This window comes from Brienomyrus brachyistius, chromosome 17 (genome assembly GCF_023856365.1).
Source record: "Brienomyrus brachyistius isolate T26 chromosome 17, BBRACH_0.4, whole genome shotgun sequence".
Lineage (NCBI taxonomy): Eukaryota > Metazoa > Chordata > Actinopteri > Osteoglossiformes > Mormyridae > Brienomyrus > Brienomyrus brachyistius.
In genome coordinates, this window is record NC_064549.1 from 11,904,536 (window position 1) to 12,158,632 (window position 254,097).

A 254,097-nucleotide genomic window follows, 5' to 3' on the forward strand; every position below is an offset into this window, starting at 1 on the left:
CCTCAGCTCACTGGATGTTTTTTCTTTCTCGGCCCATTCTCTGTAAACCCTAAAGATGGTGAAAACACCAGTCGATCAGCATCTTCTGAAATACTCATACCAGTCCACCTAGCAGCAACAACAATGTGACCTTCAGAGTCACTTAAATCACCTTTCTTCCCCATTCTGGTGTTTGATATGAGCATGAATTTGATCTGCATGATTTTATACATTGTGCTGCTGACATACAAACAAGTGAACAGGTATACCTAATAAAGTGGCCAGTGAGTGTATTTCAAGTCTGTGGTTTGTGGCACAGTCTGCCATGCTGCTTAATAATCAACCCAGTAACAGCACTTAGATCAACAGAGGAAGGTGCATGACACTTTGAGCCAGTGCTCCGTGGCCTGGGAGCACCAGCCTGTATCAAGGACATGGACAAGAAGCATGAAGCTGAAGTCCAAAGATGGACAGAGTTTATATAAAACATGGAAAGAGTAAGAAAGACGTGGAATACAACAGACAAGCCTTTATCTGTGCTCTTCCCCAATGCAGGGGCTCGATAGCGCCCCCCCCCCCCCGTCTGATCAGCAGGGACTGGCTGGGCGTCCAGGCCCCAGTGGATGCTGTTTTGGTAGGATGACTCTACGTCAGCCGTGGCCACAGAGGCGAAAGCAGAAGGCAACAGAACACCAACCACAAACAGGACTGGGATCAGCAGGACATCCGTCACAGGGACTGGGGGCAACAGGGCTGGGGGCAGAGAAGCCGGCAGAAACGGTCACCGCAATGGAGCATGGATGTCGTCAGTGTGGGCCAGGGCTTCATGGAGAGGTTCTACAGAGAGGAGACCCACAAGCAAGACTGGGATAGGGGCCGGGCCCTCGACTGGGACCAGCACCGCCGCATCAGTGGGCACCACCGGCAGCAGGAAGACTACGATTCCAGAAACAGCATAAATAACCGACTGGGGCAGAAGGTCTATTTCTTCAAGAAAGGTGCTGAGAGAATATGGTCCCCTGAAAGAAACATGTAGAGACAGAAGCAACTTACCGATGGAAAACAAATTTCTAGTTCTTTCATTACTTCTATTAACAAATAACATGGATAACAAGACGGGCAGAAGAAGCAGTGAATATTAGCTACTCGTATTCATCAGGGTAACAACAGAATCTTTACAGCAAGTATAATAATTGGTGATTATTATAATGGATCAATCAATAAAAAATGTTTGGCTACATTTCTGAAAATGTCATAACTGCACCATAAAACTAACTGAAGTGGCCACTGCAGCCAGTCGCTCCTCTACATGTATTTATACCTCAGTGTAACAAAACAGCAAGGTGAGGTAATGACAGTGCAGCGGAGACCTCAGCACTTTGCAGCCCAACGCTCGTCTGTTTCACTAACACTACCTTCTCTTTTTGGCAGATCGATATTACAGAGTGGATTTACGGTCAATGATGGTTGACCTTGTATATCCCCCGTACCCAAGATCCACAGCGAAACACTGGCCGAGCTGTCAAAATGGACCAAGGGCAGAGAAAAGGTGAAGACAGAAGGACTGATTTCATTCAGATCTGAGAGAGAAAGCAGACAATCTGACCCCAACCATCAATGAATCAAAAGTGTAAAAAGTGATGTAACCAAATGTTTTAATATTTCATAGCTAAATGTACAAATGAATGAAATCATTTTGGAAAATGAACTACAGAGAATAAAAAGGTATTATCTGCATTTTACTGTGGTGGCTAGTGAACATGCGCTCATAGTCATGTGATGGAAGCTGCTGCTCTTTTTCCAGTCAATCAGATCTGAATCTGCTGCTCTGGATGATAACAGGCCAGAGGTTCTTTAGCCAGAGTCATTTTGCATTTATGGTTGATCTATGCAGGGACCAAGTGAGTTCAACGCGATGCAAAAACACGAACATTACATTTTAAAAGCAATATTTCATGAGCTCTTCTGCATGGCCGAGACATTCAAAATGATGATCTTTTAGGCTGCAAGCTGTTATGACTGAAACATCACTGCACTTTTCAGCGAGTTGTGGCTCCTTTGCTCAGTGCCGAGATGGGGGGGGCACTCGGGAGCACCTCGATGGGAGACCTGCAGGACTGGGGCTCCACAGGCTGACCCCAGAGGGCCCTGCTGTCCCTCAGAGCCGGGAAATGCTGAACGTGGCCCCTGCTCTCTGTCCCTGAGCTGGGCACACACAGCACACGTTGCGTGAAACATACATGTGCATAAACACACACGTCACATTAAGCATACGTGTGCATAAATGCACATGTGGTGTTAAACACACATAATGTTAAACATACATATAACCTCCTAAATATTCTGATAGCCTCTCCAAATATCAGCAATCTCACCTCCTCCGTCCATGAAGTCCTGCGCTCTGACTGGGAGGCTCACTCTGGATTTCAGTTTGGGCTGGATATTTCTCCCCACAGGCAACAGCCTGCAGGGCCCGGAGAGGAGGCAGTGCCACCAACTGGCAAAACAGAGGTATGGCAGAGATGAAAGGTGCATCAAATCTTACAGCAGTCCTGACCAGTCGTGTAGGTCAGTAAAAATTAATTGTGTATTTCTCAGCCACTGGGAGGGAAATTTCACTTGAATTGCTTAATTACACAGGTATCACACAGGTTGGGAAGTTGTTGTAAATGATAAGGACATAGAAGGGCATGGCACAGGCTGGGGAGTGTTATAAATGTTAGGGGCACAGGAGTGCATCGCAAAGGCTGGGGAGTGTTATAAATGTTAGGGGCACATGAGGGCATCGCTCAGGCTGGGGAGTGTTATAAATGTTAGGGGCACAGGAGGGCATCGCTCAGGCTGGGGAGTGTTATAAATGTTAGGGGCACAGGAGGGCATCGCTCAGGCTGGGGAGTGTTATAAATGTTACGGGCACAGGAGGGCATCGCTCAGGCTGGGGAGTGTTATAAATGTTACGGGCACAGGGGGGCATCGCACAGGCTGGGGAGTGTTATAAATGTTAGGGGCACAGGAGGGCATCGCTCAGGCTGGGGAGTGTTATAAATGTTAGGGGCACAGGAGGGCATCGCACAGGCTGGGGAGTGTTATAAATGTTACGGGCACAGGAGGGCATCGCTCAGGCTGGGGAGTGTTATAAATGTTAGGGGCACAGGAGGGCATCGCACAGGCTGGGGAGTGTTATAAATGTTAGGGGCACAGGAGGGCATCGCACAGGCTGGGGAGTGTTATAAATGTTAGGGGCACAGGAGGGCATCGCACAGGCTGGGGAGTGTTATAAATGTTAGGGGCACAGGAGGGCATCGCACAGGCTGGGGAGTGTTATAAATGTTACGGGCACAGGAGGGCATCGCACAGGCTGGGGAGTGTTATAAATGTTAGGGGCACAGGAGGGCATCGCTCAGGCTGGGGAGTGTTATAAATGTTAGGGGCACAGGAGGGCATCGCTCAGGCTGGGGAGTGTGTTATAAATGTTAGGGGCACAGGAGGGCATCGCACAGGCTGGGGAGTGTTATAAATGTTAGGGGCACAGGAGGGCATCGCACAGGCTGGGGAGTGTTATAAATGTTAGGGGCACAGGAGGGCATCGCTCAGGCTGGGGAGTGTTATAAATGTTAGGGGCACAGGAGGGCATCGCTCAGGCTGGGGAGTGTTATAAATGTTAGGGGCACAGGAGGGCATCGCACAGGCTGGGGAGTGTTATAAATGTTAGGGGCACAGGAGGGCATCGCACAGGCTGGGGAGTGTTATAAATGTTAGGGGCACAGGAGGGCATCGCTCAGACTGGGGAGTGTTATAAATGTTAGGGGCACAGGAGGGCATCGCACAGGCTGGGGAGTGTTATAAATGTTAGGGGCACAGGAGGGCATGGCACAGGCTGGGGAGTGTTATAAATGTTAGGGGCACAGGAGGGCATGGCACAGGCTGGGGAGTGTTATAAATGTTAGGGGCACAGGAGGGCATCGCACAGGCTGGGGAGTGTTATAAATGTTAGGGGCACAGGAGGGCATCGCACAGGCTGGGGAGTGTTAAAAATGTTAGGGGCACAGGAGGGCATCGCTCAGGCTGGGGAGTGTTATAAATGTTAGGGGCACAGGAGGGCATCGCACAGGCTGGGGAGTGTTATAAATGTTACGGGCACAGGAGGGCATCGCACAGGCTGGGGAGTGTTATAAATGTTACGGGCACAGGACGGCATCGCTCAGGCTGGGGAGTGTTATAAATGTTAGGGGCACAGGAGGGCATCGCACAGGCTGGGGAGTGTTATAAATGTTAGGGGCACAGGAGGGCATCGCACAGGCTGGGGAGTGTTATAAATGTTAGGGAAACACACACAGACACACATAGATATCAATGTATTTGTATTCATATCTTTGTGGGGACTCTCCATTCATTTATATTGTCAAAACCCTAATCCTCACTATGACAACCTTAACCCCTACCCAGCCCTAACCTGAACCATAAGTAATACGGGACTTTTGGTACTTTAGTTCATCAATTGCATTAACAGATTTTTTATAACATTGAGTTTTCCATTGAAAACTGAACTTACCTGTTAAATTACATTGGGATAACAGGCAGAATATTGATACTCTCAGAAACAGCACCTTAATCATTCTAGTAAAATGTCAAACAGTTTGGTGTCTAGGTGCCATGTGACCCAGATCATAACTGTAATACTCCTGTGTCCTGACATGCAGACACTCACAGCACGGCGTCTGTGCAGGGGGCTGATGACAGCCATTGGCAGCTGATGATGGAGACACTGCAGGCTGCAGCGAGCAACCTGCCCACACAGCGATGGACCCGAGCAGCAGCAGGTGGCGTGTGCGGTGCCCGATATCACCCTGCACATGCAGCAGACACTTTTACAACATGTGGTTAGAGGTGAGACAACACAGATCACAGGCGTATCAAACCTTTGCAGTTCATCCAGTTTGTGCAGCAACTGAGCTTTCTCAAGTGACAAGAGCGCCCCCTGTTGCTTGGAGGACTGGATGTGGTTGAGTAATGCTCCCTTTTCCACTCTGTGGTGCATATGTTAAGTATTGGTTAGGGGTCTGGTCGCAGTAACACAAGTAGGAAACTGCATCAACTTTTTTTTTTTATTTGTACTAATGGGTGTTAGTGAAACGCATGACGTAATATGCTACTGGAAAAACACTGAAAAGCACAGCGGCAAATGGACACACTCACTGCAGTTTTCTGTTTTCTTGCATGACCTCCTGCAGCAGGTCTTTAAGACACGCACTCGAGCAAGAGGACCCCTCTGCCAGATGGTCAGTTTCAACCTTCCCTAGCGGATCACTACTGCCATCTAAAGGTGAGTGGAGTCTTTAATGAATTAATTTATGTAACAATCAATTCAGCTGCACAATTTCACAAAAAAAAGATTAAAAAAAAACATACAGCGGACAGCAACGGGTACAGAAGATCTTCTGGCCGATTCTTCCACTGAGGAAAGATGTTGTCGAAGCAGCATGTTCTCCCTGCGCAGCAAACGGATCTCTCCCTGTAAGCCGACCACCAGCTTCTCATGTAGGACCTGGGAGAGTACAGATGCACGCAAAGCACAGGGGAGGCACACAGCCACGTGTGACTCTATGCACTTTGCATGCCCACGGAAGGAAAACGCCGGCCCTCTCTCACTTGTTTGGCTATCGGTCTGTTCTTGATTCTCTTGGCTCGGCTGGAATAACGCAAAGTATTCAGGGTCTCCTGAAGGTTGGCTGTAGCGGGGGACACACAGGCGATCTGTGGGGAAGAAACTGGCTCATCAAGCAAACAGCAAGGGTTCTGTGAAGCGTGTCCTCTTGGTAAGCTTGCCAACCATGAGTGTGATGCCTGCTCCACCCAGGGAATCAGAGAGAAGCTTGGTGAGCTTGCTGTCGCGGTACGGAATGTGCCCGCTCTTCTTCTTAGGGTCCACTAGTGCGGATATGCACTTGCCTGCACAGAGAGAGAAAGCAGACACAGGGGAGATCATGAAGCACCTCGAAGATCCTGTTTTGCTGTCGGAGACAGATACTGTACAGCTGACACCTACCCAAAGACAAGAGACTTCGGTTGATGTTGGCAGCCTCTTCCAGGAGATCTTCTGAGGAACTGGGCCCCCTCAACCGTTCACTTCCGGCTAGATCCACTAGGCACAGTTTCCCCATGGTGGCTGTGCCTTCATCCCCATTAGCCTAAGAAAGAAAATGTAGGTTTCGGAGGATGTTCACTCTACCCACGATCAGCACCCATCAAAGCAGAGATGGATTCTTAAAGAGTGCAGCAGGAGAAGCACAGGAATGTGCAGAGGGTAGAAAGACAGGCGTCTCACTGCTTTAGCTCCAATGGAGACTGTCAGGATGGAGTGGCTGCGGCTGGAGTGCTCATTCTGGGCCTGCGAGGATGTGCGTCTGCTCCTCAAGCCTGGAACAATGTGTGCGGAGGCAAGGCAGTCAGCAAACCAGAAAAACCCACAGAGACACGTTCAGATAATTTGCTCGCACCTGCCTCCAGGAGTTTCATAAAGTCCTCCAGAGAGCCAAACTCAACGGTGGACAAGTTCTCCACATAAAAGCCGTGAGTTTGGTTTCCGCGTACAGACAAGGAGGACGTCAACCAGGGAGTGAGGAGATCCCAGACCTGCAGGGGCATGAACTAGACTGGAGAACATAATCACCATGCATGAAAGCCTAAAGAATCATACACTTCAGTTGTTCCCGAGGATGTTTTTTAAGGACCAAGTATATAAATTACTGCTGAACTTATTCCCATATAGAGTAAAGTACTGTCATATGGCGCAAGAATCAGGCCAGATGACCACCTGCTCATTATAGATCTCCAGGTAAGAGGCACTCAAGGAGACGTCGCCATCCATCGATTGGGTTTGGTCGAGAAGATAAGACACCGACCTCTGCATCAAGCCATACATTTGAGGTTCCTGTGAGCTTCCTAGGAACTAGGGGAAGAACATTGGTTGAAGGTTCAAGTTAAAAATGGACAGTTTTCCATTTCAAACCAAGGAGATACATTCACACCCAGATGAGGAATATGCTGTGGGTTCAGGTCTCAGACATGAAACGTCATCTCGGGTTGCCTCAGGCACTCCTGCGTCCCATAAACGCAGAACCTGTCAGGCTCCATCATATGTCCAGTGATATCTCAAATATCTGCACTAAATGTGCAATTGAAAAATGGAACCCTTCTTCACTGTCTATGGGAATGTCCTTCCCATAGGTAAGCCAGAGAATAGCTTACCTTCACACTGTATACAGCTGTCACTTTGGGTGTTTTTCCACTGCACCAGGTACCAAACGTTTGGTAGTTTGAAATAGTACTGAAAGTTTGGTACTTCAAGGTGTTGGTTTTCCAGTGGCGTAAAAACTGGCACCAGCGACGAATGACATCACAGCACGAGGCGGTATATTTTGTACTGAATTCAAAAAATGGCTGTAGTATAGGGCTTGGCAACATCACATGTAATGTACATTCAATTCCTACATTGCTAGTTAGCTATATTAAAATAAGGTATTTTCTTACTTTCAAATTCCACGAAATTATTTTCACTCCGTTACTCTGTCATAGGAAAAAAAACTTGGCAAGCTTTGTAATTTTAATTATTATTCCTTTTATAGATTCTTATATGTTTAAAATCAGTTTAAAGTTTACGTTCTGAGACAATCGTAATCGTTTTCATCCATCAACCCTTTAAATCACTTGAAGACGGGTTTGTGAGAAATTCATAAACTCCTTTGTTTTATAAACACCCTAATATTCATTACAACTAAATTACATCACTATATTTATAACAAAATCAAATATCTGCTGTATTAGTATATTCATCAAAATACTTTTTAATTTCTTGTCATGCCATCCAGATCTTTCGTAGATATCCAGACATCCAGATATCTGTTCTTTCAACCAAATCACACTTTTTGTGTTTCAGAGGCAGGCTATTTGCATAAGCAACCATAAGCGTTTGAAGTCCCACTCAAAGTACTGAAGTACCAAAGAAGTGCCCCAGATTGGTGCTTTTGGTACTGATACTCAAATTGAAGTCAATAGAAAAGTGAAAGTTCCGAAAGTACCATACCAAAAGTATTGTACTTGCTGCGGTGGAAAAGCACCCTTAAATTGATTAAAAATATAAAATTGTTTCAAATATAAACTTTCTAAGGCTGAAACCAGCTGATAAGCAGATGAACAGGGTCTTACCCGTGAATGCGGTCCTGTGATTGTGTAGGTCTTCCCGGAGCCTGTCTGTCCGAAAGCAAACACCGTACATGAGAACCTGTCAGAAACCAATGAACATCAGGGTGGAGACCAACGACATCATGGGACACCACCCAATGTGCTGCAGTGTTCGTGTGAACCATCTTCACCCCACAATGGCCATGTCAATCAGCTTCTTTATGCCACATTCCTCAAACACGTCCTGCTGGGAGCTCTGTGGCCCCAGGACCACGTCAAATGAGAAGGCCTTCTCACGGCCTCCATGGCAAACCTAGGAGAAGAGCGAGGACAAGATCAGCAGACAGGAGCCCCCCGGCACACTCACAGCCACAGCTACTACGGTGATGCTGTATTACGGGGCGTATCTGGGTTGTACTCACTAGTCAGTGCCAAGCAAAGCTATTGAACCAGATTTGCCTCTGTTACAATTGATGCATACATATATCAGAGTTGTCAACTTTGGTCAGCTGGCTGGCATGAGATTTTCAATTCAAGACAAGTCTGCACACGCATTATTACCTTGTTAATAATCTGTACACTTTTGACATAGCTAATTTTAGGTTTATAATGGAATTATATGGATTTGCCATAAGATATCTTGCGTGAGCATGAGATTCTGTCAAGTGTCATGCCAGGTGCATGAGAGCTGGCCAGCCCTGCATATTCCTCCTGTCAGTATTTTTATTGCAAACTCAATCTCTCACCGTAAATCAATTATTTGCTTCCTGTTTTGCTGTATGACTGTGAGACTTGGACGCTATCCAGTGACCTGAGAGGAAGACTGAACTCCTTTCATACCGTGTCTCTTCAGAGTACTTGGGTTCGATTTTGTCTTGAACAAGCTGTTGCTGAGAGAGTCCCAAAAGAGGTGTAATATCTGCATTGTGAGGCAGCACCAGTTACGGCACTACAGCCATGTGGCGCGTTTCCCTGAGGGGGATCCGGCTCACAGGATCATTTCAGTGGAGGTTCAATACAAAGCACTGTATGTATAGGCAGCACAGGGCTAAGGCTGGTAGACCATGGACAGGGTGCCAGTCCATCTCACAGCATATACACGCATTCACCCACACACTCACAATGGACAATCTACACCTCACTGGCCACTGCACCACAGCAGAGTACTCAAAGGAAGCCCTCACAACACGCAGAGAACATGCACATGGTATATAGATAAAGACTCAAACGGCTAATCCTGGACGCAGGAACAAGCCAAGCCACAAGGCCTCCTGGACGCCCCTGGCAAAAAAAAAAATACAATTTGTACCAGTAGGTGGCGCTGGTCTGGACAGTACATGGTTCCCTGCTCTCCTCTGGCATCTTCTTGCTCACTCATAGGTCTCACCCTGGGTTATGGGGGGGGGGGGGGGGGGGGCAGAGAATGGCTTACACATTTTATGCAGGTTATCTGTCAAATTCCTGGGACTTCTTCTATTCACATAACATTTTATATTATATTTGGACAACCAACACTGGCGGTAGGAAAAAAAAAAAAGTAAAATGGCATTGGAAGAAAAAAATAGATTTCTAATTCTGTTGGTTTTGTGATTTTGTGCAATATGGTAAAAATGAGATGTATAATTATGGCAGAGTACATAGTGAAAATTACCTGGCTGCCACAATCACTCTGGCCTCATCCTGTGGTCCCATCTGGGCCAGTTCCCACTGGAAAACAGAAAACGGGAGATTTAGCTCATTCATAGCCCAAGTAAAGAAAGTTTATATCGTCGGCAAAGATTATTCCCTATTCAAAGCTCTGCTCAGTGTTACCATGCAGAGATTCTCATGCTGTGGAGTCAAATATCATTCAGTAAACGTAGGACCTGAATAAACTCTAACGGAGAGGCAGAACGGAGTACGACTGAACGTGCACAAGCCCCAAAAACGCAAGAAAATAACGTCACAGGCACTTACAGTGCTCACAGAAAGACTAGAGATGCTGTCTTAATTCTGTAAAATGTTGCAAATCTATTGATTTCATAACACAAGTCCATTGACAAGCCATGTTTAACATATCAGCACATCCCTTCTGCACAGACATGTTTTTAAGTGTCATATTTATTTTTGATTTTTGTTTGATCGAGTCAGTTTTATTCCTGGCATTTTGCTCTTAATTGTAATTATTCATTGCAATCCAAAGTGATACTAAACACAAATGTTTGGCATTCCATGTTATTTTCAAAAGTGTTACTAATTAAAAAGCACCCAATGAGACCATTTGTCAGCACATTTTTTAACTCCAAACAGCTCTTTAAGAACTATAATAGTGGTTTCAGTTTATTGCTACATGCAATTATTTTTTTTCCATAAAATTACTGGTTGTTTCTAATGTGATACATGTGTATATATATATATTTATATATTTGTAAACAAATGAATAATTTTCAATAAAACTAATAAGTTTGCAATGCATTTTACAGAATTATGGAAGTGTCCCAAGACATTATGTACACTGCATATTCAGCAGACAAAGTCTCTAGGAGGGAACCAGTGTGTGCAGTGAGTTCTGAGGGCATCGCGGTAAATTTCTGGCATATTTACAACCATGGGTGTAAATTACGGGTGGGGTGGAGGGGTTTTAACCTCCAATGATCAAAACCAGCTAATACAACCCCCCCCCCCCCCCCCCCACAATAATCATATCTAAGGGGTGGAGACCGACACCTCCAATGTTTGAACAAAAGTAAAACAACCGACCGAAGATCGTATACCTGCCAAACAATGGCTGGGGTGAGTGGAATGCAGAAGATGACCAAGTCTTACCAGTCGGTGCTGTGGTCAAAGACCAGGCATGAAATGATACTGGAGATACTGGTCTGTTCCTCCCTCTCTCCAGACCTGGTAAAACTTCCTTCTGCAATGTTCTTAACCCTTAAAGCTTATATCAGGTCAAACCAGGCAGCACAGAGAAAAGGGCCCATTCCGTCACTGTGTCTGAAGAGCTTCCTCTAGTAGCAGAACTCAGGACCACGTTCAGGGCTCCTATACAAATGGGCTGCACGACAGAGTAACGACGGCTGCTTAGCCTTGACATGGAAGGGGTTAACAGGAACCTGCCCCCTGCCTCTTCCAGGGGCAACAACAGGGTATTTCACCTTGGCGAGAGCTTACTACATCACTTATTAATGATACAGGTGCAGAAGCACATTCCAAAGAACTGACTGCAACAGCAGATACCAAACACACCTATTTATTTACATATACAGAATATAAAAATGGTAAGTCTAAAGGTAAGACCAAAAATTTCTAAAATAGTTACTCACTGTTGTCTACGAAATGCCTGACTTTCTGCCTGTGGGTACGTGATCCACCTTTTACATCTTATTGTTGTAGATTGTTAAAGCACACAATTTCACTGTACCTGGTTACAGAGAATACAGGCTTCACCTGCCTCAAAGCCTACAGGAGAGTTACTGCCTTCAATGGAGGAAACACAGGACTGCAACCTCGCTTTCATTCTTAATTAAGCATGTTGTGGTCAAACTTAAAGCAAATCCATGGCATAGCAACAACATTCTTAACTCATAGTGTATTTAAAATTACACAAAATAAAGCCTAACTTGTCTAACAAATGTTCACTAGCTATCATATAATAAGCAAATTCATCCCCACAGCAGGAAATGTAGCTGCATTTGCCATTGCAGAGGACTCCTCCCTGAAAGAAAACAAAGCGCTAACAGTCTGGCCCTCGGGGACCCATAGACAGTGCACATTTTTGCACCACGTTTTGAGCATGCAAAAATGTGGACTGTCTGGCAGGGAACTCGGGGGGAGCAAAAATGTGGACCAAAAGTGGGTCCCCGAGGACCGGATTGGGAAACACCGATTCAGAGTTTAACAAGCCAGACAGAAAATGGGAAGGGGGCCTAGATGTAGGCACCCACATGATGGAGACTAGCAAGGATTCTCAGAGCGTCAGTGTCAGTCCAACCTCATCACATGGCTTTAACGAATGTAGACATAGTCTGTGTGTTCAAAGCAAACGCTGGCACGCATGCGGCCTCATGAGGACCTCGGCGCCACGTTCTCGTAGTGCGGGCCCTCGCTGGCGTCCGTGTCCTCATCCTGGGCGGTAGCAGGCTCCGCCGCAGCCCCGATGGTGAGGTAGCCAGTGTCGCTGGTGTCGGCCGCTGCGGGGCTTTCCCGCATGCTCACCAGGATGGAGGACGCGGGCCTCTCGGCCGGGCCGTCCTCCCGGCAGATGGCACCGGAGCCCATGGCCGCGGGCGAGCTGAGGGGAGCGTGCCTCCGCCTGCTTGGCTTCCGTACAGCTGCCTCTCGGCTGGCCCCCCTCTCGGCAGCCTCTTCCCACATGGTCACCCGGGCGCCCAGCTTTCGGCGTGGAGGCTTATAGACGGCCTCCCTCGGCTTCTGAAGGCTTCCAAGGCGCCGCAGCACGGCCTGGACCGGGCCCTCCACTTCTGGCGCCAGCTCCACCTTCCCCGGTTGGCCAGCCGCACCCGCCATCACGTACACGGTGCTGATCCGGTCTGGGTCCGAGGCCGTGGGCTCCGTGGAGCCCTGTGCTTGGACACGTTGCCGCGTGCTGGACCCGGTTCGCCGCCTACTGCTGCGGGGGGGGGCACTATCCAGGTCTCTCACCTCGTTGTCCACAGACGTCTCATCCGAGGGGACGGACTGCATATCCTCGCTGTCCCTGGCCACCCCCTCTCCCCCCCGTGCACCTGAAGGCTGCAGGACAGACAGCATAAGGACCCCCCAGGGAGACTTAGACTTGCGGGGAGCGCCGGTGCCCTCCTGTGATGAGCCGCGACGCTCCTTTGGTGTGAACTTGGTGCCCTCGGCAAAGGAGACAGACGGGCGCTTGGCTTTGGCGATGCTGGAAGTGCGAGGGATGGAGAAGGCCACGTCCTCCCCGCTGAACCCCGACGGGTCCAGGAACATGTTGCACTTGGAGCTCATCTCCTGGAACTCGCCCCCCCCAACTGGAGAGACGTCTAAGCGGAAGACAGAGAGACATGGTTTGTCAACGCGGAGGAAGACGTGGGGACGCAGTTGCATGGGAAGTGGAGCAAGCCAAGTATAAAAGGGGAGACTGAGGACAGGGAGGGAAAGAGAGGGAGCAGAAAAAGAGGAATCAAGAGGAAAGAGGGAGCAGGAGGAGAGAGGGAGCAGAGAGAGAGAAGAAGGAGAGATGGAGGAGAGAAAATAAAGCAGCACCCAGAAGCAATAAACCTCCAGGAAAAACTAAACACCTGCAGCAGAAGCAAGAAAAGCTGAGGTGCCCCTTACCCTCCCGGGGGGGCAGGCAGTAAACAGCCTCGGCGTCGTCACTCTCAAAGGACGAGGAGCTGCCCGACACCCAGCCGGAGGACGGCGGCTCGATGAAGCTGTGGTTGAAGGTCAGCTCGGGGTCGTGGTGGGACACTACAGGGAGAGAGAGAGCTGAAGCCTCCCACAGCCCCCAGTCGCACTCCAGCCGGCATCTCACCTGTGACCCGCGGCAGCCCAGACGACCAAAGGGTCAGGCCGGGTACGGCGGAGCCCATGTTGGCCAAGACGCTGTACACGTGGTGCTTCATTCGGACCGCTGGGCCCCCATCGCGGACCGCCACCCTAGAGAAGCACCAGGACAGACAGTGAGGCGGGGGGGGGGAGGGGGGGGGGGCAGCCTAGAGGGGGTAAGAAAGACGTACCTTTCCTTGGGGTCGACTGGTTGCCCCCAGCAGCAGCAGCAACAGCAGCAGCAGCCAATGAGAAACACCAGCAGCAGCAGTACAGTGATGCCTGCGATCAGGGCCCCCCGATGCCCTGCGAGATGCAAAGAGACCCAGGTGAGCATGGGGCACCGTGATGCACGATTAACAGAGGCTGACGGGGTCATGCTCACCATAGAGGCACTGCCCCGTCGCTGGGTGACAACCACCATCCCCGCAGTCGCAGGTGGACGAGCAGTTTATGCCATAATGGTGAGTCGGACACGAGCTGTTGCAGCTTCAACAAGAAACAGGCAACAGAGTGTTGGTTCAAACAAAAGAAACGTCCACCGCCGAACCTGGGGCCCATCTGGTAGCGCCCTCACCTCTCCCCCCAGAAGCCGGGCTGGCACACGCAGATCCCCATCAGGTGATGACAGCGGCCACCGACGCAGGGAGGGCAGAAGAAGCGGCAGGCGTCCCCGAAGGTGCCTTCGGCGCAGGGTGCATCGCATCTGAGGAGTGCAGGCGGTAAAGCCATACATGAGCTTTTACACACTCAGTGATTCACAGCGCATATGAGCTTTGAGGTAGGAATCCAAAATGACACTCAGGATGAACAGTTTCTGGACCAGCAGAGAGTTCTATGCCATCTATGCAGTCACGCTCACCTGGGTCCGGTCCAGCCGGGTTCACAGCGCGCACACTCGCCGCTCTCAGGGTCACATGGCTCCCTGCCACGGCATCGCGGACACGTCTCCTGGCAGAGGTGACCATGGTAACCAGGTGGGCAGGGCAGGTCACAGCGCGTCCCATTCCAGCCCGGCTCGCAGGAGGAACAGAAGCCATCCACTGCAGAACAGGGCTGCCCCTCGCGGCAGTGACCACACCTACGCAGGAGACAGGGAGAGAGACAGAGATGGAGAGAGAGAGAAAGTGAGAGAACACACAGAGACAAAGGGGGGGGGATAGAGAGAGAAAGAGGGAGACAGAAAGGGAGATGGAGAAAAAGGGGGAGAGAGATGGGGAGAAAAAGGGGGAGAGAGAAAGCAAATGGGAGAGAATAAGGGAGAGAAAGAGAGAGAGAGAAAGGGAGAGAGAGTGGGAGCGAGAATGGGAGAGAGAGACAGAGAGGGAAAGAGAGAGAGATAGTAAGAGAGAAAAAGAGAGAAAGGGAGATCGAGGCAGAGAGCAACACAAACTAAGTGTGGTGAGCCTAAGGCAGGGGTGTCCAATCTTATCCGCCGGTGTGTCTGCAGGTTTTTGGGGTAACCTGTAGGTCAGCTGTTCAAACCCAGGTGACTCTTCAGCCAATCAGTCCTCTAATCAGTAATCCAATTAGGGAGTTGCAGCGAAAACCCAAATACACTGCGGCCCTTTCTGGATAAGACTGCCCGCCCCTGGCCTAAGGGGAAGGGCCCTCAGGCCTGACCCACCCGGCCCACCAGCTTACCGTTTCTTGCAGTCATTCCCGTAGGACCCGGCGCTGCAGGGCTCATCACAGGACGGCTTCCTGTACCCCGGCTCGCACACGCAGTCCCCATCATCTCCACACCGGCCATGTTGCAAATTGCAGACGCAGGGATGCTCGCAGGAAGGCCCCGCCCACCCACGCAGGCACATGCAGGTGCCCGTCTGCTGCAGGCAGGGAGACCCCGAGCAGCGGCAGCGTTGGGAGCAACGTGCCCCCCAGTAACCATCCTTGCAGATGCAGCGACCCGAGACAGGATCACAGCGCGCCTGCCCCAGCGCACACTGGCACGGCTTGCTGCACGTGGCCGTCCACCAGCCATCGTCACACGTGCAGTTGCCGTACGTGGGGTTGCACTGGCCATGGCGGCCGCACCTGCATACGTTCTGGCAGTGCGCCCCCCAGCGCCCAGGGTCGCAGGTGCACTGGCCCGTCTCTGGGTGGCAGCGGCCATGGGGGTGGCATAGGCAGAGCTTACTGCAGTCGGGACCCCAGAACTCAGGAGGGCACTCTATCAATGGGAGGAGATGTGTGTAGACATGGGGAAATACAGGGAGGCATAAGACGACACAGGGAGATACAGTGAGACAAGGGAAGATGTGGGGAGAAAGGGCCAGATACAGGGAGACACAGTGAGATACAGGAAGACACAGGGAGACACAGGGAAGATGTGGGGAGAAAGGGCCAGATACCGGGAGACACAGTGAGATACAGGAAGACACAGGGAGACACAGGGAAGATGTGGGGAGAAAGGGCCAGATACAGGGAGACACAGTGAGATACAGGAAGACACAGGGAAGATGTGGGGAGAAAGGGCCAGATACAGGGAGACACAGTGAGATACAGGAAGACACAGGGAAGATGTGGGGAGAAAGGGCCAGATACCGGGAGACAAGGGAGAGAGAGCCAGATACAGGGAGACACAGTGAGACAAGGGAGAGAGAGCCAGATACAGGGAGACACAGTGAGATACAGGAAGACACAGGGAGACACAGGGAAGATGTGGGGAGAAAGGGCCAGATACAGGGAGACACAGTGAGATACAGGAAGACACAGGGAGACACAGGGAAGATGTGGGGAGAAAGGGCCAGATACCGGGAGACACAGTGAGATACAGGAAGACACAGGGAGACACAGGGAAGATGTGGGGAGAAAGGGCCAGATACCGGGAGACAAGGGAGAGAGAGCCAGATACAGGGAGACACAGTGAGACAAGGGAGAGAGAGCCAGATACAGGGAGACACAGTGAGATACAGGAAGACACAGGGAGACACAGGGAAGATGTGGGGAGAAAGGGCCAGACACAGGGAGAGAGAGCCAGACACAGGGAGACACAGGGAGAGAGATCCAGATACAGGGAGACACAGGGACAGAGCACCAGATATGGGGAGACATGGGAAAACACAGAGAGATACAAGACACGGTGAGACACAGGAAGACAAGGGGGTACAGGACAATACAGTGAGACAGACAAATACGGGGGGACAATGAAAGACGCGGGGAGACACGGGACAAGGAGAGCTAGCTGAAAATACAGGAGGCGACTGCAAACACACAAACCATTCCATGCAGTCAGCTTTACGCTCTCATTTCCTTTTCAGCAACAGGATCTTGGCCAAAAGGGCGTCAATAAAATCTCCAGCAAGAACTTAGGTGACACCAGTGAGCGATTTGATATGTGTATGCATGTATAACCAAGTCATAACGAGCTTAAAAATAAGGGCATCATATTCACAGGGTCGACCGTGATCACTTACGGGTCATGCAGCTGGCCCCGTAGAAGCCGGCCTTACAGCGACAGAACCCGGGGTACACACAGATCTCACTGGGCTGACAGGCACTCTCACCCTCGCACAGAGCTGTGGGTGGGGGGCAGCGGGAAGGTGGGGAAACTCACAGAACGGCATGGGCAAAAACGTGGTGAGAAATGGGTGGCGGGAGGCGAGTGGGACTCACGTGTCAGGCATTCGCTGCCTTCCTGCTTCCAGCCAGAGCAGCAGACAGGCGACGTGGGGTCACTGCTCACCGGAGAGGAAAAGCAGAAGCAGGCCGTTTACCGAAAAGGCAGGGAACAGGCCAGTGTGTACGCATCAGCAGAAGACAAGAAGGTGAGAAGGAAACAGAATAAAAGAGCACCTCCGATACAGGCAGACATTCCTTCCATCTGGGTCCAGCTTCTGGGACCGACAAGACAGAACACATAGGAGTAAACCCAAGCCTGCAGCACGAAGGCCCATATCGCCAGGACAGCAGAACCAGTCCAAACCGGTTGCTCAGGAGCCCCTTCCCAGGATGGGCACCGGTCTCCAGCTGCGGGACAAAAAGCAGGCAGATCCCCTCGCTTCCCCTGGCTGCGTCTCCTCTGCATCTGTCCGTCAGGAGCTGTGCCTCCAAGCTGCAGGGCTTCCCCTGGACGCTTCCTGGGGAAGTGAGGTCCGCTTCCTCCAATTCAATCAGCCGCTCGCTCACCGAGAGGCACAGTCACTGAGCGCAGCTTCTGGGAAGAGCCGACATTAAAAAAAAAAAAATGCAAACTTCCCAAGCTGACGGTGAGCGTGGAGCTCCTCTGTGCGAAGGCTGCCCCGGGAACGAGCGGGAGGAGCCGAGAAATGCGAGAATTACCAACACGGCCGGCATTTAACGTGAAAACGAGAAGCACCAATAAGAAACCTTAAGACAAGCTGATAGTCCAGTCCCCTTGTTTATTTTGGTCTTACAACATACAAGGTTTCCAATTTAAAAGAACATGAAAGTAAAAATTAAAAATATACACAAAATACTGCACAATTATATAAAAATAGTCTGAAGTACCAACAGTATTTATGGAGGTCAAGGCTCATCAGCAGTTGATCTCTTGCTAAAAGTAGGTAGTAAGTGCTATCAGAATCCAACCCCCCCCACCCCACCTACAAGGAAAATTCCAAAAAAGTAGGTGATATGTGACATAAAACATCCATCACTGTAGAGGGCGACATTTCACATGGTCAAAGGGCAGCTTTTGAAATTCAAACAAATGTACTGTGGACCTCAAATGCCTTTAAAAGTAACAGTGAAGGGACCAAAGCCAAAAGCAAACAGCGAAACCATTCAGAAAGACAGCTTAAGGTACACAGGAAGTTCTCACTTTATGAGTTTATATCTCTACAAGAGTTTTCTGTGGAAAAAATAAGAATATCATTAAAAAAATATATATATATATATTTTAAATTTGCTCCAACTCAAAAAGCCTAAAAATGCCACTCGTGGCACAACAAAGCAGACACCTTTGCTTTGTGAAAAACCCAACTGTGCCCGATTTACCTCGTCTGCGCACAAGCAGCGTCAAACTAAACGGCATATTTTACGATGGTGCCCAATTTGAATCACTTTCACGACCCAACCTGATCCCGCTAGCAGCAGGTTCGTTTTACTTGCTTTCAGATCGCTGTGAGCGACCCCCCCCAGCTCAGAGTGGGACACTACGAAAGAAACCGCCCCATCTGCTGGAAATCAAGCCGAACAAAACTGACTGTGAATGTTGCATTTTGCCTAAACTTTTGATTAGGATGTTAATTCTAAAAGTTTTTGTTTCCTTTATTTGGCAAAACATTATGATGTAAAAGTCATCCCAAAGCCCCAAAGTCATCATTTTACTAACATTTTCATGGGAAAAATGCCTCCCCCTTTACAAGTTCTCCATTACTGAGTGATAATCTGGAACGAATTACCTTGTAAAGTTGAGAACTACCTGTACACACTTACAGAATTAAACACAGTGAAAGCAAAGGCGATGCCATACAGGAAGATCCCTGTAATAAAACATTCATTTTTCCTGACTACTAACAAGAAATAAGCACTGACAAATCACAACAAATGTACACGGACTGCAGGACATTCATTACGTGTTTGGTATCTCATGGAGAGGCGGAACAAACAATCGTCTGACAAAACACTACATCTGGTACGTCTTTCCCTCTTTGGTACACAAAAATACTACCAAGTAAGGAAAAAGTCTTTGGTTAACTTACAGAACCCTGATAGATGCTTGCCACATGTGTATCAAACTAAACACACGTTTAGCAAACACACACAGCTTATATATAATACAATATATATTTTTATGCCACATGTTTAAAATAATTAAAAAGTTATAAAACCAAATGGGAATTCCTGTTTTAAAAATAAAATTCCAGTGGGATATTAGAGGCAGTGGCGTGAGCCTTCAGAGGGGGGTGACACCTCTGAGGGGGGCCTTTGCTGCCGCTCCGTGAGCTTCTCTCCTCACCGCATGGAGGCGGCTGAAAGGAGGCTCAATGGGTCGGCGGGTCGGGCGGCGTCCCCAGCACCCTGTCCTCGCTGGCCAGTTCCGTCTCCTCCGAACCAATGACCTCCCAGGATGAAGATTTATTCTGTTCATTGGGACTCCGCCCAATACTGGAGCGTGTGAGGAAACCGAATCTGGAGGATAAGCGGAGGGCGCAGGTCAACGACGCGGCAATACCGCAGTAAACCCACAAAAAAGCCAGTCATTACCTGCATGTCAAACAGACCAGGGTAATTTGGTAAGTTGTGCAATAACTCTGCAGCCAAGACCTTGCCGTGACACTGACTGCGCTGTATATTATACTTTGGAAATTACCCTGATAAAGAAGCATTCCTCCACATCACAATCACACAGAATCACAAAGCCAGCACGCACAGGTTCCTGATGCGGGACTCCGGGGGCCGCCCATCCACACAGTCCGTGTCCGTCCGCGCCTCCTTCCCCTTGAACTGGGGCTCCTTGTCCTCCTCATCACTGGGGAGAGACGACACAGGACAGGTTTAACTACCGAAGTTCATCCTGGAATCGACAGTTTATGATGTGCCCCCCATTTGGTGTTGCTCCCCCCTCATCTGATGTGAAGTTCATCTCTCCCCTACCACCCCAACTGCTGTCTGATGTTTATCTCACGCCCCCCCCCCCCCCACCACCATCTGATGGTTCCCCTCCCCCCTCCCATTTACCTGCTGCATTCCTCCGCAGTGATGCCCAGCATCTTGGCCTTGATGACGTTCCTCTGCTTCTTCATGGCGGAGCGCACCGCATGCAGCAGGAAGCCTGGACACCGTTCGTCGTTCAGGATCTCCCTACCGGACAAACAGATGCTGATGATCAGCTGGTCCCCTCCCTTCCAATGGCCCCCCCCCCAACACTGTAGCTCAACCAAGGTCACCTCTGGTAGTAGGACAACTCCTCCTGCACCAGGAAGAGGTTGGCTTTCAGCTCGTTCCTCTCAAAGATCATGTCGCGCACTTCCTGCTTGGTGAAGCAGGGCCGGTTTGGGTCTTTGAGGTCGAAGATGATCTTGTCTGTTAGATCAATCTCTGTTTTTGTTAACCCTATCTGATGGGGGGAGCAAAAAATGTATTTTTTTTTTTTAAATGCTGCCTCCTCCCGGGTTAAAAACACTGTATGCATGTTATTGTCATATGAAAAAAAGTAAATACATTAAAACCAACAAATCAGACCACTGGCTGGCATTTAACCCTTCAGGAAAAAAGCCACTCGATATATTATCTAGTTGCCATTTGTAAGATAAAATGATCCTAAATTCCTATAACCTCATACATCATAAAAACTGATATAAAACGATGGCATTTTAAGGCACTTGCTTTTGGCAGATAAGGAAATAAAAAAAAACTTGAAATGTGATAAAGACATGCGGCAGTGTTGTCAGACGAACTCACGACCCGACACACACACACACACACACACACACACACACACACACACACACACACACACACACACACACACACACACACACACACACACACACACCGACTCCCCACCGGCTGCTCCGCCGCGGCCAGCCGCGCCGCCAGCCGCTCGATCTCCTTCTCCTTCTCGTGCAGGTCGGCCTCCAGGTCAGCGCGTCGCTGCATGGCGCTCTGCACCTGCGCCTGGGCAGCGCTTTGCTTGTGCCGCAGCTCCGCGTTCATCCTCATGAAGCGATCCAGCTGCTCCTGCAACTGCGGGTGACAGCAAGGCACACACAGAGTCACGCCACTAGAAGGCCACATCCCGTACTTTCCATTGGCTAGGGAGATATGCGCAGGGCTCTGCTTAAGCTGGGGGGGGGGGGGGGGGGTACATGATTGTTATTGCAGAGTTGCTGTGGGTGTCATAATGTCCCGGAAAATCTCATAGCAATAAACATGCTGCATCAGCCACTGAAGGGCGGGGCAGAGCGTGTGCCCGCATGCGTGTCTGCGGTTGTGTTGGTGTAAGGAATGCGACGCATCTTCTCACCGCCTCCACCTCCCTAGCCAGCCGGTCCGTCTCCTGCACTTTGGCCCGGATCTCGTCGCGCTGCTTGTCCACCACAACCTTCAGCTTCAGCATCACCTCACGCTCTTGTCGCTGTGTGTGGTCTGTAGGGGGGGGCACGGGGGCATGACAGCCTGCCACATACTCGGTTCAGCTAGTTAGTCAGTCAGTGTAATGACTGTTATGGTGGGGGTCCATAACGAAGTTGGGTGTTATATTAGCGCCTCTGTGGTAAGCATGATTAGCATGTTAGCCTGCCTTCCCTCAACCCTGCCCCAGCCTCCTACCTCCCATGGACTGGCTGCATTTGAGCTGCTCCAGAAGCTCCAGTTTCTCCTCCTGCAGCCGCGACACCTGGGCCTGCAGCTCCTTTGACGTCCGCCGCCACTCCTGCTCCAGGTCCTGCGGAGGAGAGCGACGAGCCTCTGGATCGGATCATGCAGTCAGTCACCCAGTTTCCCCCCACTCCGATTACAGGGCTGAGCTTATATAGCGATTTTCAGTGCTTTCCAGAATAATATCACAACTTAGTCGAATTGATCAAAAACTACTTAACCTAAGCAAATGCTATAAATACTCCACAATGCGTCATAATAAAGTGATTAATTCTTGGAATTATTCCCGTGTTGTTTACAAGTGCAAGTCGCATATAATGGAGTGATTAACATTAAACCAGCGACCTTGCAATTAAAACGTCTTTTCCACTGACATGTGTAGTATTACAAGTAGTTGGATAGAAGTTAATAAGCACATGTAAGTATTTGATACAAGATAAGGGAAACCGGTGGACATATTTGTGGAAAAATACCACAAACAGCCGTGACTGAACACAACGTTTAAGGTCGCTGAAGCGTGATCGTCACCGCTACATGCTTCATATTCTGACAATACAGTGTTTAAAATGTCTTTCGGATCGTATTGTTGCAGTTGTCTTTAAAAGGGGATACGAAACTTTAAACTGGGTCAACCGAGTCACAGAAAAATGCATATGGACTGAGAAATAAAATGTTATATAACCTTATGTTACGCAATAAATTGTAGTTATAAAGAGAGATAGCTACGGTAGTAGGTAGTACGAAGTCAGCTGGATTACTAGAGTATTATGAGAATTACATTATTTAACATCCTCCCATGAAATGTTTCTGTCAGTATACTTCTGTATAAAAATATTAAAACAAAGTGTCAGTATTTCCTAGTTGAATATGGAGTGGAGATTAAACGCACAGCGTAATACCCTGAAGCGCTGGTATTGCTGGACCTGTGGAGTGGGATAGAGGTATAAAGGCAGTGAAACTTCACTCCAGCGTTCCTGCTCGTACCTTCGCCCCCTCGCATGGTTTCGCCGCCCGCTTCTGCTGCTGGAGCTGCAGCGTCTCGTAGGCTTTTAGAAGCTCTTCCTCTTTGCACTTCACCTGGTTCTTGGCCACGGAACTCTCGAGAAACTCCAAGACTTTGACGATCTTGCGCACCAGGCCCTCCACGCTAGCTTTCCCGAAGCTGTCTATGAGCTTCTCCACGTCGGAGCCGATCAGCTTAGCGATGTCGTAGACGTCGTCCACCGTCAAGGCGCTGAAGCTCTTCTCCAGGCTGCCTCCTCCGATCTGCTGCTCCATGTTTCTCTGGCTGCTCACCGCAAGCAGAACAGCAAGTGAAACCAGATGGGCCCCCAGCAATCACCCGGCGGACATGTCAGCCTCACCCTCAATGCGCTTTTATTTTAGGCTCGGAAATAAGACACCCATTCTCTTCGAATTGGGGAGGTGAGACGCCTTCATGCCTACGTCCGTGCCATAATGAACCTGCCCGGGAAAGCTTCAAACCAGGTTTCAGATGCTATGTCAGAGCTTCCTCCACACGTCACGTACAACATACACGTGAAGACAGAGCGCACTTCATAATCTCCGGTTCGCGACCAGCTCCAGCCGAAGTGGGGGGGGGGGTTTTCGCAGAAAACTCCCACGTATTTACTGCCCGATGACTGCCGAGTGCTTTTTGTCATGGAAAATCAGCTTTCTCAAACTGTAAGGCAAAGCATGCAACCAAGTGCGGATATCAAGGTAAAGCGGTATTCGACTAGTCTTCTATCGACGATAAAAAGAAGTTACGTTTCGTGAAACATCAAGCAGTTTAGAGAAATGTGTGTGGTTTTTTCGTTATGGGTTATTCTTGTCTGTCATGCGTATAAAGTTAAACTATGTAAGGTTTTCGAGAAAGGTCACAGCACGTACGATCCCTTGTGTTATGGTATAATGACGAACCAAACTACACTGGAGGCAGAACATTCGGCAAACTTTCTAAATTCGTATTTACTGTTGTATTTAATAAAAGGCACCGCTGGGATTCGAACCCAGGATCTCCTGTTTACTAGACAGGCGCTTTAACCAACTAAGCCACGGCGCCAGGCGGAAGAGCTTTTTGCTCGGAACCCCTATGTTTCCGGCCACTGTATGTATAGTAACTAATTCCAGTTTAATTGGGATGTCCGTTAGTAAATGCATATGCGTAGTATTATTAGATTACTCATGACATTATATACTCTACATTATAGAAAGATAATTCCAGCCTATTTTGGAAATATAACTTAATATCAGAATTGCATGCAATAACAATATTTGTTCGTACACAATATTAAAAATATGTACCCTCTATATTTATGCTCAATAGTCACTTTATTGTACACACCAGCTAATACTGGGTAGGATCCTCTTCACGGAAGTTGTAAGTTCAGAGAAGTATTTCTGCACACCACGTTTGCACTGAACATTCGTTTTTCTACTTGTGACATTCCTGTTAGTTTTAACGAGGCTGGTTATCTTCCACTAACCTCTCCCGTTTTCAGCCACAGTAACACCATCTCTGTCCAGTTTAAATGGCGCTGTATGTGAGAATGCCAGGATGGTGGCTGTTTCTGAGAAACTGCAGGAAACACTTCTGCAACTAATCATACCGTGTTCAAAATCATTTAGATCAGGAATCTTGACTATTACAGTGCCGAGTCTAACCGTAAGTGAACGTCCTGACCTTGGGCAGGAGCAGTTTCACAAAGCAGGATTTCTTACTTAGCCCGATAACTTGTATTTAAGACTGTCTGAGCTACATGAAAACGAAGAAACATGAAGTCCATCTAGCGCAGACTACCTTTAATCTCACAGGTTAAGCAACAAATCCTGTTCCGTGAAAGAGGCTGCTTTGTCTGTACGCTGAATGTTTTATTGCAACCACAGGTTAACAAGCAGCTGTACTTAATAAAATGGAGTAGTTATTCTGTAATACACAGCAGCTAATGATCCTTCATTCTGCATCTTTTAGACCCAGTGTTGCTTGTCTCATCTCCTAATTGCACCGTTTACCTTTTACCCTCAGCACCTTCATTTATGTTCATCTGAAAAATCACGTCTGATGCTTACATAAAAATACGAACTACCTGCCATGCAGTTAAGCAATATCACTTTTTTGTAAACATTTTAGTGAATCATGGAATATAGCTTAAGTTCCTCCAGACTCTTCACCAAAATCCAGGCACTCAACACTGAAGACCTGCCTTTTGTGGAACAACCAAACCAAAAATGTCATATTACACAAAGGTATGCATCTTCCACAAATTTAATCTTGAACTGATCCATTGACCATACACACAAAATATACTTAAAAAATGTCTTTATTGAAACTCAAACCATAGTGTATACCCAACGCTGGATCAAATTGTTCTGTAAAACACAAAATGGCATTTTTACTGTGGGACTTCCACCTGACTAGAGGACTATATTTAAAATCTCCAACCAAAACACAAAGTTGCACTGGCACCAATGAAAAGTACAGTGACTCAATAATGATATACACAAAATATGCTGAAAAGTACAAAGGTATTCCAGAAAACTCAGGGTTCCTGTAAGGGAGAGACACAGGCCACCAAGCTACAAGTCAGGAGCACTACAGACAGTGACACAAAGTTCTGATGGTTCAATTCCCGCAGCAAACTTAAGAGCATCATCGAATTGGTCTGTCAAGGTTTCCAGCTCCTCCAGTCAATCTCGCACCACAGCAGAAGCCGTTTTAAGCGTACATGTCTTCACGGTCCGCGTTGTAGATCTCGCCCTCCTGCAGTGAGGCGAAATTCAGGAAGTGTGAAGGTCGGTGGACCTCATGGTAGAACTCCTTGGGGTTGGAGAGCTGCAGGTCGTACTTCATATTAGGATCATGCCGAACGCCTGTGGAGACAAAAAGAATCAATCACAGTGGAAGCAGGACTACTACACAGAAAAAACAGACCAGAACATGCAGAGCTGTTTGGCTCCCGATACAAGACAACTGTGAACATCACTGATGCTTTTCATGGGAAAGGTTCCTCACCCATGAAGTTGTAGTTCCAGGACACCTGTGCAGGCACCATGAAGAAGCCAAGGAAGCGGTCAGACAGCAGCATCTGCACCCTCTCATAATGTGAGGGCAGGTACCCCTTGGGGTTATTGCCCTTGTCTGTGTTCTGCCTGCCCCACTCGTATCCACTGGGGGTCAGTTTGTAGGCGGTCAGGGTGCAGGAACCAGGAGTGAAACTGGAATGAAAATGAACATAAAGCAGACCGAACAGCCACACATCTGAATGCTGGGCTCAGCAGGAAATGCCATATTATAGAATGTTCTAGTTACTGTAGAAATCATCACTACACAACAGCCATACCTGCAGGTGATAATGATGGTCTTCTCTCCATCCCAGGAGGGATTGTCGGCCATGACCTTGGCATGCGTGGTGACGTCCTGTGGGGACAGCTGCGGGGACTCGTTGGGTTGGGTGTGGATCCAGCCAAGAGGTTCCATTTCCTGGGAAGGCAAGCGTCCGTGAGCCACCAGAAACTACAGCTGATGTAGGCGAGGACCACAGAAGCATCCAGACAAACCACTTTAAATATGCCTGCACCCTACGATTTATACCTAGATACATCCATGCCGGACTATAAGAGCCAGTTCCAGGATACTGGCACCTCACCTTGAGGTACTCATGTTGGGGCAGCTGGTTTGGCAGGTGGACAGTCTGGTGTGTCCCCCACTGAGGCACCATGACGATGCAGCGGATCTCTTTCACCTGGGGGTTATCTGGAGGGCTTGTGCCATACAGATACCCTGCAATCTGCAACCAGATGCACGAACAACAATAAAGCCACCACACAGTACAGGGTGTGTACAGGCGAGATGAAAAGCCAAAATTCTGGAACTCAAAATGGCAGAAGCTTAGGAACGTCAACCAAATGATCTACAGCTCGACGCACAGACCTGAGCACGAAGGTCAGAGATGCAGATGAACTTCTTCAACACATTCTTGGGCAAAATGTACGTGTAGCCGGTCTCCTTGATGTCATCGGACGACACGTAGATGTGGTTTGTCCGCAAATGCAAGTTTGCAGCCGAGATGGCCCTGCGAGAGGAACACGGTCGTGTTTAATGACAAGTGATGGTGCAGAGGACAAGCAGCCATGGCTTAATGTCTGACTCACCGCACTCTCCACTCGGTCTTCGAGGAGAAGGTCTGCGTCTCGTAATTGCTGGTGGTGGAGGTGATGATCTCGTCGCCGTGCTTGTTGACGGTGCGGGTCTGCGTGGCTGTCAGTTGAGACTGCTCTTTGGTCTGCTTCTCGATTTCAGCAATCTGCTGCCGCTGCTGGGATGGAGCTGAGATCTCCATTCCCAGAATGATATCCCTGATCTCTGATTGAGTCAGGGATGCCACATTCACACTGGGGGGTGGGGTGGGGGGGTGAAGGGAGCAGATAAGGCCCAAAGTCATCATCCGTCTTGTTTGTGATGCCATACACAAAACACATGCTTTGTTCCCAAGATAAAAGGTCAGACTTACTTGTTCTTCTTGCCGTAGTCAGCCAAGATGAGATCTTTGAGCTGCACTTCTACCTTGATCCATTCTTCATCAGTTAGAGTGGGCCAGATATGGTGTGGCTCTGTGATGGTGGTCTTGTCGGGCTTCAGGATCACTTTGGCCCGGTCGTTGTTCACGTGGAGGGCCCTCAGGATCAGGATAAGCCGGGAGAATGCCTAAGAGGATCGTCAGCAAACAGTAAGCAAGGCCATTCTGACCAAAAACATGCAAGCATTTCCAACCCACATGTCAACTAACTAAAATAAGTTAGAACATGTCTGATTACAGTATAGGAGGAGATGGTCTTCAGCCAGTCATCGTAGAGATTGAAGAGGACCATCTGAGGCTCAGTAGCTTTCAAGATGAGGTCTCCGAATTTCTCCACCTTCAGACAAGCTTGGAAGGGCAACTGCAGCTCAGAACCCTTGATGACAATGTTGGGGAAATCCAGCAAGTGGACCTGAAAAGCACAAGGCCTTCAAGTCAATGCCAGGAAATTCTCGGCGCCCGTCGACTTCCCAAACTTCATGAAATCACCTTTGAAAAGCAAGGCTGTTACTCTGCACTTTTTAACCATCTACCATACAAGTGGGAAATAACCTTCCTCAGGGATGCTCTGTCAAGGTAAAAGATGCCCTTTAGATTCTGGTAGGGTTTTGTTTAATCTCAGCACAATAACATGATTGCAGCAACACAATAACACTTCCTCATAAATCAACCACTCTTCTCTCCAGCATGGACCTTTGGCCCTCAATAAAACACAGATGCAAATAATCATAAAGTGAGGTCACTTCACCTCCAGAGGGTCCAGCATTCCCTTCCTGGTGACAATGATCTGTTTGGGCTGCTCCTCTACGGGCAGCGAGCGGATGAGAGCTGCCACTTCCTCGGCAGTCTTCCATTTAGCCAGCTGCAGGTGGACATAGAGCAGGAGTGTTAATGCGACCACCAGAGTGCTCCAGCAGGGACAGTAACCCACAGGCCCCCCCCACTTCTACTCCCTCCAGGAGAGAGAGACTCCCACACCTGTCCCAGACGCTTCTGTCCGGCCCAGACAGACGTGTGAATGATCTTCAGGAACAACTGCCCAGTCCTCGGGTTGAAGATGAAAATGGCACCATTGATTGGCTTCGTGGTCAAGTTGCCCTCAAAGGTCTATTAGAGATAAAAACGATATTCCATTGAGGCTTTAGGACAACTCAGGAAATCAATTCATGAGCAGAAAAATCACAAAACAGTACAAAATGCAGAATAAATGCAACAGATACAACCAAGGTTTGGTGGAAGAAGTTATATCTACACTGGAATACTCATGATCCTCTTTTCATTCAGGGACAGTCAGTATTTACCTTGTGGATGGTGACTCTGTAGACATTGGTGTCATCCACAAACCAGATGATCTGGTTGGAGAAAAGCTCTCCATAGTTCTGGGAGGAGAGGTACGGCTCAGTGGGCTCAGAAGAGTAGAGCTGTAGACCCTTCCGGATCCTCTCTCTGAGCACGTACAAGGCGGGGTTGGCCTTCATTATCTTCGCCATCGCTTGCTGAATCAGCGGCTTTGCTCCAGGGAACCAGTTTCCATAGGCGCTGAACCAAAGAGAGAAACCATTTAACTCCTCAAGCCTTTTATTTACAGAGCATTCGGTAAATGTTCCAAATCCAAGGAAGAGCTAAACATCTCGAAGAGGTTGCAGCTGCACTGTACCCATTAGGATTACCAGATTCACGCCACACCTATAGCAAGCAACAGGACAGTAGCTTTTTCCACATACACACAAACCTGGCATAAAAGAACTACATAAATGTGAAAATTAAATGCCTGGACTCAACAGTATATACAGTGCAACAAGTGCTTCAGATTTACACCCTACAACACATTGTATAGAGTACCTCACCTGTGCAAGTTGTAGGCCAGATCAATGGCGATCAGGACCCCGGTGGGTGATGGGTAGATGCTCATGTTGTCGGTGGTGTAGTCTAGAAACTTGGCCCTGGCGTATCTCTCGATGTCATGAGAGTCATAGTCCCCCCATCGCAGCTGGATGTCAATCCAATACTTCTGGGTGGTGGTGCTGTCCATCACATCCCTGCAAAAGAGCAAAGCAGACTCTTGCTGAATGTGTGGGACCTGCAAGCCCGGCAGGCAGGAAGCCAGAGGAGAGCCGGCGATCTGCAGAGCTTCTGCTGACGTACTTCGAGTCCGCAAGCAGAGATGGGCGGGAAACATTCCACTTGTACGAGGCAAAGAGCAGGATATCGGCACAGGAGGAGTTCATCTTGTAGGACTTCCTGGGATGGATGGTCTCCTTCTGCACAGTCTCAATCTCCAGGGCATCTAGCTCTTGGTCAAACACCTGTACAGAACACACACACACACCATTACAACCAGCTAAGCTACTGCTCCAATCGGTCATCCTATCGAAAAGCCCCCCACCCCAAGCATGGATGCCCCTGTACCTGGCAGAGATCCATGACTATGCTCTCGTGAATCTTCTGCCACAAGTGAGCTCTGAAGATCTGGATCAGGGAGATCTTGAGGGTGGGGATTTTGCCATGCATGAAAATGCCGGTAAGATCCAGCTGCACCTGGAAACCCACATACACCTGGAAAGAAGAGAGGGGTCAATGAGCAAGGTCTCTCTCACACACTCACACACTTTATATATTCCTATCATTGTGGGGACTCCATTTCTATGAGCATAACACTAACCCTAACATAATCCTAATCCTTACCCAGTCCTAACCTTAATTGTAAGTAACCAAACAAAATAAAGATTTAACCAAGATATTTACTACTAAGTTTATTTGCACTCAGATGTTTTTTCGTTTAAATATAAAATTGAGGGTTATATTGTGGGGACCTGAAAAATGCCCCCAAAAGCTAAAAACATTCACCACACTGTAGGGACATTTGAGCACCACAATGTGGCAAATATAAACGCACACACACACACACACACACACACACACACACACACACAATACTGGCAATAATACATTGAGATCTGGTTCACTGATGACTTACATTGGCCCTGTTGATCGTAGGCGACCACCAAAGCGTGAATCGTCTGTTGGGAATCTGGTTCAGACCAGATCTCTGTGCATTGGTGAGTTTCTTCCATTTCATAGACTCCTCAAAACCACTGGCCTTTTCCCTGTTAATGGGATGGTGAGTATGACATGAAACATGCCATGACTAAGGTGCACAACAGGGATGCGCTCAGCCGACTCATGGAGCCCTATTCGCATACAGGCAAATTGTGTCATGCTCTGAACAAACAAATCTACTGTCGACACAGTTTCAAAGCAGAATTTGAATATGCATTTGATCACAGGCCAAGGAATATTCTAGAACAAAGTTGCTCACCAGAAGAGACCCTCCCAGGTGGGGAAGTAGGTTCCCTTGAAGAGCGTGTGCTCCAGAATGCCCTCCACCCCTCCCAGGGCCTGGATCATGTCCGTCCGGTAGTTGTTCAGGTTCCAAAGCTTCCCATCATGCCTCTGGTGTGTCCACCAGAAGGGATTTTGTTTCAAAACCTGGGGAGACATCACACCCAGATTAAAATGAGACAGGGGGCTGGTTCAGCTAGTATCAGAACTAGAGGCTCTCTCACGTACCTGATACTGCTTGAAGTCAGTCCGGACCCTCCAGCCTTTGTCATAGGCGAGAGTGTGCCGGTCTTTCTGGAACAGAGTGTTGATACGTGGGATGCCTCTGTCCCACGAATCCTCCAAGTCTTCAAGAGTCAGACGCCTGTACCGCAAAGGATGCACTGTTGACTTTCACCTTAGGACCCATCCGACTTTAAATCTCACAGGCAAGCTCTTTGTTCCTGGAGGTACGAGGAGGGGGGGGGGCAGGTACCTGTTCTGGGCAATGGCCTCCTGCCTCTTCAGCGCATACTCGGCCCAGACCCTCTGCGAGTCGATGAACTCGCTCTCCCAGGGCTGGATGTAGCGATAGAGATTAGGGATCAGCTGGTCCTCCTCATGGCTCATGCCTGAACGGAAGTGGGTGATGCCCACATCCGTCTGCTTGGACCACCTATAGGAGAGCATGCAGGAGTCAGTCAATTCAGAACAATCTGCAGCTTTCAGAGGATCAACCAAACTGCGTTACAGAGGTATCAGTGACAGCGATGAAGGAGAGCAAGCCGCACCTCAGATCCGACTGTGGGATGAGCACATGGCCCATGGACAACATGCCAAGTCCTCCCAGCTCTTTGGGCGTGTAGAAGACCACAGGAGGAAAGCGGCTCGGCATCTTGGAGTTCAGACCGATCTTGATACGCGTCTGAATCTTGTTCTCACATTTGACCAGCAGGTCCAGGAGCTCCTGTGTGTTGACCACAGCCTCACGGAAGTAGGTCATCAGACCAATCAGGGCAGTGTTCCACTTGTTCACAATCTGTTGGATGCAGGGAAGTTCTGTTAACACCAAAACTTTAGAACTCGAACCAATGCACATGCAACGATCCAATTTCAGGAAAGTCCCGAAAGCAGACACCTACCTTGGTGAAGGTGGTGGACCCAGAGGCCATCAGGATCTGTCGAACTCTGTTGTGGAACCTCTGCATGGACTCATCATCCACACGCAGGAAGCACTGAGCTGTTCGCTCTTTGGTGACCTGGGGCACAGTGGTTATAGGGAAACCTACATCAGCAAACTCCAAATAAACCCCATCATTGGCTCAGTGTCACGATGTGCCGGATCTCGATGTGCACAAAGCAAGTTTGGTGGCAAGCCCAGCCCCACCTCATTCTGCAGGTTCCACACCCCGTCCTTGTGGGTGAATTCTTCGTAGCTGGTGCGGCACTTGGGCAAAATGCGGCACTCGAAGCCACACATGTTGAAGAGCAGGTTGGGGTTGTCTTTGCTGTACACTGACACGAAGCTGTTTTCCCACTGCACGGTGGTCACAGAGCGGGGCAGCCGGTTCTTGATGTCCCAAAAGACGGCACGGCCCCTGGAGAAAAAGGCCGCATGCTTAATCTCTCAAGAACATATGCAGCCATTTCTCTGAAGACGGTGAGAGAAGCTGGGAGCACTCACAGGTTGACGTCGTGCTTCATCAGCCTCATCCTGGCATCCCGGGGCCAGCATTTCTTGTTGTTGTAGCCCACAATGTTTTCATTGTTGGGGTCTGGATGCTCAGTGAGGTACCTCTGGATCAAGTCTCTTGCTTCATCTGCAGTAAACCTGAAGAATCGCAAAAACACGCCCGAACAATCAGCAGGTAGAACCAAACAAATGAGCAAAATGAAGTCTGCCTTCTCTAGACTTCACCATGTCATATGGCTGCCCCAAAGGGCCCCCTCTGGGGAGGAAATCTGGTCACCTGAAGAAAATATGGATGCGGTCGATGTAGCGGCAGTACAGGCGGATGGGATGGGCGCTCTCAGTGGCAATATCTTGGAAGCTCAAGAAGTCGTTGGGCATCTGAGGTGGGCCAGCCATTTCACTGGCTCGGTGGAGGCCCAGCACCAGCAGGTCCATCACCAGCCCATAGTACTGCACGATGAAGGAGGCGAACTGCAGTCCCCGGATGATCCCGTACGAGTTGGTGTGGTTCATGTCCTGTGGAAACCAGAAATTTCAGTACAATACCATAACAAACGTCAACCTTACCGTTCACCACAACAGACGGTGGCTGACCTTGTAGTTGATGACCACGTTGTTCTTGGCCGTCATGTAGTCAGCGATGTTGTGATCCACGATGAGACGCAGCAGCCTGTTCAGCAGCGTCAAGTCGATCTTCTCGTACATCTTCTCGTAGCGCGACTCCAGCATCACGTTGCACTCTCCTTCAGCGGTCTCCCACACATCCTGAAGGTTGTTGATTCCTGGAAGAGCAAACAGAGAGGGCCTTCAAACACGGGACATCAGTTGTTAGTTGAGTTTTCATAAACCAGTTATTGATTCCTGCTACAGACAAGCCCATTAGAAAATCTTGCCTTAAAAAAAAAAATTAAAAATCCACGTTCACTGCCGCTGAAACCTCACCTTGACACCACTTGTACACCAGCAGTGGGGGGGGCTCGGTATCTGCTGGCTTGATCCAGGGGGGAAAGAGCCTGCGCTTGTCGGCTTCGTACCACAGGTACTGATCCAGGTACGCATCAGTGATCTTCTCCAGGGGCTCCACATCATATACTGGTACCAGATGACTGTACAGGTCCATGAACTCAATGCCGACCTATGGGATGAGGTGAAATTCAGCGGTGACACATGCACCAGGTGAAGATAAAGCCGTGACGGCCTTCTGAACAGCTTGCTGGGCTCACCTCTTTGAAGGCTCTCTGGGTGAGGAGGTGACGCTTGATTCTGGACAGCGCCTCGTGTGGGTTGTCATAGGCCTGCTCAATCAGACCCAATTCCTCTCTCTGGGACTGGTTCAGCCTGGACTTCACGCTGTAGACGGGGGGGGGGGGGGGGGGGGGGAATTCACATCCAATCCACTGCTGCACAAACGTTATATCTAACCCCTTTGTGTAAACGTACGTCAGCGAATTGCTGCCATTGACTCTATGATATTGGAGGCATATTGGAGCGCCTACAGAAGACAGCAGCCTACCTGTAGGCCTCCTTCAGCCTTTCCAGGGCCAGAATGAGCAGCTTGGTGTCATGCTTGTAGGAGAGCGGAGGGAAGGGGATTGGTGAGAAGCGCCGGCTCTCCAGCCAGTGCACGGTGGTGGTGTAGATAGCCACGGCCTCCTCTGCTGTGATGTAGGGACCATCCTGGAGGAGGGACGCCACAAAGAAATCAAGCATACAACCCCTGCACCCTCAGTGCGCACCATCAAACACACCGTGGATGTAAGGCTCACCTTCAGGTAGTTGTGCTGCCTCTCCTGCTCAGCCTTCAGGTAGAGTCGAGTCAGCCGGCCCAGGTTCTTCTTGCACACCGTCTTGTCAACCGTGGCGCCACGCCTGATTCGCTCCCGGTTGTAATGAGCCGTGTTGGTCCACCAATCAGCTTTCGCTTTGACATAGCGCAGGATCATGTTTTCAATGGGGGTGGGAAGCCCTGGCACCTATAGGATGGTATGAAAAATGAATTTAAAAAAGTCAGATTCTTAAGCTCCACAGTGGTAGTCCGACCTTCCCTTAAAAGGCAGAGATATGCTGGCAGTGTGACTTTCCATGGAAAAGCACGAGCAATGAAAGCTCCTTGTGGACTGACCTTCCATGGAATGTTGGCCTTCCAGCATCTCCAGGATTCACTCAGATGCTGCAGGATTGTCCGGGCCTTGTTCTGCTTGATGCCCTCAGGCATCATGTCCAGGATGTCATGCATGACGGCTGCACGCAGTTCCAGGTCGAAATGAGACTCCACACGCTGCTTTGTGACGGTCTTGGCAACCCCCTTTGAGTGCCGCCCTGTACGAATGACACGATCGTGCTGAGAGACTCCCAAAGACCAGCAGGTCTATGCACACGAACTACAGCTCCAACTCTAAAATGGACTTATGAGTATGAGCAAGTGGATAAACGTCACTTTCGCGGTTTTTGATCAAAGATTAGACCAACAATTAGTCATGTTCCTAGTCTAAGCAAAAACTCTACAAATGTCCAGAGGGTTCTCCAGCATATTCGGTGCTTTACCTTCAAACTGTCTGGCCAGCAGATTTCCCAGCCACCTCTCAAGCAACGGGGTGATACCCCGCATGAAGAAGAGCCAGACTCTCCAGCCTGGAGCCCAGAATCCACATCCCGGACCTTTTCCCACAGGCCCCTGGGGAAATTTTACAGAAGGCTCAAGTATACCATGTAGCAAGCTGGCTAGGACGAAAGCATGCCTGCCGTTTTATAAATAATATGAAAATAATGGCATCAAGAGGCCAGAATCGTCGCGTTGAAGCAGTAAAGTTAGGGTTAACGGTACCAAATAGCCAGACTTACCGTGTTGAAGCGGTAGTAGATGAGATGCTTCAGGTCCTTGCACATGCGGATCTGCCGCATCAGCTTGTATTTGTACCGGTACATTCCAGTCAACTGTCCCACGTGGGCAAAGATGTACTGCAAACCGTCAGCCAGCTACAGCACACGGAGCAGCAAGAGGGGCAGATTAAAACACCCCAAGTCACCGTTCACAGGAAATACGCAGGTCTACCTAGCTGCTCAACCCACCATCGCGGGGTGAGGAAGCTAAAACAGAACACGGCCCACCTGGAAGGCATCGACGTTCCCCAGCCTGTACTGCACATGGCTGTCCACCACCAGCTTGCTGAGACGGAGCACCTCACGACACAAATGGAACGCGTTCCCAAATCTGGACTTCTTACGTTCCTGAAACAAGCACGTCAAAGTAGGCATTGTTAACGGGGCCGTACAACAGCACTGAGCTCAGGCCTTCCTACCCTTAAGCTACAGACCTTTGTTGTGAGGGTCTTCACAGGCTTCAGGTTGAAGTTGTAGTCCAAATGGAGGTAGTTGAGGTTCTTCCTGTGGATGAGCAGGTTGAGCATGTTGTAACCCTGCCGGCACACCTGCAGTCCCACCTCCACCCAGTCCAGCTTTGTTGACTGGAAGAACTTCGTGGCCTTGAAGGAGCGGAACAGGTATCTGGCAAAAGACGAAGCAAGTGCAACTCAAAACAAATTCTTCATTTCACTTCAGAAAAGGTTTTAAATTCACACAAGTTGTCCAAAGGGTACTGCAACTGCGATCTTGTAGCTAAACTAGTCGCAAACCTCTTCTTCTGAGCTTTTGGTGGTCTATGCTTGAGGGCATTGAGCACGTAGTATTTCAGCAGCTTCTGGTAGGAAACCCGCACCTTCACAGGCTGCCCAGCAGGACAGTGCTCACGGTACCTGGCGAACAGAAATAACTACTCATATACTGAAGTCACTGGAAACCTCATACAAAGCGTGTTATTTATTAAAAATAAAAATAAAAAAATACAAAATCGCATAGAGGAGACACTAACCAGTTTTTAATGAGAGGGATGTCAATTGCCCGTCGGGTTCTTCCCGACCTCAGGTTGAAGGGCCGGGGTGCCCAGAGCAGAGCGATGCCATTGGCTGTGTTGTCAGTGTAAAGGGGCGTGTCCTTAAGGAAGGGCTCCACATACTCGGGGAGCTCAAACTCCTCATCATCATCTGGAAGCGGCTCCTGGCTCTGAAAGACAGACAGACATCGTTAGTGGAAACTAGAATTAATTACAGGTTATAGGTACAGAAAATCTAGACAAATTCCTTCTAAGCAAATTACTCTCCAGTCCACACACACACACACATATATATATACACACACACACACACATATATACACACACACACACACACACACACACACATATATATATATATATAAAAACTTACTTTGACTGAGTGTCTGTGGGAGATTGGGTTAATCAGGGGGTCAAAATAGAAGGCTGGCAAATCAGGATCTTCTGTCTTGATGAAGACAACATTAGGAGTGTGATACCTGAAGCAGGAAGCAGAGGAGTGCAGACATGCATCATTGAATTGGTATTTCCCCCTTCAGCAGGCTTAATTCCTTCTGTACGGGCCAATAAGAACGTGCAGTAATGCTGAAGCTGCTCACCATGTGAGATGAACATGGTGCGGCAAGTTGTTGTACAGGTAGGGGAATGCGATCTTGTACTCTGTTCTTATTGGCTGTCGGATGATGATCTTGTTTATGTCATTGAATTCGTTCCAGTCTTCATCCCTGTAAAAAGCCAAACAAGCTAGAGAACAGTGCACACATTTACATCTGACAAAAAATAAATAAATCACAGAACCCAAAAAACTTACTGCAAGTTTATGTCTCTGACAAGAGGCTCAAATTTGGGACCTCCAGGGATGGCCATGTTGAGAGCCTTGGATGTGAAGAAGGCTTTCAGGTCAAACAAGTAGAAATAATTGCGATCAACCAGGTCGGTCAACAGCTGGTTCGCCAGGCGGTAGAGGGTGGACATCATGGGCAGGGAAAACTGCCACCGCCGGTAGGTCGTCCCGTTCACGAACCTGACAGATAGAGAGGCACTTGTGATGCAGGGAGGTAGGCAGAGAGAGAGAGAAGGCATCTCACTCCTGTGCTGTGAACTCACTTTGCATTGTCTTTGAGGGGCTGGTGCTCGTACATCCAGTCCACCACGGACGCATCCTCCTCAGGGTCCAGCTCCATCTGGATGGCCTCTAGAGGCTCCACATCCAGGATGTTGTCGGCATAGTCCAGCGGAGGCTCCTCATCATCAAATGGAGGGAACCTCATTCGCTTGAAGTGTCGCCTATCTCTCTTCTCACGACGCATCATGATCCACATGGACCTAAGGTGAGCCAAAGTCTCGATCAACCAGGACAGAGTTTGTGTTCAGCAATGAACCTTGTGCAACAAAAGATCTGTGCTGAAAAATGAAGGGCCCTACCCCCACTGTGCGATGTAGACCGGCTCAATGACCCATGGGATCTCGTTGACGAAGGAAATTGCTCCGGTGATGTGGTAGAGTACCGGAACATCTCTGATCTGCTCCCAAGGCATCGGCATGTTCTCCAGCAGCTTCAGGACTGCGTGGGGCATGTATTTAAGAGCTCTGGAATAGAAAAAGGAAAACTGCATGAATACAGAATGAATCAATATACCATATATACCTTTACAAGAATTACAGCGCAAAAAGCAACATGCATTAATAAATCATAGAAACTGAGCTGCTTACCCAAGATAAACCCTTTTGTCATGACGGAACTTCCTGTTGGTCATGTCTCCATGGTCCCTGATGATCTTGCGCACATGTTCGGGAGGCATGTCTTCTTTCTGGGCATCCACAAAGCCAAACTTCCGCTTCTCTGAATAGCGCTTTGCCTGCAGCTGCTGCCATTTGCGAGCTAAAGATCAATCAAGCATTAAAGACATTCACTTTAGTAGCAGTAATCCTGTTAAATTATGCTTCATTTTCACCACCCAACTTTTCAAAATTTCTGTCATTAAATTTGCAGGTTACACTCTCCTCCCCAGAACTTATGAAACCCTACCTTTCTCTTGGAGTTTCTCCTCAGACATGTAATCAGGCATCTGGCTTGGGGTGGGAATCCCAGCAGGGATGCCTGGGGGGATTCCCGGAGGCAGCGCTCCAGGTACAGGTCTGTATGGGAATGCAGCTGCCATGGTAGCTGTACCTGCAAGAAGAAATTCTTCACAATCCCAGCAGCAGCACTGTGGGTATCACAGTAAACGTGAACATATACCGCTGGGATTCCTCACGGAAACGCATTTAGATGTTTCCGTACAAAAAAAAAACCAAGAAAATAGATTTTTTTTTTGTAATTCTTCCAAAAGAAAAACGGAAGTTTTCAAAAGGACGAGTCAAATATTTAAAGGTTTTCTTTACTGTCCACAAAAAATACAAATACAGCATTGTCAATAGCAATAAACATCACCCCACTGACCACCTGGACAAAGTTATAACAGCAGAAAAAAAATGCACAGCGTGCAAGACAGAGAAATAACCGAGTATAAAATAGAGGATAGTAAAGTGCAGGGCGTAAAGCGTGATGGACGACAGTGCAATGATTTATAATTCAGCTCAGATGAGACGGAAAGGGTGCTAGAGGACAGTTCATTGTAAAGCCGGACGGCCGCCGAGGGAAATGTGCTGCCGGGGCTAGAGATAAACATCCAAAATTTTGCAAGAAACAGCATACTCCGATAACAAAATTATCAATTTGGCGTTTAACGTACAGATATATAAGCCTGCGTATAAAGAGAAAGTCGGACGGTGTACAGATTCACCCACCGTAATGCGTTTGCCAACTATACGTATTTACAAGGCAATTAAAGTAAACGTAACATCGCAATAACCGATCTCCTAACCCAAAGTGAATTATGTTTGGCTGCCAAACAAAAAACAACAAATCGGTCATTAAGCGATCTGAAGCATAGAAACCATGCTGCTAGTTAGCTAATACAACAGGCCATGTTGTCAGGAAGCACCAATACAGAATTTAGCGCGTTCGTTATCATGTAAACTTCACTGCAGACTCACCTCCTTTACCACAGCAACCGATCTGTATTAAAACTGCCTTTCTCCGTGAAGAATCACAACAGCATTACTTAAACGCACTTGAATCTGGCTCCCTGCTAAAGATGAGCTTTTATCCGAGCTAGCTACTTGCGTAGAATGGCGGACAAAATCGAGCAACGCACGATGTTCGTAGTGATGGCATTCACAAACGAGAGCTGCTACGTTGTAAGCGCTTTCTGCGGATAGGGATACGGGATATTACTACGCAAACGTAAATGGGCGCCTCGATAAAAAGTTCCCGGATGTTAATATGTAACTTTATTTAACAAGTGTGACAGAACGCTAAGCAGCGCTGAGCTTTGCTGCACGATGGTTTGTATGCAGATCTAAATCTTTAACTCGTTTTATTAAGTCCGAACGTTTGTCTAATTTACACGGTTTACAAAACATATCTTAGAAATTTGTAATATGAATGAAAACAATTGTGACACAGAAGTAGCTCAACAAAAGCGTAACACGTTTGTGCGTTGTAATTCTTCATAAACAGGCCTACTTCTAATATATAAATTATCACAAAATGAAATCGTAATGTAAATTTTGATGTAGTTTTGATTGGAGTAGCTAATATTAATATGAGGCCTATTAATGAGGTATGCACAGCAACTTTCTATTATAAAATATTATTTTTCACTTAAGGTTTGTGATTGTTGTACACACACCCAAACATAAACCGTTCCATTCAATCGAGTTTACTACAAATAACCGAAAATTATAGCCATACTGGAAGATTTTTTTATTGAAGTATTTGCATAGAAGTTATGTAGAACATAATACTGACATCTTTACCCCGTCCTGCTAATCACTGATCATACTATACATTAACTCAACATAGTCATGGTCATAAGCATAGAAACCATGCTGCTAGTTAGCTAATACAACAACCATAAACTCCTATATGCCAAAAAATTATAAGATAGGTGAAGAAAATTTAATCTGTTCAAAAGATGTTAGTGTCACATGTATTTCAAGAATTCGGCCTTACAGCTGGTTTTTAAAAGGCCTGCCCAACAGAAACACGCACTCAGCAGCTATAGTACTAATCTATAAAAAGTCAAATAACTATGTACAACACAGTAATACACAGCTCAGCAGAATTCTTCAATTTCTCTGGATTTAGCGGCGACAAAATCCGTAACATTAACCACCACCAGAGGGCGCAAATTTTCCGAATTTAAATTTTGAATAGCTGTGTGTTGTTCGTGGGGTGTTGTAGTGTTTTACTGACGGATTTAATATAAGATTTTTGAACCAGCCAATGTTTTGATAAAAGTTAAGCTCTGAAAAGGTAGCATAGGCTTAAATCTTACTCTCGTTCCCTCGTCAAGGTACTTAACTATTTCAGCAATTATCTATCTGCGCAAAAGGCAAATTAATTTGTTTGATCAAAATTAAAAGTCACAGTCTTTATTTATCATATGCAGTGTATGGAAGCGACATCCGTGCAAGGAAATGCTTGTGGTGAGGTTCAAATAATTGCACATACAATCATAATACAAAACATGGATATGTAATTGGGGAGATGGGGAGAAGAAAAACTAGTAAAAAAAATAAGTAAAATGAGTAAGGGAATAACCCAGGATTAAATAAAGCAGATCTTGTAAAAACAGTAAAAAAAAAAGACCAGCTGGCTATCAATGTAATAAAATGACAAGTGCAATAGTATGTGTTACAGACGCAGTATTTAGTGCAAATATAATAGTGACAAGTAGACTAGCAACAATGACTGGAAATAATATACAGTACTGGGGTGGAGTAGTCTAATGGACTGTGTGTAAAAACCATGCGGAGCCTGGTAGTCCGTGACTCTATGCCTTCTAGACGGTAATCTGATAAAAGCTTGTAGGGTGGATGACTAGAGTCATGTGGTATCTCGAGAGCCTTCTTCAGGCATGGTGAATGGTCTGAATTAAAAAAAAAATGTGTTAGGGTTTGTCACACACTCCAAATTATCCACATCGAGCATAATGTTTTTTTTTTTTTTTTACATTGCGCGTATAATACGAATAAAACGTTCGTTCATATACAATTATATTTTTAAACATGTACATGTGAGGTAGGGTAGTGATCCATTCCTCCATGCCTGGGCTCTGCCTGTGTCGAATACACGTTTTCTCTAGTTATCCTTCTGCCCAGTGCTGACCGTGTCCAAGATAAGATGTTGGTGGCCGAATATTTTAATTGTCACAATGCATTATATTTAATAATTAGCTGCTATTTTGTATAGAAGATTCTGAAGTGAAATTAAATCGCGTGTATGGGTGTAGCCGGGTTTATAAGAGCTCATTAACGTTTTTGAAAGAAAACAGGACATATGGCCTCACTAAAATTACACAAGTTCACGTCAGTAAACAAGACGAAATTACACCGAGTCATTAAACATAAACGTTCACGGAAAAGATACGCAAGTTGTTTTCCGTAACCTCACTCATCTATTAAGGGGTGCTCAGTCAAAAGCCATTACGTAATGTTTCAAGAATACCACTCACTTTCTTTTGTCGTTATTTAAAACCCTGTGCAAAGATAAGTCACCTGAAATTTCAGCGCCGACGTATAACTAAGTAATCTGTTACATCATTCATTCAGCTATTACTGATCTGTGTCGATAAAATAAAAATTATGATATAGTAGTTCATTGGCTACTCGGACTAACTTTTGTGGCGGACGAAGAAACGTGGCGTGCCGCGGCGATATATATTCTACTACGCAGGCTGAACAAGTTGATAGCTATTGTGTGGGCCGGCGAGTGGGTTTGAGTATGTTACTAGGACGGTTTGTACAAACACCGTGACATTTAGCAAAAGGCTATTTGTTGGTGTACTATACCCACAAAGGAGCATACGCCCGTCCCTCCAAAGGAAACCCATGTTACGAGTGTTTCGGTTAGCCGGCTAATCGCCGAGAAGAGCATACATGTCCTATGAGTCTGTGAAGATATGAGCCTGTTCGGAACCGGTGTTGTGTAGTGGTGCTTGTGTGGCGGCGGTCACGAAGAAACCCAGACTATGCGATATAGAAGCCTCGTTGTGGACAGGGATGGTCGGGCTGCTGAATGCGGTCTCTCGTTGTCACGGCGGGTCTGCTCGCTGTCTGTCCTGCAACTGCCCTCAAATGACACAGCTAATTAGGTCGACATTAGTCGCGCACGGCCAGAGGTAGTAGCGAGCGAAGGACACCGTCTCTTTTTAGTTTTTGTATTTTTGGGTCAACTTGTATCTCCTCGGAAGCCTTACGGGTTGAAGTGCCGGGGTAATTATGAGCGCGTTCTTGGTGGCGGACCGCTGTCACCAGGCCGCGGGCACTGATCCGCGCGTCTACTTCGCTGCCGACGGCACCATGTAGCCCCGACGTATCTATTCGAAGTGCCTTTTGCATTTTGGGCTCGACGTGGGCGACTAAGCAGCAAACCAAGTCGCCGATGTGGGTCAGGGGAAAATGACAGCTGGCGCGTCTTTCTCCTGGTGCCAATAGCGGCCATGCGTAGTGGTCGTATGCATCTTGCAGGTCTTAATACGGCTACAGTGACACTCGGATCCAAACAAAAAGGAATAAACTGTTCGGAACCGGCTTCATGGATGTGATGGGATGGCCCCGTCAGCTCCCAGCATGCGAGCAAAGTGAATTCGTATTGAGATTTTTGTGCATTTTTGGCCCGAATAAAACAAGTCTTGACTGATGTCCTCATTTAGCACGGTGGAGTTAAAATGGCACTAACTGAGTTGACGCGTTGCTGAAGGTAGCTGCATCGTAAAGGCATTTCAGCTTTTGTCAGTGATGTTCGCTTCACGGCTACAACACATTCTGGCTACATATTGAAAACATTTCATATCAACACATCGGACTGCGCCGCCGGACATGGAGGCAGTCGGGGACTTTGAATACAGCCGAAAGGACCTGGTTGGTCACGGAGCTTTTGCCGTGGTGTTCAAGGGGCGCCACAGGAAGGTGAGTATCCCCTTTGCATGCTTCATTTAGATCGGACCGGTGTAAGACCAAGCGATCTCTGTCAAGAAACACAGCAGCCCGTGAGATTCATTGATATGACCCCGAACGCCACCCGTTCATTCATAAAGATCTGACCGGGGCCGTTTAGTGGACTCATCGGCATCCTTCATGGCTCCTGTTACAGGGGCCTCTCATCACTGTTTTGCTCTGCACGGTTATTTCATGCTACGCTTTTTATTTTGCCGTCTATTTCATTATGTTGCAATTCGCCGTTTTTCTCGTAGGTGTGTTGGATATTTATAGCACAGGTGCACAGCACCCATAGTGCGGCCCGTCGTGCAAAGCTGTGTACAGATGCATCGCTGTGGATGTGCAGAGAAGCTGACATATTGAAGCTCTACAGGGCTATCTGTAACGTCTGTGCCGTTGGTAGTGAACGTCTGGGTGCCTAATAATAAGGCTCGCCACGAGTGTTTCTATGAATAAGCCGACGGGCGGAAGCGGCTATCGACACTGACGCGTGTGTCATTGGCCTCCTCTCGGAAAAAAACATGGCCAGCATGTGATGCGGGGTATTTATAAACCCCTGCATCTGCGATCCGTTTATTAGCGGGATTATTTCCACCTCGGATGATGGGGCGCGCTCCCTGGTAGCCATAGTCAGAGCTCTCGCGCACCTCTGGAGCAGTGTTGTCTGCCTTTTAATCCTCTCCTTGTCTGTACGTGTCCTTTAAGCCGTAGTGTAGCCTTACGGCGCCATGGCATTGGCGTGTGTTATATGAATGGAGGGCGTGTCGCCCTGCCCCCACCCATCATTCATAACCGCAGCTCTCACCTTTCCCAAGGTGCCAGCCTGCATTTTGCGGAGCATTTCTGCTCATATGTTAAAGCCAAACCGAAGCTTGCTAATGCCCATCTGTCATGTGGGCAAGCGTCAAGCCTCACTGAATGGCGTGATTAGATGGTGTGCAGAATTAGTGTCTATGTGGTATGACGTGATGTTTCTGTTTTGCTGAGTGTGGGATTATAGGTGGCGTGTGTGGTGCGTCTGTCGCTGAATGGGGCGTGTCGACTGGCACAGTCACACTTTGCCAGTGACACAGTGCCCTGTCGCCGTGGGACACTGGTACTTCCATTTCTTCAGTCTTGTACTTTTGTGTATTGTGATGGAAATTGCCCCAAGGTAGAAAGAGATGGGCAGGTCACTGTCTGGTCATTGCTTTGGTGACATTGTGGCTCCTGAGTTTATCCACGTCATAAAGCCAGTGTGCTTCCGTCTTGCTTATCTGCCAGTCCATTAATTATTCTGTCCTGCCTCCCCCCTCCCATCCTCCAATGCAGAAGACTGACTGGGAGGTGGCAATCAAGAGCATTAACAAGAAAAATCTGTCAAAGTCTCAGATCCTGCTGGGCAAGGAGATTAAAATTCTAAAGGTAAATTTAACTGAGCCAGAGAGCTGAATATTTTCATTTTGGACCACAGAAATACTGCATTGGGGGTTTCACTAGTAACATTTGTTTCTCCTTTTAGGAACTTCAGCATGAGAACATCGTCGCTCTCTACGATGTGCAGGTAATCTCCTGAGATTATTGTGTATCTCCTGGAGTAACAGTGTTCCTGTTTTATTTGATGGGTGACCAACAGTGACCCCTTCAACCGTGAACGGAGGCCGAACCTTATTGAGCACCACATGGCATTCTGGGTGATGCAATGAAGCTGACATTGCAGTTGTATAAATGGGGATAATTGTAAATAGCTTTGGGTAACCATTTCACTTATGGTATTTAATGTTGTGCTGCAGATTTTTCTGATAATGCTGGTCCTGCTGTAATTACTGTGCACACTCCAATCTGAAATGGAGTAAATGACGCTGCCCTGTGAGCCCCTTCCCTGCCCCCCCTGTGATTACTGCACCCATACCTGTGCCTCCTTCCAGGGTGGTTCCACCATGTGGGGCAGCAAGGGCAGCTACGCCCTCTGCAGTGCCCAGTGGTGTACAGACCACTAGGACGTGCACCAGCTGCCTGCAGGTGGCCCTTATAGTGCTTGTGTTCCTTTGGGGCACGTTTTCTTGATCTGATTTGGGGGCGGGCGTTGGTGCCTCCCGGTGGAGCAAAGTCGTCTGGCAGCACAGTAGTGGGATGTACACTGTGGCTTTGTGGGTCACAGATGGTACCTGTGTAGTTGCGGGCCCAGCAGGTGTGGAGAGCACCTGCAGCGCCCCCTGTGGACAGCTGACCTTTTTCCCCCCAGTCCTCCCTGTGTCGCACAGATGGTGATGGGGCCCACTCGCTTCATTACACAACCCCGCCCCACGTTCCCGAGCCCAATTAGAGAAAGGAAAGATGGTCTCTGTCAGCTGCTCACTAAAGGACAGGCGGCCTAGGGGGTGCTCTTGAGCCATATGAAAACAAAATCACCAGGATCCATCCATGTTTCAAGCTTTCCTTCTCTGAGGAAGCCATGAGTGTGGTGTGTGAGGAGTGTGGCGGGGTCTTTCTGAAAGCCTGTCGTCGGCCCGTGTCTATTTCGGGCTCTTCCTGCCGCTGAGGCCTAAGCGTGGCCCCGACAGTTTCTTCTTGCAGGCAGGGGCTGGCTGCTTAATGGGACCCATGCAGACAAGGCCTCGTCGACACTGTAATTGCAGCTCCTCATGGAGCTGCTGGCAGTGCGGGGGTTGACTGTAATGACTGGGTGCTCCTGCAGCCTGGAGGAGTGTCAGCGTCATGCAGACCTATTTAAATCCCAGTGCAGTTATCCTGAGAAATAAAACGCCATTAAGATGTCTGAAGCACAGAGCATGCTGGGCCTGTAGGGAGAGGCATGAGCTCCGGTTTGTTTACACCTCGCATGAGCCAATGAGAAGCAGAGGCAGAGTAGGGGGAAGCGAGGCCAGCAGCCAATGGCAGTGAAGGGGTGGGTTAGTCTGCCTGCAGCCATCCACTCGTCTATCAGTTTCAGTAGAACAAAAGCTGAGTTTCCTGCAGTGGAACACGCTGTTCCAGTAGAGGGGCTCTGTTTTTCTCAGAATTTACTTTCATCCCAGGACGAGTGGGGCGAGGTGGAGCCTGAACGAGAGCGCTGAGTGTGGGAGGAGGCGTATTGAGAGGGGGACAGAGGGCCCCTAATGAGGCCTGCCTTTCCTAGAAGCCGGGTCACTCTTGGGTTGCTGAGTTCCAGTGGTTTGATTTCATCACACCCCCTGACATTGTCATAAATCTCCAGAGAGACAGAAGAGAAGATACGTCGAAATTCTCTCCCCCCCCCCTTCCCACAGTGCTCTACTTTATATGTGTGGAAAGGGTTTAACACTAGAACCGCCTGTTTCCCACGCCAGTGAACGTCAGACTCCTTTAACCGCCAAGCAAGACGTACTTCGGTATATGCAGCCCTTTTGTTTGCACTAGTGCACCATTAGTGTTAATAACACCAGCAAATCTAACACCCTCAACCAAAAAGCCCCAATGTTCCTAACAGTCACTACTCCGTCCTGAAATCGTAGAGCTTAAAAGTTTTCAAATGCTGGATAAAAAGACAGTTTATTGACAATTCCATGTTCACCAAAGTTTCTATTTTTTAACAACTGTATGAAGTACTTTTATATCTTGCACAGATCAACTCGGGTGAAACACTTAAATTACGTTTTTGAAATAAGACCACCCACACCCCACTGTAATAGCGATTAAACTGCTCAATACTTTTGGGATTTTATGGTAAGGCGAGACGCTTATTTTATTACATTTGTGGGATCAAGATTAATTTCACAAGATTAATGTATCGAAACCAGTACTTAAATCAGTGAGCACAAAGACATGACATGAACACAACTATTATGGGTTTTACGGCTTTTTTGGGGTGACAGTAACTGCTGCCGTGAGGCTTACTGACTGTCCCATTGTTTTCTTGATGGCTGAGCGGTATGCTACTGTTAGGCCCGTTAGCAAACAACAACAGAAGCTGTGATATGCCGAAGCTCCTCGCTGCTAGTGGTTAAAGGAGGTTAGAAAAGACGCAGGTGGTTTTAGTGTTAGACACACTTCCCTGTTAGTGTTAGACAACCTTCCCTGCTGCACTGATGCATATAAGAACATAAGACATTTACAAACGAAAGGAGGCCATTCAGCCTTTCAAGCTTGTTTGGGGAGAACTTAACTAATAGATGAGTTGTTCAAATCTTATCCAGCTCTGATTTAAAGGAACCCAGGGTTTTAGCTTGCGCTACAATAACAGAGTACAGATAACTGTGATCGTAGAACATATATCTGTGAGCTTGTGACCCTGGGAGACTTTGTGTGATTGGGGGGGGGGGGAGTTTTTTAGACTTTTAGGCTCATTATCCCCATCAGTCATTAACTAAATTCATACTCAATTCTCAACGTAAGCCATTGTTCATGCATGAGATAGGGATTGTTTGGCTGGTGTTGTGCAGAAGGCTGCCGGAAGATGCTCTGCTTGTGATGGGTGACCCTGGGCCTTCCTCAGCTCCCAGTTTCCGGGCCTCTGCGTGCTCTGTCTGTACCTCTCTAAGGAAATCTACAAACACCAGCTAGAGTTACTGACATGGACTGGTGACTCAGGAATTGCGAAATGTTTTCAGTGCCATGAAACGCTGCCTGCCAGTGCATTGCAGTGGGGAAGTAAACAATGCCACGTTCCCATTTACGGTATCGTTCATGTCAGCTGCTTTTGTGGAAAAGTACATGCTGTCTTAATGTCTGCGTCGCTAAATGGACACTATGTACACTGCCAGTTCTGAGACCTTGTGTTAAGGGTGGAAGGTGATTTCATATGGAGTCTCACCTAAGATGGTTAAATGCATTTTAATCGCGATAATGAAAGACTTTGAAGAGCAGGGAACTTCCCCCAGTCCAATGGGGGCAGCATGCACTGTGAGCGTGCTACTGCTGGCATGTGATGGTGCTTTGGCTAAGGAAATTACCACATGTGCCTCATGATGCTCCCTGACCAAGTGAAAGGCTTTCAAACTGCCTGATTTCTTTTCTCCCCCATTACCCTCTTTCCTGTGATACCTCTGTGTGGAGATTTGCGTCTCTGTTTATCTGTGATTCTCTGGACTCGCCGCCGAATCACCCTGATGGGTTTTGAAAGCTGACAGTAACATATACTTCAAAACAATGTGAAGAATTTAAAATGATTCCTTGCCAGCATCTTGTGATCTCTGCCCGGACGGTCAGTGCATCCTGACTGCATCTAAAGGACATCTCGTGCGTCTTTCCGGAAGCTTGTGAACAGTGTGTATACAGTATAGTGTGTGCATATGTGCATCGATGTCATTAACCCTAACAATCTCACTTCTCTTCCAGGAAACGCCAAACTCTGTGTTCCTTGTCATGGAGGTAAGACGACAGGCCTGGGGGGTGGGTGGGTGTGTGTGTGTATTTGTCCCGGCTCCTGTTTTGTACTAGTGTGTGATGACTCTGCCACTGGTGTGTGTTTTCATGTGGTCACCTGACCATGGCGGGCAGCCATATGACACTCAGCTGGGCCCCATGTTGCTCAATGCAGGAATGCCGTCAGGCAGACAAACCTCTCTGAGGGCTGGGCTAAAAATAGCCTTTCGTAGAAGCCGGTTCCCTGGAATAATCTCAAAGCGCTGTTTTTGAACCTATATTTGGGTGACTGACCCTGTCCTCACTCTGAGAGGGGAACCTGTTTTCAAACGGCACCAAAGTGCGTTGTGCCGGTTCAGGGCCCAGTTCCGTGGTGGGGACGGTGAGGGTGGCCTTTTATTCCCACAGGAGGCGGCCTCTCCTGGCACGTCTCTTCTGGCGTAACCGAGCGTGAGAGCTGGGATAAAGGGGACATTGACGTTGCCGCCCACCTGTGTGGGCCTCCTGAGCCTGTGGGGGGGGGGGGGGGGGGTCAACGAGGCCACTGTTTCACCATCCCTCTGTCTGAGCTACCCCAACACCAGTCGTGTGCAACTGCTGTTTGAAACGGGAGATTCCAGTCGTGGGTCACACAGCAGGCAGCCTGTTGGCCTGGAGGCCGGCCTTCCAGTGTCCTGCTGGCTCATCTTTCTGTTTATTATTATATACAGGCGGTGACATTGTCACACCATGCGGCTGGAATACAGACACGTGTCCCAGCGCTACTGTTTTGGAGTGTAATAATGCTGCTGTTGGGTGTCTCAGTGTGTGAGGCGCTGCTACCCCCCAATCTCCATAAAGGCTGATCTCTGCCTTGCAACCACAGCTGCCATATAAATGGATTATTCCTGTTAAGCGTTGCCATTATCCCTATGTTTATGGTCTGAACCCCCGCAGCTGGGGGAGGGATTAGGACACTCGGAGAATGCATGGAGTCCTGCCCCCCATCGATGAGTTTCCTGTGGCCTGTGATTGGCTGTCAGAGTGGGGAGTCATCAGCATACATGGGAGTGTGATTGCCAGGATGACACAACCTGTGCCGCTCCCCCCCCCCGACACACACACAAACACACACCCCTAAACCATAATGGAAGCTAACAGCCGCAACATACCACTGTGACATTAGATTCATTGACAAGCTTCTCGTTATCCCAGCTTTGTTGGGCTTGTGGGGGGGGGGGGGATTGTCTGTAGTGTGACATTGTTATAATCCTCAGCTTATTCTGTGTCCTTCTCCTCCCCACAGTTCTGCAATGGAGGGGACCTGGCAGACTATCTGCAAGGTGAGCGCATGCTGTCAGCCGGCCTCCCCACATGTGGGTGTAATGTGCTATGCAGTGAGCTGATGGAGGACTTGAATTATCCACAGCAAAATTCACATCAGTGAGCGTGTTCCAAATAATGACAAACTAGCCGCAGCCCTGCCTTTTCCCCGGCACTTTCCTGCCTCTAGTCGCTTGGACGACAGATATATTTATGTATGGGTTTCTCATAAATTTAGGCTATTCTTTTGGCTGAGAGGACTTTAGTATGTCCACTATAAGACTAGCACTACACCTTGGGAGTCTTTCATGACATCTCCACTACACTACAAGACCATTTATTTTCCTGGAAGAGAAGTGATGTCTTTAATGACAACTCTTTGTAACGGAGTCATGTTCTTGCAGAAATTTTTGCTTTTGTTTTAGCCTGAGATCTCTGGTCACCCTGTGATTGACGGTTCTGTTACACTGCTGATTTACAGCTGCACCCATAATTCATTTAATTCACACTGTATGTCTTAGTACTTGATCTTAATCATTTATAAATGGTATAAGTGGTTAGAGGATGGATGGGTGGGTGCTGGGAGGGAGTATTTTACTAAAGATAATGGCTTGGGACATATTTGAACAGTCTGACTGATGGTGATATAAGGGATTGAATGGACTGTCCCTGGACTGCATTTCCATGCGGGTATGCAGGTGAGACACCATGTGGGAAGGCTGTGCAGTGCGTCTGTATTCGCATTACGCCACCATAGCAGATGGGAGGGGTGTCCATCTGTCCGGCACGGTACCCCCCCACCCTCCCCCTTCATCTGTCATGGCACTGTTTGGAACAACTCCTGCTATCTGACATGGAACTGCCTGCAAACCCCTATTGGACATGGTATACTCCCAGAACCATAGTTCCATGGCAGATCTGTGAAGCATTGGTGGGTGGTACTGGGGGGGGGGGCTGGGTGGTACCGTGTGCCACACACGCAGAAGCAGGAGGTACTCATCATTCACGACTCTCACCGACACAAGGATCCCCTTATCAGCTCAACGGATTAATCTCTGGTTTAACCACATTGAGGAACCAGAGCTTAGTCTCAGTTTCATCCCTATTTGGCAATTTACTGCATCCATCTGTCCAGCATCCATCCATTTTTTGCCGCTTATCCAGGGCCAGGTAGTAAGGATACCCTGGCCTCCCTCTCCCCAGCCACCTCCTTGTGGGTCTCTGGGGGAATAACAAGGTGTCTTGGGTCTGCCTCTGGCTCTCCTCCGGTTGGACATGTCCAAAACACCTCCCCAGGGAGGCATCTTAGATCTATGCCTACAGCACCTCTACTGGCTCCTTTTGATGCAGAGGAGGAACGGCTCTACTTTTGAAACGTCTGAGCTCCTTACCCTGAGCCCAGAAACTCTCATTTCTACTTCTTGTATCCAATCTCATTCTTTTGGTTACTACTCAAAGCTCATGACCATAGGTGAGGGTAGGAACGTCGAGGTAAGGAGCGCATGCTCATTACGCATTGCAGCACCACACAACAAACCATATCAGGGATGAGAACCTGAGTGCAGCCATGCAGTGGGTGATACCTCAGCAAGTTTTTTTGTGAGGTTTTCTGGTGGCTGGAGTGCCACCAACCCCCCAAATGTTCTCTGTAAGTTGAAGGACCCTCCTTACAGAGCTGGATGTAGAATAACGTCATACCCCGGATGAAGCAATTGCAGGTTAAGGGCCTTGCCCAAGGACCTAATGAAGTACGATCACTCGTGGCATTCATAGGATTCAAACCAGCAACCTTCTGATCCCTAGCCTCAGAGCCACCAATCCGCCCAGAGGTTAGGAACGTAGATTGACCAGTAAATCAATAGTTCATCTTCTGACTCAGCTCTCCCTTCACCATTACAGAACAGTATGACGTCCACATAACTGCTGATGCTGCACTGCCCCCGCCTGTCGAGTTCCCTGCTCCATTCTTCCCTCACTCTCGGCAGTTTACTCTCCTTGTAACAGTGACTGGGATTTCGGGGAAAAACAAAAGGAGTTTTTTGAGGCTGTTGTGAGGTGGCAGATGAAATTTGTCTAATCTGGGATAGCCTGTTGGTATTTGTGTAAAACTCAGACTGACCTGTGAGTTGTTCTGGGTTGCTAATGAATTCTGTCCAGCAGCTTAGGGAGAGAGCAGTGTCTTCTGGGTAGTGAGGATGGTGGGACCTGCTTCTTGAAAGTGCTGATGGCCTCATTGCCTCCACAGCCAAGGGCACCCTGCGGGAAGACACCCTGCGTGTGTTCTTGCAGCAGATCGCTGCCGCCATGAGGGTCCTCAATAGCAAGGGCATCATTCACCGCGACCTCAAGCCACAGAACATCCTGCTGTCCTACGTGGGCCGCAGAAAGTCCAGCCTGAACGGCATCCGCGTAAAGATTGGGTGAGTCTGTCGACTGCAGTGCTGATCTCTCTAGTCAGGCTAACCTCTCCCCTACCTGTCCCCACATTGTGAGTATTGACTTGTCCCCCCCAACCCCCCCAGGCACTGTGTCTGCCCCCTTGCTCCCCTGCCCTCATCACTGACTCTGCCTTTGTCATCCCCCCCACCAGCCGACTTTGGTTTCGCCCGCTACCTGCAGAGCAACATGATGGCAGCTACGCTGTGCGGCTCCCCCATGTACATGGTGAGTGTGGGATCACCAGCACCTCCTGCCCCCCTGCAGGAGGCCCCCACTCTTCTAATATATCTCTTTTCTCCCCCCCCCCCCCCCCAAACAGGCTCCCGAAGTGATCATGTCACAGAATTACGATGCCAAGGCAGACCTGTGGAGCATCGGCACAGTGATATACCAGTGCCTGGTGGGCAAGCCCCCCTTCCAGGTGAGGCGGCCGTACTGAGGACACGACATCATCATTATGTTTCCATCAGTTCCCCTCTCACGCCCACCCCCCCGCCGTTTCTGTGCAGGCCAACAGCCCCCAGGACCTGCGGATGTTCTATGAGAAAAACAAAACCCTGATCCCCAAGTAGGTCACACCCTGGCTCCCGTTAATAGTGACTGCCATCTGTGGTGGCACAGTGAAACTGTAATCTGAATGGGGGGGAACACTGACAGCTGCGGTTTCGATCGCACTCGTCTCAGGCTCACCTCTGTCCTTCCCAGTATCCCGCGGGAGACGTCACCGCACCTGGAGGACCTTCTGCTCGGCCTGCTGCAGAGGAATCAGAAGGATCGCATGGATTTCGGTGGGTCGTGGCTGACGGTTGTTTGTAGTGGAGCCCCGTGCAGCCCCCCCCCCCCCCCCCCGCACTGTCTGCCCCCAGTCATGACGCCACTCCCGTTCCTCTTCCCCAGACACCTTCTTCAGCCACCCTTTCCTGGAACCGACATCCACCATGAAGAAGTGTAAGTATGATGGTAAGGTGCTGATGGCCCGGAGTGTGTGAGCCATGTTCGTCTGACAACGTCCCGGTGCTGACGATCCCCCCCCACCCCACGCATGTGCCCCAGCCTGCCCGGTGCCTGTGCCCAGCTGCCCTGGTTCTGCGTCGGACAGCTCCTATAGCAGCTCCCCGTCCTGCCGCTACGTCTCTCCCCCGGTGAGTCCTGGACCTCCACGGGTTTCCCAACGAGTCCGCCGACCCATCCGGCAACTGTGAAATTCACAGCCTCCGCTTCCGCACCCTAGTCCCTGCCGGACATGCAGACGCTGCCCGAAGACGTTCTGTCCTCGCCCCCCCTCGGCCCCCCCAGCTACCTACACCTATCCAAAGACTCGGGCGGTAGCACCAGTAGCAAGAACTCCAGCGACACCGACGACTTTGTGCTGGTTCCTCACCTCTGCGCCGAGCAGTCCTGTGAGTCGCCCGCCGTGGGGGGGTTTTGGGGGGGGCGTTGAGTCTCTCCCATGTGCCCCACACACCCACAATGATGTGAATCAGTATGCCCCTTTGCCCATCTCTGAACCCTCTGCACTCTGCCCCCCCCACCCAGGTGACATGCCAATGGGGGCAACCGGCCGTCGGCCTTCCAGTGAGTTTCTCCTGTGTGGGGGGTGAGTATCAAAGTCTACGGACAGTCAGGTGTGCTGTCCCGTGCTGGCCATACACACGCCCCTCCCTCTCTGCTATTCATTCTTTTACGGGCCTGACAGGTGCTGCACATTTACATATAGCACAGCCATAGGGTGCCTGTGTTGCTTAGCTGTGAGAGCGCCTGTGCTATAACTGTGGTAGGGAGCTGTCATGTCCTGGTCTCACGGCGTGTTTCCCAGCGCTTTCTGGCTCATTGACCCAACTTCATACGGTCGTCTTTTGTGTATGAACAGCTGGCCCACTGGCTATTCACTATTTAGTCAAGTCAAGTAGGTTTTATTGTCATTTCAACCATACACAAAGTATATAGAGAAATGAGAACGTGCCTCCAGGACCATGGAGCAACACAGAGCAGGACAAAACAGAACGACATCATAAGTGCAGACAGGACAGCATAACAGTACAGATTGACAAGACAAGACAGCATACAGTGCAAATTAACGGTGGTAACATTCTGGATACAATATATTTACTGACTTCCATGCTCCTCCAGAGCAGAGAATATAAAAGCAGAGCCTCAGACCTCGCAGAAGCAGAGCTCCATTACCGCGGTGTTTCCCTGCTGCTCGCGGTGTCCCAGCAGACCAGCAAGCAGCACAGCACAAACAAGCGTGATGGTCAAACAGAAGCACGCTGCTCAGCTTCTGTCACGTGTCCTGTTTGCTTTTTCTCCCCCTTCTGGCCCCAACTTTATTACATAACACTGCTCCCCCACCAGCATCCAGTCATGCCTCAGCTGTCCTATGGATCACCAATGTGACTTTTGCCCTAAAACATCGTGTTCTGGTGAAGGGAGGGGGGATAGAAAACAGGGTGGTAAAAGGAGCAGTGGTGTGTTTTTGTTAGCAGACCTGAATGAGGAAGTAAACGTCATTTGCTGAGCACAGACTGTTGTTCTGTGCTGGTCTTGCCCCCTGATGCCCTCCCACTTTCTGTGATTGGCCAAGCCCTGCTGATTTGCATACAAGCCCCACCTCAGTGCAATGTGACAAGCCAGCCCTCTGGCAGTGTCGGTTTTCAGTTACCGCCTGGAACCAAAACAAAGAAGACGGAGACCGTTGGCTGTTATCTGCTGAGCTGCTCGACTTCATGAGCAGCGTTAGCATTAGCGTTAGTGTCCCTTAAAACGGGCAGCAGGCTTTTCCTGGCTGAGACCTAGCTTCTCCTCAGGTAATGGTTCAGGTCTACCAGCAGGATGTTGACCTCTTGGGCTTCCCCATTCTCCTGTCCAGGCTGCCGCAGCCAGCCCCCGGACAGACGCCCGCTGTGTCCCCCCGTGTGGAGACCACACCCATCCCGGTGCCCACCCAGGTGCGCAACTACCAGCGCATCAAACAGAATCTGTCAAGCAGCCCCACCAGCACCCAGTACGGCTCCCCCAGGTGAGTCTTCTCAATAGCTTTGGCAGGTGGATACTGTGTGTGTGTGTGTGTGTGTGTGTGTGTGTGTGTGTGTGTGTGTGTGTGTGTGTGTGTGTGTGTGTGTGTGTGAGAGAAGAGGTCAGGCCTGCATAGGGTGATCAGAGCTATCTGTGGTCAGCCGGGATTATGCTGATAGCTAAGCACACGTCGCTAACCCTGTAACCACTATCCAGTCAGCGACATTTGCTATAAGAAACCTCTGCCTTTACCTCCAACTTCAACTACTATGTGACACGATACAGTAAACAAGCTGAAATCGCTATAAACAAAACGATCCCATTAACATAGAGAAGCAGACGCGGTTTAAGAATGTATAGTCATTTTGGGTGGACGTTTTGGGTGTGGATTTTAAAAGTCGGATATTTTCCTGAAATTGGGTTCTGCCGTTGGACCGCGGAGTCACACAGCTGGTGCCTCCCTCGCACTCCCAGCACTTACAGAATGTGGCCCAGCCTGAGCAGACGGGCTGCTGCGGCGCCACCTTCTGGCCAGTGCTCAGCGGCACTCTATGGATAGATGGGGTCTCTTGTGAAAATTTGATTTTTTTTTTTTTTTTAAACCACCATTCTTTGAGGAGTTAACCTGGTTTTCACAGGCACAAATAATCCATCCAAACAAACCTAGCATTCAGTCCTCGCCGGCCGTGATTGATAACTGTGTGCGTTTCCATCCACAGGGCCGGTACTGTGCGCCGCTCAAACACCAGCCCCCTGGGCTTCCCCAAGCTGGCTGCAGCTGTGGCCTCTCCCAGCCCCGGCGATGTGGCACAGGCTGTAGGCCGTCGCCTGTCTGTGGGCTGCTCGCGGCCCTATTCACCCTCACCCCTGGGTAAGTGCCCCCAGCCCTCTCAGCAACCCACTGTCGCACACAAGAATTAAATTATAATTTGTCACAATAAAGTGATTTAGATCTGAATTGCTGGGCCTCACGCATGTGGCTGTCCTTACCCCCCACCCCCCCCCCCCCACCCCCGCCCCCCTCCAACAGTTGGCACGATCCCTGAGCAGCTAGGTCAGGCTGATGAGAGCCACAGCCGGAGCACATCAGCAGGTGAGTCCAACTTGGGGGTGACCCCAGGTCCATGACGGGAGTCCGGGCCATCTTTAGTATGATCAAGTATATTTAGTGTATTAAACATGACAAATGGCAGCAGATGTTAAATAAAGTTAAAAACACACACGCAGCAATTAAAGTCAACAGAAGGTGGCCAGTAAACATATGATCACACGCATTGCTCTGGTGTTGAGCTGGCTGGTAACAGCAAGGACTCTCTGGCCTTTCTTGGAAAATGTCAAGATGTTGGTGGTGATGTGTGTAAACTACACCGCCATCTAGTGGCCCATAAAAATCACTGAGATGGGTGGCTGTGTCTCTCAGATTGGGGCTGTCACTGTGGAAGTGGATTGCCTCTGTAATGAAATAAATCATGACAAACATACATGTACAAGCATCCACATATACTTACTAGCAAAAAAATATTGTACAGAAATATAACATAGGAATATGTGGGTATTCTCTGATAGATGTTGTTAAGTAACAGTGTCGCAGGGGGTAGGGGGATGAGGCAATGTGCTGTCAGTAGTAGGTGGGCCTGGTGATGGCATCTGGAGTTCAACCTGGAAACGGCTCCGGGGTAGAAGCGGTTTCAGGGTCTCGCTGAGCCAGCATGTATGCACCTTTATCTTTGGCCTGATGATCAATGAGTGAATTGATCATATCCAAGATGTGTGAGACAGTCCTGCAGGCCCTCTGGAGGTAGCGGCGGTTGTAGATGCTCTTGGTGTCTAGCACCTGTTGACCAGTGATGAGTTTGGAAGTCTTGATTATGCATTGTAGGAGTTTTAGTCAATGGCAAAACAGAATATCAGGCTGTGATGTGAAGAGGCCGGGTTTAGGGAAAAACGTCGCTGTTGTGCCTGGCTGACTGAGCGGAGACGTTCAGACCATTAAACGTCCTCTGCAATGCATTTATCTTCCTGTCTTATGTCTCTCCTCTCCATCTCCCCACACAGGCTCTCCCATGCCACAGGTTCACATGATGGGCCCCCCGTCTCCAGAGTGCCCCCACCCTGACTGATGTCTACCAGAGCAAGCAGAAACTCCACAAGCAGCTCTCAGAGCCCGTGTACCCCACTGCCACTGCCTGCCCCAGCAGCCACTCGACGCAGCTCTGCCGCCCCGGCAGCCTGGGCACCTCCCCCACCAAGCACCTTGGCTCCTCCCCCCCGCTCCTCTGATTGGCTACAGAAATCTCCGCTTCCCACTATCATTGGCTCTCCTACCAAAGTGAGTATTACATGTACCTTAACCCTGCTGTCTTAATGTGAATGTGAGCTTTCTGGTGGAAAATGTTGAAAAAAGCAGTTCAAGGGATTTTAAAAAGTATAAAAATTGAGAAGTGATGCATGCATCTTCCCCTCTGACTCCTCCAGACGTCGGCACCTTTTAAAATCCCCAAAACACAAGCCTCCTGTAACCTGTTGGCCCTGGCCTCTCAGCCGGGCATCGCTGACAGCCCCACGGCCAGCAGAGCGCCACCAGGCCACGCCCACCACTGCTCGCCATGCCCGGGCCCCCGACAGCTGGCCCCAGAGCCCAGCAAGACCACCTTTGGCAGGTAGTCCTCCCACGCCAAGGCATTTCCCTGCCCCCCCCTCATTCCTATAGCCTCTCGATTTTTTTGCCTTGAGCATGACGCATACCTTGCAGGTCTGTCAGCGCTGGCCGTCTCTCAGAGCAGCCTGTCAGGATCACGCTGGACGGGCAGCCATACCAGGGCAGCACAGACAGCCTGAACACAGAGAGGCCAATGGACACGGGTGAGGCCCCCCCACACTCAGGAGCGCCCCTTGTCCTGTTCCTTAAGCAGTGACCTGAGTTTCCATGTTTTTATGATTTGATATCGGAGCCTTATAAATGCAAGCTTGTTGATTTGGCTGAGCTGGTGAGTTGACCCGCCTCCTCCCCCTGCGTGCCTCTCCCAGCCCCTGCCGGAACATGTGGGTTGCCCCCGGGGGGGGCAAGCCCCCGCACAGTACTGTTCACGGTGGGCTCCCCCCCGAACAGCATCACGCCACCCACCTGTAGCCACCTGGGCTCCCGGCCACGCACCACCTCAGGTGAGGATCCTAGTGGCCACATGTGAGATGTGATGCCCCGCCCCCCAGTACAGCCCCACCCATCTGGAAAGCCCCACCCTCAGGCCCCGCCTCTCTCCTTCCCATTCACAGTTGGCTCCAATAGCTCGGCTGGCTCCCTGTGCTCCACCAGTGGCCGTGTCTACATGGGTTCCCCACCCAGCATGGCCTTGGGGGGCTCTCCGCCAGGGGGCGCTGAGGCGGCCCCAAGCAGCCTGCGCTACGTCCCCTACGGCACGTCCCCCCCCAGCTTAGAGGGCTTCATCACCTTCGAGGCCCCTGAACTCCCCGAGGAAACACTTATGGAGGTGGGGTAGTGCAAACACGGCGGTCTGTCTCCTCCCCTTATTTCCACTCACTGTGGGCGTGTGGATGACGCCATGTGGGTGACACGTCGCTGTCCCCATCTGCAGCGTGAGCACACTGACACACTGATGCACCTGCGCATGATGCTGTCGTTCACGGACTGCGTGCTCGAGATCGCGGCAGCGCGGCCCGGTGGGCCGGACACGGGTGCCTGCGGCTCGCTGTTCCCGCCGCAAGACAGCGTGGTGGTGGACCAGATCAGCCAGCTCAGTAAGGAGTGGGGGTGAGTGTGCGAGGCCGGGACACAAGCAGCCACCACCTTCCTCCCACTTCGCTCAAGAGCCCCACCTGAGGTGCTGCTTCCTGCCGCTCCCTGCAGGCAGGTGGAGCAGCTGGTCCTCTACATGAAGGCGGCCCAGCTGTTGGCGTCGTCCCTGCACCTGGCCAAGGCCCAGATCAAGTCGGCGAAGCTGAACCCTTCCAGTGCCGTGAAGCAGGGTGAGCCCTCGTCCCCGCAGTCAGTTTTCCTCCCCCCAGCTAGACATGGCCGCTGATCGCACGTCTCGCGTCTGCAGTTGTGAAGAGCCTGAACGAGCGATACAAAAGCTGCATCGCCTTGTGCCGCCGCCTCACTGAGCGCCTGAACCGCTTCTTCGCCGACAAGCAGCGCTTCGTGGACGAGATCAACAGTGTGACGGCAGAGAAGCTCATCTACAGTCACGCCGTGGACATGGTCAGTTCAATCAGGCTGCCTAGCAGGGCACCTCTTGCATGGCCCCCCCTCTCCATCAGATCGGGCTGACTCTTCTCTCCGTCCGACTCCCCTGTGTGACCCTCCTCCCAGGTGCAATCTGCGGCCCTAGATGAGATGTTCCAGCAGACGGAGGACATAGCATATCGCTACAACAGAGCGGCCATGTTGCTTGAGGGCCTGTCCAAGATCCTACAGAACCCTGCGGACATCGAGAATGTCAACAAATGTGAGTGAACCCCCCCACCTTGGGTCATTTCTGATTGGCTCCATTAGCAGAGCAGTGAGAACCTTATGTGTTTTGTGTTTGACAGATAAGGCCAGTGTGGAGCGTCGGCTGTCAACGCTCTGCTACTGCACCGTGACGCTGTACGAGTAGAGGGGGGCGCCCTCCCAATAGGACCAGCCAGCTCCCCGGACAGGGACCACAGTGTTCTACCTGAAGAACCACAGGAAATCCAAGGACACTTCGCGGGAAGCCCCTGCTTCCTCCTGTAGCAGCTGAAGCACTTTGATGTTTTTTTGAAGTATTATAGACTATTTCATTTTATTTAATGGACTGGGTGAAAGGAGAAGGATGGAAGTCATTACCAAAGATAATGCAGATCGATAAAGACTGACAGAGAGAAGCCTGAACTGGTACCAAGGGTCAGGCTGCTGGACTCACACATGACATCAGAGAGGCGGGAGAAAGTGAGCAGAACAAGCAGGCGATGCAGACATTAACCACACTGACCTGTCAAAGTGTTGCGTGCTTTTTCAAAACGAAACTAAGTAATGCGTGTTCATTACTGTTTTTACTTGTCGCTTTTATTTATTGTTCAGGGTTAGATGCTGTTAGATCTCTCTCCACTGTTCGCCGGGCATCTTACCTCCGTGTGATATGGGCTAATGAGGCCGTTTCGAGATGATACTTATGAACCTGCGATCACATGCCCCAAAGAGGAAACAACGTCTTTGTAGAAGGCATCATTTGTTTGCAAAAACACCTACATAAAGTACTTTATAAATGTTTATTTAAAAGTACGTATATATTTATATGTACGCTCCCCCCAGTATTGGATGGAAGTGAGGAAATGTCCGGAAGAGCTCGAGCAAGCAGGCCTGGAATCCTCCACAACCAATCGGGTGCCCTCAGGAACCCTTTTGCTTAGAGCCACAGCGCCCCCATGTGTACCGTAATGTCTGTGGGCAGCCTGAAAGACTGGCTGTCGCGCCGGATCCTGTGCATTGCCAGTCTTCCTCGGTCTGCAGAGCCGGAAGTTACTGTTGCTCAGTCGGGGCAGCGGACTTTGTGATTAACCTCTACAGCAACGGAAGGCAGCTAACGCCTGTCAAAGACTGACGCTGCTGTCCGGGCTCCAAAGCCCCCACGGCCAATAAGGAAGTCAAATTACTTGAGTAGTTTACCTGAGTTTAATTTTATTTTTATTTTAATAACTGATTTTTTTGAGGAAATTCACAGTCTGCAAATTGTAAATATTTGTATGTCGTGCATGTGATTTATTATTCTTGTCCTCCCAGAATGTGTGAGGGCGGAAACACTGAATGGTGCCATTGGTTGCCCTGCCTGTCAATCAAGGAGCACAAGCCGTTTTATACGTCGATTTCTTACTGCCATATTCTCTCCACTTGTATGCGTTGTCTGCAGACCACGTCTCGGGGTATGCTGTCTTACCCGAGAGGGAGATGACCGGGGATGAAAGCCGAACAATAAAAACTGCTTTTTTCAGTAATGGCAACGCCGAGCAACCAATTAGCCGTCACGTTTCCCACGTCTCTGTGAGCACAGTAGTTTATGAACTATGTGATGCAGAAACAGGCCAGTTCGGAGCTTCATTAAACAGGATAAACTTTTACGAGACTGTTGTGTATATGTAAACCACTGCTTTAATCGCTGCACATGAAAGTAGATGTACGCATCTTCCCACCATGATACCATCCTGAAAATGCCCCAAAGACCTAGTGAATGAAACGCTAATACGGTTTAAAATACATGTGGATCGAGTTCTATATATTTCTATTAAACCTTTTAGTAATAAGTGCGTACGGCTTAGGCATGAGTACCTTTTGTCCAGTAATGAAGTGGTGTTTTGGTAGGTGGGTATACTGTTATACTGCATAATCGCACTTTTCTGACATACGCCATTCTGACCATTTTTGGTGGGTATACAATGAGTTCATAAAAGTATGGACGTTCATCGCGTACACATAAAAAGCAATTATAACAAAAATAATTCAAATAGTACTGTAACAAATAGCTGCATTTACAACTGCTGAAAAACATTTTCCTACACACGGCTTGCATACGTGCAATCCTTAACACTAAATACACAAATAGTAACCTTCAGCTGTCGATTTGTTCCACGATGGTACTCCTAATGTGACACCTGGTTATTTAGACCGTGCATATCTTTTAATACATATCATATTGTCAACTTGTCAACACGTGACTTCAACCATTGGTCACCGCGGCGGACTACAACTCCCAGCATGCAACGCGTCGCCGGAGGCTTATATGAACGTTCTGCTCTTTCCGGTACTGTTCGTTTCGGCGGCCCTGTAGAACAACGTCAGAAATAGGGAGTTTGTGGCCCACCGTCCTTAAGTCAGAGGTAAGAGGTAAGAGGCAGAGCAGCAGCAGAACGTGGATAGGTTGGAGTTACTGTTGGCATAGCTAGAAATTCCTGAACTCGAAGGAATCGACTCAGAATTCAAGATGGCTGCGCCCTTTATCAACAGAAGTTTAAACTGTAGTTTTATGCTGTCTATTAGCACTTACGTCTTATTTGTGGTTCATTAAATCGGTTGTACACACAGTACTGTCCAACCGCTATCTGTGGACGTGTTGCTACGCAAAATACTGCGTAATTTGTTGTTCTCCAGTGATAATGGTTTGGGCATACATATTATTAGCTTATATTTTGGCCTTCCTGTAAAGGGCTGGGTCCACTGAATCTGCCAGGGCATCTATGCCCCTCCGACACCTTTACCCACTTGCTGTCGTTTACAGTTTCTCTTCAACGTTTAACATTTACAGCATGTTTTCTATTACAACATTTATGCGATATTGATATTTAGACCCTGAGCAAAGTACCGGACCCAAGCTCTTCTCCCCGGTCACTGAATTAGCTGGCCTTTGCTATGTCACATATGGATTAATTGCAGAGGACACATTTCATTGTTGTGTGCTGTGGTGTGTCAACAATGACCGACCACTGATCACCAAATTCCAAAAGGTTTCCTGATCTACACTGGCTGAATGATCAGTGGGTCAAAGACGCAACTAATTGGCTCAAGTTACAGTGGCTGGACGTTTTTATCTATCTTCTCGAAAAACCAAGCATGTAAAGAAAAGAAACTGAAGACATATAAATCCTACGAAGCATATAATTTCGTGCTCTCTGGTCAGGTCTAGTACCTTGAATAGAGGTTTGTCCGATGACTTGTGTTGCGTGGCTGTGTAAGTATACGTTTATATATACATTTTTCCATTTATTACTACAACTACTGCTGCTGCTGAAATTTCTAGATATTATTTATCCCAAAAGAAATACTCTTGGTTTACAGTAGGAGCAGTAGCAGACAATTAATATAGAATAAATATTGCAATAAGCTATATAATAAGGATACATAAAAGCTTCTGTGTAAAATGTCACTCCTGTTGGTTAGGTTAAATATTATTTTATGCTCTCGCGCTAATTCGGTGAACCTTCTAAATTATATTAGCGAATATTATCTGGATATATTCCATTTCAAATGTTGTCGTTGATGACGGTATCCTATAAAAATGAGGCTCGTTGCTTTTCGAATTTCTATTTTGGCAACCACCAGCGCAACACGACACAGCATTTAATCTCCGTATTTCTTCCTGTTACATAATCATTGCATCCACTCAAAATTGGTCTTTAGTTCATGTTATAGTTGTAAGTTTATAAAAGTCGTTTTGTAAAAATATGAACTAATTCCAGCAGATGGGGCTGTAATCCGTGCTCCAGTAAGTCAGTGAATTCATTCAATGGACATGTGCCTGCAGTTTGTTTACTTCGTTTGGCGCACAAGTTGATTCTTTCAGGGGAACAAGTTGATTGTACTGTACTGATACCTGCGCGAGTCTCTTATGCGTAGTTCATTCCTTCATTTGGTGAATGATCTTGGCAGTGGTACTTCAGATCAGTAGGGACATACTACTTCGTTAAGCCAGTAAGTGTACTGAGACTCCCATAGTCGCTCAGTCAGAGTGAACTGATCAGTAGAAGGTGCTTGGTGGTGTGGCTTCTACCAATTTAGTTATTTCCTAGATGTTGTCATGACCGGTTTGCTGATACAATTTACTGATAGTCATTGACGTTAAATTAAGAAAATAGTTCCTGACTGTCGCGGAACGCAATCTAGCACATACAGCGCATTGCATTGTGAGAGATTCGTTCTTTAACAGCATTGTATCAATACATTCATTCAGGACCCAAGACAAATACAAAAGAACTGATTTGTTCATTCATCGCACATCACTATCATTTTCGAGCTAGACTCTGCTAGATATAAGATCCCATGCTGGAGGATCAAAAATATTTGGTCACATAATGACAAACTAACATACTGTATCTTTAAGTCTTTGACTGTGTTCAAAACAGATTAAATTAATGTAGAGAGCGCCATATTCAGGGACACCCCCCACACCCCCCCGGCTCTGTACCTCACAGGGCTCCCCTTCTCCATGATTCTGATTTAAACTTTGTGTAACTTTAAGCAACACACTGCTCTACAAATAATAGGGCAGTGTAAGTAAGTGCAGTAAGGTTCTGCAGAATGTCCATCAGCGTTGGTACCATGGTTCAACAGAATGTCCCGGGAGCAGCAGGTGGCGGAGCGGACGCGGCGGGCCTTCCTCACGGGCCGGACGAGGCCCCTCAAGTACAGAGTGAGCCAGCTGAAAGCCCTGCGGTGCTTCATCGTCGAGCAGCAGAAGGACATCGCTGAGGCCCTTCAGAAGGACCTCGGCAAGGTGATGCTCTGTCTGTACTGCTGATCCAGATGTCTCATGATCAAGGATAAACAGTTGAATAATTGTCAATAAAAGTGGCATATAAAGATGATGCTGATAAGAGGGCCTGCCATCTGAGGGGCCGTTAGGGACTTTACTCAGAATTACCATACATATACATATGTGAAAGTCCTTCTCACTGAAAATATATAAACAACTGAAAATGTATTCATTCACACAAACAACTGAAATGCTCTCACACACACTAGTGTAGAATACATTCTCAGTTGTTTACATGAGAGTGTTTCAGTAGTGTATGTGAATGCCTTCACTTGTGTATGCGATTTTCAGTGTACTATGTGAAGGACTTTGGTTTCACATATGTTCATGCATGGTTTCACGTATGTATATGCATGGTAATTCTGAGTAAAGTCCTTAACGGCCCCTCATACTGCCACGTGTGTCCCGCAGACTGAATATGGAACGCAGCTTTACGAGATGCTTGGGTTGGAGGATGAGATCACGGTAGCCCTGGACCACCTGGCTGAGTGGGCGGCACCACGGCCCGTCGGAAAGACGCTGCTGACCGCCATGGATGAGGTCTATATCCAGCCCGAGCCCCTGGGCGTGGTGCTCATCATCGGGGCATGGAACTACCCCTGGGCCCTCACCATGCAGCCGCTGATTGGGGCCATCGCTGCAGGTGTGCTCAGCATGAAATTGGCCACAGGGGAGGGAAGCAGTGGTAAATAGTAGAGGAAGGAGCAGGAAATGAACACCGTATAAATATCATAATGCAGGTATATTATTCACCATTTAATGCTCCTGGTGTAATTCTGATGCTGCCCCCCGGCCAGTTATGGACAGCAGAGGTATAATGCATCACTAGACGTGATGCAAGTCAGGTGCCTGAATGGCATAGCATCAGAACACCTCATTTAAGTGTTGGGAGACACCGCAGGAACCCTAATGAGAGGATCCATAACGTGTCAAACCAGGGATTTAGGGCTGTGAGTGAATGGCTGGTCCATTTGGTCACCCAGGAAACGCGGTGGTGGTGAAGCCCTCAGAGGTGTGCACTCACACGGCCAAGGTCATGGAGGACCTGCTCCCCCGCTACCTGGACAAGGTGAGCACTCCATCCCCCCCCCCCACCCCGCTGGTAAGGCTGGCTACCGTAAATGTGTCTGTATCTGTTTATAAACTTTAATCCCTTTTGTGTTCTTTTCCAGGAGCTGTACCCTGTGGTGACGGGAGGGGCCTTGGAGACCCAGGAGCTGTTGCGGCAGCGGTTTGACCACATCTTCTACACGGGCAGTAGCACGGTGGGAAAGTTGGTGATGGAGGCGGCCGCCCGGCATCTGAGCCCCGTCACACTGGAGCTGGGGGGGAAGAGCCCCTGTTATGTGGACAAGGACTGCGACCTGGCCGTGGCCTGCCGGTACGTCACGGTGGGGGGTGGGGAGGGGCACATCAGGATGTCCTGAGCATGACTTCATGCGCTTTCTGGGTGTGTGTGCTCACAGCCGCATCACCTGGGGCAAGTTTGTCAACTGCGGCCAGACATGCATTGCGCCTGATTATGTGCTTTGCGAGCCTGCCATCCAGGACCGGCTGCTGCAGGAAATGCGGAGATGCATCAAGGTGCTTGCTGATTGGGGGGCTTATATATGACCAGGGGCATGGGGGCTGGGGCTCGCTATCAAGGAACGGGCCAATGGGAATTCCGTGTTCTGCTGACAGGAATTCTACACGGATGATCCAAAGTCGTTCCCGGATTACGGACGCATCATTAATCGGCGCCACTTTCAGAGGGTGAAGGCACTGCTGGAGGGCAGCATGGTGGCCATCGGTGGCGACAGTGACGAATCGCAGTGCTACATCGGTACGTGGCCCGTCCCCTTGATGCCGCCACTCACCGTCACCCAGCTTCCTGCTCTTGGTCACTCTGCTTGGCTTCCACCATGTCAGACACTCATCCTGGACAAAAACTCTTACCGTAGAGGCAAAAAAGTCTTTCTTTCTTCCATCTCTAATGTCGATCTTTCCATCTTTCTTCTATTCGCACCTGAATACAAACCATCTCCATGATGCCCCCCCCCCCCCCACAGCACCTACGGTTCTGAGGGATGTGAAACCAGAAGCCAAAGTCATGCAGGAGGAAATATTTGGCCCGGTTCTGCCGATACTGCCGGTCAGTGGGCCAGACGAGGCCATCCGCTTCATCAACAGCCATGAGAAACCCCTCGTCCTCTACATCTTCTCCTCCAGCAAAAAGGTAACAGGGAAGAGAGGATTGAAAAGATGAGTTTTTCGTGAAGCCTCAGCTTCAGAAATGAGGCCTAGCTTCCTACTCGTATAGTAGAATGGAATGTGTTTCTTTTGACATACCCCCATCATGCTCTCCATTACATATAAGATGTACACATACAGAGGTGAGCCCGAAGACCATGCTCCATCCCCGCTTCCCCCCAGGTCATTAAGCAGATGATTGCAGAGACCTCCAGTGGTGGAGTCTTGGCGAACGACTGCCTGGTGCACTACACTGTCAGCGCATTGCCCTTTGGAGGCGTGGGTGAGTCACCCTCCCTGTTGGCCACAACATGGCCCTTCAGGGCACTAAGATAAAGGCTGTCGTGTTCAGGCCCAGCAAAGACTGAAGGTCCCTCCTCCATTTTTATATGTTTATACACATTCCGTGTGAAAGACCCCAAGTGTCAGTATGCGTATAAATGGATAAAATGACATATTGTAAGCCCCCCTCAAATACAGAATGTTGACCTTCAAGTAATTTGTATTTTTATTCCATTATCTGTATTGTAGTTGGCAATTTAACGGTTCCATTGGAAAAGCATCACCAGCCTTTATCATAAAATCAGAAGGTTAATTATTATATTGCATCGTAAACGATAGCGTACAGCTTGAGGCTGAACCGTGTCCTGACGTGTGACATGTAACCCACGGTGTCCAGGGCACAGTGGGATGGGCCGGTACCATGGCAAGTGCACCTTCGACCAGCTGAGCAACCTCCGCAGCTGCCTCATCAAGACCCTGAGCATAGAGGTGATCAACAGGATGCGGTACCCGCCGCACACGGCCGAGAAGCTGCGCTGGGCCCGCATCCTGCTGCTGACCCGCCTCCGGCTCGGCCGCCTCCGCCAGCTGGCGCTGGTCGCTCTGCTCGGCATGCTGGCCGCCTTCATGTATAAGGTGAGGGGGTGGGGTTGGGGGGTGGCCACCTCTCCCACAGAAACCCAGCCATGAGTGTGATCAGGCTGCCGTCGTCACCTGACGCATGGTCGGGAAAAGGGCCCTTAATCATAGGTATCATCTTCCAGGTGAAGGGATGCAAAATCAGTAGGTAGCTGGCCTGTTGCTCAGTGAAGTGTACTCAGGTGTGCTTCGCTGTCTGCTTCGCTGTCTGCTTCGCTGTCTGCACAAGGCTAATGTTGTTTGCATGAGTGCTCAGATGGGCATTATTACATGTCTCTGTCAGAACCAGGGATCACTCTTGTTTTGCCCCTTAAAATGGTCGATCTCTACCCCTTTCCACCTTTAGCAATCTAATGAAAAAGTTCTTAATTGAAATGCCAAATATACTTGTTTTTCCCCAGGAAGCACTTCTGTTTTATTAGAAATATAAATTGTCACTGAATCTCACTTCCGTTCCTGCCTGAGCTTGGAGGAAATCAGGAGTGTTTCCCATCCAAAGGACAATGCGAGCTTGTCAGAGGGGTCTGACTTTGAAGTTAAACTCCACCGATTACGGACATTAATTTCTCTCTCACAATCAATGCCTTTGTTGAGTGTCATCCTACCTGGGGGTGGGGGCTCCCTGCATGCCCAAAGCCACCTCATGCATTGCCAGGGACACCAGCAGATAGAGATCGTCGACCATCAGCGACCGTCAGCTCCAATAAAACAAATAATAAAACTGCTTGAGATATGCGCTGTCCTTAACTGGAATTGGGTTACACTTTAAATTCATGTTTACTTAGTATTAAGTTGCAAGTTACAATAAGAGTAAAAGAGAGAATAGTTGAAAAGAATTACATCGCATCCAGAAACATTTGCAGTCCGACGAATGTGATTTTACTGCAAATAATATATATATATATATATATATATATATATATATATATATATATATATATATATATATAATTTTTCTTTTTTCTGTGCAGATTCACATTCTGATATTTGGGCTTTTTCTGTTTTTCAGAGGTTCATTATGTGAGAGGCAGTGGACGGGGATCTAACATCTGGATCGGAACCTGGACCCTATGAGTCTAGAAGGAGCTTGGCGCAGTGGAAGATGGACCCAGCACTGCCTTTAAGCAAATCATAAGAGCTGAAAATGTGAGAATAACTCATGCTATATATAGTTAAGTAAGTAGGGGACCTTGTCCTAGGGGCCAACAGTAGCTTTTCAGCCTTCTTAGGAAAAGAAGCTCTTCAGCCTTCTTAGGAAAAACTTCTTGCCCCCACCCCCCCCCCCCACCACCACCACCACCAACTGGGTCGTCATTTAACTTCCACCACAGTTTGGGTAATTCAGTGGCCCTGGGCGACCGTCAGCTCCAATAAAACGAATAATAAAACTGCTTGAGATATGCGCTGTCCTTAACTGGAATTGGGTTACACTTTAAATTCATGTTTACTTAGTATTAAGTTGCAAGTTACAATAAGAGTAAAAGAGAACAGTTGAAACAAATTACATCGCATCCAGAAACATTTGCAGTCCGACGAATGTGATTTTACTGCAAATGATACCGCAACAAAACATAGGCTCGGCAAGTCAAACAAAGAGGCTGAAAAAGGCGTCGGAATTGCGGCCAAGGTTACTAAACCCATTTATTCTTATAATAACAGGACAGTAGAATTCAATTCACGCCTATGCTTTTAAAGTTTCTGTAATATAATTACATATATTATGAAAATGAAAAGTAATGGCTGGCCTTTATACTCTGCTGTTAGATAAGACTAATGGTTGAGTAGATTATGTTATAACTTCAGGGGTATAGAGGTGGGCAATACTTGACAGTACTTTTCCAGAGATAGACTTGCCAGTTTTTTTGTAACTATCGTCATCGTTGTAATGGTTATAATCTGTATCCAAATACATTCTTCAATGCAAAATGCTTTGTTTAATACGAATATTTTTGGTATGACCTGTCCTTTGTGGAAAAATAACTAAATAAAATTCTTATAAAAGATACTTTGTGTTTGTTCTTCCTGTGCTTCGTATGTATTTGGACTCTAAATGCTGCCTCTGCTTTATGAATCTGCCCTATATTTTTACACTAGCGTACGTTCTTGGAAAGAATGATCTGCACTGTTTTTGAGTTAAATATTCCTAATTAAAGGTATTGCCTCCTTATTTAAGAACATTGATTGGAGGTTGTCGTATCTTGTCGCCTCCCATCGCGATTTTAACCTCCCTCTTAGTTATCAGGTACCAGAGAGGCTGCGTGCTGCTGGACGGTGAGTCTCTATGAACTGATAGCTATGGAGGAGTTTGAGTGCGCGCGATGGAAACGGCAAGATATATTCGCTTTCTTCCAAATAATTTCATTTTGCTACTTAATACGGAAACTTTCCCGAAAGCAAGCACGTCGTATTTAATATTCTGTACAATGGGTGCATATTTTAAACTTGGGGTATTAGGAAATGAATCGGAAATTAATTAAAATATATATTGAGTTTCATATGGTCATTTCCCCCAGGCATTTCTGTTTTTACGATTTTGCCTGCAAGTCCAATTCCCTTGTGTCTTTAGGAGGGAAACGTTGCAAATTTAACCAACGCATGCTCTGCTATGTTTAATTTTTTATGGTGTCTACATACTTTTGTGTGTGCATTCCATGTAAATAAATTTTGATCGATTCTGATATTACTACACAAGCTTTGTTACGCTGCTTGGGACTCCTGTAACATTTGCATACCCTTCCGCGGTTAGATGTGTCTGTCCAAATGGTCTTCTTTTTATTTTTACTTGTTTGTTACACCATCACAGATATTTACGTGCTTGCTCAGATAATGAAATCGCATCATGATTTCACGTTAGAATAATTTTGGTTTCTTTAACCTGGAAAAAAGTTATACATGTTTTTGATTAACTTTTTAAAAGACGGAAATAAGCTGTCATCAAGGACAACTTATTAACTAAAACGTTGTAACAAGAGTTAATTTTTTATTCAAACTTTAAACATTAAATGAAAATTTAATCTTCTAATCACTATTCAATGGTTTTTCATGCTCAGATTTACTCAAAAGAGAAAATATAGTTTCAGGAAAACCCTCTTTCCCCTTAAGAGTTAGAGGTGGGGCAGGACAAAGATTACTATTCTTGTTATAGAGTTTATGGAACATTTTATCTTGCTTTTAAAGACCATTTGCCTGTGAAAATTCAATACAATTTTTCGGTGACTGGACGTCATGGCCATCTTGTTCACTGGTACTGTGAGTGCTGTTCAGAATTGAGGCAGAACCTCTGCATTTTTCGCAGTTGACTCTGGGGTTCATCAGGGGTGTCTTCTTGCTCTTACTCTGTTCAATCCTGGGTGTTGTGCAGGGTCGCAAGTTCCAGTGGCTGTGGGGCATCTGTTGGTGAAAAAAGATTCACTGATCTTGACTTGCTGTAATCTTAGCGGAGTCAAGGGGGATTCTGTTCAAGAATCTCAAGAGATTGAGCAAGAAGTCTGAGTGTCTGGGCTTGCAAGTGTCCTGAATAAAAAGCACGATCCAGGCCTTTAATGACCTATTGGGCACAGCTATCAGCAGTGTGTCTGTCTGCAGAGAGAACGTCAACAGAATGGAGAAATTCATTTATCTTGGCAGCAAGATTCATGTCTATGGTGACTGTTAGAGCCATAGTATAGGTAACAGAATATAGTGACTGTTTATTTGTAATGTGGAATTTCACTTTAAGATTGTTTGCCGGATATGAAGAACTGTCTGACGTCACGAGTTAAGTGTCGTAAAGCTCAGTAGTGCTGTATGGGACTGAGGGCGCAACAGTCTTTGACCGTGGCTAAAGGATATTGTGTTAATATTGGAAGAACTTTTAAGTTGTACTGTTACGTTTATATACTAAAGAGTTCAGAAGTTAAACGAAGTCTCGCGTCAATTACTTTATTCTCTCAGAAAGATGTTCACGGAATATTAGAACAGCACTAACAGTGACTATTCCTATTAAGACAGCAGACAGATTGGGAGATCATGGGGGGTCATGAGGTCGCTGGAAAGGGGTGTGTGGCACTCCTGATATCTTTGCAAGAGGAGGATGGTCCATGTCTTTAGAGTTCTGGTTCTCCCTGTTTTGCTGCATGGCTGTAAGATATGGACTCCTTTGGTACCATGTATCTTTAAAGAATCCTTGGGTACTGCTTGTTTGACAGATGACCTTTCGGGAGGGTGGGACTGGAGCGCATGTTGGCCTGTGAGGTCACCAACCAGTAATCCTGAGAGGTTTCATCATGTGGTGGGTGCAGCAACATGCTGTACTACTGCATGCTCTCCAAGCTGACCTGTCCTTGCTTGTAAGGTTTCTCAGTGTCATCCATGGAGACAGAAGTGGTTGATCGCACCAGGGCTGCATACCAGACTGGAAGGTCACGGCCCCTGCAGTTCCGACTCCAGCAGCTGCAGGCTCTGCGTAGACTGATCTCAGAACAGGAGGCAACCATTTCTGCTGCACTTAAACAAGACCTCAATAAGGTGAGGGCTACTGGTTTCTGAAGGATTCATGAGCCAATCAAATTCTCCTGCCTGGAAGGATGGACATTACTGCACAGCCAGTTACGGAGCATGTGTATCTTTGTTCAATTTTTATTTGTCACAGAGCCACTTTGATGCACAGCTCTTTGAGCTGATTGGGGTGGAGACGGAGATCGCTTTGGCTTTGGACAAGCTGTCAGAGTGGGCTGCCCCCAGGCCTGTTCAGAAGAACCTCCAGAGTATGTTGGTAGATGTTTACATCCAACCCGAGCCTCTAGGGGTGGTGCTCATCATTGGGGCCTGGAACTACCCCTGGGCCCTCATCCTGAAGCCCCTTGTGGGTGCCATTGCGGCAGGTACACCTCCTTCTCCATCTTGGCTGTTTTTTAAATCAACAGTTTTCATACTCACTGTCCTGGTGGTCTCTGTTCAACAGGTAATGCAGCTGTGGTGAAGCCATCAGAGATCAGCGAACACTCTGCCAACCTATTGAAGGAGCTCCTGCCTCAATATCTAGACAAGGTCATTTTTTTATCTCCCATCTTAATCCTTGTAATACTAATAATCGTGGTAAAATCAATACTGAATCTTTATCTATCTCTCAGGAGCTGTACCCTGTGGTGACGGGCGGGGTCCCGGAGACCCAGAAGCTGCTGCAACAGCGATTTGACCACATCTTCTACACGGGCAGCAGCGCGGTGGGAAAGTTGGTGATGGAGGCAGCCGCCCGGTATCTGAGCCCCATCACACTGGAACTGGGGGGGAAGAGCCCCTGTTACGTGGACAAGGACTGTGACCTGGCTGTGGCCTGCCGGTGAGTCACTCACTGACAGGGTCGGGGGGGCACACCAGGATGTCCCAAGTCCGACTTCACGCCCTTTCTGGGTATGTGTGCTCGCACCCACAGCCGCATCACCTGGGGCAAGTTTGCCAACTGTGGCCAGACGTGCATAGCGCCTGACTATGTGTTGTGTGAGCCTGCCATCCAGGACCGACTGCTGCAGGGGATTCAACGCACTCTGCAGGTGCCGTACCACACTAATCGCCTCGATTACAAAGTCACATGGCAGCAAATCAGCCATGAGCCAGTAATAATCACAATGATGTTATCTCTGTGCGTTTGCGTGTGAGCAGCGTGGCATGATTTGGCAAACAAGCTCGATTTTACGTTGCACGGAGAACTGCTTCATGTGTCACTCACTGTCATACACGGTCATGCAGGAATTCTATGGTGATGATCCTCGGACTTCCCCGGATTACGGTCGCATTGTCAGTGAGCGCCACTTTGATCGCCTAATATCTTTGATGGACGACTGCAGTATCGCACTGGGGGGACAAAGTGACAGATCGGAGCGCTATATTGGTATGGTTGCCATCGCCATCAACATTATTATGTTACATTTTCAATTTCAAAGCTCTTTTTGTCCATCAAGGACATGAAGCAGACTTCTTTTGCATGTGGTGTGCTGTTAGCTATGTAGGCTAAATCCTTGGCAACCATAAAATCAAGTCCTTGCAACATTCCTCTATATGTGCTGAATTTTCCTGACCTGCAGCAGCCTTGCAGGTGGTAATATTTGCAGTGATGGCGTTATCCTGCTCGGCATCCGCTGCTTTGGAATCACAGCGCTTACAATCTGTGTGCTGTCCAGCTCCCACAATCCTGAGGGACGTGGACCCCAGCTGCCGGCTGATGCAGGAGGAAGTGTTTGGGCCTCTGCTGGCCCTCGTCATCGTCAACGGGGTGGACGACGCCATCCGCTTCATGAACAACCAGGAGAAGCCTCTGGCCATCTATATCTTCTCCTCCAGCAAGAAGGTGAGATTCCAGAAAAAAATTGAAATGGCACCTGGCAGATGAAGGGCCAGATTTACTCCCCAATGTTCTCTTTGTCACCCCCCCACCCCCCACCAGGTGATAAAGAAGATGCTGGCTGAGACATCTAGCGGAGGGGTTACTGTGAATGATGTCATGATGCACTACACTTTGAGCTCCCTGCCTTTTGGGGGTGTCGGTAAGACTGGGGTCATGTTGCTCTGAGTGTGCAATTAATGCAGCTGCAGGGCAGGCAGGCCGAACGGACCAAGCTAAGCTAACAGAACCAGGCTAACCAGGCCGAGCTGACTGGAGTCCCTGTCTCCTGCAGGCCAGAGCGGCATGGGCCGGTACCACGGCAAGCACACTTTCGACCAGCTGAGTAACCCACGTGCCTGCTTTGTAACGTCACCCGCACTGGAGAGCTTCAACAAGGCCCGATACCCACCACTGTCCCACAGCCGTTTGCGCTTGGCCAGGTGCTGCTTACAGTCATGGCTGTGCAGCTGTGCCAGGGCCTCCATTCTGTGGGGGGTGCTATCTTCCATTCTGGCTCTGGGGCTATTAGTCGCCTTGCTGGTCATCCTGTTTAAGGTGAGAAGGTGGTATCATGAAGCTGTGCTGCTGCCATCCTGTCTGATAATGACCTCAGAGCAAGTTGACTGTGTTATGCAGAACACAGACAGCAGGGGGCAGCGGTCATATGCCAGCCATTACATCACATGTTATTTATGTGCAATGACCTCCACTATGTGCTGCTTAACTTGTGAACTATGGCTCTTGTAGATGAAAAAAAAAATCAAACCATTTCAGTTAATAATTCAACATAGTCATACATTTAGGGGTCAAACTACAAGCCCCAGGCTGAGAGATACTGAGCTGACCTTCTCCAAGTGTTCAATGCCAAGCGTGGTTTGGTATCATTTTTCCGTGTTCATGTTGAGCTGAAAAAGCCCATGAGAACACAGGGTTCTTTCTCACTTTGGAATGTTTCTCCCCCCCCCCCTCCCCACCCAGGACACATATAAATGAAGAACAGCTGCTGAACCCAGTCATCGAATTTGTTTAGAAAAAATCCACCATGAGTGTTGTTTTGCAATCCAATAAATAGTATGGATGGTACTCTAAGATGCAAACCACTGTCTGTCCAGTGTTTTTCCGTATACAGGGGGCACTGTAGCATGTACACAGGGAGGGAGGAAGCTAGACAGGATGACTGCATGCTCCCCCAATGAGAATCGGTAGGGAAGTGACCAGCAAAAGGCAGTTAAACCAGTCGGTCACTGTAGTCTCCTCAGTATGGGCTCCAAAGCCCCCCCCCCCCCCCCAACTGTCTGGCTGGGGACCTGTCTTACTGGAAGGGATTTCCCTCTCAAACAGAGAGAGAGAGTCTGTGACAGATGACTGTCTGTTGAATGTCCACCCTGAGGGGTTAGAAACATAAAATAAATTAATTTATTATTGAGAAGGAAAACTTCAGCAGAAGAACGTCTTTTGGCATCAGGGGGGGGCAGAACAACAAGTGATAGAAAAGGCGGCATAGTGGTTTGTGTTTATATTCAGGAGTAACAGGTGTGGAGCTGAGCTTAAATGGCATACGGCAACTCTCCAGCTGTCAAGAGATCTAAAGCCTTAGGGCTGGTACTTCGGTTTAGAATCTACGCCACACCGAGGGCATGGATGCTACGCAGAAATAAAAATCAGCCTTTAAGATGTTAAATTTGATGCTGTTCCCAGCCATGCCAACAGGGGGCAATATACTACATAACTCTACTTGATGTCACTATCAAAATGTGCTCCGAGGACACAGCGGGAAGGCTTTGGTTCTCCTTAACAGTTATCAGCCTTACTAATACCATAGGTAAGCATTGTCATGCCGAACTTATTGGTTACAGCCACGGGTAGGGCTATATCCCCGAGTATTTAAGCCCCGATGCCAATCTTCCTTCAAAAACAAGATAAGTCAAGCGCCAGGTGAACCTGACTTAGCCCCTGATCTTATCAATAACTATAAACTCCCCTGGTTACAGTTGCTTTTCACTGTAAGGCTGCGTGGTGTCCAATCTAAGCTCACTCCCAATCTTTCCTTCAGGTGGCAGCACTACGATGCAATGTGACAAATAAATCAATGGGTGTGTGAATCAGAAGACTGCGCTCTCTAATGGGCAAGGGCAGAGGTCGGCAACCTTTTTAAAGCGAAAAGCCATTTTATCCTTAATGTCTGACAAGATTTACGAAGAGCCGCAATGAATAGAGAAGAGGGTTTGAGATCCGATTTTTTTTATATGCGATATTGGTATATATATATATATATATATATATATATATATATATATATATATATATATATATGCATTCAACGCAAAACAAAACATCAAGTACAAAAAATAAAGAAAAACCATTTTGAGCGGGGGCTCTCAGTTTTAAATCACTCGGACGCGTAACAGTGCAAAGGTGACTGATATCACAATATCGTTCAGTTCTGTAGTGATAGTCTTCACCCTCACTCCTTTCTGAGTAAAGTTCGTTTGGATCTGCAGTCGTCTGCCCTTCACTATCCACCTCACCTCACCACTCCTAATTCAGCTGGCTATAATATGTAAATCGGAGACAATATAATAATTTTACGAAGACCTGGGAAGGCGTGGTGACGATTTACTACAAAACTATAACGAAAGAATTAGGAATCCCAATAAACTTAGAAGTCTACATCGAATCTCGTACACTGAGGAAAACATACCATTTGACCGGTGACGTACTCTCGTGGAGAATGATTTGGAGGAAGATGTAAATGATGCAGTTAAGACATCAGACAAGTGCGCGATTGACCGCCTCATTCACATACAGATAAAGAAATAATATGCCCAAAAAAATAGTAATATTAATCCATAAATAAATTATTTATATTTACGAAAGTATTATCATAATATGTTATCTTAACATTGTTAAGACATGAAAATGTGAATTCGGCTATCGTTCTGAGTAAAGCCTCGTGCCCTGAGCCGCACTTGGCTCGCGAGCCGCAGGTTGCCGGCCCCTGGGCTTCGACACTCAAACTGACAGCAGTGAAAATCAAAGGGGAAAACGGGTAACTCTAAAAGAATGGCAGCAATTCGTGATTTTTATTGATACCAGTAACATGACGGTAGATGTAGCTTATTTACAAAGCTTACAAGAAGCTAAAAGTGGTATCATAGAGATACAAATTCATAACTGTTCCAACTCGAGTAAGACAAACAGCATCTGTGTATTAGCGGAAAGGCTGGGATCACATCCCGCGTAGTTATTGTATCCAGCTAAGTGAGAAAATCAATCCATAGATGGATGCTGTGGTATAAATGCATTTGTAAAGATAGCTGTCTGCATCACTAAAGCGCACGTCCATATACAGACACATACGCTTACATGCTGGAAAATTGATTTGTATAGATCCACTCGTCCATTTTCATTACCTATTTGTTTGTGGTGTAGCCGTGGGAAGGTGGGGTTTCTCTCAGCAACGGCCAATGATGTGGAACACACCCCCGGCAGGGACTGCGTGTGAGGACACCTCGGTTCCTCTACAGTATTTATACAGTCCCAAGTTAGAGACTTTCGGCATACAAATCATCGAATTGGTCTGTATCACATTCCAAAATGAACGTACTATTAGAGGTGCTCACCCCACATCACGATTCCTCTCTGCTCACTGTTTCCCAAGTCAAAAAACGAGAAATACAGAATATCTCCTGGCAACAGACAAGGGGGGGGGGGAGGTGAGGGAGCATCCTTGGAGCCCTAGCTGCTGCCAGCTCCATGGTGTTCGCCCAGGGTAAATGCATACAGAGAGGATACATCAACCACAGCCTCAAAGAGCACAGGGAAGTGTGTACTGTAACCGTCTCCCCTTACGTCTCAAAGCCAAATCAAAGGTAATGGAACTTCAGGAAAATTCATGGCATTAGACAACACAGTCAATTTTGTGTCTCATTGGTGGGCAGTAAAAACATTGTTTAAGGTGTTTATAATAAAGACACGACTAGAGAACATCAGAGGCTCGGTAGAATTATTTGTACTTTCTGCACGTCGATGTATCAAAGGAAGAGGACCGCAGTCTCTCTGCGAGTACCTGTTTATTTCCGCAATGAATCATAATTCAGTATTCAGCGCCACAGCCTTCATTAAAAATAAACGAAATGCTCGAGCCAGATTTCCATGTGACTACTGTGTTAAAGAGACAGTCGTGATAGGTTTACAGAAATTACAATAACTTTGGAAAAGCTTTTATAGTTTTCTGTCCCACGAAGCAGACATTTTTTTTCACCTGGCTAGCATACGTATCGTGGCTCATAAAAGCTGAAGTATGTTACTATAGTTCATTAAACTTATTAAAGAATAAGCGTGTTGAATAAAACGGCACAGTGACGTATGGAATACCGTAGGAACTATAAACTCCTGAGAAGCGCTTACACGCCTCCGGAAGTTAAAGAGTGACGGACCGAGTGGAGTGGAGCGGCTTCCGGATGGAGGTGTAAGTTCGAGCTCCCCGCCAGCGGCTCTGCTGCGCGCTGAAGGCCGCCCCAGGGTACCTGTGCGCTGGCCTTTCTCTGCCGAGCAGCCGCTGTTTGGGAGTAGTGCCCAACTTCATCGCTGACCAGCATTAAGAGTATAGCCAGATTAGCTACTCTGTTGTATTCTGAAAATTATTTAGTTTTAAACATATATCATTTAGTTATTCAGGATTAAGTACGACATTTAAGTGTGATGTGTGAGTTTTATTAGCGGTTGACGTTGCATTATTCGGTAGCCGCAGCTCCCCTCGTTGTACTGTAGCTGGTACCGTTTTATTTATACTTTATTTGGTACTTAGCGCAGAACAAAATCATTTTAATTCTTTTATGCAGTTAGTTGTGAAACATTTTTTGCTAAATGAATCATTCAGTTAAAGAATGGGAATCGTTAATCTCACCAATATTTAGCACGTACTAGAGATGTGCGTGTATTCAATATTTTAATTAGATGCGTTGAGATAGTAACAGTTTTTAGTCTGGGATGTTAAATTAACTAGTTTTATTTTAGTCGTTGTTAGTTTAATATAACACGCAGTACGTGCTTTTGTTTGCTTTGTTTTCTCTCATTTATTTCCGACGCTACTAAAATGAGATGAGGGACATTGACCGCTAGGCGGCGTCGCAACTTTGGTGGCAACCTTTCCTCGATGACGCAATGATTATTTTATAACAATAACGGGTCATTTAGTACATTGATGACAGGCCAAACTATGTATAAACTGTTAAATGGGTCACGTTTTCTATAAATGTTTGTCTTTAGGCAGCAGGGTCTGTGGTGTTTAAAATGCAGCCCAAAATAATCTCAGTGCAAATGAGACCAGAGTGATTTGTCCCTGGCTCCCAGGATTTGGTTCTCTGTATGGCTCAAGTTGCCCATAAAACAGTATTGGTTCAGTTGGGTTTGATGATGAGACCCCAGTAGAATTTTCTCTGAAGCATGAATTGGGAAAATTGTGTAGGCATTTGCAAGGTATCTCATTTGCATAGAATTCAGCTGGCGGGTAATTGTCATGGGAGGTGCTTCCTTAGCATCTTTTGGCACTGAGCTGAGGATACGGCTGCTCAGGCTTTTTCTGGATTCGAAGTTTGTTCCGGGAGCCAGCAGAAAGTTCCCTCTGGGCCCTGATGCTCCATTGCAGCGCAGTTTCATACTGCAACTCCCTCAGAATTATGCAGCCTATGAGTGAAACCAATGCAGAGTCCAAACACGTGTGGATAAAGGGACAGGAACGTTGCAGCATTTCTGTAAGGGCGACACATCTGTGTTGCTCAATGGTCCTGTCCAGGGAAGTGCAGTTTGATCGTAGGCTGCATCTCGTGAGCTATGCCTGCTTGAACAGCACAGTGCCCGCCTGTCCTGATGCCACCCTGATTGTCTTTCAGGAAGGATGCCAATGCTGCTCTGCTCAGCAATTATGAGGTATGTGCCCAGCAAGTTCTTCAGAAACCCAAATGATGATATTACTTGCTTTGCACACTAATGTTCTCCTGCTCACAGGTGTACCAGCTCCTGGCCGACCTGAAGGAGCAGCGGAAAGAGACCGGCAAGAGCAAGCATAGCAGCGGACAGCAGAACCTCAACACCATCATGTATGAGGTGAGCGGGGCCCTGGTGGTGGAGGGGTAAGCCTAACCCTCAGCATCCTTATTGTAGAAGGTGAGCCCGGCACAGCGGCTTCATGGTAGGGAGGTGATGCTCAGGACGATGGCTTCATCCTCCACACCCACACAGCTGCTGGTAGTCAACACGCGTGATGGAAACAGGTTTTGCTTAAGGATACAACAGCCAGCTCACTACTCGGGCTGGAAGCAGACCAGTCTCTGTGTGTTTATTCTTGATTGCAAAGTGTTTGCTTATGCATCATAGCCGCCACGTGTATCCTGGGCGGCATCGCATGTTATGCACATGCAATTCTTACATCGTAAGGACTGCAATAGTCAGCTGGTCTGCAATGTCGTATACATTCATTCTGCACACCATGGTATTCATAAGCAGCGTAATTTTTAAATATAGTCTTGCTGGTGTTTTGCTAAAACATTTATACTTATGTCATAGGAAACAAAACTTCAATTATAATGATTGTTCCTTTTCAGTATTATCTAGTATATGTTAAATCTGTTTAAAGCTTGCCGTCACTACTTCTGCATACGCTCTGCAATCATTTTCATCTTTGCTGTGTTCACCTGTTTTTTATATATATTGCAATATTTAAAAATCACATCATGATATTTGACATTTTTCCAGTATCATGCAGCCGTAATACTAAGTACAAAATATCTAACAACATATAATGGAAAATTCAGCATGATGTAGCAAAGAGATATGTCCACAGTAGCAGTATGAAGTGGTGCAGTGGGTAGAATACAGAGAATGCTGCAGCAGAATTACAAAATTAACAATAAAATGTATATAATTTACATATTCACACACACGTCATTAACGTTTGTCTTTGGTACCTCTTAGGAGTAGCAAGTGTAAAACATTTCAGACCATAACCTCATAAAAACAAGACCAGCAATGAAGGAGCTCACCAAGGCAATTTCTCGCACTGTCCCTGGTGGACGTAACGTTGCTGGCATCCAGTATAATCAACCCTGAGGGTTGTAGCTGTTTGTCCTCCAACCCCAGGCTTCCTGCTGCAGCATGTTTGTGTAATGTGCACTGTTGAACCTTCACTTCAGACCCCCCCTATGCGTCCCACTTCCTTAACAGACCATGAAGTACCTGGCCAAGACCCCCTGCAGCCGTCAAAGCCCTGAAGTAGTGAAGGATTTCCTCAGTGCCATGCTACCACACAAGCTCACAAAGTAAGTCTTGTTGGGGGTGGGCATACGCCTGCTGTTTCTCTTGGGGGGGGTCTGCCACATGGTTCAGGCCCGGAGCCATTTGAAAAATACGTAAAAAATTATAACAATGTTTGGATTTTACAGGGGCTCTGAGCGCCTTGCACAACCGCCTGTGGAATTACTGCCACAGTCTTTCATGTTTGCCCGTCTGCCTTAGTCTCGCTAGGGTTACTCTCCTCAGTCGCATCCGAGAGCAAAATATTAATTTAATTTTTTAATTTGGTGTAGAAATAACAAGAGTTTATCTTCAGTAAGTTGCTGATTGAATGCATTGCTTTATTTTTTTTTCATTTGTTAAACCACATATATTGGCTAAAGACCTTGTTTTCCCAATAGGTGTTAGGAAAAAGTGTAATGTTGTTGTGTATTTGTTGTACTATTTTTATTACAGTTGTAGAACAGTTTCCAATTCTCGTATTTGTGTCTTCAAAGCAATTATAGTGATAAACTGACAGATGCTAGAATGATTAAACCGCAAAAAAAATATGTAAACCTTCTGTTTAAAGTTGGGAAGATTATCAAGCAACTTTTTATTAGCAAAATACGTGTCGTCGTTCTTTTTGGAGGGCCTCCAAGAGTAATGACATTGAGTTTATTTTGAGTTGTATGTCCTCCAATTTGAGATGGGTGTTTGTGTGTAGGCCCTAGGGTGGTACTGGGTGCCCTGACACTAGGGGGCGCCACAAGTGTCTCTCCTTGTCCTCAGGAAGGGCCTGTGGCTCAGGCTTCTCCTAGGTTTCTTATCTATGCTGGGTTGCACTGTGCTCATGTCTGCCTGTGTACATTGGCTGTGATTATAAAAGAATGTGCCTGACTAGAGGGGGCTTGTAATGTTATGACATTAAGCTTGAGTTGGGTTTGCTGTTTATCAGAATCATCACGAGCATTATAATGACAAAAGTCAGATTGTTGGCCTGCTTGCGTGGGGGAGCAGATGCACGCTGCTGTGCCACCGGATTGTGTGCCTTTTCTGGAAGGTTCTCTGGCTTCCCAGTAATGCTGAGTGCTCTGTCTCTCTTCCAGGGCTGAGAAGCTGCAGCTCCTGAACCACCGGCCGCTGACGGCCGTCGAGATCCAGCTGGTGAGCTGCTCGCTTCTGCATTTCCCTCTGGTGGAAAACCCCAGGGGGTGACACACACACACACAATGGCTGGCCTTGTGCAGTCTGGGGGGGGGAGCTCGCGTTCCCATCTGCTCTATATATCTAGGTGTTTCCTAGTAATTGTTTCTTACCTACTGTCCCAGCATCCCCCTGCCCCATCCTGTGTTTAAATCAGAAATCAGCTTAAATTGGAAAAGTTCTCCTGTATGGGTCCTTCATTTTCTGCACCTCTTATCATTTACTCTGTTTTCTCTTGAGTGTCCCTGAACGAGCCCCCGCTTCTGCCTCCCCAACTCCCACTCCCACCTCAGTCTCCCCCACTTCTACCTCCCTGTCTCATTGCCTCTATCTGCCTCCCTGTGCTGTGGACTCTGTGCTTCTTTCCGCAGGGGTGTCCTGTGTTCATGGCCAGTTGAACTTTTTAAAACGAGGCACCGCCTAACTTTTCCCCAAGACCCTTAGCCCATGCCCCCCGAGCGCTGATTGGCTAAGGTTTCCCGATTGGGTCCAGCCTGCAGTGTTTGTCTGACAGTCAGCACCCACGTTCGGCAGATTTTCCATTTAGCTTGTGGTTTTTTTTTTTTATTATTATTTTTGGAGTGCAGTCCAGTTTTTATCCGGAGGAGTCTCTGGCGGAGCTCTGTCCAGGCTAAACACGAGGGATGGGATTCCTCAGTACACGGGGGAGGGGGGGGAGATCAGCGTGCCAAGAGTGTGGGGCCCGTTGGTCCCGAGGGGCAGGGGGAGGGGGGCAGTGGCCCCCAGTCAGCGGCTGTAGGAAGCACTGGAGAGCCTCGCTGCAACCAGGATCCAGTTCCCATCCTCCATGGAGACTTCACAGAGTGGAAAGTGGTGCTGAGGATATGCTTCTTTTTAAATCATGGATATAGTGCAGACCCTTTGAAGAATAGGGATTTAAATTCATTAATTTATGGCCGTAAACTGGCTGTCAAGTTTACTCCCTGATCCTCCCCTGAACGACATGCACTTTCCTCCTCGCTGGCCAGCCGTGTGGCAGGCCGGGCAGCTTCCCTTTGGATTCACTTTCAAGCTGCCAGATTCTAAAAAATATATATATATTTTTCTCCCACCCCATCATACTGGGACACATTCTCCCTTCCCCATCATCCCTCCCCTGCTTTCTGGTACTTGCTGGAACGTTCGCCGGACCGCCGCGTCAATATGTTAATGTACATTAAAGCAAGTCGATGGACAGTGCCGGTTTGGTTTTCGTGACGTGTGGTGAAACACAGGCACCCTTCACACTTTTCCCCCTGCAGTCAATATTGGCTTATATCTCCGTATTTGTTAATGTCCTATACACCATCATTTCTTTATTTGCATACGTCACATGCACCATCGTCTCTCTATTTGCTTATTTTATATTCAGGCGTCTCTGTATTTGCTTATGTCATACATGCCGTCTCCATATTTGTTTATTTTAGGAAGGTGGTACAGCTGTTTGCTGGCCGGGGATTAGCGTTAGGGAAACTGTGCGGCTGGTATCTGCAGGCAATCGATCGTGCTCTCTGGTCCGACTGCCCCTCTGCCGGCGGGGGGCTGTGATGCGAAGCCCCAGCCTGTGGGTCCGCTCATCCACGAGCCTCGCCGCTGTTTGGCTGTCTGTCAGTTTCTCCCGTGTGCTGGGTCCCCTTGCTTGTCTCTCTTAGTGGCTGCTGGCTTCGGGGATTGTGCTGGTGTTGGTGTTGCTCGCTGTAGCGCTGTTCCAAATCCAATTCAATAAAATGCATGTATGTAAACTCGCAGCTTTCTAACCACATATTTTACATGAGTCTGTTTTAAAAATAAGTAACATTGGGCCTGGACGGCATACAGATCTGTCACGTCTGCGTCTGTCTGCCTGCTTGTCTGTGTGAAAGGGTTTTAGTCTGAGGTGCTTTATTGCCCCGCTGTTATTTAACACCACCTGATCCTAGGTATCTGTCATAACTCCCATTGGGGTCAGCGCAGAAATTAACCGCGATCTTAACACCCAACAGGGTTGAGAGCGGCCCCACCCCTTACAGAAGCATTCATCAGCATGACAGTGGGTGCGGGTGGGGGCTGCAAGTTCTCCTTACCCAACAGGGTCAATGCGTTCATGGCAGCCTTTTGCTGTATACTTTCTTCCCATCCCCATGAATCATCCAGAGTTCTGTGGGCTCATAGGTTCTCTGTGGCGTCAGTCGCCGATTTAAGCCAATGGAAAGCCACATGTCAATGGAGTGGGCGGAACCAGAGTGGTAAAGGTGGAGTGTAAGGTGGTCTGACTGGAGGTGCTGCATGTGGTGACAAGCTTCCTGCCGTGCGCAGGCTGGCGTCCCGGAGCTGCTTCCTGTGGAGCGCATGTTTGCCCGTCTGCCTGTACCTGCAGATGCATGTCTGCGACCCCATGACCCGCTGAAACGCTAACGGCACAGTGCCGTCTTTGCTGGGCCATGGGGCTCCCTGCAGATCTGTGCTTTGCATGTGACTGTAAATCTGTTGCTGTATCCTGCTGAGAAGTAAAGGTTCATTGCTGGGGCCCTGGGAAGCGGCGAGCATGAATCGTGTTGTTTCCTGCCGAGTCGCAGCGTTGCCCATGTTTCCCGTGGCGTAAAGCCGGGCAGGGCGGGGACTGCTGGGGTGCTGGCCCTTAACCACCAGAGAATCTGACTTTAGTCAATGACTTCACCTCTGAGAATCTTCTTGCTTAACAGTGCCCAAAATAACTGGCTGGGCTGTAAGAGCCTGACCCTTTTGGGATGAAACCCTTTGTACCTGGTCAGCTATTAGCTACACAGCTGTAGTCTGAGTGGCTATTTTGGGCCTGTTTTTCTGGCTGGTTCTCTGGTACTGATGCAGTAAGTTTTTAAAATGGGAGGAGAGGCAGTTTATGATGTTGTTTTGAAGCACTTGGATGGTGGGGTTAGAGGTGATTTTGGGGCAGCTTGGGTGTGTGTGTGTGTGTGTGTGTGTGTGTGTGTGTGTGTGTGTGTGTGTGTGGTTGCAGCCCGTTGATTCTCCCTGCACTCTCCTTCTTGGTGCAGATGGTGGAGGAGAGCGAGGAGCGGCTTACGGAGGAGCAGATCGAGCAACTGCTTCAAACGGTGATGGAGATCCTCCCCGGGGACCCGCTACAGGACGCCGGCGCTGCCCCAGTGGATGCTGATATGCAGGACACCACAGAGCAGTGACTTGGCCTGGGAGGAGCTTTTCACACGCTGGCTGTGTGAACAGGGTCCGTAGGGATTTGTGGTTTCGCTATAAATACCCCACAGCGTTTGGTGGGTGGGGCAGAGCAGTCACAAGGTGTCAAGTCCGGTTCAGTTTATACCTGCAGTGTTTCTCAAAGGGCTTTGGCTCAGGCATGTGCTTTGCATAATAATGATGATGAGAAATCCTGGTTACCCCCTGATTTCATTGTGTGAAGGATGACACTCTGAGACTGTCCTGTTTGTTCAGCATGTGGCGGCTGCTCTGAAGTCGTCATCATACGTACACAAATGTCATTGTTTGATATGCAGTATTTTGTTGAAATACAATAAATGATGAGTGATGTAAACACATCTCTGTGTGTCTGTCATCCTGCAGATTAAACCCTTCATGTCAGGTTGCGGTCCGGACCGCTGTTTCTGTTTGGGTGTTTGAATCGTTGGCAGGCGGTAATATCGAAGGGCATGAGGTGGTCAATAGTGGTATGAGCTGAATGACTGATGGGGGGGGCTGGGAATTGAGCAAGTGTCACTGCAGGGGTCCTCTCTGTCCCCCCAGACTAGCTGCTCTGCCCACCCGGGTATTAGTGCCAAGCCAATTCCCTTTGCTGCTGCTTTCCGCACTCTCCGTTACCAGGTAAAGGAGGCCGTGTGACCCAAATGAGGTGCGATCATGTGCACAGGATGAGAGGATGCCATTGGTAGTATCATTAACCCTTGTTACTCTGAAGCAATTCCAGGCAGGCTAACAGCAGCAGCACAAAGATCGTGCCTGTCTCTGTGAAAGGTGAACCCTCTCTGGGGAGAAAGTGAGCAGTCCCAGATGGAACACATCACGGAGCTGCCTGCTGGGCGCACTGCTCAAAGACGGGCAACGCAAAGTCTGGGGCTTCGCAAATATCATGCGTCATGGGTGGGGGGGGGAAGCTGATACAGTGGAGTGTATAAAGTTACACCTTTAATAATGCAGAGCTGGGGGGGAGGTCAGTGCCCTCCTGGACTGGTGGTGTTCCTCCGCCCACCCGCATGTGTCCTCACCACAGCTAATGCTAATTCCTGTGGGGCAGGCGTTCATGTGAGAAGGGAAATCCTCACAGCTACCCGGGGCTGCCCCGTCACCCCCAGCCCATCCTGCAGCATGAATAATTAACAAGCGCAGGCCCCGTTTCTCATGTCATAACAGAGCCAGCCGCTCCCTGTAATTACTGTCCACTGTGGACCTGCCTGTTTGGGGGGAGGGGGCTTTAAGTACATGTCGTATATATCGGGCGGCTGATGGAGCTGGGTGGACGCCAAAGTTACTTTCATATGAAGGTTTAAAAATAGTCTATCCTTTAACAGACTCCATGTTTAATAGACCTGCTATGTTGATTGCTGTAACTGCTTGATCTAACCTAATTAAGTAATTGGCTAAATGTCATAAAATCAGTATGGTCAGTGAGTCCTGGGAATTAAGCTCGAGAATACATGGCCTGGTTCAAATTCCACCTGTTATCAGTCATGACCATTGCCAATAGGGTCACAGTGATCTGCAGTCAGTGCTGCACAGAGCACTGGCAAACAGGCCTTCTCTCCATCAGCCACTCAGTCCTAAGCATTCCTAGTGACTTGGTGATAGATCTCCTTCCTCCTTGAACACATCTAAACCTGCCTATACCTCGATCCCACATCTGCTGCACCTTCTTTGTACGTGCCAGGAAAGCTCAAAGCCTCGCCTGATCTGTGTGTTGTGGGGGGCGAGACCTGAAGCATGATGAGCTGTGGATTACAGTGCCAGCTCCAGTGAGGGTGGTGAGCTGCGTTAGGGCAGGAGCCCCACATCAGCCCAGGTTCCTGAGGATTCTTTCCAGTCTCTTCACTCTAAAATGCTACATATCACTGATGCAGCATCTTGCTGAAATATGCAGGGTGTCACCTCGACCGCTCTTCCCAGCCCCTCCCCCCTCCATTCCCACCATCTGCCTATAGCTGCGTCTCCCCAGCCCCCCCACCCTGCCCCTCTCACATCAGCTGTGACTATGAGCAGCCGTCAGCCCCCTTCCAAGTCTGCTTTACACTGGCTAAGCCGTGGGGGTAGCCCATGAATTAAAGACTGTTCTGACTATACTGGGTGCCCATGCTGGGTGGGACTAGCAGAGTGGCTGCAGTAATGATCCGCATCGCGATCCGCTCTCAAGGCCCTTAACAAGCCCATCTGGGCTGGCATTGGTAAATAGGACAAGGTTCACGAAGCATCGGAAACAGCTCGATGCGTGACAGCATCCTGTCACGTGGGGCCTGCTTTCCCCACCCCCCAGCACAGAGAGCGCGCTCCTCTGGGCTCTCCTCCTCCATCGCTGCCACATGAGGCTATGAACAAAACCCTCTCGCTCGGCGGCCACATGTTTTTTGGCGTGAGCCAAGAGCCGTTACCTAATCAGCCCAGACGCTCTCTGGCTTATTAAGAGCGGAAAGGAGGGAGCTGGAGAGGCTGGGGGAGGGGGGGGGGCTTCTGGCCACTAAGCACAGCCCTGACACTTATTTGTCTTTCTGTGGGACCCAGTTCTACAAAGCAGTGAGGAGCTGGCAAATACAGCACCTTCCTGTTCATAAAAAATCTAGGAGCTACAGCATCTCACAGCAACTTAACCTCTAATGTTACATTCAGATTAAGAGACATGAGCAAATATTTCCATCTGCTGTGAATTAAGTATAGTCAGCACATAGATTTTAGTCAAATATTTCTGGTTCAGTGCAAATTCTTCACGATAGCAACCTGTGGTTGGTTTAGATCATTTCAAGACATTCTGTCTAGAAAGGCAAACAGTGAGTAATGCGGAATTTGCAAAGCCATCAGCACGAGCTCTGGCCACGTGCTGGGGCTCTGCAGAACAGCGTGGCCATATCATCAGCCAATCTCCTCCCCCAGGAAGGGAGCATGTGGAAAAGCTGCAGCATGAACCTTGGGAGAAAACCCCAGAGGACTGTGGGAGTGCTGTGCGCATGGGCGGGTAGGGTGGGGGGGACAGGAGGGGGTGAAGAGTTTAACTGGCACTGGCTGAAACACATCTGCACTCTTTGGTTTGTTTCCCAAGCAAATTGAATGAAAAAGCACAAATGAAAAGACGCGTGTGACAGACTCCTAATCGGTTCCATTTGGAAACCTTATTGCTTTTCATGAGAGGCATTGGTACTTATATCTGATTGGCCTTGAGCACAAGAGACGCGCAAGCCCCTCATCCTCATAGCAATACAGTAACTGAAATTAAATAGCCTTCTCTGCCACACAGTCCGCCGTCCTTACCACCTTATTTTTCACAGAGGTGAAGGGATTTTGTATGGATTCATATGTCCAGAATAGCTTTATGTCAAGGAGCAGCTTTTGGCATCTCTGAGTAGCACACTTTATAGCAGACTCACAGCAACCTGCTGTTTGGATGGCTGTACATAGCAATGCAGAAACATGCACCAGGTTACAGCTGTAAACAGTGATGCAGAAACATGCACTGGATTACAACTGCAAACAGTCATGCAGAACCATGCACCAGATTACAGCTGTAAACAGTGATGCAAAAACATGCACTGGATTACAACTGCAAACAGTCATACAGAACCATGCACCAGGTTACAGCTGTAAACAGTGATGCAGAAACATGCACCGGATTACATCTGTAAACAGTGATGGAGAACCATGCACCAGGTTACACCTGTAAACAGTGATGCAGAAACATGCACCGGGTTACAGTTGTAAACAGTGATGCAGAAACATGCATCAGGTTACACCTGTAAACAGTGATGCAGAAACATGCATCGGGTTACAGCTGTAAACAGTGATGCAGAAACATGCACCGGATTACACCTGTAAACAGTGATGGAGAACCATGCACCAGGTTACACCTGTAAACAGTGATGCAGAAACATGCACCGGGTTACAGTTGTAAACAGTGATGCAGAAACATGCACCGGGTTACACCTGTAAACAGTGATGCAGAAACATGCACCGGGTTACACCTGTAAACAGTGATGCAGAAACATGCATCAGGTTACAGCTGTAAACAGTGATGCAGAAACATGCACCGGGTTACACCTGTAAACAGTGATGCAGAAACATGCACCGGGTTACACCTGTAAACAGTGATGCAGAAACATGCATCGGGTTACAGCTGTAAACAGTGATGCAGAAACATGCACCGGGTTACACCTGTAAACAGTGATGCAGAAACATGCATCGGGTTACAGCTGTAAACAGTGATGCAGAAACATGCATCGGGTTACAGCTGTAAACAGTGATGCAGAAACATGCACCGGGTTACAGCTGTAAATGAAGCTGACATGTGGAGTCCACATCCTCCATGTAAATGCAATGGACTGTTTAATCATTTAAGACATTACAAGTGGTGTGCTAGCATATAATAAGTGCCAGTCTTCAGAATGACATTACCCAGCATTGATCTGTCTAAAATACCTTTTTATTAGTTACTCTTCCACAGGCCAACGCTAATACAGTAATACAACACAGATACTGTATGAAACTATTGTGAAATATGAAGCTCTGATACTTGTGGCAGTCTGTATATGACTGCTCCAATCTGCTCCAGATGTTCAAAGTTTGTGTTGTCTGTTGGGTTTAAAAAAGTCATCCTTGACTCACTGGGACCAAACAATAGGCTTTTCTGTGCCTCCTATCGCACATGTGCAGAGTTCAAGCTTGACTGTTTTCAGTTGATATTTGTGTCCTTATTCTTTTTTGTGAGTTCAAGTGTGGAGTCACTATCTCTAAAAATGAACAGATCCCCTCCTAACTCCAAGTTCATGTGAACGTCATGGTCTTGGAATGTTTCTCGCATTTTAACAGTCCTCTTACCAATGAGTAGCTGAATGCTTCCTATATAGACCTCATTTGTCGATATTTTAACACTATCATGGATGTAAGCACTGTGTATTTGACTGTGACTTTTTCAACAACTCTCGCTAAGGCATTGTAGAAGTATAGAAATAGTTTGGCTGGGAGGCTTCAAGAACTGACGGCTAGGGGCAGCCACGTTTCTGAGCTGAGGCTAACAGAGGATGTGGTGGGGCTGCTATTACCGCAGCTCACGTAAATCACGTACACCTCACATTGGCCAAAGATTCTCCTAAGGTTTGTAAGCTATTTTAAAATCTCAGAAGATATTCTATAAACAAAAGGATGTCGGAATAAATTGTGTTTATACTTTGTCGTCAAACGTATGAGGAATCAATCCCATAACTGATACTAAGCAAGTCTGGTGACAGTCAAAGGTGGCGGTGTAAGTGCAATGTTGATCCCACTGCAGTCTTTCTCGCCCGTATTAGACCTTTTAATGAATATTATTTCCTGGACAGCAGCAGAGCAAAGTCATTCTGAATTATTACTTAATAGTTGTTAATACGTTATGTCTTGTGTCTTATACAAACATAAATCCTCTTTTCACAATCTGAGGTTAGGCAACCGTGCATTTCATTGCACATCGTACCGAGTATAATTGTGTAAGCTTATATGACAAATAAAACTTTGAAACCCGAAACGTCTGGTAAACCGCCCCTTTTCACTTTATAAGCTAAATCGTTTTCCCACCAAAGCATTTAAGAGATCCTCGTGGCTGTATCATAAATACGCGCTTAAATACTCACATGTAAATGTTTCTCCTGTTACATTTCGGAAGATCGCTGTGGTGAATTAAAAACTGTATTGAAATAAATCGATTTAGACTTTAGTTGTTCGGTCCATAACTTTTTCGAAATGTTATTGTCTCCAGCGCCTGTGACATCACTATGAGTTCAGAAAAACATGCTGCAGAAAGATTGCTGTTGTTTGCTCAGTTCGCGTGACTATTATTCGCATTGCGTCTGAAAAGAAAAAAACATGTTGTACAGGTTGCGCAAAAAAAAGAAAAATCTTAAAAATGTACTTCTCTTCCACAGCTTGATGTATCTGGTAATCTACCTTCGATTGTCAGTCATGGGCTTTTACGATGCAATAGAAATTATGAGTTGATGGGAACCACGGTCGGGCATCGCGCCGCTCCGTTACTGCAGCCCTGGGCGGGAGGACAACGCGGCCCCTGGATTCGGCATCCCATGGCGGGAGCGCGCACAGCTCTTTTTTTCTCCGTCTAAATGAACTACAGAAATAGGAAATTATTTTTTGCACATTATAAAGAAGTATATCACTCTTCACATCGCGAAATATGCATGTATTTCCCATATGGTAATGCTAAAATATGCCATTATATGTAAACGATGAGCCCCGAACGAGAACATCTTATTTATGTACTAGTCTAAACTAGGGCGAAACTCATTAGTTTGCTAGTCTGTGAACCAGGAGGTGCTTGGCTTTATTCACCATCACAAAGAAAATTACACAATATGATTTCTTATACACATTTAGTAGCCTGATTTATTTTTCTCCATAATTAAGAGAATTTTTTGGGTACAATCATCTGAAACAGTTAAACAAAAAGATGTTTTTTATGTCCCATACCTGCTAGGAGATGTATTTCCCTTTTCTTATTTGATTCTGTCATGAAACGTTGTTCACAATCAACACACTGACCCCCCCACACACACCCGGACTGCGAACAAATTGACTTCTGCACATCTGCACTTTACACACAAACTCTGCTACAAGCATTTTTTGCACTTCTTTGCACATTTTCCATATACAAGTATTGTAACCTCCTCTACCTCTATCTCCAAGTATAGTATATTTTTTGTATACCTTATATTTATTTACTTTGTTTACCACGTGCCTATTTGTTACATGTCTTTCTCTCGTCTGCACTGGAAAAAAAAACTGGAGCCACGTCATCTCGTCTCTCTATGTACCTGTACAGTATATAGCAGAGATGACAACAAAGTTTACTTTGACTTTGAATTTGACTACACAGCTATGATTTAATGCATTTCATAAATACGGTGTCACTGTGCATTTCCCGGCGGGTGCATTTCCCGGCAGCTTACTTGTATAATTTTTAAGAAACTTGCTCAGTAACTGTCCTCTTGGTACCTTTTGGTACCAGAGTTGGCTCTGATGATTGATGTGTTGGTCCACTGTGTGCATTTATGAAAAGCATTTTATGAGAAGATCAACTGACAGTAAAATGCGGCTTCCATTTTATGCATAATGGTACGCATCCCTTTCAAAACTAGTTGCACTGAAATTGAATTTATGAAATTTGCTCGGATAATGATCTTGCTCCACGTGTTTACTATCAAAAACATTTTATGATATGATAACCTGAAAGAAAGATACAGAAAGGGTGCATTTACAACAGCACATCTGCCGGGAAATGCACCTCCTTTAAATTCTGGCTTTTGATACTACATAAATGGCACTTGCTCAGACAGTCTGTTTTGATAAACAGTGTGTACTATCAAAAGCATTTTATGATATAATCATCTGATCCAAAGATGCAAGGGGATGCCTTTAAAGATACTTTATAGAGCGCCATCGTTTTTCTCACCACTGTGAAGACTTAGTATGCTTATTGATCCCTTATAAGGGTCGGTAATAGATACAGCATTTCATTTCCCTATTTGGACTATCCCATATTATAAGAGATGAATGGCAATCATGGAATCTCACTGCTTTAAAATTACGCCGCATAATTTATACTATACCACTACTACAACTAATACTACTACTAATAATAATATAATACACCAAATTTATATCCCGTTTTTCTCATACCCTTAGTCGCTTTACATACATGAACAAGAATAAAAAAAAATAAATGGAAAAAAGAATGAATGAAAAATAATCACAGTTATACAATGATTGAGATAAGGTCACAGGCTATATAAGAACTTGGCCTATGCTAAATTAAATGAAATGTTCTATGGTAAAGAGCTAAGGTAACGTTTTCCTTTAAGCATGATTAAAATATCATCTTTGACATTGATCTCCACTCAAACAGAATACGAGGTGTTTTCCATCCAACCATTTTCTGAAACCACTTGTCCTATTCATGGTCGAGGGAGCCTATCCGGGACACCACGGGCGCGAGGTAGAGAATAACCCAGGATGGGGCACCAACCCACCACAGGGCAAACTCACACACACACACACAAACATGCACACCTATGGGCAATGAGGGAACTCTAATTAGCCTCAGCATGTTTAGGGGGGAACCGGAGTACCAGGAGGAAATCCCAGGACGACACAGGGAGAACATGCAAACTCCACGCACATACAGACATGGTGGAAACTCGAACCCTCGTCCCAAAGGTGTGAGACAACAGTGCCATCTCCTGCACTACCGTGAAAGTCGTTTTCTGACTTCTTTGTCAGACACAACTGAACAAAAAACAAACCGTTTTCCATTTTTCCCTTTACGAAAAGCGTCTTTATGCAGTGCCGGCCTGTGTCTTTAAAAAGCATCGCATCTGCACGGTTTGGCTCCTCCCCACCAACCACTAAGACCCAATCAACTTCTTCGAGGCGACTCTCCCCCCCCCCCCAGAGTTTGTATGCGACGCTTCTTATTTTTTCGCCTCAGCTTAACAGTCCAATAGCAGTCGGTTCCGTTAATGCGCGAGCGAGAGAGCGAGCGGTGACGCGCGCGCTGTGATGTGACCGGACAGCGCTTTCCAAAGCAGCGTCTGTCTCTGCTTCTACGCTTTTCCTTTGCTCTTCTTCGGCTTGTACAGGGACACCGGACTCGGCGCGAACATCACGACGACGGGAATGTGCGGGCAGCAGCGTTCAGGACGCCGGGATCGCCAGCTTGTTCCCTAATACCCGGATCTGCGTTAAGTTGGTGGGTAGTGCGGTTCATGGCTTCCTTTTTTTTTTTTTTTTTTTTTTTTTTTACCCCCGCCCCCCTCCAAAAACGCGCTTTGTTGTTCGTGTCGGGTTGGTGTCGGACGGGCCGGCGGACTGTTACCTTCAGGCAGCTTCTCGCTGCAGGATGATCCGTGGTGCTTCCAGTGTCTGAGGTACTATCTGGCGTTTCGGCTCCCGGTGTCGTTTCCGCAAGGTCGCGACGACGGCATCTCAGTTGGCGGCTCCACATCCACACGTGTCAGCGACGCTGATTCATTCCCCTCTCGCCAGGCTCGGTACACTCTGACGGACGTATGGATGTTGATCGCACGTCGTTAGTCAGTCCATCCAAGCCCTGGCTTCTTGCAGTACTTACAGACTCGCTGTTCCGCACAATTCAGCCTGTGTGTTTCCCCTTGAGCACGGAGATCGCATCTCTGTGGTTTCCTCGATGTCCGCACAAGTCTGTTACATTAAAATGCTTTATACATTAAGATGATAAACCGGAACGTCGCCTGTGCCCGTGTTTGTCCGCAGAGCGACGCCGGGATAGCTGACACCATGCAGGATATCTTTGCAGCGATCTGTTTGATTAATAGTACGGAAGTCACGTCGTATGGATGCATACGTTTGTCACACACCAAGTCGCCTTACTTGCATCAAGGTTTCAGAGTTAATTGGTGCCAGTGCACTGAACACTGTTACCTTAATATCCAGCATATTTATTTCTAGCATGTTTGAGCCATCCCTTGGAGAGCATATTTTTCTTCTCAGTGTATCGGGACATGTTTTTCTCTTTTTGCAAATGCTGGACAGCTGCCCTTGCAGGTGGTCTGCAGGCAGGGTATGATCAGAGTGTGTATTTTGCCCTGGTTGTGTGCGGCTCTGGTTTTGTAGGATGAGATGCAGGAGTTTTTTTCCCCATTTCATATCCATTTTCATGTCCTACTTGAATTGGAGTGGGGTATAAGAAATGCTTTATGTAATTTTCATTTGACTGCTGGTGTCTGTTTACAATGTTTTTGATGGTTCACCAGCAACAAAGAAGTCCTGTAAACGCCCACATTTAGCATGCATGAGTACCTTCACAGGCTACATCTGAAATTCATTAGAAAGTGATCTGATTTTGTTTTTATTGTAAAATCTCTCTGGCATATTAACCTGCTAATATTTAGCTTTTTTGGCAATTTCCTCCTTAGCTTCATAACTGAAGGCATCTTTAGATCATTTCATTTAGTCATTCAGAAAACTACCAATCGCGCTAAGAATTTAATGTGCTTTGTTTCAAGTAGTTTTTGTCTACTTCCATTTGTTCAGACCTGATCCAGACAAAATGTTCTCCTGCTGTTACAAAATCGCAGGTGCCTCTCATCCTGTTCTTTGCGTCGGCCCGGATGGGTGGGTGGTGTTTTTGCTGAGGCCTGATCTTAAAAGAAGAAGCTTCTCAACATGCAGCTGTGGAGCATTTTATCTGCACTCTGTGGCCTATATCTATTTGTAAATAGTGAAGCACTAGTTCCTGTAGTTGTGTATATGTTTGCTAACTGCCAGTGTCACCGGCAGTGAAGGAGCTTCCCGTGTTACTTGAAATATGCTGTGAAATCTCACACATTTTGATGCAATCTTTGGTGCTTCTTCTGTGGTGTTTTGTTATTGGCCATCGTCATGTTGCCTCACTGCAGAACCAAATCCCTTGTGCACGTGGTCCATGGTGCTGGCTGGTGGCTTGCAATGCTGTGTTCAGATTGCAAGAAAATGGTCTCACTTTGGCTCACTCAGAAATCGAGGTGCCACTTGGCATTAGAGAGGTCTTAGCTAATGGGCTACTCAGGGGCTGACCTCTGGTGGCATGTTAAATCGCTCAGCCCACTAAGCTCATTTTTAAGGATGAAATGGCGGGTAACACGATCTTAAAATGCGCCAGATGCATCAGTTCCAGTTGGTCTGGGTGACGCATTCTGCTTGTTTGTAGTGAATATTCGTGAAATTGTTTCGGAGATTGCGGAGTTGGGAACTGAGTCCTGTGAGCCACACACACTGGTGAAATCGGATCACCGACAGTTGAAGCTCTTGCCGCTGTCTCATAGGAGCCTTGACTGCGTCCCATGAAGCTCACATCTCATTTGATGCGTTTCTGCTTCTGTCATGGGACTGCCGCCATCTGCTAGCTATTGTGGTATTACGGACTAACCAATGGGAAGGAACCTCATGAGATGTTAATTTCAGCCTTGAAATTAAGTTGATCTGAAGTTGAAGCTGAAGATTATTCAAAAGTTTGTGATAGGGTGGTGTTTTGATGTTTGAGAGCTCCTGAGTTTTTGAAACAAAAATTGAGAAGGGTGTATAACACATTTCAAGTGACTTTGTTCATTGTTGTTGTTCCTTTGTAATTATATAAATTTGTGATGAATCTTTGAGTAACTTGTTTCAGTCTTTTTTTTTTACCCTGTTCATAACCCTGTGTCAGCTGACCGATAACTCGCTCAAAGCCCCACTGAGTGATCAAAGGTTGTCAGTTGATCCACAGTGTGTACAGAGTCCTCTGACTGGCTGGCTTAACCCCTCCCAGCTCCCCTTGATGGCTGTTTGGCAACCCTTGTGCTGTTCTAGCCACGGCCGGAATGGAAGGACTCGTTGTGGTCAGTCAGACTGCTCTTGCCTCACCATGTCTCCTGGGAATGATGGCTGAGTGTGTGGTGTGGTCTGGAGGCAGTGGTCCACTGGGGGTCATCTTCAGCATTTCACTACGTCTTTTGGACACCTGCTTGACAAATCTCTCTCCATGAGAGAGTATTTTGAACTAATACTTAAAAGAATGTCTCTCGGTCAACAAAACCTCATAAACGCATGTTTTAAAAAATATATGTTCTCCTGTGTTGGCAGTGAAGCTTTCCTCTGCGTACCCCTTCTGTAAATGAGAGTGTTGACATTACGACCCCCCCCCCCCCCCACTCCCATCAGCGGTTAGGTTTCAAGCTGCAGCCCTGAGAGGGATGACAAACGGATCAATGTGATGGTGTTGGGGGAGGTTGGCCTGTAACTGAATATAAGAAGATCTATTAATTTAATGCAAACATTCATTCGAGCGGGGCGAGGTGTAAGCCGACCCTAGAGAGAGGTGGCAGGCGCGCTCTGCATCCAGCCCGATGCTCATGAAACCCTCGACTCTCCGCGGCATGTCCGCACGACATAAGCATCACCTTCAGTTGCTTGGTCACAGCTGTTTCCTGTGAAAGTCAGAAGGCCTCCTTTATCTTTTAGGAATAGCCCTGTTAATAATCACTTTTAATGATTCATTTCAGCAGGAAAATATCCCATAAAAGGTGGTAGAGTGTCAGATGTTCATCCGAAGGGTTTGCATGGACAGGGATACTGAGATGCCAGGCAGTTGCATTTTCTCCATAAGGCTTTCATCTGAACTGATGAATTGCTCTTTATTTAATTCACCTTTGCAACTGGCCCGCCCCCTCTGTTGTATCTGGATGCTTCTTCCTCAAGCCCACGGCCTCGAAGGCCTCGCCAGCTCTTGGCGTTTCTGCCTGACTTGCCAGTCGAGAGACGGGAGCCGCTCGTCTGCCTGTCTCAAGGTGTGTGGGCGTTATCCTCGGCTGCCTCCCACCATCTCCGCCATTGCTGAATAACAATGCATCATGAATGTGGCCTGGCAACCCTCCCCCACCCCCAGCACTCTAGTCTAACGCCCCTTGCTGCCTATTGCAACAAGGTACCACCTGCTTTAAACCTGAGAGGCCTTCCCAGTTTCCTCCTGCGAGAGAGCAAAAATGCAGGGAGGGGGCATAGTGCATACTGTGCTGCCAGTGGCCGCCTCCTGGGGCGTTTTCGTCAAGCAGGCCTCTGTGGGCTGCCCCTGATCTTTTACATATGGGAGTTGCGTAAGCGCTTCATCTCTTGAGTCAGCGGCACGCACAGACATGCTCTTGCGCTTCATCAGCAGAGCAGCCCCGTTACTTGCGCTGCTATTTGTTTTCTGTAATTGTACACGGATAATAATGCTGGTCATTCAGAAGCCTGCGGCTAACCACCTCTCCAGTCCCTCGGCTTACAGGTTCCTGCGTTCCTGTAGTCAGCTTGAGCCTTCACCGCACTGGGGATGTAGTCAGGGAGCAAGGTGGGGGCAGGAGCCGGCCAGTAGCTCTGCAGATGGCTACGGGGTCCTCCTACCGCTATGTAGATTTGCCTGAGCTGAACAAACTGGCTCTCGAAGTGTGAAGGTGGCCTGTCCAAGAGGAGGGTCCTGCTGCGTCCAGGCAGCAGCATGGGTGGGAGGCCTGGGACCCGGTGCCAGGGCCACGCGGTGGGGATTCATTCGGTGTGTTTGCAGGGTTCCGGAGACAGGCTGCCGTTAATGCAGGAGTTGTGCTGCGCCTTGGAAAATGAGACACTGAGAGGTATTCATCCTGTTCCTGCTGTTAGTTGTGTGTGTGCAGATCTCCGTTCTGATCACCACAGTAGAAAAAGACAGATGTTTGTTACGGAAAAGGGTTGCTGTCGCTAGCAGCTCTCCAGGTTAAGACGGCAGCCTTTGTGACTGGGGGTGTCCGTCATATGTCAGCTGAGCCGTGAGTGAGCTGTGTCCTGTCTGTCCTCTGCAGCCTTGGCTTTCTGCAGTGCTGGGCCCGTTTTCTTGAGCCAGGCCCAGCCCAGGCCAGATCCCCTTTTTGGTCAGGCGCAGTGAAATGCAGTGGGAGGATGATGGCTTGGTTTTTTCTTAGTTTTTTTTTGTTTTTGTTGCAGGCCTCATGGAGCTGGGGGCTCAGCGGCGGCTCGACACAGAGGAACACGGCCTTCACTCGGCCCCCGACGGCTGCCCTTGAAGGGGGGGACCCTCTGATTTTCGATTCCTTCCCTCGCCACGACCCCGCCATGATCGGGAAGCTGAAACATAACCTCCTGGTGGCCTGCTTGGTCATCAGCTCCATCACCGTCTTCTACCTGGGGCGGCATGCCATGGAGTGCCACCACCGCATCGAGGAGCGGGCCCGTCCAGGCGGCTCCAGCTTGCTGCACGCCACGCTGCGCTCGGGGCAGAACCTGAGCTCCGGCGCCGGCACCTACAACAAGGACATGCCACTGATCTTCATTGGGGGTGTCCCCCGCAGTGGCACCACGCTGATGCGCGCCATGCTGGACGCCCACCCCGACGTGCGCTGTGGCGAGGAGACGCGCGTCATCCCTCGCATCCTGGCCATGAAGCAGATGTGGAGCCGCTCGGGCCGCGAGAAGATGCGGCTGGACGAGGCCGGCGTCACTGACGAGGTCTTAGACTCGGCCATGCAGGCCTTCCTGCTGGAGATCATCGTCAAGCACGGGGAGCCGGCTACCTACCTGTGCAACAAGGACCCCTTCGCCCTCAAGTCCCTTTCCTACTTGGCCAAGATCTTCCCCCATGCCAAGTTCATCCTCATGATTCGGGACGGCCGGGCCTCCGTCCATTCCATGATCTCACGCAAGGTCACCATCGCCGGTTTTGACCTGGGGAGCTACCGGGACTGCTTGACCAAGTGGAATCGGGCCATTGAGACCATGTACACACAGTGCTTGGAGGCGGCCGACAAATGCCTGCCCATGCATTATGAGCAGCTAGTTCTGCACCCCGAGAAGTGGATGAGGACGCTGCTGCGGTTCCTCGACATCCCCTGGAACGATGCTGTCCTGCATCACGAGGAGCTGATTGGGAAGGCGGGCGGCGTGTCACTCTCCAAGTGAGTACCAATACATCAGGGCCTCTAGGGGCTGCACTCCACTGTACCTGCCTGGGTCGCGTCCTGTAGCTGAGGTTGGTTTTCAGACAGGAGCTCGAGGCCTGAGCACCACAGTGACGGCCCATGCCCTTGTGTTTGAGGCCGCCTCCTTCACCGCTTCCTTCCGCTCTGGTGTGCCGGTGAAGGAGGAACCACTATGTTCCTTGGCTGGTGCTGCTAATGCGCTCCCACAGGCACTCCATGAGCTCAAAGGAAGAGCTCTGTCCTTTGGCTAAAATAGTCTTGTTTACAAGGCGGTATTTTTTTATTTTTCATTTTCCCCTCCCAGCTGGTGACCGGCAGAGGGAATGAGTCTAGTTGGCTGCAGCTCTGTGCAGAAGCTGAGCCGAGCGGCACCGTGCCTGCATTCGTGGCGCAAGGAACGACCCGTCTGTCGCATTCGGGGGTGGGGGAGGGGGTGGTAAATAAACACAGCAGAGGAAACATTGACAGCACAGAACACAGGGGATACTGCAGCCCTTTCCTGTTTTGGTGACTGCTGGGGTGATTAATTGGGCTCCTGTTTCTTGGTTGGGGGTTGAGGGTAAGGTCATCTGGGCCGCCTGGGCTGGGGGTGGTTCATGAAACCTGCTCTCTTCTCACCTCCACTTGTGTTCTGTGAGCATGAAAAGCCCGCAGGCAAGTCCTTTCAAAATCCCAACATTGTCAGCCTTGTATGCCAAGTTGTAATGACCCTGAAATGCGTACGGTCACCTTTTGAAACCCCATTCCAGTCAGCCTTGGGTCCTTATCTACTCCTTGGCAGCTCATTCTCCTGCACTGCTAACGGAAAGCTTTCAGTTCGCCTGAGTATTGGGCTGCCTCCACCCACTTGCTGCCCCTTCCATCATCATTGAAGATTGTGAGGCTCCCCTGTATCTGTTTCTAATAAAATAAGCAGAGAAACAAGTCTTGGTAAAAGGAATAGAGATCAGGGATAGGGATAGGGTTAAGGTTGAGGGGATCTCTCCTAGTCACATGACCACATTCTACTGGAACTGCTATCATGTCACAGGTATCCTGGCTTCTTTTCTTAATTCTCGAAGGTGGGAGCTGCAGATTTTAGGTTTAAATTGTAGAGGAAGAAAATGACAAGAAATTCGTCTTCCAGTTGGAAAGAGGCAGCTCTCACACATTTAATTTAGTGTCACTCACAAGATTTTCTTTTGTCAGGATGATTTATCCAAACAGATCCACACTTTTATGGGTAGGACAATGGGCTTTGGCATCATGGCAGCGTGGGACAATCTGAGAGTGGGAGGGCGGTGGCAGCACGTCACCGAAGACGAGCGCAACACGAGTTTTCCACGTCGCTAGTGTTACACTCTGGGCGATTTTGGGCCCCATGGCCGGCCGTATGTCTCCTGCTGCTCTTGTGAATCTGCGCTGCGCATAAACCCTCCCTCTGCCTGCGCAGATGACGAGGTCAGTAGATAGGATTCAGGGATTTCTGTGAATCAGCTGTGCACCCCCCGCCCCACACACACACAGCCCCTCTCTAGGTGTCATATATAGGAGACACTTGCGTCCTTTGCTCCATTTATTACCCCTAAATACCCGCAGAGGAACATTTTATGGTGCTTCACAGGAAGCATGACGGTATGATTCATGGCCCTGGAATAAATACGAGCGTGCAGATATACATGCAAGCATGCTGACGCTCGCTGGAAATGTCACACATCCTTTTTTCCATCCTAATCTGCTGCTGTGTTATGGACCGATGCATTCTTTGTCAGATGGCCGTAACGGAGCATAGCTGCGGGCCTGCTCATGGCGTCCAGTGACTGTGTCCCTTCTTCACTTGCGTTTACCTGGGAGCCTTGATTGGTGGTTTTCTGAAGCGGTGAGAGTTGTTCCTGTAAAAGTGCCATCCTGTATTTGTCTCTATCGAGCATATTGATCTCAGGGAATGAAGCCAAGCTGCAGACATCCTGTTGGTGACGGTAACTACTGCACCTCACGCTTTACCAAGTTGCCTAAGCTCTTGGCTCCAGCTGTTAAGGAACATGCCCAGCAACCCCGCGGTGGTGTTCAATGTGGCCTGACTTCCTGTCAGGTGTACTGCCTCCTTGCGGGGCTTTAGCAGTGCCTTCTGCTCACTTCTGCTAAGCTGATGGGAAAGTTGAAGGTCTCCCCCCTGCTGGTTAGATATTGCAGTGTTCTTTTTAACACCTTGTTTGTTGGAGAGGCAGTTGCCAGCAGAGGGCTGTAACCCTTTCCCTGTGTGAGTAGCTGCCTGTACCATCTTGGTAGAGATCAGCTGGGCTTCTCCTAATGCATAAATAAGCACCAGTATGGCTTTGGAGGGAGTCTGCTTTCCAGTACCTTCTAATGGTCTCAGAGCCTCACCCATCTTTTTCATTGTGCTTTAGTATTGAGCTTTTGTCCCCCAGAGTGCCAGCTGTACATTATATCTGTCCCCAGGTACCTGGCAGAGCAGTCATTTGTCTACTTAGAGACGTAGCTGATCAGGTCCTTATCCCTGTGGCTCTATCAGCATGTGGTGGGGCAGCCCATTAACATCAATTACATGCCCTGGATTTAGGCGACTGTAACCAGGAGCTGTAAGCATTACTTAGGGAGCCGGTGTGGGGAAGGGGCCTTCTCACGCTTCTCTGCTATGCCTCCCATTGGAAAAGAGAGTGGGCTGCCCATGAATTATTGACAAACGGCCAACAGGGCTTAAGTGCTTCTCCGCGGAAGGCTGTTCTTGTGGCTTTCTGCGTTTCCCCCTCTTTTGTGTTTGTGTGGAACCAAGACGAGGAGGGGGAGTGAAAGAACAAGCCCAGGTTTCTTTGACTAAAGCCCCGTGGAAGCTGGAGGAGGAGCCGCCAACGAGGATGGCTGCTCTCAAACAGGCGTGCTTTTGTTCAGCGAGGTGCCCTAACCCGCTGTCCCCTCCGGTGTTTACTTCACCTGCTGGTAAAGCTCACTGCTCTTTAAACCTGTAAACAGAATTATCATGTGCTCAGTCCTTTAAGCAAGCAAACACTCACCGGCCCTGCGAAGAGAGACCACGTCCTCCTGAATTTACTTTGATGGTTCAGTAGTCAATGGAGAAGGGGGATTGACCCAATAACGAAGCTGTCTGGATTATGGGGATTTAACAGTGGTCAGGGGTACCGGCGTTTGGAGTGGAGAGCTCCTCTTTTCCGCCTTGTACGGATTCTGTCTTGGATGCCCCAGATGGCTGCTTGTTTTTCAAAATTGTTTTATTTAATCTTTTACCCCAGTGGTGATTATGAGTAATCATTGGACAGTTACTGCCTTAAACAAATGACTCCCCTATCCTAGAAAGATGAGATTGCCCTCAGATAATTTTGCAGAGCTCTCTCCTGGTTTATAAAGTATCTTCCAGAATAAGTGAATTGTTAAGGTGCTGCATGGATTGAGTCGGACAAGCTCTGCGACGCAGGAAATTCTTTAGAAGGCTTGGTTCACAAAGGTAGTAGCATGCTGATTCACGTCTGATAGCACTGTTATCTGTCCTGTACAGTTCGAGGTTTGAATCCTTCCTGCTCTTTGTGTGTGTGTGTGTCTGTGGAGTTTGTGGGTTTCCACCAAACCCAAGAACACAGTCAAGTAAACTGGTGGTTCTAAATGCCCCTGCTCTGAACCTGATAGTGTGTATGAACCTTCATTTGGACTGGCATGTGCGCCTGTGAGAGAGAGCGTGCAGTGATTGTGATTTCGGGGTCAGCTCAGGTCAAGAGTGCGACACATGACTGTGGCTTAGAGGCCCTCGTGCTGCACGATGGGGGTTGGGGGGATCCTTCAACAGGCATCAGAAGTGATGCTTCCTGGTTCCTTCGTTTGCTTGCGCCTCTGGTTCAGGCTGCATTTCAGATGTGGGATGCTAAGTATGCTGCTGTTGGGGGTAGACAATGCTCTCTGTCTATGCGTCACCCACGTGTGCCTGTCTTTGCCAGGGTTGAATATCCACTGGCTGCTGCTCTCGTTTTTCTGTAGCCTTGCCACGGTAAGATTGGCTGTTTCCCATCGCTGTTTACCTTTGGAGGGTTTTAGTTTGTATATCCATCCATCCATCCATTTTCCAAACCGCTTATCCTACTGGGTCACGGGGGGTCCGGAGCTATCCCAGAAGCAATGGGCATGAGGCAGGGATTAGTTTGTATAGGTTTTTGTTAGTTGTTTTGACATGTCATCAATATAAACATTTCTTCAGTCGAGTCACTTGACATTTCCTTCTTCACCCTGAGGTTGTTAGATGTTTAAGGAGAGCTGGATGACCTGCAGATCCTATGGGCCGAACCCTAACCTTGTGAGTCTTCACCTCATCAGGGCCTATCTCAGGTGTTCTCTAGCTGCTTTTAAAATACTAATCAAACTACTACTAATCAACCCCAAGCGTTTTGTATGACGGGGATTTCTGTCTGGTGCTTTATGCAGAGCCTGGTTCAGGGGGCCTCTTAGGAAGCCAGCCATAAGTGAGTAATGCCCTCTCCATGCTGAGGGCCTGTTCAGGTTCCTCACAATGTAAATCTTGTATCAGTTGAATGACTTCTTCATCCTTGTCTTTCCCGAAGAGGCCCGCCAGCCTGATGCATTCAGTACTTTCTTTTTTAATATTTTATTTTGGGACATAAATAATTTAATCTGCATGACATAATGCTTCATCCACTTCTAATATCTTCTCAAAACTTCTGCGGCTTACCGTGGAAGTCCTGAATGGTGCCCAAGCGTGTCTGTCCTGCGCTCTGCGTTTTAGGATCGAGCGTACTTGAGTACTTCTGTTATTATTGGTCGGTAGAGCGGCTGCCTCCCACACAGGCACAAGCAAAAGTGCATTTCCAGTGATTTGCTAATTTTGCTTGTGTGCTGGTTTTCATGAGCAGGGATTTAAACATATATTTATTCATAATGTGTTTTATCTCCACACTCACAGGTGCCAGGAAGCTGCCTGGCATGGTGCTGGGGGCGTAAACAAGGGGCAGCTGGGAGGGACTGACTCAACAACCTCATGAACATTGTTGAGGGGCTCTTCATTTGAACTGTTAATGACTGCCCAGACTGCTGGAACTGGGGCTGGGCAATTCATTGAATTTTAAATTCAATTACGATTTTGGTTTCCAATAATTAGTAAAACAAAATAAAGGAGAAAATTATTATTGTGCTGCATTTCATTTTGCTCCCCCTTCCATCCCCTTATTTGTTTCTCTGTTGAATTATATTTACATTTCAAGGAGATCCACTGTTAAAAAGACCATGTTTTTTATTTTTAAGTTCAAAGAGTGCATGATATTTTCAAAGTCAATGACTCATCGTGTTAAATAATCGCGATCTCAGTATTGACCAAAATAATCGTGATTATGATTTTTGCTACACCCAAGCAGCCATAGCTGGAACCGGAGCTTGCCGAGATGGCAGGATGAGTAGTTGGCCATACTCTCTGAGGGACAAAAAGGTGCAGCAGATTCTGAAGAAGCCGCTCCTTCTCTTGCAGGGTGGAGAGGTCCACGGACCAGGTGATTAAGCCCGTCAATGTAGAGGCCCTCTCCAAGTGGGTGGGCAAGATTCCGCCAGACGTGCTGCGGGACATGCCGGTCATAGCCCCCATGCTGTCCCGCCTGGGCTATGACCCACATGCCAATCCTCCCAACTACGGGAGGCCAGACCCCAGAGTCTTGGACAACACAAGAAGGGTGAGTGTGTTCCTTTATTCTGATGAACATGATGTACTTATTCTGATAGTAAAGTACATACCATTCCACCCATTCTTAAAAAGACCACAATCTGCCATGAAGTAAGTCTTTCAGAGAACTCTGAAATTTTAATTTTAAAGGCAATAGAACATTTCCCCCCCCCTTTCTTTCCTGAACTATATCAGAATTTATGGGGACCTTTGAATATAAAATCCTATAGTCAATAGCTGATGCTGCCCTTTTGTATTTTTCTTATTTGAGCACTCTAGGAAACAAGACAGCAGTGTCCTCAGAAATGGTCTTTCTTTTTGTGTGAGAACATGACAGGGTTTTTGGAGTGATTCTCTGAGTAACCTGTGAAATCACTGCTGAGTATCAGCCTGAACATTGCACTGCATGGCTTGGTGGTTATGAGACATGCTTATGCTGTAATACTAACATTTGATCGCTGACCAGGGCTCACAGGCGGTTGTTATGAAATAACACATTATATTAGCTCTAAGATCAAATTGGCTAATGATGCGGAGGTCGTCTCCTAGACTCTAGAATGGGGAAATGCTTCCTACATCCAATACAGTACAATGCAGTAAAGTGGTAAATGGTTAGAGAGCAGTAAATCATCAGCTTACACTGTATGGTCCTACAGGGGACACTTGTATTAATCACACTGTGTTCCAGTGCATTGAGTGGTTGTAGGATATCAGTCTGGCCTTGGATTTCGTGATCTAGTGGCACTTATGTGATGGTTTTAGGTTTTAATTAAAGCCACTTTAAACATGGCGAGGCCACTTACCTTGCACTGTGATGAATATTTATCAGTCATGTTCATCGTCATTATTAATGAAGCAAAATGGTGAAATGAGACGTGGGTGTCAAGGAATGGTGTGGATGAGCAGTGACTCCAGTGCCAAGCATTCCCAAGCTGATGCGCTTCATTTGAGAGATTTGACCATGGACCTAAAAAAAACACTGCAACACGGACCCCCACTGAGTTCTTTCTGCCTGTGGGGAGAAGTCGAGTGGAAACAGTTGGGGGGGGGGGGTGCATTAATAACCACTGGACCACTGGAGATGATGGTCTGAAGAGAAATGCAATTCTCTGGCTGCTGCTAGTTATTGAAACTCTTACTTAGTTCGTGTCTTTGCCAGGGTGGGTGGTATGTGTGAAATTCTTTATCAGGCTACAAACTTTCTGATGGAGATGTTGATTAACCTGTGATATTATCTTCAATTCAAACCTGAACTATGATCCAGAGAAGCTCCTCTCTTTTTTTTCTAGCAGCTGAATTCTGTTGAGGCTGTCTGGCTTATATAGGATTTGTCTGCTGTGTCCAGTTTACCATTTGACCGTTAAGCATTGATGCAGCTCAGCCTCATGAAAACATCCTGGGGCACTTCGCCAAGGATCAGTTTCGCATTGAGGTCATAGAATTCGTGGGTGAATTTGTATGGTCGTGATTTTTCACGGTATCCCTGATCGGCTGTTAGAAAATGGGGGAATGGAAAATCTAGGGTTGGTTCAGCTGCCTGATATTAGTTTAACACTCTGCTTAGCAGAACAAGGACAGACCTCAGCAGAAACTCTGCAAGGTTGATCGAAGTGGTATTTTGACATGAAGGTTGTTGGCCTTGGTCTCCATTATGGCCGACTCCTATTTCACTTCAAGCAGTAGTGGTGCTGTGTGCACATCTGCGGGACGTTAGCCGTCCCCCACCCCATGCTTTGATTGTTTGCAGCTGCCGTGTCCCTCCATTTGTCTCCAGTTCAAACTCCCTCTGCATGCGTAGCAGTGAAGGGCTTCAGTGCAGCCATGTCCTCGGATGATCTACCAGCTTTACAGTTTAAATAGTTGCCCTCAGGAACTGGTGTATGATTGTGTCATACTTTATAAAGAGCTGTCAGAGCACAGAGCAAGTTCACCATATCTGTCTTTCCAGCGTGGTTAAATGAGGGTGAACCAGAGTGAACAAGGCTGGATTAATTTCACTGGGGGGTTTTGGCTCCATGTACATGCGGCAGTTGCTTGCTTTTAATTACTAGTAACTGTAGCTCCAAACTGCAGTCAGTTTTGGATATTGGAAGATTTTCCTTATTAGCTGAAGGTGAGGTGGTAGGGTGTAACGGGACACAAAATTCACAATTCGGTACAAACTTCGGTTTTGAGTTCATGGTTTTGTGCAATTCTGGTACAGCAGGGAAAGCAAAATTTATTTTGAAATAAGTTTTAAAACGGCAAACACTATTAGGAACAGTTGTAAACCAAGGATAATGTCTCTTAAGAATAAGAAGATGGATACAAATTAAAAAATAAGATCATAAAACAATCACAATGAACTCAATCCCATCTAAATCCTGTGTTCTCTATGACTAAGTGGTCGCATATACACTGCTCAAAAAAATTAAAGGAACACATTTTAATGAGAGTATGGCATCAAGTCAATGAAATTCCTGGGATATTGAGCTGGTCAGTTAAGTAGTGGAGGAGGTTGTTAATCAGTTTCAGCTACTTTGGTGTTAATGAAATTAACAGGTGAACTAGAGGGGCAACAAAAAAGAAAATGGGATGGTTTAACAGGTGGAGGCCACTGACATTTTTCCTTCCTCATCTTTTCTGACTCTTTTTTTCACTAGTTTTGTATTTGGCTACAGTCAGTGTCACTACTGGTAGCATGAGGTGATACCTGGACCCTACAGAGGTTGCACAGTCCAACTCCTCCAGGATGGCGCATCAATACGTGCCTTGCACAACAATGCCCGGCCTTATGTGGCGAGAGTATGCAGACAGTTCCTGGATGATGAAGGAATTGATACCATTGACTGGCCTCCATGCTCGCCTGACCTAAATGCAGTAGAACTCCTCTGGGGCATTATGTTTTGGTCCATCTGATGCCGCCAGGTTGCACCTCAGACTGTCGAGGAGCTCAGTGATGCCCTGGTCCAGATTTGGGAGGAGATCCCCCGGGACACCATCCGTCATGTCATTAGGAGCATGCACCAATGTGGAGTTGGTGGACTAGCCTATATATAAACTCCCCTACAGCTGTAGATATTGGTCTGAATTTCCTGGTAAAATCTTACCTGTGGCTTTAACTTGCAGAGGTGGTTTCTGCTTTGCTCTGGTCATAAACACACTTTGGTGATGATATCTCAAATGGGCTGGCATATTGGATGTGCTTCCAGCAACATGTCAGAGTTCGGTGTAATAGAGCCAAGAGGCATTCTTAATCTTATTAACTACTCTCTGTCACGCCAGTGTTAATTAGGAATGTCCTCCAACTGCTGAATATGACTGACTAACTAACCAGCATTAGCAGTAACCAACTCGCAAGCACAATTCGCAGAATGGTTTCCGTGTTGAGCATCTGTTTGTAAATTTAGATTCCGCCTCTGTCAATAAATATATTTGTTTGTTTCCTTGTCTGTACCAAAGCAAAAACGATGTACCTAACTGTTCATGACAGATACATATACTGTTAGTCTGAATGGTGGTTGCTTTCCTGGCTTAACTCAGCCAAAATCTTGGATTTTAAAATCACAAATTATGCAGTATAGGTAATTATGGATCACTGGACATTAAGGATTGTAGCAAGAAACTTCATTTCAGGTAGGAAATTGAGTACTTCTGGAGAAATCTCAGCGAAATGATACTTTGTAAAAGCCAAATTAGATGCACAGTATTTACTCAGAACAGCTGTTCCCAGTAAACCACTGCCGTTTTTTCACGCTTAACAAGGTTACTGTGCAGAGCTTAGAGCATCTTGATGACGGAAAGCACACAGCTTACCACCCTGTGCCACTGAGTCCTCCTCTAACCCTGATTGAACACTGAATAGAGTGTAGTTCGTACTGCACTTGTGGTTTGGAGAAACCGTCATGCCGTCCACTGTCCATCTCTTGAGGAACGAGGTCAAGTGCTTCTTGAAGGTAGGCTGAAATAGACTTTGTTTCCAGGGCAACCCAACTGCAAGGCTTGTCGTTATGAGTATCGCTGGCCCATTTTTGGAGTAGCAGGGATGCAGGATAGATTTGTAAAAGATTTCCAGACCTCAAAACTTAAAGGCTGAATTATCGAAAGCATTATTAATACGTTTACTTAAGTACACAGTGCTGATACTCAAATACTGATTTCACTCTCTTTATTATGAAATTATTTATGCTAAGTATTGAGGTGGAAGGGGTCTTTGCTAGCGTATTTGTGTTCAGAAATGCGTGCAGTTGATTTTGCCAATAGGTCTTTTCGTCATTGAATGGATTGGAGGATTTGCTTTGCTGGTGGAGAGGTTGTCTCGGCCGCACCCATTCCCTCCAGCACATGTGGACTGTAAACAATATTCCCCACATGGTAAGGCGGGGCCTCAAACCCAGGGGCCCCGCCAGGTCATGTCGGTGCTGTCAGTGCTTTGCACATCTCAGCTAACACTAATGCCCTCAGTCTCCATGACGCTGGCAAAACCGCCTCTGGCTCAGCTTGTAAATGAACTGGGTTGGTGTTTATAGCCTTTTGTATCCGTGTATGAAAACAAATCCAGACTGTGGTTATAACTCTTCAGTCATCCCTCTCATTGGTCAGAAATGGAGAGCTTCGGCTGCGGTGTGCTGTAAATGAGGGGTGTCCTGGATGTGCTCCAGACCCCAAAATCGATCCCTATTAAGTGACTTTGCAGTTCTTCTGATTGCCTGTGAGAAATTGATATTTAGATCAATGATTCTTTGGCTGCTGCAGTAATGCCCGTAAGCTCATAAAGGGCTTCGTTTTGGTCTTATTGCATTAACAGAGTGTGGAATGGAGGGTGGAATAAGGCCCGAGCAGGATGCCGAAACAACCGTAATCACGAAGACTCATCATTGTCATCATCGCGTAATATTCCGGAGAACGCTTTAGGTGACGTCAATTGACGAATGAAATTTAGCCTTATGAAATGAACAGCGGTTGCTCGCACATCACAATGATTCATTCTGGTCTCGGCTGAGATGTCCAGCGCTTCTCATCTTCTGAAGGGGCTGTTGCATAACATTTACCCCCCACTGGCTGGACGGTGCTGGTTTGAGCGAGGCAGATGGCGAGCGAGCAACATGGAGCCCATGTGAGCATGCATCCGATTTGCTATCGTGACCGCGCCCATCGCTGTGCTGCTTCCTATTCCTCCTATTGCATTATGCTTTGTTATGATTAGACTGCACGTGTAAGACTGGTATATGATTTATAGCACTGTTGGTCATACAGCAACACTAATGCCTCTGTTTAAATAAGCTAATGCTCCTATATGCTGAGAAGGAAGGGATTCAAATATATTTGCGGAAAGCATTTATTATTGTGCGTCCGGATAGCACCCATGGGGCAGGCCTACTTGAAACGCATGGATGGGTCAAAAATTTTCAGGTGAAGTCAGGACTGGGAGAGGTGGCCCGTGAGAACAACATTTAGGGTTCAGTATGTGTGCATCTGGAGAGCCGGTGCCGAACCTCGGCTTGACCTGCCCCTTCCCTTTAAAATGGGTTCAGTACATCATTATGCAGTTACAGTGGGGTCTGATTTACTCCAACCTTCCATTTCTCTGTCACTGGGAGGCAGATTTGAGGCGGAGTCTTCATCCCGCAGACCATAGGGGGGATACAGGGTGTAAAGTGCTCTGCTGCTAAGTCTGCTTGATGCGTGGGCTCATGCTGTGTGCTTGGACTCCAGCCGATCACCGGAGAGGAAGGTGGGAAAGCTCCCCGACATGTGGTCGACTGGCTAAGATCACTCGAAATCAGAATCGAAAAGATGGCGATCGGCAAAATGTGCTGGCAACTTCCCAGCCAGCAAATGACAGATCCTGAGAAGAGAATAACCTGGGGATCCCACCCCCTCGAACCACCCCCCCTCCCCCAGCCAGGATCCCCGATCTGCAATACATGATGGGGAGCAGAGAGCAGAGTCGGCTGTACTGCAGAAGCATCGAGGGTTTGCTCAGGAAATAAAAGCCATACGCGGCTTGCATGTTGAAATTAATTCCGCTCTGGCTCCCAACCCCCAAATCCTCGAGTCCCCTGTGATTCTCCTCTGAAGCTTTTCCTTTCTTCAGGCCTGGAATCAATCTTTGAGCTCTGAAAACTGAGAGTATGGAACTGAACTCTGGGATTCTGTATTGTGTTGGGTCGTCCCAGGGTGAGCCAGTCGACTTCTGTATGCCTATTGGTTACTATCAGCAGCTGGGCTGTGCAAGTAAACCACACACTAAATGTATGAATGCATTTTTTAATGCGGCCAGGTAATGTAAAATACTGTTTGAATGTGACTGCGCTTTAGTTCTGATGAAGATGTTAAGTGTTCTGGGCACTGAGCAGCCATTACACTCCTATAAGCAGGTATACTGTAAAGGTGAGGCTCTTAAAGTTAAGCAGGTTTCTGCTAAAGAAAAACAAATCGAGTGTTTCTGTGCACCTGGGTGGCCTTTCGGTTCGTGCTCACAGCTGCCGTTTTTCTTCTGCCATAACTGCACAGTGCTAAAAGCTCTGCTTCATTTCCTGTATTGTAAATCCTACCATGAGTTAGCATAGCATTTACCCAGCTAATTGGATGCCTAATAGGTTATTAAGTGATTTAAGATGCTGAACACCTTGGCTGGATTGCCATGACCTCCCCCCTCCCCCTCACAGTTGTCTGGGTTTATACTTTTCTCATTTGTCTGATCCGGCTCTGTTTTGCTTGGTCAGAGTCTGTTTCCTTTCCTTTAAACTTGTTGTCCCTTGTCGTAATTCTTCATGATGAAGTGAGGAGCTTGTGACTCTGACTCTGCTGTACTCAGAGTCCTCCTATTTGGTGTCTCTTGATGAGGTGGAGAGCCTGTGACTCGGTGGCTCTGTACTGTCCTCATAGTCGTCTTGTTTGGGTCTCTTCATGATGAGGTGGAGAGCCTGTGACTCGGTGGCTCTGTGCTGTCCTCATAGTCGTCTTGTTTGGGTCTCTTCATGATGAGGTAGAGAACCTGTGACTTGGTTCTGTCCTCATAGTCGTCTTGTTTGGGTCTCTTCATGATGAGGTAGAGAACCTGTGACTTGGTTCTGTCCTCAGTCGTCTTGTTTGGGTCTCTTCATGATGAGGTAGAGAACCTGTGACTTGGTTCTGTCCTCATAGTCGTCTTGTCTGGGTCTCTTCATGATGAGGTGGAGAGCCTGTGACTTGGTTCTGTCCTCATAGTCGTCTTGTCTGGGTCTCTTCATGATGAGGTGGAGAGCCAGTAACTTGGTGCTGTCCTCATAGTCGTCTTGTCTGGGTCTCTTCATGATGAGGTGGAGAGCCAGTAACTTGGTGCTGTCCTCATAGTCGTCTTGTTTGGGTCTCTTCATGATGAGGAGGAGAGCCAGTAACTTGGTGCTGTCCTCATAGTCGTCTTGTTTGGGTCTCTTCATGATGAGGTGGAGAGCCTGTAACTTGGTGCTGTCCTCATAGTCGTCTTGTTTGGGTCTCTTCATGATGAGGTGGAGAGCCAGTAACTTGGTGCTGTCCTCATAGTCGTCTTGTTTGGGTCTCTTCATGATGAGGTGGAGAGCCTGTAACTTGGTGCTGTCCTCATAGTCGTCTTGTTTGGGTCTCTTCATGATGAGGTGGAGAGCCAGTAACTTGGTGCTGTCCTCATAGTCGTCTTGTTTGGGTCTCTTCATGATGAGGTGGAGAGCCTGTGATTCGGTGGCTCTGTGCTGTTCTCATAGTCGTCTTGTTTGGGTCTCTTCATGATGAGGTGGAGAGCCTGTAACTTGGTGCTGTCCTCATAGTCGTCTTGTTTGGGTCTCTTCATGATGAGGTGGAGAGCCTGTGACTCGGTGCTGTCCTCAGAGTCCTCCTGTTTGGTGCCGCTTCTAAAACCACTGCTTTGTTTTTCAGGTCTTTAAAGGTGAATTTCAGCTACCTGATTTTCTAAAAGAACAACCACAGGTACAGTAGCTGTTCTGCCTGTTGTTCTACACACCCCACCTCCAAATGAATTGCATTTTGTTTCTTTGGTTTTTGGTGGCGTTCGCTGCTGTTCCTACTCATTCCTGCCTTTTTCCGATCCTGTTAGCACTGCTGATGAATGGCTCTTTCCCGGTCCCCTTGTTCTCTGGTATAGCCTGACCCTGCTTGTGTTCATATTTTGGAATGCATCCTATCATGCTAGTGGCTACTTTTGAAGTCTCATTTTTTGTATTCCTTTCCGAAGATGGAAAGCACTCTGTCTCATTGATGGAAGAATATCGCCCTCTATTGACTAATGGCAGCAAGTGGCTGATTTTGCAGTCGTCTTTCCTGTGTTGCCTCGATGCACGATTCTCATGTCTTGAGAGAGACTTTTTGAGAGTGGCTGGCTGCTTTAGAGAGCCTGTCCTTGCTGCCTAAGTCACTGAAGGGCGGCAGTTGGGTGCCCCCCCTTGGGAATGCAGTGACTCATGGGGTGGCACTAGCACTCCCCATCCTCCTCTACCATCATGTGGATGCTGGTTATGCTGGGAACATGGGGTGGGGTGGAGTGCCTATATGTTCTATATCCCCTGACCTGTATTGCACCTATGTGCTGCTCCTATAGGGGGCTCCCCAGGTTTCCGAACCACTGTATTTTACCCAGGAAAACAATCCATTTTTAATATTGCTGTACTTATGCTAATAATATTGGTATTGAAGCGCAGGACAGGTTCATTTTGTCAACATATATATTCAGATGCCAGACATTCTGCACTTTGAGCAGATCTTTCTAGCCCACTATAGGTGGGAGGGGGATGGGGGTTTACCCGCCTGAGCTCAAAGGTTGAAGGATCAGGGATTTGGTCCTGGTTCTGTCCTCCTGCTGTTGCCATGCTTTTTGACCCCATCCTTGTCCTCTGCAGATCCCAAAGTCTCCAGAGAAGACCAATCCCAGTTAAGAGGAAGCAGAGGGTTCTCTGGATGCTGGTGAGACTCATCCTTGGTCATGTCAACATGGGGGGGGGGGTTGTACTAAATTCAGAAAATCTTGGCACGAGAGTCTTGCACAGTGCTTATTATCCCAGAATAAATTAGCTGTAGGCTGATGTGCAGCACGAGAAGATTTGTCAAGTGTTGCTGCATTAAAATGTGGTTGATCCTTCACAAATTTGCATAATAAAGATTTCTTTGTAATGTCTGTGGTGGATTCTGGGGCTTTTCATTCAACATGCACGTCTGTTACTGGCTGGGGCCCCTGGTCCATGTGTAACACCTCTGTCAGCCGACTTGGTGACAAGCTTGTCATTTCCATCTGAGCAGTTATTTCCTTTGGGTAGAATTTTATTTGCTTGTGGAAAAATTAATCTTTCAACCATGTCTAGTACAGGATCCAGGGGGGTGGCCTGGAGTTTGTCTTGCTGGGATGGCTACACCCAGAACCTTCTGAGGGCAGCTCCCTGATCCTTCACGATGCTTTAGTACCGTGTTACAAAAGAATGCATTTATTGTCATTGTGCAAATAACAGGCCAAGGAAACTTGCTCTCCTATGAGAGAGACAAAAACAGAAATGGGATTTGAACCACTGACTTACCAGCTGAGGCCAGCAGAGCCACATGGTGTGGTCACTGGCTCTGCAGCCCTGCTTCCCACGGTGTTACGGGTCACCTTTTGGGTCCTTGTGACCTCTGGAAGCAGGGGTATGCTTTTTGGCCTGGCTAATTTTTTTTCGCTGTGCAAAATGGAGGACAACCAAGAAGCAAGTTCACCTGCTGCCTTGTAGAATCCCTGAAGGATTCTGCAATCTGTCATTAGTGTTCTGTTCTGTTTCAGGCTCCAGTGAGGATTTGGGATGTGCAGCTCTCTCCTTGTGGTAGGTGCCATTCGTGTCTGTCTCTTGTCACGCAGGAATGGGCAGTTAAGGCAAGCAGAAGCTGAGGAGACTGATTGGGCCATAATGATAATGATGATGATGATTATGAGGGGGTGTCCGTTCCTCGTGTTACCTAAGCAGAATCTGAAAAGAGCTATGTGTTGGATGTACTTCACTGTCCGTGTACTGATCCCTGCTTTGTGTGTGTGTGTGTCGCATGCTGTGTTTCAGGGTGGGGAAGAACAGGAAGATCTGGTTAGGAGGGCTCTTGGACACCTCTTGCTCTCCTTTCTACTGGAGACCTGCTCTGGCCTTTGATGTTGTACGTTGTACTGTACTTTCACAACCTGCAGCCTAAGAATGTCATCGCCGTTTTTTCTTTTTGGTCACATCACTCATTTTTTATTTCTCTGTACAAATCAGTGATTGTTATAAGAAGCAGTGACTTTAAATACAAAGAAGGTATTTATGGAAGAAGATTTAGCTTTTTAAAGATTCAGTATCTATTTTAATTTTTCATGCCTTTCTAATAGTGGAATTCCATGGATGCTGATCTCAATTTCGGGGTTTTGGCCATGTAAAAAAATAAACATTTTTGTAACCGCTGTCCACCCTGAAGTGACCTTTTTGTATATGGAGGAACATAATAAATGAATTCATCATTAAAGGTGGTGCTTAATTGCTGTCTCTGAATTGTCCATGGAATAAGCTTGCTAAAAGTTTGCCAATGTTATTTTTAATAAGACATCCTTTTTTAAATATTACATTCATGGTAAACTGTTTCCTTTACAATACATACCTGGTCATTCAAAGTTAGTTTCCTAAAATAAAATTTTTGAAATGGGTAAAATTCAGTGCACAACAATAATGAACACATAACAGTCAAAGTAAACACTTGCCACGCTAAAGCTTACAGATCTGTAGGGTACAGGACCTGGCTGCGTTCCCAAACCAGTAACATTTTACAAAAATCATTCTCCCTTTTAAAAATCTCAGGCATTTGCTGCGTGTAGCAGTTGTAGAGATTAAATAACATTTAGCACAGTATTCATAGAGGCTATGGAATAGAGTAGCCCAGCAAACAGTCGTTATCGGCCGAAACGCTGCACCAGCTCGCCTGGCTGCTGTTGCAGACGGGAGGCTTTGGTACGCGGACCTGGGGCTTCAGCTCTTCAAGGGGGAATGGAAGGGGGGGGGGTTTGCAATTCTGCTTTCTGCACCACGTTCGGCATTTGAAAGCAGGCTGATTTGACCCCCCCCTAAGCAGGAAAGCGACAGACCGTGTCCAGGAACTGGACCGTCTTTCTGGAAGTCCCATCATCCCCACCTAGAACAGCGAACCTCTCCTGGGGGGTCGGGGGGGTTCACCGGCACAGGCTGGTCCAAAGTGCGAGAAGTGGTTTTAAAATAAAAACAAGGATCATAAAACTTGGAATGTTCTGGTGAAGGCGTGGACTACTTTAGCAGTTAGCTTTCAGTCACTCTATGGGGTCAGCTGCGAAACTGAAGCATCCAGAAAGGAGGAAGAGCCCAACACTGTGGGCCTTGAGCAGAAGACTGAAACGTACTGCATGGATCATGAGCACGCGGAGGCTGGCACAGTCCTTTTGGTCACAACACTCAAGTTCTTTTTTTATCAGGTGAAATCTGAAGCGAGGGCAAAGGGAATCTCCTGTAGGGGGCACCATCCGAACAGAAATGGCCAGGTGAGACTGAACTGCACAGGGTGCGGGAATCAAACAGGCGGCAGCTAAAAAGGGCTGTGTTGCCGGCTAATTCCTGTAGATAGCTGAAATCCTCACCATGGTAAGTTCTGGTGCTGCTGCGACAGTCTCTGAAAAGCTAGCGGGCTGGTGGGAAACCCACTGCAAACTGGCTCTGCACCTCATTACACTGTGATATTTAGTACGGCATGGATTTTCCTTGTCTTCCCCAAAACCAACCATATTGATCTATTATTTATAAGCTCCTCTGGAGAGAGTCATTACTGTAAACGGTAATGATCTAAAACGATCTCATAAATATGTCGTTTTTAAGAGTATTTAACTTGTGTCACAGTGTCGTCAAACTCACAGGCATGCAGACAACTCCAAAGATTTTACACAACTCATTCTGTGACAGGCAAATTACTTTAAAAATAATCTTAAAGAGACTCTTTAAAGGCAACACAGGCCTCCTGGGCCAGGCGGCTGCCCTCAGACATGGTTGAAATGTGGGCTGTGCTCGTTTGCATCTTACCCCCCTGCCTGGGCAGCAGGGCAGGCATGGGTGGAGATGGTGGGCTGGGGTGCCCCAGAGTGAGAAGCTGCCCCCAGCCCTAGAGACCCGCGCTCCCGCCTCACTTGTTCTCAATAAGAGACTGGACTTTATACACCAGCTCTCTGGCGATGCGCAGAATCTGCTGGACATCGTGACGCTCAGCCATCTCTGTCAGGGAAACGCCGCAGTGTTAGAAGCAGACACAGCTTACACACTCAACACACGCAGTACACTGCAGGCTTAGAGGCAGACACATACACACTAAATACTAAGTGAACCTTTGCACACTCACTGCATGCCAACACACGGTGTGTATACTCACTACTGAAACACAGACAGACAGACACCCGCGTGCACACACACACACACACACACACACACACACACACAGAGACACACACATACACATTTTATCATGAACATATAACCAAAAGGTAAGCATTTCTCCACGCAAAAGCACCAGAAACTGACCATTGAAGAACTTGATGATGTCCGTGAAGTCCATGTTGTTGTCCCGGATGATCTCTCGATAGAGTTCCACCAGAGCCAGGGCGATGAAGAGGACAAAGTGCTGCGAGGAAATGTGCTGGGCTGACCAGATCACCTCCCACACGGCGAACACATCCTCGTACAGCAGCTCTGTCATGAGAGAGGCGTAAAGCTACCATGGTGGGGAGGGGCAGAGGGCAGGGGGGTGGGACGGGACACAGGGAAGAAATCGCCGGAAAGAAGACGTGAAGAAGCACCTCTTTTGAAGTCCAGCAGAAACCAACGGTAGCAGAAGTAGAAGTGGGTGTAGTCGCCATTTTGGTGCATCAACTCAAACAGCTCAGAGTCGAGGATCTTTTAGGGAAAAACAAGAAGCTTCAGGATCATGAGCCAGATGTTATTGCTGCAAAAAAAACCCCGTCGGGGGGGAGCACCACTCACCTGGATCAAGGACCTCATGTTTGCAAAGTGAGTGTCCATGGCGCCTCCGTTGGGGAAGTTCTGCCCCATTCTCTTCATCAGCTGTGTGAAGCAGCTGTAAGCCAGGCACTCTGATGGGGGCGTGCAAAGAGGCGCGGCTCAGCATCGTGGGAATTCTCACAGTAAGACCGTCGTGGAAAGCCCAGAGTGAGGCTCGCAGACTTACCGTCGTCCAGGATGACCATCAGGGGCGCCAGGAGGTCACACATTCCCTGGACGTAGCCGACCTCCAGGTGCTCCCACACGTAGCTGAGATGAGAGAGACACACACACTTATGTACTTTCTTTTTGAAGGGGGGCAGCATTAAGCTTTTCCCATAGGGGGCGCTCCCACCTGCACATGATGTTGCGCAGCTTCTCCAGGTTGGCAGGAGTGAAGTAGTAGTAGTTGCGGTCACAGCGCTGGACGTCCTTGTCTATCCGGTGCAGGTTCAGCGCCACCGTGTCCAGCAGTTCGATCTGAGGCGGGAGGTGGGATCACATTTCAAGGCCCTCGTCCAAGCAGGTTTGTGTAGCTCCAGCACTCAACATGGAGGCTCCCCCTCCCCCCAACCCACCGTGTAGGAGGACAGGGAGGCGGGGAGGCCCTCGCCGCTCGCTGCCGGCTTGTCCAGCTGGCTGCAGAGCTGCTCCTCGCTCAGTGACTCCTGCTGGCCCCGATCTCCCAGCATGCCCCGGGGCTGCGACTCCTCCAAAAGCTCCTCCTCGAGGCTCTGGCTGTCCTCGATGCTGGACATGAGCTGAGAGTGTCCGGAAGCCACAGAATAGTTTCGCGAGGAAGGGAGTCCAGAGTCTGGAGAGTCAAACTCCACCAGGGCAGCAGGAGGAACAGCGGCAGTGGGGGGTGGGGTGCAGTCACTCCCGCTGGGGGTGTCCTGACCGGCGGCATCCGGTTCGTCAACGGACATAAACACCTAAGGGCGGAAAACGGACTTAGTAAGGAAACCTGCCCCCCATACCATGCATTGGACTAGCTGATGCACAACCCCCTGCCCCCACCTCGTTGCTGATCGTGGAGTCCCGGTGGATGAGCCTCAGCACATGACTGTCGATGCTGCTGCCCGAGGAGAGCTTGGCGAAAATGGCGGACTGCGTCTCCTTCTCGCGCTGTCTGACGATCACCTCGCAGGCCTTCCATTCACGCATCACCTGCTGGTACCGGGTAGCGATCTTCTCGTCGATCTGGAGGAGGCGCATGGCCGGTCGTAAATTAACAGGCAGAGGCAGGTGGGACAGCACGTGGCAGGGCAGGACGGGGTAGGCCAGGACGGGACGGGGCAGGACGGGACGGGGGGTAAGCAAGGATGGGGGGTAGGCAAGGCCGGGGCAGGAAAGGACGGGGCAGGAAAGGCCGGGACGGGGGGCAGGCCGGGACGGGGCAGGCCGGCATCAGAGAACTCCGCTGCACAGGTCACCTGCATTCTTTTCCCGAGAGTCCACCAGAAACTGAAGGACTCTTGATGTCAAAGCTGAGTTTGATTTACCGACAGTATGGTCATCGCTCAGAACAGTGTCATGCAGCAAAATCATAAACAGCAAAACAATCACCTTAACTCTGTTTATTCACTCTGTATTAACAAGCATTGTTATAGCAATTTATAACTCACATAAATAATCGCCTGTGCAGTCCGTTTATTTTGGGATGACTAGCATGTGTCAGAGGCAGAGCCTGCCAAGTTGGAGCACGCCATGCTGGGTAACTGGGAAGGCTCTGTGCTGATCAGCGTTGGTGCTATGGGTCACACTGACTCGTGAAGGTGACTACAAACTGATTCATGGTGTTTTCCAGGGAAGGGCCGTCATGCTTCCAGAAACAGGAAGATCCGATTGTGCCTGCCGCTTAATCATTATAATCAGACATACATGCATCATACAGAGACATACGTTTCCCCTCAGAGTGTGTACAGTGCTCTATCCATACCCGGTTCATGTCTTTTTTCCCCATGCCGAACTTGTAGTGGCCCAGCAGGAAGGGCCAGACCTCCTTGCGGATTTCGTGCTCGACCCCCCCGTAGTAAACCAGCCTCAGCAGCTCCAGCTCCTTGTAGTTCTGCAGGGTGAGCAGGGGCCCCCATTAGCCGAGTTGTCAGAGGAAAGTGTGGGCTTTGCTGCCCTCTCATGGTCGAGCCTGGCACTGCAGAGCCAGCTTCACCTTGCAGTCCTTCTGGTACTTGCTCCACACGTCTCTGCTGAGTCCCCCCGAGGCCTCACATGGTCGGTCTGGTGGGACGATGCTGTGGTTGACCAGTGCTGACAGGTGTGTGCGCACTGTGGACAGGTGCCGGCAGTAAGCCAGCCCTGAGAGTGCAAGGACAGCAAGGACATTCAAATGGGAGCAATTATGAGGTTAACTTTCAACATTAAAGATCAAGACAAGAGTCAAGCCCCATGGCCACCTGGGTTGGCATGTTTTCCCTGGAGCTGCCACCCCCTCCCCCATCCAGGTTGGCAAACTGCCCTGCAGCTAGGTTGACTTGTTCAGATCTAGACTCAAACTTGCAGGATGAGATTGGGGAGGCAGCTGCTCGCTGTACTGCTTTAAAAGCTGTTTTGGCTGCGTGGGTCCCGGCCCGCTCCAGCGCGAGGGGGCGACTTACAGCCATAGAAGGCGCGGGACACGATCTGGCGCTTCATGTTCTGGCACAGCATCTTCAGTGGGATTCTGGCAACGGCAGAGACGACGGAGAGTTAACAGGCAGCATGCCAAGCATTTACACCAAGAAAACAAGTTTTAATCGACGTGCATCTTAGTGCAGTGACAACAGTGCTGGTCCTCCCTCTGTTTCCATACATCTGCGCGGACTGTGAAGGACAAAGCAGCTGGGATTTCACGGATGAAAGACCGGCTGCCATGTCTGCCCTCACCGGTCATGAATGCAGGTGCAGCCAGGGGGTAACTCGAGAGACGCGCTGCTGCCCCCGGTGGAGCAGGAGAGGCAAGACGACAGGTGGCTGCTGCACTCTCCTTGCTGCCATGACGACGGGCTGCCCCCCAAGCCTGGCATTTCCATCGTCTCCCCGTGGTCTGAGAGCAGGAGAGGGAGAGAGAGACAGGGAGGTCAGTGGCTAAAAGGAGCCACAGCTCACCTGCGGCAGCTTCCTCTCGACTCCTTGTCCTGCGGAAGAGGGAGGGGCTCACATTTCAATCACAGGGGGGCTTTCTGTACCTTTAGAAAAGAAAGTTTACCCTGCGTTTTAGTTAGTTATTAAGTGGCCAGTTATGGGGGGGCATCCGTAGGGTCCTCCTCTGCCCCGGCAGAGCATCCACAACACGAGCAGCAAGATGAACGCCACACGGCCGGTCACGTGACACAGTGTTTCCCTTCAGGCATTAAATGCTGGCCCCTCAGCTCAACCACGAGTTCAATTAAGGTAGAGATTGGCACATTCTTAATTTGAGACGCTTTGAAAAAAAAACGTCTCAAAAAGATTAAAACAAATAAAAAAATAATACATCGATGTCAGACGTTCTGCGGCTATAAAATCATACAACACGAGTATTAAGAAAACGGAACAGCCGAGAATCAGAAACGCATGCATCTGCACTTAAAAAAAAATAACTGAAATAATAATCATAATAATAATAATAAGCATAAGGGATGCAGAGGTGCAAAGCCACAAACGAGGACTGAGGCGGCAGAGAGCGGTGCTGAGAGAGGCAGAGGGGAGGGCGGCGCTGGGCCATGCTGGACGCAGCACAGCCACCATGACTACTGAAAAGAAGAAGCGGACTGAAATAAATAATGACCTGCAAGTGGCAAACAAATGAACACTAAACAAAAAACGAATGAACAGCAAGGTGTCAAAAATGCTCTTCACCTTAATTCTTCAGGTTGAAGCTGATGGACTGGCATAAACAGAAGCCTCTTTGATGGTTTTTACACAACAAAAAAAAAAGAACGTAAACAGAAAAAGTCGGAAAAACAAACAAAAGCAGCTGCCCTGCGGGTGTTTCCGGAGCCCTCTGCGCCTACTGGCCATGTGACTTAAAGCCGTTTACGCTACAGCGCCCTGTTCACAGAACGATCCATGTCTCTACTACGCCAGAACCCCACAGGACCCGACATTTGTAATGAAAGGTGACTGGAATTTGTGAAGAATTACAGTGAACAGCATTGCAGAAACAGAAGGGGTTCAACAGAGGAGGGAAAACAAAACACTGTTTGAAGCGAAGGAGCAAGAGAATCTGTGAAAAACCAAAATACACAGGTGTCGATTCCCTCGGAAATATGCAGGAATGCAGACTACAGAAAAACTGAAAGAGGTGCAGGTATCACATGCAAAGGTCAAGCATGTCGCACTAAAAACCAAATGAAGAAATGGAACAAAAACTTTTTCAAGAACAAAAATAACTGCAAAGGGAACCAGAGCAAATTATCGAAGCATATTTTGGCCGCCAGAACCCAAACCCAACAGTGCTGAGAGAGGACAGGAGAGTGAGAGGACGTGGCAGAGACACCGGACTGCTCTACTGGGCTGCCTGGACACCTCGACGCACCACTCTGGGCTTCTGCATCACATCCAGCTCCAAGGAGGAGAAGAACCCCTCCACTCTGCTGACTGGGTGCTTTGTAGGATGTTCTAACACCGGGCGTCAGAAGAATGTATAGAAAATCCCGAATGTATAGATGTGCTGCAGATCCTGAATGTACAGATATTCTGCATGTCCAGAACGTGTACAAAAGTTTTTGGGCCTGAATGTGTAGAAAAGCTACAGGTCCTGAACATACACAAACAATCCAAATCCTCCGTGACTCTTCTACCTGTCCCTCTTTTTGGCCACCATCCCCCTGAACCCTTTATGGTGTGAGGACAAGGGGACCGTTTTAAAAGAGAGTCAGCTATGAACATGGGGGGGGGGGGGGGCAGGGGGGGGCACGAAGTATTAGAAGGCTAGAAACCTCAGATCCACTCCTGCTCTGTATTCCGTAATAAGCGTGGGGGTTTAGGGGGTGGATCTCTACTTCCACTGAGGAGAAGACTGACCCAAGGTCCTTAGGACTGTAGTTCAGCCGATTATAGGATGGTGTCAACCTGCAGAAACCTGAGCAAATCCAATCGCTCTGAAAGCAGAGGTGAAGGGGAAAACAAACATCTGAGATCCCCATACTGCTTCAGCTATGACCCCTGTCAGCCCTGTCTGACTGCCTATCTGACTACCTGTCTATCTTCTTGACTGCCTGTCTACCTATCTGTCCGCTTTTCTTTCTGACTGCCCTATCTTTATGTCTACCTGCCTATCTGCCAATCTTCCTGACTGCCTGCATCTCTGTTTGTTTGCTTGTCTTTCTGTCTGACCGACCAAGGTGGAGCACTTCAGGGTGTCCAGCTTTGCCACCTACATTCCCCTCCATCTCTTGAATTCGACACACTCCCAGTCGTCTTCTCCTGTTGCTCCTCTGCCATTTCTCCATTTGCCCCAGACCCTCCCCACACACCCGCCTCCTTCACCTTTCTCTCGGTCCCATGCCGTGGACGGATACTCTCCGCAACTTGGACAGGGCAGCGATGTCGATCACCCGAACTCCCGTGCTGTTGTCATGGCAACACACAGAGGTTAGGCCCATGAGCGCAGAATCAGTGGATGGGAGGAGGAAAAAAACCCAACACTGAAAAGGACCCTACCTCTGCCACACACTCCCACTTGCCCCCCCCCCCCTCCCACACCCTCGGGAGGGGCCAGCACGGTTGGGCTGAGATCTGAGGACCAGGAGGCAGTGGGGGGTGGAAGAGGGTTAGGGTCTTGTGATAAAAACCTTTCATGACACTAGGATCTGTGAGGTTCCGCGAGCAGATCATTGAGATCATTGTGTGAAGTCTATCCTCTTCCTCCTCATCGTCGTCCAGCGAGGGGGCGCGGCTGCCTGTCGTGTGGTGGTAGTTTATAGTGACTGCTCGGGCAATAAGAAAACACAGTTTAGCACCCCGAATGCCCACCACACACACACATACTCGCATGCATGTTCGCATCCTTCCCAAACTAAATGGAAATTTGGCCCCAAGAATTTCTGTACTTCACAACAGACTTCAACACCACTGGTTGTAAGTAAGCATGTGACCCACAGGCAGGAATCCCAACTGGTTAACACCAACCATGGGGCTGACATGCTGCCATCTTGACTGTGTGTAAAATCACCACTTGAAGGGACTCACTCACTGGAATCATAGCGATGTCCTGGGTAGACGATGCGAAACACGTAATCAGCAGCCACCTCGTCTTCCTGCCCCGTGCCGCCCAGCTCCAGCAGCCGTGCAGTGCTGTTCCTCTTCCTCAGCCGCGGGAAAACCTTGCCCTACCACACACACACACACACACACACACACACACACACACACACACACACACACACACACACACACACACACACACACACACACACACACACACACACACACACACACACACACACACACACACACACACACACACGGGGCATGTGAGAAGCCAGGTAGAAACGCAAGTTTCTCGCGGGTGTTAATGGGACTGTTCTACTGGAGCAGGGCTTGGCAGCTGAGGGATCAACATACACACATGAAAAACAACATAAATAGGGAGGGGCTGCCAAGGAAATGATATCAGGCGTTGAAAAGGGTTCCTTAACAAAACATGTATCCCTAAAGCAGACAGCAGACAGAAAGGACTCATCAGCATCACTAGCCCCCTGTCGGGCTGCTCCTTTACGTACAGCCTGCACTTGGGGTCCCTCAAGTATCTGCTGCTTGTTAATTAACCATCAATCCTAGACAGTGAGCCAGCTGCACCCCCCAATACGCACGCCCAGCACATCCGCAAGCTTGTCGTCAAAACAACACCTAAGTTAACGGCTGGACAGTCACTGCAAGCATGATAATGGGGATGAGCTGTAGCCACGGGGGGCTAATTAAGGCATGCTAATGGGCTGTCTGTCTCGGATGTACCAGCCGCAGCAAGTGATGTCTGTGGGGACCAAAGGGCCGATGGTCGCGCGGAATGCCATTTAATCCTAACAGCTAAGCTCATCACACACGCACAAACAGAAAGCCACGCCCACCCACCGTCCTCACCCAGCCACGCCCACCCACCGTCCTCACCCAGCCACGCCCACCCACCATCCTCACCCAGCCACGCCCACCCACCGTCCTCACCCAGCCACGCCCACCCACCATCCTCACCCAGCCACGCCCACCCACCGTCCTCACACAGTCACGCCCACCCACCGTCCCCACCCAGCCACTCCCACCTACCGTCCCCACCCAGCCACTCCCACCCACTGTCCCCACCCAGCCCCACCCACCCACCCACCGTCCCCACCCAGCCACACCCACCCACTGTCCCTGCCCAGCCGTTTGGGAAGGGGCCTCACCTTGCCACGCTGCGACCACAGTGGGGGCTCCAGTTGGCCTCGGGGGAGCAGCCCATTTTCCAGGCAGGATAGGAATGCTAGCAGGTGCCCTCCAGGAGGGAAATGAAGGGGGGGCCGCTGGATGCCATCCTGGCTCACCAGGACCAGGGTCCCACCGCAGTCCGCTGTGGAGAGGGGGGGTAGGGGTGCACAGAGACAAAATGAACGTGATCAACGTGAGCAGGAATTCAAGGCAGAAAGTGAGCTGGGGACGTAGACATCAGGATCAGGAGGCACTCGTCTTTCATGCAACGTCGTTCACAAGTCTTCTGAACAGTAACAGAAGAACAGTGGGGCAGGGAGATGATTTGAAGGCAGCGGCGGGTCAGTCACTAACACCTGCTGAAGCCTGAAGTTTCATGTGCTAATCTCAGAAAACACACGCAGTACAAAACAAGCAAGGAGGATGAAGTATGGAAACAGGTTTCCATGGAAGCACCTACAAGGCTGATGAAGTGAGACAATCCTAGGTCATGTCTATAGTTTCTGATGCTATGTCTCCTTGACAACATTGACATGGGTCCGACAAGGTTCGGGTCAGATGACAGGAGGTCATCCAACTGAATCCACTGGGAGTTTAGTACCACAGACTGACACTGTCAATTCCTACACCAGAACCATGCAGGAACAAAATTAATTGTGTCTGGCAGTCTATAGACAAACAGGTATTTCACTCCCCTGCAGTCAGCATGTCCCATCAATTGGTGGAGAATAGAAGCTATGCAGGCGGATCGGGAGACAGCATCGATGGCAGAGCTGCTCCATTAAGAGGTCCTTTCAGCGGGACCAGCATCTGGCCGCCCATCTCAAGGCTCTCACTCAGCATTCGACAGGTGCCCCCCTAATCCCCACACTAGCGACTGAGGGTGCTGCCCGTTTTGAAGTTCCTGACTACCCTGCCCTGCCCAGGATGGCCCCCGAGGCCTATGATCCCAAGAAAATTGAGATCCTCGCTTGCTCAGATTGGTCAGCTCTTCAGGACTATACAGCACTGGCTACAGACTAACCCTAACCCTATCCCTAACCCCTGAACAAAGCCAACCCACCCCATCGACCAAGATGATTGAAGTTAATGAGCGGGTCCACATGGCCACTGCCATGGCAAAGGATGCAGGGTCTGCCAAAAGACTGGGGCTGTACCTCACCACCGTTGGGCCTAATGAAGGCTAGTCTGGCCCATGGGGTTACCCAGAAACCAGGCAAGTCGAGGAGGGTCCCCTACATCAGGGACACGTTAGACATGCTTCTCCACAGGAGGAGCCCATGTTTTCTGATTGGATCAGTCACAATGACCTGGATGGCGAGATGCAGAATTCACCAGCCTCTGAGACCTCTTTGATGGCTGCCTGCCATTCATCTGGAAGGTCATCCCATTCCTGCATTCCTAGACACGGCCTGTGCTGATGCCGAAGGTGTGCTACCCACTGCTAACCACCACCTTTTGTCTGATTCCTCCCAGCTTGTACACCAGTGTCACCACTTTCCTGATGGCTGGACTCAGGTTATTTTCAAGGGGGGAAAGAATCTGGCTGGCTTGCCTCTCTGATGCCTACTTCAGGGTCAAAGGGAGCTGTTGGTGGAGTCCCATTACCACATGGGGTCCGGCTGGGTATGACCACCAAAGTAAAGAGCCAGAGGATAATTCAGACAGTAAAAGTCCAGATTAAGATTTTGTTTCAACCAACCAGTTGAGTATAAAGAGTCACAGTCACAAAGTACTCAACTGGACTTTTACTCTCTGGACCAGGCACTGTCCCACCTGTTGGAGGACCGGTCCCGTCAGCTTCACCTAGCACACTAATCCCACTGCCTATCACTGATATCCCCTTTATCCAAAAAGCACGGCATCCGAATCTGATGCATACTGTATCCCAGGTGTCCCACAGAGGACATCTCTTTCCCGGTCTTCATGTGGAAAGCCCGTTCTTGGAGAATGGCACATTTGTGCGTTATTTGCACATATGTCATGTTCCCACACAAGTTCTGCATTCTCACACGTGCCACTCTGCTCACACACATACTACTTACGCCGCTGGTGACAGTGGATGCAGACGATCTGTCTCAAAGGCACAGTAAGAGCGTAGTCCCAGTAAATACTGCAGAGACAGAGAGTGAGAGAAAGCATGCTGAGGACACCAAAGCGACGGCAGAGTGGAGAGCAGCATTGGAGACGGGGCCGGGGTACCTCTTCTCCAGGTCACAGTCTCCCAGAGTGCCATTAATCAGCTGGTTTGGAGTCCACTTCAAGCTGAGGGTGTCTGCAGACTGGTGGAGGGACAGGTAGCCCCGCAACACCTCCATGTCCTTCTTCTGTGGTGGGAAGTGTAGAAGGAGAGAGATTGACCACAGTGCTGAAATATGGTCGTACCTGCACTCAGGCAGGATTTACAGGATTGCACACAGAAATCCAATTGGAGCTAAATCTTCCCCTCTGTCCCGGCTGGCCCCGGTAATTTACAGGATCGATTCATGCGTTTCTGCCCCAATCAAGCATGGTGCAGCACTATCAGCTACCACACTGGCATGGGGGCGGGGGGGCTTATGTCAGAGGCAGTTTGAAAGCAGCCGTGTTTACTCGCAGTGGCTGTGAAGCTGACAGATTGAGGAACAAGATCTCTGGGGATGCACAGAGGGATCTCCCACACTGCCATTTTGTTTTTATTGTCCCTACAGTCTACATCACACCATGACTTGGGGGGGGGGGCATATGATCAGAAGCGAGTAGACGGAGGACAGGTGGGAGGCAGAGCAAAGCAGGAAGTGGCTGACTCAGGACTCTGGGCATCCCGGAAAGCGTGGATCAATCGGCTGAAGGGCCCACACTGCTGGCCAAAGCCAAGCCAACTACGACTCATTCATATTGCAGCACCTCCTCCCACGGCCTCCCACAGCAAATCGGAGCATACTATCAGAGCTCCGCAGGGCAAAAAGGGGGTGGGGGCACTAGAGACATCCTGTGGTGTGAGTGAGGGCTCTCTGACGCTACGGCTCATGGCTCCTCCCACCCCCACTCGGCTCACCGGCTGCACCAACACGTTGTTCTTGCCATAGAGCAGATGCGTCCGTGAGTTCTGGTGCAGGGACTCCACGTATTCTCGCGCGGATGCCGCGAAGCGATCCTCGGACATGCTTCCGCTGGACTGGCGCTTGCGGATCTGGAGGGTGGTGAGAGGGTACAGCAGAGGGGGTTGGAGAAGGCCGTCGGGATGGAGCCCAGAATGAGCCCCAGTGGGACCCATGCCTTTACCCCGAGGGCAGGACGCCGGCCTTGGCAGCACTCCTGGCCACGATGGGCTCCGTGGATCCGGTGCCGCTGGACCAGCTCGTTGGCGGAGGGGTCGGTCCAGAAGTGGTCAGACGTCTTCAGCTTGGTGTACTCCAGGGCACAAGGGCCGACTGGGAGGAAAGAGAAAGTGAAGGAGGAGGAGTGGCAGCATGCCAAACTGGCACACTGCAGTAAGCTACAGGGACAGAGGAGAGGTGACACTCACCCAAAAGTGCTGCCAGGATGGGTCCGTAGACGGGGTCATGCATCAGGGCCTCTTTCTCATAGTACTTACTAGAAAAGCAGAGATAGACTCAACTTAATGAAAAGACAATGAGGAACCAAAAAAAGGAGACTGAAAAATAATCAGTGCTGGGTTAAGTACGGTGGCGGGGGGGGGGGGGGGGTACCTAGAGTTGTCCACAATGTGCTGGACCACTTTGTCTAGAACCTTCTCGAAGAGCGCCGTTCGCACCCAGATATGCTTGACAGCCTGGGCGGAAAGAGGCTGGGGCGCGCGCCCAGCGGACGAGCCCTGCCTCCTCAGGGGTTCAGGTCCCGCACTCTGAACTCTCCTGGGGGAGCACAGTCACAAAAATACAGGAAGGCAGGATACAGGAGGTTATAACACCACACCTACTTACACATATCACTTTACTACGGCACAGTCCTGCACTAGTCTACCCTACCACAGAGTGGCATTGTGGCACAACCAAACCTTAGTGTAGACAACACGCAATCTGACCATAGAACCTTTTGGCCTTAACCAATTCTCAGCTGTCTGTGGCACTGTGATTTAAAACTGTAGAGATTTGGGAAAGTAGATGTCAGGCAGGCCCTCTGTAACAGCAAGGCCTCGCCTTTAATCTCCCTCTCGCTCTACAGACCGGGAGCGGGGCAGAGTAAGGGATGGTGAGAAGGAGAGACCTGTAACAGCATAGATCCACTGGGAGCACCTCGACACCACCATGTGTGTTGGGGTGTGTGACAGAGAAGGAGCAGCATCCTCAGTGAATTTGATTCCCTACTTCAGAGGGGAACTTTGGCTGTTGCTTAGCAGGCCTTGCTGTGGATCCACCCTTCAGCATCTCGGCTGATTCTAAACCATCACCACACAGCGCATTTCGGAACTTAAGACACATGAAAGTTATGGAGAGGTCTTATTATACAAACTCTCACCTTGTATTAAGGTTAACATGAGTGATTTGTCTGATCTGTAAGGCGACGGCCTGTAATATCAGTCAGTCAATAGGTCACCACAGCAAAAGGTTTTTGCAGTTGTTCCATTGGTCCCTTGCGGACCTCGCAGTGGTGTAAGCAGACCGAAACCGGCTGATGCACGCGGCCTCATAGAGAGACTCTTTTCTGACATGAACAATCGAGTAACGCAATTTAAAGGCAAATTAAATCTGCTTCTCCAACGTGGGACGACGTCCCTGCAGCCTAATCACATTTCAGACCTTCCGGAAACGCCTAGTGGAGAGTCGACAGGCCGATAAAGAAAACAACAGAATATAAAATAGTCACGACCCCATGAGATGCTCCCAAATGCAGAGCTGGAGAGTCGTGACAGGCTGCCCCATTATTCATCTGGTGTTATTATTCTTTTTCAAATGTAGCCCCCTAGGCACTCGGCGTCCTGCAGAAAACACTCAGGATATCTGTGAGCGCTCGTGTGATGCTGATCCGTGTCGAAGTAACCAAGGCAACACCAGTTAACCTTTGCAGAGACAGAGGAGGCAAAGAAGATGGGACAGAGGACCTTTTAATGGTCAAGTCCAGTCCAGGACTATGGGTGGCACCAGCGGCACCCCCTAGGGGCAAGGAAGACCGACAGTAGTTGTGCAAAAGGTCGAGCCAATAGCTTGCGAACAAACCAAACGAAACATTGCATGGTGGAGCGTGAGTTTTTGAAACTAACGTGAACATCGCTAAGGTGACAATGACTCTGGAAGGTGAGGATTGGAAAGGGAGCGGTGATTCGGGGAGGCGAGCTTAACCTGGTGGCCTCGGCCTGCTGCTGCAGCTGCTCCTGCACCTTGCGGCACACGTCTGCAGCTGTGGCATGCGCCTTGCCCACCTTGGTGAATAGAGCGGCGATCTTGTCGCTGCGCAGGAAGCCAGCAGCGCGGCGTTTCAGCTGGTGGCTGAGACACGCCTCCACCGTGCCTGGAGGAGAGGGGAGGAGTCACTGTGCAGACTCATCAAAGCATCTTACCACATTTACACACGTGTATAACTGCAGGAACCTTTTCCTGGGAAAGAAAGCAGAGGTTAAGAATGCTTCAGACTGGCCGCTGTGAGACAGTCCACCGCGAGACAGTCCACCGCGAGACGCTTCTGGAATACAACCACATACAGTGGTGCAACACACATCTGTCACATTCCCCATCGAGCAGCAGGAAGGGCCATTGATAGCTCACCCAGGCAGATGCAGTGGTTCGATCAACAGGGTCAGGGAAAGCTACCTTGGTGCTAATAGATCTTGTACTGCTGAGGTTGCACCTCTGTGCTCCATACTGACGGGATCTACTCTAACAAATGAAGGTAAATAAAATAATCAAAGTCTGAGATATGCATATATCATGGCCTTAACTTTCTGAGCTAAATCACCAAGCATCATACGAGATTTTGTGAGCAGTCAGCACAAAGGTCTGTGCTGAATGTAATCCAAGATCAATGAACTGGGGCATACCAGCATTCAGCCTCACTGGTTTGCTGGAAGGGGTTTGGGGTAGGTTTGGGGAAAATCTGGGGTAATCTTTCGGAGCTGGTGAATCATCTAAGTGCCTTTTACTGAGGGGTTTAGTGCAATTATCTCGCAGAGCCATTTGCAAAACCAGTGAATGGGAGGCAGTAACAAGACATGGGGCGAGCAGGGGGGGCACCCCCCAGTGGTGACATGATTACAGGAAACAGGATAAATGCTCGAAGAGCAGGAGATAATGGCTGGGGGAGGGGGTAGGGGAGCACAGCCCAGGCCAGTGCTTGACAAGGTCCTTTTGTGAAACAAAGACGATGATTCTCATTTGAGCTCTTACATAATGACTGAGCAACCCCCCCCACCACCAGCCAGGAGGCGGAACACCCACTCACCGCAGAGCGGACACACTCTGCCGCCCACGGTGACGGCCAACGCCAGCCCCCACACCTTTATTTGTACACACATCATATGCATAGAGAGCGATCTGCATGCACACACACCCACTGGCGCGCGCACACACACAGGCGCACACACACACAGGCGCACACACACACAGGCGCACACACACACACACGCACACACACAGGCGCACACACACACACCCACACACACACACACACACACACACACACACACACACACACACACACACACACGCGGCATTTCAGGGTGCACCCTTTTCCAAACACACTTCCCAGCCAGGGTGAAGAGCACAAACATGGGTAAGGACACACAAACCAGCCCGGGGCCAGAATCCTGGTTAAGGACGAAGGCCATAGAACAGCAAGGCGGGAATTAAATCTGGTGCAGAAGGACATCAAAGAGAGAGACTACAGCTCCATGCACCACTGAGCGTATCAGCTGATCTAATTAACACAGAGGCATCATTAATGAGGGTGGCTGCCTGAACAGGCTGGGGGACAAGAACCTCAGTAGATTACCCCCCAACTCCCCACCCCCCCAACGCCGGCCCAAGACCCAGGAGGGAGCCACAAACCAAAGTTGTAGACAGTAAATTGAATGTGTTACAGAACAACTTGCAGCTGCGTAAGACGCAGCCGGGAGTAATGTGGGTGGGGGGGGTGTTTTTTGACTTTGTGACTCATAGCCACAACACCCCCAGAAGATTAAGATGGAAGGCTGTGCTTTACATTCCAATCTCACACGCCACTCCCTAAACCACACAAAAAGAGACAGACAAGAGCTGCTTTTTGCAGAGTTCTGAAGGCAAATGACAATAGGTATGAACCCCAAATCCAAAACCAGGCTGCCTGCCCTGATGGAGCCCTGCAGGGGAGAGAGCTTTGTTCAGTGGGTAACGGACATATGCGCACCCCTGTGGGGGCAGGTCATGTTATGCTTATTGCAGGTAGGGGTTTCAACTAGACCTGCTATTTCACCTGAGCGTCACCTAGGGGCAAGGCCTGCAGACCGCCGGTAAGCACGGCAGCCTATGATGATGACTGCTTCCGTTACATCATTACTTTCAAAGGGATCCTTTTGTTTTTTCTTGAGAATCTTGAACCAAAACAATTATGACACATATAATTACTATCAGTGAATTATCAATCAATTAAATAAATATACACTGTCCTGTAGTCCCTGACACTACATTTTCAGGGCAAAGAATGACTGAGTAATCACTGTATTTGTTACTTAGCATATTCCCTTTGCGTCAGGCTTTATGTCGATGAATCGGATTCGACACGAACGTGAGCTCAGCCTCGGCTCAGTGGCAGCCAATGTTCCATCACGTCAGCAGAAAGGCTACAGGCAGGTGAGCTCCCTGCCCCCCAGCCGGAGCCCTAATAGACACACAATCTATATTCCTCTACATATTCACTTACACTGGGCATGCGCCCCTTTCCTCCAGAGCGTGGGGGTGTCAGCACCTCTGGCTTCTCCTGGGTGCACAGCTCATCACACACAATTAATTCTACTACCGCACACAAGTACATGAGGCATGACTCCCCTAGGGACCTTGTGCCAGTAATTAGAGACCTGTCACCTGCCTGATTAAAAATTATAGATTTGGGGGAGAGGATAGTCATCGCAACATCATTGCAAAACCCAGCCCTAGGACCCATGAAAGGCAAGCATGTGACTCCTTAAAGTTGACGTGGAGCTGCAGCCGCCTGGGACACAAGCATGTGCAGCCCATGCAGAAACAGACCAGCAAGGTATCCAGGCTTCAGTTTACCGCAATGTAAGCAAGTAGCAGGGATGCTGACCCCCGACGGGACGGCCTCCCTATCGGTGGCTGCGGTCAAGGCCGTATGAGACATTACCAGACAGCCTACTCATTCAAATGAGAGATTGAGTTATTAGAGTAAAGCATGGTATTCATGTCATAACTGCCAGCATTCGCCAGGTATGTTGAATATTCATGAGGTGCTGGAGCTGCCCTCTCCCCCACCCACCGAAATGCATCTCGATTCACTCACACAGAAACACAGATGCTCACATGCTCACGTTGCATTACTGCAGCAAAGTCATGCTGGACCAGAATCATGCTCACTCTTTCGGGCAAACAGTAGAAATGAGCACACACACGTCTCCCTGCAGACAGACAGACAGACAGACAGACAGACAGACAGACAGACAAGCAGTGCAGTCACATGCAGGTAAGCAGCACTGCTCGCCACAGACACAAACAGGTGAGCGGCCCTGCTCTATCTTCCTGCAGACCCGCGCGGACGAGCCACGCACGCATGCAGGCGAGCGGCACATCTCTGCGCAGACCCACACAGGCGAGCCACACGCGCCTGCAGTCGAGTGGCACGTCTCTGCGCAGACACACACAGGCAAGCAACACCGGGAGGCTCCCACACATACAGCACCCTCTGACTAATGTGCCTACGTCACAGGAGTAGATGGTGGTACAGCGTGTACTCAGCGTGCTGGAGGAGAGGGCTGGGTGGGGGGGGGGTGGGAGGAGGCTACCAGTCACTGCCCGCAGACAGCGGGCAGCAATAGCACCTGGGGGCATGTGGTCAAATGAAGGGAAGGCTTGGGGCGCAGATGCTGAGAGCCGAGCCAAGCCCAACCCTGCCCTGCCCTGCCCCCAAGTGTGTCTGGGCCCACCATGCCAACATCACACACAGATTCCCACCTTTCCAACTGGGGCTTCAATGTCACCTAGGGGAAGGGGACATGAGTTAATGAGGCAGCCATGAGGCACCGAAGCTCATCACAGAGCACCTGACTATAAAAAAGTGGCGGGGGTGGGGGGCAGGGGCAGCCAAATCAGAGCAGCGGCATAGAGTTATAGAGACATAAGTGGTCATGATGTCATCAAGGTGGGACGTGTCACCTGCCTGTGTGCCGGCCAGATAATCCCCAGGACACACCCACTGCATTTTCTTGATTTATTACAGGTCGTTTCTGCACACACAAGCTGCCGTGCGAAAACCAGGCTTCACATCCACTGCCCAATCAGACTGCATGGAGTGCCACATTTGCTGGTGGGGGGGAAATCGCAGGCCTCCAGACGGGACCGTGAGTGATGCTGCGCTGGGATGTCAGCCTGGACCTGCAGCCACATCATCCTCAGGGTGAGTGAAAGACGTCACACTGACGCAGTGTGAGAGTGTCAAAGGCCACAGCAAGCTAATCGTTTAGTGGGTGCTTCACTGCAGCCTCCACACCTGCACACTGTCACTGCACGATTAATGTAAAGTGCTTCTGTAACAAACACCAAATAATCAACTATATGCAAGAGAACAGGAAAGGGCACAGGGCTGTAATTGCAGGTCTGACAGCCGCACTTAAAACAACACACCTCCCACAGAGGAATCTCTGGTGAAATGTCCAGTCTACTAATGCGATTAAAGTGTTGTCTGGGGACCGAGGGAAGTTTAAGCACCAAGAGCTGCTGGGCAGGCCATGACTTCCAGAGATGTTTAGCGTATCTTTTGCAATAAAAAGGTGGGGGGAAGTGTGAAGAGAGATGCCACGCTTGAGAGGGTGGGGTATGTGACAGGCAGCTGTGTAGATATGGTCACTATTACCTTTGAGGTGCATCAGCAGAGGAATGATGATGATGATGATGATGATGATTTGACATCAAGAGATGGCGCGACACCGAGGGGCCCCAGTCAGAGGCACGCGTTTTTATGGACACTGGGCTCTCAGGAACGACACCAGCAGGAAGGCCAGGAGGCCAGGAAGGCTTACTTACCACACAGAGCTATAACGTGACTGCTGTCCTCGTGCACAAACTTCTTGGTGACTGCCTCCTCCATGATCCGCTTCACCTGTAACGGCAAAAGAGCGCACTATCAGCCAGCAGGGAAAAGTGTGTTGGAGCCAGACTGGTGCTGGGCGGGGCACCAAAAAGTAGGAGGAGCCTGGCAGAAGAGACACACCCACCCATTCTGGGCAAACAAAGCCATCCTAAAAGGCAAAGCGAAAACGGGCAGAGCGAAACACCCATACAGATGTGAGTGTGAAGGAAGCCGCGGCTTCTCATGAACCGGGACCCCCCCGGCATGACTGAGGGCCTAATTGCTGATGCGATTGTGTCCGTGGTAAAATGGTACTCTCACGGAATCTGAGTCTCGCTGCAATCACCACAATTATGAGGCCATTCTGGCGGCGGCAGCAGAAACACACTGATAACCTACAATTTCCCTGGCCGTGGTAAAAGCCTCCCTCATCATCCGTAACACGGGCAGAGCGGGAAGGGAGCTGCGGGGGACTGAGCTTGTCATTTGATTAACTCTGCCTGTGAGCTATCGTTACAGCGCAAGGCCAAGGAGCAAAAGGCTCTCCGTTCGGAGAGCCATGTCTGCCCCCCCCCCCTCCCCGGCTGATGGGGGCTTTGCTGGGTAATGGGCTGTTCTGTGTGGGGTGGCATCTCAGGGATTTTCCAGAAACAAACAAATCCCACCGATGACGTACATGAAACACAAGAGATCAAACTGGGGATGGACTCAAAACACCCTCCCCTAACAATACACAGGTGGGGGGGAAAAAAACGACAGACGGGTGAATGAACATCAGAAGGTGTGCAGGTACCCGTGTGCTCAGTAAAATACACAAGCACAAATGTCCAGAACACAAGGTGCTAGAATTAAGGGAATACCAGCTTTAAACTGATGGCAGAGCAGAGTCAAGAAACATAAGAGTCAGAGTCAGGCGCACAGTCAGGAGGGATAAATGGAGTGATACAATAAATGCATGCAGCCTTTGGGCCATTAGCGACCGCAAGGCTGTGAAGCCTATACTCTCAGATCACCATTCAGGCTGCTTCTCTCAAATGATGAGACAGTCAGGCCAGATGCGAGATTACAGTCCAGTACAGACCAGCCCAGGAAAAGGGAAGAAAGGGAGGAAGGAACTAATAGCAGAGAAACGGGCATGTGGCATTCTGCCTAACAGCCTCTGAGCAGGTACAGGACATCAGTTATGGGCGAATGGTTACAGTTATGGGTGAGCAGCTACAGTTGCGGGTGAGCAGCTGCAGATGAGCAGCTACCGTTACAGGGGAGCAGCTGCAGATGAGCAGCTACCGTTACAGGGGAGCAGCTGCAGATGAGCAGCTACCGTTACAGGGGAGCAGCTACAATTACGGGGGAACAGCTATGGATGAACAGCTACAGGTATGCAGTTGCAGGAGAGCAGCTGCAGATGTCATGGTGAAGTAGTGCCGGGGAGTACTCTAATTTATTACAGAAATTAGTATCAGGGTATTTTTAAAAAGTGACAGTTTCACTGTATATATATTTTTCCCAAGTTCAACAAATGTTTTTAAAAATGTATGTTATTCATTAGGGTATTATAATTGTTTACATTTAACTTGACAGAAGCTATAACTGAAATCTTTTATTAGATGATTAATGCATATTCAGCTCGATAGCCACATTTTATGGATTATAATCTTGTACTTATGTCGATAAGAATAGTTTCATTGACAAGTTATATTAGATTAATAATGGATATTTGGCTAGAGAGCTATGCGTTTTATTGATTATAACTAAATTTATCTCAGAGACATTTAGTGATTATTGTATATTTAGTTCAGTAACAACATGTTTGCTTAACAGGCATGATTTTAATAATTATTACCGTGATAAATCGATAATATTATGGATGATGCTTCACCAATAGGCCTATGCATTTAATTGCAAACATAATTAGACACATAATCCAAATTTTCAGGCACATATTGTAGCTATAAATACTATAATGTAGAAACTGTTATATATGGAGAATTTTTGCGTCATAAAGTTATAGCTGTTAGTAAGAAGGGTACGCACAGTTAACAGGGGTCCCTTCTCAGTACACTCTGCACAGCGGCCCATAGCGTTTCCAGCAGCGAACGATGAAATCTAATTTGCCGCCTTGTGAATCGTTACAGCTGCTAATTGTTTCAGCGATGCTACAGTATGTCGGCAGGGCTATGGTGAAGCAGAGATGGGGGCCAGGCTGGCACACGGGACACACAAACACATGCAAAGGGCATATGGTGCCATGTTTCCAAGACCTCGCTAGAGCATGGAAAACCTCGTTCTAAAGCAGAGGGCGAAGACTTTTTTTGGTGAGCCGGACAGCCAAACACAGCACTAGGGTGATTGTCACAAATCTTAAACATGCCAGTAAAGTGACGGTGACAAAGGAGCGTTGGGGAGTGGGGCGTGTCCAAAAACCAGTACAACAAACAACCCTGGGAAGCCACACACTGGCAAACAGGAGACAGCAAGAGACTGCTGGTGACTGGTGGCACAAAACACCAGGGCCATCTAAGGGAGGGAGGGACAAACCAATGCAACTGTTGGGGGGCAGGGACAAACCAATACAGCACAACCTGAGGGGGGGGGATTACCTGCAAGCCGTATGGGACAGGAGAGTCAAAAAGGAGCAAAGCACCGCGTAGCAAGCAAATAAATAAATAGCATGGTGTATCGTGTATCACTCTGGGGTGTTCAGCCCACTCCTCGGCAGAGGATGTGCGCTCGACTGCCGCCTCCAACCAAAGCACAGAGGAGTGCAGTGACACCCCCCCCCCCCATGACCGCCACGCACTCAGCTCTGCCGGCAGGAGGGGCAGATGACACGTCTGATTACCCACTCATAAGAGCTCAATGCAGGCAGGCCTGGCTGGCAATGAAATCTCACGCGGGCATCCCCTGCTGAGCAGCCGCAATGCTGGACACAGCCACCGGGGGCCACGTCGAGCATAGGCGGCTCTCTGCCATGCCGCGGGATCTCACTAGCCTTGAGCTGCTGGCAGTCACGCCGAGTCGTGACACTTGGCGAAAGGGGATCTCATAGGCAAGAGATGACACCATCATCACTTCATGGAGACGGACTGAACGGCAGGAGAGAAAACATGCTGTGGGGTAGCATAACTGGAGTAGAGCAGAATGTAGCTGCTCACCATAACAGAAACACAATTAAAAGTATGACGCCAATAGCATGTATAAACATAAGATGGACACATAACGTTCACCAGACAGAGAGCTTCATAGAGAGAAGAGCGGGACTACAGGGTCCCAAGCAGCCCATCCTGTCCCCGAGCGAGCCGCCTCTGACAGTATTAATCGTCAATTGATGCAATTTATCTTCTTAGGTAGCTGCTGATGCTTTCAGTTGCCAAGCAACACAGAGGCGGATGGATAAGGCTTAAAGAGACAGATGCTTACAGCAGAGCCACAACATGAGGGAGGAGGAGGAGGTGGAAGAGGAGGAGGAAGAGGACTCATGGACATCCACAGGATGGGAACAACTTTCTATAGAATAGTCTGCTAAAGGTTTTTGAATAAGCGAAAGAGTTGTGGACAGATACAAACCGCTGAGATGTGTTAGGAGGGACGTGTTCACTCCTGTATTAGAACCCTAATCCCAACCCGCTCCCCAGGCACTTAGACATGAAAACGTGTGCCAAAACACATTTTTCAAAAATGTTTGTTTGGTTCGAGAGAAAGTTGATTTATTGACATGAGCAAAGCACAGGGACACAGAAAGACAAAATAAAATCAAAAATCCCAAAAGCGTATAAACGCTCAAACACCATTCTGGAAGAAAAAAAAAACAATCACTGTGCAAGTACTGCAATCTTTGCTGGTCAAGCTCAGCATTTATGGGCGAGCTGGGAAATATTTCTGCTCGTTCTAAACATTATGTCAGAGACAACTTATCGAAGTGATCAGCATGACGGTGATACAGGCAGCACATGCGGCTTGAAGCTCCTGTGAGATGAAGATGCTCGGAGGGTGAGATATAGGGAAACGCCACCCTGATGTTGGGCTCAGATATATAGCAGTTTGAATAACGAGCCCACTTCTGATGGCTGGTGTCGGGCGGCGTTGCTGCAGGCGTCTGGGCGTTGACCCTACTCTCAACCGCAGAACCAAGAGCATTTCTATTATTCATGGGAGCAAATGTGGAAGGAGGGAAGGGAATGGAAGACTGGCCACTCCTTCCTTGGGGGGGGGGGGGGGGGGGGGGGGAGTCACGACACTAACTGGCACAAAAAAAATGTATGAATGGACTGTGCACTGTGATTAATGGTGACCTAAATCAGGATCACTCTTCAGGACTGACCGACACAAGACAGGACTGTGACTATTAATACACCCCTTTTATTAATCTTTCACAGACTGTGGTGAGTAATGCTTTTTTAAAAAGAAGGTATTCAGACCTGTTTCTGTCTCACACCAACAGATCAGTTGCTATAAACTCACCAAAAAACTTTGCAGGAAATTCTGTTTTCTCCAGAAGCCAGTGCTATTCCCAAAGCTGGACTTTATAGTGAAATCTGACAGCTACTCCAGGTAATAGGACTATTCCACGACTTAACTGCTCCTGCTGATTTCAGGATCAAATGTTTAAACAAAAACTGCAGGTACCATTTAAACTTATACGTCACAAAACAGGGCAGCCCTGAAGTGTTTCGTTGAATGTCTCAGTGATGTGGGGAAACACGCCGGCTGGCATACAAGCCTTGCATCTTTCCTGCCCTTCCGAGAGCAGGCGCCTCTGTCCCTGTCACCAACCCCGCTGCCCCAGTCATTGATTTGCTTTGTTTGAACAGGGAAGCTTTCGATAAAAGCGCTGGTCGCATTTTAACTAGTTGCCCGGCGACGGCGAGGCTGTTTAATCACCTGTTGTTCGACCTCCGCACCGGGGAACCGTCGGGGGAGATATGAAATAAAAGGCAGCGGAGATCACGGTACCCTCACATTTACATTCGTGTTACAGCCAGTCAACAGATGCATTGTTTTGCCTACTTTGTAATATTTATTAGAAAAGCGTTTTACCTTAAAATTCCTTTGCACAAAGACTACATCACAGCTGGAGAGAGCCACTCACAAGTGCTGCACAAACGCTTACGAGGCTGCGGATTTTACGTTTGCACATTTAAATGCAGATCCTCCTTGTGCACAATAGTGGTGAAGCGGTGCCATTAGTGCGGTGTGACAGTGACATCATGCTCCGGTACAGGGATAAGTGCCACCGGGGGATGCAGCGCTAACGGTCGCACGCCTCCTCTCCCCGCGAAACGTCAGAAACAAATGGTGACAAGATGGCAAGGAATAATAACGAGTTAATGTTAAACTTATAGTAATAAGCATGTTGCGAGTGGGGGGACAACGTAGGCTACAGATGGAGCTGTCATTCATTACGGTCTGGGAGGCGGACAGGTTAAACCGGCGCCGGCTGACAGCGACACGCTTCCCCGCGTCGGGTGTGAACCCGGCAGCGTTAGGCGTGCAGCTCGACGAGGAAAGACAGGGAGATAGACGAACGGAGGCACTTACCTCCCGCTTCACATTCCACAGCAATTTCTCTTTAAATTCTTCATCCGTGGTCGAACCCATGGCAGACAGAGTGGTCAGGCTGCTTAACGGCAAGCAACGGGCGGAGAGCTGCACCCCTCAGAGCCGCTACGCTTCTGGTCTTTCTCCTTTTCTCCTTCTCACAACATGAACTTGCGGTCCAGCAGCTGGAAACTGACGCATCTATGTGGCAGAGGAGCCCAGTGAGGAGCCATCTTCAGCTCCTCCGGAATGACGCCACCACTCGACCCCGCCCCCTCGGGACCCCGCCCGCCGCTGATCAATGGGGAGCAACAATTCACGCGGTGACGACGCGAGGCGTTTATTTATAACTCCTCTCTCACTGGGAAAATAAAGGGAGGAAGGAATGAGGGAAAAAAAGCAATGAACAGGGCTGATGGGTTTGTGAACTCATCTATGTAACAGCTCTAGCTTATACCACGCTCGCCCGTTAGACTACCTACTCCAAGAGAAACGACGTAGAAAACCACGGAAAACATAACAGCGATTAAAAAACGATCATAAAATTACCTTAATCAGATTTACTATAAGTAAAACTTGCCAATTCTTTTTAATAGTTCACGTGAAATCTGTGGTTGACAACAGAAGATTGCGATCAAACGTACGTAAACCTTATATTTGAGGATTTTGATTCAATGCAGATGTTTCATTCTTGTCCCTCAAGCTTTGCGATTTTGTTCTCATGAACTCCCGTTTTTGAAACGTGATATCAACCTGCAGTATAAATAAATGTGTCGTCATATCACAAAATACGCCGATTTATCTTCCTCTAGTGTTCACAATGCGCCATCTTGGGGTGGAAAAATACCATTACAGATATCGGCGCAAATATTCGACGAAAGCTTGTACGGTATTTAACAGGTATTAGGTGAAATCCACGAGAATTACACATCATTTAGGAACTGAACGTAACAGCTAGTAACAGGTTCACACCACAAACTATACCACAGCAATTATCTGAAACCCTTTTATTTTAAAATGAAAATTCATACAGAAACCATATACAAAACATTTCAAATTATGGAGGCACTTCTTTGCATTTTTGTCACATTTAAAGTCATACGTCTTAGAGTGCAGAAACAACAGTCATTGGCTTTACTGATTGTGTAAATAACAGATTTCCCTTACATGCTTTATGACCTGTCACTATCAGTCTCACTAATCAGAACTGGCACTGTGGGTGTTTGAAAAGTAAAAAAAAAAATAAAAATACTGGGTGTCTTTAAACAGGCTTAAATATGCAACAGGGTAAGGGCAGCATTAACCCACTAAAGCCAAATCATTATGAGCAGGGGAATCCGGGGGGTTGTCCAGAGTGGCGTCGAGTGAGACGTATCGTGGTCTCCCAGAAAGACCAACAGCCCACAAAGCTAAAGAGCCCTCATTAGTTACAGAACGGCTAAAACATTTTAAAAGAACTTTACAGCATTACTGTATTTTCACTGAGCAGAACATGATAGTTCAGAGTAGCTAAAACGTTATGTTTTAAAAGCTATACCAGTATGAGGGAAGAAATATCTATGCATAGATACTGGATGTTGTAAAACTGCCAAATCTGGAACACCATAAAAGAGTATTTAAGAAATGATTAAAGCACTTTCACTTTCCTTCTGTGGCACTTTGTGGTGTAGCACTGGATGCAGGTGACTTGTGTATAATGGCATAAATGAGAGTCCAAAGACCACAGATGAATGATGGTAGAGGCCCATCAGAATACTCACAGGCAGTCAGGCCCTTTTCCCACTGGCAACACAAGCTACCAATGAAGGAAGAAGAGGTGGCTCTGTGTTACCCCCTCCGCACCTGACTGCCGAGGACCCAGTCTGGCTGAGAACCTGCCTGAGGGCCAAGAGGTGAAGAAGCAAGCGGGACGGCCAGTGGCATCTAGAGGCCCAGGGGGCGGTCGTCATAGGTGCTGTACCGCTTGACGTGGAAGCGACGCACACACTCACGGATCTCCCATGTCTCCTCCTCCTCGCTGTGGGAGCCACACTGGGCACGCCTCCGCGTGGCCTCCAGCAGTGAGTTGTCAGGCACCGGCATTGTCTCGTACAGCAACGCGTTCAGAGTTTCTTCGTAGATGCGTGCATCGGGGAACTCCACCTGCGAGGGGCAGACATGACAATAATGAGCCATGTGTCAAGGTTCCTCCTTCCCTTACACGGCCCACTACAATGCCAGCAGCGGCCTGCAGGAGGACATTGTCCAAGTTAAAAAGTCTTATCCATGCAACAGCAAAATCCATAATGGAAGTGGTGTGTTGGCTCAGTGGGTTAGGAAGCTGTGACTGAACGTAAGGTTGCCAGTTTGAATCCCAGGTTCGGGACAGTGATTTCACCATTTTGCCCATGAACAAGGCCCTTAACCCCTAGCTGCTCCAGGAACAGTCTGACTGTTCTCTCAGCCGTATGCTGCTTTTGATAAAAGCGTCTGCTACACAAGTGTAACGTGAAAATATACCTAAAAAAGCACTACACAGCCCCAAGCCTAGCAGGACCAAAGCCTGCCACTAGAGGTGGGTGCTCACCTTGGTCTGCTTCTTCTCTGTGGCGTAGACGATGGATGTGCAGCAGACCTCGGCCATCTTGCGGCCCTGCCCATAGAAAGACCAGCAGCAGATCTCATCTCCGATGACGTCCTTGATGAAAAGCACCCGTCTGCTGTACCTCAGGCACAGTTTGTCGAAGAGCTCGATGTTCTTCAGCAGGTTGTCATCCGAGTTACTGCGGGACATCGTACAGGGAAGGGGAATGAAGTCAAAAGTTTACCGTCTAGTGAGAGAAGAGAGACCTATGGGGAGCGACGTCACGGCCGATCAGAGACGCACCTGGTGTAGGAATACTTGTTGTTGCTTCTGTTGTAGAGCAGTTTCACCACAGGCTGGAAGACAAAGAAAAGTTCAGTCCTTTTGCCAAAGCCAAACTGTTCAACAGAACAATTGTTGTTTGATTCAAGGAAGAACTGGAACTTGGCAGCAAAGAGAGAGAGAAAGAGGGAGGAATTGGGACTGATGTACAAGCCACTCTGTCCTTACCCTGCTGCAAGCCTGGATAACCTGCTGCTCCTCCTTCAAGGAGGTAATCACCGGGACCACACAGGGAGCTCGCAGCCTATCCTCCTGCGGGCCGTTTGCAACAGAAGCCACCAATGAGCACCAAAGACAACAGAGACCTGGGTGAGCTTGGAGCTTCCACGGCAGCATGTAAGCTGCTTTGCTGATGATTCACCCACAGCTTCGCCATTTTACCCCAGGAACAATCAATGATGATTCAACCCAGTAGTCATTTTTCAAAATCACGCTGCGAGCTGCCAGTGAGATGAGAAATGTAATGCTCTACCACTAAACCTTGTAAAACCTCCTATGCAAATGCCGACAGATTTACTGCAATTTCATCTGTAAGAGATGTGAAACTGAGCCAAAAATAACATTCATTCACACAAATTCTGTTAATTAGTGTTGATTCACAAAATTATATAGCACTCACTGTGTGGTCTCCATGGAGACCCAATGAAACACGTGTCGCACTGCCATTATATGGGTGACTCAGTCAAGCTGATCACACATCTGTGCCCAGGTAGCTGGACAGGACAGGAGCAGGGAGGACTGACAGCAAGCCGCTGACCTGCAGGGTGCTCTGGCAGAGGTCCACCAGTCCCTGGATGAGGTAGTACTTGGCTTCGGCCATGAGCTCGCGGACCCCCTGCCGCGTCTTCGGCAGGGTCACGGTCGCGTCTCGCAGAAAGCTCAGGATGGTTCCAAAGTGCTTCCCACAGCGGTCAATCAAGATCCAGCCTGCTCGGGATAAACGAACAAGCAAATAATCATTTTCCTGCTGGCTGAGGGGAAATCCATACCCCCTCACTCACATTGAGGTGGCTAAATAAATGGGGCCTTAAACACTTAGAGTTTATTTTATAATAAACATCACTAATACACCATACACTGACATTCTGCCTAGAGTGTTGGACGGTGGCGTACTGCACAGTCTCTACAATTTCAGTTTAATATCAGCTTCTCTAAGATTCTCATCTTAAACGCAGCCTCTCCCCAAGTGCCTTTGCTCTGCAACACCGGGATGCTCCCAGGTTAACAGCAGTCTGTGCTGATGTTGGGGAATGCTGCTGCACATATACACTACCAAATCTAATCTGATTGCAGATACATCAGTGTAACTGTAGAGGGCAGTATGACTGCCGGTGCAGAAAGGCACCTTGTCTGCGTGTGCACATCACCCAGTCTCAGGCGGGGGTCTCCTAGCACCCACCCTCTTTGTCGGTGAACACCTCCATCCTGCCACTGAACATGGCCTTGAGCATGGTGTCCTGCCGAGTGAGCACCTGCAGGGAGCTGTAGTAGAGGCTCCCGCCCACGTTCAGACGTACATACTTGTTGCTCAGGCCCACGGCACCATGGTAGCTGCAGGGCTTGGTCTTGGGGCGAGTGGCAGCAGGGGAATCGGACAGACAGCCATCCCCCGACATGTCCCTCTGTAGGTAGATGACCACCCTGCAGACAGCGGGTCTGACCTCCCCCGCCGTGGTGATACCTTAAAGGGGGGTCGGCTGCAGCACCACTCTGCTTGCCACACCCATACCTGCCCAAAAACCGGCATAGACCTGGTGAGTGAGAGCAGAAAACCAGACACACACAGCATGTACACACGGAGTTGCAGCCAGAATGCATCAGCCAGGCAGCTATCCACGAGGTCATTTCCTTTACTGTTCCAGGCAGACAGTTGTAAAACGGGAAAGTGACACTGATAAAATTTAAGGTACACTTCAGTGACAGCTGAGGAGACCGTTAGATCAGGAAACCCCCCTGCAAACAGACATTTTCCGGTGCTCCCTTTCTCAGCGTAGTGGAATGTGGTCCTGAAAAAACAGAACGCTGGAGGAGGGGCGAGGGATACTGTTGATGTCCGGCGCAAAGACGCTAAAACTATCGCAAAGTCCGCTAATAAGCACTTTCCTCGGCCACGTACTAAATGCACGACACTGACTACTCCCATCAAAATATCCAAAATATAAATATCTATCTTTCAGGAGTTCGTCTTCCAAGCTTAATAGTGCCAATCCCAGGGCATCACAATTCCACGGAGGGCCGCGTGGTGTGCTACATTTAACATCTTCTTGGATATCTTGCTTTGATATCTCCTCCTTTGAAAGTTTCAAACTAGTCGATTAAATCGGGAAATGATCCTTATGTGGAAAAGACAAGTTTAATCCACCTGCAATTCCGACTGCTTAGGGCAATCACCAAAACTAAGTCTGTGTAAAGAATCACCTAGATCCACAGTATATTAACCAGTACATTATTAACACAAAAGGACTTAGATTCCATAAGGTTTCCAAATACAGATTCATTTGCGTGGCTCCCTTGTGTCCGCCGGAGCCTAATACATTTAGCAACCGCTTTCAGTATTATTTCATTCGTCAGAAATTATGTTCCTGGTAATTATTTTACCTACAACTACTAACTAGCTATCAAAAAAACTTTACTGGGTGGCAGCAACTGTCCTAAAAGTAAATAACGGCGTTAGACACATACAGTTCGCTAGCTCTGTAGATATGTTAGCCATCTCGCCGATAAAGCGTTAAAGTAAAGCGCTATTTCGATAATCGAGCAAGTACTTCGCATAATTCTGCCGGACAAGGTCCACATTGATACAAATATTTAAAAGCTATTCACATACCCAATGACAGCTGGTGTAAACGCAGAACTGGCTAAAATGTTAAAGTATCTTCACGTTAACTTTCCTTTTGCTAACAAGTCAGCTACTTTTTAACGACGCCCAAGAAACACTGCCGTCATACCTCGAGCGGAACGGGTAAAGGCGGAGCGCGAGGAAATCTGGGTTTTGTAGTTCTTTCGCCCTTCCATGGCCACCCTTTTTCAAACGTGAAATCAAGCGTGAAAAAACTACATATCCCATAATTATAAGGTATGGAAAAATAAGCGTTTTAAAAATTGTTAACTTGTAATACAACACTCGTTGGGCATATAATATGAACAGAGTTAGCGAATGAAGAATGTCAAGAACACTGTATTTGTAAATGTCATTAAAACATCAATTAACTAGCAATCTAACTAGATGGACGGATTGGCCTTATGGGAAATTCGTAGGGCTGTATGGTTAGCGAAGTAAAGACGCGCAATGTCAGGGTTGCCAGAGTGAGAGTAAAACAGAAGATATTGTGTCAGTACTGCGTATTGCATTTGAATGAATGATGAGAGAGATCAACTTTATATTTGACTTTTGGGCTGCTACATGTCGACAGTTGCTTCATACCCGATATGTAGGAAATTCAGTGAAGTTAAGCTGTGTAGGTTATACATAGTGCAGCCTTTGGCAACCCCGTCTCCCTGGTAGCGACCAAAACATGCAATCCGAAGACCTCGGCGCAGGTGACGTCAGTGCCACATAGCCGCGATCTACGAGGAGACATTGTTTATCACTGTGTATCAAAGGTAGGAAAATACTTCTTTAATGTATACTTTTAGTGTTGCCGTTTAAAATTAACAAACAAGCAGTTATGTAAACATACCTCGCGAACACATCATGAATGTTTACCTGCTTGCCGTGACTATTACTAGTTGTTTTACAGACGTTGGGTATCTTTGTCCAAACCTTTGTTAAGTGATGGCTGTATCAGGAGCTCCTGTTGGACATAATTTTAATGGTCGCAACTAGAATTATTCTAAAACAGCAACACGCCTATTTTCATACAGATAGAAAGCGTAATGTGCCTTCAGTATATCGCCAAAATAAACCGTGACTGTAAGTGGACTTGGTGACAAACAGTGGAAAATTACACATATATACACTTTGAATGAATTCACACTTGCAATGTAGATATTAATAACATTTCAGCCCCTCGCGATATTTTTTTTATAACAACCTCTCTACTGATCTGTGCCGTTATTTAACGATATTCCGTTGTGTAGCCCTGTCATAGGGCACGTGTATCGATTTGTGTCAGTAAACGGGGTAGGGGCAGAACGACAGCAGGATTGATTTGGGTGATCTCTAATGGTGATTGATAACCAGGGGCCTGTATCATAGAGTTGCTTAGCCAGATAACTTGTTGGTACCCCTGTTTAAATGGACTTTACCTTTGTTCACTTACATTTAGCCCCGGCTACCTTAAATCCAACAAAGCAAGAAATCCTACTTTGTGATACAGGCCCCATCTCAGAGACTGCAGGTGCAGGAACCTCTGAATATGACACCCAGCTGACCTCGATTACATTTATCATCTTATTAGGGTAAAGCAGGGTCAATTGGGTCAGTTTTTAACCTAATATAAATAATAATAATTCCCCAGTTTTCGTTTTTTTGCAAGTCTAATTTTGGATATTTTTCTCTGTATTCAAATAATAAAATTATTGTTATGGTTGAAATCTGCTATTTTTTTTAACCTCCTCACAAACGTATGCGTGGTTGACTGCATCTAATCTGACTGAGGGGGAGTCAGTAATTGCATATGTTTGATGACTTTAGACCAGTGTTTCCAACCTTGGTTGGGGATAAGTGTCATGGCTACAGATCCTTTGGCTGAAGCTGGTCTTCATTTTGATGACTTCAACAAACTGCGTGTGTTGGAGCCAGAGGTGGGGCAGAGGAGCACAGAGCTCAAGGAAGAATGCAAAGATTTTCTAGACAGTGAGTATTATTTTGCTAGTTGCTATATTGCCAAAAGTATTGGGACACCTGCCTTTACACACACATGAACTTTAATGACATCCCATTCTTAATACCTTGGGTTGTTGAGTTGGCACACCCTTTACAGCTATAACAGCTTCAGCTCTTCTGAGAAGGCTGTCCACAAGGTTTAGGAGTATGTTTATGGGAATTTTTGACCATTCTTCCAGGAGAGCATTTGTGAGGTCAGGCACTGATGTTGGATGAGAAGGCCTGGCTCACAGTCCCCGCTCTAATTCATCCCAAAGGTGTTCTGTCAGGTTGAGGTCAGGGCTCTGTGCAGGCCAGTCAAGTTCCTCCACACCAGACTTGCTCATCCATGTCCTTATAAGCCTTGCTTTATGCACTGGTGCGCGGTCATGTTGGAACAGGAAGGGGCCGTTCCTAAACTGTTCCCACAAAGTTGCCTTCAAATGCTGCAGCATTAAGAGTTCATTTCACTGGAACTAAGGGGCCAAGCTCAACCCCTGCAAAACAACCCAACACCATAATCCCTCCTCCACCAAACTTTACACTTGGCACAATGCAGTCAGGCAAGTACTGTTCTCCTGGCAACCGCCAATAACATCCCCACTGTATTAGAGTCTAGTGGTGGTGTGCTTTATACCACTGCATCCAACACTTTGCATTGTACTTGGTGATGTATGGCTTGGATGCAGCTACTCGGCCATGGACATCCATTCCATGAAGTTCTCTATGCATTATGTTCTTGAGTTTATCTGAAGGTCACATGAAGTTTGGAGGTCTGTAGCTATTGACTCTGCAGACAGCTGCTGACTTTTGCACTCTGTGCGTCTCAGCATGCATTGTCCCCGCTCTGTGATTTTTACATGGCCTATCACTTTGTGGCTGTTACTGTTGTTCCCAATTGCTTCAACTTTGACCGTGGAATATTTATTAGCGAGGAAATTTCACAAATGGACTTATTGCACAGGTGGCATCCTATCACGGTACCACGATTGAATTCTCTGAGCTCCTGAGAGCGACCCATTCTTTTGCAAATATTTGTGAAGGTGCTTGATTTTATACACCTGTCACTATGGAAGCGATTGGAACACCTGAATTCAATTATTTGGAAAAAAAAAATACTTTTGGCAATTTACTGTTTGTTCTTTCCTTAATAGAAATTGGGCAGTTTCAGAAGATCGTAGGTGGACTGATTGACCATGTGGACATGCTGGCAAAAGAGGCAGAGAGAGAGAAGATGAAGGTAAGATAGGCTAATGTACACGTGCACAGGATGAAACCGTCTCATGGAGCGCGTGCTGTCTGTTGCCGTCTCCCCGTACCAGTCTGTGAAGAGGACGCTCTCCTTTCTCAGGCCATAGGAGCGAGAAACCTGCTTAGGTCTGTGGCCAAGCAGAGGGAGGCGCAGCAGCAGCAGTTGGAAGCCCTCCTCGCCGAGAAGAGGATGCAGCTGGAGAGGTGATCAGCAGATGCTCCCGATCCCACCGCATGGCAGCAAAGCCCCTCCACGCTCCTCATGCCTGTTTCTAATGTGAAAATCTCATCTCTGGCAGGTACAGGATTGAATATGAAGCACTGTCTAAAGTGGAAGCCGAACAGAATGAATTCATCGACCAGTTCATCCTTCAGAAATAAGGCTGTGAAGTGAGAATAGAGCTGCTGTCTTGCATAACCCTAAACCTTTCTTTTGTTCCATATCCAAGGTGCTTCTTGTTTCTTGATGACAAGCAGAAAAGGAAATGGCATCTTAATGTTACAATTAGACTGTCTTTTCAGTTTGTATCAAGAATGAACAGTGTATCCAGTACAGCAAATTTCATCTTATGAAAATATTTCTCAAAAGCTGGTGTATTTTGCAAACTGGAATCCAAAGTTATGCCTGTCTTTTATACAGACAAACATTTGGAATATTTAATTACCAAGTCACTTGTGCTTTTTAACCAAATGCTTATACTGTACACCTAATTTTTATTACATTTTGTACAAATGAAAATAGTTAGTGTAAATAGCATTTATTGAACTGTGGATATTTGCTTCTTGTACTGTTCTACAAATAATTTTGCAAACATTTCCAGGAGTATGTATCTGGACTTTATACCAAATACGTAAAGGATAAAAACTGATTTGTCTAATTTTAATTACAACTTTATTATTGTATATTAGAGATACATTTTGAACAAATGTTGAAATTATTTATTACAATAAAACCAATAAAAACCCAAACTCTGAATTCAGTATTTATTTTAGGTAAATCTGGAGTCCAAATATTCCATAAATGATTTTTCCCTGTATTTTTCCCAGCCTATTTCCACCTTGCAATCAGTGTTTACGAATTTCTGTCTAGACAGACAGCCTGAAGTAATTTTAGAAGGACTACGATCAGATCCTTCAGCTGCCAAATGCAAGGTGGTGACAAAAATAATACAATTACAGTTGTATGGGTATAATTAACTTCCATGGTACATAACACTTAATGAAGGTTTGGGCTGACACCTATCTGTGCTTCTTCCCTGACGCTGAAGCTTTTCCAGTGCGAGCATTGTTATACAATGGGTTATACAACATTGTGAGTAGCAGCATAAGAGGAATTATCAGATATGGGGAATATATAGCCATCAGTGTGAGGCGTTCTCTTGAGGTTTTTGGCCCAGGGTGAGGAGAATTTGGGAACTGGTTAAACAGAATGTATGCCAAGATGGGGATTAAGGTCGTGGCCACGTGGGTGGAATAGATGATAGCTGGAGTTCTGATCCACCTACAGCTACCTTGAAGAGACAAAAGAACTGAGAATTCACCAGTGACCCACACATCTAAGATGATATTTTTATATTAAATAAGACCAGTACCAAGATATTAAGAATGAACTATTCGGATTCCGTACTGGTCACCACTAGAGGTCAATATAGTACTGCTACTGATTTCGATCAAAGACCACAATTATGCACTTTGAACGCTATCGGTTACTAACCTTTCAGAAATGCGTACGCTGCAATGGGAAAGAACGGCATTTGTAAAAGTGCCTCGCAGAAAATGAAGGATTTGAACCAGACAGGAGGATCCAGCATCATGGGGTCTTTAAACTCGGCAGCGTACCATTTTAAAAGATCTGTAAGCTACAAGAAACATACATGGTAATTTCTAACTCCTGATTATGTCACTTGACTCTACTGCTCAAATAAAAATATATTTCTTCTTCAAATATCGTAATAACTACTATCGGGGCATCACACATTGATTGTGTCTGAAAACATCAAGGTAGAAGAAGAGATATTCCACTCTACACCTTTACAAAGCAGCAGCCGATGAGATCTCTTTACTTACTGGCTGTGGATACACCTGAGCAGGAAGTAAAGCTTGGAGATCAATGAACAAAGTAATAGGGATGTGAGAGGCGAAATACAAGAAAAATATAGCCTCCAAAACACGCGTAAACATCGTAAATAACGGCAAAAAAAAACGCACTTGAAATGCTTTACTTTCAAAACAAAAATCGACGAACCTTTGAATGGCTCGTCTCCACAAAAACGGAAGTGATATGATGTGACGTATGCATTGTTTTAATTTGATTGGTTGTTTGTAGGAGCGTGACACGGGAGGCGTGTTAAAAGGGAGGGGCCATTTAGAGCTGTCGTGTCAATTTGTCAGATTTAAGGTACCCCGCTTAATCGGAGCCTAATTTAGGTAGGGTTGGAATAAGACATTCTGGCAGGGGATCCTCCAGGAACAGAAATGAGAATCACTGCATTACTAGTTTAAAAGCACCTTTACAATAATAATAAACAATCATCCGTGTGACCCTGGCCAGGATACATGTAATGAAGGTGGATATATGAATATATATGCTTTATTTATTGCCATGAGACATATGGATATGTGAGAGCAACATTGGAAGGTGACCAGCATGCAGGTATGGTTATGGGCCCTAAGACTTGACTTAACCTTTTAATCGCAAGTACAAGAGTACCAACCTACTGAGCCACAGACCACCCTTGGAGTGAACTGCAACTCTTTAGCAGAAATAATAATAATAATAATAGGGTGGTAGGAGAAGGTCTTGCTTCGCTTCCACCCACAGACTGCAGAGTAATACTACCATCCACTAAGCAACCCAGCCTGAGCTTTGAACACAACTGAGGCAGAAATAAAAACAGACAATTCTGAGACAGAAATAAAAAGGTTTTATGACTGAGAGACAACAAAGGATTTTAATCTTGATCTTGATTCGATCTTGGCTTAGGGGCAACTTCCAAATCAGATTACAGTCCAGTGCAAGTTTACGTTTCCATCACTGAGGCATCTCAACATTCAAGATTTTTTAATTGTCGCATACATAGTCATACAAAGTACAACATGTAGCGAAATGCATCAACAAGGTCAGGAAGGCGTCTGGACCTGGCTGCGGCATTCTACTAATTTAGGGATTAATTGTCGACGCACCACAACAAAATGTGCATTTAATCCATATGTAACATAGCTGGGGACAGCTAATTCAGCACCCGGGGAGCAGTACTTGGGGGCGGTACTTTGCTGGTCGGGGATTCAAACCTGCGATCTTTCAACCACCAGTGCACTTCCCTAACCATTAAGCCACCACTGCCCACTGTCATGTAATGTTCCATTACAGTGTCACTTATCTTGCCCTGAATTGGAGCTGCACCCAAGAGTCCAGATGGGGTCGCTCTGTCATCCTCGTCAAACTCCGTGTTAAACTATAGTGATGCCATGCGGGATCTCAGGCATAATTGCCAAGGCTCTTTCTGCTTGGAGAATCCCTGCAGGTCTGATGTTGACAAAGCCTCACAGTTTACACCACTAGGTAATGTTGTAGTACTTGAGTCCGGTCTCTCCTACTCCTCTTGAAATAATGATACATGTTAATAAGATAAAATACAATCAATAAAAAATAAATTAATCTATTATTTGCTGCATTGGCTGCATACTGATTCCCCCTCACCCCCCAAGTCTCTGTCTTGACTCAGACTCTGTCCTTCAAGTTTGTGGTCTTGAATCAGACTTGATATATGTGTAATTGTCCCCATCACTACCGCTTGATGCTGTCATGGTTCTGCTGGGTCCAGCTGCTTTTCATAGTCCACATCCACATAGTCCTGACAGATAAATGACCACCACAGGTTAGCATCATGTGCCCCATCAATAACTCTAGAAAGATGCATTACTGTTTATGTGTCTGTGTGCTTCAACAACACACCAGAGTGTGCTTTCCAGAGCAACTGTTAAAAGAAAACCGTAATAAAATTTTGTATTCACCTGGGTGGAAGATGGGGAGTTCTAGAGTGAGGAACCGAGACTACTTACAGAGTCATTTTCCAGGATATTGTCCAAGATCCTCACGATATCTGTGAATGAAGGTCTGTGGGAGTGTAGCTCTAGCCAGCAGTCCTTCATCATCTGCAGACTGAGCATGTAGAGACAGGAAGAAAGAAAAGACTTCACAGTAAACCATATTTCAGTAAACTGTGACGAGGACTTCACAGTAAAGCATGATGAGGACGGCACAGCAAAACATGATGAGGACTTCACAGTAAAGCATGATGAGGACGGCACAGCAAAACATGATGAGGACTTCACAGTAAAGCATGATGAGGACGGCACAGCAAAACATGATGAGGACTTCACAGTAAAGCATGATGAGGACGGCACAGCAAAACATGATGAGGACTTCACAGTAAAACATGATCAGGACTTCACAGAAAAGCGTGAAAAGGACTTTACAGTAAACCGAACCTCATCAAACCACAATAAAGCATTTAAAAACAAATACTGCTGACTCCCTCAGCCCTGTTATGTTTGTCGATTGAAATACATTGAAACCTGACGCACTCACATCTCTGGCCTGCACCCCTCCGGATCCGTGTTCCTCTGCCCAGCACAAACATAATACACCACCTCCTCTGATGTCTCCAGACTGGGATATGGCAAGGTGCCTGCCACATAAAAACCTTTTTTTGTTCTGTGTTATATGCTAGGTGGATTACAGATGTCATCATTAGTGGTCTTTACTAAACTCACCAAAAGTGTGCATCTCCCACAGTAAGATGCCGAAGGCCCATACATCCCCCTTGAAGCTGTAGTAGTTGTTCTTGAAAAACTCCGGCGGGTACCAGCGCAGGGGAACTCTCTCCTAGTAAAGCACAAGAAAAGCTGGGGAGCTTGTAGCACCCAATGCCCATGCCCTAAGATGGCCTGCCACCCTGCTGGAGCCTCACCCTGGCGGTCTTCTTGCGGCTGCTCCGATGGCTTCTCATGCGAGTCAGGTCTCTGGCCAGCCCAAACTCAGCTAGTTTCACCTCCATGGGGAAATGGTGCACCAGGATGTTCCTCAGGGCCAGGTCACAGTGAACCACCTGGGCAGTCAGTCCAGCTTTGCTTTACAATATTGCTTTGGAACAGTCCTGTGCTACTCCGATTCAGAACATCATTGTTATGAGTGTTGTAGGTGCAAGAAATGCCTTTTACAATTAATAAAAGCAAATACGTCCTTCAAACTTCGCTATCTAGATGTTAACTGTATACAAAAGGGGAGAGCGCCTCAGAGCAGTGTATTTTTGGTGGTACAGTGGCATTGTGTACAATTCTAGAACTGAGGTATCTCCAAGAAGTATATTTTTGGAAGTGTAGTAGCATTGTGGGTTGTACCATTTTAGAGAGCAGGTATCCCCAAGCAGTGTATCTTTGGTGGTGTAATGGCATAGAAGATTGTACCATTTTAGAGTGTAGGTGTTCCATGGCCAGGGCAATGTGATAGGATGCAATCGTGAAGAGATGCTGTAGGTCCTTGTTGGTGTGAAGGGTTTCTTGATTCAACTGAAGAAAATTGCGAAGGGTCCCATAATTCACAAACTCCATGAGCAGCACATAGGGCTCTGTGATAAAGGATGGTTCAATTTGTGTTATGGAAAGGTGACAACACATTCAGTAACACCTAAGGAACAGGACCCCCCTCACCCTCGGTGATGTTCCAGTCCAGTAGCTGCAGCACATTCCTGTGGTGCACTAACTTCTTCATGATGGACACTTCCATCTGCACCCGCTTGGAGGGGATACCTGTAGGGCGAAAAAGAATTGAGCTAGCATCAGTGTGGTCATTGAGTGTAAACTAGGGGTGTAAAGATGCATTGAATCAATTTTTATGGTGGTGATTCAATGCATTGATCTGTAAAATTGATTATTTTTTTGGGGGGGTAAAATAAAGATACTCCTACTTCCAGCTCATGTGCTGCAGGAGGACACACTAAGTTGCAGTACCAGTATGTGAATTTTCAAAATTGTAATGTATTTGAATGTATTTTATTTATATACACTTTTAAAAATAATCTGTTCTTTTTTTTCTCTAGCATCGATGCAGAATCTTTCACATTAGCATTGTGATGCATCGTTAAAATTATTATTTCTCCCACCTCTAGCAGAAATGAAGACCCTGAGGCAGCTAACTAGCTAGTTATGTAAAACGTTATGTTAGCTTTAAAGATGCACAGCATATGGCTGACATATCGGTATTGGCCAATATTCATAAAAAATTAAGATGTTGGCTCAGTATTTAAAGTTAGCAGTACTAGAGATAAAGACACGACTACAAAAATAATGGAGATGATTGCGTTGGATGATGAGCTGTTATCTGTAGTGGGGGGGCAAGGGATTTAGTTGGCTCATTTACCACATAGAAGAGGTCTCAAACTACCAGCCCATGACATGTTTATGATTCGCAGATTGGCCTTTCATTTCCCACACCATAAAAAAACTACATAACATCATTCCACTAATCTGAGCTGGCAACCCCCCTCCCCCCACCAGGTAGTACTTCATTTAATGTGTTTAATTAATTAGTTGGCCTTTTGACCATTTTTCACTAGCGTGTTCTCTAGTAATGGCCAACTGAAGCATCATGAAACATTTTCTGTATTTTTTCACTGGTTTTCCTTGAGGCATGAATTGAGCCCTTATTTAGATAGAGAGCACCATCTAGTGGTTTCAGAAAATATAGCAATTGGTTCATGAAGCTTCATTTGGTTATCACTAGTATTCTCTCGGTTTAAGAATAACCGTAAAAACAAATGTTCTGAGATTCCACCTTCTTTCGATTCCATTAATAGTGCATAGCTAAGTTCACATGGTAATATTTGTGAAATTTTTTTGGTGGAGTAAAAAAAGGTTTTAATTTAGGTTTTCAAATTAATTGACTAATTGACTTGAATTGCCATTAAATTAAACAATTTCCGATGTATTGAATAATTCCCTCAATAATCTTAATATAACTGAACTGGAAGGTATAACTGAATCGGTTTGGGAGCCCCTAATGTAAACGTTACCCTCTTTGGTGATCTTGCAGGTGAATATGGAGTGGCCCTTGCAGGTTCCCTGGTTCATCTTTGCTTTGTAATAGACCCCCTCCTTCCCAGCTTTGATCAGCTGCTGCAGGTTAAGGTCAGCTTTTGTGAAGCGGGGGCCCTTCAGGGGGACAAATTTGTTAAAATGCAGTACGAGTTTGCAAGCTTAAGGATAACTTGAATAACAAAAAACCTGAGTTGTTTCTCTTGAACAAATCAACAATGGGCTTTAATATTGTACACAGGGACTGTGTAGCTATCTGAAACCGCCAGACATCTGGTCACTGTTTGAGGGATGATGCTCACCTGCTGAGGTGGTTTCCATAACAACCGTGATGAAGTCTTAGTTCTCTGTCTCTTCAAAGGAGATTCTGAAGCAGGCTCCTCCACTTGCTTGAGGCTGGGCACAGCCGTGATCGGCGACTCGGGAGGGGAAACGTTAATCATCGCCCCTAACCCACGCAGGTCCTGAATGGTACGGAGCAAGGTTCGATATCTGAAAGGTAGCCAGTATAACAGAAATCATGAATTCTGACAGAGGCGCAGCTCGTGAAGCCCCCACCTGCATGCTGTGTGTGTCTCCGGAGAATCTACCCCTTCTGTGAATGTTCATCAGTGATCTAAAGTGCAGCTAAAAAATAAAGTTCGCCCCCTATGTGACACTAAATGGAAATGCATCTTAGAGAACGAGTCGAAACACCCACTTCTTAATCCAAAGCAACACCAGCAAGATGATGGCCAGCACTGTGATGGTCAAGATGCCACCAAGGATGTAGTTTACAGTAGCCTGGGGCGGTCCTGTGAAGACAAGATGTGAGTAACATGACAGCCACGCTACTTAAAGGAGGCCACTTGGGGGCGCTGCAAACACACTGCAGACCACGAAATCATTGAGATCAGAAGAGCAGCGCTGCTGAAAGAAGGCCACCTGGGGGGCGCTATAAACACACTGGCGACTGCAAAGCTGAAGCAAATTCAAGAGCATGAGGAAGATATTTTAACATAAGTGTAAAGTTTAAAGAAATCTGTGAGTGCCAGAGTGGACGTTAATGAAAGAAAACATGCATTTGTGTGGTCAGATCAGGGCAGTACCGGGATTTAAAATCAACCTCTGTCTTTTTCTCAGACAGACCCACCACACGTCCTACAGGAAGAAAAAACAGGCATCCCGCTGGCCCACAAACACTTCGGTACACCACAGCAGGCAGCTCATCTAGGCCTGCGTCAGCGACAGGGAGCCTTACCAGCTTCCACTTTGGTGCTGTTCCCCATTGTAGAGGAAGACTGGTTACACCTTTCCTGGCACAACGTGCAGTTCCTGAGCAGAATGATTCAATACAGTCCTAATCAGCCATCATCAATCAAAGAAAATGAAACAATTGAATTCTAGAAATGATTAGGTTATACATATATATTTGGTTTATAGTTATTTTCGATTTTGAGCATTGTGTTGCTGTGAACCCTTTGTGTTATTTATGTGAAATGGCTGACATTTGCTGCAGTACATCTGAAGTTTACGTTAAATAAAATTTTGAATTACAAAAAAAACTATTAAGTTTTATCCATCCATTTTATCAATACTCATCTTACCCAATGACACTGAGATCCCAACCCAGACAGCGCAGGTCACAACCCAGATAAGAGGCCAATGTATCACAGGACACACACACACATGCTAACGCAGACACAAAGACATTCACATTATAAGGGCAACGTGGAAGCACCAACGAGCCTCACAGGATGTCCTTGAGGTGCAGGGGCAAACCAACACAACATAGAGGGAAGCCCATACTGGCAGCAGAACCCACAAAAAAATCCTCTATTCATCCTAAGACATGTGAACTAGCCAGGGATCTGCCTGCGTAATAAGCAGCGTGCCTGACCTTTACTTCAGAGCGCATATCTACAGACATTATTGGAGATTTTTGTAGGAATCCCTGCTACGTCACGTTCATTCTTAAACACAGAAAAATTTGTCTAATTTTAATGGCATAAAGCCCAAGACAATGAACGTTATAATTCATAAGATCTAGAGTTTTACAGCTAAAAAAACCCCTGTCGTTTTAACGATGTATGATAGTGGCTTCTGTTAAACGACCTCATATCTTGCATTGTATTTTTTAGGTGTTAAATTAATTGGCAGATGCTAAAGTACCATTCATTTTGCACATTATCTAAATCAAATTACTTTCCTCCATAGTGTCCATAGCGTGAGCTGTGTGGTACAATCATTTCATGTTGTACTGAACAGTGCGGATTTTTCCTCACATATTAATTAAATTTGCTTCTCTAGGCAATAAAACTAGAGGGCTAGAATCAAGAATTGCATTTTTCAATTTACTACACGTTCTACATACCGCTTCTGAAATGTCTTAATCTAAAGACTTTTCTAGTTTTATCATGTCATACATTTAATTAATCAATAAAGGAAGGTTGAAATATAGAAGTACACAATGTAAAAATACTTCAGCTGAATAAGACTTTACCATGACCTTTCTTTGGGTAGGGAGTTTTGGAAGGTAGATAGATAGAATGGAATTTTCTCTATACCGGTTCTAAGTACAGCAACACTAAGTACAGTCATTTATTTCATTTAATGTTAATTAGTAAAACAATGGCAGACAGTCTGTAACCATTTTTGCCACAAGAGGGTAAAAGTCAAACCCAAGTTTATATGTGAGGTAGACATGAACACATGACCCAGCTCACCTGGTAAAGCAGCCGCTCGCCGCTGTCACACCGGGACCCCGCTGAATACTCCGGCTGTTTATGCAGCTTTTACATGTTGCAACTCTAAAGGCTTTCAGGTCTTTTCCTTGGCTTTCCTTGTGTCTTGAAACACAAAGCTGATTTCCGTGATCGCTGCTTCTCAGAAAGAACGCAGGTTCTTTGGAGCCTTATAGAGAAAAAACTGAAACCTCTCATAGCCGCCCCGCTGCCTCTGTATCCGCTCTGCTGCTTTATATATAAATGCGCGCAGCGAGCGGTTAAGCCGACCAAACCACACTGCTTGGGGGAAGTATGAACACTTCAGCGGCAAAATCAGTACATGCTCTGGACAGAAACATCCAGAGCTGGGTTTTGGTGAGGTCCACGGACATTTAAAATGGTAAAAGATCGTCTTAAAGAGAAAGCGTAGGCTTTGCTTTTTGGCACATGTGGACAGGCTCGCTTTCATGATGGGGAGGCCTGCTCGGAGGCTGTGGGCACGCATCACTTTCCAGAAATGCCTTTGACCTCATTTAGTTTGTAAGATGCGGACTGTCCCCCTCCCCCCGAGTGAAGGGAGGGGGAGGTGGGGGTGCCATAACTGCTCTTCAGGGGTGACACCCAAAAACAATGAAACAACCACAAAAGTACCTACAAGCATTGAATGCTGTCCGTAAGCAAGCACAGGCACAGAACATTCTGTCATTCTATGAACACTTCTTTCATTAGAAATATTCATATTATAATGCCATTTAATACACATTGCCAGCTTTTATTGATTCATGAAAGTCATCTGTCACAAAGCAAATTGTTGTCATGAAGGTTGAATTCTAAAAAGTTCACAGTTATATCAGCAATGTCTGCAAAACTGCATACTATCACTTTCATAATATTTTCAAAGTCTGGGGTATGCTGTCACATGTTGACTGTGAAAAATTTATACCCACTTTTCTGATAAGTAAAACAGATTACTGTAATGTACCTAATGTCTGCTCTACCCAAGAAATCTATTTGAAATCTACAACGGGTACAGAAAACCGCTGCCAGAGTAGCAACACGCACCAGTCGCAGGGATCACATCGCACCTGTTTTAAATCCCTACACTGGCTACTGTTGTTTACATGGTCTTGCTTCATCCTACCTCAGTGACATGAATGTAATGTACATCCTAGGCAGATCACCCAGATTATCCAATGGTAATTTGCTGATTATCCCTAAAACTCTGCTCATGTCACTATAGTTCCAAACTTTGAAAGTCCCTCCCAGAAAACCTACAGTAAGAGTTATTGAATGTCCTGGTACTTTCAAAACTAGATTGAAAACACATCTTTTCACTATTGCGTATCTATGATAATCAGTCATGGTATTCTTACATTTTATGCGCATAACTTAATGGTTTGTTCTACTAATTTATTTTCAAGACAATTGGGGGTTTTTTCCCCAGAAGAGGAATGGGCTAGGGTCCTGAGGTAGGAGCTTGATTCTCTTGTGTGGTAGGAGCTAGAGTCCCCTGTGATGCAGGGGTTAGAGTCCGCTGTGAGGTACGGGCTAGTGTTCCTGTTGGGGAAGGAGCTAGAGTCCCCTGTGAGACAGGGGCTAGAGTCCCTTGTGAGGTAGGGGCTAGAGTCCCCTGTGAGGCAGGGGCTAGAGTCCCCTGTGAGGTAGGGGCTAGAGTCCCTTGTGAGGTAGGGGCTAGAGTCCCCTGTGAGGCAGGGGCTACAGTCCCCTGTGAGGTAGGGGCTAGAGTCCCTTGTGAGGCAGGGGCTAGAGTTCCCTGTGAGGTAGGGGCTAGAGTCCCTTGTGAGGCAGGGGCTAGAGTTCCCTGTGAGGTAGGGGCTAGAGTCCCTTGTGAGGCAGGGGCTAGAGTCCCTTGTGAGGTAGGGGCTAGAGTCCCTTGTGAGGCAGGGGCTAGAGTCCCCTGTGAGGTAGGGGCTAGAGTTCCTTGTGAGGCAGGGGCTAGAGTCCCCTGTGAGGTAGGGGCTAGAGTTCCCTGTGAGGCAGGGGCTAGAGTCCCTTGTGAGGCAGGGGCTAGAGTCCCCTGTGAGGTAGGGGCTAGAGTTCCCTGTGAGGCAGGGGCTACAGTCCCCTGTGAGGCAGGGGCTAGAGTTCCCTGTGAGGCAGGGGCTACAGTCCCCTGTGAGGTAGGGGCTAGAGTGCCTTGTGAGGCAGGGGCTAGAGTTCCCTGTGAGGCAGGGGCTAGAGTCCCCTGTGAGGTAGGGGCTAGAGTCCCTTGTGAGGCAGGGGCTAGAGTCCCCTGTGAGGTAGGGGCTAGAGTTCCCTGTGAGGCAGGGGCTACAGTCCCCTGTGAGGTAAGGGCTAGAGTCCCCTGTGAGGTAGGGGCTAGAGTTCCCTGTGAGGCAGGGGCTACAGTCCCCTGTGAGGTAGGGGCTAGAGTCCCCTGTGAGGTAGGGGCTAGAGTTCCCTGTGAGTAGAGGCTAGAGATCCTGCTGGCAAAGGAGCTAGAGTTCCCTGTGAGGTAGGGACTAGAGTCCCCTGTGAGTAGAGGCTAGAGATCCTGCTGGGATAGGAGCTAGAGTTCCTTGTGAGACAGGGGCTAGAGTTCCCTATGAGTAGAGTCTAGAGATCCTGCTGGGGTAGGATCTAAAGTCCCCGCTGAAGTAGGAGCTAGATTCCCCACTGAGGTAAGGGCTAGAGTCTCCTGTGAGGCCCCAGTGATGTTATAATCATTTATATCGGTGGTCATTTCCCCAGAAGAGGTAGGTTAAAGGTCCCTGAGAGGCACAGGTAGGCCACATTGATAGATAAAGTCTTGCAATTCAGGTTCTTTCTTTTCTTTAGTTTTTTTTTTTTTGCTTATTTTGATTTCTTTCTTTTTCTTCTTTTAAAATGTCTGTACAGCACTTTGTAAACCGGAAAACTCTGTTTAAAACAGAGCTATATAAATAAAGATTGAATGAGTGATGAGCAGCCATAATGTCATACAGCAGGAACCTTGAGTTCCTCCATATTTTTGAAATGTTAGGGTTTCTTTTCTGTTTTATTTTTACTCCTAAAGTACGATTACTGCGATGGGCTGGCCCCCCCTCCTGGGTTGTTCCCTGCCTCGTGCCCGTTGCTTCCGGGATAGGCTCTGGACCCCCCGCGACCCAATAGGATAAGCGGTTTGGAAAATGGATGGATGGATGGATGGAAGAATGATTAATTGAGCAGTGTGGCACTGCACTTAGCAACTGATACCAAATGAAAAATTGTTACAGCCCAATTTAAATAAATAAACAATTTTATCAGACGAATACAAAATTCTAATTCAAGAGGTTTTTTAAATTATTTATATCTTCAGTGAACTGGTTCTTTGCACCAGTGCACAAATGAGGAAACACCTATATGTAGTAACCTCACATTCCTGACAAACACCGCAGTCTCTGCAAACCCCTGTACAGTATGTGGTACCTGAGATGGGTGGATGGATGGATAAAAGAACCAAAAGAATGTTTTGTTACATAATGGCAGCTTCTGCATGTATGACACTTTACTCCTGGGACCCATGTGCTGCTACTGGTCAACAGTCAAACTTCAGCTTTTGCTGCATAGGAGCTGGTATGTGTTTGTCAGCCAAGCAGTGAAGACGCAAGGTAAAAACAGAGCAGAATGGCACAGGGTCGTTACATATCCAGGGGAAAGGTTGGAGGTTCTTCTAGAACTCTCTGCATGGTTGGAGGAACCGGCTGAGTGTGTTATGGATCCGGGCGGGTTTGGAGTGAGGATGTGGCATGATACAGGCAGAAATGGCGGACGCCCCACTTGCGGCTCACCAGACAGGGGTTTATTTAACAAAACAGAAAACACTTAGAATATTACAAAAACCAAAAGGACCACGAGGGGTCAAAAACAGAAGGGGATAAACAAAGACTAAATGTACAAAAGGGTCAAGACAGGCAGGCTACTAACAGAACGTTCAAAACGTCACTAACATCCAAACTAACACAAACAATGAACCACCAGGGACTAAATTCAGGCAGGAACTTAAATACAAAAACTGAACGGGGTAATGACAAGCAGAAGACAGACAATTAACCGATCGGGGAAGGTGCAGGACAACGAGCAAATCAGGAAAACACACAAGGGCATGGAACAGGTGAAGCTAATAAACTAAAACATGAAACTCAATCAAGAGCAAAAGCCAAAACTGAATACAAAAGAAAACACAGGGAATAGAAAACTGATACAACTGAAACACAAGGGAACAAAACCCACAAAACTACAAAAAAAGAGGAGGCGGGATTCGAACATAAGACAGAGAGATTTACAGGCACTAGCCTGCTCAGTGCGTTGAGCCATGTGGCCAACAGGGAGGGCGGGAAAACACAAAGACTGACAACACGAGGGACGGGATGACCAGCAACGCCTGCTGGCCAAACGGGGAAGGGACACGGAGTGGAACATGAGCTGACCGCGACAGAGCGTGAGCGGCCTGGAAACAGTTGGAGCAGGTCGGAGATGTCAGCACAGCCACTGAAATTAGCCTGCGGACAGAGAGGAACCGAGGTCATACACAACAACAGGTGGGTGCTCATTCCTATCAGGGAGAGTGTTCAACACACTCGTCTGCAGCATGCAGACAGCCTGCCAGAGAATAAGGAAGACAAACAGCCAACAATGTATGCAGCCTCATTGTGAAGATTCAATGCCAGGGGGGCGGGGCCAAGGAGCCTGCGGCCTCAAAGAGGCGAGCTGCCTTTACGTGCTGCCGGTGGTCTATCTGCATCACACACAACCTGTGTGCTATTTTCTTGTCTGCAGCATGCAGACAGCCTGCCAGAGAATAACCTTATTCATGTGTCCATTGCTTACCAGGGTGTCTGGGCTAAGTGAGTCATATGTTGAGCTGCATTCTTGAGCTACTCATTGTCTCCTTCTTCCTTCTCCTCACCTATCCTGTGTTACTCATCCATTCCTCACTCTTCTGCTCACTTGGGGATTCCCTGATTTTACCTCCCTGCTTTCCACACCTTCCTCTCTTTCCCTGGGGGGTTTCAGTCAAACAGGAGCGGGCACAAGTCACTACGATGCCACGGCTGCCTTTGTCTCTATGGGCAACGAGACTCAGCGCTCAGCAGTCGCCGCAGGCCTTGGCTGAGCAGGACAAGGCACAGCGGGGCCTTTGTGTTCAGGCTTGTCTCTTTGTTAAGGTGCAGAAAGCCTCAAGGTTGATACTAAGAGTTGCGTTGGTTAGCAACTGCTCTGCTTTTACATTCCCACCATGACATAATAAAAGGGTTCCCACGTGTGGGAGGGAAGCAGGGAGGTGTCTTCATTGAACTGGCCAGACCAAAGGGGGGGAGAAGTGTGAGGTCACAGCACAAACGGCCAACAATGTATGCAGCCTCATTGTAAAGATTCAATGCCAGGGGGGCGGGGCTAAGGAGCTTGTGGCCTCAAAAAAAGGCGAGCTGCCTTCACGTGCTGCCAGTGGTTTATCTGCATCACGGCCTGTGTGCTATATATTTATGAACTCCCTCACCCACCAGACAGCAAAAACAGAAGCCAAGTACCTGGCTACAGAGCAGCTTCAGTGCACGTTTGCAGGAGCCCTTGTGGGCGGGACATCATCAGTCTCGTGGCCATAGCAGAGGTGAGACACCAAGGAGATCACAGGCAAGGCGATGAGCGAAGGTAAGAATTTACGCCTGTTTGTGTAACATCTGCATAGAACATCTCACCTGCTTTCAGAATTTATAGCAATTACTTGAATGGTTTCTCAGACTGAACAAGAGATAAGTTACACTTAGCTGAAGAAAGATCCTGATGCCTTTAATGATTTTATTTAAACGTGTTTTCCTCACATTCATTCTTAATTAACTTTTATTAATTGTACTTAAGGACGATTTGTGAACGTACACGTTAGCTGCACCATATAAGTGACGCTCAGTGTCATTAAGAAACGGGTATAAATGTCTACACAACAAAGACTCCAGCCGCTGAAAAAAACACGGCACAAGTGAAAGTCTGGGCTTAGATAATAGTGCCGATATTGGCCAGCCGGACAATCACCAATGAAACCACATGATGTGGTCACATGACAGGGTGCACACCGAAAACCAAACAGCACTCTGCCATATCGACAAGGAGATCAGCTATATGGTGTTTGAGCACCTTGTTTGTCTAAGATATCTGGGCCAGCCTCCTTATTTCACTGTGCACTTTACTGAACATGCAGCTGAATAACAAAAGAATCACAGTTACTGTGTAAGTTGTGGATCCTTTGATTGTGTATGTTTTTATTTATTGCACTGTGCACAATTAATGTTACACGCTGAAGACTGTGCACGTGCGTCATGTCCTCCCTGCTGGGGGCAGGGACCCATCTTAGGTGGGGCAGGGGCCCATGTCTGGTGGGGTAGGGGCCCATCTCGGGTGGGGCAGATACACAGCTCGCGTGGTAGGCAGCAGATATGGGATGTTCTATCTTTCTCTTTCACTTTCTGTACTCGATGTGACCCTCCCTTGCTCCTGCAGAGTCTGTCAACAGACACACGCACACAGTGTCTGCCGGCGATCACACGACTACAGGTTGCTGGCATCACAGCAGTGCGACCCTAACTCAGGTAGGTGCGGGAGATCCTCATGACCACAAAGAAGACGAACTCTGTGTGGTCATCCTCTTCAGAATGTTTAGGCTATTAAAAGCACAGTAATCCAAATACATTCAAAGTCAAGGTGTAAAAAGTTCAATTATTGTTCATGAAGGAATTACTGATAACTCACAGAAGGTCAGTTCTCAAAGCTGGATAAGAATTTGCAAATCTAAATGCGTATGGTGTCTTGGGATGGTTTGAGATTATTTCAGTTTTGGAGCGGGGTTGTTTGTGAAGATAAGTTCAGTGGGAAGTGACCTTCATTGTGTGCCATAGGCATTAGAGGGTACGTTTCTGTGTAGATTCATGTATTGTGCAAGGAGAATAGAGCATCAGCCAGCCCTCATTCACACAGAGTAAAGTAGGAGTGCTATCACAGACACGTCCTTGGCACCTGTATTGCATGTTCATAAGTGAAGGCAAAACTGATGGCTGCAGAGTCTGTCTGGGCATGATTAAACCTGAATAGTCTGCAGCTTCTGTCTCTAGAGAACCCTGCAAAGGAATTGTGAGCTCACCCTCACCAGGGAGGCCAGCAGTCACTGAGGAGCGACAGGCATTGAGAAGTGAAGTATACTGAGGAGCAACACACACTCGGGAGCAAGGCACATTGAGGAGTGACACACTCAGGAGCAAAACACACTCAGGAGGGACACACTCGGGAGCAACGCACACTGAGGAGTGACACACTCAGGAGCAAAACACACTCAGGAGGGACACACACTGAAGAGCGACCCATTCAGGAGCAAGACACACTCAGGAGTGACACACCCTCAGGAGTGATGTACACTGCGGAGTGACACACACTGAAGAGTGACGTACACTGAGGTGTGAGGCACACTACACAGCTATAGTTCATTTTGAATGAATTCTGTTGCGGCTCACACCTCCAGGGTGTTGGCAGGGCTGGTCAACCCTACAGGTGGTCACCTTGGGGGCCATCTGCTGATGTGGGCGGGTGTCACATGGGTTTTGACAGGCACCATTGTGGGGTTTGATTCCTCCACCCATGATTTGTTAAAAAATGAAGTTCAATGAAGCGGTGTCTCACCAAACTGACATGCGATGGATGCATGCAACCGCCTGCCATCTATCTCCTGTGCTTCACCAACTGACTCTCACTGCAACTCTCTATATAAAATGCCAGCAAATTCAAGCTTAAAGCATTTCAATACAAACTAAAATACATAACAACAAAGAAACCTGGAGGTAAAACAGGTCCCTCTCTCCTCCTCAGTCCTCCCTTCACCCTCATCCCGAGACGCGAGTGGACCAGTGGGCTCTGCGCTGGCCATGCCCCACCCAAGGCTGTGTGTGTTCAGCTGCCTGCTGCTGCTTCTGCCCGGCCACCAGGCCTTCCTGCCCAACTTCTGGTCCCAGATCTTGACGATGTCTTGGAGTTCACACACACACCAATACATGACGGAGCAGGCCCTGCTCAACGTCACACTGGCAACACTGGGTGCCATGGACAGAGACATTGCAGGGAAGGTAAGTGTGCTCAGTTTATTGACAGTGAGGGGATCCTGAGGGTTTGACTGAGTGATTATCCTACTGGGGATACAGTACATTAGCTGTAACACTGGGAGGTAGAGCAGAGCAAACCTGCTTAACGCTGTCCCTGACATCCTGCTTAACACACTCCCCAGCAGCCTGTTTAAATCCAACCCCAGCAACCTGCTTAAAGCTGTCCCTGACATCCCGCTTAACACACTCCCCAGCAGCCTGTTTAAATCCAACCCCAGCAACCTGCTTAACACTGTCCCTGAGGTCCCGCTTAACACACTCCCCAGCAGCCTGTTTAATTCCAACCCCAGCAACCTGCTTAACGCTGTCCCTGACGTCCTGCTTAACACACTCCCCAGGAGCTTGCTTAACACTCTCCCTGGCAGCCTGTTTAAAACTGTCCCTGGCAGATTGCTTAGCACAGTCCCCAGGAATCTGCTTAATATTGTTCCTAACAGCCTGCTTAACACTGTCCACAGTCCCCAGCAGTCTGCTTAATGCTGTCCCTGGCAACCTGCTTAACCCAACCACCACAGCCTGCCGCACTATGGGCCGATCTGTCCCCTGAAGAAGCTGTCAATGTCTGTGGTGATGTAGGGATCCTGCAGGGACAGCGGCAGACTCACAGCATCCCCTCCACTTCAGGACAGGTTGGGCCGGGAGTTCTGGCATGCAGTTGGGGAGGTTGTGAGAGCCAACGCTGCCATGGACTTCCTGAGTGCCACGCGGTCAGACCCGGTGTACCACTTCGACTCCGAGCATGTGGAGGAGGCTGCTGCCATGCTTCGGGAATTTTGGGTCCAGACCCTGTTCTCTGTCCAGGCCAAGAAGTACCAAGGAGCCCGGCAGAGTCTGGGACAGCTGCTCCACTCCCTACAGGTGATACAGCTATAGGCAGCACATTCACAAAACTTTGCTGCATCAGTATCATTTTGAAAGTTATGCTCTTGCTCAAATTATATTAGGATGGTACTTGCATTAATAAAGTTCAGTCATGGCTAAAAAAGTTTTAGCAGTGACAAATCTTGTTTTGCAAACATTGTTGCTTCAGCATTTTTAGATCTTCTTCAGCATTTCTTTACATGTTTCTATGATATACTGAAGGACAATTATAAACATTTCATACATTTTAAAGGTAAATGCATACATTTTATGCAAAGAGTCAATATTTACAGTGTTGACCTTTCTTCTTCAAATCTTCTGCAATTGGTTCTGGATATCAGCTTCTGTGCCAAATCCTGCCTGACAGCGAGCCATTCTTGCCTTGTTTGGGCTCGCAGTTGATGACAATTTGTGGGCTTGTCCTTGTCCTCCTGCGTTTTAGGGTAGACAGCTTTTCAATGGGATTAAAAGCTGGGAGTTTCCTGGCCACGGATCCACAATGTCAATGTTATGATCTGTGAGCCATTTCGTTATTACTTTGGCCTTGTGACGTGGTTCTCCATCAGGTTGGAAATTACACAGATCATCACAAATTGCCCCAGGATCGTTTCAGGAAGTTGCTCTTGGAGGACGTTTTGATGCCGTTCTTCATTCATGGCAGTGTTTTTGGGTCCACTCCCTTGGATGAGAAGCCGCCCCAAGCATGGATGATCTCAGGATGCTTCACTGTTGGCAAAACACAGCACTTATGGTAGCGTTTGATGTATTTGCCAGTAAAAGCCTTTGAAATTTATGAAATGTTTATAGTTAATTCTTCAGTATACCACAGAAACATGTAAAAAAAACCAATGCTGAAGCAGCAAAGTTTGCAAAACACAAAATATGTGTCACTGCCAAAACCTTTGACCATGACTGTACATCCATTTCAGGAACAGGCTATTTCATAATCTGCTATAAGATAGAGTGATCTCTCCAGGTTGTTGCTTATATCATCTGCAGAATTTCAGAATATCAGAATACCTTTAAACAAACACAGTGAGTTCTGTGGTAGATGTAGAGACCCAGGGGCCAAACCCACAAATGTGACCTGCATTTCCTATTCTTCCTCTCTGGTCAGGATTTCTACAGCCACAGTAACTGGGTGGAGATGGGACAGCGCTCCTTGTACCTTCATTTGCTGCACCCAGAGGAGCCTTCAATACCAGTGGCCTCAGGTGAGGCTTCTCGCCCGTGGCGTCCCAGATGAGACAATCATTTCTCTTAGGGCCAGTTTATACTCGACAACGCATCATGGCGGCCACATATGCATCATGGCGGCCACATACGCATTATGGCGGCCACATATGCATCATGGCGGTCACATACGCATCATGGCGGCCACATACGTATTATGGCGGCCACATATGCATCATGGCGTTTACGTACGCATCATGGCGGCCACATATGCATCATGGCGGTCACGTACGCATCATGGCGGTCACCTACGCATCATGGCAGTCACGTACGCATCATGGCGTTCACGTACGCATCATGGCGGCCACGTACGCATCATGGTGTTCACGTACGCATCATGGCGTTCACGTACGCATCATGGCGGCCACATATGCATCATGGCGGCCACGTACGTATCATGGCGGTCACCTACGCATCATGGCGGTCATGTACCCATCATGGCGACCACGTGTTCTACGTGGATTCTACGTACCGTCACTGCACGTACTAGTGGAGCTCTCTGTGTACGCAAGAAACAGTACCACCAAAAATACTGGGGGCAGTATGGTCTCCTTTTGTCATTGGACTATGTGTTTATGTACAGTACAGTTTTTAAGAATGAGTGGTCTGTATTTTCTGAAGCAAGAGAGAAAATATTCAGAACACTATTATGTCCATCTGTGTGCAGCGTCTTCGAAATCTAATTGCAGTTTAAGTTTCTTCTGCTTTCAAATTCAATCTGAGCTAGTGTCAGATGTAGCAAGTACAGTGTACAAAGTACAGTGAAATTCTTATTTGAAGTTCTTACTTGCTTGCATTCATAAGAAACTTTATTTTTCATTACAATTCTGATATTTAGAAATCTTGCTGATACAGTTGACCGAGAGCAGGGAATTTACGTTTCCTAGAACATTTAAATTGTTATAGAAAACGAAGCTTAACAAGCTATGCAATTTCAATGCCCGCTCCTTTTCAAGATTATGGAGTATATGTTTGACATTAGTTGAAAGCTTACCACCGCTATTTATGCATGAGCTCTGCTTGCGGTCTCTGAGCCAAATCAGAATCACTTTCATCCTCGTTCATTAAATCACTCAGACGTGTTTGTGAGAAATTGATTTATTTTTAATTCCCTTTTGTTTTATAAATATTGCGATATTTATTGGAAAAAAAAAGATTTTTTTTTCCAACATCATGAAGCCGTAATGCTAATGCCCCCCTTTCCAGAGGACACTCCAACCTGCACTGACTGTTACACAAGCAGCTGCAGGAACAACATCCTGAGCCAACTCACGGAGGGACAGCACACCCCTCTGCTCACCACGGGGTACTTCAGCACTCAGCCCAAGAAACCACCAGGTATGGCACTGTAGCTGTCAGTAAAGGCAGCCAATGCATAGCAGTATTACCGGCAACCACCCAGTGTGTACAACCAACACAGCTAGTGAAGGTGTAGTACTACAACCGGCAGCAATGCAGTGAGTATCCGTCCATTACAGCCAGACACATTTTCCATTGTGATTACCGATGTCTGCAAAACAAGGGGTCCTTCAGCCTTGACTCAGCAACTCAGAATCCCTGAATTATCCAAAGTCAAAACATGATCTAAAACTCAAGGTTGTCAATGAACAACCAGTAAAAATAATGTAAAAGGGGACAGAACAACAGAAGAATCAGAGTTTAAACCACCACAGTCAAGAAACAGGCACTGAACCAATAAATGGAGGGCAATTCAAATCAAACTTCAGGACAAAAGGGAGAAATGCCCAGTATGGAGTTAACTCACAATGCCTTATAGGGCACTGGTAGAAAGGGCCTGAAATGCTCAGGAAATGTAACACAAGTGGATAAACCGATGATAACGATCAAGGAAGGGAATGATGTAATTAGACCAGTTCATGGCTTATGAGCAGCATATGGCTGATCTGCAGATCTTCGTCATGCTTCACTGTGATGGTAGAAATGCAGGGTAGCTGTCAGGATGCTGCATGGATCCTCTAGTTCTGTCTTCCTGTACTGCCAGGTAAGTGCAGCCATGGTGGGATCCTGGACAGCAGCCGGCACCACGGGGCCCAGGGCGGCATCAACAAGGACAGCACCTCCCCCTTTTTCTCCCCGCACCACTATCTCCACGAAGAGGCTGCCCAGCTTGCCACTGCGGCGACCAGGGCCGTGCTGCTGGACCTGCGGGAAGCTGTGGGAGCCTCCAGCTTCCTTAGGTAGGCCGTGGATGTAGGGCAAGATGCCTTCATCACCAAAAAAATGATGGCACTCTAAAGTCCATCCAACCATCCATCCATCTATCCATCCATCCATACATACATTTTCTGTAACCCCTCGTCCTATTCAGGGTGACGGGAGGTCTGGAGCCTATCTTGAATGCTACAGGTACAAGGCAGGGAACAACCCAGGAGGGGGTGCCAAACACTCAAGTCGTAAGAGATAAATAGCAAAATGACATCTTAGACCAGAGCTACCTAATTCGGGGTAGGCAGTTAGTGGTACTATAAGCCTATTCAAGAGACTCATTGTCTAGATGTCCGGATGCAGCTGCTTTACCCTTAGGGGGAACAAAGTGCTTGAAGTAGATATTCACATATTCACAGGCTTCAAAGATCTGTTTTGTACAGCAGAGCGTGGCTTGTGGTTTCGCAGTAAGCTGTGTAGCTGTGTCGCTTTAACCTTTCGCAGGCTGTTCAGCGTGGGCCAGCAGCCGGCCCTCGTGTTCGTCATGGACACCACAGGCAGCATGTTCGAGGAGATCACAGCCGCCCGCCTCCGCGCCCTGTCCATCATCCGGGCTCGTGCCAAAGACCAGCAGCAGCCAAGCACCTTCATCCTGGTGCCCTTCCATGACCCAGGTGAGGGGGCAGTTTCCTCATTTGCCTGGGTCTACCCTCAATGCGAAGGGTGACTGTTTGATGGAGAAAAGGGAGATCTCATGCCTGGTGTCTCAGGGGTAGGTCCTGTATACGAGACGGACAATCCAGAGCAGTTTATGAGGCATATGGAAAGCCTGCTGGCCCTGGGGGGCGGAGATGAACCGGAGATGTGCTTCTCGGCAGTGCTGGTATGTGAGCGGGGGGGGACTTCATGTCGGTGACATACAACTTATCATCTCACAGTCCATTACGAAGCACCACTGTAAGGATCGTTTGAAGTCTGTGGTTCAGGCCTTTTTTTTATTTAACCTCATTGACCAGAATAGATGCATTCCTCTTGGCAGTTATGTGGTGCAATTCTCGTGGTCACACCCGCAGTCACACGCCCTGACCAGTCTGTTGTCTGTTGGGTTGTATGTGTGTTTCAGTTGGCCCTGACTCACAGCCCCCCCCTGTCAGAAGTGTTTGTCTTCACCGATGCCTCCCCCAAAGATGCTCACCTGTATGATGCGGTGGAGGCCCTGATGCGGGAGAAGCAGTGCAAGGTTGCCACAACCCCATTTATTTTCCACCTGCTGCAACACCCCCCCACTAATCCTCCACCTGCCGGAACACTCCCCACTAATCCTCCACGTGCCGCAACACCCACCACTAATCCTCCACCTGCCGCCGTAGCCCTCCACTAATACTCCATCTGATGTCGCACACCCTCCTGTTAATCTTCAACCAGATGCCACATCCCACATTCTCTGTCCGATTCTTCACACCCCCTACTAATCCTCCACCCAATACTGCACACCCTCTGCTAATCCTCCACCCAATACTGCACACCCTCTGCTAATCCTCCACCCAATACTGCACACCCCCTGTGCATCGTCCTCCTCACACCCCTCAATCATCCTTAACCCAATGACGCACATCCTCTGCCTGACACCAAACCCCCCCACCCTCCTCTGTGGTACAAACAATGGAGCTGACACTTCACCCAATCTCCTGCACTCATCAGTCTGCTTTGCCTCTGCTAGGTCAGCTTCCTGTTAACGGAGGACCTGAGTTCCGTGGGGTGGAGAAGAGAGATAAGAAGAGTGAGGCAGGCCTTGTCCCCAGAGCGGTTCTCCCTCTACTACAAATTGTCCTCCGTGTCAGGGGGGTTGACCATCGCTACCACCAACAGTGACATCCAAAAGGTGTCTGCCATTGTGCAGGACAACATCTCTGCCGGCAAGGTAAATCTGCCGGGGAAATTTTTCAATGAATGTTCGGCATTAAACATAAAATAACATGTCAGACCTTGCTTTGGAAATAAAAGAGAGCAAAAGATGTGCATCAGCATCTGCAACAGCTCAGCACAGACCCCCCCCCCCCTCCCCTGAAGGTCACCCTGCTGCATGTGGACAGTGATTCTGTCTCCACCTCCTCCCACTCGTTTCACGTGGACCGTGCGGTGAAGTCGGTGATGGTGCACCTAGCCGGTGTGCTGAAGAGCTCCATCCTCACCAGCCCTACAGGTGCAGCACCACAGCCTGCCCCCCCACCCTCCAGGAAGCATGCAGTGGCATCATGCTCTCACACATACGCTTCTGCCTTCTCGTTTTCCTCGTTCACGGATATGTCTTCCAGGTCGAACCCAGTCCCTGCTGGAGCAGCGGCGGCCCCTGGCTCACCTGGAGATGTCTCATGGCCTGTATAGGATCAGCCTACTGCCCCCCATTGAGCAGGGCACCTGGAGGCTCCATGCAGAGTCAGACGGCCACATTACCATCCAAGCCATAGGTGTGAGACCAGAGACAAACCTTGTTGTTAGATACTGAGCAGCATTTGCTGGACACAACACTACTGAAGGTCTGTGTAGTGTAACTGTCACCCCCCCCCCCCTCACCGTCTCCCCAGGTGACAGCAGTGTAGACTTCCTGTACTATTTCGCTGTGCTGGCTAATGGCACCCACCCGGGTTTGGCCAGGGTGCAGGGCACCCCTGTGGCAGGTAGGGAGAGTGTGTGAGTTGTGTAGGTTCTGAGATGTTATGCCCCAGTATACCGATGTTTGCCAACCCTTCCTCGGGGACCCCCAGACAGTCCATGATTTTGCTCCTGGGAGCTGGGAGGGAGCAAAAATGTGGACCGGCTGTGGGTCCCCGAGGACCGGACTGGGTAACACTGCAGAATGCATTAGCTACATCTGCGTTTGTTGCTAGGCTGAGGCTTTTTTTCAGATTTTTTAGATACTCACTATATGGACAAAATCCAAACCCAATAGGGTTTTGGTGCCTATGGCTTTAGAATGAGATGTCATAAAAGTTCCTGTAGGTGTAATGGCCAAGTGTCCCAATACTTTCTCCATATAGTGTATGTGTACAGTTTAGGTCAATTCTGGAAGCCTTTACGTTGATATCTGCTGTGTTTTTGGTGCATGTTTTGAGTTTCATTGATTCATTTTGTTTTTATTTTCTGTTGTTTTAACTAACTGCTCTCCTCCCCAGGTGTGCCTACCTTTCTGGTACTTTCCATAATAGGCCTGTCCCCAGATGACAAGGCTTCTATCAGCCATGTAACTTTGGTGGGCAGCAGAGGAGAAAGCCTTCTGGTGGTGCCACTCAACTCTTCCTCGTCATCCTCTTCCTCTAGCGAGGAGCTGGTGGGGAGGATAGATTCGATGCCCAGGGAGCCCTTCAGCCTGAGGCTGTCTGGAAGAGATGGGAGGGGGAACAGGCTGGAGAGAGTCTCCACTGAGATGATCCAGCCCACGCATGTGCAGATACAGGTACTCTAGCATAACCACAATCACACAGTATGAACCATGCAGGAACCATGAACATGTGTAAACAACACGGCAGCAGCCTGGAAGGAGCCTACAGTCCTGACACGTCACAACAAAGTACTTTAAGTATAATGAGGAATGGAAAGAACACATGCAGCCCAGGGAATGCGGGTGCTAACGTTCGTTAGCAGAATAAAAGCAGCGGTCTGGGTGCCGAACTGTGGACAGAGCGGAGAATCACCCCCCCCCCCTCCATTTCCCACAGGTTCTTTCCATACCCCTCCTGATTCCTGGTGAAACTGCCATGGTGCGTTTTGACTTGTGGAACCACGGCCCTGCCCGGCAATTCACGCTAACCGCCGAAGACGACCACGGGTTCCTCTTACAGAAAGGTCCTCACAGGTAATTGTTCGAGTCATGGTTAAGGGGCTGTTTCTGTCACCAGAATGTTGTAGGTTCAACTTCCAGTTACTCTTCAACGTCCAATGACCCATCACCATTCAAATATAATAATCCTACAAGCTCTGCTAATAAACTTCTTCTGAAGGACTGACTTTTCTTTTGGTTCTGGTTCCCTGTTCTTCACCGTAGGCTCTCTGCTGGTGAGGGAGGTCGGGTGAGAGGGGAGGTGCTGCTGAAAACCCCGAACGCCTCCGAAGCCGGGGAAGGGGTGACGCTCACTCTGAGTGCCCGTGCGCTGGACACCGCAGACTCCAACTATGCTGTGGTGCGGCTGAGCGTCGTCGTGCAGGTGAGTGAGTCTCTGAGGCTGACAGCTGCTCCTTTAACATGGGCTGCTCCTTCCTGACACCCTCACAAATTCTCCCCCCCCAGGACCACGATGCCACCCCCCCGACTTGTTTGGCAATACACGTGGAGGCTTCCTGCACTGCAGACTGCAGCCGTGGCAGATGGACCTCTTCTCTAAGGGTGGTGGACAGGGGGAGGGCCGGCCTGGCTGCTCTGCAGGTCTCTGAGGGCCGGGGCAACCTCTCTATTTTCCAGGAAGGAGGTCAGTCTGAAGGAGGAGACAACAATGACCTCGTGGAGCCGCGAGTGGGACATGGTCAGACCAAGCTTGACGTGCCTGCCGGGCTCCGGGGGCGGGCTCTGAAAGTGAGCTACACCTCCAGCTGCTGCTTCCCCCAAGCCGAGCTGCTGGTATGGGATAGAGCAGAAAACATGAAGCGCTGCCATCTGTCGGCCAGCCAGCAGGGGGCGATAATGGAAAGCACTAGTGCTGTTTGGAGGACTGAAATCACACTGTTTGTCATGCTGCTGAGTATCCTGTGGCCAATACTGATGTAGAATCAAATCAAACTTGATTCTTTCCCAAAATAGCATATTACCAAGTGTGGGTTGTGCTTGTTGAAGTCTGTTTTCCAGCTCTGTTCTGGCCCATTTCTAATGGACACATTTGGCTTTGGACTGTGTTGAACCTGGCCACATATTCAGAAGTGAGGAAATTCATCATTCAACTTTGTTTGATTACATGGTTTACTGAGAGAAGATTTTAAAAGTATTGTAGGTCATTTTGTAATGGCTGCAAAACTTTACACAGGTCTGCACATCTCTGATCATGTCCTTTGTCTTTGCTTTTTAAGTCCGTTATCAGTAGCCTGGGAAAACAAGGTCAGACTATAGCCGCTTAAATAAAGCAAATATTCAAAACATTCATAAGCAGGAATCTTGCAGAGCTGCTTCTCCGAAATGTTTTTAAATGCCACAAATCCTCGTTTGTCTGGTGCTGGAGACAGTGTCAGTCTGCCTCACTGCCCGCCCCGTCTCCGGTCATGTGCTGCCGAAAAAGCCAGCGGCTCCTCCTCAAACAGACCCCAAGGAGAAGAAATACAGCTGTCAGCAGGACTAAAGCTTGGAGCCAGCAGCACTACAAAGCAGAAGGTAGAAAGTACAAACATAAAACACCATGTAACAAACATAACAAACACAATGTAACAAACATAACAAATACCATGTAACAAACACCATGTAACAAACATAACAAACACAATGTAACTAACATAATGTAACAAACATAAACAACACGACAAACCCAATGTAACAAATGTGACATAAGAAACTTAATGTAATAAAGACAACGTAACATGTGACAAACATAACATAACAAACACAACAAATATAATATAACACTGAATTGAGTAGTGAGCAGTGCAAGGAATATTGATTTGGGCCCTGAAATGAGAGCAGAAAGTACACTCATAGGGGAAGAAGGAAACCAGAGTACCTGGAGGAAACCCCACGATGACATGGGGAGAACATGCAAACTCCACACACATGTGACCCAGGCAGAGTGCACCACCATGCCGCCCCTATTATTATGATTTTTATTATCATTAAAAATAATAATAATGATGTTGGTGATAATAATAAATGATAATAAAATAATAAACAATAATATTAATAATGATGAAAAAAAAATTCATTTCATTCTTTTTGCTCTTAATGACTGATTCCTCATCAACAGAACATCTGATTATTATCAAACTTGCTACGTGTTTGCTGGTTTGACATTCTTTTTTTATTTTATTTTTATTTACCTTTATTTAACCAGGCAAGTCTCTCTAAAGTCTCTCCCTGAATTTCGTGACAAATGATTGGACACAGAAAAAAATTATTTTGTATCAGGATTCATGGCCAGATGCCCTAACTAATCATTTAATAAAAGGTCATCTACTCATTAAACATGGCAGACAACAGCCAGTCAGATTTCAGCAGGCTATAATATTATGGTGCTAAATCGGGGTCAATAGTTCTGTTAATCTGAAAAAGAAAATTGAAAGTGAAAGCTGATACCGATGATAACTGAAAACAACTTAAAAAAACTCTTTTAGTTTGAATACATTGCACATCAAAACTTCTTTGCCTCAAATTAACAAAACTATTGGCCCTGATTAAGCATCATATAATTACCCTTATATATAACTAGGAATTATGAAATTTGGTGTAATGATACAATATTCATGTATATGTATATGATATAATAGTCATGTGCACAGAGTGTGCTTCCATACTTTATACACATTCATTGACAGACATTCTAATGGAACATTTGATGTTAAATGTGGCCAAGACATCTATTCAGGCTGTAGTGCTTGGACCCCAATAATGAAGATATATTTTAAATTGCTCTCTGTTTATGGGTCTGGTGAGCAAGTACACTTTCTTTCTTCTTTGTAATTTCATTTTTTTTCTGAGAAGAATCTGCTCCTCTGGCTGTTTACATTTGGTAACACTTTACTGGAGGGGGCACCCTCAAGAATCCTTTGACAATGTCCTCACGCCACAATAGCTTTCAGACATTTTATTTAATTCTGATGAAAATATAACTGTCATTGCATTGCAGTCTAATACGAGCTGCATTGAGGGGTAGGGGTTTTAAAAATCAATTTATCAGCTGCATTTATCCACAAACTGGGTGCACGCAATTGATCAAAATAAACGCATAACTTCATTTCTTCCTTGTTAATTTCATTTGTTTGTACAGCGCAACCTACAGATGCTCAAATGGATTGACTATTCATTACTGAATAGTTTTTACATTGTGTCAAAACACAGTATCCTGCAGAAAGAGGCCACTGCCATTGGGGAATACCATTGGAATGAAGGGATGTACTTAGCCTGCAACAATGTTGAGGTAGGTCACACCTGTCAAAGTAACATCCACATAAATGCCAGGACTCAAGGTTTCCCAGCAGAATACTGCCCATTGCATGACACTGCCTATTCTGGCTTGCCTCCATCCCATAATGCATCCCTGTGCTATCTCTTCCCCAGGTAAATGACGTACACCCACCTGGCTGTCCACATAATGTTACAGAAAATATAACTCATCAGACCAGGCCACCTTCTTGTATCGGTCCATAGTCCAGTTCCGACGCTCACGTGCCCATTGTAGGTGCTTTTGGCAGTAGACAGGTTCACAGGTGTCAGCATGGTCACTCTGACTGGACTGCAGCTCCACAGCTCTATGCACAGTGTGTTCTGACACCATGGCAGGTGTGAGATCAGGAAAAGAGTGACGTTTTTGTGCTTCAAGCAGGCAATAATTTGTATCTGGCTGGTGGAGCCAAACCAGAACCTTCTGGGTACTGGATGCCCAGTAATAATAAGTAAAGTTAAGAAGCCCCAGTCCCCCTACCTCAATACCTTTTTGGAAAATGCATTTATTAACACCTGGGACTTTGTTTTACCAAATGAAGGTTATAGATTGGTTCACTGAATTAAAAAAAACTACTTAAATTGTAAGACTGGCAGACACTGGAGTAAATAAAGAATTGAGGGAAGTATATTCATCTTCAGTGACTGTATCCTCCCAGTTATAGTAAAGGGTAGACTAAGCCATCTCTCAAATTCAGCCTTCATTTTGGTTAACTTGCAAATAGTTAGCTGCAAACAGATGTGAGAGCGGATGACGTGTATCACTCGGTATCTGAACTCACCTGGAGACAGAGGTAATGAGTCTTGATGGATCTGTTGGGCTAAATGATTCATGGAGAAGCACGTTTTTTTGTCGTAAATCAGCCAATGACACAATTGCATGAGTCCTAGTTATAGGGTTTCTAACATAGAGCAGGAGGTCATTGGCATATAGAGATATACAGGGTTCCATGGCGCCTCTCCCAAAGCCTTGGAATAGCACGGTTGACCTAAGTGCAATAGAAAGAAGCTCAATTGCAATTGGAAAAAGAAGCAGGAAGAATGGGCAGCTTTGGCAAGTGATGCATGTTAACGGGAAATAATCAGATTGAGAATAATTCATCTGCATGCATGCTAAATGTGAATGATATAATGGTAACCCAGGCTACAAATGTACTGCCGAATCCATCCATCCATCCATCCATTTTCCAAACCGCTTATCCTACTGGGTCGCAGGGGGTCTGGAGCCTATCCCGGAAGCAATGGGCACGAGGCTGGGAACAACCCAGGATGGGGGGCCAGCCCATCACAGGGCACACTCACACACCATGCACTCTCACATGCATTCCTACGGGCAATTGAGCAAGTCCAATTAGGCTCAGCATGTTTTTGGACTGTGGGGGGAAACCGGAGTACCCGGAGGAAACCCCACGACGACATGGGGAGAACATGCAAACTCCACACACATGTGACCCAGGCGGAGATTCAAACCCGGGTCCCAGAGGTGTGAGGCAACAGTGCTAACCACTGCACCACCATGCCACCCCACTGCCGAATCCACATTTCTCCAAACTGAATTAGGTATATCCAATCTACTCAAACACTTCCTCCGCATCCAAAGAGAACATCCGGACTCAGAAAAGCTCTGGGAGAAGAAACCACATCTGCCAATTGTCAGGTATTACAATGAGAAGGACAATTTCTGACTAAACCCCTTTGGTTCTCTGAGAGGGAAGGGACGCGCTAAATGGCATGCTAGTACTATAGCCAACATTATTACATCCACATTCAGGAGTGAAACGAGGTGGAACCACAAGGAACCCAAGACTGGATTGCAGACCCCAATGTACCTGGACATTGTAATCTCATTTTTGGACTAAGTGCATGTGCATTGTGCGAATATCTTATTTAAAGACTTAAAACTTTAAAAATGTAAGTTGTGTTCTCACAAAGAATCGCTATACTTAAAGAAAGAGAGAAAAGTTGTTTAAAGTCTTTATTACGCTCTAGGTTGCTTCACAAACAGTAGAAACAAAGCATATAAAAATGTAAACAAGAGCCTTAGCAAAGCAACCTGTTCATTGAAAGCACTAAAAATAAATTAATTTTTACTCATGCAATGTAGTCTGGCTACAATGTTTTGAAAACATGACCCATGAATCCATCAATAGCTATTATTATCCTAGTATTCAAACTGCCTTTTAAAACTGTGAAATGTAAACATGAGTGTGTATAGGCTAAATTGGTAAAACCAAGCAATGTAAATTCACAGCACATGCACAGGGCTAAAAAGTACCTTTCACCAATCACTTTACGACATGTGGACACATATATGTCAGAGTACAGCAAACTGCAACAACGTTTTTGTCTAAGAACGTCATATTCTTAGCCTCACATGGCAGAACCACATTGACTGGATTTTTTTAAAGCAGTTTTTTGTTTTTGTTGTGTACAAGAGCTTCTTACTGCAGCTACCCACTTCTTGTCATCTTATCACCTCCTCAGCTTCCTTCCCTTTGTATGTAACAAAATGTTATTACCCAAAATTCAACACAGCGCGATATCAGCTTCACACTCTTTAGACAATTAACAATTAAACAGAGAATAAGTATGAGATACGCAGCAGAGAGGAGTGAACACAAGATATGTATTAAATATGGTGTTTTCTGCCCATGTGCTGAAATTTCACACAGATATAATACAGGCAACATAGATCCACGTATCCAAGTTCTTTCATCCATTTTCTAAAACCACTTGTTCTATTCAGGGTTGCAGGGGGTCTAGAGTCTATATCAAAGGTTATGGGTGCAAGGCAAGGAACAACCCAGGATGGGGTGCCAATGAATCGCAGGGCACACTGACACACACACACACACACACACACACACACACACACACACACACACACACACACACACACACACACACACACACACACACACACACACACACACACACACACACACACACACACACACACACACACACACACACACACCTATGGACAACCTATGAATGCCAATAGGCCTCAGCATGGTTTTAGACCATGGAGGGGAACCAGAGCACCCAGACAAATCCCCACACTAACACGGGGAGAACCTGCAAACTCCACACACATGCAGACATGGCGGAGACAAGGACATCCCTAAGGTCCCAGACGTGTGAGGTATCTGTGCTGAGCAACACACCATCTCTTAATACTTCTATATTAATCACACATGGGATACCTCAAATGACACTGGTGAAGCTACAGATGATGTTAATTGACATATCCTTTGCAAGAAATGAGAGACCACTTCAGTACCGGGAGAAACAGCGTATGGCAGCCACTACAAGCCGGCAATTCAGGGTTTGCATTTGCCAGCATCCTCCGTCCCGCGTGAGAGAGCCGAGGACGTTGAAACTAGCTGGCAAGTCAGTGCCACCTCAGACGTTGGTGCCCTAGGCGGCTGCCTATGTCGCTCTGCTATATCAGGCTCTGCTAGCGACTCTGACACTGTATCTCACTGGATAGATGCATAGGTAGACATTTTAACATAAGGCATAATGTTAAATACATATGGGAATAATTACAACAGTATAATCAGTCGAGTGAGAATAAATAGTGAAAGCTTAAAAGTACATTACACTCTGAAATCCGAGGTTATAGGTTAATAACTGACACACTAGGGAGCCTCAAACTGGAGGAAATCTCTCTGTTGAAAGGGAAAACGGAGTCTGCGGGGCAAAACTGTAGCTCCTGTTTTTGCCCGGTTAGTCCTTGCAGTTCTTACTGTTTCACCTTCTCCACTGTAGTTAAAAGTCCCGTCATCAATCCATCCTGTAATCTGTCCTGGTGCTTCTGCTCATCTCCTTAACCCTTTACAGTGATATTTTCATGTGAAAAGATGAGAAAAGACAGTCTAGTGTGAACTGTTGCTTCTTCTGTGTTAACGTATGGATGGACATCACAAGAAGGCACACTGTCCACATTATAAAGGCTGAATATATTTAAGTACTCATGTCTTGATAGTATCAGTTTATTGAAAGTCTCACCTGCTGCACAGTCTGTGAAGATGAAGATGACTGCAAAAAGCATGAGAACCAATACAGCCAGAAGGACCCCGGGGATTATTCCATAAAGACGAGTTGTTTCCGGAGCTGTAAGGAAGGAGCCCACACTTAGGTCTGTAAGCCATGTGAGAGCATAGCCCCCAGCACCAGAGCAGGCGGAGATGACGCCGTGACCCTACAGAGGCTGAGTAAGGGCAGCATTACAGAATGTGGCGAGGGCAGATCTTACCCCAGATGACAGTGATGTTCTCAGGCACACTGCTGTGGGCCACCCGACAGCTGTAGCTTTGGGTTCCCTGATCTTCTGGCACCCTCAGAATCTTCCTCAGCTGGTAGGTTAAATCACCATTGGGCAGAACCTCCCCACTGATCACACCCTCCATCAGGGGGAGCTCATCTGCCCCCAACCACTCAACATGCACCTCCCGTGGGTAGAAGCCAGTCACATGACATGTGACTTCAATGGCAGATGTCATAGGGGGGTTCCTGGCAAATAGCTTCACTTCTGGAACTGCAAAAAAAAAACAAAAAAAAAAACAAATTCTAAATGAGAACCTTTAATAAACATGACAAGCACAACCAACAATTTCCAAATATGAATGATGTAAAATATATTTTAAATGCTAAACATTACAACCGTTAAAACTAACCAGAGAGCATGAATAATAATTAATATTTGTAAAGAAAGTTTAATCAAAATTAAGTATAAAGAAATATACTGCTTTACCTCTTGTTTTCCGTACACTTATACTATACTCCAAAAGCTTCTTCAGCCAGTTAATGCAACCAGATTGATAGTGAGCAATAAGACGATTTAAATCGAACATGTCTGATTCCCGTCTTTGTTTGTAGAAGATGGCCTGTGGGACGACTGCGACCCAGGATTTCCTCTCGACATCGAAGCTGACAAAATCCATGCCATCGTATGCATGGCTCATGAAAGACCTACTAGTTCCATCTGGGTTCAATTCACAGTGACCATGAGCCTGATATGTGTGATCTTCAGAGAGGAGAAACCAAAATTGAGTGAGAAACATATCAGGAGGCCTCAACTTTAACTGATCATGCCATATATACATAATTATAAACACACACAATTGATTAATTGATCATGAGCACGTTTGACCATCTCTATAAAGGCAGAAGTTTTGGCAGTTTGTTGGTCTGGAGTATTCAGGTGTGTGTTAACACACTTCCAAGGAAAAAAGGCATCAGCACTGATCTTAGAGAAGCAATTGTAGCTGCCCATCAATCTGGGAAGGGTTTATAAGGCCATTACAAACTGGAAGTCTATCAGTCTCCAGTGAGAAAGACTGGAAAACATTCAAGACAGTTGCCAATCTTCCCAGGAGTGAACATCCCAGCAAATTCACCCCAATGCTCAGAGAAATTTAAAAAAATCCAAGAGTTACATCTCAGACTCAACAGGCCTCAGTTAGCATGTTAAGTGTTAAAGTTCATGACAGTACAATGATAGACTACATAAGTATTTCTTTTTTGGTAGGGTTGCCAGGTGAGACCCTCTCCTCTCTAAAAAAACATGGCAACATGGCTTAGGTTTTCATCAGAACAAACTACAAGACTTCTGGAACAATGTCCTTTGGATAGAAGAGACCAAAGTGGAGATGTTTGGCCGTAATGCACAGCGCCACATTTGGCAAAAACCAAACACAGCATATCAGAAGAAGCACCTCATACCAACTGTCAAACACAGTGGTGGAGGGGTGATGATTTGGGCTTGTTTTACAGCCACAGGACCTGGGCACCTTGCAGTCACTAAGTCGACCATGAACTCCTCTGTATGCCAAAGTAACGTAGAGTCAAATGTGAGGCCATCTGTCCGACAGCTAGAACTTGGCTGAAACTGGGTCATGTAGCAGGACAATAATCACAAGCACACCAGCAAATCTACAACAAAATGGCTAAAAACGAAAAAAGGTGTTGCAATGGCCCAGTCAAAGTTCAGACCTCAATCCGATTGAAGTGCTGTGGTGGGACCTTAAGAGAGCTGTGTGTAAATGAATGCCCTCAAATCTCAATGAACAAAAGCAATGTTGTAAAGAAGAACGGGCCAAAATTCCCCCACAACAATGCAAGAGACTGATAGTCATGCAGAAAATAATTGCTTCAAATTATTGCTGCTAATGGTAGTTCTACAAGCTAGTGAATCACTTAGTTTTTCACTTAGGTTGTACTTTCACATATGACTTCTTCATTTTAGCTTCATTTTTGCTAAATAATGACACAGTGAAATACACAACAATGAATACAGTTCAATCTGCATAGAGCCGAGTGCACACCTACCGTCTGAATGGTTGAAATGCTCTGCAGTCAGTCTCACTGCAGTGTCCATCACATGTCTGTTGAAGTTGAGATTCAGGCTGACTTGCTTCCACAATTCCAAGCCCTCCGTATGGTTCAGCCATGCCGGCACTGTTGGATCTTCGCTAGAACCGCTTTTATAGTAGTAAACAGTGATGTCATCCACCATTAGAAACTGGATGTTCTTCAAAAAGCGAGTTCCCTGGGACGCCACGCAGTGCCGATGGAGGGAGTGGACCGCTTCTGCAAAGTGTATATAATGATGTTATACAGACAAACACACACACACACACACACACACACACACACACACACACACACACACACACACACACACACACACACACACAGAAATTTGGGCCCACGCTTTTTAAAATGAATGATACACTGCTTTTTCAAACTCTTATTACAAGAAAATGTTTTGGAGTGTAATGTAAGAAGTTACTTTGCATTTTAAGTGCAATTTAATGAACGCGGGAGCCTAAGTATCAGTTTCATCAAAAGAACCACCTCTTGCTTTTATCACAGCAGCACCGGTTCACAGCATCCTTTCCAGCAATTTTTGGAAATAACTTGTGTCCAAACCCTGCATTTCACGGCAGGGGTGCAGAATTCGGCACAACACTGTTCCTGGCCAATCGATCGGTGCATCTCTACTCATCAGATGCAATACAGTACATCAGCAGATCGAAATGATGAGCAGACAGCGCATTTAACCTCTCACAAACAGATCTGGGAAAAGGCAGACAAGGGCTATCGCTTAGTTTAAGACACAATCAAAGAAATGCCAAGAGCATATCTAAAGAGATATCTGTTATGTCTTCTTCGAAACCTATAACAAGCTATAAAATACCGAAAAGCAGTCAGTTACATTCATTTTAAGTAATTCTAATATTTTCTTGTATTAAAAGTTTGACAAAGCAGTGTATGTGTGGTTAAAGTGAGCATTCAATTCAACGATAACCTGTCATATTTAATGTCTAAATTAAAAATTACATCGATAGCCATCTCAAACCACTTAAAGAACTGATAGGCCTTTTCTTAATTCGCCCGTGTAGGACGCGTGTTGGTATCAGGAGACACATGAAAATCGTCTTACCTGCACTAGAACAGTTAAAGTAAGCCGCGGTTAAACATAAAATTATTTCCGGTTGCTTAAAAATAATATAACACATATTGTATTGTTAACCCTAAAAATCATACGTCGAGAAAGAAACTAAAAGTAATGAGTGGAAACGGAAGTCATCACTGCACTACAACTCCGTAAGATGTGAATAGTAATGAACGGCAGAGGACGCTGTATACACGTAGACTAGTGGTTCTGAACTGGTAAATGTAAAACGCTCAAATTAATGCTTTATTCAAAAAAATTTATAGATTTTTTTTCCTCGAGGAAACTGATGGAGGGGAAAAGCGAGAAAGCATTGTTACTTGGTTCTACTCGCTTTAACACAATGTTTAAAACATCCTAATTTGCAATATTTGTTTTATTTTGTTGTAGGCTAATCTCTTAAAACGAGGGTCTTTTCAGTTATTAGCCGCACGTTTAATGGTTGTCAGGCTTCAGATGTTAGAGCTATTTACCAAATAAGTTTTGGATTTAGTTTTTTTTGTTCATTAACATTGACCTTCTGTTTTGAGAACAATGTCATAAACTGTGAAAAAACAGTGTTGGACGAATTGGCCTCAGTAACGCGCGGATTCAGAGTGAAAGATAAGAAACGCGCTTTTAATTCGCCTTATCTGTTGCATTTGCACTTTCAGAAAAGGTTACCAATTTGTAATTTTGCTTGTAACTGGGCCTGTACCCTCAAGGCTCCGCCAGTTGTACCCTTAGCTGTTGGCAATTGTACCTATTAAATTACGGAAATGGACCCGACCTTTGTTGTTTGAACGTTGGGGATGTTCCTCTGAATCCAATTTTTTACCTAAAAAGGTACAATTACAAGGGTACAGCTGCAGTGGCAAGCATCCATCCATCCATCCATCCATCCATTTTCCAAACCGCTTATCCTACTGGGTCGCGGGGGGGTCCAGAGCCTATCCCGGAAGAAATGGGCACGAGGCAGGGAACAACCCAGGATGGGGGGGCCAGCGCATTGCAGGGCACACTCACACCATTCACTCACACATGCAAACCTACGGGCAATTTAGCAACTCCTATTAGCCTCAGCATGTTTTTGGACTGTGGGGGGAAACCGGAGTACCCGGAGGAAACCCCACTATGATATGGGGAGAACATGCAAACTCCACACACATGTGACCCAGGCGGAGACTCGAACCTGAGGCAACAGTGCTAACAACTGCACCTCCATGCCACCCCCACAGTGACAAGCAAAGGTACAAATTGGTACCCTTTTTTCCTGGAGTCTATATCATGACATAGATGTTATATAGCAAATGTGCAGTTATGAACAGTTATCAAAAAACTGCCAAAATATTGCAATTTGATTTTTTTCCAGTATTGTTCAGCCCTAAACAGATACACAATATTGCCAAAAGTATTGGGACACCTGCCTTTATACACAAATTAATTTTAATGAGATCCCGTTCTTAATACCTTGGGTTTAATATGGAGTTGGCCAACCTTTAACAGCTTCAGCTCTTCTGGGAAGGCTGTCCACAAGGTTTAGGAGTGTGTTTATGGGAATTTTTGACCATTCTTCCAGGAGAGCATTTGTGAGGTCAAGCACTGATGTTGGATGAGAAGGCCTGGCTCGCAGTCCCCACTCTAATTCATCCCAAAGGTGTTCTGTCAGGTTGAGGTCAGGGCTCTGTGCTGGCCAGTTAAGTTCCTCCACACCAGACTGGCTCATCCATGTCCTTATGGACCTTGCTTTGTGCACTGGTGCGCAGTCATGTTGGAACAGGAAGGGACCATCCCCAAACTGTTCTCACAAAGCTGGTAGCATAGAATTGTCCAAAATGTCTTCATACGCTGAATCATTAAAAGTTCCTTTCACTGGAACTAAGGCGTTAAGCCCAACTCCTGAAAAACAACCCTACACCATAATCCCCCCTCCACCAAACTTTACAGTTGCACAATGCAGTCAGGCAGGTAACATTCTCCTGGCATCCGCCAGACCCAGATTCATCCATCAGACTGCCAGCCGGAGAAGCATGATTTGTCACTCCGGAGAACACATTTCCATTGCTCCACAGTCCATTAGTGGCATGCTTTACACCACTCCATCCGACTCTTGGTATTACGCTTGGTGATGTATGGCTTGGATGCAGCTGCTCGGCCACGGACACCCATTCCATTAAGTTCCCGACACACTGTTCTTGAGCTAATGTGAAGGCAGAGATGGGGACTCGGGTCACATTTAAGTCCCACAAACATAGACTTGTGACTTGACTTTAGACTTGCAAAGGTACTTCCACATATTGTATTTTCTCTATAAACGACATTATTAGCTTTGTCATCCATATTTTATAGTAAGCAAGTAAATTTATTTACATGTTCATCGTGCGCCCTCATAGAGCCAGAATTAGTGCAAAGACACTGTCAGAATTAATGTTTTTGAAATGCAACTCTTGCACACTGTGCACCTCAGCGCACATTGTCCCCTCTCTGTGATTTTACGTGGCCTTCAATTTTTTGGCTGAGTTGCTGTTGTTCCCAATTGCTTCCACTTTGTTATTATACCACTAACAATTGATCATGGAATATTTACTAGCGAGGAAATTTCACGAATGGACTAATTGCACAGGTGGCTTGCATGCAGCTGCTTGGCCATGGAAGCCCATTCTGTGCAGCCCCCAGCACACAGTTTTGATTCTGGGGTTTAAGCCAGAGTTGCCCTGCAGTTACTGAGTCAAAAAGAGCATTGGTGTCTTTTACACATCATGCACCTCGGTACTCTGTGACTCTGCTCTGTTACTTTACATGCTCTGCTACTTTGTGGCTGAGTTTCCACGTTGCAATAATACCACTTACAGCTGACCATGGAATATATAGCAGGGAAGAAATTTCACGAACTGACATATTGCAAAGGTGGCATCCTATGACTGTACCATGCTTGAATTCACCAAGCCCTTCAGAACGACCCATTCTTTCAGAAACTATAATTTGAAACTGAAATCGTTTGCAAGTAAGTGAACGCCGAACTTTACGTTAACAATATTTACTGAAAAAAATCGGAACAAAATTAACCTTTAAATCATTTATACCCTGATGTAAAATAATACTTTTTAACCAGGGCCTATAATTTGTGCTTGATAAAATGATGTAGTTGAGAAAGTGGATGCTCATGGTGATGACTGAACTGCTTTTTTCTTAAAGAATTAAATATTTCACGCTTCATATCCTGTATATTACACTGAATGTTATTGTTAACCAGCGCAAAGCTGCTGTACGGACTTACATTTATAGATTAGTGGTTCAGTGGAAGCACATATTCTCCTATTTCGTAACCGCAGTTTTCATTTATCTGCCGTTTACCGCTGCCTGAAATATTAATTGCAAAATTGTAAGAATAAACAGTTGATAAGTGTAAATTCTGCACCACTATGAGTGACCTTTCCGCCCTGTCAAGCTCAATATGTGACTTAATATGTGACTCATGTCTTTGTCTAACCATACCTACGATGTCCTGCAGACCGTCGGAATCCCAGTCATTCGGGAGAGAGAGAGAGAGAGAGAGAGAGAGAGAGAGAGAGAGAGAGAGAGACTACATTTATATAACTTTGATTACCACATATTGTCATAGTTGTTTTATTTTATTATTACCTATTGTTGTTGATGTCTTATTGTGTACACTTTATGAATTAAACTTTATCATAGGAATGCATGTATACAGAAAAGAAGTTGTATACAGACCGTTATCCACAGTTTGCGGCAGCCGTGGGAGGTCCTGTGATTACAGAGGCAATACTGTAAACCGCTTTCGATATAGATGACAAAATGTAGCGCCTACAACGACATAAATAGGGTAAAATTATAGTAATTATGGAGAGTGTTCTGTAAATCTGAAACCACTTTGTCCCACAGAACCCGCATACACACACGTGATCTCATATATACAAGAACTTACTTCAAAAGAGACCTATTTGTTTGGAACTACATTTTTTTTTTTTTTTTGAAAGACCCAGGTAAAACCTATGGTTCCGAGGACCACATATAGTCGACATATATGTTAGTTTTAATTACAGTTCATATGATTTTTTTGTTTGTTTATTTTCACTTTCTTACTTTAGTGACTGATGCGACAGCGGAACGTAAAAACACCGGGAAACACTGACGAAATTCACATATATTTTAGAAATCTCCTCACGGACCACTTGAGGTCGCTCACGGACCACCCGCGGTCCGCGGACCACACTTCGAGAACCACTGGTTTAGAGGTTATAATATTAAACAATGACAAGGTTTCTCGTGTAGAGTTATAACTACCAGCTGCCATATTCAAATGACAATCTCATTTGGAATACAGGAGTGCAGCCGATTCATTAAAGGACGTAGTGCTATCCGGTATTACGTTAATACCTGTAGACATAGACGCTTCCCTCTCCAATCAGAAAATTGTGAGGGAATCTCTGGGTAGAAATATTAGTCAACCGGATTAGACAGATTACCTTGTTAATGGAAGAGGTCAGAGCCATGTTCCCTTGAGGTTGTTCTACCCAGTACTACAAAGGGGTACTTAATACACTGAGTGTAAAGAAATCATCATCAGATAATATGTAATGCACCTAATCTGCAGCCCAGTGTTCCAGAGAGTCACAGCTCGTCATAGCATAGCATTCCTGTATAGTTAGAAGCATCAATGCACAGCAAGCTGACCAGTTACAGGTGTTGCACAGCCATAAACTAAAGTTTTTTTGTAAATTCATTGAGAGTAAGGTCAGGAACACACCGGCAGCATTGTGTGAGTCCTGTCCGTCTCGGTCCTCGCTGCAGAGGTGCCTCATCTAGGGAGTCCGAGTGGCGGCTTTTTTTCCACACGCGCGGTAAGCGGTTCTCAGCAAAATTCGGCAGCTAAAATATCTGTCGATAATCATACTGACATCATACCAGCAAAATGACATAACTGACACCTTTCACTATAGTTTCAATGTCTAGGCTATTTATCAGGGACATGAACATGTATAAATATTAATTATTTTAACCATCTTGGCAATTGCATGTTTTTAAATGAGAAAGGGGAACCTACATGTGTAATATACATACGTTAAGTTAACAGAACGTCGATAAGTTAACAGAACGTTAGAAGAAGTGCGGTAGCTCTCAGGTGTGCTCTCCCTCTGTTGACGAGGGTAAATACAAATCACAAGAAATATACAAGGATTGCTGTATATTAATACTAATAAATAATAATAATAAAGTTATTATAATTACAATTGCGCACACACTTCTTAACCCTTGTCTAAACTAAATATAAATTAAAATAATAATGAAATGAAACAAACATTTTATTACTGATGACCATTATCAAATGCAAATTCAATGTACAAATTTTGGTCTTACAGTAGCAGAGCCGCAGCGGCGCAAGCCGGGTGGAGAAGCGCGCGGCTCCACGCTGCAGAAGTTCAACACCAGAGCCGCGACACACACGCCATGGAGCCGGTGTGCTCCGGGTCTAATGGGACATCGAGGATCACAGGTCTATGGTTTACCCTGCAGTTCCATAAACCACCATATGATGGCAACCTATTACTATGCTGTTTAAGTGATGTGATTTACAGTCCCATAAACACGAGATAATTGTGTCTGGGACTCTACATGTCTGATGGAATGGAGGAAGAGTTCATGAAAATAAAGGAAAGAGGTACACGAACGTACGAACACGTCCTTCACTTGCATCATAGAATAATCCTTCAAAGTAAACAGTGACTCGTGGCTACTCCATGCAGACAGGGTCAGGAAGTTCAGTTATTGTTCAACTAGGCATTCCAGTTAGACGTCCAGGGGTAAGAACACTTTGTTATCGAGAGGTCAGAGAATGGTCTGACTTATTAAAAGTAGCAGGAAGATCAGAAGTGCGAGAATAACAGCTCAAAGTAACAGTGGTATGTAGAAAGGTTTCTCTGAACACACAACTCAGCCGTCCATGAAGAAGCTCTGAAGTGGAGTGTAGCCAGTATTAATTGTGCGTGTAATGAAGTGGCCACAAAGTCCATAGCAACAATCAAAGACGATAACAGCAGTAAATGACTTACTTCATTATTTTAGGTATAAACATCGTTGTTTCAGAAAAAGAGACCCGCAGACAGAAAAACAATCACTATGTTTTATAATATTACCTTTATTAAAGGAATAAAGCAGGAGTGCACAATTTGTCCAGCTTTTCATACTGAACAAAATCTCTGTATGGTGTCTAATATCAAAGGGGAAGTAATTCCATTTCAGGATGATACATTAATGGAGATCTGAGATAAACATAACTGCATCTAGATAATAATAGTACAGCTCACTGTTATAACCATGACAACAAACACTTGGCTACCAAGGAATACAAACATCAGTGGTCATATATACTGCTACAAAACAACACAGCCAAACCGAATATTACTAAACAAGGGAAAGAATCATAACTGAAAGCGAAGGAGAGGTACAGTTAGTGTGGCACCCTAGTCAGAAGCTCCAAGATGTAGACCTAGCAGATTCACTTGGAGGAACCCAAATCGACTAGGGCAGGCCACTGTGGGTGGAGCTGTCAGGAGGCTCGACGCCACCCTTGTTTGTCGTTTGCTGAGGAGGGGGAGAGGAGGGACTGTGCTGTGCCGAGTCAGGAGAGGGGGCCAGAAGAGGGGAGGGCGGGTATGCTTCCTCGCCGAGGCTGCTTCTGCCAACGGAGCCGACCGTGTCACTCTGCCTGCTCTCATCCACCTTCCCGGCAGGGGAAATCTGACCGAGGGCAGTGCCGAAGATGCTCGGGTCGCAGCCACCGAGGGCCGGATACCAGCCGGACTCGACCATGGCCCTGCAGAGCTTCTCCCAGGTACCGTAGGCGCCGGGCCCCTCATGCGCGGCCTGGCACAGCAGCTGGGTGTGGTACCGGAGCTGGGCGATGTCGCGCTCGGTGGCCGCGCTCTGCCGCAGCAGCTCCTGTGTGCGCATGGTGATGTCCAGCAACCCTGACTGGCTCAGGATCTCCACGGTGTTGAGGAAACGATGGTGCCGGGCCGGATTGTGCTTACAGGTCAGCCTGGGGGGTTGCTGGGGGACGGGGACTTCCAGGGATATGGGCGAGGGGGGTGCTGGACTGAGGGGTGGTGGGTGACTGTGGTGGGGAGAGGGCATGCATTGCTGGGCACGGGCTGTGGCACCACTGCTGCCCGGGGCACGTGGGTGGAGGTGGGGGGTAGGCAGAGGCTTGCTCTCCTGCTGAGGGTGATTGTGCTGCCTGAGGATCTGCGAGGGGATGGACACGAGCTCCCTTCGGTCCTCCACACGCACCCGCTTGCTCAGACTGTGACCCTCAGTGCTGCCTTTACTGCCCCCCTTGTCCTGCTCTGGGATTTTCTTGATCGGATGAGGGGCAATGCGAGGGTAGGAATTTAATATAGGCAGGTAAGAGCCCTTGTTAATCTTGCTACCACCACCACCTCCCTTGGAGGGCTGTGTCTTCAGCAGCTGCAAGGGGGTAGAGGCAGTAACTCCCGGCTGCTGGATGAGCAGGAGCTGTGTCGGGGCCTGGCCACTATGCCCCGCACCCCCCCAGGCAAGCTGGGGATGCAGGAGCTGATCAGGACTAGGTGGCACAGTGAGGGGCTGTGATGGAGAGGAGAGGCGACGGGAGGGGAGAACAGGGGCAGGCGAGAGGCGACGGGAGGGGAGAACAGGGGCAGGCGAGAGGCGACGGGAGGGGAGAACAGGGGCAGGCGAGAGGCGACGGGAGGGGAGAACAGGGGCAGGCGAGAGGCGACGGGAGGGGAGAACAGGGGCAGGAGAGAGGCGACGGACAGACAGAAAGAGGATGACAGGAAAGAAAAGAGCATGGGAGAAAAACAATCCGGGTAAAGCAAGTGAATGTAAAAAAGGTGGGAAGACGGGAGAGAGAAAAGGGGGAGAAGGACACAGACAGCTCACTCTTAATAAAACAGACATGCACCATCATTTTGCCATCCTGTAAAAATTACCTGCTTAAATTCAAATATAGGGGAACTGGTCATGGTTATGGAACATGCTTATGTTAAATTGTGAAGGTGTCATTTATTTAAGGAACAGCATTTTGTACAAAGGCAAAACCAGCGGGTCAAACCATTAGTTAGAACCTTTGTACCTAGAACCTTGTAGAACCTAGAACTTTTGCACCTTTGTTATCATAAGATACAAAAGATCAGAGGACACTGGTTCTACCCTTCAACTTTGTTGAGTATTTGTTTTTATACTTTTACTTCTGAGAGCAATGCAGCCCTCTGAAACTCACTCTCACCTGTTTAAGAACCACATTCTTGAGGATGTAGATGGGGGTCAGTTCCCGGAAGTCAGCGGCAGCTGAGATGGGCTTTCTGGTGCTGTGAAGAGCCGCACCCCGGACGGCACTGCACCAGTGCTTCCGCGTCCCACTGCGCAGGTCCTCCACATCCGTCTGCAGCGAGTCTGAGCCGGTGTCTTACATGGTGGAAAAATAGGACAAATAGCAAAAAATGAGGAGGCAAAGCAAACAATAACTGTTTCAAAGTTGGGAATGGAGTAGCTGTGTATGAAAATACTCTGCCCATCCTTACCAGAATAGCCAGAGTCCTTCTCTGAACTGCAGTATGAGCCCTGCCCACCAGAGCCCCCATTCACGTCTGCTCTCCCTCGGGATGCCAGCAGGGCGGCGCTGTTGCTTTTGTCCTTGGCATTTTTGCTGGCTCCCCGGGGCACTCGCTCTCCCAAACAGAGCTGCTCCTTGGGCATGATGGACCCTGGTAAGGAACAGATTAAAAGCCTGGCAGAGAGGACAGCATCAATTATTCATACAACCAGTGTTTCCAACCTATTCACAAGTTAAGATAAACCATGTGACATCAGTATAACGTTTTCGGGCACTGCTGTAGTTATCCAAATGAAAAAGCACAACGTGTAACAATTCAATCCATTTCCTTCTTTTAATTCACAGAAAGCCAAAGCCTGCCGATCTGCCTGGAATGAACTAAACACTGAATTAGAATCGGATTAAAGAATATGTACTACAAGATTTTATGAAAGTGCTAAAAACTACGATTAAATAGAAACATTTGCCTTGTCTGTCATATCCTTACATATTTAGAACCTTTTACTATTTATTATATATTTACTAATACACACACACCATCATATAAACAAATTTTAAATATTAAAAGGTCTTCTGTAAAGTTAAGTCTATTATCAATACCCTTATGGCGCTAATAAACGCACACCTACAGGTGCATGACTAACGTATGCATACCTCAAATACTAGGAATGTAAGAAAATCAAGATCACGTACTTTGCTTTTTTTGCCCAGCGTTGTTCCTTTCCCTAAGCCCACCCCCCCTTCTCCCCTTATGTTGGCGAATACCCAGACGACCCCCCCCCCGCCCCCTGGTGTTGCCAAGCACGTGAGCGCGAGAGCGTGACGCGCACATGGCACAGAGCGTGCAGGCGTTGCAGTGAGCCATGCGCCTGCATGGAGGAAGCGAGTAAGTCATTCATGTACCACCTAAACCCAAGAGCACCCACCAGCACATCGCACTCATCGCCTGGGCCGCCTACATCTCGCACACAAACCCAGACAAATATTAAAACCGAACAGCGTTGCTAAACCTAGAAGCTACGCAGAAGACAAAAAAAAACACATTATACAAAGCCAGTACCCATGTTTCACAATTTATGACTTGGAAACAAACGTTACGAACGACAAGTTAAAAAATGGAGTCAGACGGCACAATTTAAAAGATTGGTGTGTGAAGATAGTTTGATACTGTGTGAAATACACATTTAAGGACAGGCAAAGGCAAGAAACCCCCCGCCAAGCCTTCGCCTGTCCGAACAGGACATTGCATAAGAGCGCATAAAATAAGTGCCAGTCAGGATTTTTTTTTTAAAAAAAGGTGGTGGCACCAGCAAATGATCCACTGACATTTTGCAAAACTTAACGACATAGAAGCGGAGTGGTGGGTAATGAGCATGGAACTGGCAGGAGATGAGTTGGTCAGGACATCGCACGGCTCGCTCGGCTGACTCACCCTGTGCCATCCCCACCACCGACCACTTGTGGATTTCAGGCTTACTTTCTTCAAAGAAACCCAGTACCTTTTAATGTGCAACATTAAAGCTAGCGAACACCCTACCCCCTAAACCAGTGGACACCCCCGCGTCACTCGCAAGTTACTAGAAACTCGCAAGGAGACCGAAAATAGCCGCCTAACATTTTTTAGAAATAGGACCAGATTGCTGATCTCGAGTTCTTTGTATTTTGCTTGACTCGGGGGAGGACCGCCTGTCATAGTGCGCTGCAAAGTGGACGTGAAAGGACAATTTATTGTACGATCGCCACCACTGTCGACTTTCCTGAGACTCTTGCATTAAAATTACATTATTAATTTCTTGCCTCATCAGAGAGAAGCCTTATATTAGCTAGCTTCGGGACAGCTTATCTGTACTGTTGGGGAGCAGTTAGGGACAGGAGCCAGCCTCTCTAAACCACCTCCTCCTGCCTCTTATGTAATACAATTACTTGGCAGAGGGAACAGACCGCCTGATATCACCCACTTCCTCTCGTAACATTCATAAACAGACGCCCAAACATCTGTCCATGTACTGATTATATTGCTCAGGTACTGAGGTTCATATTTATTAAGTTTACAAAATTCTGCTGCTGTTAGCAAAGTAGCGGCTTTTCCCATTGCCCTTTGCCAGATGTATAAGGTAAAGGTATCAAAGCTGATGCCGCTGAGCCCGAAAAACAAAACCGAAAATCCGCAGTCATAAAACAACATCTTACCTTTTAAAATCCTCCTTCCTTGCTAAAGCAAGGCTAAGAAATGAAACTTTTCAGTTTAGCATAGCCCCGGATTACAAGCTAGTTGCCCGGTCCCCGAGATTCCTTAGGCGGTGTCATCTCCAGATCCGAGTCACGCCGCCGTGTCCACGAAGCAGCACCACGGGGTTTAAGGTTGAAGCAATAATCCACTGTACCTGCAACTTTTGCAATTTGTTCGCGTATCCCCCAACTCCGATGGAAGAACCCCACCTGAGGAATCCGCCCATACGCTGAGTGACATTTTCATTTCTCCGCTGATCATGCGGGATTCCATGTAATCCTACCCAAGCGGGAGGGGTGTCACACAGGGGTCGCGCTTCAGCCAATCACAGGAAAGTAACAGGGGAGGACGGGCCTTTCCCAAACCAGCACATCCACGTGAGCGGCGCACAGAGGGAGGAGCTACCGGCAAAGGGGGCGTTTCCATTTTTGATCCTGAATGCATAAACAGGTCATGAAGCAGATTCATAAAAATAAATCCGAAATGTTAGCTAGAGTAGACGAACAGTCGGGAAGCAGGGTAGTGAACCACTGAAGGTTACGCATCTGAAAACCTACTAACATTCTCTCATGCTCAGTCTTGCTAACCGTGAGCTACCGTAAACAAAAAAAGCGCAACAAGTAACTGTTTTTGATTTTAACGCATTGTTGCATTTTGAACTGATTTGCTTTTAACACGACTTTCTAATTTGGTTCAATGCGAATTAAGATACGCAACACGGGGCGCAGCCGTAGCGCCTGCAGTAGCGTCCTCACGCGCAGAACTCAGCATGTAGCGCAGTCCACTTGTTGTGCCATTTCACGTGGCCCCGCTGGAAGGCGCCGACGTAGTCGTGCGGCATTCCACCAATCAGCAAGGCGAGTGTGTTTCGACATGTGAGCCGACTGAAAAGGAGGCGGAGACAGAACGGGCACCTCACATGTCCCGCGCGATGAACAGACTCGTACAGATTTTACGTCAGAGGCCGACCCGCACGTTGTTTTAGAGTGAGCAACCTACGTATCCGACGCGCCAGTTTCCTTTCTATAATTTGGCAGATGAGCAGAGTTCAAAGCAGAAACCTTTACACCGAAAAGACAGAACAAATGGATATTGCAAAGTTCAATTTTAATGTTTTGCAGCAGTTTTTTTTGGTTTTAAAACTTTACAAAAAATTTAAGATTTTACATGGAAACACTTAAAAACCAAGTGTCATTGTGCTTTAATACAGCTTACTGGATCCTGCTAGCCGACTAACATTAAGTTTCACTTTTTTTTTTTTTTAAACATGTAAAGTACAAACATTTAGTAGGACAACACACCCCCTCCCCCCCCCCAAAAAAAAAACACTGCAGATAAGGAATAAAAAGATCTAATCCAAAGGGACATTCCTGCCCAAGGTAAAGCGCCTAGAGCAGAACATCCAAACTGACACATTTACTCACAAAAATACCCAGAAATGCCATTTAGCAGCAGGGATGCCTGAGGAAAGATGCCAAATTCTCAGCCTTCATTGGTTACTTAGGATTACCACTGAACTGAGGGGCAGGACACATTCCCCTGGTCTTATTGAACTGTAGGGTTATCCAGCCTTAATCCTGCATCCATGTGCCACCCAGTTCCCGTTGCCTGCTTTACAGTGGTCCTTCCAGTGTCCGGGCTCAGGTCTGAGGGCAGGGAAGGCCCAGAAGACGTGGTGCACCCAGCAGGGCGGGGTGCGTGCTCACATGCAGGGTCTCAACAGTGGAGAACTTCATAAAGGAGGCGCGGGTCTCCCGGCCTTGCGCCTGTGCTGCTGCCACTGCCAGGACCTGCATGATCCTCTGGACAGTGGGCTCACTGACAGGGGTTAGATTTTACAATGACACATTTAACATCAAAAATCAGTTTAGCATACTGATAACATCAAGTCATATCAACCACTTATTGCAACAGCAGCAATGTCTCATTCCAAGCAGTGCAATGCAAGGGGAGTGGAGCATTTTATTGCTGCATAAGCACTTCCTCCATAGGGTTGTTAGGTACTTCAGGTTGCTTACATCTTAGCAGAGACATCAATCCAAAGGTCAACATCAAACACCCATATATGGCACTCAAGACTTTCTACATAAGAAATTTGCCTCTTGGATTGTTTTTCCATGAAAAATAAAAAGGTAATATAAATGCAGATGGACATTGCTACAATGTTTCAAGGTTCCCACTTATCTTGGGGGAAAAAAAAAAAGTCAGGTTTCCAGTCATAGAAACTCTTCATGTCCTGGAAAAATATTTCAGCAAACAATGCTATATCAAGAGACAGTACATGATTTTCCAAGGCATTTTACTTTCTCTGAAATTTCCATGCATTTTCCATGACCAGAAGACTGGCTGACTTTCCAGGATGAGTGGGAACCTGGATGGTTACTAGTTAGACTGGTTTGAATCGTGACATATTGGTGAATATTGATCTTGAAGTACGCGAGTTTATTCCCGCAGCAAAAGCTGCTCGGCTGCGTAAAGCAATTCATTCTCACTTCAAAAAATAAGAAATTCACCCATTAATTTAACACGAATAAACTATTTCCTATTGAGAAGGACCTTAAATGAAGGGAAGACAGAGCAGTTTCTCTAACCAAACTATGCAGTACTGTGTAATAATTTTGCTTTGTTAAAACATGCTTCTGAAAAGGTCCACACCTGCATGTGAGGAGGCTGGCAGCAACACACCAGGCCGTCTCACCCTCAGGAGTGAGGGGCTCCTGTAGTACCTGACGAGCAAGGCAGAGGGCAGCACTGGCCAGTTCTACTGGCTGGAAAACAACACACTGGCCTTCTAGCAAGGAAAGCTCTAGTAGGTATCGGGCCATCCACACTACCTGGAAGAAGACAGGAAGTTGGTGCCAGAAAGTTTAGCTGGACTGAGGTGGCCAAGAAACCTGTTCTGACCTTGCTGCTGCAGCGGGCAATGGTAGCAGAGAGCAACAGGAAGTGCAGGGGAGGGCAGTGAGAAAGCTCAAATTCGAGCTCACACAGCACTTTGCGTTCCATGCGGAGAAGCTGCCGTTTGCCATAGCTGTTGTCCATCAGGTAACAGAGCTCAGAGATCTGGGGAGAAGACACAGCCATCTTGAATTAAAAGCAGGGCTCAAATTAAACAAGCAGCCTTGAAACAATATTACATATACCTCAGGCAGCAAGCACTCCTCCTTCTTGGCAGCCAGAAAGAGACAAACTATTCCCAACAGCTGCAGGTGGTAGATGGACACCTTGATCTGGCGCATTGCACGATTCAGTAAGTAGATGGCTAGATAGAGAGTCTCCTCAGAGAAGTGGAAGATATCCTTCAAGGAGGAAAGCAGGACAGGGGGTATTCATGCTATTTGCTAACCAGAGCAGTTCAGCAGAAGAGTCTCAGACTTATTTCAAAAGGATTCGCGTGGAGACACTCACGTGAACCTGAATGAGCCAGTCCACCAGGATGGCATGAGTAGTTTCCGTAAAGGGTTTGGGAAGTACAGCACTTGGGAAGGTATAGCGCAACTGGCTTCTCTAGAAGACAGAGGTGGGCCTCATTAGCAGTGAGAATCCATTTCTGATCCATCAGATGGCACTAAAACCTACATGCACAAGATGACGAGCATCTCGTCTGAGGTTCAAGAGCAAGTGGCCTCACCATCATGTCTGAGAAGACATCCCAGGCATAAGTGCGATCATAGATGAGACCCAGGTTCTCCATGGCCAGCTCCACCTCCCGGTGTAACAGGCTTGGCACCAGTACCTGAAGTCTGTGCAGGCCATGCAGACGCAGCAACAAGGCTGCCTCCTCCCGACCATCTGCAGAGTGTCGCAGAGCATAAAAACCCCACAACCAATGGCCTAGGAGCAAGTTAAAAATTACCTGAAAGAACTACAGTATAAGAAAATAAAAATTGTTTATATTAGTATGATTAAAGTAAACTGGGGGGGAAGGGGGGGTCTGTTCAACATGCTACCCAATTGTAATTCTGTATAAAGGATCAGGTGACCCAAGTGGCCAGTGGTACCTATAGTCATGGCTGAAACATACCTCAAATGCCATAAAAGCTAAAATTACTTTAAGACTAAGGATTTAATGCTGCTGGAGTAAAGGCAGGGTAACTCATAGGGTAATGAAGGTGAACACCTGAGCAGCACATACGGAACCTGTGTGTGTGGCATCATCCTGCTCAACATAGTCCATGATGATCCCATCTTCCGCAGTCAACGGCAGCCTCCGGACCTGACGAAGACACAATGGTCAGATTCAACAAGGCAGTATAAAACCCGAGGCAGTATAGGAGAGGGTGGGATTTGTTTGGACGGCTGTCAGCACTCATACCCATCTGCGCTCTGGTTCGGCTTTGCAAAGTAGCGCCCGGGGCTCCTCACTGGCTGCCAGCAGCCGGCGCTCCTTGGGGACACAGGCGTTAGCCCAGGTCCGCAGTGGAGCACGCTTCTCCTCCGTCTACACAAAGTGCAAGATGCGCACGTCAGATACACCGCAACCTTCAAAGACTCCACACAACGTAACAGACATCTTGATTCATATTATAATCCCCCTCTTAGCAACACACAGTACCTTCAATGTATAGAATAACATTTAGTGGAAACATTTTAGGTATAGGTCGCCGACGGTTTCAGAGGACTACTGTTCAATGTTACTCGCAAAAAACTACAGCAGCTCTTACACTTAAGTTTTATGCTTGTACAATACTGATGAGAAAACATGATGGATGAAGTCGGATTTAAAAAAAAAAAAAAAAAAAAAAAGATGAATACAAGACCGGCTATAAGGCCTGCAGCTCCATAGGCACGCGCAGGAACTGACTTATGTACTAAGCAATACTTTATTTTTAGTATAAACTCAATACGAGTGCTACTTGGTATGAATTTCTATACTGATTTTAGAATTGCGCCGACTACGACAACTTTTACTATATCAGTGTCCTGATTAGCACAGCCCCCAAACTGCTGAGAATTTAATTTTCAGCATTACAAAATTAAAAATGCAGCAGGTGACTTAATTCTTTAACGAAACATTAAGAATTATGCTTATGTCCGTTAATGGCAATCTTTAAACTTTTTCCCCATGCAAGAACAAATGATCATTTTAAAGTCGAGGAACCGATTTAGTCAATTTGATAAGACACTTGCGGGACACTTAAAACCAGTTGAATGAGCGCAATGCATTAAATCTTCATTACAGGGAGCAACACTAGACGCCTCAAACACTGGACTAACAAATAAACAAGACACTACATTACATTTGGACAACAGCGCACCACAAAGGACAACCACGAAAAACCCAACAGAATGCAAATCAGTTCCATTACCATTTCCCCACACGCACATTGTGAGGCATGCACGCATCTAGTTACAATTTTTAAATCTCTCATTAATTTAAATCTTGCAAGCTTATAACTGTTCTTTTTTGAGAATTCAGCTTCGTTGTCAGGATAGTTTGTACCGAGAACCTGGACGCCTTCGCTGGATTGCCAACTTTGGTCAGCTGGTTGGCGTGAGATTTTCGATTCGGAACCAGTCTGCACTCCCATTTACACGAATGGAACAGTTGTATTACCTTGTAAATAGTCTAGGGTTTGCGAACGACCAACGCTTTTGATGTAGCTAATTTTAGGCTTATAATGGAATAGTATAGATTTGCTTCAAGACTTCTTGCGTGAGAGATGGTAACCCTGCCTTCGTATCCGAGGCCAAGGAGTGTGTGAGGTTTATGGTGTTTGTCACAGCTCACCTTCTTGTGTAGGTCCATTGGCCTGGAATCGCAGAAGCCCGTTTCGGCCATAGCGACTCTTAATGGAGGTGGCAAGCCGGCCTTGCAGGGGATCAGTTACCAACGCTCTTCTTCCACACCTAATACGTCCCGTACTTAATTAATTGGGAAGGGGCGTGGTTGTTCATTTATGAAGTTGGTGACCGGGATCTCTGTTGTTAACCAGCAGATTGTAAGAGCACAAGTGTTGTGCTGGGTCTTAAGCACGGGGGTTACTCGCCTCACCTGTAAGTTGCTTTGGACAAAAGCGTCTGCTGAATAAAAGTAAACGTAAAGGTAATTCTTCATCGCGATTCCTGCTATACCTCTTAAATGTGTTTAATGGATATAATTATAACCGGTTATGATAAAATATCGTCATACCGCCCACTGCTACCAATGTCGGTATAAGCAGCACTTACAGTATACATGGACAGCTCACACTCACAGAGAAGCAATGCTTTCAGTGTGGCGCGTCTCATGTACAGGGGGCTGTGAAACTCTGGGGGACAATGCACACCCCCCTGTGTTTTTGGTTTATCTATGCCTGTAGTAGTCATTATTATATTGGATCCATATAATGTGCAATGGGTAAAAAACAAATGGGTTAATAGCTCTAGAACCAAATGAGACTCATGTCCTGTAAAGTGTGCTTTGTTCAGTGACTAAAATGGGGCTGAATGAGAGGTGAATATTTTTTCGTGTTTGTGTGTCCACACCTTGAGCTGAGCTTGCATGCGTTGGGAAGACTTCCCTTTTCCTGCAGGTCAAATTGCTTATCGAATCCGCACATCCTGATTTTGCCAAGTTCGTTGTGTCCCTGGGTCAACAAGGGAGGGGCTTGCATTTTCTTTAACCGATCAGTCTTCACTGTATGACATCACCACATTAATTAAAAACAGCGTTTAAATGGCAAGGTGCACAGATTTCTAATGCGCCTGTTTTATTGTGTATGCCTTTTGTTAAGGGATACAGACAGACAATAGACAAAATACAGGAATCTGCTTGCCTGTAAAGGCTGTACAGGGCAATGTAAGGGTGCATCTTTATTTCAGGATGATGATAACAGCAAAAATAGTAAGGCTTAGATAAATAAAAGTACAGAGGGTTAGCCTGCTAAACCAAACATTGCTGCTGGCTGGAAGCCTTGAGTTTTTTTTAAAAAAAAAGAACCAATGTGATTATGTCATATGATGAAGAATATGATTGGTTAAAGAAATGAAGCACAAGCCCCTCCCTCGTTGACCCAGGGACACGTCAAACGCTGCAGGATGTTCAAGTGAATCCTTCCATCTCTATTCTGTCAGTACTATATACGTCATGCCAGGATAACGGGCATTCATTTATAACAGCTCTATAAAACTGCTGTAGAGCAACACAACTATAGATAGTGATCTTCCATTGTTATTTTATAATAATGCTGCAGTACCCCAGTTCCCATATCTTTGTTGCCAAGTTCATCCGAATGATGGCAGCATACCACTGTAATCTCTTTCAAAAGTTAAACTTGGATATCCAACTTGTTTTTCTTTCAACAAGTTGGTGACAAGTTCTAAATGAGAACAATTATGTATGCTTTATGCCCAGTCATCTTTCTCAAACTTGGGGCACAGTCAGCTATAGCCAAAAGATGAAATTAAAAGTTTGCATCTGTGTTTCAGGTACTATGGCACAGTGAATGGTACTGTATCTGTTACTGCCACAGCTTAATAAGGATTTGTGGTGCATCATTCAGTCACACATACATTACTGTTGCCTAATACTGACACTCTGTAGGGGACACTACTTCTGTAAAAGACAAAGAATAGCCTGTGAAATTTTAGTTACCCTGCCCCCTTAGTAAGCAATACCTAAATCTCACTACATATTCTGTATTGTACATAGTTTTATACTAGTAGTCCTTGTCCTGATATACACTCCTACACTCTTTACACATTTATAAATAACACATCTATGTCATATATAACAACTATATTGTATTTGACCATTATCTTAAGTTTGTATCTATTGTATATATGAGAGCTATTGACAACCAGAGCCGCATTCCCTGTATGTGAACATACTTGGCCAAGTAAACCCGATTCTGATTAATATAGGATTTGTCAAAACGCTATTTTGGATTTCAGAAAGATTGATTCAGAAGCCAAACATTTACTTATAAACAGTGCTTTCAATTGCCTATGTATTCTTAACAAAGCTGTTAAATACGGACTGTTTTAAGTTTTACATGCATGCATACTGGTATCCTAAAAGTCTTACAAATATCTGACCACATGATTACACAATATTCAGATGTGACATTATACTGAAATAACCCAGCCTTTTAATTATTATTATTTTTTTTATTCTGGTGAAACTATTCAAACTACCATTGGCCTGTGGTTCACGTAGCTCAGGGAGAAAATACATGTAACATTTCATTAATGAGTCATTTATTACAATTACTCTATGGGATATTCTCATAACAGCTGTCACATTTTTTTTTCCCTTTAAAGCTCGAACTTTTGGTGTGTAGTGTCCCCCAGCTGCACATTTAGAGAATCTTTCTAGCACACAAACACACAAGTTACATTCCTTAATCCACTTGCTTTCCCAATAAAAAGTTCAATACTATTGGTAACAGCTAGTTCCAGAAAGAGCACTTGTAGAAACTGCAGAAATATGGCTTAGAACCTCAGCAACCAGACAAAAGGGGAGGAAGTGTAAAACTCCCCGCCCATGCAGAATTAAAAAAAAAAAAAAAAAGTTAAAATATTTTAAAATATCAGGTTTTTGCTTAAGGTGGGACTTCCTGCTTGTGTGAGGCTAACCTGCTGGAGAAGGGGGCGTGTACCACAATGGCCACACCCTCCAAAGCTCACATGCTGCCAGGCTGCTTGTGCGCTGCTGTGTGTAATTTAGTGCGATGGGAGCAGGCGGCGGGATCCACAGGCAGCTCCCAGTGCAGACGCCCAGGTCATGCTGGCGAGGTCAGCCGCTTGCTCATTCATCCGTCAGTCACTTCCGGATCAGTGAGTGTTTCCGTTTTTTTTTTTTTTTTTTTTTTTAAATCTTTATTGCATCACCACAGGTGATTGAGTGTGGTGTGTGTGTGTGAGAGAGACCATCATTCCCGTATGCTGGCACTGGCAGAGTAGGAGAATTGGGGAAAGTGTGTGCGCTGATCAGGGTCTTCACCATCCAAGCTATCATCTGTAAAACGATGGGGGGGGGGGTTCAGTGACTGCACACTGGCACGACTCAACATAGCAATGCCATCATTGTTGCCACAGCCCACACCATATAAACAATTGTAAATGGAGACGTGTACATATGATGAGAGTCCGGCACATGTACTCACACTGATCTGGGGGTGTGACAGTGATCGTCTGTGCTGTGAACTCGTCATCAAAGTAGCGTGTGTCCGTCTCTGATGTCACTTGGGGTTTGAATGGTGGGATGAGCTGGGGGGAGGTACAGGCAAAAAGGCCACCACGTGAGCATAAAAATTAGCTCACCGATTTTAGCACCCTCCATTCAATCCTGCAGAAGACTGACCCCCCCCCCCCCTTACCTTCCTCTGCAGGACATCCTGCCAATTTATGGATACAAAGAACTTATGGGTCATCACTTCTTTGGCATCGTCAGGGCTGCCCCCAAGTCTACGAGAGAAAACACCATCACACTTCTGCACTGTACTCCGTTTAATCACTCGTACTGTAAGACTGTGCCTCTGTGCAGTCCTGCCCACCTCTGCTTGGGGTCCTTTTTGAGCAGCCCGGCCAGCAGCGCCCGAGCCTCAGGCGACAGGTTCCTGGGGAAGCGGATCTCCTCCATCAGGATCTGTTCAAAGAGCCGCTCGTGGTCCTGGTTGTAGAAGGGCAGCCGGCCGCACATCATCTCATACATGACCACTCCCAGCCCCCACCAGTCCACCGCTCGCCCATAGTCGTTGTCCTCCAGAACCTGTGGAGGACAACAGCAGATGGAGATATCCAGAAACAGGAACACAGGACACCCAGACATTTTTTTGAAGATGCCATGCATTTTCAAATTCAAGAAGTTTATCATCATGTACATAGTAAAACACATATACACATTAGACCCATGTCATGAAATTCTTACTTTGCTTGCTCATCTTCGAAAAAAAAAATAAAAAATAGAATATCGTAATTAAATGATAAAAATATAAGAATCACTCGATAACGTGCACAGTGCCGAAGGACATACAGCAAGAGATGGATATGAATATAGATGTGGGGTCCGATTAACTTGAGCTTTTAGCATTGTTCAAGAGTCTGACTGCCTGAGGGAAGAAGCTTTTCGTCAGTCTTGTGGTGCATAATTTTATGCTCCTGTAGCGTCTTCCCGAGGGGAGGGGTGTGAACACGATGCGTTGGGGTTGTGTATTGTCTTTAATTATGTTGTGGGCCCTCTTGATGACCCTACTGTTACACATGTCCTACAGAGAGGGGATGGTTGTTCCAGAAATGTACTGTGCAGTTTTAATTACATGCTGGAGAGTCACCTTCTCCTGCACAGAACAGTTACCATACAGTGAAGACACTCTCTACTATACCCCTGTAGATATTGGTTAGGGTTTTGGTTGACATGCCAAAATTTCCTCAGCTTCCTCAGGAAGTACAGTCTTTTGTTCGCCTGGTTGATGAGTAGTTGTGTATTATAGTCCAAAGTCAGATCCTCACTGATGTAATCTCCGAGAAATTTGAAGACTTCTACTCTCTCCACTTCGGCCTCACAGATATGAATAGGCACCTTGAATTACACTTATATACAGGCTCAGGACCTTCGCTGACCTGATCATGTTTTGTTTTTCATACTTGATTCTGACAGGTTTCTTTCAACCATTGCAGTGATGCATCACGTGCATCTTGCAAAACTGTCTAGAAATGTGTCAGTAACAACATCACAGAGACCTGTGAAATCACAAAACCATTTAACCACAGAACCGACAGAAGTGGCACAGAAACAACTCTGGCAGCATTTCATATGCAAGAAAATTGATTATGCACAGCTGGATATTCTACAGCCAAAGAGGGAGCAGGAATGCTGAACATCTCGCAAATACACCAAAGTCCCTTGGTGTCTTTCAATACCTTCTCTAATTTTTGCACACAAGCACTGCTACATAAACCACATGTCCTCAGTACAATGATATGCTGACTCGCACATTAAAGAATGGCAGTAAGTATCAGCATCAAATTATAACAGTAGCAGACAAAATAAAGACTAACTGAAGAAACAGGAAATGAGCGCTGATGATACACTAAGCTGGCTTTTGATCTTTTATACATGGGTTAAAAGCCCTGAAGGTCTCCAGTGGAATTAGGCTCATGCAAGGGTCAGCTTCCAGCAATGGGAGTTTTACTTACAGAAAAATGTTCTGAGGGGAGAATGGAAAATGGTTGGTTATCTCTCAACCAATCAGATTGTAGAGGAGGTGGAACCAAGACATCTGACTGGCTGGACCCACCTCCACTACAATCTAATTGGTTCAGAGACATAACCAGTCATTTTCCATGCTGCCTTCCGAACATTTTTGTGCAAGTAAAACTCCCATTGCTGGAAGCTGACCCTTAACAGTCACCCTAGCAACGGCCAACCCTGCACTCTGACCCCAGCCTTCGGTCTCACCTATGTCACTAGAGAGCAAGATGGGATGTGCAAATACTGAGCACCCTACTGACTACCGTCACAATGACAATGAAGGCATTCTATTCTATTATACTCCAACCCTATGGTTTGAAGGTAGAAACTGTTTCAAGTCCTGATGTCTTACTGTGATCTGCTTTATTTTAGGAATGTTACATCAGCTGTACATAGGGGTGTATCCAGAGGTGGGAGTTTCAGGGCCAGAAAGTAAAAATCCTGGCCAGGATTTTGTGTCAACCAACCAGTTGAGTATAAAGAGTCACAGTCATATAGTACTAAACAAGTTGGTTGAAACTTTCTGGACCTGAAACTTCCACCGCTGTGTATCCAGCCGTGGCAGCACTGACAATGTAAACGTGTGAAGCCGACGGGCAGACTCTACCTCAGGCGCTAGGTACTCTGGCGTGCCACAGAAGGTCTTCATGGTGGCCCCGTCCGTGATGCCCTCCTTGCAGAGGCCAAAATCTGTGATCTTGATGTGGCCGTCTTTATCCAGCATGAGGTTCTCAAGCTTAAATGCAAAAAAAGAAAGAGAAATAAAATGGGTTGGATAGGGGGCACAGCTTCAAAAAACCTGAAGTCCTGCTACAAAAACCTTTCCACAGAGTTGTAGTCATGAAGTGCACTCCCCAGAAATCCGATTAAAAAGTTCTGACACCAATTACTGTAATCTCACCACAAAGATTTTAAAACAATACTACTGCCATTGAGGCTGTAAAATGTAAATGCAAATATAAAACACACTGGAGGTGATGCACGCTGACATTGGCACACATTTTTCTGTTGACCTGAAGCTGACGCTCACCTTGAGGTCCCTGTAGACGACATTGCGCGAATGAAGGTACTCCAGGGCCGACACGATCTCGGCGCCGTAAAAACGGGCCCGGTCCTCGGTGAAGACGCGCTCCCGGGACAGGTGGAAGAAGAGCTGCGGGCGCATCGGCTGGCGTCACTGCATGCCACCGTCACGGGTGCTACGGCTCGCACAAAGGCGGCGTGTTCATTGGGAGGCGGGCACACTGGCACTCACCTCTCCTCCGTTGGCGTACTCCATGACAAAACACAGTCGGTCATGTGTTTGAAATGCATACTTCAGTGTCTAAGTCAAGGAACAGAATAAGCTACTGTCACCAGCCCGACTCGGCTGACAGGCAGAGAAACGCATGCAAGCACTGCAATGGGGCTAGGGGACTGGAGTATAGGATGTGAGATGGTGCTGACCGTGAGAAAGGGGTGTCTGGTGTTTTGCAGGACTCTGCTCTCAGTCACCGTGTGCGCAACCTCATCCTGGAACAGACAGACACACAGACATTTTGCAGGCCTGCGACATTCCAGCAGAAACCAAAGTCGTTTTGACATCCTACATCATCTGAAAACTCTGATCTACACTGGCTATGACACTAGCATGAGCTGGTTCAGGACAAATCATTCCCAAGGTGTGTGCAGATACAGAGGGCAGGAGACTTACCCTCACCGTTAAAAGCAGGGCAAGTTCTGAGAGAAACAGCGAGTACAAACCGCCTACCTTTGCGATAATAACTTCCTTGCGCAGAATCTTCATTGCATAGTACATCCCTGTGGCTTTTTCCTTGACCAGGATCACTTTGCCAAAGGTCCCCTTTCCCAGCAGCTTAAGGTAATCAAAGTCATTCATCGTCTGCAAGAGGACGACAGGTTAACAGCAATGATCATGTGATCCCATCCCTCACCAGGGGCCAGACAGAGGCATAGTAAAAAGCTGTTAGATGGCTTCCCAGGCGCATTGGAAACAGACCACTTTGGATCGAGACTTGGACACAGACACTTCCATCTCCTCCATCCCGCTGCAGTCGCTGGGAGAGCCGAACTTGACATCCATGGGTTCCTCTTCTTCCTGTGTCTTCAGGCCATTGGCCACTGCTTGGATGGCCCGCATCCATTCCTCCCTGAGATCGAGGGGGGGGTTATGGTTTGACATACACCATGGCACAGGCATCAGTGTCATGCCTCGATGGTCATGCGAGAGTTATGGGGACAGACAGCACTGTTCTGAAAGCTCTCCCTTTAGTGAGATTTAATTTTTGGGTTGGGTAGGATTTGGGGGGGGGGGGGGGGGGGGAGGGTTGCTGAGTAAGGTACTACTCAGGCCAGGAGCACAGACGGCAGGGGAACACGTCACCCGCAATTAAATAGGGACCCTGATATGGGCTCCCTGCTTCTGCGGGGGGAAAAAAACTGCAAAAAGGAAGTAGCATCCCTAATTAGGGTGGGATACTGTGATGTTTCAACTCAAACTGTGTCGACAAGCACAAACTACTCATAGCGTTTATACCAATTTAAAAAAGGATAACTCAAACACCGATGTCACTTTCTAAAACATTTTATTCAAAAACACCGAAACCTGCCACACTTGTGACTTGGCGCATTCCGCCATTGTGGGTCTCGGGTCCTGAACGAGCTGATATCTGAGCTGCCTAAGTTGTGCCAGATGCAGTGCTGGTCACACAGACCGAAGCAGTATGCAATACAGAACAAAAGCAACCCATAAAGAAATGATCTATCACATAAAGGCTTAATCTACACCAGGGTTGGCCAATCTTATCTGCAAATGCACGTTTTTAGAATAACTTAGATTATCTGTTCAAACCCAGGTGTGAGAACTCTGGAGCCAGTAAATCCTCTATTTAGTAATCTCATTAAGGAGTAGCAGCAAAAACCCGCATACACAGCGGCCCAATCTGGATAAGACTGGCCACCCCTAATCTATACCGGGCATTTTTTGGATGCGAACCGAACCGAAATTTGCCCCATATCTCTGACAGGCTCATTTATGTTACTATTTAAATTTAAATTTATATTACTGTTAAATTGTCTTAAAATAAAGCAATAACACTATGAATGTGTCCTCACACAATATGTAACAGAGTATAGTGAGGTCAGTAAATTTAAAATTTGCAACACATTGTAGAGAAGGTCCTCTGTTGTTTAGGTTATTGTCCAATAGGTCATTTGTGGATAATTGGCATTTAGGTAAACTATATAAACATTAAAGTTGAGACCTTTTGCACACTGTTTGGTCTCCCACACGTTTACAGTGGTGAGACACCGTATCCAAGACCTGCAGCCCAGCACCACCTCTGTCTCCCTCCCTCCCAGATAGAGGGAGTCTGGCTGCTCCTCACCGCTCGTCATTGCTGTCCACGTGGAAGGTGCGCTCGATGACGGTGGTCCACTGCAGACAGCGGATGACGAAGGTGTTCGGCCGTGGCCTCTCCGTCTTCATCAGCTGGCATTCTAGAGCATGACGGAGTTCAGCGTAAAAGCGTTAAAGGGTATTCAGTCATACTTAATGGACAAGAACATACAGCAGAAGCCTCAGCCATGCTGCCAGAGCCTGACGTAGACCCCGGAGTGACAGACCTGCCACAGAGAAGTTGTTGAGGGGGGGCATGGTGATGTCAGACATTTCTGGTTTCTCTTTGTAGCCAATGAAGGAGCCATCGCTCTTCAGAATGAAGTACCGCGGCCTCCATGTCTTGATGTACTCCCCTGCAAGCGGACGCACAGAAACGCGTCATTAAAAAGCAGCTTAGACGTGGGCTCTGTGGGCTACAGCCCGGCAGGAACGCGGCGACCTGGGGGGGGGGGGGGGGCCTCCTCACCTCGCTTCTGCAGCCAGCCCTCTTTCACCACACTTACTTCATTCATGCTGAGGCAGCAAAGTTATGGGGGTGGGGGGGGGGGCAGGGTAAGGGGAGGGGGGGGTCACAGGGCGTTGGGAAAGGAAACTGTGCCGTGGTAAGGGCAGGCAGGTGACAGCTGGGGGCTCAAGATACCTAGAGAGAAAGGTGGAGAATGAGAGATGCAGTCAGAGAGATTCATTTCACAAGTTACATACAAGCATGAAATGTGTACTATTACTTTGGCAAACAATCCAATTAATGGAAAACCTTGAAAAGAGGGGAAACAGATGCTACCTCTTCTGTAGAGAGATGGGCAGGTACATTCAGCGACCTTAATGGTTGCCAAGGGCTAATGTTCCTCTGGAATATGAGGACCTTCAGACACAGAAGCCCATCACCAGATACAGAGTGGAAGGGAGGTGTGAGGAAACAGTACCACCCCGAGTCACCGTTCTAACCCCATTCATGTCCACATTGCCGCAATTAAAAGAATGGGATTTATTACAGGGCAAAACAGCTTGCAAAGACAAGAAAGACCCGCAGATTCTTGCTGTAAACACTGTTTTTGTATCTGCCCTACAAAGGAAAAACACAGCAGCTACAATGACAATGAAACTGAGAAAAAGGTCTTTCATCTTGTGGATTATGAAGTTACTAATCTTAAGAGTCTCTTCTTCAAACCAGAGTGTGGTTGAACTGTGATATTTCACAAGATAAAACATCCTAGGAGACCAAGTTCTGGTCATAACACAATTTCGATAAAATATGCAGTTCTGATGTTTTTGCCTTTGTATGATAATGATATTCCACCATGTGAACCTACAAATGTGAGTGATATAACACTAATATATTGAATATTTTGTCAAATATATATGCAATAGCAATGGGGAGGTAGAAGCTGCAATACAGTTTCATAAACACTGTACTGAGGTCACAGAATCTGGACGGTTGATGGGACATTCCCAAAAGGTTTCCTCGGAATGTTTGCCTAAAATGTAAATGAAGGGTCCCCATGAAAGCCCGCCATTACTTACGCAAATTCTGATTAAGTACTTGACGATGTAATGTTCTGCCTTGGAAAACCCTCCACAAAAGCTTTGCCAGCATCAGAGGGTCAGAGCGTGACAATTCAGGACAACTTAGTGCTGGTAAAATACTGCATAAATACTGATTAATTTGGGGGGGTGGGGGGGCGGCAATCAAGGTCCTGCCCACCACACAGGTTCCATCTGCTGAGCTCGGTAGGTTAGGAATCAGTGCACATGTATCAGAAGTCTATGGCCAGCAGAGTAATCATATCACCACACAGGCCTAGCAGATACTGCTCTCTAAAGCAAAGCTGCCCAAGTCATACATCTGCTAAAGAACAGTAAACATACAGGTGGGCAGGGAGACAGCACGGGCCGTCTGATAGGGGCACAGACTGCACCATTCCAGTTACAAACAGAAACTGATCTCTCAATAAGTCATACATTGTTCAGCCTGGGTTTTCCCACAAAATTTCCAAGCCTTATTAGGAGCAACACTGGAAACTACTACGGCTGTACCTCCTTTCACATCCACTGAAAGGCAGAGCTGCAGGGATTCTCTGTTCTGCTTCTCCAACCCTAACCATCCCCCCTCACATCATGGGATGCAGCCATGACTCATTTCAGCAACCTAGCTAGAGAAAAGCTCTTCTGGGCTTGCTCCAGAGAGACCTGGTATGGCCAACGTCCACAACCGCTGTTCTTAACCACTGAACGTTATCCAGAGAAATTTACAGCATTACCAGAGCTTGCAAACATCTTTCCAGGGTCTAGTAATGCAGTTTTGTATTTTCATGGAAATATTCATTTGCATTCTTTGTGACCAAAAATATATGACCGGCTAGAGCGCCCGATGTCTTCGGTGGGGAATTACCTGGCCTCCCCGGGAAAAGTATGTACGAATGCAAAACGCCGGAATATGACTTCAAATATTATGAGGGATCATTTCCTGATCTCATCATGAGCGAATGCTTATCTCCTCAATGATCATTATAAGAAACAACAACGACATTTATTTATATTTGTATACAATTACATATAGGCTACAATAAATAAGAATGTGCATCCAGACGTGCGAGTATATGCAACCTGAGCGTACAATGACACGTTTCAAAGCCGATTACATTATACCAGCACAAACAGGGACGGCTATGACTCCAGAAGCTGGCAAGACTGCGAAGAAAGGTGATGCATCCGCATAGCTTAAGGGATCGTAACACGAGTGCCAGCGGGGCAGCGCCGCCGGGGCGAAGCGGAGCTGCAGCTGGTGCCTACCGCCGTGCCAAAGGTTACTGAGAGAGAAGCCAGGACAGCAACAGCAAATAAACATAAAACCAACCATTTCATTGTTTTTGAATTTTGAAAAGCAAGGTCAAAGACAGGCGAGATGTGTGTAATACTGAATGCTGACCTGCACTGCGGTCTACTTCATTACTTATACCGTGTTTATCTGCAGCTCTACGCTTCTTCCTCGACAGGGATAAGAGCATTTTTCGGGGCTGCGGGCCACCCGAAATATACCATAGATGTTTCTGCTCCCCCTCCTTTCTAGCGCACCCTTACCTGTCCTCGGGCGAGCTGCCAAAGTGCTCGGGTCCGGACCCTCATGCGCCGTAACCCGACGTGCTGAGTCTCCCCAGTCCGCTGAGCGCTGCCCCGCGGCGTGTCCTGCTGCCCCCGCGGCGTGTCCGCTGCCCGTCTCCGGCTCACAAACACACCATCCCGGCGGCCGCCGTTCACTTACAGCAGTTTCTCGCTGCAGTTGTTCGTCGTTCTCTGTAGGTCGGTAAGCGCAGGCTGTGCTTCCGCTTTCCCACTTGTCTTTTAGGTAGCGATACAATTATATTATTCTCCGTTTTCCTTAATTTAACCCTAAAGCACGGTACCAGCAGGCCTTTAGAGAAAATATGTATTCCGCAGGAGCACAAACAGGAAATGACGTGTACACACATACACACACATACGGCGGCGATTACAGAAATAAATAGCTGGAAGTTAGGATTTGCAGACTTTCGCGCAGAGGTTACACAGGAATACAACCTTTGCGGTATCATCAATGGTATTTGTGTCCCGGTGGTCAGTAGGGATGTAACAGCGATAAGACATTATTTACCACTGTAGTTTCCGGAACAACCCCCCGGCTATGCGGTACGACGGAGGCATATATCGGCTTTGCAATGCAAAAAAATGCCGTGTCCTTCGCGGCTAAATATGGCACAACGCTCTATTAGTCGTATTTTGTTTTCATTATTGTATTAGTGTATTGGCGTAACATACTTGCATTAGTTGTGCATATTAGCTTTGCATATAATTATGCTCCACATAAAAGTGTTGGTCAATGAATAAGTAGAACAAAGCAGAACATGGAAGCCAATGTCATTTCTTAACGAACTACACTGAATACGATTTTGAAAACGTTTTGTGTAGTTGCTCTTTGCGGCCAAATGGTGGCGATGATTGTCGAACATTAAGTACATTCTCTTATAAGGCGTGTTTTGGAAGAGCGGATTTTAAACAATGCGATTGATATATTAAGGAACAATTACAGTATAGTGCTATTCCGTCTGCAAGGAAATAAACTGGTGAACGAAGAAAAGACCCAGCTACCCACTCGCGTAGGAATACACGGAGCACACACACCTGACCCGCCTAGGAATACACGGAGCGCACACACCTGAAACACCCCGGCACTGCCTTAGTTTACCACATGCGTAATCCTGCTGGTGTTTGTATGCTGTTTTTTCCGCATTTGTTAACTTTTATAATTAAAAAAAACACTTAACATCCAAAGCATATCTAAACGTCCTTGTTCCGAATGCCAAGTGGTGAGCGCGAAAGGACACAAGATAGTTCTTTCCCCACTTAAAATTTAGTAGCAACTTTTTTTCATCTGCAACCTTAAGGTTTTTTTTCCAAGTTTGGCTGTGTCTGTTAATTACGAAGCATTTAAGTATTTTGCCCCAACCCTATTGATTCTGCAATCCTTGTCGTTTCTATAGCGAGAATTAGTTTTTCGTACCTGGCCCGTGATAGAATGCCCCGTCGAAATTAAGGATAAATCAAATAATTCGAGCTGTCAAAAGTTAAGCCATTATTTCACCTTTAATTTTTTATATATACCACCAACGCAGAATTAGCCTAAACAAATGTCAGAGTGTAATATGCACAAGGCATTTATGTCCGAAGGTATGTTTATACATCACATCATAAATTAAGTACCGCGGGGGCACAACACTGATTGGTTCTCTTAATGTACTGTAAAACATTGTAATGAATTATCTTTCCGCTATATTCCAATCCAACTCTAAAGAGTACTTTTTTTGTTCCCTTGAGATATATACTTACCTGTGTAGATAAATGAGGAAGCATTCCGACAATAATATGACATACAAGCTGGAACCTTGGAATCAATCTGAGGAATCACAAGGCACATGGCAGAGGACATCCTAGGCTAGATGACAGTCCATCACAGCCCTCACACTCTCATTGGGAATTTTAGAAAATTGACATAATGACATGGTTTTTTTCTTGTAAATGAAAAAAAACGTGCATATGGGCAAAACATTACAAAAAAAATCAATGTCTACAAATTTCTATTATGTTAACTTACTAGTAATTCATTTATTGCCACATTCTGTATCTTTAGAAGTTACGATACAGTCTGTTACCCCATTTACTCAGGTTAGTGAGCATGTTGCTACCCATTGAGTTCCCTACGAATCACTTTTACGCACATAGTGTAAAAGAAAGCTAGGAGGCAGAGGCAGGACAATAAGCAGTTGACTATGAGTCCATGTTTAATCCAGTGTGTTTATGCTATCATATTTCAGTGTAAAAAGGATATATTCTAATAGAAAAAAGAAATTAAATTAAGGTCAAAATATTCATTTTTAAAAAGGAAAAAAAAAAACCATTCACCCATCACCAGTAGTCTTAGCTAAAACAATTACGTTTTAAATTCCCTCAAAAAGTTACATATATTTAGACATCTTCTTCAAGGCAATTAAGACTAAGTCTTACCGCTAAACTACAGTATGAAATCGTGAACTGTGTTGCATATAGAGCAGAGGGAAGCAGAACGGCTGCTGTCTTGACTGAGGTTGTGCTATTGCTAGTGCGGGACCCTGAGCACGCAGTACATCAAGGCAGGTTCCCTCTGATACACAGGATGCATCACACCAGGCCACAGATGAGTCCACAAGTGCACCATCATCCTCTTAGGTTCTAGCCACTCCACCCTCTTTCTCTACTTTTCTCACATCCCAGTTTTAGTATTTGTAGCTCTTTCTCGTCATCGCTATGAGGATTCTGTAGTGATCACCATGCCCAACTGTGGGATCGGGCGTGATGCATGAAATCTTCGCGCTAATGCAATTCTGCTTATCCCTGAGACACAGGACTGATTGCTGGTGCCACCATCTTGGTCTTGCAGAGTCCACAGTGGTCTACCTGAAGATTGCCCTGTGGCCTGACCCCCACATCGCCAGAGCCAACCACAGTCCCTCTTGATTTACAGGCATAAAGGAGTTGCTGCACAGTCGTTCGGCACACAATGACAAATCATATTTTCATATTCTTGTGGACCCTTATATTAATGAGAATTAAGAGCTGAAAAAAAAATGCAAATTACACAGGAGAGCTCTGTTGGTGAGAAAATGTGTTGTTGTGGGAGGGGAAAAAAAAAATCACAGCAGGAAAGAGAAAAAGTGTGAGCAAATGACGAGGCAAACAGTCTTTTGGCATGTCCAAGTCGAGGTCACCCCGTTTGCATTAACTTGTGCTTGAGAGAAAGGGGAACCAAAAAAAAGTGAGAGAAAGGAATAGAAAACATTATCCCAGGTGGGACAAAGGTCTACCCCCCCAAGCTGCCCATGGGATTATGTTGAGCCTCTCTTCTGCAGCTCCTGAACAAATGCTGTGGGTAGAGAAAGCAAGTTTCCATGAGTCACTGCTGCTCGAATGGCATCAGAGCTCATGTTTAGAATCTCAACCTGAAGAAGCAGACGGCGCTGCTAGGTTAGTCAGTGTCAGGACCTAGCCAGTAATGGGGCACCGGAGAGCTCCAGAGAGAGAGAGAGACTTACCTCTAATGATCTCCTCTTTGACTTTCTGCAGTTCCTTGCGCATCTCCTCCAGAAGTTCCTGCACAAAGAAAATAAATATTGGACACGTCAGCTGATTACAAAATTCCATATAGCAACCATGCAGCAAAACAGTGCACCCCTGAGTGTGTGCGGGACAGCAAAAACATTAGAAGTAGACTTAATTAAAAGTAAGGCTGCAACTATTGAATATTTATATATGAACTATATCATATTTAAATATTTTGCTGAATTTTCCTGAATATTCCGTCATTGTGCAACATTACTGCTGTTGACGATGTTCCCATACCTCAGCTTTTTGGGTGTTCTCGAGCAGTGCTGGGAAAGATCTTGATTTGTACACACTATCTTTTTTGTTAACTTACTTGTGCATTATAAGTTTTACTTTGGAGAAGAGTTGTACTGGCGCAAGGGTGTGGCACAGTTGGATCACTGATAAAATTTTGACCGGTATCAATACCAAATACGTATTAATTTGAAACTATCAAAAATTCTCATTTGAATATTGTATTGCTCTGTAATAAAAAGGCCCACCTGATGATCTTTAAACTCCTTATATGAATCATGAGAAGAGGCCGATGTGTCTCCAGGTTAAATGTGTTGTCCCCTCTAGCAGTGTTTGCATTCAAGAGCTGTCAGGTCTACGAGTTCGGTTTAAGACCAAAATAATACCATCTCTCACTTCTGCCACCCTGCTTAGCGACTAGTGGCAGGCAACTGGCAACAGTAATTTCCATCTTCCAACTTCTTCGCACAAGACGTGACATGATTGTGAACGCGTCTCCCCCCCAAAGCTCAGATTTGCATGTCCTTTATGTGATGCAGCTTCTTAAAAGTGCTTTTTGATGTGTGCAATGGAGATATACAGCACATTTTCAAATACTGAAATTTGTAAAATGATAGAATTGTACCGTTTTAAATATTCGGCATCAAGACTCAATACTGATACAATATTTTGAATATTTCACTGTGATCAGAATATGAACTGCACATGAATTTTGGTTATTAACCAGTTATTTGAATGTGCAAAAACTGATGACAGGAAATGGTAGCCCAATGAACACAATTTGGACATACAGTCCTCTTCGTTCGTATGTCTGAAAGTTCGTAAGATGAAAGTTCATAAGTAGAGGAGTGTCTGTATATTATTTTCCAATGGTATGATAAAGGGACAACCATTCTAACCTGTTTTAGTCTGTCCAAATCCGATTCGTCGCCGCCCGCTGCATCATTACTGCTACTCACTGGCTTCGTCCTGTGAAGGGTAGAGAGGCCGAGCCAGAGGAAAATTGGGAGATTAGGTCTTGATTAAAAATTCTTGTGTACAGGTGTAAGACTGACAGCGTTCTGTTGCTGGGCCAGCCACCCATGTGACTGCGTGTTACCATAACGATGCCTGGGGCTCCCAGAGCACTCGGACGGCCAGGTAGGTGTCAAGCATGTTGTGGCAACCACAAACAAAATTCTCAAGTCCTTATATCTAGTTGTTAAAATCTCTGCTGTCTGCTCTGAGAATTCTAGACAAAAATAAAATGAAAACATATTGTTTTAACTAAACTTCTTCTAAAGTCCAGAAATTGTACAGTTCCCACCACAGAGGTACAAGGCGTGTGCACAGCTTTACCACCAGTATTATATATTATCACAAGGCACCCGCCCCTCCCCCGTACCTGGCAAATTGGCCTGGGGAGGGAACTGAAGCAATGGTATCCATGCCCCTGGAGACAGAGTTGTTCCTGTTTGAGAAACCAGTGACACAAGAGATTACTGGCAATAATGGACGCTTCTTAACCATTAGAACTCTATCCAGAGTGTTTTTCTATTCCTTTGATTTTAAGCTTATTACATGGTATGTACATGAGTCAGCCACATACGCTGTATGTTTTTTGGTTTCAGGACATTCTGGGCTACTCAGATATGTCATAATTTGACGAGTAAATGCTGACACAGTCCTGATATCCCTTTTACGAGGAAAATTTAAATCTCTATGATGTGGGAATGGGGCTGTTCCAATGGGGACCTTTCTATGGCTTAGTATTGTGAAGGAATACATGGTTAGTGCCAGGCTGAAATTAATATCTTTGATTTTGCATCCATCTGGTAACTTATTGAGGTCATCTAATAGACAGCAATGCATGGTTTTATATTATATTACTTTATAACATCTGAAAGAAACTGAAATAGAAAAGCACTGCTTATGATCCACTGGATAAACACAGACATAAACAGTTTTAGAGTCCAATGCTGAATGTTTATCACTGTCCTCTTTCTGCCTATATACCTGTACGCTATAACTGGTAAATTGAAATTTGGGAATGAAACATTTCCAAACGAACGCTGTAGCACGTCACCATGTTTACATGTAGAAGGTGTCTCAGTTACATGATGGGCACCATCTATTTCAACTATTTTGAGCTTGACGTCAAACATACATATACAGACTTCTGTGAATAAATATTAAGGAAATATCTAGTAATGCCCTTCCTAATAAATAGAATATTATGTTTTTACAATTCTATTGTAGAACTCCAGCCAAAATTTTTGACTTTTTCCTATCTCTACATTTATAAACTTATGATAAATAAATTCTAAAATATTTTTTATTTCCCAGAAGGGTAGTTCGTGATCATTGCGGGAGCAAATATGTGCTTTGTTTTCCCTCAAATGTGAATAATATCGATGTTTTATAAGTTATTAGGGGTACGTTTTGGTGGAAAATGTTTAAAATATATGCCTCATTTCGAACAGGATTACTCTGTTATACCTTAGTGAGCAATGCTGCAACTTAGACACAATGGATCGATTCCGAGTCTCTTGATTCCAACGACATGTGATGCATGTCTGTGCGTTATACCTATCTGGAGTTACGAGCCTGAGATTAATGGATGCCAAAATCAACGCATTTTTCATTTGTCAGGTTCTGAAGGTTAAGAACATTGTATGTTTATTCAAAACAAAAGAAGTCAATATGTTTTGCTGCCGTGGAAATTTCTACATCTCGCGGAATTTCTGCTCTCACTCACCTCGGCATGGTGGCTGACTTATCCCACGGTCTCCTAAGTGCATCACCTGACAAAAACACATAATGATGTTTTTGTTTCAACAACAGATCACAGCAAAGTGATTTTGAAATTGGACAGTAATTAGTAGTGGTGGAGGGTGGGGGGTCTATAATGGACGACAAGATGCAATGGCAAAGCACCGAATTGCTCCACAGCACTCATACAGAGGAGAGGAATGTTGGCACCAGGGTGACGGACATGACGAGTGGAGCAGAGCAGCAACTTGAGGGTGTGGATGATAGATGGGTGATAGGAGCTTATGGAAGCATGGCAGTGGGTTTATGGGTAGAATCTGCAATTCCAAGGAGGAGCCTGCTAGGCCTCCCACACTGAACTCTGCCTCTACCTACCACTTTGGAGCACTGACTACATCCATACCTGGAGACTCAGTGTCGTCCTGCAAAGGAAGGCAGGTTCCGGTTATGGAGTTTAACCATTCTGCTTACCCAGCTACCAGTTGCTTATTAATGGATGAACATGGTCTCATGGTTACTTACAGTACTCGGCTCCTCCGGTTTGATGGGAACCTTTTCGGGGGCCTTCTCTCCTTTATCTGCAGCTTTTCTCCTGGGGGGGGGGTGGAGGTAGTTATAGTTATGGCAAACAGAGAAGGTGCTTGACATGCATGAGTATACGGGGTGGGAGTGGGTGAGGAGCTACTGACCGTCGTGCAAGGATGGCGCTCATTTCTCCCATCAGGTCTCCTCCTCCACCGCCCCCTCCTGGCAGGGAGGCACTACTGCGGCTTGCGTCAGTCTTAGGGGGCGGCGCTGGTGCTGCTGTTGGTCCTGGGCCACTGTCCTCTGGCTGTGGGAGCAACAGAAGAATATGGGGACTGTAATGTCATGTATTCAACTATGCTGAGCTTTCCAGAATTAAATGTAAATGGTTGCTATTATTCTCGATCTCATTCGCCTCGTTTTCTCACCTTGGCAACTTTACGCAGTTTGGCACCAGCGAGGGCTGCAGCCAGGCCTCCTCCTCCGCTTCCACCCCCTCCATCTACTCCTCCTCCACCACCTCCTGAGGACATGGGCAGCGGAGGAGGAGGTGGTGGACCTGCGCCACTTGGAGGTGGTGGTCCTGGAGGAGGTGGTCCAGGAGGAGGTGGAGGCCCAGGTGGTGGCGGGGGACCGGGGGGGGGGCGGGGGTCCACCAAGTACTGGCATTGGAGGCGCAGGTGGAATAATTACTGAAAGATGAGGGGGGGGGGGAAATCAGTATGACGCAAAAGCAAAGATGCTCTTCACAAAGCAAAGTGGTTTGCAACCACATAGTGCAAAGTGCTGACCTCTTCCATTGAGGCAATATGAGTCCTGATGTGAGAATCGGAATACCGATCCTATCAAGCCTACATTGAGGGATACAGTAGCAGCCCCTGTGACCGACTGGCTTTCTCTATCTTACCTGCTGCAGCTTGCCGCTCCCGTTCCTGCCGCTCCCGTTCCTGCCTTTCCCGTTCCTGTCGCTCCCGTTCCTGCCGCTCCCGTTCCTGCCGCTCTCGTTCCTGCCGCTCTCGTTCCTGCCGCTCCCACTCCTGTCGTTCCCACTCCTGTCGTTCTCGTTCCACCTGCTCTTGCCTGGGAAACAAACAAACTTCTGTTTACCCACCCCTGTCTCCTCTTGGGGGAAGTGAGGAAGCAGGCGAACCACCCAGACCCTGTAGCTCTATGATCTGCCTACTGAGTATCTATAAGTGCATCCTGCTTGCACTGCTGCTGGACCTGCTGGATCAGCTATGCAAGGCAGACTGTGCCCAAGGCAGGGTGGCTAGGGGCTTTAAAGCCAAACCAGGCTGCTGGTCTGTTCATGCAGCATAGGTCACTGATGCACAGGCATGCTTCCTAAAAGGCTAAAATTTCCAAAATCGGCTCCTTAATCCTCAGAAGATCTGAGATGCTTTTCCAGTAGTTTTTAACTTTGTTTTTGTCAATTAAAAAATAATCCTTTACATTTCCCTTGATAGTATGTCTGACATGTTTTATTATAGTTTAAAAATCTTATGAAACATGCCAGTTAATGTATATTCAGCTCAATTGGGGCAGGAAGCATTTACATTAATCAAATACTTTTAGAAATGTTTTGAAAAAGATATGTCTGTATTACAAGTAACAATATTGGGTCTGCAATTAAATCCATACAATGTAGTTACAGCAAAATCACTAATACCAATTTATTAAGGTAATAATTGTTAAAATCATGCTGGTTAAGCAAACATGTAGCTGTGGAACTAAATAAATGGTATTGATCAAAAAAACATCATGACACAAACAATTGAGACCAGTTTGGTCAAAACTGGACACATATGGGGGCCCAACTTCAAAGTGATGACATCACCATGTGTAAAAAAAAACACATTTATATCTCAAATTAAAGCACCAAAAATGAAAATTTCACAGACACAAATGTGGCACAAACAAATGTGACCGGGGGTATTTCACAAAGCAGGATTTCTTTAATAGCCAAATGTAAGGACAGTCCAATGGGAGTGTCAGTTACTTCTCCTTCTGTTGGATAGTTTTCATGTTTGTCTTAAGTTATCCAGCTAACTGGGAATTCCTGCTTTGTGGAAAACATTGCAGTTTAGTTAAAATCTGAAATATATGGGGGGCCAACTTTACACTAGTCCACTCCCTCCCTCATCATCATGCATTTAGTACCTTCTCAGCTGCTCCAGTTCTTCTGGAGAGGGTCCATTCTGAGCAGGTCGGGGGAGAGTGGAGTAACCTGGAGCTAGAGGAAGACAACACTAAGTTAGTTATAAAATAATAATAACAGCATCATCATAAATATGGCTGCAAGTAGCAATAATAGGGCCCAGTACACCGTCAGGGCTTAGTTGCCATGGAAATAATATCTCATTCTGTCACAGGTATGGTTAGATGCACTCACAGCAAATATCATGTTGATTGACTAAAGTCCCATGACAGAAAGTATAATAATAATAATAATAATAATAATAATAATAATAATAAATTTAAAATACCATTAACGTTTCCCCTTATAATATGTATGATGCCGTTAGGCCTCAGCAGTAGGCTTTGGACAGTATATCGGTAAGTGCTGCTGTGAGGACGAAGCGTCTCACTGCATTACCCGCATCAGGCAGGGAGCTCAGCACATCCAGCGCATGCGTCATGCTGTTGGCGAAATTTGACGCATCGTCCTTGCTGCTGAAGTTGAGCCCCCACACCTGTCGTGCATCCCTCCACTGATGGAAGTTAGGGGTGGCCTGATTGTACTTCAGCCCTTTTGTGATTAGACAATTCATCACCACCTGTGCAGTAAAACAGGGACCCACATTTACACCATTCCATGTGCCCAGCCCATCCATTTATAACAGAGACATATATTTACTACAGCACACATGCAAGTCACATCAGGAAAATATGGAATGCAAGAAGTTATTTTAAAATAATAAAGATTTCATCATTTAAAATAAGAACACTGTTTAGGCTGCTGTTTCACAACTAAACATAAACAAAAACAAAGATAACTGATCCGTATGATAATGTGATTTTATTTGCTATAGGACTGCAGTCTTCGTTATGTGTATGCTTAGCCCTCGCGCTCTTCGCCTCAGTATTGCACCGATTCACAATGAAAGACAAGGAAACCACTCTAAATTCGTCTCATTTGTTATCTGCATCATGCAAGAAAGACGTGAAAACACAAAATTATCAATGGTTTCACAAAACCCAAGCATTTCGCGATTTGATTTTTTTTCCATATTGTTCAGCCCTAAATAGATATCTGTTCAATATTGAAGGGGGCGTACCCCCCACCCCCTTTCTTCCCCATTTCCGACGCCCCTGCCCTCTATTCACTCTGACCTCGACAAAAGACACCATTATGGAATTGTACAATGCCGCTTTATACCACCAGGTGGCATAAAATTGCAAAGCGCCACTGAAACTTTCAGGACAGAAGCATACATTCTGCTGACGTTTGTTCCCTGTTTATTTTACAACCAAGAATTCCAGGGGGAACGGAGGAGCAACCCCCCCCCCCCCCCCCCCCCCAACACACACACAACCAAAACAGGAGTCGACGAGTCCAACAGAATAACTGACCCTGATACGCTCATGTGAAGAACGTGGTATGTCATTTGAAAAGAAATATATAGAGAATGGCTGTTAGACAGTTTGACATACTGGGCAGGATGGGACTGTGTGTGTGATCCTGGGTGTGGGGGGGTGCATCTTTAATGATTACAGGAAATGGCTGGGCGCTCTATCTTTCAGGAAGTATTTTCTAGGTTAAGACAAGCAGTGAGGAATGTGAATTTGTTTATACACGAGTATTTTTGTGTGTGTGTGTGTGTGAGAGAGAGAGAGACAGTCTTGCATCCAGAGAGAGTTATGCATCCAATACTCAATGGGGGGGGGGGGGGGGGGGGGGTCAGCGCGAGTTTCACTGAAACATTTTTATTCTAATTCTTCCTTTTCAAGATTATCCAGTACATGTTTCTTCTTTTAGAACAATCTAAAGCTTGCGGGCGCTGCTTTCGAATGAGCTCTACATACATTCTTCTAGCCAGTCATAGTCACTCTCGCCCTTGTGGCTCGTGTATTTGTTTGTGAGGAAATGGCTGAGGAGGAGAGAAGCAAACAAGAACTGGTCACCAAAAGACATTCACCTTCTGCTCTTAGGAAATATTTTAGATTCCGAAGAGACAACATTGAGCAAAAGCAAGTGACCACCTTGTGTCTGGTGACCCAACTCACAGCAACACCAGCAGCTTATTTGATACAACATATTATTTCTCAGTAGAGTTTATTTGGCTATAGTTTATTCTGAGTAAATTTCAACTGCTTTTTGCTTCAGAAACATCACAATATCCATCACAAAGAATTCAGAACCAACATCTTACGGCTCCAGTAGAAGTTCATAAGCATTGCTCAGAAGCGCTCTGAAATTCTCATTATAGTAATTTCATGTCACGTATGACACGACACATGGCCCCGCCCACCACTGCTGTACCTGCTGGTCTGTCTGCATCTTGCGGCCCACCACCCGGAAGCTGTTACTGCCAGGGCTGTGGTAGATCTGCACACGGCTGATGGTTTGTGGGCCGGCTCCTGCAGCCACCCACTTCTTACTGGCGTCATCGTAGATCATAACAGTGGCCCGGGCCTGGCAAATGCTGGACTCGCTGGGGGGGGGGGGGGGGGGGGGGGGGAAAGCAAACAGGAAGACCATCAATGAGGAGGAATATGAGAGAGTGACAGAGGGAGAGAGAAGGGATGCAGCAGGAAGGGAGGAATGAGAAAGAAAACAGGGGGGAAATATGTGGAATTTAAAAGTTCCTTTCAGTTTGGGGTAAAAATCAGAGAACAGAGAACGCTGAGAAGGTTTGCGACTAACCCCCCCCCCCCCAGCAAGAACCCCCAGGAAAGTCAAGTCAAGCATGGCTTTGCACATCAACCAAACACAGTAACACAGCATGTAGTGGCACAAAGGACTGCGGGGCCACGGGGCCACACACACACACACACTGAACCATGAACACAAGCAGATGCACAAACTTATGTTTAGGTGTCAGATTACTTTATAGAAGTTTGCCCAAACTCTCGACGTTTGCGGCGCCAGACTTTCCCCGCGTCAGTCCCTTGACAAAAGCCATATGTAACTCAGCAAATACATTAGTAGTAACAAATGTGACCAACATAAACTGATATATTTTTTTTAAAAATCGACCTGCAAGTCTCATGACTATGTAAAAAGTCACCACCATGAAAAGTCACGATTTGTAACTGAATCACTTTATCCTCCTGCCCCAATTACACACACATACATATATTGTTGCTGTCTGATGAAAAGCATGTATGTCCACTTTTTGTTTGTGACTTTGGGCGTATTCTGTCTATAGTACATTCTCCTCCATCTACAGACACTGTTTGAGATTTAACTGACCAGTGAAAAGATATTTTATGAAGTCATCTATTGAATTAGTATGTATGTTTGTACTAGTTAACATTTGTATTCATGATGGTTATTTGTATGGATTATTTTATATTGCTAATTCTAACAAATCAGCGTTAGATAGCTAGCTAGCTAATATCGCTAATTGTGAATACGTGAATAAGTGCGATTAGTTTGTATCTCGACACTGACCTATGTGCCTCACCCACAATCCAAGGACGTCCATTTAAAACGTTACACCATTCGCTGACTGCTGTGTAAATATAGGTTTCTATTTGTGGTGTCAAGGGTTTTTTTTTTTTTTACACTCTTAAAATAATGTGTTTTTGCGGTTTTCCATCATGCAGCGGTGAAATACGGCGCCAGTTCATCACATGTTGGTGTGTCGCTTTCTGCAGAAGAACCGCCGATAACAGCGAGAGGGCCTGTTTAACACCCTGCGCGTGAAGGTTCCACCGCACTGTCCTGACACCCGCAGTAGCAGGACACGTAGTGCAGATGGGAGAGAGTCAAAGGTGTGGGGGAGGGGGAGCTTGGGGGCAACAGATTGTCATTCCGGCTAAAACGAAGATCAACAATAACGAATGACAAAGACGGGAAATAGCCCCCGGTTCCTGCGGAGAGGCAGGCGGCCGACAGGCCCATAAAATGTGGGGGGGCACACATGTGAAAAGGGCTGTGAGCACGGCGTTCCTGCCCCCAAAAAGAAAAGCAGGCGTTATACTCAGCAATGTCTTGGTCCGTAGAAAAGCTAGAATCTATGGTCTGTGGAAGAGCGGCTTCCACCGCCAACACTAAGAAGCCTGGTGTGAAGATGAAAAGTCAGCAGATAACCAGTTGTTACGTTGTACACGTTACTACACCCTGAAGAGGTCCGAACCAACTCTGCCCAGTTAAAAAGGGCTGGAGCTTGAAGGCTAAGAACAAAGTGCTCTAAATTCATTAAAAGAACCAACAGAAAGGTCGTCCTATTGTGAAACTTTATTCTCCAGCAAGATAAAGGCTGAATAAAGCTGCCTTTACTTGGGGCTGCAATTAAACGGGTTTGTTATTTGACTGGATACAGAAAAGGTAGCCAAGGCCAGCTGTGGTACAACGAAGGAGCAGAGATACGCGCCGTAGCGTCTGAATGCATCAGCAGCCTCCCATTCCAGGGCAGCCGTGACATAATCGGCAGCTTCCTGTGACACAGCACTGGCTCGCGGGCCCTTCCTGATCGCAGCACGACCAAATAAGGACAGGCTGAGAAATCCAGAAGGCAAAGGCACTCGCACACTGACTCAACGTGTACGCACAGGTCCAGATGTTCAGCAAAAGAAGACAGGCGAGATTTAAAACATAATAAGCAATGAAAAATAAGAAAAATGACCAAGAAGGGGTTTTTAAAAACCTGAGTTTCCTCGTTTGGAGACGGTCCCCGCAACGACAGGTTTTTATCACATTGTGGTGACGATGTAATGTTTACATGACCCACATCCACAGACAGACAGACACACAGAAGCATTAACACACCTAAAACACATCTGTCCAAATTAGTTGGGTTTTGTAAGTGGGTCGAAGTGCTTGCCCCCCCCCCCCACTAAAAGAATTGAAACATATACATGAAACCCAAACTGGGTGTACATTTCTATTAGCTGCTCTACATCCATCCATCTTCTGTAACTACTTGTCCTCTTCAGGGTCACAAGGGGTCTGGAGACTATGAGGCAGGGAACAGTTACTCTGCATCACATTTGCAGTTAGAAAATAATACGATAAGAGACTCGATCAAACAATGTTTAATCAAAGTGACAGGTGCAAAAAAGCGAAACTGCATAAAGTAGATTGACTGGAAGGAGGGAGACGCCCCATGACTGGGCATACCCTGGAAGAGCAAACACCAGGCTCACGGTGAGAGTGTAGGGTGTGTCGTGACTGCCTGCTCCTTGAGAGTTAACAGGAAGCCGCATTGTCACTGAAGTGATCTCAGAAATATCTCTTTAAGGCCTTGGATGCAGCTGCACAGACGTGCTGACAAGTATAGTCAGGCCTGTCGATGGTCCCAGCGCACTCCCTCTCGACGGGCCTACCGACAGCTCGGCATGCTCCCTCTCCATAGCCCTCTCACTCTCCCTCTCCATAGCCCTCTCACTCTCCCTCTCCATAGCCCTCTCACTCTCCCTCTCCATAGCCCTCTCACTCTCCCTCTCCATAGCCCTCTCACTCTCCCTCTCCATAGCCCTCTCACTCTCCCTCTCAGGGGTGAAGCCCCTCCCCACGGGTCACTGACGGGCCAGCACACTCTCCCTCTCCATAGCCCTCTCACTCTCCCTCCCCACGGGTCACCGATGGCCCAGCGGACTCTCACTCGACGGCCCCACCGACAGCCCAGTGCACTCCCTCTCCATAACCCCCTCTTATTGGGAGCCCCCCACTCTCTCTCTGGCCTTCACCTTTTCGTTGGGCCCATCATCAGCCCTCTCACCATCTTATCAGGTCCTCTGACAGCCTATTCTCCCTCTCATCAGGCCCTCCAACGGCCCTCTCCCCCTTTCCATTAGGACCTACAACAGCCCTCCCCCTCTCGCCGGGCCCTTGCCCCCCCTGTGGCCCCCCCCCCCCCCCCCCCCACCGTGGCCCTCTCCCCCTCTCGTCAGGTCCTCGCCCCCCCCCCCACCGTGGCCCTCTCCCCCTCTCGTCAGGTCCTCGCCCCCCCCCCCACCGTGGCCCTCTCCCCCTCTCGTCAGGTCCTCGCCCCCCCCCACCGTGGCCCTCTCCCCCTCTCGTCAGGTCCTCGCCCCCCCCCACCGTGGCCCTCTCCCCCTCTCGTCAGGTCCTCGCCCCCCCCCCACCGTGGCCCTCTCCCCCCTCTCGTCGGGCCCTCGCCCCCCCCCCACCGTGGCCCTCTCCCCCTCTCGTCGGGTCCTCGCCCCCCCCCACCGTGGCCCTCTCCCCCTCTCGTCAGGTCCTCGCCCCCCCCCACCGTGGCCCTCTCCCCCTCTCGTCGGGCCCTCGCCCCCCCCCCACCGTGGCCCTCTCTCTCCGTCTTGTCACCTTCTCATCAGGCACTTTGATGCCTCCCAGTCCCCCTCCCAGAACCTGTCTCACATTCCCATGCAAATACTACATTTTCAAAAATAAATTTTCCATTTTGTCTTCACATTAAATTTCTCCTTTTCGCCATGTTCCGTCTTTTCAAACCCTGCTTTCTTTCAGAATAAAAATCATCTCTCACAAAAATGGTGTTTTAAGCGCAAGAATGCTAACTCGTAATAAATTAACATGCTTTTGAACATGTGATGATGTTTAAGAGCAGTCAGCTGGCAGCTTTCATGCTGCGGTCAAAGCAAAGGTGGTGATGGGCTGATCTCACTTTTTACCGTGTGTTCATCCTTAAAAATTACGGCTTAATCCTCCAGCAGTAAAAGCATCTCCAGTTGTTTAGTGTATTCAAGTCAAATACTTGCACAGGAATTTGAAAAAGAAAAAAAAAATCATCAAAAGAGACACAAATAGCCAGACCGAGTGGTGGGCAATATGTCGATATTTTATCGTAACCGGTTATGACTGCATCCATGATACACAGCATCACATTTACTTAGACCAGGGGTGTCCAATCTCATCCGCAAAGGGCCGGTGTGTATGGGGGTTTTCGCTGCAACTCCCTAATTAGATTTCATATTAGAGGACTGATTTGCTGAAGAGTCCTCACATCTGGGTTTGAACACCTGACCTACAGGTTACCCCAAAAACCTGCAGACACACTGACCATTTGCAGATAAGATTGGACACCCCTGGCTTAGACACTTCTGCCCAAAGCGACTTACAAGTGAGGCACAAACAAATATACGAGCATAAGTGCAGCTTCCAATGAATGTCCAGGTACAGGTACAGGTACAGGTACAGCTACAGGTACAGCTACACTACAAACGATATTACAATAACAAAAAAAAACAAACCAGCAAGTGTGTCACATGATGGCTGCGTGTTTGTATATCTCACTCCTTTGTCAATTCTGTGTCAGTGGATCTCAATTTAGTGACTAGATCTTGAACCATCAACTTAACTGGCTAATTGTTATTACTACATATATTCCCCAAAAAAGTAATTAATATCGTGATTTGCGATAATAACCAAAACATCATGACATTTTGGCCTTATCACCCACCCCTAGCTGGACCTGCTATCCATTTACGGGGCTTTCACTCTGCTGGAACTTTTTTCAGAAACCAGAACCTTTTGTTGTATTCACACTGCAGTAACTCAGATCAACTCGACTAGGGGTGTTTCTCAATATGTGTACTTGACCATACTTGTGTTTTCATGTACCCATTTTACATCACCTTCCGTGGCTGAAGAAAAGTTCCAGTATTAAGAACAGAAGTACAGAGGAGAGTAAAAATTCCCCCCATGTCGTTCTTGCCTCACCCGAAATATCAAGGATTCATCCAATCATATATATTGGATACACTGGTTGCATCCTCACTAAACCATGAGGATCACATGATTCACTGCACCCCAAGTTCGTTCGCAAGTTAGCAAGACCGATCACACCAAGACCACAAGAACGTATGAAATTATGCATTAAGAGCTTTTTGTCTCTCCCATGTTTATTGGCATAAATCCCAGTACCTGATGTGTGACATGAAAACAACACATGAAAGTGTCCGGGAGCTACAAAGGTTCCCGGTCGAGATGTCCCAAGGAACTTTTGGAGGTTCTGGAACTTCGATGTGAAAGCGCCCGTAGTTCCACAAGGAAGCATTCTATTGTCAGGGATGTTAACTGGAACCAATTTGTGTTTCTTACTGCACCCTGGCTAATCCAAAAAGCCCAGAATAAATTCCTACTTCCACACACATTTCATTAAGCTTGTTCCTACAGCTGAAAGATATACAAGAATCTCCAACAGGAATCAAGTAGAAGCATTAGGTTCCATACTGCAATAGAAGGCATCCAGCTGCCACCTTGCAGTTGGCGAGTTATGTTTCCCAACTCACCGAGACCAAAGATGTTCTGGAAACATTATGGAATTTAAAGGCTGTGTGGGGGGGGGGGGTGGGGGGGGACACGCAGGGTTACGTCACTCAGTAGTATAGAAATGGCTGGAAAGAGGATCGTCCAAAGACTGGCGATAAGATTTCCTCACATGCTAGACATTTGTAGAGAGGCGGAAAGAAGCCTCGAGCTCCCAGCACTAACAATGAGTTTGTGCAAGTCTGTGCATCACCTCCCACTAACTACACACTGCAGAGATTCCAGCATGCAAGTCTGAGGACAGAAATTCAGCTACTGTGCCTGAACAAGTGAATCTTTATCTGCCAGGCACGTATTATCATATAGGTAGCAATATAACATGCTCCCCCGCCACCCCTCAGTCTGACCACACAAAGGACTAAATATCTCAGACCTGGAGAAGTTGACAATGACGCACACACCCACAGGCGAAGTCACACAAAGGCACAGACTGTCAAACTCGACCTCAGTGTTCAGATGTGGGACAAGGCGATGATGCTGCCTCCTGTCTGCTCCAATGTCATCGTGTAATGCTGCAGCCACACCTCCTCTAGGAAAATACCCATCACCTAACCACCCATCCTGGTCAAAGTTGCAGGGTATGAAAAAAAAATGAACAAATTGAGCCCGACAATGAACGCATCCTTTAAAGATCAGCCTGATAGATAATGAACCCTACGACAACCACGAGCAGCTGGGTCCTGGCCTTGGTAAGTTTTCTTCCTGGCGTAACTCATACCTGCTGCAGGTCTCAGCTTGTAACCGTCGCCCTGCAGGCTCGGCAGGAACGTGGGCGACCCTGGCTCCGCCCTGCCCCGCCCCGCCCCACCACGCCACGCCCCTGTTCACCAAATTAGACCGGGCATCCCAGTAGACGTCCGGCAGGATCCAATAACATTCACACCAACACTCCAAGTGTCATGTTGTGCTTCATTTCAGCATTAAACCAACATATTTTGAGAAAACAGAAGGATAAAGTGACATTTCTGAAAGCTATCCTCCATTGCAGGGGTTCCCCCAATCACGTTGCCTCCGGCCAAAACAAGATTACAAATATTTATCTATGCAATAAGTAGTTAGACAAAGATATCAGCTATAAAGGCTCATTTATTCTTCTACATAGAATTGACTGCGTCGGTAACCACGTACCCTACACAGCAGCCTACACCGTGGCCAGATAAGTTACATTTCTGGGGAGGTGTGTATCCGGATACCGCATGGCGTTTGTGATTCTAGGCAGACATAGAAATCATACTTAAGCTGCGAGGAGCAGCTGGAACATTATACGGCTGTATTCAGAGAAGCCTCGGCTGCCTGGGTCAGTCTCCCGCCATGCTGCCATCATTAATATACGAACATTTACTGAGCTTCTCCATATAACGGAGATGCATGTTAGTCCAAGCCTGACAGCACACCTGTACACAAGCTCACGTGCATCAGCTGTGGCAAAACGAACAGAGGTCTCACACAAGCAGGATGTCAGCAGTGAGCTTCGTCTCAATGCAACACCTCCATCTCTTGAAACAGGTTTTGTACTTAATTCACACAATTTCTGCTTAATTCGTAGAAAATTCCAACCTGCTGATCACTACTGCTACAAAAATTCTGCGAATTACAGTATATTTGACTGCACCGCCGTTACAATACAAATCAGCATTAATAGGCTTCAATGTTGATGTTAATGCAACGAAACAGGATAACAATGACCAGGACAGAACATAAGACATGTTATGAAATGCACCGTAACAACACTTTAAGCACTTTCCTCATCCTTGAGTTTTGATGAGGCAGCGTCACTTTCCGGACACGGGCTGAGAGTGTGATCGAAACCGCATACTACACACTAAACAGCACAAAATGCACTGACTACAGCCACGACCTTTAGATCAATTGGGTTAGTTAGCCTAAAGGCTTAGTCACGCCCAATGTCTAGAGGCTGCTCAAACAAGTTCATTCTCTGCCAGTTTTATGGAGGAAAGCGGTCGGCAGAAGTTGCTTACTCTCCGACGCTGAGCGAGTCGGTGCAAGTACAGCTGATAACGACGATAACTACATAGCTGCCATCATTTCAGCCCCACTTCCTGACGGACTGTTTCCACATTCTTCTGCGAGTGGCAGTGGAACTACACGGACGATATTCCTTAAAAATAGCTGAAAAGTTGCAGAGATAAAGTCCAATCCAGAGCTTCAGCACTCAAGCAAAACCACGCATAAAAGAAATAAGGCATCAGTCTCTTAATATTGGATCGGATGCATTATAATCCAGAAAACCAAGAGGCTTGCTTTTATTCCAGTACAACTCAACAGATCAACTTTTCTACATAAGCACTGAAAAGTGAGGTATTATAGTATTGAGAAAAACCACTGCAAACGTAGCATTTTACAAGTAATGCAATTGTGTAAACAAAAAGGTTGTGGTTTTGAATTCGAAATTCACATATGTAGCCACGTAAGTGGTTGAGTGAGGACATAAATGAAACATTTGTAACCATTATTCAAATCATTATCCAGCTCAAATCTATAACCTTCAACTAGTAATATGAAGGGGTTACTAATACAGAACTTAATGCAACCTGACGTTGACCTGTATGAGCGCACTCTCACACACGAGGCTTAGTGCCCCGCCACCTATTTACATGCAACCAAAAAAAGGTCTTTCCCTGGTTCTGATGGAAAATATGCCATGTTGGCTTCCGTGCGATCGCAAGGTGTTCGTGCCGCGACTGGTTCGGAATTCTGTTTACCCGGCCGAAGTGCGCCTCACTGTTCCGGGTACGGCCCTGAACAACTCCGCGGGGTGGGTGAGCAAAAGCAGCCAGGTACAAAACAGGAGTCAAATGTTTCAGAACATTTAAGAGAGAAAATCCGAACTTACTTTTGCAGATCTTTCAAATGGGTTTTGCGCTATTTTGAATTACCAGTCTCCACACGACCCTTTTTTGGAAAAGGGTTGAAAGCACCGCTCCGAAAATATGACAAATTAATACACAAGCAGCCAAACTAATACCCATCTTTCAGTTCGCAATGATTCTGACACCTGTGGAAGTTACACCATTTAAAAAACTATGAAAATGATTGCATTTGTGACGCCACAGGACTGTCAGATGGCAAAAGTTGACAAACAAATTCGGCGAAATTGTGCATATCCTACTGCTCATCAAATGGGCATATTTATTTGGCAGATACCCAAGATACCCGTACCAAATACAGTCCATAATATAATATCAGAATAATCCATAATATCCAGGCAAACAGTAGCACTGATGTCAATTGAAATCATTCAAATATTCACATATCTAACTGAGACACATGAAACCCACATTACACTATTTATGCTGCCGGGAATCTAACACGTCCTACTCGACGACCACCAGCGATCACAAGCATAGATACTTAATATTTCGTTCCGCGTAATGAAAAGCAGTAAATAGCAATCACGGGCTTTTCAGACGGGCACCCCTTTACCTCATTGTTAGGCGAGAGTGCGACTCGTCTCTTCACTTCCTTTTTCTTTTCAGATCTGAAGCTGAATTGAAAAGAAGAAAAAACAGATACAATAAAAAAAACCCGCGTGTAACAGTGTTTAGTAAGTGTGTCTATGCTAATCGGTGCGAACAACAGCGACAAGACCAAAAAGCTAGAGCAACAGACCTGGGCGATTTCCTGGTTTAGAAGAGCGGGGGACGGAAAAGTGGATACAGTAGCTTGTCAACTGCAATCAGTATCCCAGACTCATCTAAACAGCCCAACCGAGGGCCCCGGTGAACGGGTCACTGCCGCTTTTAAAACTAATGAATACCCTTCCTGTGCCACTTGTTCTGCGGTCACCCACTATTAGACGCCTTCGATCTTGCCAACCGAAAAACGCATTGGTCGCTTTTTCTGTTTAATTTTACTCGCGTTCAAAGCCCTGCACGTTTGCTATTGCTAAGCTTTCATTCCTCCCCCTTTCCCCTCCTCCCTCCCCCGAAATACAAATCCACCCCGCCTTTCAGTGGCAACTCAGCGCCAAGTCTGCCATCCGGGTTTAAAAGAATATACTGTATAAAATGGGTTTACAATATATTTTTGGTATCGATTCGCTGGCGATGCACTAGTTGCATATTGATGTTCAAGCAACAGGGCTAACGAAGAACGTTGCATTTATTCCCAATAGTTCGATCGCTGTTCTCTTGACATCGCCTGTCATTCACCGAATTGGTATTTTGTTTTTTTGTGGAGGTACCAAGCACTGATTAAGCTCTGAATTAGTTATGCTACGTTAATGCTTAATGTTAAATCGTATGACACAAGCCTAACTGAAGAACTCATGCATACACAGAAGGCGGCAGATGGGACACAATCAGCAATTACATTTAATGGTGAAATTTGATGAATACTTGAACATCTACAAGTAAACATCAGAACTCTGAACATTTTACTAACATGCATTTATGAACTTGTTCGTTCTCGTTCTCTCTCTCTCTCTCTCTCTCTCTCTCTCTCTCTCTCTCTCTCTCTCTCTCTCTCTCTGGGCAAAAAGTCATCATTGTTTAGGTACATCTGCAAAATAACAAAAAACACAAATTCACTGCTAAACTGAACCACCATATGCTGGCAGAGCAGTTTTAGTGCACTTCGGGATAGAATCCACTGTCGACGGAATTCAACACCGTTAATCCATGAGAAGACATGATGTTAAACAGGTGCTGCTTTGGAATCTCCACAACACTTGCTTTACATTGTTTTGATGATACTTAATTTGGCCATTTGTCTGTGTGCCAGCATCATGTGTACAGAGTCCTAACCCACAGAACCACAGACTCCTTCATTCAGGAACAACTTGTGCCTGGTAGATAGGGCCATGGCTGAATTAAGCTCCCTGGGCATCAGTAAAATAAGCCCCCCTCACCCCATTGGCCTTGAACCTACAGCAGCTATCTTGTTGGCTAATTCCTGACTGTTGGCATCTGAATGTGTGGTATCTAAACTAGCACTGTCATTGTTTACAGTCCTGGTTTCATTTTTTGAAAAGACACATTTCTGCAACATTAAGCAATTCAGCATCTCTGGCTGTTTTTTTCTTTTTTTTCTTTTCTTTTTTTTTCTATTACTAACCCCACTGGGCTCCAGGACTCTAGCAAGATCTATTTTGATTCTGCAAATCCCTTTGTCCACCCACAGCTTTATCTTCTGTAAACAAGTGACTGTAAACATCTACCAATATCTAATAGGTTGATTACTGCACTCTTTCTCCAATTAAACTTTCTTATTAGGCATATTCATAGCCCCCTTAACACACAGGACCCCTGGGTGCTTGCTGAAGTTTCCCATATGGTAGATCTGGTCACGGATAGGACATTGTTATTTTGGATGAATGTAGTCCCATTGGGATGGAAGTGCGTTACTAAAGCATAAACGTGATTACTCAGAATGAATTTGCATTTGTTGCCATTTACCTTAAGAGTTACCGTAAGGATTACCTTAAGAGTTACCTTAAGAATTACCTTAAGAGTTACCTTAAGAGTTACATTAAGAATTACCTTAAGAGTTACCTTAAGAGTTACCTTAAGAGTTAATTTAAAGTACTTAAATGCCCCTTACCTCAGTTACAGAGACGCAAAGCAGCGAAACCTATAAGTTTGTCTTGGCATTCACAAAGTATGCACCCGTTTCCTTGTGGAGACCATAGTGAACAATGACTCTTATATGACTTCTTCCACTGCACAGTAGGCGACTGTCTGTTCTTCGCACCAGATTACTCACCAAGTGCATTTTATGTGAATAAGGGGTTTATGCACTGCCAAAGAACTGTGGAATGCCTATTACTAAAAAGCTTGACCGATTATGTCTGATGATTCCACCTGTTCACACCTTTGACCGACATTTGCAGTGATGAGTCATAGTGGCTTATTTGTTTATCCCTGCATCTCAAAGAAATGCACAGATGTTAAACTTGAGGAGAATGTGCTTTAGTCTATAATCGCCCTGAGCTGTGGATGTCTTTCCCACAGACTTTGACTCTGAAATCACTCTAGACATTGTTTATTGGGAAACATTAGCCAGCTCAACAAGCTTGGTCACTTCAGCTCCTGCAAAGCATATCTGAACTGAACTCTTCTTTAAGTCATGGAAGCTACGTTAAAAGCACTTTTTACATGTCTGTAAGCATGACGGGGCGTCAACTGTTTATTTTGCTAAGGAACCACCCTAATGTGGAAGAACCTGCATTCAATATACTTTGTATCCCTCATTTTCCAAATTGCTTCCATTATCCTTCATTACACACAGACATTTTGCGCTTGCTACAGTTGTCAGTTAGGTTGCTCATTCTTTATTATTCATACAATCCAATTTTGACCGTGTAAGGAATCATCACCAACCTGTCCTACCACTGTCATATTTTCTTTTCTCTTTCAATTTTGAATGAAAGGACTGGTGCTCTAGATCACATTATCTGTGAGTAATGGTAAGGCAATATTTTGTTGTTCAAATGTAAAATATGAATGGATAAATGGGGGGGGGGGGGGGGGGGTTAGGTGTATTGTTTTTTTTTATTTAGTTTCAACCTGTTCTCCTGTTCTGTTGTAGCATGTTGCAGGTTTTAAAAACTCTCTTCTTGCTCTTATATTAAGAACTGGCAAAACTGTGATGCGAATAGTTAAGCATAGATTCCGCAGGATTCACAGACGAACAGCAGATGAAGATCATACAGCACGTGCACGCGCAGTTCAGACGACATAATGGGGACGGTGGTGTCATGAACAACAGGATGGCGCGGTGTTCGTTTTTATTTATGCGCGCTCTCGTCTGCTACAGGCACCAGGTGAAGCAAAAAAAAAAAAAACGCCACCCAACTGACCTAACGCGCGTAGGAATACACGGAGCGCTCACACCTGACCCGCGTAGGAATACACTAAGCGCACACACCTGAAACACCCAGGTACTGCCTTAGTTTACCGCGTGTGTAACCCTGCTGGTGTTTGGTATGCGGTTATGCCGCAATTGTTGACTTTTATCATAAAAAACGCCAATTTAATGACCCAAACATGTCTAAGAGTTTTGGTTAAAAAAGAGTCACACAGTAAGTGCAAAAGAAAGCTGTAAGTACTGAACAGAAGCCTAAAATATTAAAGCGGTTTAAACGGAACGAGAGGACATGTGATATGGTTAAGTACCATATTTATTGTATGATTTATCTCCTTATTAGACATTTATTATTTATAACACTGCATGGTTAGTTTCAGGTTCCCTTTCCTGTTTCTGTGTCTTAATGAGTTTTTGAGTGTTTTGTCTCTAACCTCATTTTCCCCATAATCCTTATTGTTTCTATAGCGTAATTCCCCCCCCCCATCCCCCCAGTGGTACAGGTTTCCTAACTTTAAGACATGCAGTATTTAGATGTTCTTATTTCATTTAAAACTTTTTGCTGCATTTAATTCTTCTTTAGCTATAGCTCATCAATATGGAGATCTGTTCAAGTGAAGATAGATAACAGTACAGTATCTAAAAATAATTGTAAAATTCATAATTTTACACACATTTAATAATTGTATCGCCTTGTACAGCCTTGCATGTCGCTGTTTGATAAGTTTTGTTGTATTATTCATTCTTAGTTTCCGTTTTGATATTAATATATTTGGATTCTGTCATTGCTTAATCTTACTGGCATTGTACTCCCTAACCAGGTCACGTATTTAGCCACAACAGAAGGCAGTTTATTTCCTGATAGGCTGGAAAACAGCACAAGGATGAGTGTCTGCTGGCAACGGTGAAGTGTGGTGGAGGTTCTTTGCAGGTTTGGGGCTGCAGTACTGCAGATGGGGTTGGGATCCATTCCCATCCATCCATTTTCTGAAACCACTTGTCCTATTCAGGGTTGCAGGGGGTCCAGAGCCTATGGACAGAAGGCAGGAAAGAACCCAGAATGGGCCCCAGCTATTCACACAATAATACCTATGGGTAATCTGGTAACTCCAATCAATCTCAGTATGTTTTTGGACAGTGGGGGGGAAACCCAGAGAGAACCCCACAATGATATGGGGAGAACAATCAAATTCCACACACATGGAATCCCCACAGAGACTCAAACCCAGGTGTGAAGCAACAGTGCTAACCACTACACCACCTGCTCCCGAGGTGGGATTTTATCAGAACTAACAATCTCCTCGATGCTGAGAAGTACAGACAGACGCATATCCACCATTCAATACCATCAGGGAGGCATCTCATCGGTCCCAAAGTCGTTCTGCTGTATGACAACGGCTTCAAAAATATAGCCAAAGTCATAATGAACTATCCACCGTGAAGAAGGTCCTGGAAGAGAAAGTCTGGCCCTGATCTCCAGAGTCACGCGATTCTAGGGACACCGGGGGCCCTCCAATGCATCCTGTCAGACATGGTAAAATTTATGACCGTTATTTTACTGTGAAGTCTAAATTAATAATATGAACAAAGTAGTGATGTATTCAAAACCACCTAAACCGAGACCAAGTCATAACCGAGACCAGAGTGTTTTGAGACAGAGACCAAGGCAGAGCGAGACCAAGTCAAGATCAGAAACAGACTAATGTTTGTGTCTACATGACGCACTATAAAGCACAGGGATCATATGGCAGCTCGGCAATGTGGCCTGAAATTTGTGTCCTAGTATAATTTGAACCACGGATGTTTTTCCTTAAAATTTCAATGTAAATGCTTCTGTACAAATGTAGCATTTTTTTCAAATAAAACACACCTTAGTGGTTGCATTTGAACTTGGACCTTTTGAGGAATCACCGAATCACAGAACTGTGTTAACAGATGGATATTAAGCCATGGTGATAAATTTTAAGGTGTTTTGATGAGTGGTCTTGACTGGTTTTGAAATAAAACCTCGAGTTCTCTATGTCGGACCGAGACGAGACCTAATCAAAATGAAGTTGATTCCAAGACGAGACCAAGACCGCAAAAAAGTGGTCCTGAGACCGAGACCGGTGTCGAGTACTATGACACTACAACAGAACAAATTTAATGAACTTAGTTCCTTCATTTTCACCTTATTGTGAAAAACAATATACAAAGTAGATTTGCCGTTGAATGCAATCAGCCCAGCTCAGGGGCCCCAGACCCCAGCTTACCTGTCCTGTCATACGCCTCTGCTGATCTCAACATTAATGAGTCTAGTACGACATGAAGAGACAGGAACAACTGAGACAGCGTAACAGCTCATGTGTACTTCTGCGTAAAATCTATGCCATCAGTAGTCAGATACCCTATGCCCCCCATTCAAATCTGGCCCTCCATTCCAAATCCAGGCCTTATTTTCAGTTTTCTCAGGTAGTTAGCTTAATTACTGATTCTGACTGGCCAGAGGCCAAGCCTGGCTGGAAGGTAAAGGAAGCCTGGAAAATTAATAGTGCTCGGCCCTTGAGGAAGGTGATTTGAATCGTCCTGCCCTAAGCTGTAGCCTGATGCCTATAGTTACATTTCTGGGGAGGTGTGCATCACCTACGCCATAGGGCATGCAGCTGCGTCATCCCAATGGTCTAGAGTCTAGGCAGACTTACAAACCAGCCTTAAATCCACAGAGGAACTGGTTATTTCTAAAAGCATTTTACAGGAGTTTTTCACAAGTCTTTAGAACTTTTGTACTCTGTATTCCATAACATGCCATTAAGTGTCGTTATTTGAACTGGTAGGTATTTTATATTGTGCCTTATGGATCATTTATCTTTTTTTGCATAAAACAAGCAATAAACACTTTAAAATAAATGGCTTAAGGCTCTAGTGCTCCAGACAGGTATATTAAAAAGATGTAAATGTCAGGACTTGTTGATGTCTTGCTGGTCTATGATAGAAAATTCACTCTGAAACAAATGTAGAATTTGTCAACAGCTCCAGGCAGTTATATAAGCTCTGATTAATCATACCATAATGGATCCAAGTAATGTACCACAAACCACACAAAAAAAGAAGTTTTATCTTAAGTTAAAGGTAAGAATGTTGCATGAAGAAGTATATGCTGAAGGATGAAGGTGCTGTCATCTCTACACACTAACCCCATTTAATTCGTACTTACAGTAGACCAGGCTTTTATTTTTGTTACATATTGAATGCTCTCTTCTGAATTCAGTACCCAAGCTTTTGCTGAGTGAAACAGCCAAACGGCGATGGAGGGGAAGCAGGAAAATCATAAGCTCTGCTTTGAAGCATTGAAGCACATCTAATGTGTAACCTCATGTGTCTCAAACCACAAAGTCTCCTCAGCGTCTGCCATTATCGTTCCTTAATTGAACCAGAGAACAGTTCTCTTGGGAAAAAGTTAAAGAAATGGTTAAAAACCTAAGTAATAATGTCAGTAACAAATATCTCTGATGGCACATGAATTGTGTGTGATACATGTTTTACATTTTAGACTGTCATAACCTTTATATCAGATTTTCTTTATTCAACTCATGGAGAATCCATGGAATAATTACTGTCGCCTTTATGTTTTATCATCTTAGATAACAGAGAAAAATGCAGGAATTTTGAATAGAGCCCAAACAACTGAACCTAACTGGATTTCTGACCCCAGCATGGGTAAGTTTGAAAAGAGTGGTGTTGATTTGATATGAATATTAACAATTAAGGAACAAAGACAGTTCTCAAAGAATCCAGAATTTTTATATAATCTAATGGTCTGAAGGCAAGCTCTCGCGCATTTTGGGAGGTGTAGGGCTTTGCTCTACCGAGTCCCGACCCGGTGACCTTCCGATTACAGACTGAGGCCGCTGAAAAGCAGGTAAAAAATAAAACAGAGATTGTAGAAGTGGGGCATGGCTACCATCTAGTGGTTATATATAATTGTGAGTTTTAACCACCAGGTGGCGACCTCCCCACACGTCCCATCACTTGTCTAACTGCTTATCCTGCTAATGGTAGCGGTTGGAGCCTGTCACTAGCAGCTTAGGATCGAGGCTGGCGTACACCCTGGATAGGATGCGAGTACACCACATCATACACACACACAACCCTACACACTATGGGCAATTTAGAAACGCCAGTTAGTCTAAATTCATGTCTTTGTAGTGTGGGACAAGAAGGGAACATGCAGACTCTACACAAACTAATAATATTGTATTAATATAAAAAGTTTCAGAGTCTAGCATCTATCCATGCCATGAAAGTGTCTTATTTACTTTGAGAAACTTTCTGCCAGAATGGTGCTTACATTGTGACATAAAATTTGATGCTCAAGCACCAGCTTTCACATTCAGGAGTTAATTTGCCTTTGACTGCATGTTTGCAGATCTGCGTGGAAACATATTGGAACGTATTGGGTTTCCCCATTGGATCAATGAGTATGAGCCGAGAGCCGGGCAGGGGTGTCGCGTTCCGTGGAGGGACAGTATCGGCGTATCGCCCGATCGCTATCACAGTCACACTTCCCGTCTTATCGCTGCTTCTGCCCGCCTGCCTGCTGAATAAAACATCCACATCCCACTTCGTCCCAGTCAACTCACCATTCGTAGAGAAATTGATTTTTATCTCTAAAAGTACACAAAATACACCTAGATGCTCGATAGAAATGAATAACTTTGGAATTGTGACTTGACGGACTCCTGCTTCTTGAAATGAGTGATCGGGTAAACAACTGCCATCTAATGTTTTAATACACACACACTCACACACACACACACACACACACTCTTTGTATCATATGTATTTTTTCTGTTACACCCCATCACATTCACTACAGATTATTGTCAACCAGCAGAATGTGCTGAAATCGCGATTTATTTCGGACAGCAGTTCACTCAATAATACCACCCTAATGTTTGAGGTCAGTCAGATCTCTCCATTTTGAAATAATCTCTCTGTAATTTTATTTTGATCTGGTGCACCTTTGGGAAATTATACAGCAGGGCACACAAAGGAACAAGCCTACCAGTGTCTGGATTCTCATTTTAAAAATTACACACCATTTAGATGATGTGATCGTGGAGCTCGTAAAAAAATCTCAGAACATGCAAGTAGCCCTGCAGGCTTTTCACATGATATTTTTAGGGAACAAAAATCACTGAACTTTTAATTCATTCATTCATTTTTTTGCAGATGTGGCAGTTGTGAAGGTTGCTGTATGCATGCATAATAGGCTCACAACTGAGAGAGAATTTGACAGCCCATTACTGAAGTTTAACTGGGAAATGGAGAAGGTCACACCTGTATGAATCACCTAGTCGGGAGGGTTAGTAAGACTATTCTCACCCAGGATACTGGTGTTACACAGTAAGGCAGAAAGTAGCATCAAAGCAGCTGTGAACTTAATACAATCATTCTCCAAGCGGCTTTGAACAACACAGATGTACAATACCTACAACAACGGATCCAACTTGTATATAATGTATCTTAGGATTTTAATATGTGTTGTTCGCTTAGGAAGTATTAACTGTCCATGTTGTTAAAACATAAACACATTACTCAACAATCAAAAATCTGAAAATCTGCAGAATCTCAAATTGAGTAACAAGTAAATACAGATCCATCCATCCATTTTCTGAAACTGATTGTCCTATTCATGGTCTTGGGGGGGGTCTGGAGCCTCTGAAGACAAGGCAGGGAACAACCCAGGATTGGGTTCCAACCCATTGCAGGGCACACTCACACACCATACATACCTATAGGCAATTTAGCAACTCTAATTAGCCTCAGCATGTTCTTGGACTGTGGGGGGAAACTGGAGTACCCGGAGAAAACCCCACGACGACATGGGGAGAACATGCAAACTCCACACACATGTGACCCAGGCGGAGACTCGAACCCGGCTCCCAGAGGTGTGAGGCAACAGTGCTAACCACTGCACCACCATGCCGCCCATACAGTGCTAACCACTGCACCACCTTGTTGCCCCCAGATAAATACAGCTATTAGTATGAAATATGTATTGTAATCATTTGCAGAGTACAACAATTGTCAAGGTGAAAATATAAGAAAAAAGTGTTTCCGTTCTAGATTAAAAAGATGAAAAAATATGATGCAGTATGTCTCTGATTATATGTCAATTATGCGCTTATCTTCACAATTTAAACACATGACATTTTGTATAACAGTCCATTGTAGCTTATAAGGAAATGTGCATTGACTTACATCAGTGGTTCTCAAACTCGGTCCTTGGGACCCACTGCCCTGCTTGTCCTCCATCTATCCCCCGCTCTACACACTGCTGATTACCCGGATCAGGAGTGTTCAGTCAATCAGAAGCTGAAAGACAGCTGGGATTTGTGTGTGGGGCAGGGATAACAAGAAAACAAGCAGGGCAGTGGGGCCCGAGGACCAAGTTTGTGAACCACTGACTTACATTAATACTGACCTACAAAGAATTGGTGCATACTGCATTCCTATTTGCTCAAGCAATATGATAGAGGATACAGCTGAGATTCATATCTGAGGTTATGTATATCCTGTATTCACAAGCTGTAAATATTTCTAATTAAAAAATAAGCTTCATTCCACAGTTGATAAATACGCAGATAAATTAAATATTCAACCTTTTCCCCTATAGATACTATCAGATACAGATACTATAATACTAATACTTTTCTTTAAAAGTCACTTTTGTACAAAAACCAATGTATCTAGTGCTACACATTATTTTACAAATCTACTCTCCACAAAATACTTATATTTCTTCATTTACAGTATAGAAGCCACCGCCAGGATCTGTATGTAACAATACTACAAGCCTGTACCACTTCTGAAACAAACCGCTAGCGCTTAAGACAGACTGTGTTGACATTTATCCTTCTAAGACAGCAGTTAGTCCAATATCAGGTGACACTGCAGAGGCTAAGAAGTAAAATACGAATACGAGAATGGAGGATGTCTGTAAAAAATACCTTGTGTTACCTTTGATAATTTATCCCAAGTTACTTTACATGTGGGAGTTTGAGCAGGTAATCCCCAGGTAATCTCAGTCTAAATGTCTGTGCCTGAGTGAAACGACGACTGCCAGCAATGCAGAGGAGCGGGGAAACTCGCTGACAGTCAGCACATCTGGTCTCATTAATAATGCACGAAGCTTTAAACGGCAGTTTGTTACGTATTGAACGCTCCCTTCTGAAATCAACACTGACACCTAAGCTGCTGTCGCGGGAAACAGCCAAACGGCGAACGAGGGGGGGGGGGGGGGGATGGGGGGGGCAGGAAAACCAGAGGAAGTGGCTGAAAAGGTGAGAAATGTTCAAAGTCATTTGCTTCCCCATAACCTCCGCATAACCTCTGCTTTCAAGAATTGAAGCGCATATAATGTGAAACCTCACCTTCTATGAATCAGGTGTCTTAAACCACAAAGTCTCCTCAATGAATCACGTCTGCCGTTATTGTTCCTTAATTAAGCCAGAGAACAAAATTCTCTAGAAAAGTGATTATAGGATTTTTAAAAAATAAAAGGTGTTGTTCCATGATGTGTTGTTTCTAAAGCTATCAAATGTTTCATTTTTAAAACCAATTAATCACACACCTTGCCGATTAATCACTCAATCATGTTCCAATATCATCCAAAAATTATAGTCTATGCATTCAATATAGAAATATAACCATTCTTAAAAAAAAAATCAATTACGCCGATATCAGTGTTGCATGGGTGAAGTAAAGCAGCTACAACTTAAGAGCATCTCATTACACCATATCCACCAACAGACTTTGTTTTCTAAGTTTATGACACTGTTTAGGAATAAAAAAAAAAAAATCTACCATAGATCTACTGATCTAAAACCAAATTTGGCAAATGGCTCTACAAACCAATACCTGGCAACCATTCAAAGCACACTTAACTTAAAAGATCCTTGTTTTACAGTATGAGCCTTAGGGTGATCAGATAATCCATGTCACGGAGGACATTATGAGGTAGGACCGGGTTTGTAAACTACCGTTTCAATTAAAAAGACCTGGATTTCTTGCCGTGTGCTGATTGGTCAGTCTCCTGTCATCACTTCTGTTAGTCAGAAACAGCTGGATGAGTCTTGCAATCAAGGAAACATACCAGTCAATGAACAAAAAGAACTGAATTACTGAAGTCGAGCAGAGGAACCTTTCAGTTTTAATGTAGTTTGTAAAACCTGAAGTAGCTCAAAGTGCCTTTCATGGCATGGATTTTTTCTAAAGAAATGAACCAAGTTAACAATGTCTTCTCTACTTTCCCCTCTACCAGTGACTGCATGAGGCTGAATGTCTTGATTTTAGTTGTTAATTCTGGCATTCTGTGCTACCTCACATCCAAAGCTCACCTGTTGCTTACACCCACACTGTGACAAAAAAGGATACAGCCCTGGTACAGGTTAGTTCCAAGAGGTACAAACAACATTAACGTACCCCCAATGGTACAAAAATGTGCCTCTGAGTCCATTTCTGTACCTTAGATTAGAGTAAAAGATACATTTACCTACAGCTACGGTACAACTGCAGACCCTGAGTACCGCTCCAGTGACAAGGAATTGTACCTTCAAAGGTACAAATTGGTACTTTTTCTGAAATTGCAGGAAGAAAAACTATAGGTTTCTATGAAAATTCTTTGCTCATACTATTGTCTGTTTGGGGTATCAAAATTAATGCATTTATTGACACATGCATTATCACAATCAAAATAGTTAATGCTAACATGTTAAATTGTTAACTTTGACAGCACTAGTTCTTTCTATTAAAAATTACCGAATGTTGTAACACATAAAGGGGTTCTATCTAAAATACACCACATTTAGCCTTTTCTTCGTTAATTTAAATAAGCATCAACATTTCAATTTCAGCTATTTGCACTGGTGCCAAGAACGGAGCCGTACCCAAGCTGTACCGCGAACTGACGGTTTTCCATTGCCAGCTCTGCGAGTCGTACCTGAGCAGACATGGTCCTGCTTACCAGCAGGGCTGGAAGCGAGACAAACCCAAGCTGGCTGCATTCCCGTCATCTGATTGGTCGAAATGCAGGGAGATACCGGTCTCCTGTCTTGATATGCATGGATCATCTGAAAGAAAAAAGGACATATTCTATATATAATTCATTCTCAGTATCACACATCGTGATGCATTCATGCATTCCCGACAACCACCATTACTACAGAACAGCTCATAATGCCAGTTCCGCCAGCATTTGATGCCAACAAAAGACGGTGTTTCTCACAGACTTGTTAGCAGAAATTAGCACGTAGTAAATCATGATGTAAACCATGTGAGCAGTAAATAAGCATCTCTTCAGTTTTGTGTCACTGTCGCTCACCAAACCCAGCAGCGCCTTTACTGTGCTGAACCTGCTATAGTGGAAAACCAAAGCGAGTATGGCTTGGGCACGGCTCGGTTCCGGTATGGCAGTGGAAAAGTGCCAAATGACTACCTGGGCATAGACAGTACTCAGTAACCTCAGTTTCTCTATCGGGGCAGCGTGTGGCTCAGTGGGCTAAGCTTGTGTCCTTGTAATCAGAAGGTCAGAGGTTTGAACCCAGCCTCAGCACATCTGCGGGTCCTTGAGCAAGACCCTTAAACCCCAGCTCGCGGTCAGCTTACTCCACAAAGAGCAAGTTGAGGGAGGCGTAACAATAATTTTCCTACAGGGGATCAATGAAGTATCAATTACTTTGCTGTTGTTGCAGCTCATAATTAGGATTTGCGTTGTATACTTATGAGACTGGGTGAGCACAGATAGTTGGTCGACGCTAAACTCTTCTTTCCCTAGCTTCCCTGGCATCATTTCTCACTTGGGTTTGTTCAGCAGGGTCCTGAAAAGCCAGACAAACGGGGAATAGTTAGGGACAGATAAGCTGCTAACTTAGACTGTATCGCATTAGACAGTGATGGGCCCTACTGTCAATTCTAACCACAATATCTAAAATTCTTTATCAAAAATGAAATATGTGGTGAACATTTTGTTACTTACGTTTCAGCCTTTGATGATGAAAACTGATTTTTAAAAAGTAAAGGATGAAAAATACCTTTTCATTCCATTCACTCCAGCACCTCAATATAAACAATTCGACTTGCTGTTTCAAAACCGCTTCAGAAAATGGCTTAGGGAGCAAAATCAGGATAAATATTAATAACAAAAAGGCTGCATCTAACAACACTTAGGTTTCACGGCCCTGATGGAAAAGGAACACAGGTGGAGCACACGTTAAGGGGATGAGGAGTTGCATTACATCTTATTAAACAGACAGTCCTTTGTTAGGGCTTTATTCCTTGGTGACACAGAGAAAGAAGTGAGACCGAGTGAGATTCCTATCAGCAGTTGGGCTCAGACCCTGGGGATTGGCTTACTGGCCTGAGACAGCCAGGCGCCCAGGAGGGCTCATCCCATCCCCTCTACCTTCACTAACCAGTATGTCAACCTGGGAGGCCCTGTTTGCGAATGCTCGAATCTGTGCGGTTGATCCTCGGTGGTACGAAGAAGAATTACAAGCGCTGATTCAACTTAAACATTTTACAGAAATACTGACTGAATTGAACAGTATCATTTATACTGTGCAAGATGACCACAAATGCAGGTTTGTATGATATGTAGTGGATTTCTGTTGACACAACAAAGTACCACTAACACAAAGCTCTCTGTGGGGGGGGGGGGGGGGTCTTCCATTTGATACATCACAAACAGGTACACACTCTTATTCACATGGATTTACATCAAATTTGGTAAAATGAAATGAAATATGTGCTATTTCATTTCAACAAAGTTCTTGATTTTGATGGAACTTGGCAGGTGTATTACACATTCATTCTCAGCTCAGAAATGTTTTTATAAAAAAAATAATTGTTCCGTTTCAGGTAAAGCGCTTTAATTTCTCCATAATATTATCGACAGGTGCTACATGCAGTGCCCTCCAGAATTATTGGCACCCTTTGTAAAGGTTTGTAAAAAGGGTTCGAAAAAAATCCACCTTTTGGCAAAGTAGCTTCATCAAGAAATAAAAAAATATTTTTTAACAAAAACACATGTGCCACAATTATTAGCACCCCTGGAAATTATAGTGAACACAATATAACTGAAGCATGTTTCCCATTGTACATCTTTGAGTTGATTGGAGTGTGTAGGAATGTTCAAGCTGTAATCCATGACTTCCTGATTAACTGGGGTACAAACATGAGGAGACACAGAGCCCAAATTCCCATAGTCATCCATCAACGTGGGAAAGATAAGAGAACATGCAAACCAAACGAGGGAGAAGTGTGCTGACCTTTGTAAGTCAGAATGCGTATGAAAAAAGAGCTACTCGCCTGAAAAAACCCATTTTTACTGTTGGGGCAATAATAAGAAGTGGACAACAACTGGAACTGCTACAAACCTGCCTGGAAGAGGACCCACGTTTATTTTGCCCCCATGTACAATGCAGAGGATTGTAAGAGAGGCAAAAAATCCCAAGGATCAGTATTGATGAATTACAAGACAATGTAAAATCTTGGGGTTACCACGTCTCCGAAACCACCATCCGACGCTTTCCTCATGCTAACAGATTTGGAAGGTAGTCCAGAAAGAAGCCTTGTCTGACAGTGAACCACAAATGAAATTGCCTGGAGTCTGCGAAACGCTACAACTTTGACTGGAACCGTGTTCTGTGATCTGGTGAAACTAAAAATAAGCTTTTTGGTAATAAACATTCAAGGCGGGTTTGGTGTAAAATGAAGGATGGCTGTAATGAAAAGTTAAAATATGCTGGCGATTCTGGATGTTGTGGGGCTGTTTGTCCTCCAAAGGCCCTGGAGACCTCGTTAGGGTACATGGCATTATGGACTCCATGAAATACCAGGACATTTTAACCCAAAATGTGGCTGCTGTTGCCAGGAAACAAAAACTGGTCCTTCATTGGATCTTCCAGCAGGACAATGATCCTACGCACATGTCCAAATGAACATAAAAATAGTTAGCTGACTGCATGATCAAGCTTCTGCCATGGCCATCTCAGTCCACTGACCTGAACTCCACCATAAACCTGTGTACTGAGGTGAAGTGGAGAGTGCACAAGAGATGGCTTAGGACCCTGGATGACCTGGAGATATTCTATAAAGAGGAATGGACTCAGATGCCTTCCTTGGTATCCTCCAACCTTATAACCTGTTATAGCAGAAGACTCAGTGCTGTTATACTGGCAAAGGGAGGCTGTACAAAGTATTAAATGCTGGGATGCCAATAATCGTGGCACGTATGTTTTTGCTGAAAATAATTATTTCTTGATGAAGGATTTGTTTGTCTTTGAATAAATTTATTTCAATGAAAGGTTGGATTTTTCTCATTTTTTCAGTGTGAGATGAAGCTGCTTCACCTGCATGTAACTGCTGTGATTTATATACGCGCAGTTTAATGCAACAGGGACAGGAACATGAGGACACCCTCAGTTATATGGAATGTGTCAGGCTGAATCCTTTCCAATGTGAATCCCAGCCGCCTGCTGCATTTTTTCAGCCGTATAAATAACTACGATTCTCATAATTCTGTGACAAGCGAAAGACGCCGCTTGATATGGTGGTACATTCAAAGCAAGCACATTCCTACCGTGTACTTCTGAACCACTGAGGCTCGTCATAATATAATAATATTCTTTGATCCGGATATCTACTTAAAAGGTTACTTAATACATGTTAATCTACCTTTTTTCTTTCCATTTTCAAGGTACATTAACATTTACGGTAGACACTTTTGGTCAAAGTGACGTACAAATGATGCAAATGGAACATTACAAACATACTTGTTGTCGAAGAGTCGACTAGATATAAGTGTAGGTAGGCTGCGCTTCCAATGAATACCCAGTTACAAGTCTTAGTACACTGTGATGGGTTGGCGCCCCATCTGGAGTTGTTCCCTGCCTTGTGTCCGTAGCCTCCGGGACAGACTCCAGAGCCCCATGACCCTGCACAGGACAAGCAGTTTTGTAAAATGAATGGATGGATGGATGGATGGATGGATGGATGGATGGATGGAAGTCTTAATACAGCCTATTAGCAAGAGCTACACACCATCTTCCGACAAAGTAGAAACCTAATCAGAGTCCTAATCAGCCCCCCCCCAACAGCATCCCTGCTTGGAGTCTACGTGTGTGTGGTCT

The 254,097-nt window shown here is 46.7% G+C and overlaps 20 protein-coding genes and 1 non-coding gene across 42 annotated transcripts; 7 read left to right on the forward strand and 14 right to left on the reverse strand.

Moving 5' to 3' along the window:
* Positions 1 to 1,620: 1,620 nt before the first annotated feature.
* Positions 1,621 to 11,250, reverse strand: LOC125711668 (kinesin-like protein KIF12). 4 transcript variants are annotated; one of them, XM_048980843.1, is made up of 17 exons: positions 10,966 to 11,250; positions 9,812 to 9,852; positions 9,470 to 9,548; positions 8,352 to 8,473; positions 8,185 to 8,260; positions 6,794 to 6,928; positions 6,477 to 6,612; positions 6,305 to 6,396; positions 6,026 to 6,167; positions 5,810 to 5,928; positions 5,629 to 5,733; positions 5,389 to 5,524; positions 5,176 to 5,296; positions 4,899 to 5,006; positions 4,688 to 4,844; positions 2,355 to 2,476; positions 1,621 to 2,184 (listed from the first exon to the last, which is right to left on the reverse strand). In XM_048980843.1, exons 2-17 carry the CDS (start codon positions 9,850 to 9,852, stop codon positions 2,019 to 2,021), a joined length of 1,857 nt encoding a protein of 618 aa, XP_048836800.1. In that variant the 5' UTR covers positions 10,966 to 11,250; the 3' UTR covers positions 1,621 to 2,018. The 4 variants fall into 4 exon arrangements, with proteins under 4 accessions (XP_048836800.1, XP_048836801.1, XP_048836802.1 ...); XM_048980844.1 differs by having other exon boundaries at positions 9,812 to 9,867; XM_048980845.1 differs by having other exon boundaries at positions 9,812 to 9,867; positions 10,914 to 11,250.
* A 126-nt stretch (positions 11,251 to 11,376) lies between these two features.
* On the reverse strand, positions 11,377 to 17,875 carry scarf1 (scavenger receptor class F, member 1). Of its 2 annotated transcripts, XM_048980837.1 has the most exons (11): positions 17,467 to 17,875; positions 17,287 to 17,348; positions 17,088 to 17,189; positions 15,313 to 15,841; positions 14,531 to 14,749; positions 14,246 to 14,374; positions 14,054 to 14,157; positions 13,860 to 13,974; positions 13,655 to 13,779; positions 13,456 to 13,590; positions 11,377 to 13,160 (listed from the first exon to the last, which is right to left on the reverse strand). In XM_048980837.1, the coding sequence occupies exons 1-11, from the start codon at positions 17,565 to 17,567 to the stop codon at positions 12,205 to 12,207; spliced, it is 2,577 nt and encodes an 858-aa protein (XP_048836794.1). In that variant the 5' UTR covers positions 17,568 to 17,875; the 3' UTR covers positions 11,377 to 12,204. The 2 variants fall into 2 exon arrangements, with proteins under 2 accessions (XP_048836794.1, XP_048836793.1); XM_048980836.1 differs by lacking the exon at positions 17,467 to 17,875 and having other exon boundaries at positions 15,313 to 17,189; positions 17,287 to 17,305.
* A 137-nt stretch (positions 17,876 to 18,012) lies between these two features.
* On the reverse strand, positions 18,013 to 23,535 carry LOC125711672 (Rab interacting lysosomal protein). Its single transcript, XM_048980858.1, has 8 exons — positions 22,942 to 23,535; positions 21,910 to 22,024; positions 21,605 to 21,726; positions 21,145 to 21,324; positions 20,526 to 20,695; positions 20,317 to 20,439; positions 20,009 to 20,107; positions 18,013 to 19,767 (listed from the first exon to the last, which is right to left on the reverse strand). Exons 1-8 carry the CDS (start codon positions 23,233 to 23,235, stop codon positions 19,620 to 19,622), a joined length of 1,251 nt encoding a protein of 416 aa, XP_048836815.1. The 5' UTR covers positions 23,236 to 23,535; the 3' UTR covers positions 18,013 to 19,619.
* A 413-nt stretch (positions 23,536 to 23,948) lies between these two features.
* trnat-agu (transfer RNA threonine (anticodon AGU)) lies at positions 23,949 to 24,022 on the reverse strand. The gene has a single exon. It is a non-coding gene; the product is annotated as a tRNA-Thr (tRNA).
* Positions 24,023 to 25,262: 1,240 nt separating this feature from the next.
* On the reverse strand, positions 25,263 to 39,678 carry prpf8 (pre-mRNA processing factor 8). Its single transcript, XM_048980835.1, has 43 exons — positions 39,479 to 39,678; positions 38,469 to 38,612; positions 38,153 to 38,321; positions 37,865 to 38,029; positions 37,547 to 37,765; positions 37,251 to 37,463; positions 37,039 to 37,164; positions 36,813 to 36,918; positions 36,419 to 36,609; positions 36,183 to 36,302; positions 35,865 to 36,054; positions 35,659 to 35,778; positions 35,392 to 35,526; positions 35,095 to 35,224; positions 34,673 to 34,869; positions 34,317 to 34,523; positions 34,064 to 34,227; positions 33,774 to 33,900; positions 33,493 to 33,685; positions 33,145 to 33,332; positions 32,828 to 33,066; positions 32,542 to 32,688; positions 32,245 to 32,455; positions 32,000 to 32,116; positions 31,649 to 31,896; positions 31,354 to 31,533; positions 31,107 to 31,242; positions 30,856 to 31,025; positions 30,514 to 30,643; positions 29,946 to 30,092; positions 29,682 to 29,842; positions 29,384 to 29,575; positions 28,838 to 29,075; positions 28,515 to 28,643; positions 28,285 to 28,398; positions 27,775 to 27,948; positions 27,471 to 27,664; positions 27,112 to 27,351; positions 26,891 to 27,032; positions 26,607 to 26,747; positions 26,301 to 26,440; positions 25,973 to 26,175; positions 25,263 to 25,830 (listed from the first exon to the last, which is right to left on the reverse strand). The coding sequence occupies exons 2-43, from the start codon at positions 38,599 to 38,601 to the stop codon at positions 25,676 to 25,678; spliced, it is 7,041 nt and encodes a 2,346-aa protein (XP_048836792.1). The 5' UTR covers positions 38,602 to 38,612; positions 39,479 to 39,678; the 3' UTR covers positions 25,263 to 25,675.
* A 2,544-nt stretch (positions 39,679 to 42,222) lies between these two features.
* ulk2 (unc-51 like autophagy activating kinase 2) lies at positions 42,223 to 61,661 on the forward strand. The gene is given in 29 exon segments (XM_048980840.1): positions 42,223 to 43,459; positions 44,801 to 44,893; positions 44,991 to 45,032; positions 48,785 to 48,817; positions 50,097 to 50,133; positions 52,359 to 52,531; positions 52,703 to 52,777; positions 52,872 to 52,973; positions 53,062 to 53,120; positions 53,258 to 53,340; positions 53,450 to 53,500; positions 53,606 to 53,694; positions 53,784 to 53,952; positions 54,089 to 54,149; positions 55,422 to 55,571; positions 56,287 to 56,438; positions 56,598 to 56,660; positions 57,623 to 57,654; positions 57,656 to 57,832; positions 57,834 to 57,896; positions 58,043 to 58,227; positions 58,320 to 58,429; positions 58,595 to 58,729; positions 58,841 to 59,055; positions 59,161 to 59,336; positions 59,433 to 59,551; positions 59,629 to 59,786; positions 59,898 to 60,033; positions 60,119 to 61,661. Coding segments are annotated over 29 exon segments (3,093 nt in total). The 5' UTR covers positions 42,223 to 43,369; the 3' UTR covers positions 60,184 to 61,661.
* A 618-nt stretch (positions 61,662 to 62,279) lies between these two features.
* On the forward strand, positions 62,280 to 69,284 carry LOC125711671 (aldehyde dehydrogenase family 3 member A2-like). Of its 2 annotated transcripts, none has more exons than XM_048980856.1 (11): positions 62,280 to 62,419; positions 64,647 to 64,809; positions 65,260 to 65,491; positions 65,832 to 65,917; positions 66,021 to 66,229; positions 66,315 to 66,432; positions 66,532 to 66,673; positions 66,900 to 67,066; positions 67,264 to 67,363; positions 67,760 to 67,998; positions 69,011 to 69,284. In XM_048980856.1, exons 2-11 carry the CDS (start codon positions 64,648 to 64,650, stop codon positions 69,023 to 69,025), a joined length of 1,470 nt encoding a protein of 489 aa, XP_048836813.1. In that variant the 5' UTR covers positions 62,280 to 62,419; position 64,647; the 3' UTR covers positions 69,026 to 69,284. The 2 variants fall into 2 exon arrangements, with proteins under 2 accessions (XP_048836813.1, XP_048836814.1); XM_048980857.1 differs by having other exon boundaries at positions 62,291 to 62,426.
* A 947-nt stretch (positions 69,285 to 70,231) lies between these two features.
* On the forward strand, positions 70,232 to 75,761 carry LOC125711670 (aldehyde dehydrogenase, dimeric NADP-preferring-like). Of its 2 annotated transcripts, none has more exons than XM_048980855.1 (10): positions 70,232 to 70,272; positions 72,335 to 72,507; positions 72,632 to 72,863; positions 72,944 to 73,029; positions 73,113 to 73,321; positions 73,415 to 73,532; positions 73,729 to 73,870; positions 74,160 to 74,326; positions 74,423 to 74,522; positions 74,655 to 75,332. In XM_048980855.1, exons 2-10 carry the CDS (start codon positions 72,352 to 72,354, stop codon positions 75,107 to 75,109), a joined length of 1,665 nt encoding a protein of 554 aa, XP_048836812.1. In that variant the 5' UTR covers positions 70,232 to 70,272; positions 72,335 to 72,351; the 3' UTR covers positions 75,110 to 75,332. The 2 variants fall into 2 exon arrangements, with proteins under 2 accessions (XP_048836812.1, XP_048836811.1); XM_048980854.1 differs by lacking the exon at positions 70,232 to 70,272 and adding an exon at positions 75,341 to 75,761 and having other exon boundaries at positions 71,355 to 72,507; positions 74,655 to 74,917.
* A 2,960-nt stretch (positions 75,762 to 78,721) lies between these two features.
* On the forward strand, positions 78,722 to 86,370 carry LOC125711676 (calcitonin gene-related peptide-receptor component protein). Its single transcript, XM_048980863.1, has 6 exons — positions 78,722 to 78,833; positions 80,257 to 80,293; positions 80,372 to 80,470; positions 81,587 to 81,681; positions 82,744 to 82,801; positions 85,852 to 86,370. Exons 1-6 carry the CDS (start codon positions 78,826 to 78,828, stop codon positions 85,996 to 85,998), a joined length of 444 nt encoding a protein of 147 aa, XP_048836820.1. The 5' UTR covers positions 78,722 to 78,825; the 3' UTR covers positions 85,999 to 86,370.
* Positions 86,371 to 94,504: 8,134 nt separating this feature from the next.
* Positions 94,505 to 116,662, forward strand: tpst1 (tyrosylprotein sulfotransferase 1). 3 transcript variants are annotated; one of them, XM_048980859.1, is made up of 7 exons: positions 94,505 to 94,775; positions 99,536 to 100,503; positions 106,007 to 106,205; positions 114,071 to 114,121; positions 115,048 to 115,111; positions 115,956 to 115,995; positions 116,227 to 116,662. In XM_048980859.1, exons 2-5 carry the CDS (start codon positions 99,665 to 99,667, stop codon positions 115,081 to 115,083), a joined length of 1,125 nt encoding a protein of 374 aa, XP_048836816.1. In that variant the 5' UTR covers positions 94,505 to 94,775; positions 99,536 to 99,664; the 3' UTR covers positions 115,084 to 115,111; positions 115,956 to 115,995; positions 116,227 to 116,662. The 3 variants fall into 3 exon arrangements, with proteins under 3 accessions (XP_048836816.1, XP_048836818.1, XP_048836817.1); XM_048980860.1 differs by lacking the exon at positions 94,505 to 94,775 and adding an exon at positions 94,873 to 94,953; XM_048980861.1 differs by lacking the exon at positions 114,071 to 114,121.
* Positions 116,663 to 116,715: 53 nt separating this feature from the next.
* Positions 116,716 to 143,180, reverse strand: sgsm2 (small G protein signaling modulator 2). Of its 2 annotated transcripts, XM_048980838.1 has the most exons (25): positions 142,888 to 143,180; positions 142,339 to 142,539; positions 136,755 to 136,830; positions 131,871 to 132,039; positions 130,281 to 130,445; positions 130,097 to 130,164; positions 129,853 to 130,001; positions 129,626 to 129,760; positions 128,791 to 128,915; positions 128,634 to 128,701; positions 126,567 to 126,730; positions 125,381 to 125,516; positions 124,980 to 125,114; positions 122,089 to 122,248; positions 121,821 to 121,885; positions 121,376 to 121,521; positions 121,145 to 121,273; positions 120,223 to 120,405; positions 119,781 to 120,137; positions 119,558 to 119,682; positions 119,390 to 119,472; positions 119,185 to 119,294; positions 119,001 to 119,097; positions 118,726 to 118,893; positions 116,716 to 118,422 (listed from the first exon to the last, which is right to left on the reverse strand). In XM_048980838.1, the coding sequence occupies exons 2-25, from the start codon at positions 142,396 to 142,398 to the stop codon at positions 118,334 to 118,336; spliced, it is 3,162 nt and encodes a 1,053-aa protein (XP_048836795.1). In that variant the 5' UTR covers positions 142,399 to 142,539; positions 142,888 to 143,180; the 3' UTR covers positions 116,716 to 118,333. The 2 variants fall into 2 exon arrangements, with proteins under 2 accessions (XP_048836795.1, XP_048836796.1); XM_048980839.1 differs by lacking the exons at positions 124,980 to 125,114; positions 142,888 to 143,180 and having other exon boundaries at positions 142,339 to 142,881.
* Positions 143,181 to 143,330: 150 nt separating this feature from the next.
* On the reverse strand, positions 143,331 to 148,207 carry tnfaip1 (tumor necrosis factor, alpha-induced protein 1 (endothelial)). Its single transcript, XM_048980862.1, has 7 exons — positions 148,071 to 148,207; positions 146,643 to 146,972; positions 146,001 to 146,170; positions 145,412 to 145,495; positions 145,205 to 145,257; positions 144,905 to 145,100; positions 143,331 to 144,480 (listed from the first exon to the last, which is right to left on the reverse strand). The coding sequence occupies exons 2-7, from the start codon at positions 146,857 to 146,859 to the stop codon at positions 144,262 to 144,264; spliced, it is 939 nt and encodes a 312-aa protein (XP_048836819.1). The 5' UTR covers positions 146,860 to 146,972; positions 148,071 to 148,207; the 3' UTR covers positions 143,331 to 144,261.
* Positions 148,208 to 148,392: 185 nt separating this feature from the next.
* ift20 (intraflagellar transport 20 homolog (Chlamydomonas)) lies at positions 148,393 to 152,270 on the forward strand. 2 transcript variants are annotated; one of them, XM_048980948.1, is made up of 5 exons: positions 148,393 to 148,846; positions 149,911 to 150,041; positions 151,205 to 151,290; positions 151,402 to 151,505; positions 151,601 to 152,270. In XM_048980948.1, exons 2-5 carry the CDS (start codon positions 149,915 to 149,917, stop codon positions 151,680 to 151,682), a joined length of 399 nt encoding a protein of 132 aa, XP_048836905.1. In that variant the 5' UTR covers positions 148,393 to 148,846; positions 149,911 to 149,914; the 3' UTR covers positions 151,683 to 152,270. The 2 variants fall into 2 exon arrangements, with proteins under 2 accessions (XP_048836905.1, XP_048836904.1); XM_048980947.1 differs by having other exon boundaries at positions 148,397 to 148,846; positions 149,880 to 150,041.
* Positions 152,171 to 153,586, reverse strand: tmem97 (transmembrane protein 97). Its single transcript, XM_048980946.1, has 3 exons — positions 153,369 to 153,586; positions 153,016 to 153,160; positions 152,171 to 152,812 (listed from the first exon to the last, which is right to left on the reverse strand). Exons 1-3 carry the CDS (start codon positions 153,480 to 153,482, stop codon positions 152,541 to 152,543), a joined length of 531 nt encoding a protein of 176 aa, XP_048836903.1. The 5' UTR covers positions 153,483 to 153,586; the 3' UTR covers positions 152,171 to 152,540.
* Positions 153,587 to 154,059: 473 nt separating this feature from the next.
* si:ch211-167j9.5 (fibroblast growth factor receptor homolog 1) lies at positions 154,060 to 161,333 on the reverse strand. Of its 2 annotated transcripts, none has more exons than XM_048980943.1 (12): positions 161,102 to 161,333; positions 159,637 to 159,710; positions 159,097 to 159,190; positions 158,699 to 158,888; positions 158,375 to 158,513; positions 157,014 to 157,112; positions 156,771 to 156,931; positions 156,275 to 156,412; positions 156,078 to 156,189; positions 155,893 to 156,007; positions 155,364 to 155,463; positions 154,060 to 155,155 (listed from the first exon to the last, which is right to left on the reverse strand). In XM_048980943.1, the coding sequence occupies exons 2-12, from the start codon at positions 159,662 to 159,664 to the stop codon at positions 155,105 to 155,107; spliced, it is 1,227 nt and encodes a 408-aa protein (XP_048836900.1). In that variant the 5' UTR covers positions 159,665 to 159,710; positions 161,102 to 161,333; the 3' UTR covers positions 154,060 to 155,104. The 2 variants fall into 2 exon arrangements, with proteins under 2 accessions (XP_048836900.1, XP_048836901.1); XM_048980944.1 differs by having other exon boundaries at positions 154,062 to 155,155; positions 155,893 to 155,992.
* Positions 161,334 to 165,490: 4,157 nt separating this feature from the next.
* Positions 165,491 to 179,260, forward strand: vwa7 (von Willebrand factor A domain containing 7). Of its 3 annotated transcripts, XM_048980940.1 has the most exons (19): positions 165,491 to 165,624; positions 166,591 to 166,735; positions 167,579 to 167,667; positions 168,935 to 169,188; positions 169,801 to 170,082; positions 171,203 to 171,299; positions 172,525 to 172,656; positions 173,321 to 173,516; positions 173,989 to 174,158; positions 174,255 to 174,367; positions 174,608 to 174,724; positions 175,205 to 175,405; positions 175,555 to 175,687; positions 175,800 to 175,952; positions 176,070 to 176,162; positions 176,658 to 176,938; positions 177,201 to 177,337; positions 177,527 to 177,686; positions 177,770 to 179,260. In XM_048980940.1, exons 4-19 carry the CDS (start codon positions 168,991 to 168,993, stop codon positions 178,241 to 178,243), a joined length of 2,937 nt encoding a protein of 978 aa, XP_048836897.1. In that variant the 5' UTR covers positions 165,491 to 165,624; positions 166,591 to 166,735; positions 167,579 to 167,667; positions 168,935 to 168,990; the 3' UTR covers positions 178,244 to 179,260. The 3 variants fall into 3 exon arrangements, with proteins under 3 accessions (XP_048836897.1, XP_048836896.1, XP_048836898.1); XM_048980939.1 differs by lacking the exon at positions 165,491 to 165,624 and having other exon boundaries at positions 166,540 to 166,735; XM_048980941.1 differs by lacking the exon at positions 165,491 to 165,624 and having other exon boundaries at positions 166,540 to 166,735; positions 169,849 to 170,082.
* A 3,314-nt stretch (positions 179,261 to 182,574) lies between these two features.
* LOC125711725 (major histocompatibility complex class I-related gene protein-like) lies at positions 182,575 to 188,271 on the reverse strand. The gene is made up of 6 exons (XM_048980945.1): positions 188,067 to 188,271; positions 186,950 to 187,210; positions 185,373 to 185,645; positions 184,875 to 185,156; positions 184,628 to 184,732; positions 182,575 to 184,451 (listed from the first exon to the last, which is right to left on the reverse strand). The coding sequence occupies exons 1-6, from the start codon at positions 188,140 to 188,142 to the stop codon at positions 184,438 to 184,440; spliced, it is 1,011 nt and encodes a 336-aa protein (XP_048836902.1). The 5' UTR covers positions 188,143 to 188,271; the 3' UTR covers positions 182,575 to 184,437.
* A 5,927-nt stretch (positions 188,272 to 194,198) lies between these two features.
* Positions 194,199 to 199,761, reverse strand: si:ch211-132b12.7 (uncharacterized protein LOC564531 homolog). Of its 7 annotated transcripts, none has more exons than XM_048981441.1 (4): positions 199,059 to 199,761; positions 196,643 to 196,848; positions 196,348 to 196,526; positions 194,199 to 195,683 (listed from the first exon to the last, which is right to left on the reverse strand). In XM_048981441.1, exons 1-4 carry the CDS (start codon positions 199,175 to 199,177, stop codon positions 194,598 to 194,600), a joined length of 1,590 nt encoding a protein of 529 aa, XP_048837398.1. In that variant the 5' UTR covers positions 199,178 to 199,761; the 3' UTR covers positions 194,199 to 194,597. The 7 variants fall into 7 exon arrangements, with proteins under 7 accessions (XP_048837398.1, XP_048837403.1, XP_048837402.1 ...); XM_048981446.1 differs by having other exon boundaries at positions 196,643 to 196,825; positions 198,865 to 199,757; XM_048981445.1 differs by having other exon boundaries at positions 198,865 to 199,756.
* A 231-nt stretch (positions 199,762 to 199,992) lies between these two features.
* LOC125711954 (cyclin P) lies at positions 199,993 to 204,785 on the reverse strand. Its single transcript, XM_048981449.1, has 9 exons — positions 204,636 to 204,785; positions 203,220 to 203,345; positions 203,045 to 203,120; positions 202,536 to 202,696; positions 202,313 to 202,411; positions 202,048 to 202,203; positions 201,809 to 201,967; positions 201,560 to 201,738; positions 199,993 to 200,722 (listed from the first exon to the last, which is right to left on the reverse strand). Exons 1-9 carry the CDS (start codon positions 204,684 to 204,686, stop codon positions 200,545 to 200,547), a joined length of 1,185 nt encoding a protein of 394 aa, XP_048837406.1. The 5' UTR covers positions 204,687 to 204,785; the 3' UTR covers positions 199,993 to 200,544.
* Positions 204,786 to 207,141: 2,356 nt separating this feature from the next.
* akt2 (v-akt murine thymoma viral oncogene homolog 2) lies at positions 207,142 to 217,946 on the reverse strand. Of its 3 annotated transcripts, none has more exons than XM_048980362.1 (13): positions 216,740 to 217,946; positions 213,705 to 213,833; positions 213,467 to 213,578; positions 212,080 to 212,230; positions 211,831 to 211,962; positions 211,527 to 211,592; positions 211,336 to 211,404; positions 211,111 to 211,233; positions 210,688 to 210,816; positions 208,384 to 208,598; positions 208,207 to 208,294; positions 207,994 to 208,096; positions 207,142 to 207,845 (listed from the first exon to the last, which is right to left on the reverse strand). In XM_048980362.1, the coding sequence occupies exons 1-13, from the start codon at positions 217,047 to 217,049 to the stop codon at positions 207,760 to 207,762; spliced, it is 1,713 nt and encodes a 570-aa protein (XP_048836319.1). In that variant the 5' UTR covers positions 217,050 to 217,946; the 3' UTR covers positions 207,142 to 207,759. The 3 variants fall into 3 exon arrangements, with proteins under 3 accessions (XP_048836319.1, XP_048836321.1, XP_048836320.1); XM_048980364.1 differs by having other exon boundaries at positions 216,559 to 216,830; XM_048980363.1 differs by lacking the exon at positions 216,740 to 217,946 and adding an exon at positions 213,947 to 214,034.
* A 132-nt stretch (positions 217,947 to 218,078) lies between these two features.
* Positions 218,079 to 238,034, reverse strand: LOC125711466 (vasodilator-stimulated phosphoprotein-like). The gene is given in 16 exon segments (XM_048980365.1): positions 218,079 to 219,910; positions 220,080 to 220,137; positions 221,283 to 221,352; positions 221,768 to 221,833; positions 223,121 to 223,166; positions 223,538 to 223,556; positions 223,657 to 223,726; positions 223,824 to 223,966; positions 224,088 to 224,291; positions 224,293 to 224,351; positions 224,567 to 224,739; positions 225,820 to 225,892; positions 226,256 to 226,436; positions 228,143 to 228,314; positions 237,545 to 237,605; positions 237,731 to 238,034. Coding segments are annotated over 15 exon segments (1,377 nt in total). The 5' UTR covers positions 237,550 to 237,605; positions 237,731 to 238,034; the 3' UTR covers positions 218,079 to 219,872.
* Positions 238,035 to 254,097: the final 16,063 nt, after the last annotated feature.

What these genes read in the sequence shown, in the direction of transcription:
- tpst1 (XM_048980859.1), top strand. Translation starts at nt 99,665, where the DNA reads ATGATCGGGAAGCTGAAACATAACCTCCTGGTGGCCTGCTTGGTCATC. An exon ending in GGCGGCGTGTCACTCTCCAA is followed by an intron (nt 100,504 to 106,006) that starts GTGAGTACCAAT and finishes CTTCTCTTGCAG; the next exon opens with GGTGGAGAGGTCCACGGACC. An exon ending in TTCTAAAAGAACAACCACAG is followed by an intron (nt 114,122 to 115,047) that starts GTACAGTAGCTG and finishes TGTCCTCTGCAG; the next exon opens with ATCCCAAAGTCTCCAGAGAA.
- akt2 (XM_048980362.1), bottom strand. Translation starts at nt 217,049, where the DNA reads ATGATACCGCAAAGGTTGTATTCCTGTGTAACCTCTGCGCGAAAGTCT. An exon ending in AGGAAGTTATTATCGCAAAG is followed by an intron (nt 211,593 to 211,830) that starts GTAGGCGGTTTG and finishes TGTCTGTTCCAG; the next exon opens with GATGAGGTTGCGCACACGGT. An exon ending in AGTACGCCAACGGAGGAGAG is followed by an intron (nt 211,234 to 211,335) that starts GTGAGTGCCAGT and finishes ATGCGCCCGCAG; the next exon opens with CTCTTCTTCCACCTGTCCCG.
- LOC125711671 (XM_048980856.1), top strand. Translation starts at nt 64,648, where the DNA reads ATGTCCCGGGAGCAGCAGGTGGCGGAGCGGACGCGGCGGGCCTTCCTC. An exon ending in TCCCCCGCTACCTGGACAAG is followed by an intron (nt 65,918 to 66,020) that starts GTGAGCACTCCA and finishes GTTCTTTTCCAG; the next exon opens with GAGCTGTACCCTGTGGTGAC. An exon ending in CGAATCGCAGTGCTACATCG is followed by an intron (nt 66,674 to 66,899) that starts GTACGTGGCCCG and finishes CCCCCCCCACAG; the next exon opens with CACCTACGGTTCTGAGGGAT.
- LOC125711668 (XM_048980843.1), bottom strand. Translation starts at nt 9,852, where the DNA reads ATGGGACCACAGGATGAGGCCAGAGTGATTGTGGCAGCCAG. An exon ending in TCACAGGACCGCATTCACGG is followed by an intron (nt 6,929 to 8,184) that starts GTAAGACCCTGT and finishes TTCTTCCCCTAG; the next exon opens with TTCCTAGGAAGCTCACAGGA. An exon ending in TGGAGATCTATAATGAGCAG is followed by an intron (nt 6,613 to 6,793) that starts GTGGTCATCTGG and finishes ATGCCCCTGCAG; the next exon opens with GTCTGGGATCTCCTCACTCC.
- vwa7 (XM_048980940.1), top strand. Translation starts at nt 168,991, where the DNA reads ATGCCCCACCCAAGGCTGTGTGTGTTCAGCTGCCTGCTGCTGCTTCTG. An exon ending in AGCTGCTCCACTCCCTACAG is followed by an intron (nt 170,083 to 171,202) that starts GTGATACAGCTA and finishes CTCTCTGGTCAG; the next exon opens with GATTTCTACAGCCACAGTAA. An exon ending in GGAGCCTCCAGCTTCCTTAG is followed by an intron (nt 173,517 to 173,988) that starts GTAGGCCGTGGA and finishes AACCTTTCGCAG; the next exon opens with GCTGTTCAGCGTGGGCCAGC.
- si:ch211-167j9.5 (XM_048980943.1), bottom strand. Translation starts at nt 159,664, where the DNA reads ATGGGGAACAGCACCAAAGTGGAAGCTG. An exon ending in GCCGCAAGAAGACCGCCAGG is followed by an intron (nt 156,190 to 156,274) that starts GTGAGGCTCCAG and finishes GTGCTTTACTAG; the next exon opens with GAGAGAGTTCCCCTGCGCTG. An exon ending in ATATCCTGGAAAATGACTCT is followed by an intron (nt 155,156 to 155,363) that starts GTAAGTAGTCTC and finishes TTTATCTGTCAG; the next exon opens with GACTATGTGGATGTGGACTA.
- tmem97 (XM_048980946.1), bottom strand. Translation starts at nt 153,482, where the DNA reads ATGTTTACGCGTGTTTTGGAGGCTATATTTTTCTTGTATTTCGCCTCT. An exon ending in CTCAGGTGTATCCACAGCCA is followed by an intron (nt 153,161 to 153,368) that starts GTAAGTAAAGAG and finishes TGTTTCTTGTAG; the next exon opens with CTTACAGATCTTTTAAAATG. An exon ending in AGCGTACGCATTTCTGAAAG is followed by an intron (nt 152,813 to 153,015) that starts GTTAGTAACCGA and finishes TGTCTCTTCAAG; the next exon opens with GTAGCTGTAGGTGGATCAGA.
- tnfaip1 (XM_048980862.1), bottom strand. Translation starts at nt 146,859, where the DNA reads ATGTCGGGGGATGGCTGTCTGTCCGATTCCCCTGCTGCCACTCGCCCC. An exon ending in TTATCCAGGCTTGCAGCAGG is followed by an intron (nt 145,258 to 145,411) that starts GTAAGGACAGAG and finishes TTTGTCTTCCAG; the next exon opens with CCTGTGGTGAAACTGCTCTA. An exon ending in AACAAGTATTCCTACACCAG is followed by an intron (nt 145,101 to 145,204) that starts GTGCGTCTCTGA and finishes GATGTCCCGCAG; the next exon opens with TAACTCGGATGACAACCTGC.
- si:ch211-132b12.7 (XM_048981441.1), bottom strand. Translation starts at nt 199,177, where the DNA reads ATGGAATCCCGCATGATCAGCGGAGAAATGAAAATGTCACTCAGCGTA. An exon ending in GAAGGACTCTGGCTATTCTG is followed by an intron (nt 196,527 to 196,642) that starts GTAAGGATGGGC and finishes CCACCATGTAAG; the next exon opens with ACACCGGCTCAGACTCGCTG. An exon ending in AGAATGTGGTTCTTAAACAG is followed by an intron (nt 195,684 to 196,347) that starts GTGAGAGTGAGT and finishes TCTCCATCACAG; the next exon opens with CCCCTCACTGTGCCACCTAG.
- LOC125711725 (XM_048980945.1), bottom strand. Translation starts at nt 188,142, where the DNA reads ATGTGTTATATTATTTTTAAGCAACCGGAAATAATTTTATGTTTAACC. An exon ending in CTTTAACTGTTCTAGTGCAG is followed by an intron (nt 187,211 to 188,066) that starts GTAAGACGATTT and finishes TACACTTTGCAG; the next exon opens with AAGCGGTCCACTCCCTCCAT. An exon ending in GAACATCACTGTCATCTGGG is followed by an intron (nt 184,733 to 184,874) that starts GTAAGATCTGCC and finishes CCTTCCTTACAG; the next exon opens with CTCCGGAAACAACTCGTCTT.
- scarf1 (XM_048980836.1), bottom strand. Translation starts at nt 16,898, where the DNA reads ATGGAATGGTTTGTGTGTTTGCAGTCGCCTCCTGTATTTTCAGCTAGC. An exon ending in CCCGGCTGGACCGGACCCAG is followed by an intron (nt 14,375 to 14,530) that starts GTGAGCGTGACT and finishes TGCACTCCTCAG; the next exon opens with ATGCGATGCACCCTGCGCCG. An exon ending in TGGGCTGCCGCGGGTCACAG is followed by an intron (nt 13,591 to 13,654) that starts GTGAGATGCCGG and finishes CTCTCCCTGTAG; the next exon opens with TGTCCCACCACGACCCCGAG.
- LOC125711954 (XM_048981449.1), bottom strand. Translation starts at nt 204,686, where the DNA reads ATGGCCGAAACGGGCTTCTGCGATTCCAGGCCAATGGACCTACACAAG. An exon ending in ACTGGCTCATTCAGGTTCAC is followed by an intron (nt 202,204 to 202,312) that starts GTGAGTGTCTCC and finishes TCCTCCTTGAAG; the next exon opens with GATATCTTCCACTTCTCTGA. An exon ending in AGGAGTGCTTGCTGCCTGAG is followed by an intron (nt 201,968 to 202,047) that starts GTATATGTAATA and finishes TCTTCTCCCCAG; the next exon opens with ATCTCTGAGCTCTGTTACCT.
- LOC125711676 (XM_048980863.1), top strand. An exon ending in CTCTGCTCAGCAATTATGAG is followed by an intron (nt 80,294 to 80,371) that starts GTATGTGCCCAG and finishes TCCTGCTCACAG; the next exon opens with GTGTACCAGCTCCTGGCCGA. An exon ending in TCAACACCATCATGTATGAG is followed by an intron (nt 80,471 to 81,586) that starts GTGAGCGGGGCC and finishes CTTCCTTAACAG; the next exon opens with ACCATGAAGTACCTGGCCAA.
- LOC125711672 (XM_048980858.1), bottom strand. Translation starts at nt 23,235, where the DNA reads ATGGAGCAGCAGATCGGAGGAGGCAGCCTGGAGAAGAGCTTCAGCGCC. An exon ending in AACCATGCGAGGGGGCGAAG is followed by an intron (nt 22,025 to 22,941) that starts GTACGAGCAGGA and finishes TCTCCTCCGCAG; the next exon opens with GACCTGGAGCAGGAGTGGCG. An exon ending in ATGCAGCCAGTCCATGGGAG is followed by an intron (nt 21,727 to 21,909) that starts GTAGGAGGCTGG and finishes CCCCCCCTACAG; the next exon opens with ACCACACACAGCGACAAGAG.
- sgsm2 (XM_048980838.1), bottom strand. Translation starts at nt 142,398, where the DNA reads ATGGGTTCGACCACGGATGAAGAATTTAAAGAGAAATTGCTGTGGAAT. An exon ending in CATCCTGGCAGCACTTTTGG is followed by an intron (nt 130,002 to 130,096) that starts GTGAGTGTCACC and finishes CTTTCCTCCCAG; the next exon opens with TCGGCCCTTGTGCCCTGGAG. An exon ending in AGTACCAGAAGGACTGCAAG is followed by an intron (nt 121,274 to 121,375) that starts GTGAAGCTGGCT and finishes CTCACCCTGCAG; the next exon opens with AACTACAAGGAGCTGGAGCT.
- ift20 (XM_048980948.1), top strand. Translation starts at nt 149,915, where the DNA reads ATGGCTACAGATCCTTTGGCTGAAGCTGGTCTTCATTTTGATGACTTC. An exon ending in ATGCAAAGATTTTCTAGACA is followed by an intron (nt 150,042 to 151,204) that starts GTGAGTATTATT and finishes TTTCCTTAATAG; the next exon opens with AAATTGGGCAGTTTCAGAAG. An exon ending in AAGAGGATGCAGCTGGAGAG is followed by an intron (nt 151,506 to 151,600) that starts GTGATCAGCAGA and finishes CATCTCTGGCAG; the next exon opens with GTACAGGATTGAATATGAAG.
- prpf8 (XM_048980835.1), bottom strand. Translation starts at nt 38,601, where the DNA reads ATGGCAGCTGCATTCCCATACAGACCTGTACCTGGAGCGCTGCCTCCG. An exon ending in GACAGAAGCGTCTGGGACAG is followed by an intron (nt 28,399 to 28,514) that starts GTGTGGGAGTCT and finishes GTCCACCTGCAG; the next exon opens with CTGGCTAAATGGAAGACTGC. An exon ending in AGACCATCTCCTCCTATACT is followed by an intron (nt 27,665 to 27,774) that starts GTAATCAGACAT and finishes CGATCCTCTTAG; the next exon opens with GCATTCTCCCGGCTTATCCT.
- LOC125711670 (XM_048980855.1), top strand. Translation starts at nt 72,352, where the DNA reads ATGGAGACAGAAGTGGTTGATCGCACCAGGGCTGCATACCAGACTGGA. An exon ending in GACCTGGCTGTGGCCTGCCG is followed by an intron (nt 73,322 to 73,414) that starts GTGAGTCACTCA and finishes TCGCACCCACAG; the next exon opens with CCGCATCACCTGGGGCAAGT. An exon ending in CAGATCGGAGCGCTATATTG is followed by an intron (nt 73,871 to 74,159) that starts GTATGGTTGCCA and finishes TGTGCTGTCCAG; the next exon opens with CTCCCACAATCCTGAGGGAC.